At 37.7% G+C, this 288,358-nt stretch overlaps 1 protein-coding gene across 4 annotated transcripts; it reads left to right on the plus strand.

Annotated features, from left to right (window-relative positions):
- The first annotated feature begins 19,428 nt into the window (after window positions 1-19,428).
- Window positions 19,429-160,335, plus strand: ADGRL4 (adhesion G protein-coupled receptor L4). Of its 4 annotated transcripts, none has more exons than XM_059884708.1 (16): window positions 19,431-19,531; window positions 20,883-21,032; window positions 95,249-95,401; window positions 99,547-99,663; window positions 108,081-108,151; window positions 108,942-109,121; window positions 109,226-109,409; window positions 110,743-110,859; window positions 114,439-114,641; window positions 121,295-121,468; window positions 122,712-122,915; window positions 125,632-125,852; window positions 125,982-126,048; window positions 157,040-157,131; window positions 158,476-158,644; window positions 159,008-160,335. In XM_059884708.1, the coding sequence occupies exons 1-16, from the start codon at window positions 19,510-19,512 to the stop codon at window positions 159,068-159,070; spliced, it is 2,187 nt and encodes a 728-aa protein (XP_059740691.1). In that variant the 5' UTR covers window positions 19,431-19,509; the 3' UTR covers window positions 159,071-160,335.
- The last annotated feature ends 128,023 nt before the right edge of the window (window positions 160,336-288,358 follow it).

Consider the following 288,358-nt stretch of genomic DNA (forward strand, 5'->3'; position numbering starts at 1 on the left):
TGCTGCTAGGGGTGTGGTTTAAATGTGGCAAGTGTAAACAACCAAGACATGAGTCTGGTCAGACTTCATCATATTCATTATTACTTCTCCAAGGCCATGTATAATGCATTGCACTTAAGTGCAATATTAACAAATATTCAAGACATGCAGGGACAAGTGTTTTAGTATAAACATCTCAAATTTTGCCATCAATTTTCCTTTATGGGAGTTATGCTGCAGGAGTTCTTGAGAACAGGGTCAGCAGTTGCCTCAGAATGAAGAGCCAGATCTATTTGTTTCTGACCTCTATCATTCAAGCAACTTGCTTCCTATAACATGTTTGATTTTGAACAGTGTTATCCACATAAGTTGACTAGGACATTAGTCAGAAAATAGACTTCCAGATAAGTGAACGAGTTAAAGTGAACACAACTTAGTTTTATCTATTAGAATACCAAGTCATTTTGTGTAAAACAATAACTGTGAATTTTCCATAATCGATAGTCAAATGTTTTTCTGATAATAATTGGCCAAAGTATTTGGCTACTTCCTGTAGCCACTTCTGGAAAGAGGAAGTTTGTTTTCCTGTTGCTCTGACAGGAAAAGGTGGGTCTACTTCATCAAGCTGCAGAACCAAATTGTTAGGAAACAAGCAAAAAAGAAGGAGTGCATTAGTATTAATATATGTTATTCTTTGAAGTTACATATCTATTTAAAGTTATGAGTGTGTTTATATGTGTGTGTCCACATGCTGAGTTTGCAATGGTATAAACAAACCTCTTATTATGAATTACAGGTAAACCAATTTTAAAACACTGATGTGACAGGTGAAACCATGAACCATGAGATGGGATCCTGATACTAATACTCACCAGTCGATTTAATGTTTAGTTATTTTGGTCGTGTCTGAATCTTTGCGACCCCATGGACTGTAGCTCATCAGGCTCCTCTCTCAATGGGATTTTCCAGGCAAGAATATTGCTGTGGGTTGCCATTTCCTCCTTCAGGGGATGTTCCCAACCCAGGGATCAAATCTGCAACTCCTGTGTCCCCTGCACAGCAAGCAGATTCTTTACTCTCTGAGTCACTGGGGATGACATTGGACACATTTTATTCTTCCTAAGCCTGAGATCTTAATTTGTAAAACAGTATTTAGTTCATGGAGTTATCTCAAATATACATGAACTTTTATCTACCAATGCTTTAAAGTGACTGGAGCATAACAAACAGATACTAGACAGTAGGTATTAGTTTTTACTGTTAATATTACTGTGTATGCTATTTTGTAGATTACATAAAAATTTTAGAAATTTTCTTTCTGTTCTTTACTTAGACTTATGTTGATCTTCCATTTCACTGAATAGTCTTTATAAGTAACATTTGAAATAGCATTTGTCATACTTATTGTATTCAGTTTTCCCAGTATTCAGCATTGTCTTTAAGAATCAGTACACTGGTATCTTTTGTTAGCATTATGTCATTAGGTTTGGCATTTAAAAAATCTAAGATCTGTATCATTACTTTATATAAATGAAGATCACAATTATACAATTAATGAGAAAAGACAAATCAGTTCAGTTCAGTTGAGTTCAGTCGCTCAGTCGTGTCCGACTCTTTGTGACCCCATGAATCGCAGCACGCCAGGCCTCCCTGTCCATCACCAACTCCTGGAGTTCACTCAGACTCACGTCCATCGAGTAGGTGATGCCATCCAGCCATCTCATCCTCTGTCATTCCCTTTTCCTCCTGCCCCCAATCCCTCCCAGCATCAGAGTTTTTTCCAATGAGTCAACTCTTTGCATGAGGTGGCCAAAGTGCTGGAGTTTCAGCTTTAGCATCATTCCTTCCAAAGAAATCCCAGGGCTGATATCCTTCAGTATGGACTGGTTGGATCTCCTTGTAGTCCAAGGGACTCTCAAGAGTCTTCTCCAACACCACAGTTCAAAAGCATCAGTTCTTCGGCGTTCAGCCTTCTTCACAGTCCAACTCTCACATCCATACATGACCTCTGGAAGAACTATAGCCTTGACTAGACGGACCTTTGCTGGCAAAGTAATGTCTCTGCTTTTCAATATGTTATCTAGGTTGGTCATAACTTTCCTTCCAAGGAGTAAGCGTCTTTTAATTTCATGGCTGCAATCACCATCTGCAGTGATTTTGGAGCCCCCAAAAATCTTGCCAGTTCTGTGACAGTGAATCTAAGTAGGCAAATGCATTATAACATTGCAAATCTTTTTCAGTAACAATCCTTACTCTACTTCAAAGAGATTCCAAATAAATTAAATATGAACATAACAGTATTGCAAGTATAGTTATTTGGTAAGTCTACACCAACACTTTCATTTATCCACGATAAAATAAAAGAAAAGGACAAACCAGGAAACTATTCTTTGTAACAAAACCAAAATATATAGTTTACAATCGATATAAAAAGATGAAACAAATGAACTTATTTAAAAACAGAAAGAGACTCAAAGACATGGAAAACAAAATTGCGGTTACCAAAGGGGAAAGGTCGGGGGAGGGGATAAATTAGGAGTTTGGGATTAACATATACACACTACTATATATAAAATAGGTAATCAACATGGACGAACTGTAGAGTACAAGCAACTCTTTTATAATAACCTATTTGAAAAAAAGAACCTGAAAAAGAATGAATATATATATATGAAAGTGAAAGTCACTCAGTCACGTCCGACACTTTGTGACCCATGGAATATACAGTCCGTGGATTTCTCCAGGCCAGAATACTGGAGTAGGTACCTGTTCTCTTTTCCAGGGGATCTTCCCAACCCAGTGATCAAACTCAGGTCTCCCACATTGCAGACAGATTCTTTACCAGCTGAGCCACCAGAGAAGTATATGTACAACTGGATCACTTTGCTATATACCTGAAACTAATACAACACTGTAAGTCAACTATATCCCAATATAAAATAAAAAATAAATAAAAAGTTTACAAGTGAAAGTGAAGTTACTCAGTCATGTCCAACTCTTTGAGACTCCATGGACTGTAGCCCACCAGGCTTCTCCATCCATGGGGTTTTCCAGGCAAGAATACTGAAGTGGGTTGCCATTTCCTTCTCCAGGGGATCTTTTCCACATAGGTCTCCTGCATTGCAGGCAGTGATTTTGGAGCCCCCAAAAATAAAGTCTGACACTGTTTCCACTGTTTCCCCATCTATTTCCCATGAAGTGATGGGACCAGATGCCATGATCTTCGTTTTCTGAATGTTGAGCTTTAAGCCAACTTTTTCACTCTCCATTTTCACTTTCATCAAGAGGCTTTTTAGTTCCTCTTCACTTTCTGCCATAAATGTGGTATCATCTGATCATGCAAAATAAATGTTGATATTTAGAAAAGTATTTAGGATACTTGATAAAAACTGTAAAATGACTACTTATCAGGGATCTAAATTTTATCCTTTTTGACACTAGGATGAAAATTCTCCAATATCTGCAAATGAATATTATCTAATAATTGCACTTGAGAGGAAAACCATAGCCAACAACTGTATTAACAAAGTTATTAATTCTAAACATGGCACTTAAGATGTCAACGACTTAGAAACCAAGAAACTTTCTCAATAAACCACAATACTTCACTCCCAAAGCCCTGGATTGTGTTACAGAAACACCATGTGATATAAATTAATTAAAATTCCCATTATCAATACAGCACACTGGGATGCTTTTTTCATGTTACTCTGATAAATATGATCTTATTTTTTAATGACTGTCTTCATAATCTATTAAAGGCATTTTGTCAACTCTCTAGAAATGTTTCAGTAACCCTTTGATTGAACAAAATCCTTATGGATTTCTTTGAAATCCTGAAGGTCTGTCATTATTTTTAATGGAATAAGCAAAATGCTCAGATGTTGGAGACATGAGCAGTTAAATTACTTGGATTTGAGTTTGCCACACACACTGAGGTGCTTTCATGTCACATTCATATTTTAATCAGGGATGATCTCTTTAATTTAATTTACAACTTAAGGATCTTTTATTATAAGCTGTTTATGCTCAAAGAATAGGGATAAAGAGAGATTTAACATTAACTATATTATCTCACAATAAATATTGAAAAAACATTTATTTCATCCTAATTTTGTTTTAATCCCTGGACTCAATAAATAAGTTTAAAAAAAAAGGAATATGAAAATAAAGATTCTAATTTTGGATATTTTTGTTGTACTGATATATAAAAAGCAGTCATCTTTTAAGTAGTTACTATATTTGTATCTATGTGGAAATTTATATACAGATGAATATACACTAAATACATATATATTTATACACATGACATATTTATGACTCTCAAGAGTCAGTTTTCTTTTTGGTCCAACTCTCACATCCATATGTATAAATACACATATGCATATATTCTTAGGTGTATGTATGTGTATATATAATTCCCTAAACTGAAGTTCAGGTCCATGTGGTAGCCATGACTTATCTTAATGTTCTTTAGTTCAGTACAGTCACTCAGTCGTGTCTGACTCTTTGTGACCCCATGGACTGCAGCATGCCAGGCTTCCCTGTCCATCACCAACTCCCAGAGTCTGCTCAAACTCATGTCCATCGAGTTGGTGATGCCATCCATCCATCTCATCCTGTGTTGTCCCTTTCTCCTGCCTTCAGTCTTTCCCAACATCAGGGTCTTTTCCAATGAGTCAGTTCTTCACATCACATGGCCAAAGTATTGAAGTTTCAGCATCAGTCCTTCCAATGAATATTCAGGATTGATTTCCTTTAGGATTGACTGGTTTGATCTCCTTGCAGTCCAAGGGACTCTCAAGAGTCAGTTTTCTTTATGGTCCAACTCTCACATCCATACATGACTACTGGAAAAATCATAGCTTTGACTAGACAGACCTTTTTTGGCAAGGTAATGTCTCTACTTTTTAATATGCTATCTAGGTTGGTCACAGTTTTCTACCAGGGACCAAGTGTCTTTGGTTTCATGGTTGCAGTCACCATCTGCAGTGATTTTGGAGCCCAGAAAATAAAGTCTGTCACTGTTTCCATTGTTTCCCCATCTAATTGCCATGAAGTGATGGGACTGGACACCATGATCTTAGTTTTTAGAACTTTGAGTTTTAAGCCAGCTTTTTAACTCTCTTTCACTTTTATCAGAAGCTCTTTAGTTTCTCTTTGCTTTCTGCCACAAGGGTGGTGTCATCTGCCTATTTGAGGTTATTGACATTTCTCCTGGCAATCTTGATTCCAGCTTGTGCTATATTCAGCCTGGCATTTCACATGATGTATGCTGCATATAAGGTAAATTAGCAGGGTGACAATATACAGCCTTGACGTACTCCTTTCCCAGTTTGGAACCAGTCCATTATTCCATGTCCAATTATAACTGTTGCTTCTTGATCTGCATACAGGTTTCTCAGGAGGCAGGTAAAGTGGTCTGTTATTCCCATCTCGAAGAATTTTCCACAGTTTGTTGTGAGCCACATAGTTTGTTGTGTTCCACTTTGGTATAATCAATAAAACAGAAGTAGATGTTTTTTCTGGAACTCTGTTGCTTTTACTATGATCCAACAGATGTTGGCAATTTGATCTCAGTCCTCTGCCTTTTCTCAATCCAGCTTACTTCCTGCCTAAGCCTCAGTTTCCTTCACTGACAGTCTCTCATCATTACCTTATGGGAGTCAAGAGCAAATTAGGTGGAGGCCTGGCATTATGTTGGTACAAAGTATAGTTGCAGACTGCCATGGTAGCCATGCCTTTGTCCTGGTATGTCAATCACACCTTTGTCCTCATATCCAGCTGTCTCAAATCTAAATCATTGCTAGTTCAGAAAACATCAGCTGGGATTAGGTTTACCTAGGCTTGAGAGTAAATTCCAATATAACAATGGATCAAGCAAGATAGCAGGTTATTTTCCTTACATTAAAGAAGACAAGGGCAGCTAATGCTGCCAGTTCTAAGAGGCAGCACTGTATCCACTGTCCTTAAGGATGGAACTACTTTATCACTGCACCAGGAGAGGCTGCAGCTCTTTCTCCCAGTCTAAGATAATGGCTAGAGTTGTGATTTTTACAACTGTGTCAAAAGCATCAGAAAGGAAGAAGCAGTGAGAAAAATTAGTCTATTTAGAGAAGGTTTCTAGAAGTGAAATCCAAAGCTTGTGCTTATACCTCAGTGGCCAGTACTCAGTTTCAGCACTCCTAGCTGCAAAGTAGACTAGAAAAGAATAGGCCAAATTCATAGCTTCAAACACTGGGAGCATTATCAGGAAAGACAGAAAAAGATAATTGTTGAGAAAACCACCAGCAATCCCTTCCACACCCTTATGATAGACTATGTTCTTATACCTTTATTGACTATTATTTCTTAGTATGAATTTATTTTTTGATTTATCCTTGCTTAACTTCACCTTTAATGAAGTCAGGAACGTGTTATATGATATATAAGGTTATATGGTATAGGAATAGGACTATCCAAGGATTCATCCTGGGTTGCCTATCAAGATAGCTTTGATTAGGATTTATCTTTTTTCCATTAGGAGGCAGTTTTCTCTCCATGTCTAGTTCTAACTGTTGCTTCTTGATCTGCATACAGGTTTCTCAGGAGGCAGGTCCCAGCCACTCATAGGAGGAGGTATATCTCCCAAAGGTTATATAGTCCTTGATGTTAGGCAGCTGGTCCATAAAGTCAGATTTCTTGGTTCCCAGGAATCTGCTACCCTCTGAAAAAGCCATTTTCTTATAAAAAGGTAGAACAGAAGGCCAAGTCCCCTTCACTGGACTTCAAACATAACAAGTTGTGCAACAAAGAAGCTATCCAGGGAAATTTACAAGCCTAAGGTCAGATATAGAAAAGAAAGTTCAAGTCCTGCAGTCTTCCCACCATCCCCATGGGACAGTTAACTGGTCAAAGCTTTTCTGTTGTACATTAAGTACTGATGTACTTTCTATTGGAGAGGGCTTTGCTTTTCCTTTGGATGGGATCAATAGGAGATCAATTTGTCAGTTGCATAGAAAAGATCTGTTGGTCAATTCGGGTGCCTAGAAGTCTGACTTTCGATATGAGATGTTGATAAGAGAGATGTCTGGGAAACTGCCTGGGCACCTTGGGATCCCATGGGAAGCCAAGTTTGGCACAGACTAGTAAATAAAGAAGAAGGGCATCTCCAGACCCAGGTCAGGAAACCCAGAATGAGCCCCGAAGGTCATCTTGGGGTATTTCTGATTTTTACACTATAATCTTGACTCTCCAGAATATCACACAGAATTTGCAATTCAGTAGACACTCAGTCATGTTGGCTGGAAAAGGAATGAATTTATAGAGGATATCTGATGCTAAACTTGAAAGCAACACTGAGAAATACACTAATACTTGAATTATTTGTTCTTTCTTTAAATGAAAAAAATAATAAAATCATCTTTATTTTCTAACCAATTCTCATGAAAGATCAAACCTTTCTACGAATCTATCAAGGGAAATACAGAGTGAGCCTGACTGGAGTAATGCTGCTGCTGCTGCTGCTGCTGCTGCTGCTGCTGAGTCGCTTCAGTCGTGTCCGACTCTGTGCGACCCCATAGAGGGCAGCCCAGCAGGCTCCCCCGTCCCTGGGATTCTCCAGGCAAGAACACTGGAGTGGGTTGCCATTGCCTTCTCCAATGCTTGAAAGTGAAAAGTGAAAGTGAAGTTGCTCAGCCATGTCTGACTCTTAGCGACCCCATGGACTGAAGCCCACCGGGCTCCTCCATCCATGGGATTTTCCAGGCAAGAGTACTGGAGTAGGGTGCCATTGCCTTCTCCAGGAGTAATGCTAAGAGGCTTTATCTTGGATATTGTTCATCAGAATGTTCTTTTGATTCCAGTCACCTAATTGAATGGTTCCTTCAATCATAAAAGAAAAAAGTACTCATTAAAAAACAATTTCTCACTGAGAACTGGAGGGATAAATAGACCACTTCCACTGATTTGAAGGCACATGAAGGAACAGGAAGGCATGGCCAGGACTGAGTTTTCTGTTCAAATAGTTATCAGGCCATGTTGGATGGCATCACTGGCTCAATGGACATGAGTTTGAGCAAACTCTGGGAGTTGGTGATGGACAGGGAAGCCTGGCGTACTGCAGGCCATGGGGTCACAAAGAGCTGGGCATGACTGAGCAACTGAACTGAACTGAACTGATCAGGACAGGTAGCTAAAGGAACACCTTTGGCTTTGGAAGATAAAGAAGTTTGATAACTCTTGGGTATATGTTGTCATTGGAAGCCAATGAGAGCGTGGTCTTAGCAGGGACAAATATGATCAGGGGCACAATTCTCCAGATAAAGCAGGGCAGTTCACAGATAGTGTATATTCTATTGTTTCTAGTGGCTTAGTTAATTACCAGACACACTAGATTGACTATTTCTTCTATTGGGTAATGATATTTGGAGATGACTCAGTGTTAGAGACTTTTGGTATCTAAGTACAGATTATTAGGTTCGGTCTTATACAATATACATTAAAAGTTGCATCTGGAAAAGTTATTTTACCATATACATATATCTTCAGTGCTCCGTAGCATCTAACATGAACCAGGATATTTACATTTAAAGTATCTGATAAGAATAGAATACGTTGAAATATTATCTTTCAGTAAACTTTTGCACAGTGAAAGTATGAGATACAATTCAAGGATAACTCTGTTATTATCGAACAATTTATGGTGACAGAAGCACAAAATTAATCCGTTTTTGTTGACAGCCTTATAAGTTCTTTAAAAGAAAAAAATAAAAGATGAGAAAAATGAGATTTAGCCATTCTATTGACAAGGATAGTAGAGAAATGGAACAAAATTAGTATATTTACAGGACAACCTATAAGACCATAATTATGTGGTTCCTCTCAAATGCTATAGTAATGGACCACAGGACATTGTAAATATGACACATCACTTAAAAAAGTGTATACATAAACCTTAATCTTAGCACTGAAAGTATAAACAATACATAATGTTAATTTCAGGCTTCAAAAAGAAGACAGTAATAGGCACTGTTTAAAAGTTTTTAAAAGTACTTTCTTGCAAGTATAAATAAAATCTTCAGTTCTCACAAATATGAGGGCAATGATGAACATTTAGGAAGTGACTACATTAAATTACCTGCTTACATAGAAAGCTTATTTTTATTTTCTGATTTAAAGAGGCAAAGTGAAAAAACACCTTGAAGTAGGATATCAACCTTATGATTAAAGGGTCAATTATGTACATAATAATTTAACTGAAACTTCTTTTGCAGTGAGACAACTTCACACCTAAAAATTTTATTACAATTTTAGTTTAGAATTCTTTTAATTTTAAACCTGTGTTTATATTAGATTTATATTGGATTCCCTGGTGGCTCAGATGGTAAAGCATCTGCCTGCAATGCAGGAGACCCGGGTTCAATCCCTGGGTCAGGAAGATCCCCTGGAGAAGGAAATGGCAACCCACTCCAGTACTCTTGCCTGGAAAATTCCATGGATGGAGGAGCCTGTTGGGCTACAGTCCATGGGGTCGCAAAGAGTCGGACACGACTGAGTGACTTCACTTTCACTTATATGAGAAAAGTTACCTATAAATACTTGGATACCCATTAATGAAAAACAAAAATAAAACCTCTTGATCACTCAGTGTTCTAGACTCAGCAATCATATTTATCACAAAAATAAAATAATGTGAGAATTTTTTTCACGTCATTACTCTTCACATGATAAATAATCTTGTTTACACTTCACAAGCAAGTTTCAACTTCCAAAAGACATCATTTTGAGTATGTTTTCCCTTTGTGGAAGTCCATTCATAGAGAGAAATGTTTCTGAAATTATCACTAACTGATCATCATTTTAGGTTTCCATCACTTTCTTGTAAGTCACTGAATAAAAATAAATGATGTTTATATAATTTCATATGACAAAAGAGTCTGTTTTACTCAAACATTTAAAGTTTTTCATTGAAAAAATATTAATACTTAGTATAATTAAAATTTGAAAAACATCAATAACATTTCAGAATATGGGAAGAGAAATTGTGAATAATTTTTAAGACATAAATGAGAAATAAACTCTGTTATCTTAGCCCTTGTTTAACAATATTAATATACAAGTTATGTGTCAATGATGCCTTTATGCTACTATAATTTTGAGTAAATGTTCCGTTTAAACCTGTCTAATTATTTCTGTGTAAGCACAATTATTTTCACAGTTGGTTGACTAGAGATAGTACATTTATATTTGTGATTGCAGATAGAGATAAGAGGAAAATACATGGTATGATGCCTATCTTTAACAATTTTTTTTTAAATGAGATCAATCACAAATGATTATAAGCTAATGTATCTTATTTAGACTTCCAGGTAGGTTTTTAATTTTTAAGCCAATCCCTTCTCACAGAAGGATATTAATAAAATAGATTACAATAAGAAAATTAAATATTGTCTGAGATTAAAGATTTGTGACAAAGTAGGAAGTAAAGAGCAAGAATAAAAAGAATTCTTAAAGTGGTAGGACTTTAATAATGATGTCCCCTGGAGATTTGAATCAGTAGCTTGTATCCTCAATATACATGTTAAAAATAATAGATGACAGTGAATAACAAGAAGTTGAAATATGCTGATAGTATGTAATTACAATACTTATTTTGGTAAAACATTGAGGGAAATGGAGAATTGTAAGAAAGTATAATAAACTGGTGATTAAAGAACACAAAGGTAAATGAAATATAATAAAAAGCACAAAGTATTACATACCTTAAGAAATAATTTAAATTACTTGCATATCCTGATGGACTATGCAACCTTTCAGGATATTATTTTGGACAATTCAATGAAAAAGAGCAATCAACTACAAATAAATCAATGCTACAACATGTTAAAAGCATAGCTAAAAAGTATAACAACATTAAATAGATGATGATTGTAGCATGGTTTCTATTTTAGAAGTATTGCCATTTTTAAAAGGTGAGGTCAGTTTCATATTCTTGTAACATGGAAAAGGTTCAAACAAAGGAAAATACATTAATAAGATAATGTAGAAGTCAGTTACAATACAACCAGCATAATGCACATCTATTTTTCTGGCTAATGCCTGGCTTAAAAATATCAGTTCCTAAAGTGTGGGTGCTAATCTATAAATCTTTATAAACCATAGAACAGAAAAACACATATAAAGCAGAGACATTTGCAAATGTTAAACAGAATAATGGAACGACTTAGTGAGTTTTCTGAAGGCCACAAAACAATCGAACAACCAGACTGGGAAGGAACTCGGATCTCCTCCCTTCCAGCCAAGGTTGAAAATTACCAGCTGTTTTTTGCACCCTCTTTGCAGCACAAAAGCTAGTGAAGTGTTTCTGTTTCTAGTTTTTGAAACTCAATTAAAAAAATTTTTTTAAACTAACTTGAGTATTATAATTAGAAAATTAAGTTGTTAAAAGTGCTTTGTGGAAATGTGTACTAAAACATTAAAATTTATATTTGATTCAAAATAGACATTTGATTGGAGAAAGCAATGGCAACCCAGTCCAGTACTCTTGCCTGGAAAATCCCATGGATGGAGGAGCCTGGTGGGCTGCAGTCCATGGGGTCTCGAAGAGTCAGACATGACTGAGCGACTTCCCTTTCACTTTTCACTTTCACGCGTTGGAGAAGGAAATGGCAACCCACTCCAGTGTTCTTGCCTGGAGAGTCCCAGGGACGGGGGAGCCTGGTGCGCTGCAGTCTCTGGGGTCGCACAGAGTCGGACACGACTGACTGAAGCGACTTAGCAGTAGCAGCAGACATTTGATAGACTCAATATAGATTAAATAGTCACAAATATCCAGGTAACTAGTTTCAGAAGTTGTAGCATCTCTACTCTGACTATTTAAGATCATTAGTTTAACAGAAGAATTGATGCTTTTGAACTGTGGTGTTGGAGAAGACTCTTGAGAGTCCCTTGGACTGCAAGGAGATCCAACTAATCCATTCTAAAGGCGATCAGCCCTGGGTATTCATTGGAAGGACTGATGTTAAAGCTGAAACTCCAATACTTTGGCCACCTCATGCAAAGAGTTGACTCATTGGAAAAGACTCTGATGCTGGGAGGGATTGAGGGCAGGAGGAAAAGGGGACAACAGAGGATGAGATGGCTGGATGGCATCATTGACTCAATGGACATGAGTCTGAGTGAACTCCGGGAGTTGGTGACGTACAGGGAGGCCTGGCGTGCTGCGATTCATGGTGTCACAAAGAGTCGGACACGACTGAGCGACAGAACTGAACTGAGACCAAAAAATATTCCTCACAGTTTGGGAAATATAGATTACAATTAACTAAGGGTTTTCCTGACTTTTTCTTTAAATTTAAATGCAAGTGATAGAGATTGGCTATATCCCCATGAAATTGGGCTTTCCTGGTGGCTCATAAGTTAAAGAATCTGCCTACAATGCAAGAAAGAGATCCAGGTTCAGTCCCCTGGCTGGGGAGACCCCGTGGAAAAGGGAATGGCTATTCACTCCAGTATTCTTGCCTGGAGAATCCCATGGACAGAGGAGCCTGGCTACAGTCGATGGGGTTGCAAAGACTTAGATATGACTGAGCAACTAACACAACAACAACAACAATGGTAACATGAAATGCAACTGGAAACCTAAAAGACATTTAAGACAAACAAACTACAAAGTAAAAGATTTTTGTTTCTAATAGACTTGACTACACACCATTCTAGGTATTTATTGATTTATTTATTCATCCAATCATCACTTTTACAATTATGTATCTTTTTCCTCAAGCTATTGTGTAAGGTGTCATAGAGGAAAAATTAATTAGATTTCTTACTGTCAGTTCTAAGAAAGCAGGTTAAGAATCATTAATAGACAGGTTCACATTGTGGAAATTCAATCCTTATCCACTTGTGGATGTTTTCTTACAATGAGGAATTAATGTTCCACTTTGGTAAAGTTTTCTTGGTTTAAGCATTGAGTATATTGCCATCTGATTACTCTTTCTGACCTTACACATAACTCAATTTTCCTTTTTTCTTTTAAACTTTTTACAGTATTTTTCCAATTGCACATTGCTAATTCTAGATTTGAAAAAAAAATTGACTTGTGGTAGAAAAACATATCTGGTAAATTGTAATCCTACTGAGGGTCCTATGGGAATACAGATAATAAGAAATGAGGAAACACTTAAATTAACAATTGTTGACAAAGTTTCCATAGTTGAGAAAATTCAATGATGTAAGTAATGGTGATATTCTAAGGAATAGTCACAGAGCTGGCCAAACACTTAGAATTCAGTCACACTATCAACACCCAGGTGAGGAATCAGTATCCCAGGGGTCTCATGAAGGGGGACCAGAAGCTGGATGTATTTCTTGTATTAGTCTCTGTGGGTACCATAAATACATTTATGGGAAAGGACTTCATTTCAGTTGTGTAATATTTTCCTATATTTGATGCTTTAAATATTAAAGGTATCAAATACCCAATAGTTCTGAAATGTATTTTAATGATTTTAGCAACCCACTATGATCTATTAAAGCAAGCATTGTTATTTACATGTAACAGTGGGTAAACTAGTCCCCAAATAGGTTAAACAATCTACTCATGATAAAAGTTAGAGCTAAACCCAGGTCTTTCACACTAAATACTATCCACAGCAAGCTTCAACCTGACCAAGAACCTTTCAAGGAAATCCTGTTTAATTTGGCACCTTACAGACAGACCAAGATAGAACTAATCATGGATTTGATAAGATCTCACATTGTAGGATGAATGTTTGTACTAGTGTATTAAAACCACAATCAGGTAGGCAGCTTAAAATGCTTTTACTTCCATGTGTTATATTTAGGCCAAAATCAAGCTCTAAGGGATTGTTAAATTTTCAAAAAACTAGACATGTCTCAGTGGTACCCAAATAAAGAGTGCTGATAAAAGTTTAAGCTTGAGGTCCTATATTTCTTTGAGAATACTTCTTTAAATATGATTTTCTCTCACAATTAAAATATTTGGATTGAAAATTCTAAATATTTTTCATTAAAATAAAGACAACAGATCCAAAATTATTCAGTTATCATATTTATTTCTTATGGATATAGACTTTTTCAAGTATTAAATTTTAATTTGATTAAAAAGAATAATCTTAAAACTCTGAGCATCATTAAATACTTCATGCTTACGTTTTGTTCTCCTGTATTTTCTTGATAAAAAGTAAATAAATAAGCTTTTTTTAAAAATAAAAACACATGTAAAGGAAAAGTTTGGAGAATATTTTAATTGCATTTTAGCTATTTTTTGTTAATTGTTAAGCAAAACATAGAGAAAAATAATATTTTTTTAAATCAATGCCTTTTATTATCTTTAGTATAAAAATTAAGAGTAAGCATGTGCAGATGATCTATGGAGCAAACTAATTTATGATAGCAATTTTAAAAGCAAGTACTGTGTTTCAGTATGTAACTTGTCTCTGGAAATAATATATTTATACATTTACATCTTTGAAATGATGAGTACACTCAATGACTGCAAATGATAAGTATGACGCAACGACTTTGGAAAAACTAGCTTTCCACCAATGGATTGGGTCATTGGAATAGCTCAAATTTTATCTTATAAAACCAGGTTTGTTACTTTTTCCCCTTCAAAGCCACTCTTCATCCCATCTTTCTTCTTTTTGTGAATTTCAGCTGTGCTTTCTGTTTCTGTTCAGACATCTAGAAGACATTCATACTCTCTGTCTTAAACCTATCCCTCAGCCTTAGCAAGTCCACCAGATGTCAAATTCCTGTAATTCTTTCTCCAATCTGTCCCTATCTCCCCAACCTGAATATTCCTACCCTGGTTAAGGCAGTTGTAGTTTTTTTCCTGGACTACTCTGGCTTCTCAGCCTTTGATGTCTCCATAACATCCCTCATTCAGACTGCTGCCAGAGTTTTATTCACTGAATCACTGTCTAGCTTTAAAAAGGAAAACAAAACAAAAAAAAAAAGGAATCTTCAAAGAAAATGAATCAACAGCAGAATAAAGTCCAAAAGTCATTTTTCATGGTATTTAGGGCATTTAGAACACCTTTCCAGTCTCCCTGAGTAACAGTAACTGATGACTACTCATTTTTGCAGTAGCCACTATATAAAGAATATGGCAGGGTGACTGAGAGCAGTGGTTCAGAAACAAAAGAGCCTGGGATTGACTCTAACCAGTCACTTAAGACGCTGTGTGTGATTTGAAACAAATCATGCAACACTTCTGTTCCTCATTCATTCTGGGACCATAATCAAGAAAGTTTTGCAGGAATAGAATTAAGCTAGAAAAGGGTTCAGGAAAAGAATTGAAAGTCAAGGAAATATGTCTATATATAGTATAGTAGTATATAGTTCCGTCGCTCTGTTGTGTCCGACTCTTTGCTACTCCATGGACTGCAGCACAACAGGCCTCCCAATCCATCACCAACTCCAGGAGTTTACTCAAACTCTTGTCCATTGGGTCGGTGATGCCATCCAACCATCTTATCCTCTGTTGTCCCCTTCTCCTCCAGCATCAGGGTCTTTTCAAATGAGTCAGCTCTTTGCATCAGGTGGCCAAGTATTAGAGTTTCAGCTTCAACATCAGTGCTTCTAATGAACATTCAGGATTGATATTTAGGATGGACTGGTTGGATCTCCCTGCAGTCCAAGGGACTCTCAAGAGTCTTCACCAACACCACAGTTCAAAGCATCAATTCTTCAGCGATCAGCTTTCTTTATAGTCCAACTCCCACATCCATACATGACTACTGGAAAAACTGTAGCCTTGACTACACAACCTTTGTTGGCAAAATAATGTTGCTGCTTTTTAATATGCTGTCTAGGTTGGTCATAGAATTTCTTCCAAGAAGTAAGAGTCTTTTAATTTCATGGCTGCGGTCACCATCTGCAGTGATTTTGGAGCCCAAAAAAATAAAGTCTGCCACTGTTCCCACTGTTTCTCCATCTATTTGCCATGAAGTGATGGGACCAGATGCCATGATCTTCGTTTTCTGAATGTTGAGCTTTAAGCCAACTTTTTTCACGTTCCTCTTTCACTTTCATCAAGGGGCTCTTTAGTTCTTCTTCACTTCTGTCATAAGGGTGGTGTCATCTGCATATTTGTGATTATTGATACACTCCCAGCAATCTTGATTCCAGCTTGTGCTTCCTCCAGCCCAGCGTTTCCCATGATGTACTCTGCAAATTAGTTAAATAAAGAGAATGACAATATACAGCCTTGACGTACTCCTTTTCCTATTTGGAACCAGTCTGTTGTTCCATGTCCAGTTGACCTGCATACAGATTTCTCAGGAGGCAGGTCAGGTGGTCTGGTATTCCCATCTCTTTCAGAATTTTCCACATTTTATTGTGATCCATACAGAAGGTAATGGCACCCCACTCCAGTACTCTTACCTGGAAAATCCCATGGACGGAGGAGCCTGTTAGGCTGCAATCCATGGGGTCACTAAGAGTCGGACACGACTGAGCGACTTTACTTTCACTTTTCACTTTCATGCATTGGAGCAGGAAATGGCAACAACTCCAGTGTTCTTGCCTGGAGAATCCCAGGGACGGGGGAGCCTGGTGGGCTGCCGTCTATGGGGTCGCACAGAGTTGGACACGACTGAAATGACTTAGCATAGCATAGCATAACATAGCATACAGTCAAAGGCTTTGGCATAGTCAATAAAACAGAAATAGATGATTTTCTGGAACTCTCTTGCTTTTTCAATGATCCAGCGGACGTTGGCAATTTGATCTCTGGTTCCTCTGCCTTTTCTAAAACCAGCTTGAATGTCTGGAAGTTCACAGTTCACGTATTGTTGAATTCTGGCTTGGAGAATTTTGAGCTTTACTTTTCTAGCATGTGAGATGAGTGCAATTATGTGGTAGTTTGAGCATTCTTTGGCATTGCCTTTCTTTGGGATTGGAATGAAAACTGATCTTTTCCAGTCCTATGGCCACTGCTGAGTTTTCCAAATTTGCTGGCATTTTGAGTGCAAATTTGGCCTTGGAGTACAGAATGAAGCAGGGCCAAGGCTAATAGACTTCTGCCAAGAGAATGCACTGGTCATAGCAAACACCCTCTTCCAACAACGCAAGAGAAGACTCTACACATGGACATCACCCGACAGTCAACACCAAAATCAGATTGATTATATTCTTTGCAGCCAGAGATGGAGAAGCTCTCTACAGTCAGAAAAAACAAAACTGGGAGCTGACTGTGGCTCAGATCATGATCTACTTATTGCCAAATACAGACTTAAATTGAAGAAAGCAGGAAAAACCACTAGACCATTCAGGTATGACCTAAATCAAAACCCTTACGATTATACAGTGGAAGTGAGAAATAGACTTAAGGGACTGATAGAGTACCTGGTGAACTATGGACCGAGGTTCGTGACATTGTACAGGAAATAGGGAGCAAGGCCATCCCCAAGAAAAATAAATGCAAAAAAGCAACATGGCTGCCTGAGGAGGCCTTACAAATAGCTGTGAAAAGAAGGGAAGCAAAAAGCAAAGGAGAAAAGAAAAGATATACCCAATTGACTGCAGAGTTTCAAAGAATAGCAAGGAGAAATAGGAAGCCTTCCTCAATGATCAGTGCAAAGAAATAGAGGAAAACAATAGAATGGGAAAGACTAGGTATCTCTCCATGAAAATTAGAAATACCAAGGGAACATTTCATGCAAAGATGGACACACTAAAGGACAGAAATGGTATGGACCTAACAGAAGCAGAATATATTAAGAAGAGGTGGCAAGAATACACAGAAGAACTGTACAAAAAAGATCTTTACAACCCAGATAATCATGATGGTGTGATCACTCACCTAGAGCCAGACATCCTAGAATGTGAAGGCAAGTGGGCCTTAGGAAGTAGCACTACGAACAAAACTAGTGGAGGTGATGGAATTCCAGTTGAGCTATTTCAAATCCTAAAAGATGATGTTGTGAAAGTGCTGCCCTCAATATGTCTATATATAAGTACATAAATTATTGTGATTTGTGTCATTGTGATTAGTTTTGGGTGTTGCTCCACTAGTTTATTGGGCTTCCATAGTGGCTCAGACGGTAATGAATCTGCCTGCTATGCAGGTGCCTTGGGTTTGATTCCTGGGTCAGGAAGATCACCTGGAGAAGGGAATGGCAACCCATTCCAATATTCGTGCCTGGAGATTTCCTAGGACAGAGGAGCTTGGCGGGCTACAGTCCATGGGATCACAAAGAATCGGACAGGACTGAGTGACTAACACTCCACTAGTTTATTTTGATCTTTTTGGAGTCCAAGGGCCACAGCTTGTTCATCTTTGTGAATACAAAGTAGATTCTTAACATGTTTGTTCAATTAAACAGAACGCATATGAAATATGACAAAGGTGTGGCCAACTGTTAAAAGGTGAAATGACTGGTGTCTGAGACACAAAGATCGGTCAGTTCTTTATATTACTTTAGCGAGGTGTAATTTACATGTGATAAAATGCACAAATTTTAAGAGATGACTTCTGACAAACCCATGCATTTAGGTAACCACCATACCAATCAAAATGCAGAATATTCCCATTATCTCACATTTCCCTCTGTGCCTCCCTGCAGTCAATCCCACACTCCACTCCAACCTCGAGGAACTACTTATCTGCTTTCTGTTTTACAGATCAGCCTCATCTGATAGTTATGTTTAACTTTTACACGAAAACTGTTTCCTTGTTTCAACCTAAATGATCTGAATCTATGTAATCAACTCATATATAATAACATGAAAGGAAAGCTATATATGATGCACCAGGGGTTCAGGAGAGGTGACTGGTGAGCAGAGGGGTAAATTTTAGCTGAAAGTTGAAAAGATGATTTTGTACTTCGTAGACATTTAATTCTTGACACTTGTGTTTTGGGTTTGCTTGGTTTTTACTCATTTTAGACACAAGCCTAACCTATAGGCAAGATAGAGTACTTTTTATTCTTCACTATGGAACCCTGAGTTCCCCCAAGGTGCAGACTGAAAGCTGGAAATCCAGGCCCTGTCGTTTGGAGCCAAGTTTCCAGTCCACTTCTAGACCCACAGTTCTTTAGGGAAAAGTTTTAGTGAAGGGAGGGGAAAAAAAAAAAGGCGTGTCCTGGGAATTGAGGTTGTAGGAAGGCGCCCCTGAGATCTAGGCAGTTCTGGAAGTTCTTTTGGGGGTACGCTCCGCAGATATCTGGGGCGCATTGACTTTGAGGTCTACACCCTGGACTCTGCGCCCGCCCGGGGACGGGGCAAAATCCCTCCGCAGACTCCGCGGAGCGCACGGGGTTGGCAGCCCCGCGGCCGGCAGGAGGTCAGGGTAGCGTAGAGGCCAGGTCCGGACATGGCCTGCAGACTCAGCGCTGGACACACGCACTTACACAAAAGAGGCCGGAAAGTGGCGGGAGGAAACGTCCGCGTCACGCGGGCCGTAGCCAGGAGTTTGGCGCGCCCGCCCCGCCGCGTCCCAGGTACTCGGCCCGCCGGTCTCATCGCTCCGCCCGCGCCTCCGACACCGCCACCGCCACCGCCACCACCGCGGCGCTGCCAATGAGACTCCTCCCGCTTCTAGGTAAGTGCCGGTGCCCAGCGGCCAGGGCTGCCCGGACCAGCACCTGTAGGGAGTATGGTATTTCTAAGATGGTACTCACGGGCCAAGTGCATTTCTCCAAGACTCCTGGGAGAACTGAGAAAGCCCTTCCCAGGATGTTTTTCTCCTTGGCCTTTCAACGCTGGGGTTCGATATTCAGTACCCAGGGCCTAAGTCATCTCTTTGTTCCTGCTGACCAAGTCCCCAAAGTCCCAGACTTTGACCTTTCTTCGGATTGTCCCTCAAAAAATCTGAGAACTTCAAACCATTAACACTTGTGAGAGGTTTCCTGGCCTTGTTTCAAGGGGGACTGCTGGCCCAGACTTTGAGTTTCTTTAAAATCAACATTTTGATGTTACTGTGCAGAAAAATAATAAATCACATCTTTGAAGCCAAATTAATTCTGGTTTAGACACTATATACAGCCCTATGTGAAGCTGGGATTTATAATTGAATGTTTAAGAATCTCTTGTTACCAGATAAGGCCAATTTATCTCGGATGACAGTTTTCAGAATAATGACTTGCATGATTCATAACTGCCCATCTCAAGCAGGCTTGTCTTGAGAAGGACTAGGACAACAATAAAAAAGGAACGTCCTACGCTTTTCCTTATCTTTTCCTAACAGCCCACAAAATACCATTGCCAACTTTGTTTACAAGAACTCTGAAATAAAGGCTTGTACTCTCTTTATGCTGCATGTTGGTGGTGGTGTTTGAATGGCGTCCCGTTTCTGGAAGCTCAGTCTTTGACAAGTACATTGAGTTGGGTTTTTTTCCCCCACTAATGGGAGAAAATATAAAATAAACTTTATTATGAAAAAGGCAGAATTTTGAAAGATCTTTAGAACACAGGAAAAAGAAAAAAAAAAAACATTAATTGCATTTGTCCTCCTGGATGATATGATACATTGCTTTTCATTTTAAAATAACACAGATCTGACTTTGAAAAGACCCAGATACTCAGTTCACCTTGATTTCTTTCTGCACAGAGTCATTCCCAGGGTACGGATATTGTTTTACAGTCATGCAACTACCTTTAAAAGTATCTCACCTCTGGGTGAAAGGTCCAATGATGTTAGAATACTGTTTTCTTTATAAAGCCAGGTTGATTATTATGTTTCAACTTGGTTGAGGTTTACTTGATAAACGTTGAGAATGAAGAAAAGTGTTAATTCCTGCTTGTGTCCTGTTATCTACCTAAATTCTCCTTTAGGAAATTCTCATATTTATCTAGATGGGAAAAAAACGAAGCATATTAATGTATATATTGTCTAATTCAACAATGGAAGAAGGTTTTTCTTTTTGAAAAGGTGTATTCTCTACTTTCCTTAGTGGGTTTTTCCACTTTGCTGAATTGTTGCTGCACTCAAAACTGTACCAAGACGCCTTGTCATCCAAATGCAAAATGTGAAATTCGGAATGGACGTGAAGGCTGCTATTGCAACACTGGATATTCAGGAAATGGTGTCACAATTTGTGAAGGTAAACAATGTTTATTACCTCTTCTGTTGTGTATTTTAATATTAAGTTCTGATACGACTGCTTTTTTTCTAATCTAGAAATTAAGTTGTCTTTATACTGCTTGATTTCATGCTATTGGTAAAAAAAAAAAAAAGAAAAAGCTTAATTAACTAAACAATAAATTTGAACTTCACAGATCAAAATTTATACTTGATTATGGATTTTTGGTGTTTCCATGCATATCTTATTGGATTGGTTAGAAAGTAGTTCCATAAAATGGCATAGAAAAATCTGAATGAACTCTTGGCCAATCCAATAGTTTGGGTAGATTGCCCTTGAACTTAAGCTGGAAAACTAGATTGCAGAGAGTAAAGTCAATACTTTTAGGGAAAAAAGCACAGAGAATTCATGAAGACCAGGCTATATCCATATGTGATACATTTAGAAACCTTCTTAGTACTTGAGTATCTAAATTTGAGAATACCATAAAGAGATTCAAATTTTTTCTCCTGTGTCCTCTAGACATATACCCTGGAGAGAGAGAAAGAGAAAATTTTGAAATATATTCTGTTCTGAAATAGTAGATCTCATTTATGGAACTTTAGGCTAGAGCCCGGAGAAAGAACTCCAGGAAAGTTCCTTTGAGGTTATAATTTAGCCTGTTGGCTTAATGAACAGAACACCACCTGATAATCAAATTTAAGTGATTTCTTATCTGTGGTCTCCATCATTATCATGCCTCTTCTTTCCTCAGTCTTTACTCAATCTTTATTCTCTCTTTCATTTTTAGTAGAATCTAGTTTAACTAGGTCAATAGGGCAAAATTCTCTGTAGAAGAAAGCAAGAAAAAAAAAAGTTCCAACTTAGATAAATTAGTTTTAAAATATAATTAAATAGCAAGTTCAGATTAGAACTTTGTGGTATTATACTCCTTAATGTATTTAAGATAAAATGAACTTCTTCTAATTAAGCCAGCATATTGTACATTGTTAATATTGTGTGTGTTTGCATATAGCATAAACTAGTTGCATCTTATGATTCAATTTGATAGGCTTTTAAAAAGATTAAATGTGCAGTATATAGTAAGGCCAGACCTCATCATAATTAGTTTAATGTTTAAAAAATGTGCAGCAAAGCTACAGTTGCTTAATGGTACATTAGATCAGGCATTTCTACTTGTATATACAGCCAGGATTTGTAATTTACTATTATATAAGCACTACAAAACTCTTTCTGTAAATAATCTTGAATTTTTACTGTGTATTTAATTGAATGGCATTATGGCAAGTTGATAGTTGAGTGACCTTCAAAATATGGCATCAGACATATTAGTGTGTTTTTCCACTAATCATTGCAAATTGTACCAGAGTACTTTATAAGCAGTGTTGCCTTTTTGTTGTTTAGATACTTTTCAACTATCATGATTACCATCATTAACATCAGTAATTTTTCACAATTTGGACCCTCATCAGTCAACCAGTTCATAATCATGTTTTTAATGATTTCTTTTGAAAACACGTCTTCCATTATCCAATGCAGTTGTTTTTTCCTCCTGCAGTTAAGTCAATAGCCAGCTGAAGGGGAGAAAATATTTTCCATTGAAAAATAAAAATATATCAAGACCTTTGGCACTGCACTTCATTTTTAAACAGAACACAGTTTTTAATGGGGATTTTTTCCTTTTAAAATTCTTAAATTCCCTTTTTATTTAAAGAATGGTACATATTCACTTGTGTTGATATTCACTATTTGAGGTTTATAATATCCTCTTAAATTGTTCAATCAGTGATTTTAATCTTTTTCACCTTTTATTAATTCATTGACAGATTTCACACTTTTTTTCAGTAAATACATTTACTCTGATTTTTGGAATTAAAACATTTTTAACTTCTGAATCATCTAGGTTATATTTTGGGCATGAATAATCTTGTTGCCTTTTTCTCATCTCTAAAGAGTTTCTCATTTTTCCTTATTTTTCTCTAAGATTGTTAGTAGACCACTATGAAATCACTGGACAGAATTTTTGTTACAGAGGATGCCTACATTTTGAGCAATTAAAATTGTTGTTTCTTGGCATTATAAATATCATCTTCATTCCCTGATAGCTCAGTTGGTAAAGACTACGCCTGCAAAGCAGGAGACCCCAGTTTGATTCCTGGGTTGGGAAGATCCACTGGAGAAGGGATAGTCTACCCACTCCAGTATTCTTGGGCTTCCCTTGTGGCTCAGCTGGTAAAGAATCCGCCTGCAATGCTGGAGACCTGGGTTGGGTCCCTGGGTTGGAAAGATCCCCTGGAGAAGGGAAAGGCTACCCACTCCAGTTTTCTGGCCTGGAGAATTCCATGGATTGTATACTCCATGAGATCACAAAGAATCGGACACAACTGATTTTCACTTTCATTATCTTTATAAAATTTGTCTCCCTCAAAGACCTCCCAAATAAATATCATGATAATAACCCAACCTTACTCAATGTATTCTGTTCCAAGAGCTAGTTTTGAGTAAGTTATTTAGACTTTGGATTACACAGTCCCATAGAAACTAGTCTTAATAGTAGTGATTTTGCCTCATTAATTATCTTTTTATTAAATAAGTACTTATTATATTCATCATTATCATTATCACCATCATCATTAGGATAGTTAATATCTACTGTGCACTTAGTACACGATATTAATTAGCATAACACCTTCATCCATTATTATTCCCATTTTATCTACAAGGAAATAGAGTCTTAAGAAATTTAAGTGAAAATCTCAAGTGACACAACAAGTAAGTAGAAGAGCCAAGATTTGAACCCAAGGCTGTCTCATCCCAGTGCCTGTAATATTATTCACTGTGTTTGACCATAAGGCCTCTGCTTATCAGATACTGCTCTGCCCTTGGGTTAAAATTATAAATAGGAAATTGATCTTGATTTCTAGTATATCTGAGGTCAGTCACAGAAGTATATTAATAATTTGACACAATGTTATAAAAGGTATTAGAAGAGGTAAATTTGAAATGTATAATCAACTACAAGGAACTCTGCGAGTGGAGGTGACATTTACACTCAGAATTGAGAATAAATTTGTTTTATTAAGATCAACTTAATAAAGACAGACTTATTAAGGTGAGCTTCCCTGGTGGCTCAGTGATAAAGAATCTGCCTGCAATGTAGGAGACCCAGGTTCGATCCCTGGGTCGGGATGATCTCCCGGAGAAGGATATGGCAACCCATTCCAGTATTCTTGCCTGGAGAATTCCATGGACAGAGGAGCCTGATCGGCTACAGTCCATAGGGTCACAAGGAGTAGAACATGACTGAGCAACTAACACACACATTAAGATCAACAAAGTGACAAAGAGAAGTCAGGCAAAAGGAATCAGCGGTACCAAAGGCCTAGAAGTTGAACATGTGTTTTGTTTGCTTGTTTGTTTGTTTTAAGGACCTCCAGTTATTTCATGCTGACTATATATCACAATATATATTAGTTGAGGGATCAGTGGAAATTAAGTCAAGATGTCAAAGGTATGGACTTTGTTCTGTTAACCAAAAAAGAACCACTGGTAGATATTAAGTAGCTGAATTACAATAATAAGACTGTTGATATTAGAAAGATGACTCCCTTAGGTAAAGTAAGAATGGATTAGTGAGGGTCAACCCACAAAAGGCCATTTACCCAACCTGTAAAACCAATAATACTTTATTTGTACAGTTCATTGTAGTTTATACTGCTTCTACCCAGTTTATCTTTAATTCTTATATCAAGCTTTTGAAATATAAACTACAGATGCTGTCTTTACTGACAAACACCAATATAACTGGTTATAGCTATTAATAGCTTCTGTTGAGCTCCATGCTACAGCCTTTACATATGCGAGAAGTAGGACTCTGAAAGCTTAAGTGAGTTTTCCAGGATCCCAAGGCTAATGTGGTAAACCTAGAACTCAAACCCTGAAATCTCAGCCTTCTCTAGATTACCAGAAATGTCAGTGTATTACCAGTCACCTGACATAATCCAGGCAGTACAGATTTTTAAATCAAATTGTTAGAACAGTATAATTTTAACCAGAGTTTATTTATTACCACTTTATTGAAGTATTAATGATAATTTATTTACACACGTATCTTTATGCTGACATGTAAGTACATTTTAAGATAGGAGGTGAAAAAGATTGTGTAGAAATTTTGGGGTATGTTTAAAGGCTATTGAAATTTTTGATATTTAACTCTAAAATGTAGGTGATTTTAATTCTCTAAATATATATTATTATTACTCTTCCTTATGGTTCTCAGTACATTTTTGGTTACCTTCTAGTGCACAGTAGTTTACAAATATAGGAAGTTAAAGATCCCTCCTATCCCAGGTAGTGATGCTATAAAAGGGAAGAAGGTAGGGAATGGCTGAAATAATCTTTGGGTACACCTAAAACACTATTGCTTGAGTTGGAATAAACTGAGTTGTGAGAAGCAAGAAGCAGGAGCAAGGTGGAGGATGCAGTTCAGTGCATGTTTGGGTGAGAGGATGGGGTTGGGGTAAGAAAATAGTCTCTACTCTCGTATCAGCTTACTAAGTGGGGCAATATTTTTGGAAGTTTCGTGTAGTCAGAATGGGTAGGAGGAAAACACTTGCCCCAGCTAGGAAGAGGAAGGGTCAGGAAGGATGTAATTGACTGCTTGTATGCATGTATAAAACTTTTTCACAGCTCGAGACATGCTATTATGAACCACATCACAGGCACTTTACAGAAAATAATGAAGTCTTGGTGCCTCACTCAAGGAGACACACTGTATGATTAAAAAGTAGTTTTTCATTATTATCTAATAACCATATGTATGCTTGTAAAATTCAACTGGAAGAATATCATAATAAACTAGAGAGCAGTATCAGGCTGGTAAAGGTAGAGAGAGCAGTGTGACAATAGCTATCTAAGAGCAGAATGTGGGAGAAATATTAATTAAAATAGTCCACTAACATGAATCTGCCCAGGATAAAATAGAAGTGCTGAGAACATATAATTGCTTCCATAACAATTTTTTTTTTCAGTAATAAAGAGGAAACTCATCAAAATAGGCAAAGCAACAGTCATCAAAACAGATACAAAGCATGCAAAATGTATATGTCGTGCACATGCACATCGGTTAACACAATTAGGTATACTCTAAACTATGTCCTACAAATAATAACAGTAGTTATAAATATTTAATGAAGTAATAATGTGTGTAATAGAAATGTGACTAGAAAAATAACTCTTCTTTGCTCACATCTCAATGATATTTCATATTTAATAATGATACATGCACATAGTCGTGGCTCTATGATGTGTATATATATATATACATATATATCTTTTGTCTTTTATGAGGTATAATTATATTCTGCATGTAAGCAATTTTTAAGAACAAATATGCTGAACAAGCTAATGGGTGTCATTCATTTCTCACCCAAGTAAATATCATTGTAAGATGGTTCATTTATGAAAATGATGCTATCGGTGCTCAAAACTGTTCTCGGACTTCTATTTATAATTTATATGTATGACGTCAATTGAATTTAAATTATTCAATTATATATTTATTTTTTTCCTATCCTCAATGGCAGTGAGATTTTGAGAGGGAATGAGATTTTTGAGAGGGATTTTGAGGCAGTGAGATTTTGTTTAATTTCCAGAAACAGCTAAGAGAAACTTTAGCCAAATCTGATGGGTAAAGTAAAAGATTAGTTGCCAAAATGGTGTTAAGAAAATGGTGTGTGGTTATAAATTAATATGAGGTGAAATATTTTTCATGAGTAGCATGGAATGAAGACTTTCTTAATTTTGAAATATTTTGATATTGCATGTAATAATTGCAAGATCACTGTGAATAAATATACTGACATTCAAGTTTTAATTTTCATTAGGATGCTTATGTTCTGTTATTTGTTTAAATATAGATATATAATATTCATGCATTCAATTCATAAACATTATCTGTTCTTCACGAATATAATTCCAAAGGGCATTGTTAATATCTCTAGTTCTAAATGTAACAAAGATAAGCCTAATACATTGATGAACCAGATTCTGTATCAACTTATTTAAAAATGTTTTCACTGATACAAATACTTTATAAAATAAACATTACAATGTAGGACAAAATGTTATAAAATGTGTCAGTGCATTTTTGGGGAAACAGAGCAAGCATTTTCATATATGATAAAGCATCATTATTACCTTTAAAATGACTGAGAAAAAGAAAAATGATTTACTCATTCCAGCAGTTAGAATATTCATTTTGTCCCTGTCATTTTTGAAACTTGTTATGGTTTTGAATGTTTAAAAATCACTACCCTTAATAATTTAATATACCAACATTCTATTTCTCTTACCAAAAAAGATGGTCTGTCAGTTTAGTTTTGCCATGATGAGGCAAATTAAAAAGTCTGGCTACCTAAGTGAGTATTTATTAAGTCAGTTTGGAACAAAAACAAAGAAAATTAATCTTTAAAATATACCCATATTTGCCTTCTGTGGAGATACAAACCCAGAAGGTACAGTGGATCAAAACTGCCTGGATTAGTTTCCACGAGAGAAGTGATTTTTCACAGCAGATTCTGAATCTTGTCTTTTTTGTCTTAAGGCTGCAAATGGGTATCTTTTGAATATTTGATTTTCATTTCTCATCTGGCATAATCAGCACTTCTGGTAGTTCATCTGCAACTTTTCTTATCCTTTTATTTTTATTACTTGGTAGCTCAGTCGGTAAAGAATCTGGCCTGCAGTGCAGGTGACCCGTGTTCAATTCCTGGGTCAGGAAGATCCCCTGGAGATGGAAATGGCAGGCTACATACAGTCCATGGGGTCACCAGGGTCAGACACTACTTAGTGACAAAACCACCACCACCATCACCTTTTGTGATATTAGAGCTTCAGTTCAGTTCAGTTCAGTCGCTCAGTCGTGTCCGACTCTTTGCGACCCCATGAATCGCAGCACACCAGGCCTCCCTGTCCATCACCAACTCCCGGAGTTCACTCAGACTCACGTCCATTGAGTCAGTGATGCCATCCAGCCATCTCATCCTCTGTTGTCCCCTTCTCCTCCTGCGCCCAATCCCTCCCAGCATCAGAGTCTTTTCCAATGAGTCAACTCTGCATAAGGTGGCCAAAGTACTGGAGTTTCAGCCTTAGCATCATTCCTTCCAAAGAAATCCCAGGGCTGATCTCCTTCAGAATGGACTGGTTGGATCTCCTTGCAGTCCAAGGGACTCTCAAGAGTCTTCTCCAACACCACAGTTCAAAAGCATCAATTCTTTGGCACTCAGCTTTCTTCACAGTCCAACTCTCACATCCATACATGACCACAGGAAAAACCATAGCCTTGACTAGACGGACCTTTGTTGGCAAAGTAATGTCTCTGCTTTTGAATATGCTATCTAGGTTGGTCATAACTTTTCTTCCAAGGAGTAAGTGTCTTTTAATTTCATGGCTGCAGTCACCATCTACAGTGATTTTGGAGCCCAAAATAATAAAGTCTGACACTGTTTCCACTGTTTCCCCATCTATTTCCCATGAAGTGATGGGACCAGATGCCATGATCTTCGTTTTCTGAATGTTGAGTTTTAAGCCAACTTTTCACTCTCCTCTTTCACCTTCATCAAGAGGCTTTTTAGTTTAGGAGTAGAGAATTTAGTAGCAGCCAGTGCCAGCATTTTCTTTCATTTTTTCCTTTATCTTTCTCTGTTTTTCCCCTCTTTGTCCCCCTTCTCTACTTTCCTTCTTTCCTTTTCTCCAGTCTTTGGAAGGAGGTGCCTTATGATTTTTGTCATTGTTCAGTCACCCAGTCATGTCCAACTCTTTGTGATCCCTTGGACTGCAGTACGCCAGGCCTCCCTGTCCCTCACCATTTCCCAAAGTTTGCACAAGGTCATGTCCATTGCTTTGGTGAGGCCATGTCATCCTTCGGCGCCCTCTTCTCCTTCTACCCTCAATCTTTCCAAGCATCAGGCACTTTTCCAGTGAGTCAGCTGTTCGTATCAGATGACCAAAATACTGGAGTTTCAGCTTCAGCATCAGTCATTCCACTGAGTATTCAGAGTTGATCTCCCTTAAGATTGACTGGTTTAATCTCCTTGCTGTACAAGGGACTCTCAGGAGTCTTCTCCAGCACCACAGTTCGAAGGTATCAATTCTTTGGTGCTCCATCTTCTTTATGGTCCAGTTCACACACCTGTACGTGACCATTAGGAAGACCATAACCTTGACTATACAAACCTTTGTCAGCAGAAGAACGTCTCTGCTTTTCAACACACTGTCTAGGTTTGTCATTGCTTTCTAGAGAAGAAGCAAACGTCTTCTTATTTCATGGCTGCAGTCACCATCTGCAGTGATTTTAGAGACCAAAGAAGAGGAAATCTGTTACTGCTTCCACCTTTGCTCCTTCTATTTGCCATGCAGTAATGGGGCCGGGTGCCATGATCTTCAGTTTTTTAATATTCACTTTTAAGCCAGCTTTTTGACTGTCCTCCTTCACACTCATCAAAAGGCTCTTTAGTTTCTCTGCTTCCTACCATTAGAGTGGTATCATCTGCATATCTGAGGTTGTTGATGTTTCTCCCGCCTATCTTGATTCCAGCCTGTAACTCATCTAGTCTGGCATTTCTCATGATGCACTCAGTGTATAGATTAAACAAACAGGGTGACAGCAGACAGCCCTGAAGTACTCCTTTCTTGATCTTGAACTAGTCATTTGTTCCATACACAGTTCCAACTGTTGCTTCTTGACCTGCATACAGGTTTCTCAGAAGAAAGGTAAGATGGTCTGGTATTCCCATCTCTTTAAGAGCTTTCCACAGTTTATTATGATCCACACAGTCAAAGGCTTCGGCATAATCGATGAAACAGGTAGATGTTTTTTTGGAATTCCCTAGCTCAATATGATCCACTAAATGCTGGCAGTTTGATCTCTGGTATGGCTTTTAAGTAATATTTAAAGAATATTTGAAGATTTAGAAATCTATGTCTCAATAATGTTACATCCACATTTTCTTTCATATGTAAAATACTACTAAAAATTTTTGAGGAAGTAAATTTTTTGTAAAACAAATGTATTTTTATACACTCCAAAGGAATTTCTTAGGAAATGAATAATAATGCAAAATTGAAAATGTATGAACTCTAATGTGCTTCTAGATAGCTGTGTAACAAGTTTTTTTTTAAATGTGCCTATTTCCTTGTGACTTCTTGTACTAAATGGAAAATGTAGCCTATTAAAAAATGATGGTCTAAATTAACCCAAGGCTTAAATTTCAGGATGCATGCTTTCTGTGAACTTCATCCAAATAAACAAAACACCTTTGCCAATTTCAGAAATTCTTTTCCTTGTAACTAGAAGTATGACCTCTTTCATCTGTTGTCAAGTAAGGTTACACAATACAGAAAACAACTCGAGCACAATAATTAGGTAGAATGTCCTCAAAACATCCAGTCTATAAGATTACAAATTCTTTTACCATGTAAAAAGAGAAAAATAAAGGAATAAACCACTATAAAAACTTTAAGCTAATATTTTATTTTTAAAAAGAGAAGGAAAAAAGGACTTGTGTCATTTGAGTTTTGCTGATCAACTCCACAGTTTTAAATCTGAAAAGTTCTCTAGTCTAATTTGACAGTGTCATTTTTCAGGAATCATTTTTCTAAGTCATCCTGTTTTCATGTTTATCTCATAGGACAATTATAAGAATGAATGAGATACAAACTAAGAAGTAATCTGAGACCTTGAAGAAGAGTTTAACATAGATATCTGATTTTGGATTTTCCCAACCAATTTATAATGAAATATGAAAATGTTTCTTCATATAGAAGACTCATTTGTTTTTAATTACTTTTTAATCAGTATTAGCTAGATGGATTCATTGCATATTTAGAATCAGAAAAGTAATATCAGATAACTAATGGCAAGAGAATTAAACAGAAATAGTAAAAATCAACATAGAACTTCTGAGTTTGAATATTAGTAATCAAAAAGACTTATTCAAATTTCTATGTTGAATCAATCCTAGATAATACTTACTGAGTTAACATTATAAAAGTATTGACTTTTTTTCCCAAGTGAAGACTATCATTTTCTTTTTTCTTACTGCAGGTCAAAATGTTGATTCTTCATATATATATTATATATATATATATACATATACACACACACACACATACACACACACACACACACACACACACACACACACACACACACTGACTTACTGACTTCCTAGGTGGCTCAGCCATAATATGTCCACGTTCCAATTCAGGAGACACAGGAGACTGAGTTCAGTCCCTGGGTTGAGAAGATCCTCTGGAGGAGTAAATGGCAACGCACTCCAGTATTCTTGCCTGGAGAATCCCATGGACAGAGGAGCATGGCAGGCTACATTTCATAGGGTCATAAAGAGTCAGATACTCGGTGAGCAACTGAGCATGTGCACACATGCACACACACATACACACACATGCTCTTATAATATGTGCTACTGATGATAAAGCATCAACAGCAATAAAATTAGATCAGTTGTCATTTTTTGCATGCTAAGTGAACAAGGCAGTTCTACCATCTTATAGTTTCTGTTCAGTTATATCTTTAGGAAATGCTAGGAAATTTAAGGTGGCTCAGACAATGAAGAATCCACATGCAACGAAGGAGACCTGGGTTTGATACCTGGGTTAAGAAGATATCTTTGAGAAGGGCACAGTAACCCACTCCAGTATTCTTGCCTCCATGGACAGAGGAGCCTGATGGGCCATAGTCCATGGGGTCACAAAGAGTCAGACACAACTGAGTGACTGAGCACCGCAGAAGAAATTTAAAGGGCTTTGCAGGTGGTGCTAGTGGTAAAGAAACTGTCTGCCAGTGCAGGAGACATAAGAGATAGGAGTTTGATACCTGGTTTGGGAAGATCCCCTGGAGGGGGAAACAGCAACCCACTCCGGAATTCTTGCCTGGAGAATCCCATGGACATAGGAGCCTGGCAGACTATTGTCCATAGGGTCACAAAGAGTTGGACATGACTGGAGCAACTTAGTACACATACACACAGGAAATTTAAATTAAGTGAAAATTGTACTCTAGATGTGGGATTTTCATATATTGCAAACCTTTTTTGCTTTTCAAGAAAATATTAGTATAAAAAACAAAGAAATTTGGAGTTAGCACCTTTAACATCACAAAGTGACTCACTGAGTCTCAATTTTTTTGTTTTGTTTGTTATAGTTCCCTATTTGTCAGTATTTTTAAATTGCCAATTTCATTTTGCAAAATTGATAATATTTCTTTTGTTCTTGGAATGCCAATTTTCTACAGTCCCAGTTTTAATAAGGCACCAGCATACATTATAGCCAAATCCTAGTCATTTGGAAGCAAATTAACCAGATTATCCATTTTCCCATTATTTCTCTTCTTCCTTATTTGGTCTCTTTAGTGCTTAAATAAGTAACTTCAGATTTACAGCTTATTCACAAAAAGCGTAATAATACTGATGTTAACTTGAGTGCTTTCTCTGAGCTACCTTCTATTCTAAGCACTTTACATGAATTTATAAATTTAATCTTCATAACAACTCTGAAATAAAAGCTCATATTATCCTCAATTTATAGATTAAGTAATTTTCCCAGAGGAAACACATTCAAACAGTCGCCTCTTATGGTCCTCAAACTACTATGTGAGGTAAATCTGCAAATAATGAAATTGAATCTCATTAATAAAAAATGAATTATTGTGGTTCTTCCCCTCCCACCTTGATTCTGCTTTTTTTTTTCCACTACATTATCAAAACAACTGATAATTAAAAAAAAATGTGTGGGGTATATATTTATGACACTTTAGGAATAAGTGCAGAGAAGTTAAAACTATTTACAGGCTTTAAGGCTGCTGCTGCCGCTCCTGCCAAGTCGCTTCAGTCATGTCCGATTCCGTGTGACTCCATAGACAGTAGCCCACCAGACTCCCCCGTCCCTGCGATTCTCCAGGCAAGAACACTGGAGTGGGTTGCCATTTCCTTCTCCAATGCATGCAAGTGAAAAGTGAAAGTGAAGTCGCTCAGTCGTGTCCAACCCCTCAGGACCCCATGGACTGCAGCCCACCAGGCTCCTCCGTCCATGGGATTTTCCAAGCAAGAGTACTAATATTTTGATGAAATTCATAGACCAGGAACAGTTATTTTACTCCGGTTTATCTATGTCTAAGCCCAGTGAATTGACAATAAAATCAGTGAAATCAGAGAGGATTCATGAGAAGTCTACAAATTAAGAGCAAACTTTCTCAAAGCAGAATCTTGTGCTACATGTGGGACAGTTCACTGTACACAGAGCAGGCTTCAGTGCAGATGGTGTCTTTTCCCTGTGGTGGTCATATTCTTTCTCTTGCTCAGAAAGGGAGTAGAAACTTGTTGACATTGTTTTCCTAAGGCTATGCAGATTGATCTCTTTCCCACTGGTGTTTGCTCCCAAATGAAGCCAAGAAAATACTCTCAAAGAAAACTTTGTCATCTGCCTGCCATCACTGAGGCTGAAAATTAATGCAATCTTTCTGCCCATTCCCCACCTGTGCTAACTGGAATAATGCTGGAAACGTCCTATGGCACACCCACATATACAGGAAACTCAGAACTCTTGTGCTAAAGAATTTGTAATTGTCTGGCAGACAAAATGTAGGCCAAAATACCTGTGATAATCAACATTGTTCTTTAGTTATAAACATGACGGTCATTTAAGGATAACCAATCATTGGAGAAAAGCCAAAAATACAAACACAAAGATGAATAAACAGAACATCTGGCCTAAGAAAGATACTTTCTAAGAGAGGAATGAGGTTGAAGAAAAAATTCCAGTTGATACCCTCAAAGAGATTCTTAGAAAGTTTACATCCAAACAAACCAAATAAGATATGCTTCTGTGTATGAAAAAGCTATCATACCACACAATATATTTTCTTCCTTAGTGTATTCTGTAACCTTTGTGCTACTCAGTTCCTTGTGCTTTGTTTTTTCCTTTTATTCATCTCCTTTTGTAGCAATCCCTCAAGACAATAAGCTGGTAAAATTGTCAGTAATGCAAGCAATTCTGAAAAACAGAAGATTGAGACTAAAGTCTCTATTCTTGGGTTTTCTTTCCTATAGAAATGATCACACATAGAACAGGGAAGCTACAAATTTCAAATTTGCTTACACATCAGTGGAGGATACCTGTGGACTGCGTAAGTCAAAATATTCTTAAATTCATCAGCTCAATATAATCTGCCTTTTTATAATAACCCACTTTCATCCCCTTGCTACATCTCTCCCGAATCCCTTCCCTGCTTTATCTTAAAGGTGAAACAGGGTAGTCAGTACGTTCTCTGACCCAAATTCCATGACCTACTGGTGAATTCTAACATTGTGATATCACTAGTATTGGGATAGAGCCCATACTTGGTACCTAAGAAAAGTGCTGCTGCTGCTGCCAAGTCACTTCAGTGATGTCCGACTCTGTGAGACCCCATAGACGGCAGCCCACCGGGCTCCTCCGTCCCTGGCAAGAATACTGGAGTGGGTTGCCATTTCCTCCTCCAAGCATTGTTGTTGAAAAGCCCCTGCTCCGTTTAATTAAACTCAAGATTTATTTTTGATTCACTTATAACTTCTGTGGTTATAATACTGCAATTATATGCAGTTTCCAACCCATGTTGTTTGTTTTCCTGGAGTGATTTCCTGAATTCACTGGCTAATATACTTGATCAGTTCAGTTCAGTTGCTCAGTCATGTCCGATTCTTTGCGACCCCATGAATCGCAGCACCCCAGGCCTCCCTGTCCATCACCAACTCCCAGAGTTCACCAGACTCACGTCCATCAAGTCAGGGATGCCATCTAGCCATCTCATCCTCTGTCGTCCCCTTCTCCTCCTGCCCCAATCCCTTCCAGCATCAGAGTCTTTTCCAATGAGTCAACTCTTCACATGAGGTGGCCAAAGTACTGGAGTTTCAGCTTCAGCATCATTCCCTCCAAAGAAATCTCAGGGCTAAACTCCTTCAGAATGGACTGGTTGGATCTCCTTGCAGTTCAAGGGACTCTCAAGAGTCTTCTCCAACACCACAGTTCAAAAGCATCAATTCTTCGGCGCTCAGCCTTCTTCACAGTCCAACTCTCGCATCCATACGTGACCACAGGAAAAACCATAGCCTTGACTAGACGGACCTTTGTTGGCAAAGTAATGTCTCTGCTTTTCAATATGCTGTCTAGGTTGGTCATGACTTTCCTTCCAAGGAGTAAGCGTCTTTTAATTTCATGGCTGCAGTCACCATCTGCAGTGATTTTGGAGCCCCCCAAAATAAAGTCTGACACTGTTTCCACTGTTTCCCCATCTATTTCCCATAAAGTGATGGGACTGGATGCCATGATCTTAGTTTTCTAAATGTTGAGCTTTAAGCCAACTTTTTCACTCTCCTCTTTCACTTTCATCATAGTTACTACCAAAAAAATCTATTTTTCTGCTCCAATGAAATATATTTATCTTCTGATCTATATTATTCCCAGATTAAGGCAATAATATACAATAGAGAGGAGCAGAAAAATAATACTCAGAGACTGAAAAACTAAAAGGCAAAGATGGAAATTATGAGAACAAAACTGAGAAACCAAACAGAGAACCTAGTACCCCTCCAATCAAAGTCTTATTGAAGAGGGGTCAGGCAAGATTTAGCAAAAGAAATCACAAAAGATACAAGACAATTTCCCAAAGCTTAAGAAACACAGGAGTCTTCATTTAAAGAATCTTCCAATATTCACCTGTCTTTTACATAATATGTTTGTGCCTTACATTTCAGCTTTTGTTTAAGGAATACCTCTACGGATATCTTGCTATAAAAGAGGAATATAGTTTACTTTATGATGTGTCATTTTTTTTTTATTTTATTTTTAAACTTTACATAATACGTTCAAGATGTTCATTACCTTTATGCACCTAAATAATAGAATATGTAGGCTCCTTCATTCATATAGCATAGTTGAAAACCTGCTCAAATTATAGTGACAAAACGTGCTTTTCAAAAAAACATTTGAGTGACTCTTACATTCGGGAGAGTGAGTAGAGGCCAAGCCGCCAAGATTCATCCATGACCATTACAAGAAGATTCTCTGTCAGTCCTTTAGGCCGCCATTTCTATATTCATCTACTTTCACTTAACTTCTACTTCATTTAAGCCCTTTTCAGATACTAATTATAGCTTAAGAGAGGAAGGGTATGTTTTAGAAATCCTGCAGTATTACCCTGTCATCTTAAAAATAAAATAATTGCTACTCCGAAGTTTTCTCTTCCAGATTTCCATTATTCAGTTCAGTTCAGTTCAGTCACTCAGTCGTGTCTGACTCTTTGTGACCCCATGGACTGCAGCACGCCAGGCCTCCCTGTCCATCACCAACTCCTGGAGTTTACTCAAACTCATGTCCATCGAGTCGGTGACGCCATCTAACCATCTCATCCTCTGCTGTCCCTTTCTCCTCCCGCCTTCAATCTTTCCCAGCATCAGAGTCTTTTCAAATGAGTCAGTTCTTCACATCAGGTGGCCAAAGTATTCCATTAGATCCTTTTTTATATCCTTATTACTAACTAAGACCCAGCCTCATAACTTGACCCCTCCTAGTATGTCATGCCCTAGTAACTAGATTCTTTGATAATATATTCTCATATAACTATGCCAAGATATCTAAGGTCTCTCTTATTATTTAAATGGACTAGTATATAGAATCTGCCTGCAGTGTAAGAGACCTGGGTTCTATCCCTGGGTTGGGAATGTCCTCTGGAGAAGGGGAATGGCCACCCACTCCAGTATTCTTGCCTGGAGAATTCTATGGACAGAGGAGCCTTACAGGCCCCAGTCCATGGAGTCGGAAAGAGTCAGAGATGACGAAGCAACTTGCACTTCACACATGAGCGCGCACGCATGTGCATGCACGCATGTGCGTGCATACACACACACACACACACACATAGACACACACACACACACACGTCCTGTTCAACTGAGACTCTTATGATAATGGTTGTTAATGTCTCAGCTTTAAAATTCTGATTCTGTTATGAGACTTTTATTTGAACTTCAGTCAATTTAAATTTCATCTTTTTTAGTAACTAATGGATTTTCAGCTCAATTTAGAACATGAAAGCAAAACAGATACGGGTTTTTGTCTCTTGTCTCTAAACTCAGTGCTCTTTCCACTGTACCACACTGCTTTTCACCCTGATCTCTGGAGCTGGCATGACCAGTGCAGGCGAGGCTTTTGTCTACTGCTTGTGCTCACTTCTCCCTACTCATGACCATAACACCATGATGATATATATATTTTTTCCCTACCGAACCAAGATGTGACCTCAGAGTTCTTCAGACATATATTACACATCTATAGAGGTCACCAAATAAACAAAACATATTTTCCATTCTGTTTTCTCAGTGACTTTCTCCTGTGAAAAAAATTCTGGGCCAATCTTCAGTGAACCCCTTTGTATTACAGTGCTAAAAAGTAAGGTATTAAATATTATATAGTATGATCAGCAAGAGAAATGCTGTATCAGAGTCACTTGAATCATTCAGAAGAAACAAGAAGGCTGTAAATGTTGATTTTTATATTTGCTCCCTTCCGGGAAAGGTTTAGTCACTGTTGTATGTGGTTGAGATAAACTTTTGAATAAAGTAGTGCATGTATTCATTTTGTGGAGAGGAGGGTCATGATTCATGTGAATTTATAAGTACCATTTAATGAACAGTCTGGAACAAAATGCTACAAAATGGAACTTGTCCTTGTGTTGCAACTTCAAAGGAACATTGATGATTGTTTATTTATAAGTGTAATGAGCCAGGGAGTTGAGAGTGGACTTGATCAGTGGGGCAGTCTTCTCAGCTGGAAACCTGTATCTAAATTTCTCCATTCTGAGGATTTCATGTATTTCCAGGCATCAAAATACTTTGTGTCAGACAATAAATGGGATGGGATAAACAATTGTGTGGGTGCTCAGGAGAGAAATAAGGCACTTTAAATGTTGGGAATATTATAAGCTTTGACTTAATATCTAAGACCCAATTCATATGTCAGTTTGCAAGGCCTTTCTTATTCCTGTATGTTCAGAATGATTGTTTGCTTTTTCATCTTCTCATAATTCCTTTTTATTTTTCCATTATTTTTATTTTTATTTTGCATTTATTTTATTTTTAATTTTGGAATAAGTGTTGATGGAGTCTGCCTGCTTTTTAATGGTACCTGGGGAATCCCAACAGTGACTGCTGTTTGAAAATGGTGACTAATTCTTATTTTTTACTACATCCTTGGAAACTATCAAAATTCCTTGGATACAGTCTGTCAAATACATGGATTGGTTTTTGAGTGGTTATTCTGATTGGTTGGTGCCCCATTCTTAGTATTCCATGTCTGTGCTGAATTTACTAAGATATTATATATGATATTCCTGCTTGCATGGATCCACACTCAGATTTGCTTGAATACTCTGCATTGTAACAAGACCCATACAGCAAGATTACCGTATGCATAATCCCATCCCAAGTATTTTGCTATAAATAAAGACTATCCATTATAACCAGATGGAAAATGTGTACGAATGATCAGTTCGCTTAATAAACTTTACATTGGTTTTCTCCAAATTGGCTCTCCCTGTTTCATTTTGAGTGATCAACTATGCAAGACTGAATTTCCATTAACTTATCTGTTGCTCTTTTGAACATTTTCACGAGTTAAGAAGCAGTATGTCCTAAGGCAGGGTTGTTTCCCATATTGGCACTAATGCTTGTGATGACCTCCTGTTTTTGAAGCACTCTGGCCCTAATCTTCAGAGTCCCACTTGTCACATTAACTGTGGTATTTTTTTTCTGCATCTTATGTGTAAAATATGCTGTTTTCATAGAAATCCTAGGAATTGTGAAATTATTGGCCCTTAGAAAAATTATATTTTCACTTCTAATCATAATAATTGTTCTTTAATTTCAGAAAATAATTTTTCTGTCATTGAAAATATCCGTCTCACATTTATCACTTTTTACAATGAACTAATCTTTTTAAATACAGCATTACACAAAGCTGTATTTATTCTTCAGTTACCTACTTAGGGTGAACTTTTGTCCTTTTTGCATTAATATGTACAAAGTAAGACTGTTATTAAAACAAATTTTACTTTGTTTTTTTTATCAAGCTCTAAATTTGATTAAAATTGAATAGATTATAACATGAATGAAGTGGGAAGAAATACTCTCTGTATATTACTTTATTGTATTAGTTTTGCCAAATATCTAAATGAATTCGCCACAGGTATACACGTATTCCCCATCCTGAACCCTCCTCCCTCCTCCCTAAAATTTTAATACTTGTAATATATAAAGATTATGAAGAAAATATTGTCTTCATCCACAAAAATGTTGTGTTTAATTTTTGTAAATGTGTTTTAACCCTCCCTCAGAGTTATTCACCTTCTTGCTTTAGAAAACATTCTTTTCATTCTGTCTAGCAGTGCTGAAATCAGCTAAAAGAGTATATGTTTAGGAGTGTGTGCAAAAAATGCTTTGAAAAGCTTTAATGTATTATCTCAGATAATTTTTTCTTCCGTCTTCTTGAGATATGATTTTATATCCCATATTTTATCAACTACCAAACTGGTCTCAAGAATCTGAATTTACAGTAAATAAACTTTTATAATTTGTTACTGGCTGTGTGAGATGATACCACTAGGTAGTGTTCATTACGCAGCGTTTGTATAAAGGTATCATGATCATGCATTTTGAATGTTAAAGAACAGAACACATAATTTTTGTCTACCATGAAAATTGTGATTTTATGACTATTAAAACGTTAAAGCAATATTATTGATATATTTCAGCTTCTTTAACTGTTTGGTCCATTGGCATTGAGAGAAAAGGTACAAGGACTTACATTATTGTCGTCACATGTGGAGTTGTGAGTAGGATGAGAATCAGTTATTAGGAGAAAAAACATTTTATTTAAAGAAATTAGAATATAGATAAAGACCTTCAATATAATACATGATGGTATTTTACATTCAAGTCAATGAATTTTCATTAAAAATGTGATTATCTTGAGTGTCATTGGTCTGAAAAGTTCAATTCCTGCTAAGTCCTTTTACACGAAATTTACTGCATGGTTATGCTATTTTCCATGTTAACTTGATTTTTCCCGCAATTTTATGTTCATATAGTTTATATTACCAAGAAATCCAGATTAGTATACAGTTTCAGAGATTCTCTTTATAATTGTTTAAAAGTTCCCAAACAAATTGCTAGAAGATAGAATCCCAGATGTGTTCAAACCTCGTACTTAGTTTAAGGAGGAAATTAACACTTTGGTCCTTTATTTGCCATGGAAAAAGATAATGACATTCTCTAGGAAGATTAGAATCTAACCAAACATTGTAGGCTATATATAGCATACAAAGCCTTGTGCCATTTGTGAAAACGTTATCAGGGAGAAAACCCAATGACTGATTTTTTGAACTGTATTTTTTAGGGACACAGATTTAATTTAGAGATTATGGTTTGAAAATAAAATTTACTGTATGAGTGTTTTTAGCTGATAAGAAATTGATTTTGTGACCTTGCTACACATTAATTGAAACATCTGCCAATACATCTTGAAGTAGTTTAAGGAACTGTAGACACTTGGAATCGTATCATTTCTTCATGTTAAACTTACTAGTTAATCACTTTGTTACCATTAAAAGAAAGAAACTAATTTTCATGTGAGATCTGAATAATCTCTCTCTCTGGCATAATAAGTGGGATTTATGTAATTGACATTATATTTAGTTGTTTTATGATATTGAAGGTGGAGTCCTTTAATAGTGTTATTCTTACTGAGCAGTATGGTATTTTGTATTCTCTATTATCTTAAAGGTTATATTTATAAAACAAAAAATATTAAAGTGTGCATACATTAGCACACTTAGACATAAAGATTATTATTTAAATTATTCAGTAAATTTTAAAATGTAGTTTTTAAAAAGTTACAGTAGAATGAAGGTAGTTATCAGTGTTCTGCTTGTCTAAAATCTTAGCTTATTTAGCAGATATTAGGATGTGTTTACAGAGGAAAACCTGAATTGGAGAGGAGAGTTAAAACAAATTGTGAAATTTGTAGTCTTCCCAAAGAACACCAAAATGTTTTGAGATTATTTGGGTTGACTAATCAAATCAGTTATATATGCAATAATTATCCAGAAAAGTGAGCATCTCCACTTTATTTCTCTTTTGTGGATAAAACCTCAGAACTAAAATTTAGGTCATGGTTCTTTAGTGACATCATGCTGAGATGGCCCTCTGCTGATGAAAAACACATTCTGAGTATTAATTTATTATTAAAAATGTGATTAGAGTTATAGTTAACATTTAGAACTCAAGAAAGGAACCTGCTGTTTATTTGTGTATTTTTGATAATTAAAGTTGACACGTGCAGACGACTAAATCAATTTGAACAAGGGTGAACAGAAGTTGAGGTGGTGCTAACACTTACTTGGTAGCTTTGTGTTTCTAGAAAAATATTGATATTTTGAAATGAGACAATTCTATATCCTTTGTGTAGGAAAGGTTCTTATGCTGGGTTTCCTGGTGCCATATGGAGGATATGTTCTAAAGATCATTTCTGGACCTTTATAAACACAGTAACCTATTGAGAATACTAAAAAAGTGCAGCAAATCTCTGTTGTATATACAATGCAGGAAAGCAAGCAGATGCTTGATTATAGTGCTATGTTTGTTCAACAAATGTAATATTCACTGCAGCAGTTTCATAATGGAACACCATGTGGAGAGGAATGTTTTTAAATGTGTTTTTGACTTTGATTTCAGTTTATTAGTAAATAAATATATCAGAAAACTTTCAATAGAGGCATTAATTGGTTTGTAGTCAATAATCTCATTCTACTTATCCTTTTAAACAATCTGATGGCCAATTTAATAAAGAAGTGTGAAGTTAATCTGAATTTAAGCAAAATTTTAGATTATAACTCATAATACCCTTCCTTAGTCTGTTGAGAAAACTTAAGTTTTCTCAATTATTGGAGCTACAATTTTTAAAAAAGAATCCATCAATTCATAAATTGTGATCAAAGGACTTTCTACTAAATGATACCTTAATATTTGGAGATCAGTTCCTTTATAATTGAAAAGAAATTGCCCTTATGACAGTATTAAAACTGAATGACCCAAGTAGAAATATGGAATGCTTAGAGAATAGAATTTAAATTAAAATTTGACATGTGGTAAGTATTCAAATCTAGAATACTGAATACAAATAATAAATATAGAAGGGAAAAATGGGTATTGTTTGTTTCAAAGTAGATTTCAGCACAGGAAGCGTTTTAATCGAGACTCACTTTGAAAATCTGTACCTCAGAGTTTTAGATTCAGATAGAATTAACAGTTTTGACCAAGATTGATCAAATGTGAATTACAGCTTATTTGGGGAAGCAGGGCTATAGAAGAAGCAGAGACGCTGAGGAAGCCTCACTTGGGAGCAAATCCTGGTTCTGTCATTTATTAGCTGTCATATTTGGACCAGTTTCTATGTCTTTAGTTGATAAATAGTCTTATCAACTTCAAAATATCTTATGCAGATACAAGAAGATAATAAAAGTATAGCTCTTAATTATGATACTGGCCATATTGAAAGGCCTCGCTAACTATTACTATTACTATTGAACTAATACTAATGTAAATCTGTCAGTCACTTTCTGCCAAATTTTCTTTTGGTAGGTTCATTCTTTGTCTACTTTCCCAACCATCCAGAAAATCAGATTAAGATCATGTAGGCAGCTAGATTAGAACAACGAAGTGCTCTTCAGCTTTTACCAAATTCCATTAACAGCAACACATATGAGCACTTAGTCATATACCTAGAATAAAGGTATATTACTCCTCACTTGTTAATAGTTTATTAATCCTTAACTGACATTTTAGGCTTCCTGTGTCTGAAGGAAAAAAAAATTAATCACTCACTTACTACTAATCTTTCTTTGAAGACTGATTTTCATTTAATTACCTTTGTACCAATCACCTGATTAGCTTGGTGGAAGCTGAATTTAAAGAAGCATATTTAAAAAGAATATTTAGGAACTAACTGCTTCCAGATTTTATACACACACATATATATATGCCAGTGAGTTATTATTTTGTTTTTAATTTTAGCATCAAAGATGTGGTACCTAGTGGAGGATGTAGAGTACAATAGGAAACATTTAAAGAATGTAAATTCTCAGAAAACAGTTTATTCCACTTACTATGAATGTTTATTATAATTGATTAACAAATATATTAATATTGCTTGAAAACACAGGATTTACAAGAAGTCTTGGAAAAAATCTACCTATTGTGAAATTCTAATAATGTTCTTTGGCATAGCAAATGTCCTATTAAAATTAGCTATTTAAAAGTATGCAAAGATTATACATCAACTATATCTCAATAAAAATTAACAAAACAAAATGAAGATTGATAGATACACAAAAAAGCATATATATTTCTGTATGTTTTTTAAATTATTATTATACAATTTTTTAAAAAAAGACTTGCAACATACTTTGGCATAAACTTAGAACAGAGAAACATATATATACACACATATATATGTGTTTGTGTGTATATAAATAATAAGATCATCATATATAATAAGATCACCATATAAATGCTTCTGTGTGTGTGTGCTGTCACTCAGTCATGTCTGACTCTTTGCAGCCCTGTGGATTGTAGCCACCTGGCTCCTCTGTCCATCGAATTTTTCAGACAAGAATGCTGGAGTGGGTTGCCATTTTCTTCTCCAATGGATCTTTCCCACCCAGGGATTGAACCTGCGTATCTTGTGTCTCTAAGCAGGTGGATTCTTTACCACTGTAGCTCCTGGGAAACCCATATATGCTTATATATGATGATGCAATTCATTTGCCATTGAATGAGACCATTCTGAGAAACATATAAATACAATAATTTTGCATAGTGACAAGAGTATTTGGTACAACTTTGTTTCAAGGACGAGAATTTCAATATAATCTCTAGAAAGTGAAAGTGAAGTCGCTCAGTCGTGTCTGACTCTTTGTGACCCCACGGATAGTAGCCTACCAGGCTCCACCGTCCATGGGATTTTCCAGGCAAGAATACTGGAGTGGGCTGCCATTTCCTTCTCCAGGGTACCTTCCCAACCCAGGAATCAAACCCGGGTCTTCTGCATTGCAGACAGATGCTTTACCATCCTAGCCACCGATCACAGGTCCATAGAATAACCTCCTGGAAAGCACCTATCAGGATTTTCAGTGCCTTGGAGAAATAATATATGTTCATTGACAAGAACTGGTTGAGAGTAATGATTGGAATTACTCTGTCATGATTCTGCTCTTCTGAGGCTGTTCAAGCATTCATCAATGTAATAGTACATTCTTAATAAGGATAGATTTGAGTGGAAATATATCAAGACACCTTTGCTCAGTTCAGCAACATTTCTGAGTTATGGTTTAAGTTACGTCACTCCAAGACGATCAAATATTTATTCACTGTATTTGAACAATCTGTACTCCTTGGAAACCTTTCTGGTAAATAAAAAGAAAGATAAACATAAATTCATTTGATGAAGAATAAAAAATCATTGTTTTGAAACTAAATCTCAACTAAACATTTTTTAAAGTCAAAACAAACTTCTCAGCACCACGCCAGTAGTGAAAATCCATATCAGACTCTAAATTTACTCCTCTCTATTCTTTTTAACTTTTCATTTCAAAATTCAGTTCATTTCAGTTCAGTCGCTCAGTCGTGTCCGACTCTTTGCGACCCCATGAATCGCAGCACGCCAGGCCTCCCTGTCCATCACCAACTCCTGGAGTTCACTCAGACTCACGTCCATCGAGTCGGTGATGCCATCCAGCCATCTCATCCTCTGTCATTCCCTTCTCCTCCTGCCCCCAATCCCTCCCAGCATCAGGGTCTTTTCCAATGAGTCAACTCTTCGTATGAGGTGGCCAAAGTATTGGAGTTTCAGCTTTAGCATCATTCCTTCCAAAGAAATCCCAGGGCTGATCTCCTTCAGAATGGACTGGTTGGATCTCCTTGCAGTCCAAGGGACTCTCAAGAGTCTTCTCCAACACCACAGTTCAAAAGCATCAATTCTTCGGCACTCAGCCTTCTTCACAGTCCAACTCTCACATTCATACATGACCACAGGAAAAACCATAGCCTTGACTAGACAGACCTTTGTTGGCAAAGTAATGTCTCTGCTTTTGAATATGCTATCTAGGTTGGTCATAACTTTCCTTCCAAGGAGTAAGCGTCTTTTAATTTCATGGCTGCAGTCACCATCTGCAATGATTTTGGAGCCCCAAAAAATAAAGTCTGACACTGTTTCCACTGTTTCCCCATCTATTTCCCATGAAGTGATGGGACTGGATGCCATGATCTTCGTTTTCTGAATGTTGAGCTTTAAGCCCACTTTTTGACTCTCCTCTTTCACATTCGTCAAGAGGCTTTTTATTCCTCTTCACTTTCTACCGTAAGGGTGGTGTCATCTGCATATCTGAGGTTGTTGATATTTCTACTGGAAATCTTGATTCCAGCTTGTATTTCTTCCAGCCCAGTGTTTCTCATGATGTACTCTGCATATAAGTTACATAAGCAGGGTGACAATATACAGCCTTGACGTGCTTCTTTTCCTATTTGGAACCAGTCTGTTGTTCCATGTCCAGTTGTAACTGTTGCTTCCTGACTTGCATACAGATTTCTCAAGAGGCAGATCAGGTGGTCTGGTATTCCCATCTCTTTCAGAATTTTCCACAGTTTATTGTGATCCACACAGTCAGAGGCTTTGGCATAGTCAATAAAGCAGAAATAGATGTTTTTCTGGAACTCTCTTGCTTTTTCCATGATCCAGCAGATGTTGGCAATTTGATCTCTGGTTCCTCTGCCTTTTCTAAAACCAGCTTGAACATCAGGAAGTTCATGGTTCACATATTGCTGAAGCCTGGATTGGAGAATTTTAAGCATCACTTTACTAGCATGTGATGAGTGCAATTGTGTGGTAGTTTGAGCATTCTTTGGCATTGCCAAGGAAATGATAATCCATTTAACTATTTAAAAAGTGTAATAAAGTATTTAAACCCTTAGTATAATAGCATTTGCTTTTTGATCACCTTTATTTTATAACTGGGCAAGAAAATACTAGGTTATGTCTTATATTTCTTCAGTTTTAGAATTTTATTTATTATTTTTAATTGGAGTATAATTGCTTTAAAATGTTTTGTTAATTTCTGATATATGGCAACATGAATTAGCTATATGTAAAGTTTTAAATTTTAAATTCTAACATATTTTACAACTTTCATTCTTATTTTTCAATATTCCTAAATTCGGAGAAGGCAATGGCACCCCACACAGAGACACAAAAATAAGCTGCTATTGAAAATATTTTAAATAATACAAGAAGTAATATCTTATAATACACTTAAAAATCCATTCTGTGATTAGTATAGATTATTTTTTAACAATAGAGCAATAATGTTGAATCAAATCAGGGGCTCTTCTGCATAATTTATCATTTATTTTAATTCATGTATCCATTCACTCAAAAACTTGTTGAGCACCTATGTTGTGATAAGGTTCTACTTTGTAGAGTTAAATATAAAGTAGTGGATAAGTATATGTGGCTGTTGTGGATTCTAGAAGGATAAAGAAACATTTAAATCACAATTACACAAATGAGTAATCATTTGAGCGGCCCAGGTAATCATGGAAACTTCATAAGGAGACAGTGTTTAAAGTGATGGTTGAGCTGGAAATTTGCTTAATGAAGCATATGCTTGAGTATAGATATGGCAGGTAGGAATGATCATCATATGTACTTATGAAAGCACTAATGAATGAGAAAGAAATACAAATTCTAACAACCAAAATAAGTTGCTGAAGTGAAATGCTGCAATTGTAGAACATGTGTCTAAAACATAGGTCAGTAGCCATATTATGTAAAGTCCTGATGTTATCCATAGGAAAAAAAAAATTCTGCTTTCAAAAATTCACTTTTTCTTCTATATAAAGTAAATAAATTGAAGGCCAACAAAGTATGGATACAGGTTCATCAAGTGGATGCTGTCTCATGAGTCATGGGAGTGAATATTGACTTAGTCAAGATTAGTGACCAAAAAGATGGAAGAAATTAGAAGGGAATGACATATAATACGTAGAGATCTATAAGTCTTAATCATGATTGGATGATGTTACAAGTAAGAGACAGGAAGATGTGAAGGATATCTCTTAGATCTGTAGTGTGAACAAATAGGTGGATACTGGTGCAATTGATGGAAAAAAGGAAATATAGATGGAGAAATCATTAGCTCTGTTTTGGGTATGGTATCATTGTCATGCCATTCATATATATAAGTGGAGATAACACTACATGTTGGTCTGGAACTTAGAGAAGTCTTGAATAGAAAGAAAAATTTTTGAGTCATCAGCAGAATATTGGTGTTAATGGAAACCATGGAAGCAGACTTGTTTACCTATAGCGACTACATAAAAGAGATCATAGGATAAAAATGAAGAACTAAGCTCAAATCTTCAGAGAAAGGAAAATTGACATAAAGGATTTAGAAATGTGGCCTTAAAGGAAGGGAAAACTTGTGTGTTATCATTAAAGCTAAGGGAATGCGTTTTTCAAGAAGAGTTCACAGTTTCAAATGCTACTGAAAGGCCCAGTGAAAATCAAAAAACAATCAATAGTTGTTTTAATATAGAGATCAGTGGTGGTATTGGCAAGAACTACTTTGGTGAAATTTTGGTGACTAAATCCAATCTAGAATGGGTTGAGTAGAGCCTGAAAAGTAAAGAAATTGTTTTAAGTAGTAGAGCTATGAAAGTAAACAAAAGGTCAGTATGGAAATTGACCAAATATAAAGGTTATAGAAGGAATCGAGTAGAAAATGAGAGAAAAGTTTAGAAGAAAGTATTACTCAGCCATTAAAAAGAATTCATTTGAGTCAGTTGTAATGAGGTGGATGAAACTGGAGCCTATTATACAGAGTGAAGTAAGCCAGAAGGAAAAACACCAATACAGTATACTAACGCATATATATGGAATTTAGAAAGATGATAACAATAACCCTGTGTACGAGACAGCAAAAGAGACACTGATGTATGGAACAGTCTTATGGACTCTGTGGGAGAGGGAGAGGGTGGGAAGATTTGGGAGAATGGCATTGAAACATGTAAAATATCATGTATGAAACGAGATGCCTGTCCAGGTTCGATGCACGATACTGGATGCTTGGGGCTGGTGCACTGGGACAACCCAGAAGGATGGTATGGGGAGGGAGGAGGGAGGAGGGTTCAGGATGGGGAGCACATGTATACCTGTGATGGATTCATTTTGATATTTGGCAAAACTAATACAATTATGTAAAGTTTAAAAATAAAATTTAAAAAAGAAAAGAAAAAAGTGAAATAGGGGTACAGGTGTAGATGAAGCCAAGTTTGGATATTCTTTCACATTGATCCCCCCCAAAAAAAGAAAGTATAGATTCAATGAAGGCAAAAATGGATAGGATTCTAAACACAGGAAAAGTGAGGCTAAGTAAAGGTTTAGAACAGGGAATTCTAGTTTACCTGTTCACACAGGCACAGGTTTATTATCTAGAGCATCTCCATACGCCATTTCAAATCCTTGAGTGGTGGGGGACACAACAGGGAATAAATGTGGCTTGTCTAGGAAAATGACAGGAGTCTTGAAATATTGGAAAAGATAGAAACAAATAAATCATCCAGATAAAATAAATAAGCAGTATTGTTTGCCAGACCTGGAACAAGATGCCAGATTACTGTTCCAACAATGTCATGTTTTCTGTCTTCTCCCATATATAAGCATCATGATTTCTGTCTTAATCAATTCTGGTGCTGTAACAAATACCATAGACTGAGTGACTTAAACATCAAACATTTATGTCACACAGTTCTGGAGGCTGGAAAATTCAACATCAGTACTCAGCAGAATAGATGGCTGAAGAGAACACTCTTCCTGGTTTACTGGTGGCCATTTTCTCTTGGTACACTTACAGGATAGACAGAGAACACTCTTGTCCCTTCATCCACTTAAAAAGGCACTAATCCCATTCATGAGAGCTCCACCCTCATGAACCTAATTATCTCCCCAAAAATTGGGATTGGAGCTTCAATATATAGATTTTGGGGGAGATATAAATATTCAAACCACAGCAGTATCCCTTACAAACATTGATTGAATTCGCCTTGGAATTTTCTCAGAATAGTGTACTGATAACTACTAGATAATTAGAATTGACATAGAAATTGATCCTATTCTAACTAATGATGGAAATTGCTGTTTTTTGGGTTCTGTTTTCATGCTATAAATTAGAGTTTTTCAGACTGCACATCCAATATATGTACATTTATTTATACATTTTATTTATAGCCTTCTACATTACAATCAATAACTACTGAAATGCAGAAAGGAAAAAATATAAATAAAGAATGAAATGTTAACACTTTTCCTGTATATCAGTGGATTATTTTGCACATGCTTTGGGATACATTTCCCCCACTGTAATTTGGAAACAGCTGGTACTGATGAGGTCCTCTTTGACAAATACACCATGATCACCTATTTTATATATGCTGTTTAACTCTGTGAAGTCAGCCATGGAAATTGTTAATTATTGTGATTTCTGTTAGATATTGATTTAGATATTGAGATTTGAAGCTACTTTTAACTAATGTTTTAGGTAATAAAAAATTCATCTGAGATTGAAAATTTTCTATTAAAAGTAGCACTGACACCTCCTTCCAAAATATCTCTTTTAAATGATACCATCATGCCATGATTTATCTAATTTTGCTCTGTGACCCATGCATTGAGATTAAATTGTCCTCAAAGCATCTTATTGCTACAGAACACCTCCTTTATGGTCAAATACATTTTTAGACTTTCTATCCAATCTATTTTGCAAAATATTTTTTTTTTTCTGTTTTGATAATCTTTTCAGGCACTAACTTAAATTGTTTATAATCATTTTGAAAAGGATTCCAGCTACTTTTAGTTACGATGAGTCAACAACTTGGAAAATACTTGAATTTGAGTAGAAATCTAGTTTGCATTTGGATTTCAAATGTATTTTATTAGCTGCAAATATTGTGTCATATAACATCTTTTCAAAGTTTGAATAATAGAAGAAAAAAAGATGACTATCGCTTTTAAAAATTGATAGCTTTGTTGCAGACCTCATTGCCAAAAAAGTCACTTTTATTTTTTTTTTAATTTAATTTTATTTTTAAACTTTACATAATTGTATTAGTTTTGCCAAATATCAAAATGAATCCATCACAAATATACATGTGCTCCCCATCCTGAACCCTCATCGCAGCACTGTTTATAATAGCCAGGACATGGAAACAACCTAGATATCCATCAGCAGATGAATGGATAAAAAGTCACTTTTAGTCATATTTCTGTCATATAAAAACTTAAATATCTATCATATTTTTTACATAATGCTTAAGCTTTGCCACTCGTGTTTTCTGCTATCTAAGAGGATTTTATTATATGCAATTTTTGTTTTTCATCTTTGTTTACATGGGAAATGAAACATTATGTATGATAGCTGTCAACCTTCTGAAATTACCATTGGAGGAAGCATATTATGTTAGTTGTGCAAAACAATTGAACGCAGAGGGATGGTATGGGGAGGGAGGAGGGTTCAGAATGGGGAACATGTGTATACCTGTGGCAGATTCATGTTGATACATGGCAAAACCAATACAATATTGTAAAGTTAAAAAATAAAATAAAAAATATATATATAAAAAAAAGAAAAATAAAAAACAAGATACTGTTGTTAAATTTATCAAATCAGAAAAAAGCTCTAATATTTTGTTTGTGAATATTATTTTGTTTTATAAAAGTGATATATATATATACTCATTATAAAAATTTCAAGCCATTTAAAAAGTACAGAGGAGAAAGCAAAACATCAGTAAAGTTCCCAGCCCCCCAAGCCATCTTTTAGATATTTAATGAACACTATTCTGGAGATCTTTCTATAGATACCTATAAAAGGACATGATAGATAAGGGAAATAATTGACAAGTGATAGATAGACAAATAATGATAGCAGGTGTGTTATTATTTTACTGAAAGATGCTCAGTCTCATTTTACTAGATTTAACAGAAGAAAAATAATATACTCTTATAACTGAAAGTATATAATATACTAATATGGAAAGATACTGACTTTCATTACTAGAATTTACAGGAGAAAATGAAAGTGAAAGAATTGCTAATTGCAGATTTCTTTGTTTAACACAAGAGAAATTTCAAATTAACTGTAAAGATAAGAACAAATATAAATAGATTCAGAATGCTGAGATAAATTTTTTAACCACTCATTTTAATTTCAAACAATGCTGGTTTGCCTGTTGCTATAAAAGACTAATTGACTATCATAGTAACACTTCTCCCTTCCTTTCCTTTTTTACCTGGCTTTTGTTGCTTATTCTATTTTCTAATTTATCAAGGCTTATTCTATTGATAATTCTGTTCTACTGTGATTCCCATAGAAGTTTAGTTTTAGTTCTATGTTTAAAAGCATTTAGTGCTTTCCTTGAGTAATTCTCACTACTGATGCTCCATTTCTGGAAATTAAAAAATGTCTTATCTGATTAGCTGAATTTCATTATTGAATGTTTTTTTTTTTTCAAGGAGTGTTTCTGACCACTGTGTCTGATATGTTCCACTATCCTTAAAAATGTCTAATAGATTCTTTCAGAGTTAAAAATCTTGTCTGGACATATTGTCTTTAGGCCAGATTGTCTTTTCTTTAGAACTTTGTATACTGCTTTTTATATCTTCTGGCATTGACTGCTCTCATGCCAAACATTCAAGCTAGCATAACGTTTAGCCTCTCATAGATGACATGCTTTATCTGTTTAGATGCATATATTCAGAATTTGTCCAAATTCTGTGCTGAAAGACATGTTCCGTTTCTCTGTATTTTCGTTTAGTAGTATCCTTAATCTTTAGCTTGCATGATTAACAAAACCAGCCAAATATAATCATTCAGTTCAGTTCAGTTCAGTCGCTCAGTCATGTCCAACTCTTTGCGACCCCATGAACCACAGCACGCCAGGCCTCCCTGTCCATCACCAACTCCTGGAGTCCACCCAAACCCAGGTCCATTGAGTCGGTGATGACATCCAACCATCTCATCCTCCATTGTCCCCTTCTCCTCCTGCCCTCAATCTTTCCCAACATCAGGGTCTTTTCAAATGAGTCAGCTCTTCGCACCAGGTAGCCAAAATATTGGAGTTTCAGCTTCAGCATCAGTCCTTCCAATGAACACCCAGGACTGATCTACTTTAGGATGGACTGGTTGGATCTAATTGCAGTCCAAGGGACTCTCAAAAGTCTTCTCCAACACCACATTTCAAAAGCATCAATTCTTCTGTGCTCAGCTTTCTTTATAGTCCAACTCTCACATCCATACATGACCACTGGTAAAACCATAGCCTTGACTAGACAGACCTTTGTTGGCAAAGTAATTTCTCTGCTTTTTAATATGCTGTCTAGGTTGGTCATAACTTTGCTTCTAAGGAGTAAGTATCTTTTAATTTCATGGCTGCAATCACCATCTGCAGTGATTTTGGAGGCCAGAAAAATAAAGTCTGACACTGTTTCCACTGTTTCCCCATCTATTTCCCATGAAGTGATGGGACCAGATGCCATGATCTTTGTTTTCTGAATGTTGAGCTTTAAGCCAACTTTTTCACTCTCCACTTTCACTTTCATCAAGAGGCTCCTTAGTTGTTCTTCACTTTCTGCCATAGGGTGGTGTCATCTGCATATCTGAGGTTGTTGATATTTCTCCCAGCAATCTTGATTTCAGCTTGTGCTTCCTCCAGCCCAGAGTATCTCATGTTATACTCTGTATATAAGTTAAATAAGCAGGGTGACAATATATGCCTTGTCGTACTCCTTTTCCTATTTGGAAGCAGTCTGTTGTTCCATGTCTAGTTCTGTTGCTTCCTGACCTGCATACAGATTTCTCAGGAGGCAGGTCAGGTGGTCTGGTATTCTCATCTCTTTCAGAATTTTCCACAATTTATTGCGATCCACACAGTCAAAGGCTTTGGCATAGTCAATAAAGCAGAAATAGATGTTTTTCTGGAACTCTCTTGCTTTTTCCGTGATCCAGCAGATATTGGCAATTTGATCTCTGGTTCCTCTGCCTTTCCTAAAACCAGCTTGAACATCTGGAAGTTCACGGTTCACATATTGCTGAAGCCTGGCTTGGAGAATTTGAAGCATTACTTTACTAGCATGTGAGATGAGTGCAATTGTGCAGTAGTTTGAGCATTCTTTGGCATTGCCTTTCTTTGGGATTGGAATGAAAAGTGACCTTTTCTAGTCCTGTGGCCACTGCTGAGTTTTCCAAACTTGCTGGCATATTGAGTGCAGCACTTTCATAACATCATGTTTCAGGATTTGAAATAGCTCAACTGAATTCCATCACCTTCACTAGCTTTATTCATAGTGATACTTCCTAAGGCCCACTTGACTTCATATTCCAGGATGTCTGGCTCTAGGTGAGTGATAACACCATCATGATTATCTGGGTTGTGAAGATCTTTTTTGTACAGTTCTGTGTATTCTTGCCACCTCTTCTTAATATCTTCTGCTTCTGTTATGTCCCCACCATTAATGTCCACATATATTTCAAATTACGTCTTTAATATTTAATAGTTCTCACTCATTTTTATCTGAATTATTATTATAGTCCTGTGTTTTAGTTTGGCTTTTTGATCTCTTAAATTACGCAGTATTATTTTAAAATAATAGAGGTCATAATAATAGAAATAAAAAGAGCTATAAATTGCTTACTTTGTTCCTGGAAGTCTTCTAGAATCTTAGCTTATATTAACTCATATGATCCTCATAATACCTCTTTCAGATGTGGAAGCTAATAATGTTCCCAAGGATCACCCAGTTCTTAATGACTGAATGAAGTTCAGAACACAGGTAGGGCAGCTTCAGAAATGTCCTGAACCACTGCTCTACTGTCTGTTTGAGTGTATTAATTATACAGTAAAGTAGTTTTAGTTTTACCTGGTTATTTATCCATTTCTTTCTCACCATTTTGTCATGTTTACCATTTCTTCTTTCTGAGTTCAATATTATCTGCCCTAAAGTTCACCACTGAGAGCAAATTTTACAGTATTTTGTTTATTTGAAAATGTCTGTATTTTTCTTGTACTTTAATGTAACATTCTGAGTTAATAGGTCATTTTCTCTAAGAACTTTGAAGGTATATGATATAGTATCTGCTTCTTGTCACTGTTTAAAATGCTGTCATTTATCTTTATAGGTCATCTGTCTTTTCTCTCTACTTGTATATATGAGTCAACTCAGGCTGCCACAACAAATACATACACTAGGTAGTTTGAACAACAGAAATTTGTTTCCTCACATTTCTGGAGGCTGCAGAGATCAGGGTGCCAGCATGGTAAGGTTCTGATGAAAGCTCTGTTCCTGTCTTGCCAATGATCACCTTCTTGCTCTGTCCTCACATCCACATTATTGAAAGAGAGAGCGAGAGAGACTGATGCCTCTTCACGTAGAAGTCTAATGCCAGTGGACCAGGGTCCCATTGTCATGACCTCATCCAACCCTAATTAGCTTCCAAAGACCTATCTCCAGTTATCATCACATTAGGGGTCAGGACCTCAATATATGAATTTTGGGGGATACAAACATTCAATTTATAATATTGTTAATAAGAACACCTGCATATAAGATTATCTCTTGTCTTTCACAATGATATGTCTGGGTTTAGATTTCTTTCCTTTATCAGGCTTAGAATTTTATTTCCAGTGTTTAAATATTTATATTAAATTCTGTAGCATTTGTTGTTGTTGTTCAGTTGCTAAGTCATATCTGATTCTTTTCAACCCCATGGACTGTAGTCTACCAGGCTCCTCTGTCCTTGGAATTCTCTAGGCAAGACTACTGGAGTGAGTTGCTGTTCCTTTCTCCAGAGGATCTTCCCGACTCAAGCATCAAACGTGGGTCTCCTGCATTGAAGGTGATTTATTTACCATCTAAGCCACCTGGGAAGCCCACTATCTCCCAGAAAGTGAAAATGAAAGTCTCTCAGTCCTGTCCAACTCTTTGCGACCCCATGGACTGTAGCCGGCCAGGCTCCTCTGTCCCTGGGGATTTTCCAGGCAAAAATACCGGAGTGGGTAGCTGTTCCCTTCTCCAGGGGATCTTCCCAGGAATCAAACTCGGGTCTCCTGTGAATCCACTCAGGTGGATTCTTTACCAAATGAGGTACCAGGGAAGCCCACCGTTTCCCAGTTGGCTCAAATTCATGTCCATTGAGTTGGTAATGCTATTTAACCATCTTTTCCTCTGCTGCCCCCTTCTCCTTTTGCTTTCAATCTTTTCCAGCTTAAGATTCTTTTCCCTTTCAGACAAAGTATTGGAATTTCAGCAACAATACTTCCAATGAATATTTGGGATTGATTTCCAGATCAACTGGTTTGATCTCCTTGCAGTCCAAAGAACTCTCAAGAGTCTTCTCCAACACCACTCACTATGAAAATAATGATGCTTCTTCATTTAACCTCACTGAGATTCCAGTCAAATGTTCTCTTTATAAGCTTTTTTTTTTATTACTCATCTCTTTGTTTATATATGCTTCTAAGCTGTGTGTGCTTATTTGCTCGGTTGTGTTTGACTCTTTGTGACCCCATGGACTGTAACCCACCAGGCTCCTCTGTCCATGGGGATTCTCCAGGCAAGAATACTGTAGCGGGTTGTCATGCCCTCCTCTAGGGAGTTTTCCCAATGCAGGGATCAAACCCAAGTCTCTGACATTGCAGGTGGATTCTTTAGTATCTGAGCCACCAGGGAACCCAGAGCCATATATGTTAGGTAATTTCATCAGAGCTAGCTGTTTGTCAACAATTTTTACAGCTATCGTTAGTCTCTTTTGTAACAGTCTGCTAAATTATTAACTGCAACTATTAGTTTTTAATTATAGAACTTCTACTTGATTCTTTAAAATTCTTGAGTCCATAACAGAAACATTTTATTTGCTTTCACATACTATAAATGTCACAACTTAAATATTTGAAACATAGTTATTGTATATAGGTATTCAATAATTTCATTTGTAAAAGATCCTAAATTTCTTACTTGTTGTTTCTGCTGATCCTCAAAAATGGTGTGTGTGTGTGTGTTCAGTTTTAGTTGTAGAATTTATTTTAGCCAGTCACTATATGGGCGATCATGTGATGCCTGTATCAAAGATCTTTCTAAGGAGGAAGAATATTCATTTGCTTCTTGCAGCTACCATGCCTGTTTAACTACCTCAAAGTCACTTTCCACTAATTTGTCAGGTTACCATTACAGCAGCCACAGGTGTGTAGCTACAGATTCTGAAATGCCTTTTGACCCCGGTATATTACCTAGGCCAAGAGAGATAATCTTTGTGGCACCTCTTTTCCCTGGTGGAGACCTTTGTACGTCCATCCGATCACCGTGTGTGCAGTCCTTTGATGGTCCTGACTTTAAGCAGTGGTTTTAGTCCTGGCTTACCTTGCGCATGTTCAGTCCTTTCCTCCTAGAGAAGCCATTGAAAATTATCACACCTAAAAAGTCTTTTGAGGCTTATTTTCATACCCTAATTTTATCTTTATTTTTGTCTTCGAAGATGTCTTGTACTTTTTAGTTTGCTCAGTTTTACCTTTAAGAGTACATTTATTTTGTCTTATTTTATCTAGTATTTCTGTTGTTGGAGAAAGATATTAAGATTATCTAGTCTTTATGTATTTAGAATAAAAATTCAGAATTCTCTATAAGTCATCTTATTACTGTGAAGGAAGCTAGCCTGAGGGGGAAAAGCATTAATACTGTGGATGACAGAGCAGACAGAGGAAATAACCTTGATGGCATGGCTGTGCTGGTAAATTAATCAACCCTGTAGTCACTCTACTGCTGCACTTTCCCTTTTGTGAGATAATTAATTACCTTATGGTTTAAGTCACTTTGAAATGGGTTTTCAGTTACTTATAGTCAGAAGCACCTTACGTGATCTATGATCGGTTTGTTTGCTTTGATTTCTCAACCCTCCTCACCTGTGCCTTGATTGTAAAGCCGTACTGGTGTGAGCTATTGCCTTACCTTTCGCTGAAGAATGTTAAAGCAAAGGGTTTTCTGGCTCTAACAGAAATGGCACACATATTTTGAAAGACACACATATTTTGATATGGTGCTTGCAAATATGGGAAATATAAGTGAGATTTTCACAGTAAACCACTCTCAAGCTTATATGTAGGATTGCAAAACAAATCATAAAAATATTCAAAACATAAAATTTAGTTGAAATATGTGAATGCAAACTTTATATAAAGCTTAAAGAAGAAAATTATACCATAGTTTTCTTAGAAGATCCAGAACTCAAGAGAAAGCAAAATAGACAGGTGAGGCAGATTGCAAAGAAGACTGAAAACAGGTAAAATCTGAGAGTCCAAAATGAATTATAATATATATGGAATACAAAGTGAAAATAGTGAAATCTTCTGTAATTACATTAAGGACATTCAGTTCAGTTCAATCGCTCAGTCATGTCCGACTCTTTGCGACCCCCTGAATCGCTGCACACCAGGCCTCCCTGTCCATCACCAACTCCTGGAGTTCACCCAAACTCATGTGCATCAAGTCGGTGATGCCATCCAGCCATCTCATCCTCTGTCGTCCCCTTCTTCTCCTGCCCCCAATCCCTCCCAGCATCAGGGTCTTTTCCAATGAGTCAGCTCTTCACATGAGGTGGCCTAAGTATTAAGGACAATAAGGGACATAAAAGGTTTATGCAATGGTTTAAATAATTAAATTTCATTAACTTTTGTTTTACATTCATTATTATATAGACATAATTCATAACACAAGAGAGAGATTTTAATAATTCTCGTAGCCACATTTATAAAACCAAGGAAACCCAGACTTTTATTTATTTCTCTAAGACAATATCCCTAGATATTTTTAAAGATATGTTTAGAGAGTAAAAGATAATAGTACTGTGAATATTATTAATAATAACTACTAACAGTTACTGAGCACTTAATACAATAACTTTCATTTCACTTATATCATCAATATCAGTAGGCTTTCTTATTGTAACAATTTTATGGGTGAAAAAATATTTATTATTTAACTTTTATACTTGAATCAGTAGTGGAATTAATTGACACAAAATAATTTGAGACATCATGAAGTGAATGGGCATGATATCATCATGTCTTCATTGTAAATGATCTTTGTCTGTATTAGTTGCTTCATATTCACCTATTTTGCTTTCAATAAACATTTTTTTTCTGTCTTCTTAGAAGTTTGCATGATAATGTGATGACCCTTGGATGAAGGGCTTGTTGAGGGGCAGGAGTGAAAATTACAAGGCTGTCATAGAGACAGGACAACACCTTCCACAAGAATTCTGAGAGGTGTCACAAAGACCAATAGTTTTGGAATATGACTGTTCAGCCAGAGACAAGAGAAGTCACTGGGGCTCCAGTAGTAGGCTACAGTGTACAAGCTGTTTACATGGAGGAGACTGATTGCTATTCTCAGCTTAAATAGTGATGGTGCAAGAGGAAAGGGATTTAAACTCTAGCAATAGAAATTTAGGTTACATTTAGGGAGAGATTGTTAAAGTGAGAGGTGTTATGTACTAGAATGAGTACAAAGAGAGGTTGTCATATCTACTTTTCTGGAGGTATTTACAAATAGTATAGCTCCTTATTTCTCTGAGATGATTTAAACATGAGAGATGAACTAAGCAACCCTTCTGGTTCATTCCAGCCTTGTAAATTCTGTGAAGAAATGAAATGTTTCTTTGGAACCAGTCATAAATTCTGTTAGGCTGACGTTAGTACTCTCGGTGGTAAACTAGTTACTAAAGATTTTGTCTAAACTTTCTGACTTTACTATGTAAAGAAAACTTTAACTCCTCTGTGGCTATAAAATTTTCTGTTTCAAGAAACTCTTTTAATTGTAGAAGTAAGAACTCTATTTCAGTGGAACACTCAAATGGGCTTGATTTATATGTCTCTGCTGGAGACCGTGTTATATTTGGGAGAAGCAGTGTTTTTTAAACTAAATGTTTATTGTGTCTGTTCTCATCTGATAAAGTTGAAAAGAAACAAAGACGTCTCTACTCTTACAGAAGAAAGGCTAAGTGAAAAAGTCTACAGTAAATATAAAAGATTGAAGTACACTATTAATGAGGAGAGACATAGTAGAAGGGAATGCCTTCCAACTGGGAAGTGTATAGATGAGAAATTAGCAAGGCTGCAGGAGAAAAATGAAATCTGATCTGTGTATAAAACTTTAGTATTTTATGTTAAAGTGAGGTTAATAATGGGTAATACATCAGAAGTAATATGGCTCTGAAAATGAGAGACATAAATTGTTTGAAAACCTTCAAGCATTTTCTAGATCGGAAATGTTAGCTGCAAGGGTGGGATGAAGAGAGATATAGCTGTTGCTGAATTGTGAAGGAACATCAGTAACAAACTTTGGGGACTGGACTTAAATATCAAGCTATGGACTGTGAAGTTAATTTTGAAATGAAAGTTTTTTAAGTAGTGAAAGGCCATGATGACACTTATGTTTGGGTATATAGCTCTCACAACCATGTGAACGATGTTTATTTTTGAGGGTTAGGTTAACCATTTATAAATTATCGTAAAAGTTTTGTTTCTCCTTTATTAAGAAGGTCAGCCAGATTTGGGAGATAATTAGAAGAGCTATGGATAAGAATATGGTGTTTCCATGGTTTAAGTTAGGTACATTTGGACATGCCTGTTCGTTAAATTTTACCCATAACTGATTCTAAAAACAGCTGCTTCTGCTGTTAGTAGTAAATAATAAGTATTAACAGTCCAAAAATTATATTTAAGTATTCAAATATTACATATTTTAAAATAAATATTAATTTATTGGTTTAATGATATGAATATTAAAATGTAGAGCATCAGCATTAGACTACCGATCTAAATATAGAGGAGAATGGAATGGAATAGAAAATGTTAGGATAGAGATGGAAAAAAGAATGAAATCTTTGACTTTAGACCAATTTCTGTTTTAGTTTTAACTCCCAAGTTTTCAGGTTTGTAAACTTTGAAAAGTCAACTTCTTTGATTCAAGTTTTCCAGCAGGTAAAATAGAGCTAATAAAATCTAATGCACAGGAATTTTTGTGAAGATCAATTGAAACAACGCATGTAAAGCACTTGGAGATTCAGCACCTGGAAAGTACTTGATAAATGTTAGTCTTCTCTTGTGCATATTTGTAAAATTATACAGCTTCTTAAGGAATCCTTCTCAAAGGGAAGTATATATATATTATATATGTTGAAGAGTAAAGTTATGAGAAAAAGATGATAATAAAAACAGAAATATCTGGCAAGAGTGGCTTGAAGAACTGCATGCGAAAGGAATTGAACCATTGATCATTGCAGGCAGTTTTTACCTTGGAAATTGTAGCTGTTTGTCTTCCGTGTTCTTGTGACAAAGATAGTGCCTTTCACTTTCACAGTGTCAACTGTAGTTAAGGCAATACATTTTTAAAACAAAAATAGTTGTGTAGGTAACAGAACCAATGATGTCAGAAGATGATCTGCACTGACCTTTGTAGAGGGCAAGAAAATTCCCCAGAGTAAAATACTAAAGTTTTGTACACAGATCAGATTTCTAGCTCCAGTAATCTAGAACCTAATAATAGGCACAGAGATTAGAGTGACAAATATAGATCCCATTGACTACTTTTATTCTTGAAGAGAACTGGAATGCCGATGATTTGATATATGATTTTAGGATCCAAGAGCCCAGTGAAAGTCTTACTATTCTGGATGCCAAAGAAGCTGGTCTCAAACCTTTTTCACACGGCCATTGTAATAGAGAGTGTAGAGTAGAGTGGGGATTTATTATGGAAATTTATAATGTTGCAAAATTTGGTGAGGTTAATACTATTCTTATTTGTTAGTTTAGGAATGCTCAAACTATCACACAATTGCACTCATCTCACACACTAGTAAAGTAATGCTCAAAATTCTCCAAGCCAGACTTCAGCAATATGTGAACTGTGAACTTCCTGATGTTCAAGCTGGTTTTAGAAAAGGCAGAGGAACCAGAGATCAAATTGCCAACATCCGCTGGATCATGGAAAAAGCCAGAGAGTTCCAGAAAAATATCTATTTCTGCTTTATTGACTATGCCAAAGCCTTTGACTGTGTGGATCACAATAAACTGTGGAAAATTCTGAAAGAGATGGGAAACCAGACCACCTGATCTGCCTCTTGAGAAATCTGTATGCAGGTCAGGAAGCAACAGTTAGAACTGGACATGGAACAACAGACTGGTTCCAAATAGGAAAAGGAGTTCGTCAAGGCTGTATATTGTCACCCTGTTTATTTAACATATATGCGGAGTACATCATGAGAAACGCTGGACTGGAAGAAACACAAGCTGGAATCAAGATTGCCGGGAGAAATATCAATAACCTCAGATATGCAGATGAAACCACCCTTATGGCAGAAAATGCAGAGGAACTAAAGAGCCTCTTGATGAAAGTGAAAGTGGAGAGTGAAAAAGTTGGCTTAAAGCTCAACATTCAGAAAACGAAGATCATGGCATCCGGTCTCATCACTTCATGGGAAATAGATGGGAAAACAGTGGAAACAGTGTCAGACTTTATTTTTCTGGGTTCCAAAATCACTACAGATGGTGACTGCAGCCATGATATTAAAAGACACTCCTTGGAAGAAAAGTTATGACCAACCTAGATAGCATATTCAAAAGCAGAGACATTACTTTGCCAACAAAGGTCCATCTAGTCAAGGCTATGGTTTTTCCTGTGGTCATATATGGATGTGAGAGTTGGACTGTGAAGAAGGCTGAGTGCCGAAGAATTGATGCTTTTGCACTGTGGTGTTGGAGAAGACTCGAGAGTCCCTTGGACTGCAAGGAAGTCCAACCAGTCTGTTCTGAAGGAGATCAGCCCTGGGATTTCTTTGGAAGGACTGATGCTAAAGCTGAAACTCCAGTACTTTGGCCACCTCATGTGAAGAGTTGACTCATTGGAAAAGACTCTGATGCTGGGAGGGATTGGGGGCAGGAGGAGAAGGGGACGACAGAGGATGAGATGGCTGGATGGCATCACTGACTCGATGGACGTGAGTCTGAGTGAACTCCGGGAGTTGGTGATGGACAGGGAGGCCTGGCGTGCTGCGATTCATGGAGTCACAAAGAGTCGGACAGGACTGAGCAACTGATCTGATCTGATTTATTAAATGTTTCTCTTCTGGTCCAGTGGGTTGTATTTCTTTGCTAATATTTTCTACCACAAATCATGAAAAGAGTGACTGTCCACTATTTTTATTTTGTTACACTTTGCTAATTAATTCCAAGTAAAGATTATACCTGTGTTGTAAAATGTAATCTATAGTGTAAATAGTCTATAACTATGTTCTACTAAGACCACCTGAAAAATGGGACTTCTATATAGGCTGGTTTTTTGTGACTTGAATTGTAAAAGCTCAAAACAATAATAAGTGGAAAAAAATAATATTGCAACTAACAGACACTTCAGCAAAGATGGGCATTGCCAAGAAGCATATAAAAAGATGCTCAACATCATTAGTAACCTGGAGGAATGCAAATTAAAACCACAATGAGCTATCATTACCCACCTAATAGAAAAGTTACATTAAAATGATGGACCAATAGCAAATGTTGATGAAGATGTGAAACAACTGGATCTCTCACACATTAGCTACAGGAAAGTAAAATGGTCCAATTATTTTGGAAAACATCTTGTCAGTTTCTTATAAACATATACTTACCAAGTGTCTGTTAGTTGTAATATTATTGTGTTTTTTTTTAGTTATTATTGTATTTTGAGTTTTTAAATATATTATGGGTTAATATTGTCTTTTCTAAGATACATTCTTTGGAAATATTTTCTCCTATTCTGTGACTTTATCTTAACAGTGTATTTCAAAGAGCAGATGTTTAAATTTTTGATGAACTTTATCAATTTGATCATTTATTGATTTTGCTCTTTGTGCTGTATCTAAAAATTTTTTTTATAATTCAAGCCACAAAGATTCAGCCTATATTTTACATTGTGGTCTGTTTTGAGATACTTTTTATATGTGGTGTGAGGTAAGGATTAAAGTTCTTTTTTTTTTTTTTAACATATCAATATCCAACTATTCTGTCGCATTTGCTAAAAAGACTATCCTCTTCAAAAAGTTGTTCTGTTCAGTTGCCCTCTCATGTGACTCTGTAACCACAGGGACTGCAGCATGCTAGGCTTTCCTGTCCCTCACCATCTCCCAAAGATTGCCCAAGTTCATGTCCACCGCATCTGTATCCATTGCATCCAGCCATTAATTCATGTCCATTACATCTGGCCATCTCATCCTACACTCCTTCTTCTCCTTCTGCCCTCAGTCTTTCCCAGAATCAGGGACTTGTCCAGTGAGTCAACTGTTCGTATCAGTTGACCAAAATACTGGAGCTTCAGCTTCCAATGAATATTCAGGGTTGATTTTCCTAAGATTGACTTGTTTGATCTCCTTCCTGTGCAAGGGACTTTCAGGAGCCTTTTCCAGCACCACAGTTTGAAGGCATCAGTTCTTTGGCATTCTGTCTTCTTTACAGTCCAATTCTCAGCCATATGTGACCACTGGGAAGACTGTTGCCTTGACTACATGGACCTTTGTCAGCAGAGTAATGTCTCTGCTTTTCAACAGGCTGTCTAGATTTGTCATCACTTTCCTGCCAAGAAACAATTGTATTCTGATTTCATGGCTGCAGTCACCATCTGCAGTGATTTTAGAGCCCAAGAAGAGGAAATATGTCACTACTTCCACCTTCTCTCCTTCTCTTTGCCATGAAGTAATGGGGAGCTAGTAGAATTCACCTACAATGCAGGAGACCCTGGTTCGATTCCTGGGTTAGCACAATACCCTAGAGAAAGAATAGGCTACCCACTGCAGTATTCTTGGGCTACCCTGGTGGCTCAGACAGTAAACAGTCTGCCTGCAATGTGGGAGATGTAGGTTATATCCCTGGGTTGGGAAGATCCCCTGCAGGGGGGCATGACAACCCACTCCAGTATTCTTGCCTGGAAAATCCCCATGGACAGAACAGCCAGGCTGGTTATGGTGCATGGGGTTGTAAAGAGTCATACATGACTGAGCGACTAAGCACAATGTAGCCAGTTACCATGATCTTAGTTTTTTTAATGTTTAGTTTTAAGCTGGAACTTTCACTCTTCTGCTTCACCATCATTGAGTGGGTCTTTAGTTCCTCTTTGTTTTCTGCCATTAGAGTGGTATCAGTCTGCATGTCTTAGCTTGTTGATGTTTCTCCAGCTTATCTTGATTCCAGTTTGTAACTCATCCAGCCCAGCATTTCTCATGATGTGCTCAGCGTATAGGTTAAACAGGATGACAGCAGACAGCCCTGTCATACTCCTTTCTCATCTTGAACCAATTAGTTGTTCCATACAGGGTTCTAACTGTTGCTTCTTGACCCGCATACAGGTTTCTCAGGAGACAGGTAAATTGGTCCGGTATTCTCATTGCTTTAAGAGCTATCCACAGTCTTTTATGATCCATATAGTCAAAGGCTTTGGTGTCATCAATAAAAAGGTGGATATTCTGGAATTCCCTTGCTTTCTCTATGATCCAGTGAATGTTGGGAATTTGATCTCTGGTTCCTCTTCCTCTTCTAAATGCAGCTTGGACATTTGGAAGTTCATGGTTTGCATAATGCTGAAGCTTAAGATGCAAGATTTTAAGCATGGCCTTACTAGCATGGGTTGTTGGTCAGTCACTCAGTTGTGTCTGACTCTTTGTGACCCCATGGGCTGCAGCACCCAGGGTTCCTTGTCCTTCACCATCTCCTGGAGTTTGCTCAAACTCATGTCCATTGAGTCGATGATGCCATCCAACCATCTCATCCTCTGTTGTCCCCTTTTCAGCATGTCTTCAATCTTTCCCAATATTAGAGTCTTTTCCAATGAGTCAGCTCTTTGCATCAGGTGGCTTAAGTATTTGGAACTTCAGCTTCAGCATCAGTCCTTCCAGTGAATATTCAGGGTTGATTTTCTTTAGGATTGACTGGTTTGAACTCCTTATAGTCCAATGGACTCTCAAGAGTCTTCTTTAACACCACAGTTCGAAGACATCAATTCTTTAGCACTCAGCCTTTTTTATTGTCTAGCTCTCCCATCCATACATGACTACTGGAAAAACCAGTTTTGACTTTACAGACCTTTGTTGGCTTTGTCTTTGCTTTTTAATATGCATCAGGGTTTGTCATTGCTTTTCTTCCAAGGAGCAAGCATTTTTCAATTTCAAGGCTGCAGTCACCGTCCACAGTGATTTTGGAGCCCATGAAAATGAAGTCTGTCATTGTTTCCATTGTTTCCCCATGTATTTGCCATGAAGTGATGGGACCAGATGCCGTGATCTTCATTTTTTGAATGTTGAGTTTTCAGCCAGCTCTTTCACTCTCCTTCATCAAGAGGCTCTTTAGTTCCTCTTCACTTTCTGCCATAAGGGTGATGTCATCTGCATATCTGAGGTTATTGATATTTCTCCAAGAAATCTTGATTCCACCTTGTGCTTCATCCAGCTCGGCATTTTGCATGATGTACTCTGCATATAAGTTAAATAGCAGGATGACAATATACAGCCTTGATATACTCCTTTCCCAATTTTGAACCAGTCCATTGTTCCATATCTGGTTCTAACTGTTGCTTCTTGACCTGCATACAGGTTTTGCATGGGAGATGAGTACAATTGTCTGATAGTTAGCACATTCTTTAGTACTACCATTCTTGGGAACTGGGATGAGGATTGACCTTTTTCAGTCCTGTGGCTACTGCCGGGTCTTCCATATTTGCTGACATATTGAATGCAACACCTTGATGGCATCATCCTTTAGGGTTTTGAAATAGCTCTACTGGAATTCCATCACATCCACTATCTTTATTAACAGAGTGTTTCCTAAGGCCTACTTGACTTTGCATTCCAGAATGTCTGGCTCTGGGTGAATGACCACACCATTGTAGTAATCTGGTTCATTAAGATCTTTTGTGTACAGTTCTTCCACGCGTTCTTTCCATCTCTTCTTTATCTCTTCAGTGTCTACTAAATCTCTGTGGCTTCTGTTGTTTATTGTGCCTATCTTTGAGTGAAAAGAGTCCCTTGATATTTCCAATTTCCAATTTCAAAAAGACTACCCTGCAATTAAAAAGTATGACTCCTTCCCTTATTTTACTTCCTTTCACTTCTTTTTATTCCCAACCTAAGTGCCCATTTTTTTTTAATCTTTTCTGCCTTATTGTACTGGCTAAAAGCTGTAATTTAATATTGAATAAAAGTCATGACAGCAGATATCCTTATTTTCCTATTCACCTTAAAGAAAAGCATTCAGTTTTTCACCATTAACTATAATTTTAAATCTTTTGGTAAACTTCTTTATGAGACTGAGGAAGCTTTCTTCAATTTCCAGTTTGCCAAAGGCTAGCTTATCAGGAATAGGTTTTGAATTTTGTCAAATGCTTTATCTGCATTCATAGAGATAATCAGATTCTTTTTTTTCTTTTTTAGTTGGTTAATATAGTGAATTATATTGTTTTTCAAAAATTAGGCAATGTTTTCATTGCTGGGATAAATTCCACTGTCATGATGTATTATGCTTTGTATGTATTAGAATTAAATTTTCTATAATGGTGTTTAGAATTTTTACATCTGTTTTTATGAGGTATGTTGGTATGTAGTTTTCTTGTAATGCCTTTATATGATTTTTGTATCTAGGTAGTGGTGACCTAGGATAAATTGGAAAAGATTCCCTTTACTTGGATTTTCTATAGTATTTTCTATAGATTTTGTATAGTATTGATATTTATTTCTTACATTTTTGGAAAAATTTACCACTGAAGCCATTTAGGCCTGGAGTTGGCTTTCTGAGAAAACTTCTAATTATAAACTCGAATTCAACAGTAGATATAAAACTAGTCAGATTATCTTCTTAGTGAGTTTTCCATTTTACCTAGGTCAAGATTTGATAAACCTTTTTATAACGACCAGAAAGTAAATATTTTAAATTACACAGGATAAAATGAAGGCTTTTATGTATGAATAGTACTTATATAATTATTTAACATGTGCCCACTTTAGATTATAAAACTGTCTTTGACTCATGGGCAGTACAAAGAAAACTAAACTAAATTAAAATGAAAACAAACATGAAGTGTATTTTTCACTTCAGATATTGAAGATTTTGAGAATTTTCAAGATATTGTATATCTATACCTAATTTTTGAACATATGGGAGGAACTTTTGAAGCCCAACACTTTTGAGCATTCTAGCTAATTAATGTGCTATTTTCCATCTGGCTTCCAACATTTGCATCAGAACTGTTGCATGGGAGCAAGGAGTACTGTTCCCTCATTCTTTGAGATGATTCTTTCTTCACATGCAGCCGTTTTTCAGTACTTTGCTAAATCCTCAACAGGAACTTTGCCGTTCTTTAGGATTCTTTCTCTGCAGCTTTCTTCTTTTTTTTTTTTCTGTTCAGCAAACTCGAGCCACCTTGATCTTCTGGCCCTATTAGCCTATCTGCTCAATTCAGAAAATTCATCAGCCTGCCTTTGGGTCATGGCCAAGAAATTTTCAAGGCAATAATTTACTTTGTTTTGTTTTGCTCACCTCACAGGGATTAATATCTTTTGATATCCGTTGTCCAGTGTCTTGAAAACCATTTTTTCATATATATTTTCTCTTTTGTTGTCGTGTTGTTAATGTTGAATATTTCTGGTAGGGGAATAATACAATCTCTGATATTCATCTCCAGCCCTTTGTGTTTTTCTGTATTGTATTTTCTGTATTTCTGTGTTTTTCTGTTTTTCTGTGTTGAAAAAAACACCATAACTAGTTCTACAAAAACTGATTTAGATGGGTCAGAATTTTGTTTCAGGATTTAGTGATTCTAAATATTCCTAGAAATGAGTATTTTGGTAATGTTGGGGTAACCAATCCATTGATATGGTATATGCCAGCCATATAATAATTTATCCATAGTGATTAATATTTGTAGTAGATTTGCAACTTTTTTAGATTTATTTCTAGGCATCTGTTCAGTTCAGTCACTCAGTCACGTCCGACTCTTTGCGACCTCGTGGACATCTGTTACTTGTATGTATTTTAAATGATATTTTGACCTTACTATGAATATTCATTGGAAGGACTGATGCTGAAGCTAAAGCTCCAATACTTTGGCCCCTTGATTCAAAGATCTGACTCACTGGAAAAGATCCTGATGCTGGGAAAGACTGAAGGCAAAAGGAGAAGAGGATGGTGGAGGATGAGAGAGTATCACCGACTCAATCGACATGAATGTGAGCAAATTCCAGGAGAGAGTGAAGGACAAAGGTACCTGGTGTGCTGCAGTCCATGGGGTTGCAAAGAGCAGACATGACTTAACAACTGAATGACAACAGCAACAACATAAATATTAAAAGGGAAACATAAAATAGTAGATGATTTTATAAGTTATCAGAAATATAGATAAATACAGCAAGTTCAGTATAAAATATCAAGATAAAAAATCTTTGTATTTCTTTTCTATACAAATACATGCTATGCTAAGTTACTTCAGTCGTGTCCAACTCTGTGCGACCCCATAGATGGCAGCCCACTCCAGTGTTCTTGCCTTGAGAACCCAGGGACGGGGGAGCCTGATGGGCTGCCGTCTGTGGGGTCGAACAGAGTCGGACACGACTGAAGTGACTTAGCAGCAGCAATGTCAAATGTTAGTGAAATATTTGGACAGTGGAAACCTTCATCACTGCTGGTATGAAATTAAATGGATATAACCACCTTGAAAAACAGTTTGGCATTATCTAGTACACTTGAAGAAGGAAATGGCAACCCACTCCAGTGTTCTTACCTGGAGAACCCCAGGGACGGGGGAGCCTGGTGGGCTGCCGTCTATGGGGTCGCACAGAGTTGGACACAACTGAAGCGACTTAGCAGCAGCAGCAGTACACTTGAAAATAAGCATACCCTGTAACCCAGCAATTCTACTACTTATGCACCAAAAGGCATAAAAATATTCATAGCAGCAATATTTCTAATATTTAAAACTGCAGACAATCCAATTTACCAATATCAATAGAGTGTATAACTCAGTTGAGGAATATTCATATAATAAAATGTTTCACTATCATCATTTCTATAATTTTCATATCATTAATTTATCATGAGATATGTATTCTAAGCATCATTTGTGTTTCCTTCATCATAGTTACAAGTCAGAAACCATTTTGGTCCTATTCATAAGAGATTTCCAGACATATAATAGTTAAGAATTAGGATTGCTTTATAATCTCATAAAAGAACTCTCAATTTCAGTTTTGTGCTAGAGAGAAAAGTTGATCCATTTATTCATTTTTTTTTCTCTCCATGATTGTATTTTTATAATAGGACCTGAAAAACAAATGTAGCCCTCTGCAGTCTATTTGCTAGTCTTGTTGGTATTTCTTCAACGTATTGAATAGGTGACTGTGGTTAGAATGATGGCCTGCTAAGGTATCTATGCCCTTATCCTTGAAACCTGTTCAGTTCAGTCGCTCAGGTGTGTCCGACTCTTTGTGGCCCCATGAACTGCAGCATGCCAGGCTTCCCTATACATCACCAACTCCTGGAGCTTGCTCAAATTCACGTCCATCAAGTCGGTGATACCCTCCAACCATCTCATCCTTTGTTGTCCTCTGAAACCTGTAAATATGTTATATTACATGGGAAGAAGAAAGTAAGGTTGGAATGTGAAATTAAGGTTGCTAATCATGTGATCTTAAAGTAGGACAATTATCCTATATTATCTAAGTGGGCCCAGTATAAGCTCACAAGTGTTCCAAAATGTGTAAGAGAAAGGCAGAAGGGTCAGTGTCATAATGGTAAGATGAGATACAGACTCAACTAGCCATTTCTGGCTTTGACAGTGGATGTGGGCCATGAGCTAAGGAGTGCTGGTGGCCTCCAGAAGTCAGAAAAGGCAAGAAGGTAGATTCTCTGCTAGAGCTTTCTAAGGAGGACTCAGCCCCAGCAACATATTTTAGCCCAGGAGAGATCCATTTTAGACTCCCACTGAAACTGTAAGATAATAAATTCATGTTGTTTACAGCCACCAAGCATGAGGTAACTTGTTCTAGCAGCAATAGGAAATTAATACAGTAACTGAGTATGTTTCCTTGAGTATAATATTGTATACAAGTGACAAGCATGAATACATTTTTTTTCTTTTTTTTAACCTCACAGGATTTTGGAGTCATATTTTTAAAAGAGACGCTATCAAAGAATTTTTAAAACCAAATGGCACAATTGGGTTGCCAAGAAATACCTGGAAAAGTAGAAAATAGATCACGCCACCAAAATACTAAAATTCTCCTGTATCCACAGGGGGACATAACACAGGGTGGTGATTTTTAGCCACTATCTTGTAGGTAATTATTAAATACTAATTTAAATCAGAGTACTTACCTCAAAAGTATGTGTGAGTATGTTTTCCATGTACTGATCAAAGAAAAGAGGGTGTATTTTTCTCTAAAAATTGTTGTCAATATATTTCGATGATTAAATAAAAAATCAAAGGTAAAGCTCATGGATAACTACTTAAAAGATTTTTTCAGTTGTCCTAATCAATAACCTCAGATATGCAGATGACACCACCCTTACGGCAGAAAGTGAAGAGGAACTCAAAAGCCTCTTGATGAAAGTGAAAGTGGAGAGTGAAAAAGTTGGCTTACAGCTCAGATCATGGCATCAGGTCCCACCACTTCATGGGAAATAGATGGGGAAACAGTGGAAACAGTGTCAGACTTTATTTTTCTGGGCTCCAAAATCACTACAGATGGTGACTGCAGCCATGAAATTAAAAGATGCTTACTCCTTGGAAGGAAAGTTATGACCAACCTAGATAGCATATTGAAAAGCAGAGACATTACTTTGCCAACAAAGGTTCATCTAGTCAAGGCTATGGTTTTTCCTGTGGTCATGTATGAATGTGAGAGTTGGACCGCGAAGAAGGCTGAGCGCCGAAGAATTGATGCTTTTGAACTGTGGTGTTGGAGAGGACTCTTGAGAGTCCCTTGGACTGCAAGGAGATCCAACCAGTCCATTCTGAAGGAGATCAGCCCTGGGATTTCTTTGGAAGCAATGATGCTAAAGCTGAAAGTCCAGTACTTTGGCCACCTCATGCGAAGAGTTGACTCATTGGAAAAGACTCTGATGCTGGGAGGGATTGGGGGCAGGAGGAGAAGGGGACGACAGAGGATGAGATGGCTGGATGGCATCACTGACTCTATGGACGTGAGTTTGAGTGAACTCCGGGAGTTGGTGATGGACAGGGAGGCCTGGCGTGCTGTGATTCATGGGGTCGCAAAGAGTCGGACATGACTGAGTGACTGATCTGATCTGATCTAAACCTTAATTTTTATGCAAATTAGTTGGAAGTCTTCTTGCAGTTGTTGAAAAGGAGAACTGTAAAATATGAATGTACATGAGGAAAACAACATAAAACAAAAAGCCTTTAGAAATAATGGATATTTTTGCACATTTTACAAGTGGAAAAGAATAACAAACAGGTCAATTTATCATAAAGATTTTAGATGGCAAAATTTGTTGAAAAATGTGTTAACATTATATAAATAGACTTCCTTCTTTAACTATTTCTATTTGACATTTAACTGTTTTTTATCTCACATCACTTAGGAGAAATTGATATATGTTACATTTTATTCAAATTGTATTTTCAATATGTTATACTTGCTTATAAAATATCCCTTATTTGAAACTTCAAATGTAGTCATAAGAATACCTTTTAAAGCTGTGTATGTTTGCATGATAGGTTTTAAAATATTTTTAATTACAAGCAGAACAGTCACTCAGAGTCTTTCATTTCTTTAGAAATGTAGGCTGTCTCTCTCTGTATATAGCTGATATATAATACCTACACATATATTAAAGGAGTTACTAGACATTTGCTCTGTTACATGGAGCAGAAATACACTCATTTTTAAAAAGGTGTGTAAATTAGGTGGTAAAAAGAGTTCTTGGTTTAACTCTAAGATCTGAACCAAAATTAAAGAAGCTGTTTTTTAAAATGCTTTGAAACCAGCTCATAAGGAGGGAAAAGAAGAGTAAATCTGGAAGTCAAAGGAATAAAGTGGAACAAACTGGATATCTGAAGATGCAAATGCTAACAGGCTAAGGATGCATGCGACCTGTCTGGATTCCTTTAAAACCACAGAAATATGTGCTTTGCAGATGAATTCAGTCTGACATTCAAAGCTGAGAGGCCCGCACCTGGTGGGAGCAGAGTCCACTGGTAATCTTACTCCTCAGCCAGACTTCCCACACTTTTGGTGTAGCAGGAGTGAAGCAGCAACAACAGATGGAGTGTCGCTGTGGAACAAAAAACATTTGGGGGAAAACATGTGCAGATGTATGCTGGCCATGAAACTATGTGAAAGGTCTTGCAATTTGAGAAATGAATCAGAAAACAGAACCGTTTCAGAGAATTTGAGAAAGATTTGGCAATAAGACTACATTTGTGAAACCAAATAGCCAACACCATCCTCCTCGTCTTCAAGTAATAAATTTTATTTCCCAACGTGTTCCCTTTCTAATTCAGCAAACTCCTGTCAGTGTGCTGGTTGTGAATATATTTAGTCCTTACATGTTAAAGTTTGCTATAGGAATGAAACTATTTTTTATGCAGGTTCCTTATGTTTTGGATTTTATTCTTTTTAACATATTTGCAATCTCCATTTGTTCTAAATATGCTGCATTAGAAAGCTTATGAGTCAATAAAGTTTACAAAGAAACTTACTGATTCTCATCTTAGAATTGCACGGTAATGTGTTTCTGTTTACTCTCTTAATGACGATTTGACCATAGCATTCGACCTTAGCATTCATATTGATATATAAAATCCAGTCAGATTTCTCATCCTGTTGATACAGTATATACAGTATGGTAATAAAAACAAGCTTTACAGAAGGAGAGATAGGATTCTATAACCTAAGTGGTGGGCTAAAAGTAATTATTTACTTTCCTACATGTTTACTCAGAAGTTAGTATGCTTTGTTATGCATAGTATTTGTACAGCACCTTCAAAGTACCAAGTACTCCCTGAGGGCATTGGCTGTTTTATTTTAAAAGTCTTCATATTTAAAGCAGTTTTAGATTCATAGCAAATTAAGAGAAAGATACAGAGATGTTCTCTATACCCCCTAAGCCAGCACTACCATAGCTGTCTTCATTACTGACACCCCCACCAACATGGGACGTTTGTTATAATTGGTGAACCTGCATTGACACATCACCATCATCCAGAGTCCATTACTTTATGCTAGGGTTTACTCTTGGTGTTGTGCATTCTATGAGTTTGAAAACATAAATGATGAAATGTCTCTACCACTACATTATCATACAGACTCTTTTCACTGCCCTAAAAATCCTCTGTGCTTGGCCTATCCATCCCTCCTTCCACCTGCAATGAATGTTCAATGTTTACAGTAACCCTTTCAGTGGACATTAGCAATTCCGTTTTGCTGATGGAGAAATTACAATACAGGCATGTCACATAGAAATCAAACTTAGGTCTACCTAAGTCTTCAGTCTGTGTTTTTTCTCAGTCTTATGATGGCTCTTTTCAGCCAAGATTCCAGATACAGTAACAGCTTCATTTTAGCTCTGGGCTTTTATCATTTCTGGGGCTTCCTCGGGGGCTCAGTGGTCAAGAATCCGCTTGCCAATGCAGGAGATGCAGGAGACAGAGGATTGAATTGTTGCATCAGGAAGATCACTGGAGGAGAAAATGGCATCTCACACCAGTATTCTTGCCTGGAAAATCCCATGGACAGAGGAGCCTGATAGGCTACAGTCCATGGGGTTGCAGAGTCATACTTCAGTTATAAATGAGCATGCACACATCATCACTTTTAAACTGAAATAAAATTTACTTTCTAATTGGAGAATAATTCTTTTGGTTTCATGTTGATAATATAAACCTTGCTAATATTTTAGAATGTCAGCTCAACTATCAGATTTAAAACCCAGCTCTGACACTACAGTGTGGTCTCCTTCAGCCTGCTTCTTACCCTCTCTGTGCTTTCAGAATTTGCATCTATAAAATGGGGATAGTACTTTTCAAAGGGGTGTTTTAATATTTAAATGGCACAGTTACTGTAATTGCTTAGCACATAGTAAGTGCTTCAGTTCAGTTCAGTTCAGTCGCTCAGTCGTGTCCGACTCTTTGAAATCCCATGGACTTGAGCACACCAGACCTCCCTGTCCATCACCAACTCCCAGAATTTACCCAAACTTATCTCCATTGAGTTGGTGATGTCAGCCAACCATCTCATCCTCTGTTGTCCGCTTCTCCTCCTGCCTTCAATCTTTCCCAGCACCAGGGTCTTTTCAGATCAATCAGCTCTTCTCATCAGGTGGCCAAAGTATTGGAGTTACAGCTTCAACATCAGTCCTTCCAATGAATACTCAGGACTGATCTCCTTTAGGATGGACTGGTTGAATCTCCTTGCCGTTCAAGGGACTCTCAAGAGTCTTCTCCAACACCACACTTCAAAAGCATCAATTTTTTGATGCTCAGCTTTCTTTATAGTCCAACTCTCACATCCATACATGACTACTGGAAAAACTATAGCTTTGACTAGATGGACCTTTGTTGGCAAAGTAATGTCTAAGCTTTTTAATATGCTGTCTAGGTTTGTCATAACTTTCCTTCCAAGGAGTAAGCGTCTTTTAATTTTATGGCTGCAATCACCATCCACGGTGATTTTGGAGCCCAAAAAAATAAAGTCAGCCACTGTTTCCACAGTCTCCCCATCTATTTTCCATGAAGTGGTGAGACTGGATGCCATGATCTTAGTTTTCTGAATGTTGAGCTTTAAGCCAACTTTTTCAGTCTCCTCTTTCACTTTCATCAAGAGGCTCTTTAGTTCTTCTTCACTTTCTGCCATAAGGGTGGTGTCATCTGCATATCTGAGGTTATTGATATTTCTCCTGGCAATCTTGATTCCAGCTTGTGCTTCATCCAGCCCAGATTATCTCATGTTATACTCTGCATATAAGTTAAATAAGCAGGGTGACAACGTACAGCCTTGACATACTCCTTTTCCTATTTGGAACCAGTCTGTTGTTCCATGTCCAGTTCTAACTGTTGCTTCCTGACCTGCATATAGGTTTCACAAGAGGCAGGTCAGGTGGTCTGGTATTCCCATCTCTTTCAGAATTTTTCACAGTGTATTGCAATCCACAGAGTCAAAGGCTTTGGCATAGTCAATAAAGCAGAAATAGATGTTTTTCTGGAACTCTCTTGTTTTTTCGATGATCCAGCATATGTTGGCAATTTGATCTCTGGTTCCTCTGCCTTTTCTAAAACCAGCTTGAACATCTGAAAGTTCATGGTTCACGTATTGCTGAAGCCTGGCTTGGAGAATTTTGAGCATTACTTTACTAGCATGTGAGATGAGTGCAGTTGTGCAGTAGTTTAAGCATTCTTTGGCATTGCCTTTCTTAGGGATTAGAATGAAAATTGACCTTTTCCAGTAAGTGCTTAATCATTATTATAATGTCATTATTAGAATATAACCACTATATATATCATTGTGTAGTCCTTCTTTGATTCAGTGGTAAGGAATCTACTTGCCAATTTAGGAGACTCAGGAGACATGGGTTCAGTCCCTGGGTGGGAAAGATCCCCTTTACGAGGAAATGGTAACCCACTCCAGTATTCTTGCTTGGACATTCACACAGACAGAGAAGCCTGAAGGGCTGCAATCCATGGGGTCTCAAAGAGTTCTAGCAGTTTAGCACACACACACACTGTCATTATTAGAAGAGAGTGGTGGAAATGGGTACAGTAAGTTTAATGCTTAAAAACTTTTGTTCTTTCCAGCTATTGGTTTTTAAAGAGGGTTATTTTAAAAGAAATTCTGGTTATACTTTTTATTGGGAATCATTTTTTTGTTTTCTGCAAAAATGTTGGGTTTTTGAGATAAGGGAGTGGTCCATTTTTTCCTTAAATGAACAATTTATTTTTGGGTTTCTCGAAGAATACTATAAAAACTGAAATGTTAGCATGTTTTTCTATATTATTTATTTTTATGTTAGCCAGCAAGTTTTGCCAGCTATGAACAAGAAAGTACAAGGAGTTAGTCTCCAAATATCTCCTTTACTAGCATAGTTAAAATTAAATCATCAGTTAATATTTCAGTTACATTTTATTCTTATATCAAAGCATTATTCAGATTATAGGGTTTTTAAGTCATATTTAAGAGTGATTATTTTAGAAATTTAAAAATTTTGCTCTTACATTAAAAAGGAATGTCTAAAAATATATATTTAAATTGAATTGAAACTCTGGACTATACTGTTATAAGCATCAGTTAGGTTTCTGTATTATGACTTAAGTGAATTTCTGTTTTCAAAGATTAAAATGCTTGGAGTAAAATAGCTTCACAGTTTAACTTATTCAAGTCCCATTACAGTAACTCTCCCGTTTATTGCTGAAAATATTCTACAGAAATTTTAAAAGGATCAATATTAATATCACTAGCTTGCATGCGAGAAAACGGATACACAAAACAGAACTAAATGACCTGACTGAAATAAACAACTGGTTGTAAATAAGGTCTATCTTCCTGAAAAGTCTTCATACTTTTTAACATCAACAAACAGTTTTGCATTCTGATGACATGTCTTTTGTCTTCCAAAATATCTAGCAGGAGTCATTTAGCCAGAACTGAGAAGTCCACATTTTCAACGTCTATACAACGAAGGCATTAGGCATAACTAACTGCTATCACAGCTATCTTTAAGTGGGCTTTGAAAGAGACAATTTTGATACTGTTACATAAAATATCACAGATGCAGAAAGCAGTATTTTATTTGATGAGCTTAACAATATCTCAACTAATAAATTGGCTGTCATCCTTTCCCCAGGTTGAGATAAGGGGGATGAGAACATGTAGATCCTTTTTTCGCATGCCAATTTGCAACTATCCCATGATAGAGCACAGTTGTACTATGATTGATGAAATATTTTAGAAAGAAAAGAAAGGACTTAAATGGAAGATTTATTAGCTTTTGAAATGGCATTGCTAACAGTAGTGGTAGGAGAAAAATAAACATGAAAACAAACATTTTAAGTAGATAGTAAGGACACAACCTAATCCCAACAGCCTAGAACGTCCTTGCTGTTTTCACTTACTCTTGCATCATATAAGGGGATGTAAACAACTTAATTCTAAGGTTATTGTTGCAACCTTTTCTGCTTTATAATTTAATCAGAAATAGTGTCTAAAATAAAAACAAGATACCTCTAAGACTTCAGTGGCTTGTCATAAAAAGATGTTATTAAACATAAAAAAATTCAGTAACTGCATACTCTGAGCTAGAAAGGCACTAGAGTGATAAAGTAATGTACATTATATAATAATATCAGGATCGCTCTGATCTTGAACATTTATTTCCAAGTTGAACAAAGTTTTTGAATCAGTCTCCTTTGCTCTCAAGTATTCGTATCTCAAGTTATAGAATCAGTTTTACCATCCCATGTTGGGTCAGATCACTGGTTTGGAAAATAAGGCATCACATCTTTTCCTAGGGTCTGCGCTATTAGCTAAATCATCTTCACACAGCTCAGTGTACCTAAACAGTGGTATTCAGGCTGCAAAACTGATGGTGGAAAGCAATTTCTAACTGACCCTTAAGGCATTTATGTTAAGGCTGGAAGTGTGATGTTTGATTACACCCAGTATCATTTCAACTCAAATAGCTATAAATTACTCTCACCTTTTTTTGAATAGCAACAATTTCTTAAATCAATGAACTCTTTTAAGAATTGAAGAAAGGTCCATATGTTTATCATATGCACCATAAAACAGTGTTTCTTTAGATGCTCTAATTATTTCTTTGGGCCTTGATTTTATCATGTGTAAATTTATTTTTATCTTTTTTACTAAGAAATCCTGTAAAACAATCAAGTGACTGATGATTTGAGACCAGCCAGAAAAGATAACCATTTTGTAGCATGCTTCAGGATAAAGGCAGATTTGTCTTAAAATATAAACAAATGTCATATTTAATCCTGCTAAAATGAAGACTTAGGAGTGCAAGGTTCATTTTCCACAATCCCAAAGTAGACCTCAAATACCCAAATTCAGTTAGAGGTTTCCATTTCACTAAAGAGACTTCAAAAGGCAGAGGAAGATAATCTTGGCAGCAGCACCCTGGGAGTGAGAATACTCCTAACTAGGCAGGGTCCTTACCTTTCTTCTGACTCTTAGGATTTGGAGATCAGATAGGAAAGGCAGACAGAGGTATACAAAGGAGCAGAGAGGGGTTGGAGCAAAACTCACGCATCAAGAGTTGCCTAGCAAGCAACACCTCTCTGTTTCAGTGTGAACACTGGTATGATTCATACCTCTTACAAACCACATACTAAGTTTTCAACAGTTTGCCAATAAAAGGTGCATGACATACTCTGATTTGGGAGCAAGCAAGAAGACTCAATATTGTGATCTCCTTATTGAGCAAACATTTAACGTGTGTCTACTATATGCCGGATATGTACACTTGACTAAAAATATAAATATCAAAAACATGGTCTCTTTCCTTGAGAATCTTACAGTTTAAAGCAGGCAACATATTTGTAGGTGGTTCATCAATGTACAATAATAAAATACAGAAACCATATTTTAATAATAATGAAATATGAAAACAAGCTTTTATGTAAGCCACGTTCTGCATATCAAGTTTTGTTTAGAAAAGGTAAGCTTACATGGGCATTTTTCCCATGAAAAATATATTGGCATCATATTTTGTATTATTTAAAATTTGTTATTTGATTTGTTCTATTGGCCATAGATTTATAATGTCCTCACCATTATTGTACTTTATTTGGTATGTAGTGAGTTATCTGTCAGATTTGAAAGGATATGTTACCAGAAAGATGGAAATATTATTAAAATTAAATTTCTGTATTCTTTCTTTCAGAAAATAAAAACTATGTATGTATACATACATATATATATGTTTTAAATATATATATAAATGACATATTTTTGAAGAATATTCAATATGATTTATGGAAATATTTAAATAAAAAATGTCATCTTGACATTATCATGACAAAAAAGTTGATGTTTGGATGGAGAATATAGGGGATAGAAAAGAATCAAAATTGTCTTCAACATAGGTCTGCAGGAGCACTCCTGAAAGGGTAGTGCGTATTACAAGAACTTGAGGGAGGTAGAATGGTTGTCATTTTGAAAAAGGAGATAATAAATGAAAATATTCCATATTTACTGTAGGGAAATGCTGAGGAGATGTGGGACTATTTAGTAGCTATTGAATTAAAATTCAGAGAATGATCAAAGATATAGGAGAAAAAAAAATGTAAGCATGTTACAGGGAGTGAATGTGATTTCAAGGGAGAAAGACAAAGGCTGCTTGCTGACTGAGGCACTTTAGGGATGCTGATTGCAATGTCGTCTAAAGTCCTGCCCATGTTCTGCTATCCAGGCCGTGTTCAAGATGCAGGGCTGCCTTCATACAGAAAGTGGATGCTTTTTACACGTTGCTGCAAAAGGTTCAGATACTCACCTACTCCCACGCTTATAAAGATGTGTCTGTCTGGGGAGGGCACATCTTTCTAATACGTACAATGGCACCATATCAAGGACATATATACAGTGGTGCCATATAAAGGCTATATCTGCAGCCCCAGCCTGGCTCCAGGGTTGTTGTGACTGCCAGTAAAAAACATTGCTTGGCCTTTGGCATACAGTCATCAGTACATGGTGTCATGAAATGTGGAACTTACACTAAACAGAATCAAGTGACTTGAGCCATCTGTGCTTATCAGACTGTAGTTTATATAGTTAAAGGGCCACAAAATCAATAGAGTGGATCATGACCAGCTTTGTAAAACATACTGAAATAATACAGAATTGAAAATATCAAATCACAGTAAATGAGAAGGGTAAATTGTTTTTTAATTAAAAGTTGTTTTGCTATGTTTATAAATATATCTAGTCATGGATAGGTGACTGTAAAAAAAGAAAAAAAGTTGCAAAACTTAAGAAGAATATAATAAGTAGAAGAGTTATGACAATCTCAAAATTTAACTCTGCACCCCATTCATAGTTGGCTTTTCAATCTATATGGTCTGGGATAGAGGCAAATATGTTAGATCACTCAATAAGGATGTCAGGGCAATAATTGATGTTTCAGTAGCAAGGTATCATTGTCAGATTTATGGTCTGTTCCAAAGGTTTATGGTTTCCAGGAACCTGATTTAAATATTTATTATGGCATTTGTGTGATAATTTTAAACTCTAGATATTATTTACAACATATAATATGTAAAATCATAAAGTGCTCATGGGCACAGGTATAGTTTTAAAAAAATCTGAATAACTTGTAAAGTTTTGGAAAAAATCATGGTACAAGCAGATACTTTAAAAAAAAAAGCCACATCTTTATTTCAGTGAAATAATTCATATAAGGATATGCCTCCAGGTAAGCATCTTTCTTAAAAAATATCAGAGATATTTCAACTTATTAGTAAGCAAAGTTAGGATTCATCATTGTGTTTTTCAGGATGGTTCACTTACTAAACTATGAATGTTATCTAAAGGTAGCCAGTATTCTTCAAACACTATTTTGAATGGTTGTAAATTATCAGATAATTCAAAAGATTTGTGATGGGTATTTTGTTGTTGTTGTTGTTGCTGTTTAGTTGCTAAGTTGTAGCTGGCTCTTTTATGACCCCATGGACTATAGCCTGCGAGGCTTCTCTGTCCATGGGATTTCCCAGGCAAGAATACTGAAATGGGGTGCCATTTCCTTCTCCAGGGAATTTTCCCGACCCAGGGATTGAACTCATGTCTCCTGCATTGACATTTAGGTGCTTGCTTATTCTTACCATTATATGTCTTCAGTGAACATTCTTGAACTAACTTTAGCCGTATCTTTGAACCTTTGAATAAACACCTACAAAAAAAAATACTTGGGGCAAAAATTTGGCCATTCTTCAGGCTCTTGATTTATCACTGAATATATTTCCATTAGCAGAATATGTGAGTGCTCCTGTAACACCAGCTCTGGTTCAGCATTCTCGTAAATTCCTCTATTTTCTCATTTACAGTTATGGGAAATTTAAAAGTTGAAGTATTCAAGTAATGCAAAATGATTTCAGACCAATAAGATCAAAGGAAGTACAAGTTGAATTCCATTACTTCAGTAAATTGTGATTTAAAAAAAAGTCGTGATACCAGATTGCCAACCAATCCAAAGACTGTTCTGACATTTTCCCCAAGATAAAAATGTATCCTAAAGTGCGAGTGGAGGCAGGATTGGAGTACGATGTCATGGAAGATGTTCATGTGTCTTTGCTTTTTCCGCCCTATGCCCCAGTCCTGGTTACAAAACTTTATTAGTAACAGACAAGGAATATAGTTTGGGATAATGTCATAACCAATGACTAAGGACTGTTTATTGATCACAAAATAACAACAAATCTCTAAGTTTAATAAAAAAGGTAACAATTTTTTTAGATATCTTGCACATTTTATAGATGATAATTGACCTTGCATTTGCTATTTTGAGTTTCTTTATATATTGGTATGGATAAATATTTATTTGCAATCATATATTTTAAGTTTCTTTTGTGAATTATGTACTCATTTCCACTATGAAAAAACTACAAAATTTTTCTTAAACTTTCTGATTTCTTCTGTCTTATGGATTATTTATGTTTTTGGTTTTTATTTGTTTTGTTTTCTAAAACTTTGGATAATTTTAATTAAAAAATTTTGTTAGCATTTAATGCTGTTGATAACTAATTTAATTCACTGTTGTCAGCAATACTATTTTATATTATGTATTATGAAAAATAATAATAAGGAAACCTAATTTCGCATGAAAGAATTGAAAAATAAGGAAAAAGTATATTAGATTGAGAATTTTGAAAAATGAGCCTTCGCCCAAATTAAAAGGTAAGATAGACTTGAAATTTAGACAAATACTATTTTTCATTGTTAATTTGACATCAAGATGAACTAGTTGATAGGGAAATAAATTTCAAGTCTGTTGCCATTTCTTGCTCAGATAGTAACAGTCATATCTTTAGCAATCAATAGTAAAATAAACAAGGCTTGGGAAAGCTGATATAACCAATACGGGGATCAGGAACAAATATTTCTCAGGCATGGGGAGTCTTGTCTGTCAGAGACCAAAGCTGAGTGCTGAGAAGTTATGTAATTTTCAGTGCTATTCAATGCACTGAAACAAGAAACAAAAAAAAAACCTACTTTAGCTAAAAAGAAAAAGCAGACAGACCTCTTGACAGCTTTTGTATCTTAATAACTTCTGCCACATGTTAATGCAGTAAATACAGAGATCAAGTTTATGATCACAAGCTAAGGAAAGCATCACATTATCATAACATATGTACTGTTGGATTCCAAAGGTAACTACAAATTATATTAGAATATAATGTTAAAAAGGATTAGAGCCAATTTTATGATAGAGGTCTATGTATCTGTGTGATAAATGAACTCTGAACTTTCAGTAAGTGTATATCAGATATAATTTTTCCCCAAAATATTTTATTACATCAATGAAGTGTTATGAAATGTATGATGTCTTAAAATTAAGGAAACAAGGTTTCATTAAGAATTAAATTAGACTGTTAGTAATGTGGGTATTTTGCGTATTAAAAGTACCATCCCTGTTTTCCTCCGATTTAAGTTTGCTTTAAACTGTGTGTTTGTTATTAGCAGAGTAGACCTGGATTTCATCTGGAAACTAACAAGCTGTATCTTTTAATGGGGAAATATTAGTCTTTTCCACTTAGCATAACAGTTGATGTTTTTGATTGATATTTTTATGTCATCAAAATTATTTCTATTAGCTATTTTTACTTATAGTTTCATTCATTCTTTTAATTTTTATTTAATCAGTTTACTTTTTCTTTTTTGAAAATTCAGTTGTAAGTTTTCAGTCCATTTCCTGTTCTTACTCACAATCAAACTCACATTTTTGCACTTTACCAAAATCAGGTAACAAAACTTCCTTTTTACAGGGTGTTTTACTTGCTAATTGTACTGTCCTCAATCTGACAAAAGTAATATGTACTCTATGAACCCACTATATCCAGGCTATTTATTAGGTTTTCTTTCAGTAAATTTTTATAAGAATCCTTATTATCTTTTATATTACACATTCATAATCATAATAATCATTCATTTGAATTTATATATTGGAGAATTTATTGTCTACAACATTGTTACACCTCCATCTCATTTTCCCTTGTTGACATCTGTCTTCTAAATTCATTATTATTTGATTCAGGAGGTATCTTGAATGCTTTCTTCACAGAATGTGTGGGTGACCTACTCTTTGAATCCATGTTTTTACAAATGTTTTCAGATTTATTTGTCTGGTTAGAGAATTACAGAACTGGTCTCACAGTCATTTTATCTCAGTGACTTACACATAGTACTTTACAGTCTCTCAATTATTTTAGCAAGATTCTGATACTATTCTAATTGTTTTTCTTTGTAAACTGGTAAATTCTTTAGCAACCAAGAGCTTGTTACTGAACCAAACTTAGATCTGCTTACCTAAAGTGCAGCAAAGCCAATCTACTGACTTACGGTGAAAGAAAGTACAGCATTTATTGAAGGGCACCAACCAAGGAGAGCAGGGATGCGTGCTCAGCTCATGAACCTTCTTCTGGTTGGTTGGTGGTGAGGCAGCAGGGTGATGTTTCAGAAATCTTAATCACCAGCCGTTTGGTCAGAACCAGTCTGGGTCTGTGTTCTGTGGTCAGCAGGCAATCACCATCTTCTGATGGGTAGAAGGTCTTAGTTTCTGCAGAACCACTCAAAGATAGGATTCAGGTTATTATCTATGTCCGTTCTGGAGGAACTAAATCCTATGACTTATTGTTGCATCAGTAAGTACTTGAATCTGCTCCTTAGAACTTGGGGAAGAACTAGGAGACTAAAACCTTTTCTCTACAAAAAGAAACAGGGATACTGAGGGCTACTGTACCTAAAAAGGCCCCTGCACAGTCCTTCTTGGTTCACATTCCCTCTTTTCTTTTATACTTGTCAATCCTAAGGAGAACAGGAGCAGAACAAGACAGTGTTATAGAGAAGGGGGATAGAGAGATTTATTACAAACTCTGCAGGGAAACTCAGTTTTCAGGGGACTCAGTTTCAAGTTTGCATGATTTTTCTGTCATGGATTTGATTTTCCCCTTGAATATATATTATTTAATGATTAGAAACAAAAATCAATAAAGCTGTTTTCTTTAAAAGTGTTTCATAACCATCACAACAGCACCAGAAGGACTATATGTGAGTATCATTCATTTTTACTATTAGAATTGATAGAGTGAAATGAAAAAACTTCAGAATAATTGATTTATAATTTAAAATACATGTATGAGGATTTTCATCCCACCATTTGTATCAAATGAACAAGAGAAGTGGTTTCCAGTGTCTAGAGAAATAAAATGGTTTGTTTTTCTCCTATTTGCATATTTTTATTATACTCGGTTTTGCTTGTTTGTTCTAAAATGTGTGTTTTAACAATTCTGAGAAAGAGGGGACAGAAAAGATGACAGTAGTATAAAATTAGAATATTTTCTTAAGTTCTTTCCCTCAGAAAATAAGTAAATGCAAAAAAGAGCGACAGAGACCCTCCTACATATCTTTCTTTTCTGGTTTATATAGCATTTGCAAAATCTGATCCATAGTCAAAGGCACACTTTTCCTTTCAGAAAATTTTCAAACGATACTTCTTGCTTCAAACAATTTAACAAACACATTTCTACTAAAAATTTGTTTTTAATATTAAATACCCATCATGAACCCTTTATTTTTGTGTAATTCTTCTGTCTTTACCATGATAAATTCTCATATTTTGCATTTGATGTATCTCACTTTTATTTTACTAAATCAGACTAACTAACTCTATGGCTATGGGAAAAGTACATTTTATACTGTGTGTTTTATAGTCAACAGTGGTAATGTAGGAAGTAATGTACTGAAGTATATCTTCAGTATTGAATTTATTTTTTTTCTGTCTTCTTAATTATTCTGCAAATGTCAGTATGTTTATGTGGAGGGGTGGTTTATGTGTATATCATATGTGTAGTCTGGGCTGCACTTAAAGATTCAGGCACAGAAGAAATTCCCAGAGGGGAAAAAAGGTATAATTCCACATCTCTCCTTTGATACCTTTCCTTGTCTTGTAGAACGGTTGGTAATGACAGTTCCAGTGTGAAACCAATAGCTCCGTTACTTTTCTTGACTGACTGAACTCATTCTAGTTTCATTGCAGCTCTGCTTTTTTTTCTTTCTCTTCTGCTGACCTTTTCCTCCCCCTTACCTCATAACTATATGTTTACCTTCATATTCCCCAGAAAAAGATAAACTGTAGGAAGTCTATAATTGAGGGGACTCGTAAGGAAGATTTTTCTAAGTTCATTAGAGAGTGCTAGATATGAGAAGAGAATTACCAGTGTTACTGAAAACAAATGAGCCCAGTAGGCTGCCTTGGGGAGAAATAGGGCGGGGGGGCGGGGGGGAAGCTTCTGCATTGCTCCACCTTTGACTTAGAGGGCCTGTTTCACAAGAAATCACATAATGGTTATAGTCATTTTAGTGTTCAAATTTACGGAGCAATCCTGGCAATCGTGTCCAGAGGGAAAATGTGTGTAAGAGGGATGCTGCTGTTAAAAGTTCTCTGGCTTTCAAGTTGTTATAATCAATTTGAGCCCAGCCAATAATATTTCAAGTGCTAGAAAAAGAAAGGGGAATATTTTCTCTTTCTAAATTACCGCACCTATGGTCAGTTGATTGAAAAATGGAATATAAACTAAAATCTTGTTCACATTCTGGAATGCCAGTGACTTACAAAACCAGTAAAATTCTACTTTATTATACAGAAGTAATATAATTATATGGTTGTTGCCCAAAATGTGTCATTCCTAAATGTATCACTCTTGAATTTAGAGAATTAGATACCCACTACTATGACGTGTTTAGAAGAACACTTTACAAAATACACCTCACCCTACAATACAAAGATATAGCTTGGTTTTTAGAGTCAGGCAATCTTAAATATTAATATAAAAACCATGTACAGCAGATTCTCTAAACTACCATGATTTAACCCATCTCAGCTTTAATTTTCTAGTAAGTAAAATGAGGATCATATCAATCGTGTTATTATAATGATTAAATAAACTTAAATGAGCCATCTAGCAGAATACTTGAAAAATATTTTCTCTCTTCTTTCAGATTATGAGGTACAAATCATGCTGACCTAGTTTTTAATATAAGTCCACAATAAACAAGTAACTAGCCATCAACCATAGGTTAGTTGAGTGCTAAGTAAGCTTCCCAAAAACATATTGAGAGGAGATATTTCTGGCATATGTTTTTGGGAAGCTTAGTTAGCACTCAACTAACCTGTGGTTGATGGTTATGCATTATGTTAAAGCCCTATGTAGTTTTCTGATAGGCTGGACTGAATCATGTGGAACCCCAGGGAATTTTCTGGTCAACCTTGAGACCAAACACAGTTTAAGGGACTCCTTTGGTCCTTTTTACCTACTCTCACATCCTAAGGAAGCAAACTCAAGTAAGTAGAATCATACAAAAACACAGCAACAACAACAACAACAAAAAACAACGGGAAAGAAAAAAGGAAAACAAGGGAGTGTGATAATGCCAAGGCAGAATTCGTTCAAACTGCTGAGATCAAAGCAGGAGTCAGGAGAAAGGATCCATCTAGAGATGAGAGCAAAGGAGACAGCAAGCTTGCTCCCTGCACTGCTGCTGCTGCTGCTGCTGCTAAGTCGCTTCAGTCGTGTCAGACTCTGTGCGACCCCACAGACGGCAGCCCACCAGGCTCCCCCGTCCCTGGGTTTCTCAGGGAAGAACACTGGAGTGGGTTGCCATTTCCTTCTCCAATACATGAAACTGAAAAGTGAAAGTGAAGTTGCTCAGTCGTGTCCAACTCTTAGCGACCCCATGGACTGCAGCCTACCAGGCTCCTCCATCTGTGGGATTTACCAGACAAGAGTACTGGAGCCTAATAATTGCCAGGCTCCTGGTTCTGACCCATCCTTTGGAAGAGAAGTAGGGAGTCTTGAGCTCCAGCTTGTGATTAAATAAGTCTCCCTGTCCAAAAATGAACTCGCTCTTAGCCACAAAGCTTCTCCTCCTATGCTTCTCTCTGTCCTCGTGAATCAATATACCCAGCAAATCCCTCCAAATCAGAACCCGTGGATCATCCTTGCTTCCTCTGTCCAACTAACTCATATCCAGTTAGTCTCCAAGCCACACTAATAATTTAAAATTATTTTACTGTGAAAAATTTTGAAGTCACATAAGTAAAAAAAAGAATATGAAGATCAGATGGTAGTCATCCAGATGACAGTTTCCAGTTTATGCCTAATCTAGTTGAATCCTACCCACTTTCCTTTCCATCCCCAGATGACTGACTTTTAACACTTAAACATATCTGATCTAACCACTTTACTAATTTCTTCTTGACTATGTTTAGTTTTTCATGTCTTACAGTGTTTTAGCAGATTTACCTGGGTCTTACCTCATTTTCCTTATGTTTCAAAAATTGTTTTGAGATCAAATCAAATCAGATTTTTCTACATAAAATCTGCTGATGCTCATCCTTTACCCACTGAATTTAGTCCAAAATGTTTAGCAAGCATTTTCCCACTTTAGACCATACATATCTGCATAGAATCTTGCCCTACAGTCTCTACCATCCTACCCAGTGTTCCACAATATGTTGTTTATTCGCTATTCAACCCTTTTGCAACCCCATGGATTATAGCCTGCCAGGCTCCTCTGTCCATGGGATTTCCTAGGCAAAAATACAGGAGTGGGTTGCCATTTCCTTCTCCAGGGAATCTTCCCAAACCAGGGATTGAACCCACGTTTCTTGATTCTCTTGAATTGGTAAATAGATTTTTAAACACTGAGCCACCTGGGCAGCCTAATAGTTGTTCTCTTCCTGCAGGCTTCAGGCATTTGGGTGAGTTCTTCCCTTGTGCTGAATGGATTGTTGGAGCCCATTTCATTTGTGTTAATTCTTATACTTCAATGCTTGGCTTAATCATCTCTTCCTTTTCTAAACCTCCTCTGAGAATAACCTTCCCCCTTTTATCCTGAAAACTTGCTAAGGAAACCATTGCTTCTCTGAGTTACCAGTATACGGCTAAATACCTTGTTTATTTGTTATATACAGCACATGCTAATAATTTGAGGTTTTGTCTGTCTTCTCCAGCAGCCATGGATCCTGTTGTTATATGTTAGGTGTGTGTCTTTGTTCTTGTAGTGCTCAGCTTGCTGTGTTAAACGGGAGCCAGTAAGAATTTCTGCTGAAAGAATGCCAAATATTTCTCCTTATTAACATTTTTTAATCATTTTTAAATAATGTGTCTTCTCTTTAATGGTATTAAAATGAATTTTTCAAGTGAAATCCTAAATATTTATTTTATAATCCTACAAGGAATTAAATATAACATCACAGAGAGTGACTAAACTGATACATTGATATAAACAATGGAGATAAGAGCACAAAAGAAACAGTCATATATTTTCTTATACTCATTCAAATAAATTTTCTCCTTGAAACTTAATTTTTGTTATGTTAGACACTGGAAGTTTAAAGCTATTTAAATAATTCAAATTTATATAGTACTTCACAAAGATAATTTTTTGCCCATCTCCACTCTCTTGGGGGAAGAGAAGAGGTTACTTTCAGATAAGTGGTATTTCAAGGAACAAGATTGGAATCAGACCATTTAGGGAATTTGCCTATATCATATATCCAGCCCAGAAGATTGGGAGATAGATTAGAAAATGTTTTTATTTCCAAATTCTTGATAAGAAAGCTAAGAGGTCAAGTGCTCAAGACTACATAGTAGGGAGAAACACAAAAGTCATTGTGAATCTTTGTTTTTTATTTTGTTTGGTTTTTTTCTTCTGGTTAATGTGTTACCCAAAACTTGAAAATAAATTGAAATCAAATGATACATTGGTACATTAATTTGTTTTCAGAAACAATCAGGTGGTATAAAATGGCTGGTTTTCTTGGATTCTGACCAATAACTCAGATCTAGTGAATTCTTTTCCTCTGTATTTTTGCATATCATTTTTGCATATCATTTTTGCAGCTATAGACCACAAGGGATGCAATCTTCATCATTTTCTATATTACCAATAACTGATCCGAGAGCACAATTCCTTTTAAAGTTAATATAAACTTCTCCCAGTATGCTGTGAAAGGAGTCAAATTTTGAGATAAAAATTGAAACTTTTAATAAGAACTCAATTACATGCTTCTGTGTTAACTTGCTTTAGAATGTGAACTCTGACAGCAGGGCACAGATCCTGACTTTTTGATTAATTTTTACTTATTTCCCAATGTGGACATATTCACATTTGGGAACTGGGAAGTTCCATAAATATTTGAGTAACTGAATGATTGAGTCAAATCCAATGTGTATGAAGTAGTTTTCTTCAACTTGATTTAGATACTTCTGTGTCAATTTGTGACATGCTCTCAGGTAATTTTAATAAACTAGTCTAATTTATTTTGAATGAATATATAGACATAAATGTTTGCTTTCTGAGTATATGTGTGCATATAGTCATCTAAAGTTATACAGTACATCTGTATACAGAATAGATAAATTAATAATACACACATGTTAATAAAGTATGAACTCTTCAACATTTTATATGATGGCCTTTCTATTTCTCTTACTTTATTATCATATTTTCAGCAAATTTACTTAACTCCCTCAACGTTTATATGCTTTAATTTAGGGGTGACAAATGCCTAGCCAAATGCTAAATCTGAAAAAAATTTTAAATATGATTTTCAAATTTTTGAAATTTTAAATCCTTTAGATTTGTGTGCTTCCCTGTATCATAAGCCACACTTCCTTCTATTGTCTGGCTCCTGGTGGAGTCAGACTTAAGTCACCCACCTGCCTGGCCTAACGAAGCTTCTGAGAACTCAATCTTTGTATTTACACGTCTCCAAGTTGTTGGCCTGTAAAGAAAGAAAGAAAGAGAAGTCAGTCAGTCGTGTCCAACTCTTTGTGACCCCTGTAGCCTACCAGCTTCCTTCGTCCATGGGATTTTCCAGGCAAGAGTACTGAAGTGGGTTGCCATTTCTTTCTCCAAAGGATCTTCCCAAACCAGGGATCAAACCCAGGTCTCCTGCATTGGAGGCAGATGCTTTATCGTCTGAGACACCACGGAAGCTTCTAAGGGGAGCTCAAAAGTCTTCTCTTGGTCCTCTAGCTTTTTACTCACTTTAGAGTAAATCAGACCACATACTGAAAATTAGAACTTTTGAGGAAACAATGGAATTGAACCCAAAATGTCAGAGAGGTGCCTATGGAGAAATGAAAAGAGGCCTGAAGTCTTAACGTGAAGAAGATACTAGGTGTGAGGCCTGGCCTAGCTTTGCTCTAGGCTTTGGAGAGAATGATCTTGCTTCTCATAGACTGACGAGTTTTTCTTACTAACTGGTTATATACAAATGAAATGGTCCTGTGAGGAAAGTAGATTCAGGCCTATGTTTGGAGCAAAGAGCCTTCCACTTTTGTTGTAGGGACAGGCCTGCCTCAGGCCTAGGAAATGAATTTGACACAGGGTCCTACAGTTCACTGTGAGATAGGCCTGAATTGAAGGTTATTCTGGGAGCAATAAAGGTGTTTCACTTGTTGAGCTTGGAACCTCATGGGTAACAGTCAAGGTCAGGTCTCAAATATTTGAAAGTCTATTTCAGAGATATATTATAAGTAAATTGTATTTTTTTCCTATGTCAAAATGAAATGATACCATTTTATTGATGTTTTGAATGACTTTTAAGAACATGGAATATTTTTTAGCAAAATAAAGTTAATATTAAAACTTTAAAATAAAGTACTATATAAAGCCATATACAAAAGAAGTGGAGAGTCTACATAATCTGAATTATCTTTAAAATGGAATGAGTGGTTATCTTCATGTAATAAAATTACAAATAGGTTTTATTTTTTTTTCCCAGTGGCTTTTCAATAAATTATCATGAACTGTATTATTGGAATTTGTAAAAATGTCATAAGGAAACAAATTTTGATGTTTATTCTTTGTATTTAGTGTGGATATATTCTATCCATATACTAATGGAATTTGTACTTTTTGAGATCTTTGTTATAGATATTTTAAGAATACATTTGTTATTATACATATCTAAGGATAAGCAACTTAAACTTATTTCCAGACTTTGGAAGCTCACTTCTTCATGAGAAGGGATAAGTCTCGGTCACTTATGAAGGACTTATTTTACATATTAAAGGCCAAGTAGCTGTTAAGAATTTTAAGTGGAGTGTAACTGGATCATATTTCTAGTAACTTAAATAATAATAACAGTATACAGAAAATAATATACCTGTATATTGCATACTAATGCTAAGCACCACTGTAAGCATTGTCTGCTCATGAACCCCTTGTAATCTCTTAACAACCTTTTGAGGTGGTCACAGTGTATTTCCATTTTATGGTAATCTTCCTATCACAGTGTCTAGCATACAACAAACACTCAATAAATAATAGCTATTATGAACTCTTTTTATAGCATAGTACTTAAGAAGAGTGAGATCTCTTTGACAGTCAGAATACCTAAGGCTGTAGTCAAAATTTGCCACTTATCTGTGTGCCATTGATCACATTAATCTAGCTTTTTATACTTTAGGTTTTTTTTATTTGAAAATAGCAATAATGCCTGCCTCATAGGCATGTTGTATATGTATATGAGCCCTCCTCCAGGGGATCTTCCTGACCCAGGGATGGAACCCACATCTCCTGTGGCTCCTGCACTGCAGACGGATTCTTCACCGCTGAGCCTCTAGGGAGGCACCGGGCTACAGTCCATAGTGTCGCAGGGACACGACTGAAGCAACCAAGCACATACTTGTGAAAGAATAAGTATGGCAGAGAACTTTAGCTGTTCAAAATGTCTTCTTTCTTATTCCTGGCACACAGCTGGCCTACACCCATCAGCTTCCCTGTGGTTAGATGTGGACATTTGAATGAATTCTGGTAAATAGAATGTGGATAAAAGTGATGGGTGCCATTTATAGTTGTGGCTTATTACTCTCTTATGCTCTATTTGAACCCAGCTCCCCACCAGGATAAATACAGACAATGTGGAGGCCCGATGGGGGTGGTGGAGCCATTAGATGAAGCAAGTCTGGGTCCTTGAACCATTATGCAAGAAGCTACACCATCAACCTGAATACTAACTTTGGCTTCTGACTAGAGCAGCAAAGAATCTTTTATTGTGTTGAATCATTACATGTTTGAATATATTTGTAGCAGTTGGCCTATTAATATACTAAGTCAAAGTGATAAAACATATAGATAATAAAATAAAATTGTGTAATAGAGCCTCATAGGTTGAATATCTTAAAAAAAAATAGGATTTCCAAATCTTACCTGCCGTGACCATAGTAGTAATTTTTGAAAACGAAAAAAAAGAGGACTTCACATTTAGTTGTCTGTCATATGGTAACTTCTGTACTTATATCTGTAATGTTTGAAAATGACTAAATGGAAATAAAATTTAAGTGAGAGACAGACTACAAATAAAGTTTCTATTTTTCTTCTGAAATCTCTAACTCAATATCTTTTCCTCTCTCAAAACAGACCCATCATCCATCAGATACATTCTTACCTTATATATTTGCTTTGTAAAATTATCCTTGCAGAGGTGGCAGGATGCAACAGCAAAGAGAACAGGCATTGGACCAAACTACTAGGCTCTAACTAAATAGCTATGTGACCTTGACAAGTTACATTTCTTCTCTATGGCTTATTTTCCTCATCAGTTAAAGAGAGTAATAATGGCACCTGCTTCTTAGAATGTATATAAACAACAAGTGAAGTAATATTTATGAAATATTTAGGAAAACCTCCAACTCTTAGTTATCAATATATGTGTTCAATAACCTGTGTATAAATTAAATGTTATATAAAATCTTTAAAAATAACCTTGTGCTGTGCTTAGTCAAATCTGACTCTTTGCAACCCCATGGACTGTAACTGCCAGGCTCCTCTGTCCACGGGGATTCTCCAGGCAAGAATACTGGAGTGGGCTGCCATGTCCTCCTCCAGGGGATCTTCCCACCCTAGGGATCGAACTCAGGTCTCCTGCATTGTGAGCAGATTCTTTACCGTCTGAGCCACCAGGGAAGCCCAAAAATATTGGTGTGGGTAGCCTATCCCTTCTCCAGGGGATCTTCCCGACCCAGGAATTGAACTGGGGTCTCCTGCATTGCAGGTGGATTCTTTACCAGCTGAGTTACCCGGAATCCCCCAGATTAACCTTGGTTTGATTAAAATGGAGAATAAAAATTCAAGACATTCTCCAAACTCAATTCAAACAACTGTTCCCCTATGACTTCTCCCTGGGCCCGCTGATTAGGCTTCCCTCAGCCTTCAGAAACATCTCAGTCACCCTTATGTTTGAATATTTGCCCCAGATTTTACCTTCCTTTTAATTACTTTGCTTCTCTCTGTCTAATCAGTATTTATCTGTCTTGGAGATTAGCCAGTTTGGGTCTATTAGTACCCTAGGGTTGCAGTAAGAAATTAGCACAAACTCCGTGACTTGAAACAACACAGGTTTGTTCTCTCGCAGTTCTAGAAGGAAGTCTGAAATCCTGGAGTTGGAAGGTCCACACTCTCTGTAGGGCCTAGAGAAGAATCTTTGCTTATGTCTTTCTAGCTTCTAGTTAGCTGTCCTTGGGACTCCTTGGCTTGCATCAACATTACTTTCAGTCTCTGCCACTGTTTTCACATAGCCTTGTCTTCCGTGGCTCCATTTCTGAATTTTCTAAGGACACCATTATATTATGTAATAATGTATTATAAGGACACCACTCTTGGGCCCCTCCTAATTTAGTATGCCCTCATCTTAACTTCTTGCAGCCCAGCGTTTCTCATGATGTACTCTGTATATAAGTTAAATAAGTGAGTCTGAGTGAACTCTGGGAGTTGGTGATGGACAGGGAGGCCTGGTGTGCTGCAGTTCATGGGGTCGCAAAGACACGACTGAGCGACTCAACTGAACTGAACATCTTAATTATATCTGCAAAAGCCCTATTTCCCAGTAAGGTCACACTCACAGACACTAGAGATTAGGACTTGAGTATATCTTTTTGGGACGCACATTTCAGCACACGAGGGGATCTAATGTCTCCTCCAACCAATCGTAATTACTTCTGAGAACCATTTATTTTTTATTTCATTCATTAGACAGGTAATATGAATCTGCTTTCTAATTTTTAAAAAAGATTTATGAACCTATGTATCTTCTTTGATAAATTACATTATAAGAGTATAAGGATAAGGATTGTGGATCATGATATTTTTTTCTGTTTGTATACTCTTTCATATATCACACAATGCATATGATAACAAATAGATATATTAACAAATGAAGAGATACAAACCTGATAACACAAAATTCTTCTGGAGAGTAAGTGACAAAAATAAATGATAAATGATTAAAAAATCAATTTCTAATCTCTGATTTTTCATTTTTATCTTACGGTATGCTTTTGACTGATTATTGTGAGTATTATTGTGACTGATTATTGACTGAGTATTGTAAGTTCACCAATAAGATATTTATTAACATTGTGATATTTAAATTATATGTAAACATTTGAAAAATAATCCAATAAAATTCAATAGCTCTGTTTAGTGCTTTTGCAGTAAGAGTTTCTACCTTGCTTTGTAACTGCAAAGGTTTTACATTTAAACAAGAATAATCGAGTATGTAACATGAATTCTTACCAGTTTTTCTTAGAAATAATATCACATACCTTATACTATTTAACAGGGAAAATTCCCCAAAACTGATGGAAAATATTAGGAATCCATCTCAATTCTACAAGAATAATGTTTTAAATTGATATGTCCACAGATGATAATGAGTGTGGAAATTTAACGCAGTCCTGTGGTGAAAATGCTAACTGTACGAACACACAGGGAAGTTATTACTGTATGTGTGCACCTGGTTTCAGATCCAGCAACAACCAGGACAAGTTTATTACTAATGATGGAACCATCTGCGTAGGTAAGTTCAGCTACCTATCTTAAAATTTATACCTATCTTTTATTGCTTATACCTCCACAGATTAGATAATATCCAAATCAAATTCTGTCAGTCGATTGTACCCCCGTTGTTAATACTTTCAGAATCTTCATTAATTCTTTTAATTCTCCAATATGATATCAGTTACTATGGCATATTTATCCAAGAATATAAGACGAAGAATATCAGTTTACAAAAAAAAAAAATTGTGATGTTATGAGATCTAGCAAGGTGGCAAATAACGGAATAAATACTTACACTTTAAAGTGATATATTCACTCCAGAAAATTACTATTAGTATCACCAGATAGTAATGGTTTTATAAATATGCACTCTGAGAGGGGCCCCATGTTTTCCTGGAAAGCGTTCAGATAGTCATTGCTTGTGAACACTAGTGATGTTCACTCTAGGCAGCACTGCTGCTGCCCACCGAAAGTCACATTTAAGATCTGCATTCAGTTTTTTTGAACCCCGACCTATTTAGAAGTAACTACAGTGTCTTCTGGAGGGATAAAAGTAATTGCAGTTCAATTCCTAAGTAAAATATTGTGAGAGAGTATCTAGATTTTTTAATGTCATTCTATTGTATTTTGGTCACACATTTGATTTATCAGATACTATAGTCTGAGAAAAAAATTGTAGAAAACTGTAGAAAAGATGAACAGTTTTCAGAGACAGATTCTCTGGAACCAAAGACTTTAACTTTGAAAACAAATTATGAATCATCTTAATCATGGTTTCTAAAAATTGCCTAGTTTACCAGTAGCTAGTATGATTATAATTGACAATTATGTATAAAATTAGTGGATGAACTGAGGCCCTGAGAGTTTGATCACATAGCCAGGACTAGATATGAGATAAGCTCAGGACTGAACATGCACCATGGGCAGGGGTAAGGTACTGCTTCTACCTTTCATAGTTAAATGAGAGACATCCAATCACACTAAAGCTTTAAATCAGCCCCAGTAAAGTTCTCATCAGTGAGCTAAGGAGAAGTCTGGCAATGTTATTATTATGCTATGCTATTCTATGCTAAGTCGCTTCAGTCGTGTCCGACTCTGTGCGACCCCATAGACGGCAGCCCACCAGGCTCCGCTGTCCCTGGGATTCTCCAGGCAAGAACACTGGAGTGGGTTGCCATTTTCTTTTCCAATGCATGAAAGTGAAAAGTGAAAGTCAAGTCGCTCAGTCGTGTCCGACTCTTAGCGACCCCATGGACTGCAGCTTACCAGGCTCCTCCGTCCATGGGATTTTCCAGACAAACACACATGATAAGTCAGGAGATAATGTTCAAAGAGAATTTCTCATTGAAATGTCTGTATCAAAGAAATTATCCTGTCTTGTTTACTTTGAGTTCACAGCGTTTTCTCTTTCACCTAAATAAGGAAGATTATATTCTCCTATTATAGCCAAGGGAAGTGAAGAGTCACACATTTAGGATAAAGGGAAGGTTAAAACCACAGTCTTCTACCTAGAATGCCACTGATATTTCCACAGGAATCTCAAATGGGTGACCATTTAAATCTCACACATGAATCTGGATCATGCAAATATAGTGAATCAAACTTTACAAGGCCATACATGATGTAAAATATGAGGAAATAAATCTCTTTCTGTTGAATTATGATTTTATCTGGATTGTTTGCAGCAAAAATTTTTATTGGATTACATCATTACAATATATTTGAGAAATTAAAGCCTTCCCAGAAAATGTATAGTACCATGCTCTTTGTTCTTCTCAAACCTAAACTCATGTTTCTAGTCTTAGAATGTTAAATAATGTCTGCATATCTTTACCTTTAGTAAAGTTCTAACTTTGTAGCTATATAACTAGAAAATTTTCAGTTAATGAAAAAATCTAACTTGAAACACCTTAATTACTGAAATTTAATGCAATTTTAACTATACTTTCCATTCCCTCTTGTCTCTACAAGGCATTTGTCTTTTCATCTGATTATGTTTATTTTTGATACACCTCAGTCCACAGAGGGATATATAGTTCTCTGTCTGTATATCTTAAATGTAAAGAATTCTTATTTAGAGAAAAATTAATCATAAGCACAGAGAAAACACATACAAAGATGACCAAAAGCCAACATTTTATGGAAGGGTAATACATTTGTGATCTACACAGTCAAAGGCTTTGGTGTAGTCAGTAAAGCAAAAGTAGATGTTTTTCTGAAACTCTCTTGCTTTTTTGATGATCCAGTGGATGTTGGCGATTTGATCTCTGGTTCCTCTGCCTTTTCTAAAACCAGCTTGAACATCTGGAAGTTCATGGTTCATGTACTGTTGAAGCCTGGCTTGGTGAATTTTGAGCATTACTTTGCTAGCCTGTGAGATGAGTCCAACTGTGCAGTACTTTGAACATTCTTTGGCGTTGCCTTTCTTTGGGATTGGAATGAAAACTGACCTTTTCCAGTCCTGTGGCTGCTGCTCAGTTTACCAAATTTGCTGGCATATTGAGTGCAGCAAATTCATGGCATCATCTTTTAGGATTTGAAATAGCTGAACTGGAATTCCATCACCTCCATGAGCTTTGTTTGTAGTGATGCTTCCTAAAACCCTGAGAAATCTGTGTGCAGGTCAAGAACTGCAACAGTTAGAACTGAACATGGAACAACAGACTGGTTCCAAATCAGGAAATAGTACGTCAAGTCTGCATATTTTCACCCTGCTTATTTAACTTATATGCAAAGTACATCATGCGAACTGCCAGGCTGGATGAAGCACAAGCTGGAATCAAGATCGCTGGGAGAAATACCAATAAACCCAGATACACAGATGAAATCACCCTTATGGTAGAAAGTGAAGAAGAACTAAAGAGGCTCTTGATGAAAGTGAAAGAGGATAGTGAAAAAGTTAAAATTCAGCATTCAGAAAGCTAAGATCATGGCATTCGGTCCCATCACTTCATTGGCAAATAGATGGAGAAACAATGGAAACAGTGAGAGACTTTATTTTGGGGGGCTCCAAAATCACTGCAGCTGGTGACTACAGCCATGAAGTTAAAGGACACTTGCTCCTTGGAAGAAAAGTTATGACCAACCTAGACAGCATTTTAAAAAGCAGAGACATTACTTTACCAACAAAGGTCCATATAGTCAAAGCTATGATTTTTCCAGCAGTCATGTATGGATGTGAGAGTTGGACTGTGAAGAAAGCTGAGCACCAAAGAATTGATGCTTTTGAACTGTGTTGTTGGAGAAGACTCTTGAGAGTCTCTTGGACTGCAAGGAGATCCAACCAGTCCATCCTAAAGGAAATCAGTCCTGAATATTCATTGGAAGGACTGATATTGAAGCTGAAACTCTAATGCTTTGGCCACCTGATGAAAAGAATTGACTCATTGGAAAAGACCCTGATGCTGGGAAAGTTTGAAGGCAGGAGAAGGGGATAACAGAGGATGAGAGGTTGGATGACATCACCGACTCAATGGACATGAGTTGGGGTAAACTCCGGGAGTTGGTAATGGACAGGGAAGCCTGCATGTGGCAGTCCACGGGGTTCCAAAAGAGTTGGACACGACTGAGCGACTAAACTGAATACATTTGTAATTTAAGACTTTCTCCCAATATTCAGTTATTATTGAGATACTGTGGAAGAGCCCTACATTTTTGCTAATTCCCCTTTTAGCTCTTTTAAGAGCTCAGTAAACACAATAACTTAGATTAAAACCCAATATCCAATATCCTGTGAGCTACAGTTCATGGGGTCGCAGAGTCGGACACAATTAAAGCAACTTACCATGCATACCATCCAATATTGAGTTCTGCAGTTTCCACCTGTTTTGTTTGATGGATCATTCAATGAAAAAATCTTTCTCTGGAAAATTGTTATTCTCATGAGTTTTGTTGTCCTCAAAGATTAAGCTTTTCTCAGAAGCAGAGTAACTGTTTCTTTTCTGTTTTTTTTTTTTCTTTCCAGTCCTGTAGTAATTTTCATTGTTAACTATGATAATCTTCAGGAAATTTGAACAGAGAAGCATAATTCTGTTTTATTTTTACCTTAGTGTTTTACCTTGTAGTGTATTGCTTATGATTTGAAAGTTTAGCTAATCCTTGAATTTGACATATCTGGTAATTATAGTGATTGCATGTGTGCTAAGTCACTTCAGTTGTGTCCAGCTCTTAGCCCACCAGGCTCCTCTGTCCATGTGGATTCTCCAGTCAAGAATACTGGAGTGGGTTGCTATGCCAACTCCAGGGGACCTTCCCGACCCAGGGATTGCATCTCCTGCATTGGTAGGTGAGTTCTTTACCACTAGTGCCACCTGGGAAGCCCAATTATAGGCATTAAGAACATCTATAAATATATAAGGAAAACTCCAGCACATGACAAGAAATTACCCAAGCAAAATTCTTTATCTTTAGTCTTTTGAAATACTTTTTTAAACAGATGAAATAATCCTTTGGAGAAGTCTTTGAGTGAGATTGAGCATCATTCCTATTTTTCTTCTCCTTTGAATCACAGTAAAATAGAACTTCTGGTGCCCAGTTCCCAAGAGATATTGTTCACAAGTGGGGAAACTGAAGCATTCAGTCATATGACTTTCCAAAACCAAATGAGTAGAACCCAAGGATTTCACATTTTCTGTGTTCATAAGAGCAGTGTTTACTACTTGTCATTTTTTTGTCTTGTTGTCTTAGATACTCTGATAGTTTTTTTCTGGCTTTGAATAATGTTAAAATTCAATTTTGTCTTTGCAGATTACTTCCAGTAATTGAACATTTTATCTTTTTATTTTTTTTTGCAGTCTGTGAGTTACACAACATTAGAAAATTCAGGTATTGATGAAAATTATGAAAATTAAAGCAATCATATAATCATGCTTTGAAAGAAGATTATGATAAAATGCTGCTGGTTTGGCTCATTGTAGACATGAAAAACAAGCATAATTGTGTTAATGAAAAAGCAAATGAATTTATTTGCAGAACAAGGAGGTGCATATTAGGACATACTTATATTTAGTGAAATCAAGTTATTGGTATTAAGCTGAGTGTTAGTTTGGTAATGGAAAAAGTGGATCACTTATTAAATACAGCTTATCAGTTCTAGCCTAGTTGAAATAATTATATGGCAGCAATTTATCTTTCATTAAAATGGGGGAAAGGGTGCTTTTTCTCTTTTACAGCTCTAGGGAGTACCAAAACATGGCAATTTAACAAGACACTCATTATCATTGTGTTTTCTCTAAACCTACATACTCACAGGGCTTATGCTATTAAGAGAACACACAATCTGAATAGAATCATTGAACCTGATTCTCAGTTACAATATCAGGCACTTACTGTATCTTAGGCACCCCTCCAAACACCTTTACATACGTTTCCTCATTTGTTATGAAAAAGAACCCTTTTTTAAAATTTTATTTTATTTTTAAACTTTACAATATTGTATTAGTTTTGCCAAATATCGAAATGAATCCGCCACAGGTATACCTGTGTTCCCCATCCTGAACCTTCCTCCCTCCCCATACCATCCCTCTGGGTCATCCCAGTGCACCAGCCCCAAGCATCCAGTATTGTGCATCAAACCTGGACTGGCAACTCGTTTCATACATGATATTATACATGTTTCAATGCCATTCTCCCAAATCTTCCCACCCTCTCCCTCTCCCACAGAGTCCATAAGACTGTTCTATACATCAGTGTCTCTTTTGCTGTCTCATATGCAGGGTTATTGTTACCATCTTTCTAAATTCCATATATATGCATTAGTATACTGTATTGGTGTTTTTCTTTCTGGCTTACTTCACTCTGTGTAATAGGCTCCAGTTTCATCCACCTCATTAGAATTGATTCAAATGAATTCTTTTTAATGGCTGAGTAATACTCCATTGTGTATATGTACCACTGCTTTCTTATCCATTCATCTGCTGATGGACATCTAGGTTGCTTCCATGCTCTGGCTATTATAAACTGCTGCGATGAACATTGGGGTACACGTGTCTCTTTCCCTTCTGGTTTCCTCAGTGTGTATGCCCAGCAGCGGGATTGCTGGATCATAAGGCAGTTCTATTTCCAGTTTTTTAAGGAATCTCCACACTGTTCTCCATAGTGGCTGTACTAGTTTGCATTCCCACCAACAGTATAAGAGGGTTCCCTTTTCTCCACACCCTCTCCAGCATTTATTGCTTGTAGACTTTTGGATCGCAGCCATTCTGACTGGCGTGAAATGGTACTTCATAGTGGTTTTGATTTGCATTTCTCTGATAATGAGTAATGTTGAGCATCTTTTCATGTGAGCCATAAGGGTATTTTATGGTATTGCCCGGGGTCATAGAGCTAATGAAAATTAGAGTCAGGATTTGAAGTAAGATCTTCCACAGGACTTTTACCTGTAGGAAGGAGGATAGATACTGGTTTTGTCAGGTCCTAGGTTCTGCAAGAAATTGCAAGAGATATTATTGTGGACAGTGATGTAAAATGGCAGTCACACTTATTTTGGCTAAGCCAGTTTTATCCTATTTGAGCATGAGATACTTTTTCAGTACTTTATGAATCTTTTCATACTACTAGGTAGCAAGGAGGTATAGAGTAATATTCTAAGGATAGTGGAAGCTCCTTGACTATCCTGGCACACAGCCAGTTGTGGTGGTCACACACTCCATCACTACGTTAAACTCAGTAGGTTCTACTGCTGAGGCCCAGAGTGAGAAGGATAGCAAACTTAATATCTATATTTTAGTAAAAAGCTAGGGGAACAATAATGTAAACAAGGAAAGTATATAATTCAGAAAACATGTCTTTGATGGGGTAACAAAAGTTTAAAAAACATATCTTTGGTAAGGTGATTAATATTCTTCTAGAATATTTGGAGTCAGAATATAAAATCTGCATAATCCTAATTTCAAACATTCATCTCCAAGGGTATGACCCTTAAAAATCATTATTTTTAAGATTAACATTCTGTCACTTGGTGAATTCAGAAGTTGAAATGCCTTAGTTGGTTCAAGGCTGACATGCTGGGATAGCAAACAGCTGAGTGGGTGCTGGTAGAGCTGAAACCATAGCAGAGAACCCAAAATAAGGACCACAGGGTGTATAGAATACACGGGGGAAAGCTGAAACTGTCAAGAGCAATGATACTGTCTGAGCCACCAGGGAACCCCAAGACTGTGTAAACTTACGTCCAAAGGCATGAGGGAGGATTAAAATGGCATTTGCAAAGTTAAAATCAGTATGTTTTTCAGAGATTGGATTTGGATAAAGTTCCCAAGAAAAGTTGCACCTTTCTAAATGATTTTGAAATTGAGAGAAATCAACACTTCGTTTCCAATTAACCGTAGAAGGCATCTGAAAATGTGAAATAAGGGTATTTGGAGAACATAGCTTTCTTCCCCATGAAATGAATTTTTCTGTTTATGATACTTCATGGATCTCTTCACACCTTCATTGGGATACTATCCTCATTTGGGTGCTACACAAATAATTTATTCAACACTGCTCCAAAAAAGACTAGTCTTTTGCTTTCTTTTATTTTTTCTCACTTCTGGATTTCATGAAAAATATTAATTCTAGTCTGCTGTCCACTAGCAGCTTTACTTCAACCCAAACTGGAAAGTTTTCCCTAATGATTCTCAAGAGCCAACAGCTGTCACCCCCTCCTTTATTTCTGTCGTGTGTGTGTGTGTGTGTGTGAAGTGACAGTTTATGATTACATGTGTATAGAAATTCAGGAAGAGAGTGAAGGTGCTAGGGCAGCATTTATTCCTTTAAAAGTAGAGGACTGGATATCTGGGTAATACAGATCATGACTGGGGACTTTTCAGATGGCACAGTGGTAAAGAATCTGCCTGCCAAAGCAGGAGATGCAGGAGATGTGGGTTCAATCCCTGGGTCTGGACGATCCCCTGGAGGAGGGAATGGCAACCCACTCCAGTATTCTTGTCTGGAATATTCCATGGACAGAAAAGCTTGGTGGGATACAGTCCATGTGGCTGCCAAAAGTAAGACATGACTGACTGACTGAGCACACACAGACAGATCATGACCAAATAGCCTTGGCAGAAGAACGAGGCGTTTTCTACTGCTTTTCCAGGCCCGCTAATCATCTTCTTAAATCCAGTACCATCACCTATTTAGCAAATGGAAATTTCTTTAAGAACAGATGAGACTTACTACCTGGTGGTATGAGGTTTAATGGGGGTTGAGGAGGGTGTTTATACCATTTTTGCATTTTTAAAATGAGAAATTTGGATCAGCTACATTTTATATATCTAATGAGATGACATTTTAATTGTATCTTGATTACTCTCCCTTTATAAAAAGGCAAACAGTATCGTGCTACTCTATTTGTTTTTAAAAAATCAAATTATATATTCAGAATTACAGACTTATTCTCTAACATGGAGAGCTAGACTTAGGAGCACAGAAATTTCTGCATTAATTTAAGGTAATTATCTGGACTATTCAGTCCCTTGGAGTCATTCCATATTGGATCTTTGCCTACTGGCAGAGTATTTATACTGTCTTTGTAATTTTAAGATATATTTCACTCTTCATTATAGTATGTAAAATTTTAAATTAAGAATATAAATTATGTGAGTTTATAACCTATCACTTTTATTGTAGCTTTGATATATACTGAAAATCTAAGACTTAATTCTGTACAATTTGTTACTTTATCTATGATGACTATGTATCAAGAATGATGGCAAAATATACCCTGAACAAAAGTTGTAAGTTTTAATAAGATTTTAAGGACACTGAATCACACATTCTGCTACATCTTAATTTTTTCAGTTAACTTATACAGAAAAATGAGGGGCGTCCCAGATGATGCTAGTGGTAAAGAAGCCTCCTTGCCAATGCAGGAGGCATAAGAGATATGGGTTCAGCCCCTAAGTTGGGAAGATCTCCTGGAGTATGAAATGGCAACCCACTCCAGCATTCTTGCCTGAAGAATCCCATGGACCAAGGAGCCTGGAGGGCTACAGTCCATAGAGTTGGAAAGAGTTGGACACATATCCCTTATGACTATACAGTGGAAGTGAAAATAGATTTAAGGGACTAGATCTGATAGACAGAGTGCATGATGAACTATGGATGGAAGTCCATGACACTACAGGAGACAGGAATCAAGACCATCCCCAAGAAAAAGAAATGCAAAAAATCAAAATGGCTGTCTGAGGAGGCCTTACAAATATCTGTGAAAAGAAGCGAAAAACAAAGGAGAAAAGGAAAGATATACCCATTTGAATACAGAGTTTCAAAGAATAGCAAGGAGAGATAAGAAAGCCTTCCTCAGTGATCAATGCAAAGAAATAGAGGAAAATAATAGAATAAGAAAGACTAGGGATCTCTTCAAGAAAATTAGAGATACCAAGGCAACATTTCATGCAAAGATGGGCTCAATAAAGGACAGAAATGGTAGGGACTTAACAGAAGCAGAAGATATTAAGAAGAGGTGGCAAGAATACACAGAAGAACTGTACAAAAAAGAGCTTCACAACCCAGATAATCACGATGGTGTGATCACTCACCTAGAGCCAGACATCCTGTAATGTGAAGTCAAGGGGGCCTTAGGAAGCATCACTATGAACAAAGCTAGTGGAGGTGATGGAATTCCAGTTGAGCTATTTCAAATCCTGAAAGATGATGCTGTGAAAGTGCTGCACTCAATATGCCAGCAAATTTGGAAAGCTAAACAGTGGCCACAGGACTGGAAAAGGTCAGTTTAATTCCAATCCCAAAGAAAGGCAATGCCAAAGAATGCTCAAACTACCTCACAATTGCACTCATCTCACATGCTAGTAAAGTAATGCTTAAAATTCTCCAAGCCAGGCTTCAGCAATATGTGAACTGTGAACTTCCAGATGTTCAAGCTGGTTTTAGAAAAGGCAGAGGAACCGAGATCAAATTGCCAACATCCACTGGATCATTGAAAAAGCAAGAGAGTTCAAGAAAACCATCTATATCTGCTTTACTGACTATGCCAAAGCCTTTGACTGTGTGGATCACAATAAACTGTGGAAAATTCTGAAGAGATGGGAATACCAGACCACCTGACTTGCCTCTTGAGAAACCTGTATGCAAGTCAGGAAGCACCAGTTAGAACTGGACATGGAACAACAGACTGGTTCCAAATAGGAAAAGGAGTATGTCAAGGCTGTATATTATCACCCTGCTTATTTAACTTATATGCAGTATAAATCATGAGAAACGCTGGGCTGGATGAAGCACAAGCTGGAATCAAGATTGCTGGGAGAAATATCAATAATCTCATATGTGCATGATGACACCACCCTTATGGTAGAAAGTGAAGAGGAACTAAAGAGCCCCTTGATGAAAGTGAAAGAGGAGAGTAAAAAAGTTGGCTTAAAGTTCAACATTCAGAAAACTAAGATCATGGCATCTGGTCCCATCACTTCATGGCAAACAGATGGGGAAACAGTGGGAAACAGTGGTTGACTTTATTTTTCTGGGCTCCAAAATCACTGCAGATGGTGACTGCAGCCATGAAATTAAAAGACGCTTACTCCTTGGAAGGAAAGTTATGACCAACGTAGACAGCATATTAAAAAACCACATTACTTTGCCAACAAAGGTCCATCTAGTCAAGGCTATGTTTTTTCCAGTGGTCATGCATGGATGTGAGAGTTGGACTATAAAGAAAGCTGAGCACTGAAGACTTGATGCTTTTGAACTGTGGTGTTGGAGAAGACTCTTTGAGAGTCCCTTGGACTGCAAGGAGATCCAGCCAGTCCATCCTAAAGGAGATCAATCCTGGGTGTTCATTGGAAGGACTGATGTTGAAGCTGAAACTCCAGTACTTTGGCCACCTGATGCAAAGAGCTGACTCACTGGAAAAGACCCTGATACTGGGAAAGATTGAGGGCAGGAGGAGAAGGGGACGACAGAGTATGAGATGGTTGAACGGCATCACCAACTCGATGGACAGGGTTTAGGTGGACTCCGGGATTTGATGACGGACAGGGAGGCCTCGCATGCTACGGTTCATGGGGTCGCAAAGAGTCAGACACGACTGAGCAACTGAACTGAACTGAAACAACTTAGCATGCACATATGGAAAAATGAAGCTTTGGAAAGAAAATGGGCTACTCTTTTTTTTTTTTTTTTGCCCTCCAGGTTATTCTAAACTGAGTTGTTCAATCAGTTTAATACTAGAAAACAGAGAATGTTTGTTTCTAAATGTGTTTTTGAAATTAGATTATTATTTAATTAGGAATAAACATTGCATCATCAATGATGGAAATTATGACTTAATAATTTTGCTGATGAATCCTGCTGTTCAGAAAGCAATTCAAGTGTTGGTCTATGAATAACATTTTCAATATACTGTCCAAATGGATTGACCAAAAGAAAGTTGAAAATATATGCAGCTAAGTTTGCCCTGTCCTTTTCCAGATGATGGCACTTGTCTTGCTTTCTTACGTAATTTGATATGAAATTACTAACAGTATGTAATACTATTATCAACAAAATAGCAACTATATGAGCACTAGATTAAAATCTTTATTTTTCAAATATTTCCAGATATTGATGAGGACAGTGAATCATTTGCCTGTGGTGAAAATGAACTGTGTAAAAAAATTAATGGTGGCTATAACTGTTCCTGCAGGGAAGATTATCAGACATCCACAGGAAATCACTGTTTATACCTATTGATAGCATTTATTGCCAAAATAAATATACTATTTAATTTTATATGTTATCAAAGCACTATGGGGACTTCTCTGGTGGTCCAGTGGTTAAGACTTCACCTTCCAATACAGGGGGGTGCAAGTTCAATCCCTGGTTGAGAAACTAAGATCCCACATGCCTCACAGCCAAAAAAGTGAAAGTCACTCAGTCATGTCCGACTCTTTGCAACCCCATGGACTATATAGTCTATGGAATTCTCCAGGCCAGAATACTGAAGTGGGTAGCCTTTCACTTCTCCAGGCGATCTTCCCAACTCAGGGATCAAACCCAGGTCTCCCGCATTGTAGGTGGATTCTTTACCAGCTGAGCCACTAGTAACAAATTCAATAAAGACTTTAAAAATGGTCCACATCAAAAAACAAAATCTTAAAGCACTATATAAAATATGACTGCATAGTTTTGAAGTATCAAAGAGCTACATCTTCGAAGAAACGTGCCAGTAGTCCTTTATCTACAAAATGAAATAATGGAAGATGTTTTATTTAATGGCAAATGTAGATCACATGTTTTATGTAATTGTTGTTTAGTCACTAAGTCATGTCCAACTCTTGTGACTCCATGCACTGTAGACTGCCAGGCTCCTTCTGTCCATGGGGTTTCCCAGGCAAAAACACTGGAGTGAGTTGTCATTTCTTTCTCCAGGGGCTCTTCCCAACCCAGGGATCAGACCCCATCTCCTGCACTGGTAGGCGGGTTCTTTACCACTGACCCCATATACCCTATTTCCTTTCAGTAACTATAATTTTCTATTTTCCATAAAATAGTTTGCATTTTAACAAATAAAAATAAGTGAATTTTTATGAGGAGTAAAACTTAAATAATAATAAAAAATGTTTTAAATAAATGAACTTTCATGAATAAATAAAAATAAAACTCAAATGTTAAGAATGTGTCTTAATATCTAAATAAGTGAGCAAAATCATTGGAATCAATATAATTATCTTAGGGAAAATATTTTTTGAAACTTAATACATAACTATTTTTTTCTACAGAAATTGTGAATCCAGACTGCCATTTAGATAATGCCTGTGTTGCTGAAAATATTAATAAAACTTTAACAAAAGTGAGTAAAAGAGTTGAATTAAATTTTATTCTGTTTTGACATTTTAGTTTCAGTTATAATCTTTCCAAAGGCACATTTTTTTTAAGAGTAACAAACTGTTGATCTTCATGTAGAGTTGAAAATATTTACATATAAAGCTCCAAGTATTTTGTTTGGGTGTCAGATAAAATTAATTTGAAAATCCCCAAAATACTGAAGAAGACATATATTTAATATAAGTTACTTTTTCACTATTCTGTACACTGGCAAGTTATTACAACATGTTAAGAAATTTGGTGGGTAAAATAGTAAAAACACATTTTGATCACAGGGCATATCCACATTCTAAGGAGACATAGTTGTATGCAATTAGATTTTGTGCACCAAAGCAATATTATTCCAAAGAGTAAGACGTCCATGAAATTATTGTCCTATGATTAGAAGTGAGTTTCAACATGACTCATTAGCAATCAGGTAAAGCAAATTGCCATTTTATCATGTAAAAAAGTTTCTGGTTTACTAAAACCTAATTCAAATTAAGTCATAATTTATTATACATTTTAAAAGCTAGTTTAAAATGATAAATTCAAATGTACATTGCCTTTCTGAAGTAACTTCTGTGCTTTTTAAGCTATTTGCTAATCCTTTATAAATACTTTCAGGTTTCATTGCTTCATGTTGGGATTTAGTTGTAGTCTGATAGCTTATGTGTAGGAGTGAAAAAAACATATTTAACATGTAACCTGTATTCTTGTAAAGACCCAATAGTGCTTTAAGCTGGTTTTCTTTTTCTGAACTCATATTTGTTCAGATTAGACACATAGAAGAACCTGTGGCTTTGCTACGAGAAGTCTATAGAAATTCTTTGAAAGATCTTTCACCGATGGATATAATTGCATATACAGAAGTATTAGCTGAATCATCCCCACTATTGGGTTATATGAACAGCTCGAATTCAGCCAAGGACACCTCTTCTAATTCAACTCTTACTGTAAGTATGTTGAGCTTTAACTCAATATAAGTTTAAAAGTTTCCTTACATCTGTGATTAATGTAAGATTCCAACATTTTTAAAAGGTACACTTTTTTTCAACAGGAATTTGTAAAAACTCTGAATAATTTTGTTCAAAAGGATACATTTACAGTTTGGGACAAGTTATCTACAAATCAGAGAATAACTCATCTCACAAAACTGATACATACTGCTGAGCAGGCTACCTTAAGGATATCTCAGAACTTTCAAAAGACCACTCAGTTTGATACTAATTCAAGTGATATAGGTAAGAAGTCAAGGTCAATTTCAAGGCAATAGTGTTTTCCAAAGAAGCCATTCTCAAAAGAGATGAAAAGTATCTACACTGCCGTTAATTAAATTGGCAGTACAGACGTAAATGATGAAGCATATCACAAGAGTGGGTATGAATGAAGTTTGAATAAAAAGGATGAATGCATGAGATTTGTCTCCTACTTGCAACTTTCACCTTTTCCTATTTCTGAACTGTTTATCATTTAAATGCTCAGAGAACCTTACTTCCTTGTTATCTCATGACTTGGCAGGATCTGTCTTGACCGGTGATAGTATAAATAGATTTTCTGGATGTAATATATTTAAAGTCAAACTTTTATTGAATTATAACCCATATAAAGACAAATGTACTTATCAAATGAATATAAGTTGATGAATTTTCACAAAATGAACACATCTGTATAATAACACCTCAGAAGACCCCTCATCCCCCTTGCCAACCACTCCTGACCCCTAAAGGTAATGCCATCCTGACTTCTAACACCAGTTTACAAGCATAATTTTTATTGTTTCTGCAATAATCTGATTCTTATTTTTAACATTGAAATCCGTTGGGCATATATCTTTGTCATGAATGTAGTATATTTTAATTTCTCATTAGGAATCATTTGCCTTTCAGTAATATAAAGCAATTAACATAACAAATTAGAATATTTCCTGCTTTATGAAATCTCATGCTTGACACTTTTAAGAATCTGGATCAAACTGAGCTTGCCTGTAAAGTTGCTCTGAGGCAACAAGGTACACTTTCTGAAATAATCATCGCATACACCTCTATTATATTTTCTGGATACTATCCTGCTGTACAGTAGTAGATATACAAAAATCTTTATGTCATCAGGACTCACCAGTTACTCAAAATTAAGATAACAAGCATTGTGACTCACAAATTTCTGTATCCGTTCATGAAAAAGGTGACTATGCACAGGTAAGGAAATTATCACTCAAGAATTTAATTCAGTCACTCTGTATATAATAAATTATGTTGTAGATATAATCCTCTAGTACATTATAATTTCTTGTCTGCTTTAGTAATTATGATTTATAGCTTCTTTGTGTACATATTTTCTTTTATTAATAGAGATAGAATTAAATGATGAATGCTGTAGTGTAATAAAAAAACTATAAACTTGAATTAAATTTTTAAATACACATTATAATGTCTAGACATCATGTTCAGAATACATTCATTCTACCTGATGTAATTAAGAGTTGAAATATGATAATGATGGATCAAGTTCTTTCTAACTAAATATATTAATTAAACTAATGTCAGAGAATTTATTATTTTCATATTTTTGTTTCAGCTCTCAAAGCTTTCTTTTTTGATTCACATCACATAAAATATATTCATCCCCATATGAATATGGATGGAGATAATATAAAGATATTTCCAAAGAGAAAAACTGCATATGATTCAAATGGTAGGACTTTGACAAACTTATAAACAATATTTCAATGTTTTGCAATAAATACCATAGATTTGCTTGTATCATATGTGCTTATAACATGTGTGGTTTTCTATAGAAAAATATGCTTATACATAGAAATTCTATATTTGTATTTGATATTTTTATTATGATAAAAATACCTGGGGAGAATTTTAGCTCATATCTAGATTCTTCTTGTCCTTGACCCTCCAAATCTGTAATTGTCTAACACTGTTAGGATCCCAGTGGAAATATACAAAGGAACTGTCATTTTATTCCTCATTTTGCAGCAGTCAGTGGATGCCATAATTTTAATAAAGTCCTTTTAATAGTTCTTCAGAAATCCTTCATATTCCCCATTGTGAGCCTGAATTTGGGATTGTGTGAGGAAGACAAATAGAAATAGTTTTCAAAAAAGGTAGAAAGTTATTGTTTAAGCTTGAATTTCTCTTCTGTTCATTTCTTAGTCTTTGTACAGTAACTCTTCAACTAAACTAAAGGCAGGGTTTCTTAAGAAATGTGACCCAAGAGTGCTAGTACTAGCAGATGACTTTATAATTATCTAACTAACATCCTCATTTTATGGACAATAAAACTAAAGCACGAGAAGTTAATGGATTTATCTCTATATATGTAACAGATAATACAGAACTAAAACTTGAAGGGAAGGAGTTAACATAGAAACCAGCCCTGAACAGGTTTTCCTTGTCACCTAACCACAGACAAGCTAGCAGCTGCTATTCTAATTTAACCATTTATCTGTCCTCAGTGCAATGCACTTAGGAAAAAAAAAAAAAGTAACAACCCTGCTGATAATAGAAATATTGTTGTTTTCATATAGGTCAAAATATATTACCTAAAGAAAGCATGATTATAATATTTTCTCAAAGCAAGTATAGGTGATCATACATAAAATGGAAAATATATGTAATACACATATGTCACTTTATAGACATCATTTTATTTAAAAAAATACATTGTCTTTATTGTTAAAAAGCAGTTTGTGCTTTCATTCTCAGAAAAAATATCTTTTTAAAAAAATTTTTACAGCACTAATGGGAAATGTGTTTCTAATCCATTGATATTATCCTCTCAATTTTTTTCTTGTCATTTTTTATTCAAAAGTAGGGAACAGATGGCCATAAAAAAGAAAAAATAACTAAGCCATACTGCCATTGGACCCATGGTTCTTACCCCATTATATCATATTCTAATTAACCAAGCACACACATAATATTTAGGAGCAAATCCAAAGAATGTGTTAAACTGTTGTATTTTCAAAGACAACTTGAGTAGGATTTAGAAACTGAGGATAAAGACATTGAAAATACTTATCATAGTGACAGATGATAAAATTGTCATGGAATTAATATCTCAAAGAGATCCTGTCTGAGTGTACAGTAGGTTTGTTATATTTCATAATCATGCATGCAAACTCTGACATTTGAAAGGAACAGTAATACTGGCTCTCAAGAATGCAGAAGAAGAAAATTTGTTTTCCTCAAGGTTGAATCTTTAAAAGAAGGACAAGTGTAACAAACTGATCAAACCCATTCAATGATGTCTACATGCAATTATTCGTTTATTGACAAAATCTGTTAATGAAAACACGTATTAGTTAAAAGCTGCATAATGTCATCAGTAGGAAAATACAGGAGGCACAGATGGATTTTTAATATATTTTGTGTACTGAATTTTGGTGTCTGTCATTAATGAATGAACTGGTTTACAAAAATAGATACTGAACTGATATGAAAATTAAAAGCCAGATCAGGCCTAGAATTAGTGAGAAATTTAAAATAGGTTCCAAATGATAAAAATGAACAAATATTGAAACTATATTCAGAAAAAAATTAAAAAGGTATTTTGAACCATTCCATGTGGTATGCATCTTCTTTTACTCAAAATTGATGTTAAAAAATAGTTTCCTTTAAAAAAGATAGGAGTGATTCATAGTTTTAAATCCATGTTATCTTTATGCTGCTTCATTTGATTTTGAACCATCCCCTCCTACAACCTCTGAGAAGTTGCTTTTGTATGAATTTGTTCATCAACTGGACTAAGTCAGGTTCACCTAAGAGGTTTCCAGGTTCTGCTTCTGACCCAGGTCTGTCCATAGCAAATGCTGGGTTAGCTGCCAATCTCCTAGAGCCATCATAATTTCACTAGATCAAACATGGTATACTAACATTTCTCTGAGCTGACAGTTTAGGAAAATATGTAACGTATCTGAATGTCAGCAAGACTCTTAGCGGTGTCTTTGGTACCTTTCTAGACTGAGATAGAAAGCATATTGATATATTTTTGCAACTTCTAGCTCACATAATGATATCCAAAGAATACTATTTACTAATAAATATATTAAATTGTGATGTGGAGAGTTCCAGCTTTGTATCACAATCCTTTGTTTTTGATGACATTGTTACATTTGTATTAATGATTGTGATTATTTTGTGCTTTTCAGATTATTTACTGGTGTCACAAATTTGAGGAAACAAATGAATATGGTAGAGTTATTCCTAAGTTGTTCAAGCATCGAAGCAAGCATATAATGTTTCCAGTTATTAAGTATAGCAATAATCATCTTAATATAGCATCTTAAATTTTACAGACAGCTCTCATATAGTGACAGTACATGGTCTCCACCTTATCCAAGTAGATAGCCAGGGGGAGTATCACTATTCACTCATGATGTTTTACATGAGAATGTTCACGTTTACCCAGGGACAGACAAGTGTAAGCAATGACTAAAACCAGAACTTCTAATTCTAAATAAATAAATTCTGAATATAAATTCCTCAATTTACTGTCTATTATTCTATACAGCAGAGAAGTTACATGACCTAAGTGAAGATGGGAATTTTAAAAGACAATAGATGCTGATGTTGAGTTGTTCACACAATTAATATCAGTGATAATGAACTTCTACAAAAACAGAGGCAATTTGAGATCCAGTAAAGTAGGTGCAGAGTCCAGGCTAAGGAAAAAATAGTCATGAGATAGTATGGACTGATCTGGTAGCATTTCTAGTATTGGGTTTTGTGCTACATCTGGGGAGTCTGAGGGTGCAGATAAATGGCTGCCTTGAAAGACAATAAATTCCCTACCCTGAGACTGCGTATGTCATCAATTTAAATAGGAAACATTTCAGTGGGCATGAGGCTGAACTCAGTGGCATCTCACAACTCTTCAGTTATAAACTTTCTTAACACTATAAATCTTTTTTGTTATACAATAATTTTTTACCAGTATCTTTCTAATTCATGCACTTGTCCAGCAATGTAGTAAGTCAAGATTTTATTTTTCAAGTAAGTATACCTAACACCTTGGTTCTTACTCAGCACTTAGATGTAAATTTATCTAGGACAGAATTTCTCCTAACTATAGTTTGTGCCAAGGAGATGCTACAATCCATGATCAGAGTCATAGAGGTCAGAGAACCTGTTTTAATATTGTTTGATGATGTGAGCATAGATATAATAAGACCCACATTTCAGTATCTGGGAATGTGTATAACTGCCTCTTCTATGTTTATTTTAAGAATTTTTCTGAATGCCTTTATTTGATTGACAGGCAGTGTTGCAGTTGCATTTTTATATTATAAGAGCATTGGTCCTCTGTTTTCATCATCTGACAACTTATTGGAACCTCAAAGTTATGATAAAGCTGAAGAAGAGAGAAGAGTCATCTCTTCAGTAATTTCACTCTCAATTAGCTCAAACCCACCCACATTATACGAACTTGAAAAAGTAACATTTACATTAAGTCACATAAAGGTAAGTTGAAATTCCAGTGACTATTGATTATTATTGTGAAACATTCAAAGAAATGAGTTTTTTTGTTGTGTCACTTTAATTATATGTGAATTCTTGAGTTTAAACCTACAAATTCAAAATCAAAGAGTAAAAGGCGAAAGATTTATACGATCTGAAGAGAAACCAGATTCATTTTGATATTTAGCAAAACTAATACAATTATGTAAAGTTTAAAAATAAAATAAAATTAAAAAAAAAATCAAAGAGTAAAGTGATTTCAGCTAATTTTTCTATAAAATATTTTGGGGGCTTCCCCAGTGGCTCGGAATTTGCCTGCCAATACAGGAGACAAGGGTTCAATCCCTGGTCTGGGAAGACCCTGCATGCCACAGAGCACCTAAGCACATGCACCTCAACTATTGAGGCTGTGCTCTAGAGCCCAGGAACCGCAACTGTTGAGCCCACATGCTCCGAACTACTGAAGCCCACATCCTAGAGCGCATGCTCTGCAACTAGAGAAGCCACTGCAAAGAGAAGCCCACGCAAGGCAGCTAAAGCATAGCCCCTGCTTGCTGAAAGTAGAGAAAGCCCACACAGCACTGAAGATCCATCACAGCCAAAAATATTAAAACAAATAAAATGAGCTAAATCAAAAAAATGTGTAGCTAAAAATAAATAGCTTGGTACTTTCAGTGCTTTTTATACTTTCTAATGAATACCAAAGAATTTTAGGTATTTGATCTCTGAAATTAAACTACATTTTAGTTTTAAAAGTGCATTTTTCATTTTGGAAATCTCTGTACCTTCAAGGAATAAGTTATAAAAACATATCAAAGAGACAAATATTACTTTTGTAATGAGGGAAATGTTTGGTTAATAATTGTCATATAAAACAATATTTGGAGGGATTTGGGTGCTGATTACAGTGAAATCATAGAGAAGTTTATAATGTTTTTTCCTAAAGAAAGTATCTGAGACCACTTTACTCTTTTTTTTTTTTCACTTTACTCTTTTATTGTTATTCTAAATCTTTTTTCAAATCCATATATAATTAAAACCATATAATGAAAAAAATATGATTAGAAATAACCAAGCATTTAGGTTTTCTATAGACCTAAAAGTGAACGGGAAAACACGAAATCATATGGTTTGCTGCATACCGTTGATGGTTTCTTGGGCTTTCAATTGAATTTCAGTCCCAGTACATGATTAAAGTGCCTCAGAAGCTCCATTTAGAGAACCTTGAAGCTGGGCAAGGTTGTCATGCAAATTGAAAATTGTATTTGCATGTTTATGAGAAACAGGGGACTCAAAGAACATATAGTCAACCTTCCATATCCACAGGTTCCACATCCATGAATTCAACCAAACACAGATGGAAAATATTTGAGGGGAAAAAATTCCAGAAAGTTCCAAAAAGCAAAACTTGAATTTATTGCAGGCCATCAATTATTTACATAGCATTTACATTTTATTGTATATTATAAGTAATCTAGAGATGATTTAAAATATCTGAGAAGATGTGCATAAATTAGATGCAAACCCTATTTTCTGGAAGTCACTCAAGCATCTGTGGTTTTCAGGATGCACAGGAGTCCTGGAATCAATCACCTGTGGCTATCAAGGGATCACTATATATGCTTACATACAATCCAGATTTGTCACTGTAAAGAAAGATGCCTGATGTAGAGAGAAACTAAAGTGTATGGAAAATCCAAATAACTAGTAGCTCAGACCTAAACATTGATAGGCATTCTGCTGAGGGAAAAAGAAGGAGTGAAATGTTTTAAGAATGGAAAATAAGTTTAGATATTTTCAGATACTAAATGCAAATGACCTTTTGATCCTAGAAAAAAATACATTGTTCTTTTACGTGGCCTCATGGTTTTTCTATGTTATTTTAATTGGGGTGTAATTGCTTTACAATATTGTATTAGTTTCTTCTGTATAATAAAGATAATCAGCTATATATGTATAAATTTCCCTCCCTCTTGAACCTCCCTTCCACCCCACCCCCCATCCTACCCATCTAGGCCATCCAAAGCCTTCAGCTGAGCTCCCTGTGCTGTACAGCAGTTTCCCACTAGCTGTTTTACATATTTGTTGTTATTCTTCAGTTACTCAGTCATGTCTGACTCTTTGCAACCCCATGGACTGCATCATGACAGGCTTCCCAGTCCTTCACTGTCTCCCAGAGCTTGCTCAAACTTATATCCATTGAGTCGGTGATGCCATCTCATCCTCTGTCGTCCCCTTCTTCGCCTGCCTTCAATCTTTCCCAGCGTGAGGGTCTTTTCTAATAGGTCAGTTCTTCACATCAGGTGGCCAAAGTACTGGAGCTTCAGTTTCAGTATCAGTCCTTTCAATGAATATTCAGAGTTTATTTCTTTTAGGAGTGACTGGTTTGATCTCCTTGCTGTCCAAGAGACCCTCAAGAGTCTTCTCCAACACCACAGTTCAAAAGCATCAATTCTTTGGCACTGAGCTTTCTTTATAGTCCAGCTCTCACATCCATACATGACTACTGGAAAAACCATAGCTTTGTCGGCAAAGTAATGTCTCTGCTTTTCAATACGCTGTCTAGGTTGGTCATAGCTTTTCTTCTAAGGGGCAAGCGTCTTTTAATTTCATGGCTGCAAAAAACATCTGCAGTGATTTTGGAGCCAAAAAAAACAAAATCTCTCACTATTTCCATTGTTTCCCCATCTATTTGTCATGAAGTGATGGGACGAGATATCTTGATCTTAGTTTTCTGAATGTTGAGTTTTAAGCCAGCTCTTTTACTCTCCTCTTTCACCTTCATCATGAGGCTCTTTAATTCTTCTTCATTTTCTGCCATAAGGGTGGTGTCCTCTGCATATTGGAGGTTATTGATATTTCTCCCAGAAATCTTAATTCCAGCTTGTGCTTTGTCCAGCCCGGCATTTCATATGATGTACTCTGCATATAAGTTAAATAAGCAGAGTGACAGTATACGAGCTTTGACATACTCCATTCCCAATTTGGAACCAGTCTATTGTTCCATGTCTGATTCCAGCTGTTGCTTCTTAACCTGCAAACAGGTTTTGCAGGAGGCAAGTAAGGTGGTCTGATATTCCCACCACTTTAAGAATTTTCCACAGCCTTAGGAAGCATCACTATGAACAAAGCTAGTGGAGGTGATGGAATTCCAGTTGAGCTATTTCAAATCCGGAAAGATGATGTTGTGAAAATACTACACTGAATATGCCAGCAAATTTGGAAAACTCAGCAGTGGCCACAGGACTGGAAATGGGTCAGTTTTCATTCCAGTTCCAAAGAAAGGCAATACCAAAGAATGCTCAAACTGTCGCACAGTTGCACTCATCTCACACGCTAATAAAGTGATGCTTAAAATTCTCCAAGCCAGGCTTCAGCAATATGTGAACCGTGAACTTCCAAACATTCAAGCTGGTTTTAGAAAAGGCAGAGGAACCAGAGATCAAATTGCCAATATCTGCTGGATCGTCAAAAAAACAAGAGAATTCCAGAAAAACATCTATTTCTGCTTTATTGACTATGCCAAAGCCTTGACAGTGCGGATCACAATAAACTGTGGAAAATTCTGAAAGAGATGGAAATACCAGACCACCTGATCTGCCTCCTGAGATATCTGTATGCAGGTCAGGAAGCAACAGTTAGAACTGGACATGGAACAACAGACTGGTTCCAAATAGGAAAAGGAGTACGTCAAGGCTGTATATTATCACCCAGCTTATTTAACTTATATGCAGAGTATATCATGAGAAATGCTGGGCTGGAGGAAGCACAAACTAGAATCAAGATTGCCAGGAGAAATATCAATTACCTCAGATATGCAGATGATACCACCCTTATGGCAGAAAGTGAAGAAGAACTAAAGAGCCTCTTGATGAAAGTGAAAGAGGAGAGTGAAAAAGTTGGCTTAAAGCTCAGCATTCAGAAAACTAAGATCATGGCATCCGGTCCCATCACTTCATGGCAAATAGATGGGGAAACAGTGGAAACAGTGTCCGACTTTATTTTTCTGGGCTCCAAAATCACTGCAGATGGTGACTGCAGCCATGAAATTAAAAGATGCTTACTCCTTGGAAGGAAAGTTATGACCAACCTAGATAGCATATTAAAAAGTAGAGACATGACTTTGCCAACAAAGGTCCATCTAGTCAAGGCTATGGTTTTTCCAGTGGTCATGTATGGATGTGAGAGTTGGACTATAAAGAAAGCTGAGTGCCAAAGAATTGATGCTTTTGAACTGTGGTGTTGGAGAAGACTCTTGAGAGTCCCTTGGACTGCAAGGAGATCCAACCAGTCCATCCTAAAGGAGATCAGTCTTGGGTATTCATTGGAAGGACTGATGTTGAAGCTGAAACTCCAATACTTTGGCCACCTGATGCAAAGAGCTGACTCATTTGAAAAGACCCTGATGCTGGCAAAGATTGAAGGCAGCAGGAGAAAGGGACAACAGAGGATGAGATGGTTGGATGGCATCACCAACTCAATGGACATGGGTTTGGGTGGACTCTGGGAGTTGGTGATGGACAGGGAGGCCTGACGTGCTGCGGTTCATGGGGTTGCAAAGAGTCAGACACGACTGATCAACTGAAGTGTACTGAACTGAACTGAATTGAATAGTTTGTTGTGATCCACAAAGTCAAACCTTTAGTCAATGAATCAGAAGTAGATGTTTTTTCTGGAATTCTCTTGCTTTTTATGTGACCTAACAGATGTTGACAATTTGATCTCTGGTTTCTCTGCCTTGCCTATGTGTTGGTAGTTTGGTTTAGTCACTACATTGTGTCCAACTCATGACCCTGACTGTAGCTGGCCAGGCTCCTCCCTCTGTGGGATTTCTCAGGCAAGAATACTGAGGGGTTGCCATTTCCTTCCCCAGGGGTTCTTCCTGACCCAGGGATCAAACCTGGGTCTCCTGCATTGCAGGCATATTCCTTACTGATTGAGCCACCAGAGAAGCCAATATAATTTTATGCATGGTAGTGTACATATGGGCTTCCCTACTGACTCAGTAAAGAATCTGCCTGTGATGGGGAGACCTGGATTTGATCCCTGGGTCAGGAAGATCCTCTGGAGAAAGGAATGGCCACCCACTCCAGTGTTCTTGCCTGGAGAATCCCAAGGACAAAGGAGCCTGGTGGGATTCAGTCTATGGGATCGCAAGATTTGGATGCGGAATAGTGACTAAACCACCAGCAATATTTTCTTTAATAAATATTTAATCTGAAGATTTATGTTTGATTCTGCTTTACTCCACTTATCAATGATTTGTTATTGTTGTTTAGTCACTGAGTCATGTCCAACTCTTTTGCAACCCCATGGACTATAGTCTGCCAGGCTCCTCTGTCCATGGGATTTCCCAGGCAAGTATACTGCAGTAGGTTGCCCTTTCCTTCTGCAGGGGATCTTCCAAACTCAGAAATTGAACCCACATCTCCTGCTTGGCAGGTGGATTCTTTACCCCCGAGCCACCAGGTCTTAAATACAGTTTTGACATATCTTAGTCTCTTAATACAATATCCTCTTCACAAGGCTCTTTGGAGGATCAGATTAAACAAAGTGGGTGAGAAAGCACGTGGTTAACTGTAAATTGTTGTATAATTGTAAATAGTTTTATTTCTAAAAGATAAACTAGCATAGATATATAGCATTCTATGAATAACTTATTAAAACTTAAAGTGCATTAGGTATTGTATTGTGATTAGTTAATATATGATAAGGAGAACTCTGCTACGTATTGAACAATCATCCTGTAATCTGTTTGATCAGCCCCTGTGATCTATGATCTTACACTCACCACACTTTACCTCATTCATTACTGGAACTGCATTGGCTTCTAGATATATCTGGAAAACGTTCGTTGAGTCTCACTTCAGAGCTTTTCTGTTTTCCATTCCAGCTGTCAGAACCCTCTGTTCCCAAGTCTTTAGGGCTCACAGTGTCACTTAATTGAAGTATTTTCTTAAACATCTTTTCCTGTGAGAAGCCTCCTCAAGATTAATCCTGCTCTCATTTCCCTGGCGTTTTTAATAATTTCTCATCTTCTCATTAGAATATAAAGTCAGCAATACAAACACTTTTTCTGTTTTGTTCAGTGTTTTATTTTTAGCACCTGGATCAATGACTAACAGCTAGTGCATACTCAATAAATATTTGTTGAAGATAATAAAGATATGTCGTGCCCCATTCTAGATAAGATACATGATAGTGCTCAGTTGTGTCTGACTCTTGGCCACCCCATGGCCTCTAGCCCTTTGGGCTCCTCAGTCCCTGGAATTTTCCAGGCAAGAACACTGGAATAGGTTGCCATTTCCTCCTCCCGGGGATCTTCCTGACTCAGGAGTTCAACCCTGGTCTCCTGCATTTCCTGCATTAGCAAGCAGATTCTTTATCACTGAGCCCCCTGGGAAGCCCCTACGTGATCTCAGTTGATAATAATTCTCACAACTACATGAAACAGAAGTGATCAAATATAGCATGGTCGTAGGAAAAACTTCAGTTCTTTCACACAACAGCAGCACTCTCTTATTAGTGTTGATTTTATGCTTTACCTTTTAGGCGTGGTTTTAATTATATTGTTATGCAAAATAGTATTTTAAATATAACTGAAATGATATCATATGTGTGACTCTTTTCTCATCAGTGAAATGTCTCTTTTTCAGACCACAGATAAATATAAGAGTCAGTGTGCATTCTGGAACTACTTACCTGACACCATGAATGGCAGCTGGTCTTCAGAGGGCTGTGAGCTGACACACTCGAATGATACCCACACCTCGTGCCGCTGTAACCATCTGACACATTTTGCAATTTTGATGTCTTCTGGTTCTTCTATTGTAAGGCAATTTCCCACTTCACATTTCTAAATCTGGCTTTGCTTTTTTTCTTGTTTTTCACGTTGTTCAAGACAATAATTAATTATTATATGTTCTTTGGATGTAAATAGCATTAATTTATTGATATGATCTCAACATTACCTTTTTTAGTCTCTCTTTTCTTACCTGCGTTCTATGACATATAGTTTAAATCCTTGATTGTTTTTAGTGTAAGACTTACCAGTCTATAATAGCTAGTAGGTTATATATCAGATTTCTATCCAGACTTTAGTTTTTAATGCTGCTTTTAGGAACCATTTGTACATTTTAAAAGATCATGAACTTTAAGGGCTTTTCCCTTTGTATTGAAAGTTTATTTTTACTGATGACAGATTCATTTAAATCTCTGATACCTGGTCAGTAAGTGTTATTAGCATATCTGTAACAAATACAGTTTTTTAATAATGTAGAATGCCACAGAATTTTAGACATGAAAAATCTCACTAAAGTAAAAAGCTTCAGATTATGTATTTTACATCATAATATCTTGCTTTTACATTGTATAATTTTTTTATTTTGTAATCTTTAGATTGCAGTCTCATTTCTATACAAAACTTAGAATTCATCAAATTCTTATTGTGACTAAATAAATCTGCCTAACCGTAATGTCAGTGATAAAAATTTTTTTTTTTTCCTGAATGAAAGGTGATTTTTTTCTGAATGTTAAATAAACTAAGGTGCCTCTGTTATGTATATAAAACCATCTGGTTAGAGTGAAACCAAACTTTCCCATTTCAAAGTCTCTCACCTATACTATTTTGTTATTCTATTTATGCAGCATTTATGATACCTTCATTTAATGTGTTTAAATGAATTACTGCATAGAAATAAGACTTATTCTTGTCACTGATAAATCTGCTTTAATTAACCATTTTCACATTACAATAATGAATTGCCTTGCTAATATCAAGAAACTGATGGTGATAACATTGTTAAACCATATACTAATATACACTATGCTTAGAAAAAAAATCACTAATTATAGAACTGTTAAAGTGCTATGTGATTTATATCAGATTTCTGTGAATATTAAGCATATTCAGAAGTACAGAGTTTTCTCATCTAAATGCACATTTGTATTTTTACATTTTAGGAACAGTTCGATTAATGTTTCACCGAAAAAGAAAGTTCATTATATGTTGCAGTTCCTTTGACAAGCTACTGAGTTAAGTCTCTTAACAGCTGTATTATTATTTTCCCTTAGGGTATTAAAGATTATAATATTCTTACAAGGATCACTCAGCTAGGAATAATTATTTCACTGATTTGCCTTGCCCTATGCATTTTTACCTTCTGGTTCTTCAGTGAAATTCAAAGCACGAGGACAACAATTCACAAAAATCTCTGCTGTAGCCTGTTCCTTGCTGAACTTGTTTTTCTTGTTGGGATAAATACAAATACCAATAAGGTATGTAGATCTCTCTTACTCTCTGCTTTCTAAATTTTTACTTTCCTAAATATATATGTAATAGAAACATGACTTGGAATTAAGGGCTTGGTGGAGCAAACACACTATATACTTTGTTCTTAAAGCTTTTCTAAGTTTGAAATGCTAACATATATTAGCAACTTGATGATTAGTTCCATTAACCACAGTGGCCCTCATGATGAACTGTAAAAAGAAATAACCTTGTTTTGTTTTGGTTTGGTTTGTCTCTACATGGCCATTAAACAAAAGTAGAGGGGAGAAAGATACTAGAAAACAAATGTTTATCGTATGACAGGGACAGAACACAAAAGAGGTTAGAATTCATAGGTTGAAATTTGATAAATTAGCTCAGCCTAGTATCTGCACTTTTATAATAACCATTTTCCACCATTAATGATCTAGAGCCTTGTCAAATTTCTCCCATATTGATTTAGACTGACCTAAGGTGAGATAAAACAAGCAACAACTTTATTAGGTGAAATGACTCTGAGAGCAGATGGGAAGATAAAGACATGGAGAGCCATCAGGCCGAGATGCAGGTCTGAGCCTGAGTGAAGAAGGAAAGAAGGAAGAAAGGACTAGTGGTAGAAGTAGAAGCACCTTGGGCTTGCCAGTGGTAAAGAACCCACCTGACAATGCAGGAGATGTGAGAGATGCAAGGTCCATCCCTGGGTCGGAAAGATCCCCTGGAGGAGATGGTGTGGAAACCCACTCCAGTATTCTTGCCTGGAGAATCCCTCACAGAGGAATCTGATGGATTACAGTCCATGAGGTCACAAATAGTTGGACACAACTGAAGTGATTTGCCATGCACAGAAACACTTTAGAAAGCAGGGCAGTTGAGGAAAGCTCAGCTTGCCTGTGAAGTAGTCCTTTCAGAAGACCCTCAACCAAAGTCACATGGCAAGTCTCAAGAAGAGTAATGTCTTGCTGTGCTCAGTTAATGGCTATCAGCGGTCAGTCCTAAAGGAAATCAACCCTGAATATTCATTGAAAGGACCGATGCAGAAGGTGAAGCCCCAATACTTGGGCCACCTGATGGGAAGAGCCAACTCATTGTAAGAGACTCTGATGCTGGGAAAGATTGAAGGCAAAAGGAGAAGGGGGCAGCAGAGGATGAGATGCTTGGATGGCATCACCAACTCAATGGATATGGATTTGAGCAAACTCTGGGAGATAATAAAGGAAAGGGAAGCCTGACATGCTGCAGTCCTTGGGGGTCTCACCAAGTCTGACATGACTTAGCGAGTGAATAACAACAACAGCCATCAGAAATCCCGGGCACATCAGTGGCTTTCCTATGCAGCTGCTGCAGCCCACTCTGCAGCTGGAGACCAGAGAAATACATCAACATGACCACAGAACCTTCAGTTGCCTCCATATTTCCATTCTTTTTAGTGATCTTCCAAGTAGTGGAGGTAACCATCAGTTATCAATGTTCTCTTCTGAAGTAGATGCCACAAAGCACCTATTTAATATAATATATGCTAAATTGTAAACTCCATTCTGTTTTTGTTTGTTTTTCAATGGTATTTATAACATCATTCATTTTTGTGTATTCCCACTATCCTCCAATGCATAATTCCCCTGTCTTCATCCCATCATTATCCTCATCACAAAACTGTTTTTTTCAGTCTTTCTTTTCAATTCTATGTTTCACCTGTCAAATTCTCCCCATTTTCAAGCCGTATTTCAAATTTCACTTCTTCATTAAAGTGGTTCCCAGATTTTAATCATCATCTCCAACCTTATATACTGCTCTAAAATATATTTTAGTAGGTAATCTCTTTATGATTGACTTATACTCTATTAAGTGTAGTAAGTATTTAAATATTATTATGTTATCTCACCAGTAATTGTGTTGTGTGTGTGTGTGTTAGTCACTCAGTCATGTGAGACTCTTTGTGACCCCATAAACTGTAGCCCACCAGGCTCCTCTGTTCATGGAATACTCCAGGCAAGAATACTGGAGTGGGTTGCCATTTACTTCTCCAAGGGATCTTCCTGACCCAGGCATCAAACCCGGGTCTTCCACATTATGGGCAGATTCTTTACCACCAGAGCCACCAGGGAAGCCCAATTGTGTTAGTTCTGTTAATACAGAAATGTATAACTGCTTCATTTGTTATTTCTTCATTTCTAACTATAGTTCTAAGTATGAAGTCAGTACTAATAGATAACATTTTACTGAAATCCATCTCAAATGTACCTGTTAATCTTGTAACTTAAAGTGAATATATAATGGGTATTTTTGTAAAATATATCATCATTTATTCATTTGTTTTATTAATTCAGTACCCTCTCTTATTTATTTTCATTCTTTGAGCACAATTAAAATAAAGATATCTCCAAAACAGAAATCAGCTCAAATCACAGCACAGTCACTGAGATAATCATGGTTGCATGTGACCAATCCACAGTTTATCACATAAGTGTATAAAAAGTATAAATCTCTAGACAAGACTAGCAACTTAATTCTATTACAGGACTGATGAGTGTTGCACTTCGGTGAAGCACAGTTCTTTTAAATCAGGTGGAAGTGCTACAATTAAAAAGCTTGACATCTGACAAGGATATTTTACTGTGATCAAGCATTATATAAAATAGTATAATTTATAGAGAAAGTCAATATTTTATGTTACAATAATGTTAAAATAAGCATTGCTTATGGTTTTATTCTTTCTTTGTTGTCTAGCTCTTCTGTTCCATCGTTGCTGGGCTGCTGCACTACTTCTTTTTAGCTGCCTTTGCATGGATGTGCATTGAAGGCATCCACCTCTATCTCATTGTTGTAGGAGTCATCTATAACAAAGGATTTTTGCACAAGAATTTTTATATTTTTGGCTATCTCAGCCCAGCTGTGGTAGTTGGATTTTCAGCATCATTAGGATACAGATATTATGGCACCACCAAAGTGTAAGTTAAGATGTTCTCATAAATATTTGATATGCAATTCTGAATAAGCTGTGTATATCACTGAAACTCTTGCTTTGTCGAAGTACATACAAACATAAGTATAGATTTTATCTATTATTTACTTTTCAGATGTTGGCTTAGCACAGAAAACAACTTTATCTGGAGTTTTATAGGACCAGCCTGTCTAATCATTCTTGTAAGTATATTTTAAAATTGCGGTTAGAATTCGGAAAAGTGTTGATTTAAAAGTGCTTAAAATTCTCAGCAATCAGTCTTCACTTTGAGAGGAAAATTTATTTTGCGCACTTTACTATAAATCATTTATTAACACTATAAACATTGCTTCACTAATAAGAAAAAATATACATCTTAAACTCAAAGCTATTACAGTTCACTTGCACCTCTTGGGAGGATGTATTTTTGCATTACTTGTAAGAAAAGCATTTTTCACTTATCAGTAGTATCTCAGCATACTTCAGTACTGAGAGTGTGCCAACCAGCTGATAATCTGGCATTTCAGATGTTTACGTTATTTAATCTTTTATCAATGATCAGTGATCTTTGAAGATTAGACTGTCATCTTTATAGTTTTATCATCCTTATGTACCCTGTCATCAGGAAAGTGATTTCAAACTAAATTGCAACATCAGAGACAAGAACCCACTATTTCCCATGAGCAGACAAGTCATATATTGATAGCCCTATTTCAGTTGGGAAGAGGGCCTTTTAATTCTTATTGGAAGTGGTTTCAAACCTACAAATTTGGCAGCTGTTATATGTTCCATTCTAAATAAAGACATTTTTATATGTCTCCAGAGCATGTCTAAGTGCCGTAAGTTTTCAAAGCCATTCTGAATATAATAGTCTGTCAGGGAATCTGGGAGGTCTGACTGCTCTACAATAGAATGAATTGTTAATGGAGGAGTTGTGACAATATTTTGGACAACTTTGTCCCATATGTTTTGACCATAAGTTAGATATCTTTTTGAATTTTTTTCCTCTCAGTCTTTCCCCATGTGCTTTTATGGTTGTGAGGAAGCTGCTAAATGGAAAAAGACTTGAAATGCAAAGCAGAGGATTTTTATCAAGGTTTATTGTTTAATGGCATGAGTGAAAGTGCATTTAGAGACTATATTTCCTAAAGATTGCAGAAAAATTGTTTATAATTCTGACAATGAGGCTAGCAATAGAAAAAGAAAACACTTGCAAGATTTCAGCTAAAACAGCTTCAGAGTTAATTTAGAATTGAAAAATTTTCAACTATGTGAGAATATAGGTTGAATATGTCCCATCCATGAATTTTCATGTGTTTCCCTGATATGGGCATTCTGTGTATAGGTCCTATCTATATATTGTTATTGTACTTATTCCTTCTCTACAGAGTGGACCACCTCTGATACTGTTTTGTACAAGTGAAAGTTCTGTGGATCAGTGATCCTTAGAGTTTAGAGGAACGTATGAGCTAGGAATTATCTGAAAACAGGAAAAAATAACAAACATACTTCTCTAAAGTAAGAAATGGAAAGTGTTCCCTGAAATTATTTTTTTACTCTTGCTGCTATAACGGGAGAGATAACTGGATTCTCTTATGGTAAGATGGATGGACTTTAGAAAGGATATCCAAAAATGAGTCCTGTAAACTTTCCTAGAAACCTAAATGAACAGGGTCACACTGTCCTAGTCTGAAATCAATGAACCAATGTGTCTTCCATACAGTTTCTGTATATTAATCATTCCATTTAACTAGAGGGTCATACAGGCCCCTTAGTTTTACTCTAAAACTGAATACCGTTTATCTTTTATAAATATTTAAAACAGAAGAAATTCTTTAAATAATTATTGAATGAAAGTGAATTCCTTTACTCTAGTTATCTCATTTTCTGTGCTAATTTTGGCATATTATTAACTGACTTAGCAGCAGCAGCTCACTTTCTGTGTTAATGCTGGCATATTATTATTAAGCAGTATGATACATTAAGTAAAACTTTTCCTGAATAGTATTGAGTTGTCCCAGAATAGTATTGAGTTCAATGAGTAAAAGAAATTTTGAGCACCAGATATTTTAAAAAGAGCCCCAATAATTTGGACCTGACACTTTCCAGGGGTCTTACAAAGAGACAGTAGGACCAGCTATAACCCAGTAAGGAGATTTGAGGAGTGGTGGGGGCGAGAGAGTCATGACTTGGAATTAGGAGTCCTTGGCCTGTAAGGGAGTACATTGTTCTTTGTGTAAAGATTTTCCTTACCTTACCAGTGGAAAAAAATAAGTGCTCCCCCCAGTTCTCCTTGAAGACGAGTTGTAGAGGAGTACTGTAAAATGTCTGTAGACAATGGAATTGGAAATGGTAAAATAGTAAAAACTCTCATCCTGATCCAAGGTTGAATGCCAGGGGAATTTTAATGTCTCCTTGATATACAAGAGTAGAGTATGAACAGTTTTTATGACACCTTGACATATTCCCCTGACTTTGGGTCAAGGGTGAACATAGAACATAGAGTTGCTTTTAGTTCCCTGCAGATTGCATGCTTATTGTCCATTCCCTTGACAGCAGGGAGGAAAAGGATTATTATAGAGTGTGCTTGGAAATAAATTGATGGGGGTAGCACACAAAGGTTTCAGCTATCTTGTAGGTACAGAAAATTTAGACGAGGGAAAGTTGTAGGGATGCACAGAATGTTGTCAGGTCAAGTGAAGTTACACACAACAAGAGAATAGGTTGAGGACAGGAATGTTGAATGGTAGCATGGCTAGCGCTCTCTGAAATAGAAGGGGTTAAGATGAAATAAAATACTATAAACACTAAGATCGAACTTACCATCTAAGTGGAGGCCAACACATGAACAAAGATTGTTGGTGTTGAATCGCTAAGTCATGTCCAATTCTTCTGCGACTCCATGGACTGTAGCCCCTCAGGCTCCTCTGTCCATGGTATTTCCCAGGCAAGAATACTGGAGTGGATTGCCATTTCCTCCTCCAGAGGATCTTCCTGACCCAGGGATTGAACCCATGTCTCCTGCATTAGCAGACAGATTCTTTATCCCTGAGCCACAGGGGAAGCACATCAAGACTACCAACAGTAATAAGAACCAGACTAAACCAGAGTGATGTCATGAAGCTCTCTCCATCACCAAGAGCTGATCAAACCCTTCTAGCCCCATGCAGCAGAGGAGCTGAGCTTTAGGAATGGAGGAACACATCCTAGAACCATCCATGCCACTCTAACAGTCATCTACACAGAATTACTGAATTGAAAATTATCATCCTTTGTTAGGGGATATTCTGGTAGGAAAGGATGCCAAGCCATATTATTAAGTTCACTATCTTAAGTGAGTGATCTGGGCATGATGGGAAAACAAAAGAAATATAAGAATTATGCTCTGTCCACTCTAGTATCAGTGAGGAGAAAGCAAGTTGAAACAAATGCAAAGCATAACATATAATTAAATATAAGTGATAACTGGTGAGATCTGAAAGACATCAACATGGGCTGGACCACACCAGTGAGATGAGAAACTCATTTGTGGATGGGTGAGAAACAGAGTCTACTCTACATAAATTGGATTCTTAGTGTGAACTTAAGTGTCTCCTAAGCAACCCTGTAAGCTTGCCAGATTCCTTCTGAAGGAAAACAAAGGACACAGACAAAAAAGTTGCTATTGTAAATAAGGAATCCCAGAAATCACAAAATTACCATGTTACTGAAAATATTCAATAATCATATTTTCATAGATACATCACTTCTTAAGTCTGTGTCATTAATTATCAAATTTCCCACCTTGAATTTATCCATTTCTTCTCTACTTTCATAATCAGACATTTGTTATCCTATTGAGTCACTGCTGCTCTTAAGATTATAGTATTAATAACAATAATAGGAATTTTAAATTTACAATTTATTGAGCAGCTACTAATTTTAAAAAGATAAGTAATATTTCAGTATTCAGTCTCCTTAAATCATCCATCCACATTGTTATTGTCCCATTTTATAGTTAGTGAAAAGTAGAATTTGATTCAAAATGCTAAGTGATTGGCCCCAAGACACTACAAATAAATGAGGCTACAACTTGAAACTAGTTCTGGATTAATTTTAACTTGCCACTTGTGCAGTTGCCTTCTAATCTGACATTCTGATGCCATTCTTTCCCATTTCATTTTAATCTATTCATAATCAACTGGCCCAAACTCAGCTCACATAGTGGGAACTATTAATAAGAAAAATAAGAACATTAATATTAAGCTCATTTATTCCTGGCAATAAGTGTGTTAGTGTATTTAATCTAATCCTTTAACAACTCAAAAATGTATGTGTGTGATGTATTTTATTTTCAAGTTGGAAAGATTGAAGTATTAAGTGGTTACACAATTGGCCAAATAGCCACAAAGTACATAAAGCAGGAACTCAAGTTCATAAATTTGAATCCATGCCCTACTTTCTTCATCTCAGTCCCGATAGTTTCCCTTGACCTATAGTTCGGAGCCTAGTGGGCTGCTGTCTATGGGGTCACACAGAGTCAGACACACTGAAGCGACTTAGCAGCAGCAGCAGCAGCATAGTTCAAATAGGGCTTCCCTGTGGCTCAGCAGTAAAGAATCTGCCAGCAATGCAGGAGACATGAGTTTGATCCCTGGGTTGGAAAGATCTGCTGGAGAAGGAAGTGGCAACCCACTGCAGTATTCTTGCTTGAGAAATTCAATGGACAGAGGAGCCTGGTGGGCTGCAGTCCGTGGGTTGCAAAAGAGTTGGACACGACTTTAGCAACTAAACCACCACCACATGTTTCAAATACCATAGACTGGTATATAAAGTTATCAGTAGTTTAGCTGAGCCCTGTCTATTTTCAGTCCTTTTTCACACTGCATGTCTCCACTAAACAACTCTTATAAAAACATTATCCTCTTTAGAATATTTACTGTTCCTTGGCTATTTCCTTGATTCTTTTCAGTCAATAATCCTACCACCTTGTGATGCCTGAAATCAGTTTGATCCTTTCTTCAACATGATCCCACAGAACTTTGACTCAAACCCTGAAGAGTACTTTTAATGCTTTGTTTGGTTTCACATGGTAACTTTCTCTGTGCATTACACTTCTTATCTCCAATGTACAAACACCCAAACAAAGAGCTGTGAGTCTCTTGGTTCACTAACCATAACTTGTTCAATAATCAGTGCCACTGGTTGCCTGACCTTAGGGACCACAGCCCAATGAGTTGCAAATGAATTCTCTACAGAGCAACATTCACAATACATTCTGTGCATGATTGGACTCTACACTGTAAAACTATCAGCCCTCTCTTTGGTTACTCCAGAACACAGAAGGTAGGAGTCCTTAATAATTATCTATTTTAGTTGATTCATAAATGAAGACCATGATAATAAAAGAGGCAGGAAGAAGCACCCTGTGAGCTTTCTTAAGAAATCTTTCTTAAGACATGTGTTCTGGATTCCTAACACGTAAAATGAAGATAATGATGGCCAGTCCAACACAAAAGATACAGTAAATACCAAACAATTTTTTAGAAAAAAAAAATCTGTTCTTTAAAAATTAAAACAGTAAAACACACAATAATTTGGAGGACAATCTTGGCTTTCTTAGCTTTACCTTTTGTATTAAAAATTAAATTAAAACTCTGATTTTAAAACCATCATTTGCACAACAAAAATCTGTATGCCACAGAATGTATGTTTGGCCAATATAGTGTGTGTGTGTATACATATACATAAGCATGTGAAAGTGAAAGTGTTGTGTCTGACTCTTTGCAACCTCATGGACTATAGCCCACCAGGCTCCTCTGTCCATGGAATTCTCCAGGCAAGAATACTGAAGTGGGTTGCCATGCCCTTCTCCAAGGGATCTTCCTGACCCGGAGATCGAACTCAGCTTTCCTGCATTTCAGGCAAATTCTATACTGTCTGAGCCATCAGGGAAGCCCATAGATAAGCGTAATTCACCACTAATTTTTAAATAGTGGTGAAGATATGACATCATTTGTTTGACTATAGCAAGGTGTTATATTGTAATAAATGTATTTGTTATATGGACTTGGTTAAAATTCTTCAGTACACTCTACTGGAAAACATAACTGAAATGAAATAAAATGTGAAATATCTTAAAGAAAAGCAGTAGAAATTTAATAGGATAAATAGTATATTTTTTCCAGAATAAAGATAAAATACAAGGAAGTCTTCAAATTTAAATAGAAAATTTGTGGTGACTTTGCTGTGCGTGCCTTTAAATGGGAGATAAGATTGCTTTCACAGCTTTCTCTGAACAAATCTGGGAAGACTTGCACTTGTAAACAACATTTTAATAGAACAATTGACAATGACTTTAATTCTTACATGGAATGCTTTTATTTCTTCTGAAGACTAAGAACTAGTTCCCAGTAAGTGATATTTGCTTATTTTTATGAATGGAGCCCTGGGGCATGTCTGGTTTGGGGTTATAATAATAATACCTTTAAGACAATATGTAAATAGGTATAGTTCCGGTGCTGGTGGATTTTTCTACTCCTTGATATATTGTTTTTTAACTACTTAGGTATTTGAGCAGCAACATTTCTGCATTGATCAAATGAATGTAATTCCTCAGGTGTTGACTCATTATTATTAAGGATCTCTTAGAATTCTGAAGTATGAACTGCTGACCCCATGATTCTATCTATGAATTGCTACCTTTACAATGTTAAGGTTATAACTAGACATGAAAAGGCCTAGCCATGCTTTTGAAAGACTGAGCTGTACAAGAAAGAGATTTCTAAATCTTTGTAAAGCAAGCTGCAAACTGAAGATAATTTCATAATTTATTTTCTTTCTTCAGTATTTTTAATCTCTCATGCTGAATTCTTTTAACTAAAACTGTGCAAATGATTAGATTCAAGTACACAAATATAAAAAAAAGTTTGTAAAAATAATTTAACTTTTAAGTAGAAATTGAAGTTTCCTATATTCAGTATAAAAGAATTTAATTTGCTTGATTGAGGCAAATGCTAATTAAGCTGTGTCCAATTAAGGCATTTTCTTTTTTAAAAAAATGAGAGCTTTCATTTGAATTTAAATCACAACTCTTATAACTGAGTGTTTTTACATTGCTACTTTACCCATTTCTCTTTAGGTTGCCCAGAGTTCCACTCAGTTTTTTGTGGAGGTCTCCTCTAATTGTTCCAAATTGTCTTTTAATTCCCTTTCACCAGGAAATACTAATTAAAACCTACTCAAAAATGAATTCCTCACATAGCCCTTACAAACAGATCATCTCTATGTGTACTTATTATTATGTGATATATTCTTATTGCATTTTTAAAATTTCACAAATCTCACACACTTGAAAGAAATGTAAATATTAAACTTTCTAAAGTAAAAAGTGAACATTTCAAAACATGCTCCATGACTGACTCTTTTTCTTAATATTTACTTTGTATCCTCCCTGACTTTTGCTGTGCGTACATGCACACATAAATATATATATACACATATATGTGCACATCAGATCAGATCAGTCACTCAGTCGTGTCCAACTCTTTGCGACCCCATGAATTGCAGCACGCCAGGCCTCCCTGTCCATCACCAAGTCCCGGAGTTCACCGAGAGTCACGTCCATCGAGTCAGTGATGCCATCCAGCCATCTCATCCTCTGTCGTCCCCTTCTCCTCTTGCCCCCAATCCCTCCCAGCACCAGAGTCTTTTCCAATGAGTCAGTTCTTTGCATGAGGTGGCCAAAGTACTGGAGTTTCAGCTTTAGCATCATTCCTTCTAAGGAACACCCAGGGCTGATCTCTTTTAGAATGGACTGGTTGGATCTCCTTGCAGTCCAAGGGACTCTCAAGAGTCTTCTTCAACACCACAGTTCAAAAGCATCAATTCTTTGGCGCTCAGCCTTCTTCACAGTCCAACTCTCACATCCATACATGACCACAGGAAAAACCATAGCCTTGACTAGACGAACCTTTGTTGGCAAAGTAATGTCTCTGCTTTTGAATATGCTATCTAGGTTGGTCATAACTTTCCTTCCAAGGAGTAAGTGTCTTTTAATTTCATGGCTGCAGTCACCATCTGCAGTGATTTTGGAGCCCAGAAAAATAAAGTCTGCCACTGTTTCCACTGTTTCCCCATCTATTTCCCATGAAGTGATGGGACCGGATGCCATGATCTTTGTTTTCTGAATGTTGAGCTTTAAGCCCACTTTTTCACTCTCCACTTTCACCTTCATCAAGAGGCTTTTTAGTTCCTCTTCACTTTCTGCCATAAGGGTGGTGTCATCTGCATATCTGAGGTTATTGATATTTCTCCCCGCAATCTTGATTCCAGCTTGTGTTTCTTCCAGTCCAGCGTTTCTCATGATGTACTCTGCATATAAGTTAAATACACAGGGTGACAATACACAGCCTTAACGAACTCCTTTTCCTATTTGGAACCAGTCTGTTGTTCCATGTCCAGTTCTAACTGTTGCTTCCTGATCTGCATACAAATTTCTCAAGAGGCAGATCAGGTGGTCTGGTATTCCCATACATATGTATAAATGTAAGCAATGAATTTGATTATAAATATGATTATAAATATATGAATTATAAATTCATATAACCTGTAATATATCGTATTCATTGTTCCTTGTTAGAATATACAATTCTACCATTTTTTATCATTGCATATTATGAGTATCCTCTTTTATTTAACTTCCTTATTGAACACTTGTTCATGTAAGAGAATGGCTATTTCAATACAATTACATATATCCATTACATAAATTTGTTAGGACATGCTTCTTAGAAGTAAAATGTGCAACACAGGAATATAGTCAATTATATTACAATAACTCTGTATGGTACTTAAGATACAAAATTATCAAATTGCTGTGTTGTACACCTGAAACTGTTATTGAGTCCAAGCTCACTCTGCTTGCCATGTGACAGATCAGTAAGTCGACATACAAAATGTTAAGGCAAGGAATATGACTTTAGTCGGAAAACCAGCTGAATGACACTATGGGAGACTAATGTCTCAAAATAACTATTTTATCAGTGCTGGATGTCAGGTTCTTTTATAGAACAGAGGTAGGGGGTAGGAGGTGAGGAAGAAAAGTAAAAGGATCATTAATCTTGCAGATATCTCCTGGAATGGCCAATTTCTGGGAAGGGATGTGTTAATTTCTTCCTTCCTGTAGCCATCCACAGGTAGACAAGGTCCCATACAAAGGCATTTTGGTTTAACATTCAGGTAGAGGGGCAGGGTTCCCCAAGACAGGCCATTATGTATGGACAGTATCCTTTTAGTGAACAAAAGCAGCCAGAAGTCAAGATTAAAGTAAAAGAAACAGATCCAACTTGGAGTCAGTTCTTTCCTGTAACAATGTAACATTGTAATTCAGCTAAACTTCAAGTTAAAAAGAAAAGTACAAAGTCAAGTAGAAGAAGATTTTTAAAGTTACGAATTGCCTCCAAAACATTACTTCAATTGATATTCCACTTTCATTGACAAATTATAAGAATAGCCATTTTCTGACATTTTGCCAATATTAGATAGTTTTATCTACTGTGGTTATTTTATGGCTATATTGGAATATATAAACTGAAAGGACGAATTATAATGGACCAGGATTCTGTAACAGTGGCATTGTTGACACTTAGGACCAGATGTTTGTTATGGAGCCTTTGCTTTATAGAAGTTTAGTATCATCTCTGACTTCTACTCACCAGATGCCAGTAGCAGCAGCTCACACACCAGCCAGGTATGACAAACAAAACGGTCTCCAAAAATAACAAAATGTCCTTTGAGGGCCATATTCCTCATTCTCTTGATTGGGAGCTACTATCCTTCATTGGATTATAAGTTTCTTTTATAGGAGTGCATTTGCAGCTTTCTTTAATTGGCATAAATATAAGAAAAGGAATTGAAATCATAGCTTGGGCAATGTCCTTTAGATGACCCCATCGAAGCTATATTAGAAACACTATTCATTGTAAATTTTAAATGGTGGGGATAACATTTTAATTACATGTTTTAATTTAACGGCATCATATTTGTTAACTGCATCTTTTAGTGACCTCTGTGGTTCAGTATTCTATCATTTTCTCCATATTATGTGTTATTAAGAACTTCAGAGCCTATAACATTTAGCTTTTTTTTTAATATTATTCTGACCTTCTTATAACAGGTAGCTAGAATTTTTAAAAAGAAAATGCGGAGCTAAAAGAATAACATAAATAATACATTTGTAATTTTCAGTGTATTCCTGTTCATGGGGGTTATATTCTTAATGGAAATACCTTTTGTAGATAATCTACTAGGTACTTGTTCTAGAAAATTTCATAAAAATTGAATAACTTTATAAAAATTGGAGATCAAAAATAATATTGAAAGAGAAATCCTTTGAATCTCTCAAACCCAATTAGAAATTACCAGCCAAGTTGAAGTTTATCACTGTTGCTTTTGTGTAAGTGCAGCTTTACATTGAAGGATATTACATAATGAAATGCTGAAAGGAAAACAGTAAGAATGCTGGTACAGCAAGATAGTCATTAGAATTATTATTTACTTTACATTCGTTTAATCTCTTAATCTTTACACAACCCTTTTAGCATTTCAGTTAATCCTCCCAAAAGCTTCAGTAATATATCAAAATTAAGATAGTAATAGCATGTAATAAGAGATAATGTATTACTAGATTTTTGCTAGATCTAGTAACTATAATCTTGACTTATCTATTTGTAAATACCTATGGGGATTCTGCTATTTATAGCTTTTTAAAGAAGTATACTAATTCCTTGAGAAGAACTGATTACATGAAAGCAAATTATGTACATTCTTATGTATCTAACAGATGAAATCTTCAAGCTTCTACTCACTAGAATACATAAAAATCCTTAAATTTAGCCAAGAGCACACTACATATTCTGATCATTCTTCTACCTCTGCTCATCCTCTGAGTGTAACACAGAGTCCTTACCCAAGCTGGCTTGCAAAAGAGTCAGCCCTTCTTTGAATCAGTCTTTGTTAGCATTTGCTGAGCTCTTGTTCTACACATATGAAAATGTTTAGTCTTCCCTATAAGTATTTATCATGTTCCTCTGTCTCCTTCAGTACTCCCTGCAAAATATAAAATATTCTGAGAGAATGGACTCTCTGTGTGGCTGTCCTGATTTCTGTTTCTCACATAAAAATGTTGTGTCTAGTTTCAGGGTTTCCCAAGAAAGGAACATTTACAATTCCTTCTGATGAAAAAAACATGCCTCCTGATGGTATCTGTTCAAAAAGAGAGCCCAAGTCTGTCAGTGTTAGGGCACAGCATTTTTTCATTAGAGTTTCATTCACACTTTGAGTAAGAGCCACCATTTTGTGTATATTTTAAATAAGTGGAATCTTAAGAGAGTTTAAGCAACTTATTTAGGATCACCCAGCTACTGAGGGAGAAGGCAATGGCAACCCACTCCAGTACTCTTGCCTGGAAAATCCCATGGACAGCGGAGCCTGGTAGGGTGCTGTCTATGGGGGTCACATGGAGTCGGACATGACTGAGCGACTTCACTTTCACTTCTCACTTTCATGCATTGGAGAAGGAAATGGCAACCCACTCCAGTGTTCTTGCCTGGAGAATCCCAGGGAGGGCGGAGCCTGGTGGGCTGCAGTCTGTGGGGTTACACAGAGTCAGACACGACTGAAGCGACTTAGCAGCAGCAGCAGCTACTAAGTGGTACTAAGTGGTAGAGGCAAACTCAAGATTCCAAATTTACATTCTGTGCTGTTTCCCTATCACACATTCTTTCATCTTTCCTTGCCCAAGAGGTTGAAGGGAGTAGATCTTTGTTAGATCCATGAAAACCTTGTTCCCGTCTCCCAGATTCCACAAATCGTTTCAGGGTGAGTTGTCAGAGACCCAGCAATTGCAAACCTTCTAAAAATTATTTATAAGCTTTCAATTCTTACAGGGAAGATATCAAAATAAAGTCCTTTTCCTCTCATCAAATGTCTCTTCCCTCATTTTACATTACTTTTTCTGAATACTTGCCAAGCATATCTAGCAACTAATCGAAATATCCTACCAGAAATCCTGACTATATCAGACTATAGATCAGTTTATGGACTGTAGTTTGGATATTTACTTTTCTTTTAATTGATACTCATCAGTAAGCAATTTTCAGTACCCTGTATGACATCTGATTAACTCAAATTCCTTTCTCATTTTCTTGCATTTCAAAAAAGCTGAAAGGTAAGTTTAGTCTTTCAGCCTAATTTATTGTCCTTAATTCCATACTTCTTTTTTTTTTTTTTTTTCTTTTTAATGTTTTTTTTTTTTTGGTCATGTTGGGCCTTAGTTGCAGCATGGGGGATCTTTTCCATTGTGGCACATGGGCTTTCCCTAGTGTTGGAGTGAGGGCTCTAAACCACACAGGGACTCAGTAGCCCCATGGCATGTGGGATCTTAGTTTCCCAACCAGAGATCAAACCCATGCCCCCTGCATTGGAAGGTGGGTTCTTAACCACTGAATCATCAGGTAAGTCCCAATTCCATACGTCTGATTAGAAGATTTATTTTCTTTAGAAAAAATAATTTGTTCTTTTGAATTCTTTGAAGAATCTATATGATTTTTTAAACTATCAATATAGGTAGTATTAAATCTAAATAAAAGTGCAAGGAGTATTGGAAGAAAAAAATAACCTGGGGAAAAAATAGATACAATATTTAGACTATTTCAGAATAAGGCAAAACTTTATCAAGTATTCAAGCCCCAGCTAAGGTGTGCTAAGAACTGAGAATGTGTAAATAGAAAGACCTTGCTCCCGAAACAGTGTATCAGGTGGACGTGTACACATGAACAACTCAAAGACAACACATCTGTAAGCTTGAGGTAGCATCATGGTACCTCACACAGTAAAGAATCTGCCTGCAATTCCAAAAGACCTGGGTTCGATCCCTGGGTCAGGAAGATCCCCTGGAAAAGGAAATGGCAAACCATTCCAGTATTCTTGCCTGTGAAATCCCATGGACAGAGGAGCCTGGCAGGCGACAGTCCTTGGGGTCACAGAGTTTGACACAGCTAAGTGACTAGACCACCACCACAAAATCATGGAAAAGCAAATCAGAACATTTCTTCACCCCCTGTTTACATCTTTTTGGCTTCATCTTGTTCTTGGGGTCAAGTCTAAAACCTTAAGGAAAGCCAATGATAAGGTTATTTGTAGTCAAAGTAAGGACCCTTTTGAAGTGAAAAGTAGGTAATAAAAATATTTCAGAAAAGTTCACTGTATTGGTGGACCTATAAAACAGCTCTATTCAAAAGTAGTTGTTTTTTTTTTTTTCTACAGAGTATCTACATGTATTTGGAATAGAGCACCATGCACTTGATAGACATTTTGTATGATAATAATAGATTCACAATGATAAATGTTTTGAATCCTTCTTCCACTACCCCTGATTTATGAAGGGAGTGGCTGTCCCTAGCCACTTGTGCCTGAGCCTATTTGAGTGAAAGGTGATGCTTATGTCGTATCTAGATGGGGTCTGGAAAGAGAGGCAGGATGTTGCTGGTTATCTTCCATATTTAGGCACATTTGAAATTAGAAGAGTCACTACACACAGGACTCACATGGTACCCAGGAGCCATGGCAGAAGCTGGAGCTTTCCAGACCTGTATGAGCCTATCTCAATAGGATGTAAACAAATAAAGTACTCTTGCCTGGAAAATCCCATGGACGGAGGAGCCTGGTAGGCTGCAGTCCATGAGGTTGCTAAGAGTCGGACACGACTGAGCGACTCCACTTTCACTTTTCACTTTCATGCATTGGAGAAGGAAATAGCAACCCACTCCAGTGTTCTTGCTTGGAGAATCCCAGGGACGGGGAAGCCTGGTGGGCTGACATCTCTGGGGTCACACAGAGTCAGACACGACTGAAACAAATAAAAGACTCAAGTAAATTCTACATTGAGCAGAACACTTGGTAACAGAAGTAACAAATACTGGGTCCCAGCAAATAAGAATAAAGTGGACACTTTCCCTGGGAGGCACTGCATGTTCTGGCCTCCAGCTGCCTATTAGCCTCATCTCTCCCACGGGCTTTTGTGTTTTAATAACACTGACTGCTTTACAGTTTCTCAGTAGTTCTTTGAACCTGTCCTTCTCAGTACCTCTACACTAAAACACTCTTCATAGCTTTCCTCACTGTTCTTCATCCTGTGAGTTCCTTTCAGATACCAATTCAAGCAACACTTTCTGAGGAAAGCTGTCCTTGACTCATTGGCCTTTTTAAATCTTTTTGTTATATGCCTTCATAGAAGCCTTTTTTTTTTATGTTTGAAGACTTTCCTCTGTTTATAGTTACAAAGATGTTAGTTTGAATGACATATTCATAACTGATTCAGATCTGTCTCTTCCAGGAGACTGTAAGCCCTTTGAAAGTGAAACATTATGGACTTTCACTATATCCTTGAGGTTTTCCAAGAAGGCTATAATCCATAGGGTTGAAAGAGTCGGACACAACTGAGCAACTGAGCACACACACACTCAAGTAATGCAATTGGATGAATAAATAATGCACCAAGTACAGTAGTTAGTCAAAAATGTTCATTCTTTTCCCCAAAGGCAATTTAAAGAAAGAAATCATCATCATGGAAATGAGTTATTTTGGAAAGAATGTCTCAGAAGAGATAACATGTGAAGCATTCATTATATCACTTTTTTAATTGAAATATAGTTGATTTACATGCCGTGTTAGTTTCAGGTGTACAGCACAGTGATTCAGTTACACACACACACACACACACACACACACACATATGTATATATTCAGTTTCTTTTCCCTTCTAGGTTGTCACAAAATAATAGCTCCCTGCCCTATGTAGTAGGCCCTTGTTGATTATCTGTCTTATATATAGTAGTGTGTATATGTTAAACCTCCTAATTTATCTCTCCTCTATCCATAAATTTGTTTTCAATGTGTATCTTTTGCTGTTTGTAAATAAGTTCATTTGTATCTTTTTTAGATTCCACATCACATAATTTCTATCATATATTTGTCTGTCTGGTTTACTTCGCTTAGTATATTGCTGCAAATAGCATCATTTCATTCTTTTTTAATTTCTTTTCACCTTAGGCAAATTGCTATATCTATCTATCTACCATCATTGGCGTTTTCAGTTTAACTGAATAAAATGAGTTCCTAGCCAAATAATGTCAGAGTTTTTCAAAGCAGGATGATTAGTAAAAAGCACATATTTGGTGTCCTCTTTATGCCCAGGATTTCTAATATGTACATGAGGATGATGAGGCCAACTCTATAGACAGAGTTACTGTAAAAAGAAAGAAAGGATATTAAAATGATAAAAAAAATTCTTTAAAGTTTTGGAAAAGTATCAATAATTTGGGGGACAATCTTATGTCCTTCTTCTCCTTTTACCTTTTATATTGGTGATAACCTTAGCAATATCTTTTAATTTAATTGTTCAAGTTGTATCTTAGATGCTAATTAACAGTTGAATGATTATATGTTTGTATAATTTTTTAACTGTTAATAACCTCTATCCTCATTTTGAACAGCAAATATATACAAAGAACATTTTTCCTTGCTTATATCTTAACAAAAGAAATTTCATTACTCAGTTTTCATTGTCACATTAAATCGAATAATTGTTGTAAATACTCTTCACATATAGTTTTCCTCCTTCACCTTTGTTCCTTCCTGGCATCTTTCTATGGCTTATAAACATCTACAGTTGAAACCAACCATAAAAATAAGCTCTTGAAATTCACTTACACCCACAGAGATCACTTTATCATTCATGTTTATAAATTTCTAGCTCTCTTCACCTTTTAATTCTGTTTGGAGACTAGTAAATTATTCTTTTAAACATTGAAAAAATCTAGCTATTAAAATATTCCTAGTGGAAATGTTAAAAATATGAAGTGCAAATATTTTTTAATTTATGATTATATATTGCTGTGGGATTTTAGCCATAATAAAATAGAGCAATTATTTAACTATTAGCTCAGGGGATGTGGGAAGATGTTTTCCTAATGAGGCAGTATTCTGCCCACTTGTTGATTCAAACTTTTGTGTGGCCTGCTTGTGTGCCCAGGTCTGATTAATGAATACATATCATAAAGTCCATGAGTCTGTGGTTTCTATTAGATGCAAAATGTTGCATATATCCTGAGGCATCCATTCATAAAACAAAGGGGGTGCAACTTCATTCTTTAGTTTTTTTTTTTTTTTTCAAAATTATTCCTAGAGGGTCATTTCATTTTGCTATTTCAGTTTCCATTGGTATATCTACCTACAGACAATAGATTTATAATGATATTGTTTTGTCAAAATTGCCAGAATGTGAGATGAAACAAAATTTAGATTTAAAAATGTTTAGTCAGTTTTATCGAAGAAGGTGATGGCACCCCACTCCAGTACTCTTGCCTGGAAAATCCCATGGATGGAGGAGCCCGGTAGGCTGCAGTCCATGGGGTCGCTGGGAGTCGGACATGACTGAGCGACTGCGCTTTCACTTTTCACCTTCATGCATTGGAGAAGGAAATGGCAACCCACTCCAGTGTTCTTGCCTGGAGAATCCCAGGGATGGGGGAGCCTGGTGGGCTGCTGTCTATGGGGTCGAACAGAGTTGGACACGACTGAAGCGACTTAGCAGCAGCAGTAGCAGCAGTCAATTTAATAGTTGAATGTTCCTTTACATAAACCATTAAAGGTACCTGAGATTGGGGTATACCACCCTTCATCCTCTTAGTTATGCAACAAATGCTTGTTGAGCATCTTTTATTAATATATGTCACACTTTGTACTATCCCTTGGGGATACATCAGTGAATAAAATATTAAAAAGTCTTTACCTTTATGGATCTTATTCTAAACCACTGTGCTTAGTTTCTCAGTCATGTTCGACTCTTTCTGACCCCATGGACTGTAGCCCAGCAGACTCCTTCGTCCATGGGGATTCTCCAGGCAAGAATGCTACAGTCGGTTACCATGCCCTTCTCCAGGGGATCTTCCCAACCTAGGGATGGAACCCAGGTCTTCCGATATTCAGGCGGATTCTTTACTGTCTGAGCCACCAGGGAAGCCCACAATAGTCACAGCCTGTTTTAATAAACAAACATTTTTTGCAATATAGACACATTCATTTGTTTGCATATTGTCTAAGGCTGTTTTAATGGTATGAAGAATTTATTTGTGATAGAGACCATCACAGTTGTGATAGAGTCCTCAAAGTTTAAATTATTTACTGTCTGGCCTTTGATAGAAAAAGTTTTCTTATCCCTCTTCTATGTTAGAGCAATGTAAGAAAAGATAACTATCCTCTCCCATAAAATATCCCAGAATATCATATTAGATTTATTAAGAATATTATTCTTATATTAATGTATCTAATAATTATTTTTATTTATTGCCCTTTGAAATACATACTCTTTCCTTTTCTATAAAAATTTTAAAGATAATCAGATTTTTGACCCTGAAATTTCAATTCTACCCTAAAGAAGTTTTCATAAAAATGAGAAATTGTTTAGATGAACAATAAAGAATTAACTTATTGTTGAATTAAACCTATTCAAGTATTTATTTTGCTGATATTATTTTAGAGGAAAATCCTGACAGTGGAAAAAAGGATCTATATTTTACATTGAAGAGATATTGCCTAAAATAAAGACCGACAGATATAAGTTCTGAAATTTTAAGGTGCTATTTACAGGTCCAGTGAGTCTATGACACAAAATAATGTCTATCCAATTGTTAATAAATATACACTCTATTTATTGTTAGACACTTCAAATATTTGAGACAATTTGAAAGAACATCTTGCCATATGATTTAATAACTTAGTGATGATTGATGTTTGGAACATTTATATTGAACTAATTATTCCAAGTACTTTATTATGTAATTTAATACATGCAAAAACCCTGTGAAATAAGTACTAATATTATCCATATTTTACAGACAAGGAAAGTACAACACAAGAAATTAAATAAATAAAAGCAAGAACTAGAATTTGAATCTATTTGTGGATTTTAACTTGATCGATTTATAAGGACTTGCAACTTGTCTGGCAGATAACTCAGTGTAGGAGTAGGAAGAAAAGTCAGTTGTGTCACTTTCTTCTTCATGTATACTTACCAGTATTAATTTTAATCCAAAGTACACTTGGAGACTTTAGGTCTTACTTTTTCATGTTATTGCTGTACTCAGTCGTGTTGGCCTCCTTGCAACCCCATGGAAGTTACCCTGCCAGACTTCCCTATCCAGGAAATTTTACAGGCAAGAACACTGGAGCAGGTTGCTCTTTCCTTCTCCAGGGTACCTTCCCAACCCAGGAATCGAATCCACATCTCTTGGGTCTCCTGCATTGGCAGGCAGATTATTTACCACTGAGCCACTTGGCAGGGCTACTTTATTAAACTATGTGATATGATCTGGAAATCCGCTTGGCAGGCTCATGTACTATACCCTGCAGGAGGTTCAAAGATAACAAAGGGTTGGGGGAGGAGGGGAGGACTTCTCTATCTCTAGTAACAGTCACCTGTCTCTCCAAATGGCTTGTATATATATATATTTTAAATTTTTTTCCAAACGGCTTTTATTTGATGTGTGAATAAGTGATGTAGAAAAGCGATGGCATCAGTGTCCTCTATATTTTAAGTAGTAAATTTTAATTTTTCCTTGGAAAAATATCAGTAAGAACTCTAATGTGTTCTTCCTATGTAGTAATAGATTATTTTTATATTCCGCATAAGACCACTGACATGAACCCAGTAACCACACTTGAACTCTAAAGGATATAGAGCTCTATTGTTCATCAGCACAGGAAAAACTTGACCACAGAGATCAAGAATGCATGTGTCTCCATTAGGGGTTCATTGGCATAAAACACTACATCGTTTTCAGTGTCACTGGTGACTTACTAAGTTCAATGAATACTAATGTCAAATAGCTAACCAAATCGCTACTCATTAATGTTTTCCACTTTAACCATTTCTAAAATAAAGTTACTGTTAGCAGCCAAAAATAAACATCTGAACAGTTAAATTCTTGAACTTTTAGATGTCAATGTAACTTCTCTTTATCCTTGATCTATAGTTTGGTAGTTTTCCAGAGTTCTCAAGAGCATTAACTGTAGAATTTGTCTACTAGGTATGAATCTTGACTCTGCTACATCCTGTTTCACTTTGAGCCAGTCGTTTAACTTCCCTATGCCTCTGTTGACATAAACGTGAAATACATGTAATGATACAGATCTTATTCAACTTACAGTGGGGTTATGGCTCGACTAAACCCCATGTATTAGATGCATGTAGAAATGCTAACTTTACGAACATCATAGCTAAGCCTGCTGCTAAGTTGCTTCAGTCGTGTCCAACTCTGTGCGACCCCATAGACGGCAGCCCACCAGGCTCCCCCATCCCTGGGATTCTCCAGGCAAGAACACTGAAGTGGGTTGCCATTTCCTTCTCCAACGCATGAAAGTGAAAAGTGAAAGCAAAGTCGTTCAGTCGTGTCCAACTGTTCGCGACCCCATGGACTGCAGCCTACCAGGCTCCTTAGTCCATGGGATTTTCCAGGCAAGAGTACTGGAGTGGGGTGCCATTGCCTTCTCTGATAGCTAAGCCTAGCCTACCTTAAACATGCTCAGAACTACTATGTTAGCCTAAAGTTGGGCAAATCTTTCAACACAAAGCCTGTTGTGTAAGAAAGGATTGAGTATCTCGTGTAATTTTTTGAATACTGAAAGAGAAAAACAGAGTGGTTGTATGGGTACAGATATTTGTCAGTGTCCTGGTTGTTTATCCTTGTGACCCTGGGGCTGACTGGGAGTTGAGGCTCGCTGCCCCCCGACCCCGCATCAAGAGAGTACCATACCACATATAACAAGACTGGCAAAAATCAAAATTCAAAATTTGACATACAGTTTCTACTGAATGCATATCACTTTCCCACCACTGTAAAGTTGAGAAATCCTACATCAAAAATGAAGGACTCTCTGTAATAATAATATTAAGAGGAGTAAATACTTATCCTATAAAGTTCATGTGAGGGTTAAATAAATGAATAAATAAAGAAGGCTGAGAATAGTGTGTCTGGCACATAGAAAACACTCAATAAATATTAGTATTTGATTTGAGTCTCTGTTTTAGATATTGAGTATATGAAAAATGGTAGAATAACTATTCATCCAGTTGTATACCCAAGAAGTAAAGGCCTGTTGGGAGAGAATTGCTGTGTTTTAAAGCGTAAACCTTACGAGATTAGTCAAGTATCAGGAATATTGTTAATGTTGTTCAGTTGCTAAGTCATGTCCAACTCTTTGCAACCCTGTGAACTTCAGCAGGTCTGGCTGGCTTCCCTGTCCTCCACTATCTCCTGGAGTTTGCTCAAGTTCATGTCCATTAATATACTGTTAATATCCCAGAATAATCTATGAGGGATACTCTCCTCTTCAGATATTTAAAACCTACTTAAATCTATTGTATTTTCAGATTCTTGCAAATGTTTCAGTATATTTCAGATTACTGAATATTCTTTTCCTATACTTACAAACTACACTCCCATTTCTCCATAGTCTACTCTCTCATGTGCCAGGCATAGCCTCAGAAGAGGACATTCTAGATATTCCCAAACCTGCTCAATACTGAGCCTAGGGAATATTTTAAAAAGATGAGGCTTGTGATGTTGGGAAAGAAATGCCTCCTAGCAGTGTCATGAGGCTATATGTAGGGGAAAAGTTAGTCCACTCCACAGTTCTAATAAAAGATCAACAAACTCAGTGGCATCACAATTTCTGTGTTTCCTCTAAGTTTATACTAATGCAATTTCCCATCTAAACTTTGAAAATTTTGTTTCTAACTATTACTGACCAGGGTTCTTGGCCTCCTTAATCAGTAGAAATTGATCACAGATCAGACAAGAAATTCAGACAAAGCTTTATTGGAGACCCTGCTGCAGCAGGGGGTGGGGGGGTGGGGTGCGGGTAGGAGGGGTGGGGGGTGGGGTGTGGGTAGGAGGGGTGGGGGTCGAGAACAAACAACAGGTCCCCTTGCTTGCCTGCTCCCTGAGGGGATGAACTTGTTCCATATATGGGGTGAGGGTAGGGATGTGTTCAGGGTTCGGGCCACAAGGATGGCTTAGGTGGCTTGCCTACCACTTAGGTGGTGGTGTGTGCAGGGGGCATGTGCAGTATCCTGCTTTTGCTCCTGAGCCCTGCTTTTGCTCCAGGTTCTTCAAAAGTGATAGTTGAGTTTATTGGTCTCTCTGTATCTTTTGTCCAGAATCGGCCACACTTAATTTTAGTCCCACATAGTTTCTTTGTATTTTGTTGCTTGAGGAGAGGTGTGTTCAGGTGTATACACTGCTGCACTGCACTAAAGGTTGCAGGGTTCAGCTTGACTTATAACTATCACTTTATTAGCAAAAGGGTTTTAACAGGTGCTAGCCCAATCAATTGCTTCCTGGCACAGCTTCATCACGCAGATCTTGGGGTTTCCAGGGGGAGTTCTGCCAAGCCTGGGTGTATTCTTTACTGGGCTCAAACCTTTTAAATGTGCTTTCAGCCACTATATGCCTTCAGGGTATTTTATCAGTCTCAGTACATTCACACATGTTCAGGTTCCACAATGGTTTGCAATATCTGAAAATTCACCCCCTCTTCGTTTGAGATCTTTTTTCAAACAATTATAGATCAGCCTTCATTGAGACAATAAGGTCCTTGGGGTTTTCTACTATGAAGTCAGTGTCCTCAGATTATAAAAAAGATCAGACGAGAGAATAATTTGGAAGCTATGAAATGAGAATTGTCATACAAATCACAGAATGCTTGTGTGCTTTGACTTTCAGATAAACAACAAATTATTTTTTAAGTATGTTCTCAATGTTGTATGGAATACACTTAACACTAAAAAATTACATTGTCATTTTTCTGAAATTCAAATTTAACTGGCATCCTATATTTTTATTTACTAATCTGGCAACACTGTGAGAAAGACCTATAAAGGTAGGTATTAATGTTATAATGAAGAAAATGTGACAAGTATTTGAAAGTATAGACTGCATTTACGATTTGCTGAAAAGGAAGTCATTTACAAGTTATAACTTGGCTTGATCTTTTTACTTTAGGAAACACAGAAACAGATTTCACAAATAATAAATGTTTTCATATAATTGACTACCCACAAAATATCTAGAACATCAATAATAAATATGAGTTATTGATACATTAGCATTTGTTTTAAGCTGGATTTAAAATGTTTATTTTAAAAATAAGAAATACTGTAACTATGTGGGGTTTGATATCGATACCAAGGTAATCAGTGATAGTAAAGTAACACAGGGTGCTTTACTACTGCTGTAATAACAAATTATGACAAACTTATTGGCCACAAATCCGTGAGTTCACAGTAGGGGAGGTCAGAGGTCTGCATACAGCAAGGCTCAACTGACTCCTCTGCTCAGAGACTCACTGGGCTAAAAACAATGAAAAAGCCATTCTGGAAACTTTGGGGGAGAGTTTATTTCTGTGCTTATGCAGATTTTTTGCCAAATTCAGTTTCCTGCGATTTGATTTCTTTGCTGACTTTTGGACAGATGTCAGACTTCATTTTGGAGAAGGCAATGGCAACCCACTCCAGTCTTGCCTGTAAAATCCCATGGATAGAGGAGCCTGGAAGGCTACAGTTCATGGGGTCGCAAAGAGTCAGACACAACTGAGCTACTTTACTTTCACTTTTCACTTTCATGCATTGGAGAAGGAAATGGCAACCCACTCCAGTGTTCTTGCCTTGAGAATCCCAGGGACGGGGGAGCCTGGTGGGCTGCCGTCTATGGGGTCGCACAGAGTCGGACACGACTGAAGCGACAGCAGCAGCGGCAGACTCCATTTGTGGAGGCTCCCTCATTTCCTGCCTCATGGCCCACTTGGTCTTCTCTGCTTCTGACCTTCACTTCTGCCCCATCTCTCCTGCCTTCTGCAGCATCTCTCTGCTGAATCTCTTTTGCCTTCCTCTTTGGTTAAGGGCTCACATATTGACATTGAGCCCTTTTTGATCCAGGATAACTTTCTTATCCTAAAGTCTATATCCTTAATTCTATCTATAAAATCCCTTTTGCTGTACTCATAGGGTTCCAGATGTTAGGGTGTAGACATTTTTTTTGGAGGGGCATATTATTCCACTTATAATATAACTCAGTACTATGTGAATATCCTGTAACTAAGGCATGTAAACTAAGGCATGTAATTAAGGCATGAGCTTCCCTCATAGCTCAGTCAGTGAAGAATCTACCTGCAATACCAGAGACCTGGATTTGATTCCTGGGTCAGGAAGATATACCCTATAGAAGGAAATGGCAACCGACTCCAGTATTCTTGCCTAGAGAATCCCATGGACAGAGGAGCCTGCCAGGCTACAGTCCATGGGGTCACAAGATTCGGACATGAATTAGCAACTAAACCACCCCACTGCCAGGCATGTAAAAGAGCAATTCCAAATATTGTTTTTAAAGAAAATCAGACAGAAGGTCAAACTCTCAGCACTTAATTCCAATCTAGCTAATAGATTTTTTTAATTAATAGATTATCTTTTCATTTTAAAGCTTAAATTAAGAACTACTCAGCCATCTCTGCAGTGGCCTAAGGATTGAGAATGGGTCTTCTTTTTTTATAGCCTCTTGGTAAGCCAGTAAAAACCACCTTTTGTCCATGGCACAAGTAGTTTTGTTCTAGGCCAGTTAATTTAAAGGTAATAAAACTATTTGAAAGGATATTATGGTTGTGATCATGACACATTCTTAAATGAACCAAATCGCATTTGATATATGTGAAAAATTAAAGCATGGGTCTAAAAGTGCTGTAAGAAAAATTTTCTCATTTTTTCTGGTGAGATCTGACATCAGCATATAGATGGCTTCATCAATTATTGAGAAAAAGACTAAGAAAGGGAAAAAATGACTGATTGGGATGCTTCATTTTGAAGTCTGAGTTTGAAGCTCTTGGATTGAATGTACCCTGTTAGCCTTAATCTTTAAGAATTAGCAGCTGCTCTCTCACCAACCCATCTATTTAAATTTCTAGTTAAAAAAAAACCTAACCCACTTAAAAAATTTTAATGCTCCCTGTCAAACATCAGAGTGTGTGTGCCAAACTTTAAAGTAATTGCATGTATCAATAAAGTGAAGAAACAGATATCCGTATAGATAAATATCACTTAAGATGAAGCAAAGGAAATTATTTTGAAAGATTTTTTTTCCACAGCTATTTTTATTCTCTTCTCTACTCTGTATTCTAAAGTACAGCAGTGAATTTCAGAGATCTTATATTTACCAGGTACTGTCCTTGTTTTGTTTATCCTAGAAAAGTATTGTGGACTCCTGGTTGATAAATTAAAACTGTATTTTAAAAATTGAGACAGAAATGATAATGAATGACTGTTAACTTGAAAGTCATTAATTAGGCCCTTTGCTTTTGTGATGCTATCATTAGAGATAAATAATAAAGGAACAACAGCTCTTAAAATCAGCACACATAGGTAAACAGTAATGAGCAAAAGTGTGAATCATTGTAAAGGGTCTATTTCCCTAATTAAGGTTAATAGTAATTATTTCCATTATATTTTAAAGACTTGCCTGGTGGCTCAGATGGTAAAGAATCTGCCTGCAATGCAGGAGACCTGGGTTCCATCCCTGAGTTGAAAGATCCCTGGAGGAGGGCATGGCAACCCACTCCAGTATCCTTGCCTGGAGAATCCCCATGGACAGAGGAGCCTGGTAGGCTATAATCCATGGGGTCGCAAAGAGTCAGACACCACTGAGTGACTAAGAACAACACATTATATTTTAAAGCTTTACTGAAGCATTCAAGTTTGTTATTATTGACAGTGTTAATAGTATCTTTCCAATTATTTAATCTAAAATATAGATATTTATAAATTTTCAAAATAATTACTTCTGGAATAATTGCAAACTATTTCTTGTTATTAGAAATTTTTTTTTAATTCTATATAATCTTGTTCTGAGTTTTGTTTTTATCATATCTCACACTGTTCATGCTTATTTAACAAAATATTCCCTCCCTGAAGATACTTTCTAGACCATGTAAAGTGCAAAGAGTTTCAACTTAATTTCCACCTCTTAGTAAATGAAGTCATGTGCCTTTCAGTTCAGTTCAGTCACTCAGTCGTGTCCAACTCTTTGCAACCCCATGAATCGCAGCACGCCAGGCCTCCCTGTCCATCACCAACTCCCAGAGTTCACTCAAACCCATGTACATCGAGTCAGTGATGCCATCCAGCCATCTCATCCTCTGTCATCCCCTTCTCCTCCTGCCCCCAATCCCTCCCAGCATCAGAGTCTTTTCCAATGAGTCAACTCTTTGCATGAGGTGGCCAAAGTACTGGAGTTTCAGCTTTAGCATCATTCCTTCCAAAGAACACCCAGGGCTGATCTCCTTCAGAATGGACTGGTTGGATCTCCTTGCAGTCCAAGGGACTCTCAAGAGTCTTCTCCAACACCACAGTTCAAAAGCATCAGTTCTTCAGCACTCAGCCTTCTTCACAGTCCAACTCTCACATCCATACATGACTACTGGAAAAACCATAGCATGTGCCTTTAGGTGATACTAACTCTTAACTCTATTAGAAAAAGAATGTAAAGTAGTTTATGTATTTATGAATAAAGAGAGAATGAGGCAGTGTAAAAGGAGTAAATGTAGGTTTTTCCAGTTACCCCAAATTTGCTGAAAATTATAATATGACCTTGGATTTGGCTTTGAGTTTTGTCAAGGAAAAAGATATTCTGACACTTGTTAAAATGGTAAGTAAGACTTCATTCAAGACTATTGTGATACGCGTGTCAAAACTATCAAAATAGAAGGGCTTAAGAACAACTCTGAATACTCTAAGAAGAACCGGGGATTTATAGCCTAAGAACAGGTTATGTGTGGGGGTTGTGAATGGAAAATTACCAAGACATCAAGTGTAGGGAGAATTCTTGCTAAACTTATTTTAAGAGCTTTCTTGCTGAATGGCAGGCCAGGGTGATCAGATATCAATGATGGGAGATGAAAAATTTGATTAAATGTTGAAAGTGATCACATATCAAGGGGGGGTGGGGGAATCCTCTGTAAGCTGACTCACCAGAATTCCTGCTAAAACTAGACATTGCAGAAATGGCACTGAAGCCCAGGGCCAAGGCCTGAATGAGGAGAGGGCTCAGAGAAACTTGACTATAGTTTAGTTAAGGAAAGTTTTTGTCAGTTTTCTACTGATGAAAGCCAGGGAAGAACATGTCGACATACAGAATTTGCACTGTCCAAAACAGTAAAAAATACCATCATGCTCTACATTTCCATGCAGTTGAACTCAGATTTGATTTTATCATTTGGGTTTCAGTTTTTCACAAAGCTACCCTGGGAGTCTGTAGGTAGGTAAGCAGCGTTAAACAGAGGTGGTGAGGTAATGAGCTAAGGGGCTATCTAAGGGTCCTGCAAGGACAGTAACCTGAAGGCATGCTTTGTGTGCTGGAGGAAGAACAGAGAACCCAGTGTGAGTGGAGTGAACTGATCAAAGCAGAGAGAAGTAGAATTTGAAGGAAGAAATATATCATTTCAGACCTTGTTGGGAGATTTTCAGGTTTAACTCAAATAGGAAGCTATGGGAAGGTTCAGACTAAAGAAATGATCTGACTTACATTTTAAAAGGTCAACCTTTCTGCTATAACGAGAAAAGACTGTAGGAAGGCAAGGACGCAAGCAGAGAGACTAATTAGGAAGCTTTAGCCCAGGAGAGGCATGACAGTGTCCTCGTCCAGGATGGAAATGTAAAGACGTTATGTGGTGGTCATATTCCAAATATGTTTTGAAGGTAAAGATGAAAGGTTTGTTGATGAATAAACTTGATTACTGCTAGAAAACAAGATATAAGTTGGTAAAGTTTACAGCAAAAATAGATTCTGTAGGAGAACAGTAGTTCAATTTTTGACATTTTAATTAATTATGTCCATTGGATTTCCAAGTGAAAAAGTCAGATAGAGCCTAAGGATCTTATTTGAATCCACTGAGTCTGAGCAAGTAAGTATATGTAGATAGGTCCAGTGACTGAGATCCAGACAAATCACTTATTTTCTCTGTGTTGTACTCCTTTGGTCACTCAAGACTGGCCTAGAAATCATACATTAGAGTGTCATCCCTGTGTCCTTCTCTACTCTGCAGACAACTGCATGGTACTTCCTGAATAGAATTGTACATGCCTGTTGACTGGCCATCTCCCCCATTATACTGCAAGTTTCTTTTGGAAAGGGACTATAGTGCATAAGTGATTCTTGAGTGCAAGAATAAAAAAACTTTGCATTCAAGATAAAATCTAAGTACTCTTCATCTCTTTCTATCTTGCCTCCTGCTACTCTTCCCTTTGTTTTCCTTAAAGACATACCACATTCTTGACTCTTTTAAGTCTCATGGCTTTTTAAAAATGCCATTTTCCATCATGAAATGCCTTTCTCCCTCATTTCTGATCAAGTTCTGGTTTAAATGCTAAATGTAGCCAGCCCTCACCACTATACCAGACACTTAGTGGACCCTTTATAAGATGTTTCAAATACATGCAAATAAAATGCTCCATATACTTGCATTGTTGATTAGTCGCTAAGTTGTGTTCTACTCTTTTGAGACCCCATGGACTATAGCCCGCCAGGATCCTCTGTCCATGGGATTTCCCAGACAAGAACACTGGAGTGGGTTGTCATTTCCTCCTGCAGGGAGTCTTTCCAACTCAGGGATTGACGCTACATCTCCAGTTTCTCCTATATTGGCAGGCAGATTTTTTACCACTGAGCAACTGGTAGTGTCATCAAATGTGAATAATACAATGTATTTCTGATTGTTTTCATTGCATAAAACCATAACACTTTTTGATAAAAAGGCTTTAAGCTGTTTTATCTTACAATTGGGAAAATATGTTTATGGACTAAGAATCAGTCTCCTGTTTCTATAGCAGCACCTATTTTATGTGTAAACATTTTCCCTTTTATGTAGAAAACATGTACTTTCCAGAACTAGATCACCCATAGAGAATGTTCCATTTTATTCTTCATTATTTTAGCATATGATGTAAAAGCATATCCAAAATGCATATGCATTTCTGAGAAACCATAAGAGCAACTGTGTTTCAAACATGTTTTATCCAAATTAGAATTTTAAAAAACTCTAATAAAGATTATAAATGTTAACCACTAACTTGGAAAATTTATGCATTAGTGAACAATCATTTTAAAATTTAATGTTATTTTATCTTACAACTCTTCTTTTGTTGAGATAAGTTCAATATAAACACCACATAAAATTCTCTGAAGATTTTCAAACCAATAATATTTTGAGTATATTATTTATACTAACCAAATTTTAATACAGTTTCTTATTTTAAAAATATTTATAAAATTAAATACAACTGTTCCCAAATTTATTTAAAGAAGCTGTAGCTATAGAAACCTAGAAAATACTAAACATCTCTCTTTCATAAGTAGCAAAGACTATTTATGAAATCAAATATTATTAAATTGTCATTCCATTTAGTTGTTTGAGTATGTAACAGAGTGAAACTTGTCAACTGAATCAATTTAAATATATTTTATCTCTCCTCTACAATTGCTGAATTCTTTTATTTGTATGGGCTTCTTACTTAATAAGAATTTATTAATCATATAATTTGAAGCAGTAAATATTTGGAAGCAGGAGAAGGGACTAGATCCATATTCCTCTTAAGAGTTTCTGTCAAGAACCTCTCCATGGAGACATGACAATATGAAATTAGCTGATCTATTATTTTATACTGCTTTTGTAACAGTAACTAATAAATACCATTTTCAGTGCTGTGTGTGTGTGCTCAGTTGCTCAGTTTTGTCCTACTCTTTCTGACCCTTCGGACTGTACCCTGCCACCTCCTCTGTCCATGAGATTTTCCAGACAAGAATGCTGGAGTGGGTTGCCATTTCCTCCTCCAGGAGATCTTCCTGTGGCTCCTGCATTGCAGGTGGATTCTTTACAGCTGAGCCTTTGAGGAAACCCCTATGATTTTCAAAAGCTATGTAAAATTTTCTGGAAGAGATGGGAATACCAGACCACCTGACCTGCATCTTGAGAAATCTGTATGCAGGTCAGGAAGCAACAGTTAGAACTGGACATGGAACAACAGACTGGTTCCAAATAGGAAAAGGAGTACGTCAAGGCTGTATATTATCACCCTGCTTATTTAACTTATATGCAGAGTACGTCATGAGAAACGCTGGACTAGAAGAAACACAAGCTGGAATTAAGATTGCCGGGAGAAATATCAATAACCTCATATATGCAGATGGCACCACCCTTATGGCAGAAAGTGAAGAGGAACTAAAAAGCCTCTTAAGGAAAGTGAAAGTGGGGAGTGAAAAAGTTGGCTTAAAGCTCAACATTCAGAAAACAAAGATCATGGCATCTGGTCCCATCACTTCATGGGAAATAGATGGGGAAACAGTGGAAACAGTGTCAGACTTTATTTTGGGGGGCTCCAAAATCACTGCAGATGGTGACTGCAGCCATGAAATTAAAAGACGCCTGCTCTTTGGAAGGAAAGTTATGACCAACCTAGATAGCATATTCAAAAGCACAGACGTTGCTTTGCCAACAAATGTCCATCTAGTCAAGGCTGTGGTTTTTCCTGTGGTCATGTATGGATGTGAGAGTTGGACTGTGAAGAAGGCTGAGCGCCGAAGAATTGATGCTTTTGAACTGTGGTGTTGGAGAAGACTCTTGAGAGTCCCTTGGACTGCAAGGAGATCTAACCAGTCCATTCTGAAGGAGATCAGCCCTGGGATTTCTTTGGAAGAAATGATGCTAAAGCTGAAACTCCAGTACTTTGGCCACCTCATGCGAAGAGTTGACTCATTGGAAAAGACTCTGATGCTGGGAGGGATTGGGGGCAAGAGGAGAAGGGGACAACAGAGGATGAGATGGCTGGATGGCATCACTGACTCAATGGACGTGGGTCTGGGTGAACTCCGGGAGTTGGTGATGGACAGGGAGGCCTGGCGTGCTGGGATTCATGGGGTTGCAAAGAGTCGGACACAACTGAGTGACTGAACTGAACTGAACTGACCTGATGTAAAATTTTTAGAATATGGAAGAAAAAACATAATTTTTCTCTAAGTTTCTGAAATACTAGTATAAGAATTAGCCAAAAATTAAAATACTGCACTTTGCTACTGCTGTTATAAAATGCTTTTGAAAAATCTGTTTGGGTTAATAAAATATATTCAATAGAAGATTAATCTACAAATTATTTTTATAATTTTAATATTTCACATTATTAATATGCTTTTGTTAAAATAAATGTACATTTAAAATATATCCCTCAATTAATCCTCTGACACTATAAATATGTCTTATAAATCTCCAAGAATACAAGAAAAGGAAAAAAAGGAAATGGAAGTTTTTCATAATAAAGTCATTTTAGAAGGGGTAAAAATTCTGTGCATTCTGTATAACCCATACTTGGGAATATATATTATAGAATATAAATATTTATCCATAAAATGTACATGTCTTCAAACAAACATATTTCACTGAAACATTCATTTTGAAAGTTTATGAGGTTAAATTCAGGAAAATTAAATCTCAGCATAATATTAAGAGAGATAGCTAGAGGAACCATACAAAACAAAATTTATTCAAACTTTTTATAGTGATAGAACTTGAGAGTGTTTTTTTCTAATTTCCTTTCAAATTTCTCTTTTCTAGTTAAAATTTTCAAAGGATTGACAGAATTATCACTAAAACTTCTTTTCAAAGAAATAGCAATTTAATGAACAAAAATTTGATTTCTCTGATATTCATTAAGTTTTTCAAACCAAAATTTATCTTAATATGTATATTACCCATATTATTGGCAGAAGATGATATTCATCAATCTGTAGACATGATCGTAACATCTGAAGAAATCCTTGAACAGGTGCTTAATACAGTCTGGCGAATTGTACTACTATGACTCGTACTGACAATTTTCAGTGGTATTGTAAAGATCAACCACATCTTTGTTTGCATACGTCTACCAGAGGATTTGTACTTCTTAATATACATAAAAATGCCATGGTTTGCTGGTTTCTATTTATTTTATATCTTTGCCATGTGTTTATTTCATATATGTATCTAGTTTGTTATGAAAATTATCTCTTGAAATTATTTTCTCAGGTTAATCTCTTGGCATTTGGAGTTATCATATACAAAGTTTTTCGTCACACTGCGGGGTTGAAACCAGAAGTTAGTTGCTATGAGAACATAAGGTAAGCATTTCTTCGATTGTATTTTCTTTAGCAATTCAAAGCTTTAGTAACTTAAAGTGCAGATAATTTTTGGAAGGCAGTTTTTAAATTATTTTTTCACATTTTCTCCCATCATATTTAAAATATTTACTGCTTAATAGCACTTAATATGTTTAATAAGCCTGTAATCACCACAGATCAAATGATAAGTAATCTTTTTTGAACATACTCCCCTTTGCAGGGGGGCAGAATAATGACTACATTTTAAGACAAAAGCCAGCCTTAAGATCTTCTTCTCAAAGCAGTTCTCAGAGCTTAGTAGCTGTGTTTCTTTCTTGTGATTCCTAGTTTGCATGCTGCCATGATTTTTCCTCACCTCCTGCCCTTTAAAACTGATTTATTGAGATCCTGTAAGCGGTTTGTTCAGGAAAAACTGAAGTGTACTGTAGGGAACATTAGAAACAACTGATGTTTGGGTCGCTTGGGAACACTTCTGTAGTTTCAATATCTTGCACAAGATTTATAGTTAGAATTTAGCAAATGTTTTATTACTTTCTTTTACTCCTCACCATTCATAGTAACATGTAAGTTGCTGGTTTTAATAAAGTTGAAAATGACTCATTTTCTGTGGTACACTGCAAAAATATCTTCTGCAGTAAAGAATGATTGCAGTAAGAATGAATGAGAAAATAAGCATCAGTTGCCTCATTTTCAAGGCAGTGTCCTCAGTGAGCTGGATTGAATGTTTTACCAAAACTCAGAGGCGGTAAGTTGAAAATATGTAAGAGAGTATGTTCCTGTGTGTGTGTGTGTGTGTGTGTTTAAGAAATCAGCATTCTAACATGAATTTACTTTGAAGTAACTGTATTGGAAACCCCCCCCAAAAAAAATGTTTTATATCTTACATGTTCTTCTCTACTGAGCCTAAAAGGAAAGCAGACGCTTCCTTTGATGTCCTGCCTATGTGCTGACCTAAATCCACATGGTATATTTTTCAAGGTTTCTTAGGGAGAATGCTTCCTAACAGCTATATGTCTTAGCTCCAGGAGTTCCTGCAACATTAATTTTGAAATCAAAGCATACATACTGTAGTATACCAGATGAGCATATCTTAAGATTAAGGAAATTTCTCAAAACTACCAGATTTTAATAATGCTGCCGTGAATTTGGACACATGTCTCAGCCACAGTGCACTTACGCTAGCCTGTCCCATGTAACTATGGCACAGTTTATCAGTTTCAGAATTCTCGTTGGGCTTTACCAAAGATTTCTGGGTTATTCCAACTTCCTACAAAATTTAAGGGATTTGAGGACGTGTTAAGTCTTCATAGCTTTCTCAGCTGGAACATTGCAAATTTCTTCCAGGTCTTGTGCCCGAGGAGCTCTTGCCCTCCTTTTCCTCCTTGGTACCACCTGGATCTTTGGCGTTCTCCATGTTGTACACGCATCGGTGGTGACAGCTTATCTCTTCACCGTCAGCAATGCTTTTCAGGGGATGTTCATCTTCTTATTCTTGTGTATCTTATCTAGAAAGGTAAAGAATTTGCTATTCTTGTCAACGTTCTAGTATATGTATGTAGCATGAGTGAACAAATTGATAAAAATTCTCATTTTCATAAATTTATAACTTGTGCCTTTATTGCCTAAATGCAGTACATCTTAACATTGAAATAATCAGAACACCTGTTGTTCATAGCAAAATGTGCTTTTAAAAACTTGCTAGTAGGAATATAGATAATACAGCTTACATTCAGTTGAGTGTATTCTGACATATAATCAGAAAGCAACAATAATTTATAAAACCAAATATAAGTTTAATGTGATTTGAAAATAATTTGATGTGATTGTTGCAATTATGTTTCACATTTCTTATTTTATTTTTTTTTATTTTTTTTAGATCCAAGAAGAATATTATAGATTATTCAAAAATGTCCCTTGTTGTTTCGGATGTTTGAGGTAAACAGAACTATGGATGGTTATTGTTATGCAGAAATAAAAATGCCCAGCTGTGGATGGCCAGTGTATAAATGTGTAGGAACTGTAGATAATACAAGATACAATTATGTACCATACAGCTATAGTAAGCTTTTCTACATGACTTACTTAGCTGTGTCAAAAATAGTAATGCAGATACTTGGAAAGTAATTAGTTTTTCAGAATGATATCACTGCACCCAAGGAAAGATTTTCTTTCTAACACATAAAAATGTATGACTGTCCTGAAGGAAACCCACTGGCTTGATATTATTGTGACTCGTGTTGCCTTTGAAACTAGTCCTCTATCACCTTGGTAATGAGCTCTGTTACAGAAAGTAGAGCATAAGAAAATGAAGGGGTAGAATATGAAACAGTAAACAGAGAGTGAATGTTATAACAATGAGATGTATTTTGAGCAGACTTTGTAAAATAGATGAGAGTTGAATAAACACATCTTACAATTCCATGAGTTGTTCTGAACTTAAAGTTTTACTGAAACAACTTAGACTTGTACTTGTTGCATCAATTTTCTATTCTAATAGAAAACACAAAACTTCACAAAAAAAACTAAACATTTCTGTTCTGTTTTTATGTTAATATTAGAATGAAATATATGCTCTTTCTATACTTATTTCACAGATTGTGACTTCAAATGCTTATTCAGTAGTACATAAATGTGTCAGAATATAATATTGTTCATGCCTGTAAATGTAAAAATCATGTATATAAACCTGAAGTGCTCTATTCCATAACCTTTCAGTGCAGTGAAAAATACTGTATCTCATTAGACTCATATATCTGAGTTTTTTATTTCTTTTAATTTTAGAAATATTAGTTCACATTGCAATATTCCCTTTTAACTTACTATTTTTAAAAGGGCACTGTAAATATGAAAGTATTCATAAAGTGAATTGCTATTTTTTTCTGTTCAGAAAAGTACATATTAAAAATGTTATTTATAACAAAGAGATCACTGAGAACTGACTGTATAAACTTCCACAGAGAATATATTTTCTGACAGTTTTCCACTAGTAAAACATATCTCCTAAAATGTAAGTCTTCTACCTTCCAATCTTCAAATTAAAATATAGAAGCAAGGATTTTATTTCAAAATATATGTAATTGTTCTGCACTTACCTGTAAAAGTATGCCAATACACCAAATGTTGTGATTTTAACTTAATTTCTACAGCTGTTAAAATGAAGTCTGTCAAATCTTGCTCTAACAAATAAAATGTTACCTAAATGAATCCTTCTGCTGCTTGGCTGAGTCATTTCTCAAGAAAGATAAGCTACCTGCCAATGTCTTAAACATTTTTAGAAGATCTGTGATAATAACTTTTTATTTGATCTTTTGATCTCTTATATAGTTAGCCTATAACCTGTTATTATCATTATAATTATTGCTGTAGGACAGTGCTATTGGAATAGGATACTGAAAAAGTAATCAGTTCAGTCAGTGTATACAAATTATGTGTTGTGGGCAGAATAATGGTCCTCCCAAAATGCTCACATCCTAATCTTTAGAATACATGAATATGTTAGGTTACCTGGAGAGAAGAATTAACCAGCTAACAGCTATCAGCTAACCTTGGTGTGAGGAAATTATCCTGGATTATCCAAGTGGGCCCCATGTAATTACAAGGTTCCTTATAAATGAAAGATGGAGGCAGAAGCAATGCAACATGAGACATACTCACCTGCCCATTGCTGGTTTTGGAAATGGAAGCAGTCCAGGAGCCACAATATGCAGGCAGGCAGCCTATAAACTGAAAAAGGCAAGAACATGGACTCTCCCCTAGACCTTGTAGAAGGAAGTCAGCCCTGGTGAACCTTCATTTTAGCCTGGAGAAACTCAATTCCAAGTTCTAATCTCCAGAACTGTAAAATAATAAATGCCACTCAATAACATCCAAATGCTTGGTTTACTGAGGACATTATCATCAATGAAAAGCAGATATAATTCAGAGAGGCTATGAAACAGGAAAACAAAAGTGAAGGTCTACATTAGGTTTCTTTTGGTTTATATCCTAGGAATAAATGTGCTGCTCGTGAATCAAATAAAAAGAAAATAATAAATGTATATTATTTTAAGCCACCAAGTTTGTTGATAATTTGTCACAAGTTTGTTGATAATTTTCATAATTTTTCAAAGCAACTATAGGGAGCTAATATTATGGAAATATGTATGTGATGACATCTTTAGAGCTAAGCAAATATTTATATCATTAGAAAAACCTTAAATTCTGTATCTTGTTTTCATCACCCCTCTCATAGACATCACTGGATGAAGCCTCTGTTCTTTAGGATGAGATTTCATATCCGCTTACTTACCTTTTTATCAGATAAGTAAGGATCTCTCCTTGGGCTGCAAGGAGATCCAACCAGTCCATTCTAGAGGAGATCAGTCCTGGGTGTTCTTTAGAAGGAATGATGCTAAAGCTGAAACTCCAGTACTTTGGCCACCTCATGCGAAGAGTTGACTCATCGGAAAAAACTCTGATGCTGGGAGGGATTGGGGGCAGGAGGAGAAGGGGATGACAGAGGATGAGATGTCTGGATGGCATCGCCGACTCGATGGACGTGACTTTGAGTGAACTCCGGGAGTTGGTGATGGACAGGGAGGCCTGGCGTGGTGCAATTCATGGGGTCACAAAGAGTCCGACATGACGGAGCGACTGAATTGAACTGAACTGAACTGAACTGAAGGATCTCTCTTTTTTTGTTAAATGGGTGTGTGCACATGTATACATGTATGTTTATTGCATTAAATGCCTCATAGCATTTGCCCCATTTTTATAATCCAAAATAAAAATGATTCAAAAAGTTTTTCACTATGCTCAGTTTTCAAAAATACAAACATGAACGTTACGATGACAGGAATGTGTTAAGATGCTGAATTCAAAAGGACAATACAAAGGACATACAAAAGTACATACAACTGCTGGCAACACACTTTGGACTTGCAGCGAAGCCCTGTCCCCTGAGGCCCAGTAGCTCAGCCCCAGCAGGACCCAGGGTGACCCGCTGTCAGAGGGCTCACCCGCATCCCAGAGCGACACTGTCCCATGTCGTGGACATCACCCACACCTCCAGATTCCCACACACCACACACTTAATTAACATAAAAAAACTTTAAAACCACTCAAAGTCTGTGAGATAAAGACACCCTGCATCCCTGGTTTTCACATTTGCCCTATGAGTTTCTTCAGTTTTTCCCAAGACTTTCTATCAGTTCAGTTCAGTCGCTCAGTCGTGTCCGACTCTTTGCAACCCCATGAATCGCAGCATGTCAGGCCTCCCTGTCCATCACCATCTCCTGGAGTTCACTCAAACCATAGTTTACCAAATCCCAAATTTCTGGAGCTTCCTCCTTGTTGTCATCATTATTCTGGCAAACATCTGCTTACCTCTTATGTGGCTTTCTCTATGAGGCCTTCCTGGGTTCACACAAGGAATTTATCACTTCCACCTTTGTCACATCACTCCATCTACCACTTACCTATTTTAACATCTATCACATTGTACTGCAGTTGTTTAGCCTAGCCCAAGCTCAAGATATTCATTATACCAAGTTTTGTTCTTCCTTCTCTTTTTTGCTTCATGAAGCAATGGTACAGCTTTCTTGTTTTGTGACCACGTGGTTGATGGGACAAGAGAGTCTGAACCCTCCAAACCATCTGGCTTTGGCTGTTTCGCTTTAGCTATCCCATTTTGGAAGCCCATTGGATGAGCCAGCTTTCTCAGGTAAAGCCCTCCATGCCTATCTCTAAATGTCATTAGGTGAAAAACAATGGCCCAGCAATCTGAAATTGCTGTGAAGTGGAACAGGCAGAGGAATTAGGCTACCAATGTAGCCTTGAGTTCACAATGCAGCTTCAACTGTTTTCCCAGGGAAGATCTTTGGGAATTTCTAAGAAGCTTGACAAATGACTAAGTAATGCTTCGTTTTCCATTTGGCAATTATTCCTCCTGTATCAATTCTTTGGGCTCCCTGGTGGCTCAGTGGGTAAAGAATCTGCCTGGGATCCACCCAGGGATCCCAATGCAGGTTTGATCCCTGGGTCTAGAAGATCTCCTGAGGAGGAAATGACAAGCTACTCCAGTATTGCCTGAAAAATCCCATGGACAGAGGGGCCTGGCAGGCTACAGTCCAAAGGGTTGCAAAAAGTCAGATACAACTGAGCAGCTAAAGACACACACACACACAAACAACTTTTTCACTTGATGGTGAGAGGAATAAATACCAGGATTTGAGATTTCAATCTCTTCAACCTCTGAAATACATCACAAATTCATTAATAAATATTAATTTGCAAACTCTTCATAAGCAAATGGAGATAGAATGTTTATAGTATTTCAGGGGATTCAATCAAAGAAATTAATACTTTAAGATGTGCTTCAATCAAGGAGATGAATGGACACCAAAGAAGTATAAGATAAAATCCCTGACTGAGTAAAAACTTACTATTAACCAGAGACACTGCTGCTGCTGCTGCTGCTGCTAAGTCGCATCAGTCGTGTCCGACTCTGTGTGACCCCATAGATGGCAGCCACCAGGTTCCCCCATCCCTGGGATTCTCCAGGCAAGAACACTGGAGTGGGTTTCCATTTCCTTCTCCAATGCATGAAAGTGAAAAGTGAAAGTGAAGTCGTGTCCAACTCTTAGCGACCCCATGGACTGTAACCTACCAGGCTCCTCCATCCATGGGATTTTCCAGGCAAGAGTACTGGAGTGGGGTGCCATTGCCTTCTCCACCAGGTCCCCTAATAAAAAAATCTGTTGATTGATTACACTGTGATCAGGAAAAATACACTTACACACAGCATAACAAAAAATCTATGAGAAAGTCTATAAGCAAATACTCTACAATCTTCATGCTAGGCATAACCAACAAACTATATATACTCATTTGATCATGGCATCATTTTTTCAGTCCTTTTTAATTCAGTGCCCCCCAAGTTAAACATTAACCCTGTACTTCTTAATTTTCCATATACTTAAAGTTATTATATCCATCTTTAATGATATAAAACATGAGCTTTTTCTATGTATCAAGATTATTCTCTAATTTTTCCAGCATAAAATCTTTGAGGAATGTATGCATTATTGATTCAGTATTGATCCAGAAAGAGTACCTGTTGTTCAGATTTTTCTGCTACCTAGAATGTCTTCTCCCATGCAAATTCTACCTATCATTCAAGACCCCTAGTATGAAGCCTCTCAGATTAATTAATTTAGATCTTATTAATTTCCCAAGTCACTACAACTATAGCACTTGCAAGGTGTACAGAATAACATAACACTTAATGGGGGTTGTTAAAATATCACTGTGTTCAAACTTAGAGTGTTCAAGTTTTAGACTACAGATATAAGAGAATTAACTCAGAAATGGCATAGAAAGGAGAAGAAAGGACTTTTTCCTGAAATTTGATTTCAGTTTGTTAAATTGCACATCTCATTTAATTCTTACAGTAACATGTGCAATTTTTTCATCATTTTTCAATGTGAAAAATGCTCAGTCACACAGCTAGGAAATTGCAAATTTAGCGTTTAGACTGAGAGTCATGGCTCCTGCTTCCCCATGGAAACTGAGGAACTTGTTCAGATGCTCTCAGATAGGAAGTCAAAGTGATTGGAGTCATACCCAAGTTTCTGCCTCTCAGTCTAGAGCATATTCCACTGTTTCATAGCTGTAGACTCATATAGTGCAAGGATGATATCCTGTTTACAATTATGTTCTTTTGGGTATGGAGGAGTGTGATGTGATTTTTAAACATGTATTTTCTACATACATATGCAATCAGAAGTGTGTATTTGATATGTTTTAAGGTGAAGTGGTTTCTTCTTTTCTCTTCTCTCTGCTGCCCTTTCTCTGTGCATTTATTCCTATCCTCCCATCCCCACTTACACTCTCAACCAGGCCATTTATTTTAACTACCTGGTATGTGTTCTTCCATTTTCTCCTTCCTGTTCATAGCATCATATTCAAATGGTTGTATGAAATCACATTTTTAAAATACCTCTTATCATGTGGAGAACTAATGTATATATTTCATTCATTCCTTTTAAATGATGAATAATATTTCATATTAGGGGTGGACCATAAATTTCACAGCTGGTATGTAATCTGGATTAATGCAGTAATACTTAGGAAGACTTCAGTATCTTTCAGGAGTAATGGTCTCCATGCTATGTGGCTTGGCTTTATTGTTAAAAATAGCAAATGTCAAGTTATTTTTTGATGGATGTGGACCCATGTTGATAAGCCAAAGCACTATAACTGTTTCATTGATACAGAGGTTGTTTATTTCTTGCAACTATTCAGTGACAATCATGCCATGTGTTTGAGATCCACAAAGCTCCTTGAGCATTTTCATTTAAGTGAAAAGGGTTTGAATTACTTACCCTAGATAGAAGGCTTGAGCAAGCATTACGATCAGTAGGCAATCTGAAAGTACAGAATAGTTTGCTTATTATTCCATTCAAACCTTATATATCCTAGGTTTGTATGGTAGTTATGATTAATATAAAATGAGAGGGTTGGTTTAGTTGCAATGGATCTCTTTCGGTGCCAGTGTACCACGATTCTAATATCAACCCCACCACCACTTTGAGGCATTGTAAATAATAAAATCTAAAAAGTATATTACAATTTTATACACTCAAAAATAAGGGGAAAAATAATAGGTTTCTTGCAAAATTGTTTTTCAGGAATATGGTTTCATTTCCTATTGGGCTGCAATTTGCCATGTATCAGCATCCAAGGGCCAGGCTGCTCAACCTGAAAATGATTATTTTCTTTCTTTTCCTTAATGTATCGGAAGTGGATCTAAAAGAACCTGCCAGTATACAGGGGGGTTAATTATCCTGGCAGTCAGTTAAGCTTTGTAAGTTTTAGGTGATAAGAACAGAGCCCTAAAAAAGACTCCCCACTACTGCTGCCTGCTGTGAAGAAAGAGCATTGTGCTGCCACCTCTGCAAATATTGTTCAAATTACCCTAAAATTCCCCCTGGTTTTCTGTGCATCAGGCTCCTGGAGAGCGACACTGCTCCAGTGAGGTCATTTATTCTGTCACTTCAGCCCACTCGGTAATCATGACAACTACATCTTTCACTCAATCTAGTGCAGGAGGCTTTCCTGCAAGACCTATGACCTGAGTGAGGAAAGTAATTATTCAAAACAACATGGCTTCTTGTTTCTCAAGTTCCAGCGACTCCTCTGCAGAATAACCTAAATGCTCCCCAATTTGATCTTCCTTCTCAGATCAATCTCTCAGGTTCTCCTAAAGGAACATGTAAATAAACAGCCACCTCTCATATCTTAGAACTTTACTTTCAGAGAGGCAGCGCAGTTTGGTGGGTCACTCTACAGTCAGAAATTTCTTTTCTACCTACAGTGAGAAATGCGGTCTCAGGCCAGTTATTCCCTGTAACTCAGTTTCTTGTGTCAGAAAAGAAGATAACAAAACCTACTTCATCACATTTCTGTCACAATTCAATCAGCTAGTATATGAAAGATAGTTACTATAGTACTTAGCATACAGCAAGTGATATCAATGGTGATAGATTAGCTATGATTATTTCCATGTGGGTGAATAGCTATTGACTATGCACCTTAAGTATCAGGAACTGTTATAGGTATGTGGTGGAATTCACTAATGAAAACCAAAATAATAATTTTAAAAAGACATGCGTTTATTGTATAAAGTGAGGACTTCCATGTTATTGATTTATCAGCACCTTATGTCTGAAACGCTGAGGAAACAGTAAAAATAAAAATCAGTGATCATGAAGTCAAATTGTAGGTTCACTTTCTTTATTTTCTACCATTGACCTCCCAACCTATACTCCATCTCTACCCTGCCTCATTCAAAACATCAAATTTCACTGCCTTCCATTGTAAAACTAGTAGAATGTCAGAGAGAATGTTAAATGTTCAACATTGCTGACACACCCTTTGGAGCAGGGGTGCAGCCAAGGCCCCATCACTGCTCCGAACAAATAAAATCCCTGCCCCTGTAAGGCTAAATGTCCTACAATTTAATTAAAATTGTTTACCTACACAAAGGTGCATTGATATACTTTTATTTAAATATACATACTGTGAGCATTACCCCTGGAGAAAGAAATGGGAACCCACTCCAATATTCTTGCCATGAGAACCCCATGGACAGAGAAGCCTGGCGGGCTACAGTCTATGGGGTTGTAAAGAGTTGGACATGATGTAGCAGTTGAACAACAACTATGAGCACTTACATGAACTTGAAAAATATAATCTCTTCTTTAAACACTACTTAGAAGATAATTTGGTTTTCTCAACTTTCCATATATTGCTTAAAAAGACAAGAAATTCATACTGGCATCATTTGGGTATTTCATCTCCTTTGTGCAGGACAATTTGCAGTACTTTCATATGCTCTTACCTAATGTAAAACCATGGAGGTGAAAATTGGACTATAAAGAAAGCTGAGCACCAAAGAATTGATGCTTTTGAACTGTAGTATTGGAGAAGACTCTTGAGAGTCCCTTGGACCACAAGGAGATCCAATCAATCCATCCTAAAGGAAATCAGTCCTGAATATTCACTGGCAGGACTGATGCTGAAGCGGAAACTCCAGTACTTTGGCCACCTGAAGCACATAACTGACTCATTGGAAAAGAACCTGATGCTGGGAAAGATTGAAGCCGGGAGGAAAAGGGGATGACAGAGGATGAGATGGTTGGATGGCCTCACCGACTCGATGGACATGAGTTTGAGCAAGCTCTGGGAGTTGGTGATGGACAGGGAAGCCTGGTGTGCTGTAGTCCATGGGGTTGCAGAGTCAGACATGACTGAGCGACTGAACTGAACTGAACTGAATGTAAAACCATAGAAACCATGCTCTTTTAAAACACACTCTTGATTTGTTTAAAGGCAAAAGCAAATGAGCTATTTTAATACTTGAGAAAAAAAATAGAAAGGAATCTTCAGTAGAAAGGAAGAAGTATTCTTTAATAAAGACTTGCTTATATGTAAAATGCATTTGTTTTTACCTATTTTTGTCCTATTTAAATTTCCAGCATTGTTTCCTGAACAATAAGATGTCTTTGTTATTATATACGGGCAGTTTCTATTTTCCATATTTAGTAAGCTAGATATTGCAAATTTTTGAGATAAATGAACCAGAAATTCTATTAGTTACTAATTTAAGAATTCATACATTTTGTTTTATCTGTCACCTTCACCTGCATACCTCATCATTCTGATGAATAATGCCTCAGAGGTCAGAAACATAGTGCTTTATTCTTTTATGTGCTAAAGTATGACATGTTTAGCATTGTGTGATCTTTTTTCTCAAGTAGATTTGCATGCATAGCTTGGAAGCTGAATAACTACATAAGCAAACATTTTTTTTTTTACTTGTTAGGACAAGTAGAGTAAGAGACTTGCTCTTGCTCATCAAATCTCTATTTTCTTGAGAAGCAAGAATATAATGTTATTTCTTAGTATCCTTCTGTTTTCTTTACAAATCTCAGAAAAGGTAATTGGATTAATATGTACTCTTGCACTTGGACATAATATGATTTTATACATGAAGCATTATGTACATTCACCTTTCTTACAAAATAAATATACCAACTAGACATTAGTAATGCAAAACACATACAAGAATTGAGTCAAGTAGAAATAAGGGTACAGCCATAAAATGGAGTTAAAACTCCAGTGCTTTATTCATCCAGGTTCTGGCCTGTTACCTGTTGCTTATGTGACCACATCATTCCAAAACCTGGTGCCTTAGAAAAATAATTTATTATTGTTTCTCACATTTTTGCTGGTTAATTGGGCTTCAGAGGGTACCTTTCACCCAGGGTTTCTCATGAAAATACAGTCAGATATTCACTGGTGCTACAGCCATCTGACATGGCTACCCACTACAATCTCCACAAGGGCTGCCAGCCAAGCATCATTCATGGTCTCTCCATGTTACTTGGGCTTTTCACATAGCATGGACTCTGGTGTCCTTGTGGCAGCATCTCCAAAGCAAACATTCCAACAGTCCCTGGTAGAGACTGAAAGGCTTCTTACCACCTGGCCTCTGAAGGTATAAAGTTTACTTCTACCAAAGTGGTCCACTCAGATTTAAGGGGTTGCAGAAATAGATCCATCTTTTAATTGAGTGACAAAGTCACATGCATAAAAGCATATGGAATAGGGAAATATTATTGAGGTCATTTTGGGAAACTATAATCTGCCATGACTTTTATGCTCTTGCTAACATCTATGTGTTGAGTTTCCCTGGTAGCTCAGCTGGAAAAGAATTCTCCTGCAATGCAGGAGACTCCAGTTCAATTCCTGGGTCAGGAAGATCCATAGGAGAAGGGATAAGCTAACCACTCCAGTTTTCTTGGGCTTCCCTGGGTGCCTCAGCTGATAAAGAATCCACCTGGAATGCATGAGACCTGGGTTCAATTCCTGGGTTGGGAAGATCCCCAGGTTGGGAAGATTCCCTGAAGAAGGGAATGGCTACTCACTCCAGTATTCTGGCCTGGAGAATTCCATGGACTGTTTAGTCAATGGGATCACAAAGAGTTGGACATGACTGAGAGACTTTCACTTTAATGTGTTACGATAATATCTTTTCATTAGACAAAGCAATGAATTCAATAGGATTGCTTCCTGAAATATCCCTGAGTATAATCTGATGAAGTCACACCAAACAACGATTCATTAAGAGCAATAAAAGCCATAAAAGTACCAAATGACATGACTCAGATAACTATATTTTGTTCTTATATCTTGAATCCAGATATTATACTTGAGCCATGAAATTCCAGATGTTCAAACTGGATTTAGAAAAGGCAGAGGAACCAGAGATCAAATTGCCAATATTCATTGGATCATTGAAAAAGCAAGAGAGTTCCAGAAAAACATCCACTTCTCCTTTATTGATTATGCCAAAACCTTTGACTGTGTGGATCACAATAAACTGTGGAAAATTCTGAAAGAGATGGGAATACCATACCACCTTACCTGCTTCCTGAGAAATCTGTATGTAGGTCAAGAAGCAACAGTTAGAACTGGACATGTAACAAAAGACTGGTTCCATGTCAGGAAAGGAGTGTATCAAGATTGTATATTGTCACCCTGCTTATGTAACTTTTATGCAGAGTACATGATGCAAAATGCTGGGCTGGATGAAACACTCTCTGGAATCAAGATTGCAGGGAGAAAAATCAATAACCTCAAACAACTGAGGATGAGATGGTTGGATGGCATCACCGACTCAATGGACTTGAGTTTGAGTAAGCTCTGGGAGTTGGTGATGGACAGGGAAGCATGGTGTGCTGCAGTCCATGGGATCTCAAATAGTCAGACACAACTGAACAACTGAATAGAACTGAACTGAAACCAGAAAGTGAAAAGTGAAAGTGAAGTCACGCAGTCGTGTCCAACTCTTCGCAACCCCATGGACTGTAGCCTATCAGGTTCCTCAGTTCATGGAATTTTCCAGGCAAGAGTACTGGAGTGGGTTGCCATTTCCTTCTCCACGGGATCTTCCCGACCCAGGGATCGAACCCAGGTCTCCCACATTGCGGGCAGACAGTTTACCATCTGAGCCACCAGGGAAGTACAATGAGTATTCTGATTAAAGTTAATAGGATCCTATTTTAAAAAATAAAATAATATAGGTATTCCATAAGTAAAACATTTTGTAAAAGCCTCCATGGTTCACCTATAACCACTAGCCAGCTCTACCACTGACTGAGTCAGCCTGTCAATTCTTTTTAAATACATGAATTACTGCTGTTTAAAAAAAAACACACACACAAACAAAAATGTTGATTTATGCTTAACACAGTTTCCCATACCTTTTTTTTAAAATTAGGGTATTCAGAGTTGTTTAGGGTTTTCCAATGAACCAGCTCTTTGCATCAGGAGGCCAGAGTATTGAAGTTTCAGCCTCAGTCCTTCCAATGAATATTCAGGCTTGATTTCCTCTAGGACTAACTGGTTTGACTTCCTTGAAGTCCAAGGGACTCTCAAGAGTCTTCTCCTGCACCACAATCAAAAGCATTAATTCTTGAGCACTCAGTCTTCTTTATGGTCCAACTCTCACATCCATACATGACTACTGTAAAAACCATAACTTTGACTATAGGAACTTTGTCTGCAAGGTGATGTCTCTGCTTTTTAATATACTGTCCAAGTTGGTCATAGCTTTCCTTCCAAGGAGTAAGCATCTTTTAATTTCATGGCAGCAGTCACTGTCTGAAGTGATTTGGGAGCCCAAAAATATAAAATCTGTCAGTTCTTCACATTTCCCCTTCTATTTGCCATGAAGTGATGGGACTGTGGTTTTTCCAGTGGTCATGTATGGATGTGAGAGTTGGACTGCAAAGAAAGCTGAGTGCCGAAGAATTGATGCTTTTGAACTGTGGTGTTGGAGAAGACTCTTGAGAGTCCCCTGGACTGCAAGGAAATCCAACCAATCTATTCTAAAAGAGATCCGCCCTGGGTGTTCCTTAGAAGGAATGATGTTAAAGCTGAAACTCCAGTACTTTGGCTACCTTATGCGAAGAGTTGACTCATTGGAAAAGACTCTGATGCTGGGAGGGATTGGAGGCAGGAGGAGAAGGGGATGACAGAGGATAAGATGGCTGGATGGCATCACCGACTTGATGGACGTGAGTCTCAGTGAACTCCGGGAGTTGGTGATGGACAGGGAGGCCTGGCGTGCTGCAATTCATGGTGTCACAGAGTCGGACATGACTGAGAGACTGAACTGAACTGAACTGATGGGACTGTATGCCATAGTTTTGTGGGGGTTTTTTTCCCCAAATGTTGAGGGTTTTTTTTATGTCTTTTTTAAAATAAATTTATTTATTTTAATTGGAGGCTAATTACTTTACAATATTGTATTAGTTTTGTCATACATTGACATGAATCCACCCCGGGTGTACATGTGCTCCCCATCTTGAACCCTCCTCCCACCTCCCTCCTCATACCATCCCTCTGGGTCATCCCAGTGCACCAGCCCCAAGCATCCTGTATCCTGCATCGAACCTGAACTGGCAATTCGTTTCACATATGATAATATACATGTCTCAATGCCATTCTCCCAAATCATCCCACCCTCGCCCTCTCCCACAGAGTCCAAAAGACTGTTCTATACATCTGTGTCTCTTTTACTGTCTTGCATACAGGGTTATCGTTACCATCTTTCTAAATTCCATATATATGTGTTAGTATACTGTATTGGTGTTTTTCTTTCTGGCTTACTTCACTCTGTGTAATAGGCTCCAGTTTCATCCACCTCATTAGAACTGATTCAAATGTATTCTTTTTAATGGCTGAGTAATACTCCATTGTATATATGTACCACTGCTTTCTTATCCATTCATCTGCTGATGGACATCTAGGTTGCTTCCATGTCCTGGCTATTATAAACAGTGCTGCGATGAACATTGGGTACACGTGTCTCTTTCAATTCTGGTTTCCTTGGTGTGTATGCCCAGAAGTGGGATTGCTGGGTCAAATGCCAGTTCTATTTCCAATTTTTAAAGGAATCTCCACACTGTCATCCATAATGGCTAAGCCAGCATTTTCAGTCATGCAGGAGATGCAAGAGATGTGGGTTTGGTCCCTAGCTCAGGAAGATCCCCTGGAGGAGGAAATGACAAACCACTCCAGTATTCTTTCCTTGAAAACTCCATGGACAGAGGAGCCTGAAGACATGACAAGGTGACTGACCATAAACACATGTTTTTCTGTGAACGCAATAACAAAAGAAGACTCAGTAGCTTTATTAAGTAACATACCAAGGGCATATATTACTTATGCAATGTTACAAATGATTGGGAAATTGAGAGCCCAGACAGCTCCCTACCTGTGGTGTAGTGAGAATTAAAGTTCTCCCTGGCCAATATACAGACAAATATCAAGCTAAATGAACTTTACAAATACATTGATCTTAATACTAAATTTCAAGGTTATAAGTGTAAAATCCAAAGTCAGTGTGAAACCTACACATATTTTTCTTTCACTCAATAATTTTCATAGCAGTTTCAAGTTTAGAACATACTTAAAAATATTTAGTTCTCAAAAAAAAATCTTAAAAATTAGATGAATATTTTTTTTTTGCAAGACGGCACATAAGTTATTTTTTATTAGTCACAATTATCATTCTAAATTTAATCATTGTGGAACTAGTTACAATGTACTGTTTTCTAAACTAATGTGAATTAACTAATATTTAGTAAGTAAATGAATGCATATTCAAGTATTTTTTATTAAAGTATAGTTGATTTAAAATGTTGTATTAATTTCTGCTGTACAGGAAAGTGATTCAGCTATACATATATGTATTTTTTCTTGCATTATTTTCTGTTATGGTTTATCATAAGATATTGAATATAGTTCCCAGTGCTATTCAGTAGGACCTTGTTGTTTACCCAATATTCAGTATTTTTAAGGTTATATAATCATATCCAGTTCTGGCTCTGTTTTAGGCAGTTGATGCTATTTACAGAATAATATTTCTACATAGTTCTCTGACTAGAAAGAAGACAAATATTTAATATGAGAAAAACTGGCAAGTTTACATATACAAGGAATCTATTTCAAAAGTTTGATATATTTACTGAGACCAAACTTAACCTATGTCCTATTTTCTCTTTCCATGACAACCTGAGTCAAAAGATATGACCTGAAACAGATTGTACACTAAGATTGCATTTCATCTCACCCAGATCAAGTTGTGGAACTTTTTCAAAATGACAGATTCAAAAATAAAATGGGTGCTACCCAAGACATTAAAGAACTTTGAGTCTCTGATTCACTATGATAGTTTACAAAAGAGAAGGAGAAGTAATGAAGCTGGGTTTAAGTAAAAATGAATTTATGAATTAGAAAGGAAATTAAAGACATTTTTAAAGAAAAGTAATTTGCAAGGGTACCTCCCCAGAAGCTACACAAAATTCAAAAGGCATCTACCGAATCTGAAAACAGCATTCAATGATATCTTCCCTGTCTACCCTTTTAATGGGTGGTTTGTATGCAATATTTCCAAGTGCAATGAGAGTATTACTGACTACTGAATCAGACATAATCACCCGATAAACCAAGAAGGGGAAGCTGAAGATAATAGGGAAAGGGTGAAAAATCTGATGTTCAAAAAGTGTTTTTCTCTGAAACCAGTCAAGCAACACAGCCCATGAACACTGCACGCATCATTACGAGGCCTTTGCCACAACGAACATCTCTCATTTTTAAAGAGAAAAGTACAACCACCAAAAAATTAGCCTGTTTCCTTTAGCACTCTGCCTCTAATAAGCTAAATCTCAAAGTGAGCAATAATTGCCTTCTGGTGGCACTACAGATACTAGCATGTTTGAAATGAAGAAAGCTATTTTGGCTTTGGTTAAACTCATTTTTAAGAGGTGACATTCTAAAAGTATTGTATGCTAATGGAAACCAAAGAAAAGATCTGTAGACAGTAACCTGATCACTGAAAAACAGACACAAAAAAATATTGATTTATAAGCAAGGGATGATAGTTAAATTTAACAGAATTGCCTCCCTTATTGAAAGAATGCGTCCCTGAGGGAAGAACATGTAAAACATTCTTGTTCCTACAGTGTTAAAGACAGACAACATCCTGTAAAGATTAACGTATAATAATACAGAAAACTGCAACAATTAAGTTATCTAAGTATAAAAATTGACCACTTTTAATATTTTCTTTATTAAAATGTTGGCTTTAAAATACTTAAACATATTGTAATTTACAACCTTCTTTTTGATAGGAAAGGAAAGACCTCAAGTTCTTCAAAAATCTGGTAAATATTGTCACTACCATGTATATTTAAATTCTGTTTTATCTTTAAAATCCATATAATTTTATGTCCTGTGTGACGGGTAATGGAGAATTAGCCTTACCCAAAGAGAGGTCTGAATTTTGCTCTCAGCTCCTGGAAGATGGTCTCAAGGTCCCTGGGATGTGTGACCCAATGGGAGTGTCTTTGCTGGCCTAGGGGCTATGACCTTCACCATGTGATTTATTGTGGGATATTTGGGCCACACCACATTAGCTGTGACCTCCGAAGGAACTGGAGGCTAAAGTGTTAGTTCAGTCTTGGAGGGAGGCTAGAGATTAAAGGTCAGCTGTGCAGGAAATACATAATCAAGCCAATAAAAACTCTGAACACCAAAGGCTCTGGTGAGCTTCTGTCCCCGGAATTTTCCAGGCAAGAATATTGGGATGGGCTGCCATTCCCTTCTCCAGGGATCTTCCTGACCCAGAGATCAAACCCTGGTCTCCTGCACTGCAGTCAAATTCCTTACCATCTGAGCCACCAGGAAATCCCATAGACACATAAATATAGCAACTGATTTTTGACAAAAACACAAGACAATGCAATGGAGAAAAAGCAATAATTTCAACAGAAATGTGTCCATGTTAAAAAATATGAAGAGGATAGAGACTAAAGGTCTTATACATACATTAAAAAAACTAAAATAGATCATAGACATAAATATAAATTGCTAAATTATAGCCCTTTGGCAAGAAAACATAGGAAAAAAATCTATACAACCTAGAGTTTAGATATAGTAAAAGTAAAATTTATGAAAGAAAAATTGATAACTTCCACTTTTTTTTTAATTAAGAACTCTTCTGCAATGACACTGTCAAGAGAATATAATGACAAGCCACACGCTGGGGAAAATATTTGCAAATTACATATCTGTTAAAGCATTTATACTCAAAATATACAAGAAGTCTAAAAGTCAACAGTAAAAACCAAACAATGAAATTTAAAAATGGGCAAAAGATCTGGACGCTTCACGAAAAGCAGATATACATATGGCAAATAAGTGTATGAAAACATATTCAACACCCTTTGTCATTAGAGAAATGCAAATTAAATCAACGAAATAGCACCACAGGCTGATCAGCAGGACTGAAATATAAACAACAACAACAACAATAAAATGACAATATCCATTGCTGACAAGAATGTAGTGCAACAGAAACTCATTCACTGCCAGTAGGAATGCAATGCCACCACTCCAGAAGACAGCTTGGCAGTTTCTCACAAACTAAACACAGTCTTGTCATTTGATGCAGTAATCATGCTCCTAGATATTTACCCAACTGACTTGGAAATTAATGTCTACATCAGATCAGATCAGATCAGATCAGGTCAGTCACTCAGTCGTGTCCGACTCTTTGCGACCCCATGAATCGCAGCACTCCAGGCCTCCCTGTCCATCACCAACTCCCGGAGTTCACTCAGACCCACGTCCATCGAGTCAGTGATGCCATCCAGCCATCTCATCCTCTGTCGTCCCCTTCTCCTCTTGCCTACAATCCCTCCCAGCATCAGAGTCTTTTCCAATGAGTCAACTCTTCTCATGAGGTGGCCAAAGCACTGGAGTTTCAGCTTCAGCATCATTCCTTCCAAAAAAATCCCAGGGCTGATCTCCTTCAGAATGGACTGGTTGGATCTCCTTGCAGTCCAAGGGACTCTCAAGAGTCTTCTCCAACACCACAGTTCAAAAGCATCAATTCTTCAGTGCTCAGCCTTCTTCACAGTTCAACTCTCACATCCATACATGACCACAGGAAAAACCATAGCCTTGACTAGACGAACCTTTATTGGCGAAGTAACGTGTCTGCTTTTGAATATGCTATCTAGGTTGGTCATAACTTTCCTTCCAAGGAGTAAGTGTCTTCTAATTTCATGGCTGCAATCACCATCTGCAGTGATTTTGGAGCCCAGAAAAATAAAGTCTGACACTGTTTCCACTGTTTCCCCATCTATTTCCCATGAAGTGATGGGACCAGATGCCATGATCTTCGTTTTCTGAATGTTGAGCTTTAAGCCAACTTTTTCACTCTCCACTTTCAAAACCTGTACATATTATAGAAGCTTTATTCATAAAAAATAAAAATGTTAACAACCAAGATGTCCTTCAATAGGTGAATTAATAAACAAATAGTGGGATATCCATGAAATGAAATGCCATTTGGTGATTAAAAGTAATGCACTATAAAACCTGAAAAGACATGGATGAAGTTTAAATGCATATTACTAAGTGAAAGAAGGCAGTAGGAAAAAATTGTACATTGAATAATTTCATGTATATGACATTCTCAAAAAGTCAATATTTTAAAGAAAATAAACAGATCAGTGGTTGCCAGGAGAGGCAAGGAAGTAGATCTATACATGGGGAAAAATAACAATAGATTTTTTAGTGCAGTGAAACTATACTGTAATAGTGGATACATGATATTGCACATTTGTCAGAAAATATAGAAAGATACAGCAAAAAAGTAAATCCTAAAGTATGCAGATTTAAAAAATCACTTAGAAAGTTGAGGGATTCCAGAATGCAATGTGAAATGTGGCAAAAGAATATAACTCTACAGCAAACGTAAGATACATCCTCACTGAAAGAAGGTGGGGTGAAGAATGCTAAGTGAAGTGACTTTGGAAATGAGTAGTCTATAGGACTAAAGGAGAAAAAAAGAAATGTACATCTGCACTCTATTCTAATTGATAAAATTGTTTCTTATGAGTGTATGGGTTAATAATTCTGAAATCACTATACATGTATACTGGAATTGAACAATTAAATAAAAGTAAGGTGGAAGCTGACAGCCAAATGTCTCACTTTTGGAGTGAAAATTTTCAGTTAAACAAGCAGGAGTAGTTAAAATGATATATAAGGCAATGCATTAAAATTGGTGATATCAGTATGAACTTTTAATATAGGTACAGATGATCACATATTGAAATGTGTGTATATGTGTTCATGGGCTGTGCACGTTTATATACATGGGTTGGTAGATCATCATCTATTTAATTGCTCTATCATCTGAGAGAGTTTAAAATGATAACCTGATAAACAATGAGCACATCTAACACTCAAATCTTGATTTTGAATATTATTCTCCAGTAAAAGGAACTGGGCTTCTTGAAGGAATGACTATTCTAGGAATGGGGCAAGAAATATACAAGATGAGCCTGGGCTATCTTGTAGTGCCAGAAAGTAAAGAAGTGCTCAATTTTTTTTTTTTTTTAAGTGATGGAAATATATCAAAGGGTTAATGGAAAGAAACTCCCAATAGTCAAAGCTAGAACAACTAATCTTTGACAAAGAGATTGGGCTTCCCTAGTAACTCAGATGGTAAAGAATCTGCCTGCAATGCAGGAGACCCAGGTTCAGTCCCTAGGTTGAGAAGATCCCCTGGAGAAAGGAATGCAACCCACTCCATATCCTTGCCTGGAGAATTCCATGAACAGAGAGCCTGGCAGGCTACAGTCCACGCGGTCACAAAAAGTTGGACACAACTGAGCGACTAACGCATACACTAGGGCTATACACTGCAGGAAAATTAGTCTTTTCAAAAAATGGTACTGGAACAACTCTATATCCACATGCAAAAAAAAAAAAAATCCACACGCAGACCTTTACCCCTCACAAAAATTCAAACTAGAGCTATGTAAATGTAAAGTGTTAAACCATGAAAGTCCTAGAAAACAACAAAGGAGAAACGTGAGTTGACCTTTGGTTTACCAGTGGCTTTTTAGGTAATACCAAAGTCATGATTCATGAAAGAAATAATTGGTAAGCTAGACTTTATTAAAATTTTAAAATTTCTGCTCTGAAAAAGGCAGTAGTAAGAGACTATGTACAGACTTGGGGAAAATATTTGCAAGACACATCTGATAAAAGACTTTTCTAAAGAATATAAAGAACTCTTAAAACTCAACAATAAGAAAATGAACAATTTGATTGAAGATATAGAAAAGACCTAGCAGATTCATCATCAAAAGATATGCATATGACAAAAAGCATATGAAAAAAGCGCAATACCATAGGGCATTGCTGCTGCTGCTGCTGCTGCTGCTGCTAAGTCACTTCAGTCGTGTCCGACTCTGTGCGACCCCATAGACAGCAGCCCACCAGGCTCCCCCGTCCCTGGGATTCTCCAGGCAAGAACACTGGAGTGGGTTGCCATTGCCTTCTCCGCCATAGGGCATTAGGGAAATGCAAATTAAAATAATAAGATACCACTATGAAAACTGCGCACATCCAGAAGACTGACAACACAAAATGCTGGTGAGAATATGGAGGGCCTTCATTCTTTGCTGGTCAGAATGTAAAATAGCACATCCACTTTGGATGACAGTTTGGTAGTTTTTTACAAAGCTAAACATATTCTTACCATACAATACTACAATCACACTGCTTAGTATTTACCTAATGAAGATGGAAGCTTATGTCTACACAAAACAGTTGCACACAGGTATTTATACCATTTTTATCCATAATTGCTAAAACTTGGAAACAACCAAGATATCCTTCAGTAGGTGGTTGGATAACTAAACTGTGGTACATACAGACAGTGAAGTATTATTCAGTACTAAAGAGAAATGAGCTATCTGGTCATGAAAATACATGAAAGAAATTTAAATGTTTATTACTAAATGAAAGAAGCCTATCTGATCAGGCTACATACAGTTTGATTCCAACTACAGGACATTCTGGAAAAGGCAAAACTATGGAGGCGGTGAGAAGATCAGTGGTTGCCAGGGGTTAGCAGGAAGAAGGGATGAATATGCAGAACAGAGAGAATTTTTAGGACAGTAATACTATTCTTATGGTGCCATAATGGTGGAGATATTTTGTAATACATTTGTAAAAACTCAAAAAAATGGGGACTTTCCTGGTGGTCCCAGTGGTTAGGACTCTATGCTTCTACTACAGGGGGCTCAAGTTTAATCCCTGGACAGGGAACTAGGATCCTGCACTCCATGTGGTGAGGCCAATAAATAAATAAAGCATTTTTAAAAAACCTAAAGAATGTACAGCACCCAAAGTGAACCATGATGTAAAGAATGGACTTTGAGAGATAACCATGTACAAGTGTAGGTTCATTGTAACACATGTATCTCTCTGGGGTGTGATGTTGGTCATGGGAAAGATGTGCATATGTCAGAGCAGAGGGTATGTGGGAACTCTGCATTTTCCATTAAACTTTATGGTGAACCTGAAACTTTCTTTTGAAATGAACTTTATTAAATCAATACTTAAAGTATTGAGTTATGGCCCAAAGTACAAAATAAATATCCATGGGTCAAGATGGATATAAATAAATAAATAAGTGGGGGAGAGTAAGCCAATCTTCCACAAAATAACAATGCATGTAATATCATCACTTAAGAATGTGGGCCTTAATTCCCCTACTTAATTATAGATGGTAGCAATGTGACCACCTTCCAAAGAGTACACTATAGAAAAGAGGAAAAAGTGAGTAAGTCTGGAGAAAACTGACAAGCACTGCCTCAGTCAGATGATCTAGATCAACATCTGAAGTGATAAGTCACCCTGCCAGATGTGGCTTATGTCTTGATAGAATAAGAATGTAAATTTTGTTCTGTGATCCTCCTTCCCAAAGTCCATGAAAAAGTGAAAGTGAAAGTCGCTCTATTGTGTCCAACTCTTTATGACCCCATGGACTAGATGGTCCATGGCATTCTTCAGGCCAGAGTACTGGAGTGGGTAGCCTTTCCCTTCTCCAGGAGATCTTCCCAACCCAGGGAACGAACTCAGGTCTTCCTCACTGCAGGTGGATCTTTTCCAGCTGAGCCACAGGGGAGCCCATAATCCCAGTCTAATAATGAGGAAAACATAGAACGTAGTCACATGCCAAGTGAAAAACATTCCACAGAAATTCCTCAAAATTGTCAAAGTCATCAAAAACATGGAAAATCTGATCCATTGACATAGTCACTGGAGCTAAGAAGACCATAAATAAATAGAATTATGGTGCTCTCAATGGAATTCTGGAATAGAAAAAGGATATTAAATAAAAACTAAGGAAATCTGAATTACAAACTGTATATAATAAATTTGCATCAGTGTTTGTTCACTGATTGTGACAAATGTATTGGCTTTGGGTATTTAGGAACTCTGTACTATCTTCACAATTTTTCTGTAAATCAAAAAATTTTCTTTGAAAATAGAAAATATTCTTTTAAACATTTAATATGTTTAAAAATTCACCTTGAAATATAATTAAATTCTCATATCAGAAATTGAAAATATATTTGCAAATGGAAAAGATATGCTTTGCATTTTTTAATTTACATGCTGTACCCACAATGAAATGTTTACTTTCAAATACACAGCATTACTTGTGTATTTGTGCTGATAAAGTTCTGTACCATCACTCAAATAACTTCTGAGAACAGAAGATAACCTCCATGTTTGACCTGAAATAAAACTGACCACATTAACATCTACCTAACAGAATATGTAATTGCCCTGTCTGACCAATCTCTTTAAGGTTTTGACCCTGACAACCAACACTAAATTAAAATGCTAGAATAGAGCAAGAGTGGCTTGTGGCTCTGGGGCATGGAATCAAAAGATGCTGGATGTTTTCTAAGGTCAGAAAAAAATGAAGATCCAAGCTAATAGAATGAACAATCAAAGAAGATGGGCAAGGTGGTAGAACAATTTCTGAGGCAACAGGATTTCAAAAGGGAAATGGCAAATTATAGGAGGGGCTTTTGCGAGTCCAGATACAAAATAAGGGCTCTATATTGTGGGTGCTTTTAGTGTCACCTGCCCTTGTATTTGGAGAGCACTATCAACGATAATGAGTCTGATCCAGCTAGGACAACAGTTCCTATATTCCTTAGCTTTCAAAATCTAGCTTGAGATATGAATATAGCAATTTTGAGAACTGAAAGAATGAAGAGGATGCAGTCCTTATTAAGTAATCCTATGTGAGAATCCCTCATTAAGCCCTTGTGGAAGAAGCCCCACATTAAGAGAACCACCAACAGAGAAAACTGATTATACCAATGTCTCTGTCCCTACTACGGATACCCTTTGATATTTCTCTGACTTCCTGGACTATTTAAACATGTTTCTCTGATTCATCTCATTGATTTCTCATTTCTCACGTTCAGACTCACCTCCACACCCATTTCTGGCTCCTTGCCCTATAGTATGAGTCTATTCTGACCCAATATGCAATTGTGTTCCCCAGTCTTCAGTCTGGGCTGAACTATTCCTTTTGTAGCCCTATATAGAATCCAAGAGCTTCCCAAGTGGTGCTATGGTAAAGAATTCATCTTCCAATGTAGGAAATGCAAGAGACCCAGGGTTCAATTCTTAGGTTGGGAAGATCCCCTGAAGTCGAAAATGCAACTCCACTCCAGAATTTTTCCCTGGAAAATTCAATGGACAGGAGATCCTGGGTGGGTTACAGTCCATAGGGCCACAAAGAGTAGGACACGACTGAGAAACTGAGCACATTACACATTGCACACAGAATCCAAGACACCAGCACAGAGCATAAATACTTCTCAGGGGCTTTACCCTATAACATACTCCTTTGCTACGATTTTAACATTCTAGCCTACTCTAGTTTCATTTCAAGAATGTGTATACAATTTGATAGTGTACAAAAACATTTGCACACATATTTATTCATCTGATTCTTTCACAGACTCAATGTAATAGTCAAATAATAGTTCTCCAATGTTAGAAGTAAGTTCTAGAAATGTTTAGTTCAGTTCAGTCACTCAGTCGTGTCCGACTTTGCGACCCATGAATTGCAGCACACTAGGCCTCCCTGTCCATCACCAATTCCCGGAGTTCACTCAGACGTCCATCGAGTCAGTGATGCCATCCAGCCATCTCATCCTCTGTCGTCCCCTTCTCCTCCTGCCCCCAATCCCTCCCAGCATCAGAGTCTTTTCCAATGAGTCAACTCTTCGCATGAGGTGGCCAAAGTACTGGAGTTTCAGCTTTAGCATCATTCCTTCCAAAGAAATGTTACTTGCTCTAAATCCCAGTTACTGACTGAGATTTTGAGTATTAAACCAAAAGTACACACAGCAGGTACAACATGTTCTGTTGGTCTAGTTTAAGACCTATGATTGACAAGACTAGTGTGAAAAATCTAAGATCACAAATATGTCACATGAAAACAAATTTTTTCCACTGTTATTCTTGAAAACTATATCACTATACTAATGAGTAACACTTGAAAATCTCTCAAAATAAGCTTCTTTTCTCCACTGTCCCTCACTAAAAACTATAGTCATTTTTTGGAATTATTTGGATTAGTCATTTATAGGAAGCAAGGATTTATACTTAATCCCCAATTATAATTGGTCATACAATTATGCTATTTATTTTCCACCATTTCTACATGCTTTTCACGTTTTCTGCCAGACTCTCTGGTCACGGCATCATGGGATTGTTACTCATGCCTTCATCTAAAACATGATCATGACAACAAATTTACCATTTGGGGTATAAAATTTTCAAATAGAATACATTTTAACACCCTCTTATTAGTCTTTATCTAAATCTAAACTTTGCAGACCATTCAAGACCCCAATAAATTATCCTGCTTTGAAATTCATTTTGAACTCCCTCCTATATATTCCAATCGTCAATTTCTTGTTATCCCAAGTAGGTGCTGATCACTAAACTTTCTATCCCTGGATTTTATTTTATACTTCTCTCCCTTAATTAATATCTTTCATCAACTTTAAGATCTCAAAATGCACCTCTTTTAAATAATGTATTTGATTGTCTTTACACTATCAGTCAAATCCCTCTCTAAAAATCTTATTTTCAGAATACATTTTTCATCTGGAGTGATCATGTTTCAGATGTCAGGGGAAAATATGTTCTGTCCTCTTCCAAAACCCATGTTGAGCACTGAGAGCATGGATTATGCTCTAATTGTTTATCGCTTCATTACAAGCCAACCAAAGTTCATAGTGGTCATAACACCTGATTTTTTTTTTATTGTGCCATCTAATTTGGGGAGTCAGAAATTCTACCAGGACATAGTGGTGCGGCTTGTCTTTTCTCCTGTATGTCTAGAGCCTCTTCTGTGAGTGATACAAATGGCTGGGAACTGAAACAGCTGGAGCTGTAGCATATACTTCCAAGACAGTTCATTTACTCACATGTCTGGTTCCTGGGCTGGGATGACTGAAAGGCTAAGCTTAGCTAGAACTGCTGATAAGAACTTCTACACACAGCCAAACCAGTGTGTCTCCTGGGCTTTAAGAGGGATCATCCCAAGCGCAGCATTCCAGGAGACCATGGCAGAAACACAATACTGCTTTTAACCTGGCTTCAGAAGCCCTGCAGCATCACTTTTGCCATTTTTTGTTAGTTATAATCCAGATTTAGGGGCAGACAGAGGAGTTAGGCCTCACCTCTTGATCAGAAAGTGGTTAAGATACTATTGAAGAAAACATGTGAGGTAGATTTGTTGCAACCATCTTTGTAGGTTAAAGTATTAAAAATTATCACAAGGCAAAAATAAATTTTGTTCAGATGGCATTCCATGTCAGGATATATACTGCTTACCTCATTGTTTCCAATAATCTCCACTGTTAGGTCATAATTGTAGTCATATATTGAATGTCCAACATCACTTTCCATCTGAGAATTCTTCCTTCAATACCTGTATTCTTGCAGTGCTATTACACGGGGTGCCAAACACACCTAGGCCACTGAAGGTGAGGGAGTCAGAGAGGAAAGGGACATTATCTTCCAGGCTAATCAAAAAACCAAGCTAATCATAAAACCCAACTTTGCAAATCATTCCTGAGAACTACATGTCTTGCTGGACCAGTCAGTGTTTTCTGAGGACAAACATTAGAGAGATAATATCTATGGGGCTTCCCTGGTGACTCTGCATGCAATATGGGAGATGTGGGTTCAATCCTTGGGTCGAGGAGATCTTCTGGCATAGGAAATGGCAACCCACTCCAGTATTCTTGCCTGGAGAATTCCATGGACAGAGGAGCATGGTGGGTTCCATTGGGTCATAGAGTCAGAAAAGACTGGGTGACTAACACTTTCACTTTCAGTTACCTCCTCTAGTGCTATTATACTGGAAACAGGGATAACTGGTCCCTCCAGAAGCCTCCTTAAAAACCACATGTGAAAAGCTCATCATGAGTAGAAAAAAATTAAAATGACACACAGCAAGAAGCAGAGTTGAGGGATGAAGATAAAGGCCTGATAACCTTACTAGAGCCCTGGATTTTAATGTGTGTGAATCTAGATCTACCCCTGATTTCCAGGTTACCCAGACCAGTGAGTTACTTTTTTTACGGTATTTAAATTGAATTTCCAGTACCTGTGCTGACAAAACCCTTCTGATTTGAATAATATTCACCTACTATGTAACCTATGTATAAGAATGTGTGTGTGTGTCCATGTGTGTCTATATGCACTTAATCACTCAGTTGTGTCTGAAACTTTTGCAAACCCATGGACTATAGTCTCCCAGGCTACTCCATCCACAGAATTTTCCAGGCAAGAATATTGTAGTCCATTGCCATTTCTTTCTCCAAGGGATCTTCTCACCCAGGAATTGAACCCAAGTCTCTTGTGTCTCCTGCATTGGCAGGTAGATTCTTTACCACTGTGCCACCAAGGAAGCCCAATGTATAAGAATACTTGAAAGAAAATCTTTAACAAGGAATAGCATTCAATAGAAAATGTTAATGTGAAATGAAACACTTAGAGTAAAAGAAATTCTGATATAGATGACCAAGGCACAAATTAACAAAACAATTTTGAATGCAACAACATGAATTACAATGTCAATTTGTCCACTCAGAAACTGGTAAGAAATCTTGGCAAGGAAAGTCAAAAGAAAAATTTTGACTTTCCTTGCCAACTGGAGAAAAGGGAACCCTCTTACACTGTTGGTGGGAATGCAAACTAGTACAGCCACTATGGAGAACAGTGTGGAGATTCCTTAAAAAACTGGAAATAGAACTGCCTTATGATCCAGCAATCCCACTGCGGGGCATACACACCAAAGAAACCAGAATTGAAAGAGACACATGTACCCCAGTGTTCATCACAGCACTGTTGATAATAGCCAGGACATGGAAGCAACCTAGATGTCCATCAGCAGATGGATGGATAAGAAAGCTGTGGTACATATACACAATGGAATATTACTCAGCCATTAAAAAGAATACATGTGAATCAGTTCTAATGAGGTGGATGAAACTGGAGCCTATTATACAGACTGAAGTAAGCCAGAAAGGAAAACACCAATACAGTATACTAACGCATGCATATGGAATTTAGAAAGATGGTAATGATAACCCTGTATGCGAGACAGCAAAAGAGACACAGATGTATAGAACAGTCTTTTGGACTCTGTGGGAGAGGGAGGGTGGGATGATTTTGGAGAATGGCATTGAAACATGTATAGTATCATATAAGAAACGAATCTCCAGTCCAGGTTCGATGCAGGATACAGGATGCTTGGGGCTGGTGCACTGGGATGACCCAGAGGGATAGTACAGGGAGGGAGAAGGGAGAGGGGTTCAGGATGGGGATCACATGTACACCTGTGGCAGATTCATGTTGATATATGGCAAAACCAATACAATATTGTAAAGTAAAAAATAATAATAATAATATGTTCCATATACCCATCTCTGTAGATATTTTAGTATTTTGTACTTAAGATTTTGTGAACATTGTTGTATCTGTTCCCAAAAGCCAATAAAATTTTAAATTGAGGGAAAAAAAATTTTTTTAATTAATTAAACCTAGGTTACTTTTTATTTACTCATGTCACAGGTCTATTGTTCAATTTTCCTATACCAGGTAGAAATTTCACTCCATAGCATTTGGTACTAGAAGAACCAATATTTGCTTTACTGTCCTCATTACTGGAACTTTTTAATTGCTTGCTCTCAAATGATCAGATTACTTTCTTTACTAGGCAATGTGGCTGTAATACTGAACAATATGTACACATTCCTTTATATTTTTATGGATGTTTTACATTCAGTCAGGATGCTCTATAGCATATTTTATCTTCATTTTTCAACACTTCTTCATTCTAACCTGAGTGATCTTTCAACAAATGTTTAGTGAGTACATACCATATGCCAGCTACTGTGTTAAACACAGAAGTGACAAAGTTGTGCAGAATAAATTCCATGTCATCCAGTCTGCAGGTTGGAGTGATGGGCATGGATGTTACTTCTGCTTCAGTAAAACTGAACTCCAGATCACATTATAAATGTCTTCATTCCCATGCTTTGGTTTAAGCCATGTTCTATGTCCTAATACCTTTTTTTCCCTATTTCTTTTCTCAACCTCATTCAAAGAACTTTTTAGTTTCTAGACTTGAATAAGATCAAGATTTCTTTTTGAGGTTCATTGGTGAAGAAATATTTTTAAAATCCTTTCTTTAGTTAAAGGGCTTCCCAGGTGGTACTAGTGGTAAAGAACCCATCTGTCAATGCTGGAGACATAAGAGACACAGGTTCGATCCTTGGGTTGGACAGATTCCCTGGAGAAGGGAATGGCAACTCACTCCAGTATTCTTGCCTAGAAAATCCCATAGACAGAGGAGCCAGATGGGTTACAGTCCATGGGGTCACAAAGAGTCAGACACAACTGAAGCAACATAAAGAATCACTAATCAATGGCAGAAAACAAAGAAGAAGTAAAGAGCCTCTTGATGAAACTGAAAGAGGAGAGTGAAAAAGCTGGCTTAAAACTCAACATTCAGAAAACTAAGATCATGACATCTGGTCCCACCACTTCACTGCAAATAGATGGGGAAACTGTGGAAACAGTGACAGACTTTATTTGGGGGGGCTCCAAAATCACTGCAGATGGTGACTGCAGCCATAAAATTAAAAGACATTTGCTCCTTGGAAGAAAAGTTTTGACCAACCTACACAACATATTAAAAATCAGAGACATTACTTTGCTGACAAAGGTCCATCTAGTCAAAGCTATGGTTTTTCCAGTAGCCATGTATGGATGTGAGATTTGGGCTATAAAGAAAGCTGAGCACTGAGGAATTGATGCTTTTGAACTGTGATGTTGGATAAGACTTTTGAGAGTCCCCTGGACTGCAAGGAGTTTCAACCAGGCAATCCTAAAGGAAATCAGCCCTGAATATTCATTAGAAGGGCTGATGCTGAAGCTGAAACTCCAACACTTTGGCCACCTGATGTGAAAAAGTGACTCATTGGAAAAGACCCTTGATGCTGGGAAATATTGAAGGCAGGAGGCGAAGTGGTCGACAGAGGATGAGATGGTTGGATGGGATCATCAACTCAATGGACATGAGTTTGAGTAAACTGGGAGTTGGTGATGGACAGGGAGGCCTGGCGTGCTGCAGTCCATGGGGTCACAAAGAGTCGGACATGACTGAGTGACTGAACTGAACTGAATCAATGATTAATTCATGAAAAACAGGTTTCCTGTTGACCAAATCCGTGATATTTTCTGAGTAAAATTACTAATCATCACTCCTGTAGGAATCATTTAGGGAACTTCCTGTTTAACAGTTGCCTATTCTGTTTTACTGTGAAGAAGGCTGAGTGCTGAAGAATTGATGCTTTTGAACTATGGTGTTGGAGAAGACTCTTGAGAGTCCCTTGGACTGCAAGGAGATCCAACCAGTCCATTCTGAAGGAGATCAGCCCTGAGATTTCTTTGGAAGGAATGATGCTAAAGCTGAAACTCCAGTACTTTGGCCACCTCAAGAGAAGAGTTGACTCATTGGAAAAGACTCTGATGTTTGGAGGGATTGGGGGCAGGAGGAGAAGGGGACGACAGAGGATGAGATGGTTGGATGGTATCATCGACGTGATAGATGTGAGTCTGAGTGAACTCCGGGAGTTGGTGATGGACAGGGAGGCCTGGTGTGCTGCGATTCATGGGGTCGCAAAGAGTCGGACACGACTGAGCGACTGAACTGAACTGAACTGAACTGATTCTGTTTTACATTGTCTACATAATGGTCATTTGAGCACTGTTTAGGTGTCTAGAACTGGATTGGGCACTATGTCACACAACCACAGTAGTATATGCCCCTATTAAGCAGAAGGACAGTACTAAGCAATACAATATAGAGACACCAATTAGAAAACAAATTATTGTGTAAAAAACACATGAAATAAAGAAACTGAATAAGAAGTCATAAATAATAGGACATAATATTTATAATGTTCAAGAAGATAACAAAAACAGAGGATCAACATAGGACAAAATCCTCAGAATAAAGGTGATAGAACCTGATCCTTGTAGAATGAGTGCTGGGGGTGGTGGTTTAGTTGATAAGTCATCTCCAACTCTTTGCCATCCCATGGACTGTAACCTGCCAGGCTCCTCTGTCCATGGGATTTCCCACGCAAGAATACTGGAGTGGATAGCCATGCCCTCCACCAGGGGATCTTCCCAATCCAGGGATCGAACCTGTGTCTCCTATGTCTCCTGATAGGAAGAAGGATTCTTCACCACTAAGCCACCTGGGAAGCCTGTAGAACAAGTGTGCTGTGCTGTGCCTAGTTGCTCAGTCATGTCCGACTCTTTGCACCCCACAGACTGAAGCCCACCAGGCTCCTCTGTCCATGGGATTCTCCAGGCAAGAATACTGGAGTGGGTTGTCATGACCTCCTCCAGAGATCTTCCCAACCCAGGGGTCAAACCCAGGTCTCCTGCACTGCAAGCGGATTCTTTACCATCTGAGCCACCAGGGAAAGGTGTAAATAGAGGAAATGAATGAGGTGCATGGCTTTTGTGGAATAAGCATTTTGGACTAGGGTGTCAAGATGGGACCACGCACAGTCCCACCTTGGCAGTGAGCACTGGCCTCCCTAGGGCAGTTAGCACACATTAGAGTAGTCAACAATAAAGTTGAAAAGTTAGGGAAGCATCCTGTTATCAGGGAAATTGAAATCCAGAGAAAGTTTAAACATTTTTATGGTCATAGCAGAGAATCACTTTAGGTTCTTGAACAGGAAAGTTACAGGTACCCTCAGCCAGAAGCGCTGGTTCAGGAAGAAAAGATAGACAATTCTTGGCACTAAACTGATAACTAACTGGGTCAGAGTGGGTACCCAGCCCAGGGATAAAGACTACCCAGTGTGAATAATGATGATTATTATAAGTTAAAGCAATCAGATCGATTGCATAAGGGACAGTTCAATGGAAAGGAAGAGTTAAAAAGAGGAAATCTGTAGCCAAATCACATTATGAAATCACAGTCCTAAGAGTGGACAAGAGTCTCCTTGTATGTAAGGCAATCAGAGCAAAACTCCATTCTTTGGCTCTGGAAGCCTAATTAACACAATGGCATCATGAAAGTGATACTTGAGGAATGTTTATCAGGCAGCACTGCTGAATTTTGCCCCAGGTAACAGAAAAGCAAAGAGAAACACTAGGAATATATTACAAAATGTAAGCAAGATAGACTGGGGAGCAGGAGAGCTCGAGACTAAAGTAATAGAGGTGAGAATAAAGAAATATGAATGTGATGAACTGACTAGCATCAGAGCCAGTTCTCTAATTGATCCATAGATAATTAGATAAACATTTGTGTGGGGGATAATAAGTAAGGCTTATGTTCCAATTTTTAACAAGTGAGAGTCAGTTTTCTTTAGTTTCCTCTTTTGATTCCCTTCCTCCCTCCCTCCCTTCTTCTTTTTTTCCTTTCTTTCCTTTCTGTAATATAAAGAACGTATTAGTTGAACCAGTAGCCTTCAATCAGGCAATCAAACTAACTTGGATAACTTCGCCTATTTGACCCGAGGAAAACAAGAGTCAGCTTATCAGCAATCAAAGAAAGACTTTCTCATAAGCTTAAGAGTTTTTCAAAATAATTAACTCACAATGGACAAAAAAAAAAAAAAAAGTGTTATCACCCACAGTAATACTCAGGTTCTAAACACAACCTCAACAATGGCTTAAAATCTGAAGAGTAGCTTGGGGGCCTGTGCTCTTCTATTTTCAGTGCTGAATTTTCAGATCTGTGTACCGTTTGGCAGAGTGACTACCATGTAAATTCCCCTGTGACTCCAATGAGCTATAAACCTGCTCATTGCAGCTGGCTTTATGCTTAGCACTGTTACCAGGGAGCTTTGAGGCGGGGGATATATATATATATATATACAGACACACACTGCCTGTATTCCCTGACACAAAAACTCTCTCCACCCCTTACCACATATTCACATGGTCCACACCCTCACTTTCATGGCTTCATTTGGAACTTGCAACTGCCTACCTTGAGAGCATTCCTCATCTCCTTTTTCCCTGCTGTACTTGTCTCTCATTTCTCACCTTCAAACATAGTAAAAATTTTTGCTTGTATAGCTTACTTTCATATTATAAAATTTACATTTATATTATAGTAGATTTCCTTTTAAGAACCAAATTAGGTAATTACTATGAGCAGAGCATACCACAATGTAAATGCTCAATAAATGTCAGCTAATTGCCAGGTTTCCCAGGTGGCTCAGTGCTAAAGAATCCACCTGCCAAGCAGGAGACGAAGGCCTGGTTTCTGGGTGGGGAAGATCCCCTGGAGAGGCAAATGACAACCCACTCCAGTATTCTTGCCTGGGAAATCCCACGGACAGAGGAACCCAGCAGGCTACAATCCACAGAATTGCCAGAACAGCAGCAGCAGTTTCTGCCTCCTCTGTAGCAGTCAAGACAGACTAGGTTTGCTGCAGTAACAAATAAAACTTAAGCATCCAAGGACCAGGCTGAAAGAGAAATCACCTTCTCAAATAGTGCAATTCACAATGATAAGAAAAAGCTAGAGCTCTGGGGTGGGGTGGGGGGCGGCAGGGGTCATACATTGGTGATTAAATATTTGGGCAAGAAATTACACACTTCACTTCCATGCAGAACTTATTGTCTCAAATTAACCACATGATCCCACCCAACTACAGAAAGACAGAAAGGGCACTTAATGCATCTGGAAAGAGAAAGGAATGGAATTTTTTAACAAATAGTACTAATAACAGGGCTTACCTGGTGACTCAGATGGTAAAGAATCTGCCTGTAGTGCGGCAGACCTGGGTAGGGAAGATCCCCTGGAGGAGGGCATGGCAACCCACTCCAATATTTTTGCCTGGAGAATCCCCATGGACAGAGGAGCCTGGTGGGCTACAGTCCATAGGGGTCACAAAGAGTTGGACACGACTGAGGGACTAAACACAGCACACTAATAATAACCACATCTCCAAATTCAACCTATTTGAGTCCTTTTTAGTCTACTTTTTATGCTACTTTTATATCCCATTTTCCCTGAACCACCGTTTCTAGAGCTATGCTTTAGCTGATAGTTTGCTTGGACTGTGGCAATAATCTAACTGGTTTTACCAGCGTGGTTTCACTCCCACTCTCTCACATCATATGTCAAGTGATCGTATGGTCCTAATAGTGTCACTTCCACCTCCAAAAGCTTTTGACAAAAGTCAGCTTAATATAGTAGTTAATAGTCTTGGCTCTGGAGTCATATCAAGATTCAGACAGATATGCTATCAGCCAGATAGATGACTTTGGGAATATTACTTCAATTTTCTTCTAAGTCTCAGTGAGGTTTTGAGGATTAAGTAAGATAATGTTTGTAAATTGTATATTTACCCACTATTAAACTTGAGAACCATAGTTCAATAAATGTTAACTCTCATTTTCTCCACTGCCTAAGGAATAAAACACAAAATCCTTACTGCGATATTCAAGCCTTTTGTAGCCTGACATCACCTTCATTTCCAGGCTTGTTTCCTCTGTGTCACATTCCCCGTGTAATTTGTTACAACCCTACCATCCCCCATTCCATCAGTACAGCATAAACTCTTTACTGTTATGTCTTTTGACAGACTGACTCTACACCCATACATGCATATTCCCTCTTTATCCTATAGGAAACACCCCCATAGTCCAAAGCCTATCTCAAGCTCTAGACTCCATGAAGCCTTCAGTGATTATCTAGTCAAAGAGAATTGCTTTCTTCCCTCCTTCTTTATACATTTATTATATCACTTATCTCCTATTCCTTCTATTGACGGTCTCAGGTTTACATCCAGTCAGGTTCTAAGGCCCTTGATTCAATTCATTACATATGGACTGAAGTGCTACTTTGTACCCAGAATGGGGCAAAGAACCATGGACGTATTAATTAATACAACAGACGTGGATCTCTTTGGACTGTGCTTTCCCTCTGGGGTTCCTTGCCCAGGAATGTTTGTCGAATTGCTTTCTTTCCTTGCACAAGGCAGACTGGAGAGTCTTTACATTATTCTGGACTTCCTCCTTGGGATTCTCTCCAGGTTCCACATATCTGCTTAAATTGTTTTGGTCAGCTCTAAACAGGAGGCTCCGAAAAAAGCTTTATAAATGCTGAGGATTGTGAGAGGATTAACTCATGTTTGCTATAGTTACACTCCTGTTTATATGTCCCAGAATCAAACTTTGCTTCATGAACAGCAGGACTATATGGTGGCTGTTTTGCTATATGCTAAAATATGTGTTGGGGAAGGACCAGATTCTCAGCCTGTATAGCTATAAACATTTTCTCCAAACTGCCTACAATGTGATCCACCCGACAAAGAATATATACCAAAAACAAAGCTTTGAAGTGAGGTATTTTCCCAACTTGAAATAGAATAAAATATAAACTACCTAGCAACAGTCCAACACTTTTTTTTTTAAATTAACTAATGAAATGTGCCAAGAAAATATATTTCACAGTCCCAAGGGAAGCCTTCTCTATGAAGTCTTACCTGTTTATCATTATCAGTGTTCCTGGAAGAAAATTTGCCTTGATCATGAGTATTCTGAAGAGAGAGAAATAGCAAGACAGGGAGAAAGACCTCAGCATAAAAAGTCTGATAATCCTGAGTTCAAATGTGTGTGTGTGTGTGTCTGTGTGTCTGTGTGTGTCTGTGTGTCTGTGTGTGTGTGTCTGTGGTGTGTTAGCTACTCAGTCATGTCCAATTCTTTGCCACCCCATGGACTATAGCCCACCAGGCTCCTCTGTCCGTGGGATTCTCCAGGCAAGAATACTGGAGTGGGGTGCCACTTCCTTCTCCAGGGGATCTTCCCCACCCAGCGATCGATCGAACCTGGGTCTCCTGCATTGTCAGGTGGATCCTTTATCACTGCACCGCCTGGGAAGTCTGGGTTCAAATGATGTCACTTAATAAGGTACACTTTAAGTCTGTGAGTCTCTTTCTGTTTTGCAAGTTCATTTGTATCATTTCTTTTTAGATTCCACATATAAGGAATGCCCTACAATATTTTGCCTTCTCTGTCTGACTTATTTCACTCAATATGACAAGAGCTTATGATTGCCTGGGGAAGGGACAGTTAGGACGTTTGGGAAGGTCATGTATGTACACACTGTATATTAAAAATGGATAGCCAACAAAGACCTATTGTATAGCACCTGGAACTCTTCTCACTGTTATGTGCCAGCCTGGATGGGAATGGGGTTTGCGGGGAGAATGGATACACATACATTATGGCTGAGTTCCTTCACTGTTCACATGAAACTATCGAAATACTTTTAATCAGCTATACCCCAAGACAAAATTAAAAGTTTAAAGTTTGAAAAAAGAATAAGGTACATTTTGGTCATCTAATATAATCTTTTTGAGCCTTAATCATCTCTTTGGTAAAATTCAGATAATAATATATTTCGTAAAGTGGTTGTGAAGATTAGCAAGAAGATATGTATTCAGTGTCAATGTTGTATATTGTCACTCTGTTTATTTAACTTATATGCAGAATACATCATGAAAATTGCTGGGCTAGATGAAGCACATGCTGGAATCAAGATTGCAGGGAGAAACATCAGTAACTCAGATGTGCAGATGACACCACCCTGATGGCAAAAAGCAAAAAAGAACTAAAGAGTCTCTTGATGAAAGTGAAAGAAGAGAGTGAAAAATTTGGCTTAAAACTCAACATTCAGAAAACTAAGATCATGGCATCCAGTCCCATCACTTCATGGCAAATAGGTGGGGAAACAATGGAAATAGTGAGAGACTTTTTAGGGGCTCCAAAATCACTGTAGATGATGACTGCAGCAATGAATTAAAAGACACTTGCTCCTTGGAAGAAAAGCTATGACCAATCCAGACAGCACATTAAAAAGCAGAGACATTACTTTACTAACAAAGGTCCATCTAGACAAAGTTATGGTTTTTCCAGTAGTCATATATGGATGTGAGAGTTGAACTGCAAGGAAAGCTGAGTGCTAAAGAATTCATGTTTTTGAACTGTGGTGTTGGAGAAGACTCTTGAGAGTCCCTTGGACTACAAGGAGATCCAATCAGTCAATCCTAAAGGAAATCAGTTCAGTTCAGATCAGTCGCTCAGTCATGTCCAACTCTTGGCGACCCCATGAACTGCAGCACATCGGGCCTCCCTGTCAATCACCAACTCCCGGAGTTCACCCAAACTCATATCCATTGAGTTGGTGATGTCATCCAACCATCTCATCCTCTGTCGTCCCCTTCTCCTCCTGCCCTCAATCTTTCTCAGCATCAGGGTCTTTTCAAATGAGTCAGCTCTTCACATCAGGTGGCCAAAATATTGGAGTTTCAGCTTCAACATCAGTCCTACCAATAAACACCCAGGACTGACTTCCTTTAGGATGGACTGGTTGGATCTCCTGGAAGTCCAAGGGACTCTCAAGAGTCTTCTCAAACACCACAGTTTAAAAGCATCAATTCTTCTGTGCTCAGCTTTCTTTATAGTCCAACTCTCACATCCATAGATGACCACTGGAAAAACCATAGCCTTGACTAGATGGACCTTTGTTGACAAAGTAATGTCTCTGCTTTTTAATATACTGTCTAGGTTGGTCAAAACTTTCCTTCCAAGAAGTAAACATCTTTTAATTTCATGGCTGCAGTCACCATCTGCAGTGATGTTGGAGTCCCAAAAAATAAAGTCAGCCACTGTTTCCACTGTTTCCCCATGTATTTGCCATGAAGTGATGGGACCAGATACCATGATCTTAGTTTTCTGAATGTTGAGCTTTAAGCCAACTTTTTCACTCTCCTCTTTAACTTTCATCAAGAGGCTCTTTAGCTCTTCTTCACTTTCTGCCATAAGGAAATCAGTCCTGAATATTCATTGGAAGGACTGATGCTGAAGCTGAAACTCCAATACTTTGACCATCTGATGCTAAGAACTGACTCATTTGAAAAGACCCTGTTTCTAGGAAAGATTGGAAGCAGAAGGAAAAGGGGACAACAGAGGATGAGATGGTTGGATGGCATCACTGACTTGATGGACATGAGTTTGAGTAAGCTCTGGGAGTTGGTGATGAACAGGGAAGCCTGCCATGCTGCAGTCCATGGGGTCACAGAGTCAGAAATGACTGAGCGAATGAACTGAGCAAGTATGCCATGTTTAGAATCACCTTGTTTATGGCAGTTTTAGCTCCTGTAGTTTCCTTCATATTAGCCTGTCTTGCCAGACCATGAGTGTCTTGAGAACAGTGATAACTCTTAAGAATGGTGAATATCTCGGCCCCTGCCCCAATTGCCTTGCACAGTGCTCAGAAAATAATTGTGTAATAGATAATTTATAAACTCTGGCTATTTACAAGTCATGAAGGCTTTCTTCAACATATGTTACCCACCTGCCATTAAGTCCTCTGTTTTACTGCCTGTCACTTCTCATTGAACAGTGACCCAAAAGTTGAAGCTGGTAAGTAGACTGTTATTTGAATTGGTGTTAGAGGTTAAGGATTTAAATACAGTAAATGAGATATGAATGGAGGATCCTCTGCTAAAGAAATAATGTTATATTCAACTTGGAAGAACTGACTTCAAATCAAACATTTTTAGCAATGACCTAGGAATGCTCTTTAAAATTAGAGTACATTTATCTCTTGCTTTGAATTTTTCTTTGCATGTGGGTGTGTGTAAATATTCCTCAGCAAGGAATCTGCTAAGGGGTAGCATTTTTTTTTCCTTGTGAATAAATGTGTATGCCCTTTCAGAAAACATGAAAGGGGTGATAGTAAAAGTAATTGCAATATCAGATTGAATTCAAATCTAAAAGGTGCAAGATCTTCATTTTATAGTCAATACTTTTAAAGGGACAAATCCTAGTTTGGGTACATTTGTCTTTTTATCAATAAAATGCCTCTTTCCTCTATTAGGCAGTGTCAGTTGCAGTCAACCATTGTCAACAACCAATTTGCTCTATCAGTGAAGCAAATCATTACCAAACACACGGTACCCATGTTAGAGTTCTCCATCCTGTCCTGAGCAAAAATAGAGAAGAAAAAATATTTCCTTTTACACAGGAATTAAAAAACAACAAGATATAAATGAGGGTGAGTTTTCAAGCTAACATAAAAGACTCATTTTTATCTTTTCCTAAAACCAGAGGTAATTATCTCTCCATAGCATACACTGTCTCTAATGATTTCTTTTAAAACCCACTCATTAAATACAAAAGGCCAGTAACTTTGTGACAGCTATCACCTTGGCAAATACAGCAAGCAGAGATAGGAATGGTAGACATAGCCCACCTAGAAGGAAAGAAAAGAGAGGATATTTTACTTCAAAGCCAGGTAGTCAGAATCAAGAGGGTTGAAAACATGGAAAAAGAATATTTTCCCCTGTTCCTCATATAATCAGCATAAAATGGTGCTGGCCATATCATCAGTACTCAATAAATGTTGGCTAGTCAACTCATCCAGTGACGGAACCTGAAGTCTCCCGCTACTGGAAGTATATTCTCAAGGACAGAAGGGATTTTAACGAAGGCCAGAAAGCCTCTGGGACCATGGGAGAAAGATAATGCAGCTGGATGGAGACCACACAGATTCTTCAAACGATTGGATTTATTATTAGTCATCGAGGCAGAGTGAAGCTCAGTAAAGCAGAGCTGGGAAAGACAGTTGAGAAAAAGACTGGCTGACTCTCTGCATTCCTGCAAGGAAGGGTTTCTTTCTTGGCACAGGAATCTTCTAGGTCTGTAAGGCAGAAGATCTCCTAGCTGTCAAAACCCTCTCTTCACTCTCCTGGTTCAGTGCCAAACCAGAAGTGTCAGTCAGTAAGAGCTGGTGGCGGCAAAGCAGCTGACATTCCTCTGCTCCCTGTGCCTGGAACATTCTGGAGAGAACCTACTTCTACAGGGTCACTGGGGACCAGCACAAATCCAGGTGCTGTTCTGAAGAGCCTGGGAGTCACAGGTGCAAGAGAGACTGAGCATCCCTGCTGGGTGAGGCAGAAGGAGCTGCAGAGATAAGCACTGGGAATGAGAAGAAAGCTTCGCTGTTTTTCATGTGTTCACACTGGCATGGAAAGGAAGCTATTTCTTCTTGGAAGCCAGACCCAGGAGCAACCTCTGCTACTATGGGAACAGCTGTGGTAGCTCTTTGGGAATGGCTGAGTTCCAGACTTGGGGTTGGCAATCCGAGAAACCTCTCTAGTTTTTGGCTCTGAATTGATCACTGCACTAAAACTGAATGTTTAACTGGAATAAATAACATTTCAAAGTCTGTTATTTCAGGTGCAGCTTATCCCTACTAAGTTTAAAGATATAAGACCAACTTCCACACTTCGAGTTTCTTCATAACTGAAAACTATACAAATACAGAATTTAAAATCCTTTTGGAGATTTTCATCTCAATGCACTGGGACTTGGGGATTTACACATATAATTCCCATTAATACTAATAGGTGTTAGAGTATGCACACCGATTCCCTTGTGTTGAAATGAGAACATAACCATATGGATACTAATAAATACATTTTTAATTCTGATTTTATGCAGATTTAACATAATATTTTATACAACACTTAGCAACTCTTTGGAGACAAAAACTGTCTCAATTAATTCTCCCCAGCAGAGACAAACACTTTCATACACACTCCTATCATTTCTGAAAGAATATTGATTTCTTTTGTACAGATGAGGAGAAGGTTTGGCTAAATTATTGGTAATAGCTTAAATGTATGCAATGTTAAGACTTTTCAAATGCAAAATGTACTTTGTTTGCAACCATACCTTTTTTATATGTACCAACTTCATGACCCATCAGAAGTTTTTTTTTCAGGCGATAGTTTAAAACTGGGAGCTGTGATTCTATCTTTTTACAGTGTTTTAGTGCCACCTGCTGGATAAAATTTTAAAAGCAAGAGATTCAGACTCTGAATGAACCTACATTTTCCAAGCCAAGAAATGATTAGCTGAGAGAGTCTACTAATAGTCACAAAGGAAAATAAAAGATTCTTTTTAATGAAGATGAATAAGAAAAGAGAACTGGTCGAAGAAAATAAAGGGAGTGCCGGGGCTTGTATGGGCCTGCAGAACACAACGAGGATCAACTTTCCACCTGTACTTTGCTGCTGTGAAACACGCCCCTGCGTTTGTGAGTCACAGATTTCACGTAGTGCTAGGCAGACAGTGAAGGTTCTAACGCTGGAATAATCAGCAAAATTCTGTCAACTGGGATTATTTTAAACAGAACTAATTGCTGGAATGTATCCTCAATAACCATTCTTAAAGATACAAATGGAACACCTGGTTGGCTACTATGTAACTAAAATAGTTTACACTCAGAACATGGAGTAAATATGTACTTCCCATATTGAAAGATGCAAAAATAGTTTAAAAAAAAAGAAGAAAAGAAAGGTTTTTTGTTTGTTGTTTGTAAGGATAAAGAGAGAACAAAATTGCAAGGAATCAATCATAGGAAGAACGAATAGATGTAAGTCTCATGCAAATGTGGTTTTTGTTTTTGTTGTTACATTTTAACATATTTTAATGGCCACGTTTTTTTTTTTTACAAAATCTCCCCCAAACTCCAGTTTATGGTACATACATAAGAATGAAATATGTATTCATATTTGTACCTTACAAATCACAGAAATATAAATGGACAAGGTCATTCATTTAGGATTTACTAAAGAGTTCCAATATAAGTAACCTGGAGTTGTAAAATTCAAATAGATTTTAAATAATAATAGGGCTGACTTTTTAGAAACACAATTCTCTCACAGAAACACAATCAAAAGAGCACATATGGTGTTTGAGAAAGAAAATTAAATTTTAAAAATTTAATTACCTTGAACTTGGTATAGAGCAAAATGCAAAGACACAGTCCTCAGGAGAAGCAAGTGTTGATTTATCTAAATTTAACAATACAGCTACTAACAAAGTGCATGGAGAATCTAAAGACAATTGCTAAAAGGTCATGCCTCTCAGGTGAGTATTATAAACTATCTGATAAGCTGTTCAGACTCTAGACATTGTGGTTTATAAGGCCTCCCAGCCCAGCATCCCCACCCACCACCTCCTAAGACAAAAAAGAAGGGAAAAGACTCTTCTTTATTTAGAGATCTCACCTAAGGAAACAGTCCACAGGAATGCAGTTCTACTTCAAACAAGAAGTGCTTATTGAATTTGAACCTTAGGATCTGGGACAGTCGATTTAAAAAATGTAATGGAGGCCAGTAAGCCTCATCACGTGAAGCTTAACAATAATTGTGGAAAGATAATTACAACTTTTTAAATTTCCCCATTTTAATCAATCACAGGCTTATTAGGATATTTTTTAATAAAGTATTTTTATCTTCCTATGACTGGAAAGAGGAAATTTAAGAAGAAAGGCTGGAAGCACGCAGTGTTTTAAATTTTTTAAGCTAACAACCTTGAAAAGACAGTCTCTTTGAGCAAATCAACATTTAGAAAATGAAACATTTCTTATTTGAATTAGACCATTCATTGTCTTACTTCCATATCATAATGTGTATAGAATCATTCCACACATATATGCACACATATATGCACAGAAACACACAAAAGAATCTTTTAATTCTGTCCTCAATTTAAAGGAAATTTTTAGGTAGGCCCTGTCAACTGCCTTCCAGATTCCAGCCAGATGATTATTTGTACTTCAATGGTACATGGAACAATTGTGGGCTAAGGGTTTATAGATTATACTGCATCATATTGAAATGACTTATTTTTTCCACCGTTAGGAAAGCTGTTGGAGAAGAATAAAAGCTGTTTCTATAAATACCACCAAAGAAGACAGTTAAAGTGAATACATTCTTTTCCTTAAACCAGGATTTCAATCATTTTTATGTCTATTGCACAAAAAAGCCCTAATATTATATAGCTCTTTCCACATTCTCAGGCACTATAATATTATCTTCCTGATGCACATGCCCAGCTCCTATTAAATACTAATGGTGGCTCCACATACACATCCTGAGGACACAGTAGCCCTGAGCAGCTTTTACACCACACATAGGAACAGGGGATATGATTTTCTTGATGTGCTTTAGCCGTGCATTAAAATGGATTATATTTTCACTAATGCACTTCATGAAAACAGATTGGTCTGTCTTCAGATTTTATGGATGAAGAACAAGGAGATGGCCTTCAAGCCATCACCAATTCAAATTGGTTTAACAGAAGGTAAGAAACAGTAGTTTAACACCTAACGGATGTGTCTACATTATACATCTCTATCATTAAACAACATACATTGTCTTTCGTGTGTATGAGCCTAGCCTTATGATCCAATGGATATGAACAAAACCACTTTAACAGATAAAGCCTAAATGATTATGTTTGAACTCCATCTCTATTCCTCTTCCATGTCATCTAGCTGTAGCATACCTTTCCAGTTCTCCCATAGTCATTTCTGAAATTGACTGGAAATATGAAGATCCTAAGTAGATCCTCATATTTGTCTTTACATCACCTTGTAAGCAAAGCCCCAAGAGGATATTATTATACTGAGTTAAATGAATGATTGATTTCTACTCTTCTGCTCTGTATCACAAGAGCTTTCTACCTGTTTATGTCTTGACATTAAAAAAAAAAAAAAAAAACCTCTTCCAAAATGTGTTGGGTTTTATTTGTACTTAAGTTATATTTTGCACCTTTTCTAAGGTGTATGAAAGACAATTAAATACTAAAGGATGGAATAGTCAGCATTTTTGACACTGTTACTCTTTCTTGACTTAGTTTCTGGAGCACCATTACTCTTTTTCTCGCTTCTCACACTGACAACTCCCTAGTTTTCTTTTTGCTGGATCCCTCTTTTCATCAAGATTCCAGATTGATTCCCCTGCTTGAGAAGCCAGGACACTGTGCGAGAGCTCAGTCTTTGAGCCTTTTCTCGATTAACATTCACTTATAGGTAATTTCATAAAATGACTCCCAAATTAATATATCCATTGACACTTTCTTCTTTAATTGCCCAAATCATCTATCAAATTGCCTACCTAACATCTCCATTTTGATGTTAAATAGGTACTTCCAAAAAATTACCACCACTACAAACAATGACAAAAACCACAAAATAATGACAATAGCCTCAGCCTCTCTTCTCTGTCTCAGGAAATGTCAATGCCATCTATGAATATTTTTTAGGGCAAATCTTTGAGTTAGCATTGACTCTTTCTTTTGAAAGATAAGTGTACAATGAAGCTGAAAAGGAGATATTGGATATACACACAAGATAACTGTAGACCACTTAAAACATTTTTAATTAAAGAGAAAGCCGTTGTTGTAGAGTGAGTTAACATAATCCGGTTTATGGAAACTATGCTGAGTGGGACAGTTGCGAGCTAGAAGAAGGGCGGGAGAGGTTATGACACCAGAATAATATTCCCGGACAGAAACGTTGGTATCCTAGGTTTGTGGAAACTGAAATTGATAGGATTTGATTATGTACAAGACTTGGAGCATTTCTAATGCATACAACTAAACAGAGGGGTTGGGTCACTGGAAGAGGACCTGTGTTAACACATATTTTTGGTTGTTTTTCTGGGGAGATAGGTAGAAGTCATTTGTTTACATTCAGCCATATTTCTTTTAATGTGCTTTTACTATATCTGAAAGACACTATTAACTAGCATCTGCATATACTTGTAAGCAACTATGTGTGGGGACCCAGGAATGAAAGAGCAGATAAAACTAAGGAGGGTCTTGGAATTTGCAGGAACGGAAAATCCAGACCCTTATTGCCCTTCCCTCCCCCATGTTGTAACTATTAATGGAATGGTATAACCTGTCTCCCCTCCTACCCCCATAAGGAGAAGGTGTTTGCCCTACTCTTCCCCCACCTAGTATACGTGCCTCATCCAATCACAAATGACCCACAAGACCCTATCCCACTCCTTCACCCTGGGTATAAAAGTGGACTAAGGACCCCTGTTCAATGTCAGTTCTCCCTTGAGCTTGCCCACTATTCTAACAGCATCTCCCATTCTAATAAACTTTATTTCCCTCTCATTCTGTTTCATGTCTGGAAAATCTTTTCCAACCCGTAACTGGACCATGACACTGTGGGAGGTAGCTAAATCTAGAGACATATATTTCAGAATTATTCATATATTGAGAAAAATTTAATCCATTGTTTTTAATAATATAGGCTTTGATGTATAGTGTAATATTAGCGGAGTTTACTTAATACTGACCCTGGCAGTGTCGGTGTTCCTTGGGTAAGTAGAGAAGAATGAATCTCCTAAAAGAAACAGGATGCATGACCTGAGAAGAATGAAGTAAAGCACATTATGACATGGAAGCAAAAAAAAAAAAAAGAGAGAGAGAGAGAGTTATTTCAGGAAGGGTGAGTCCTAATGAAGTTCAAGTAAATTACTGATAATTGCCTAAAAATTTTAGAAAGATTGGGATATTTATAGACTTAACATGTATTGTTTGGGGGAAGGATGAGGTGAAAACGCTGACAGGACTAAATAAGTGAGTAAATTAGAGGGAAGGAAATGGGAAAATTTAGGCAATTATGTTGCTGCTGCTAAGTCGCTTTAGTCGTGTCCGACTCTGTGTGACCCCATAGACGGCAGCCGACTAGGCTCCCCCGTCCCTGGGATTCTCCAGGCAAGAACACCGGAGTGGGTTGCCATTTCCTTCTCCAATGCATGAAAGTGAAAAGTGAAAGTGAAGTCGCTCAGTCATGCCCGACTCTTAGCGACCCCATGGACTGCAGCCTACCAGGCTCCCCCGTCCATGGGATTTTCCAGGCAAGAGTACTGGAGTGGGGTGCCATTGCCTTCTCCGAATTATGTTGAGAAATTTAGATAATAAACTTTTAGGATGGTAAGTGGGAGAGGGCATGAAGCTCGAAGCAGGTAATGGCTAATGCGGTGAGAACAGGAAAAATTTAGACTGTCAAGCTGATATGAATTGGGGACATTTCCAGGTAAATGCAATAAGGATAAAACATAAAAAGAAGTTTAAGATGTTGTTGAAATGATGGATCATAAAATTTAAACTGGATGACAGGTATGAAACGTATCTGACAAAGAAAGTAATGAATGGGTAAGAATGAACAAGTGATATAGACAGTGTACTGAATAGCGAGAAAGAACTGTGAAATAAGTAAGCTGAACATATATGAGCACATGAGCTCTGAGGTGGCGCAGTGGTAAAGAATCCACCTGCCAAAGCAGGAGATGCAAGAGACGGCAATTTATCCCCTGGAATAGGAAATGGCAACCCAATCCAGTATTCATGCCTGGAAAATTCCACAGACAGAGGAGCCTGGCAGGCTGCAGTCCATGAGGTCACAAAGAGTTGGGCACGACTGGGTGACTGAGCACACATACATAAAATGACATAACAAAAAATGCAAGGTTTAGATTACTTATTTTAGAGGAAAAGATATCAGAGATGATGGCATGATCATCACAGGGGCAATCACAGGAGTAGATTGTTAAAGTGAAGTACAAGAAAAAGTCACTGGAGTTAAAAAGATCAAAGCACTGAGAAGCCAGGACACTGAAGGGTTCATCTTGTGAGCAGTGAAAAATATACAAAGTGACAACCATAAATTGGGCAACAGCTTTCAATCATTGACTTGAGGAAAAAGAATTTATTACAAGAGACTAGCAGAGTAATGGGCAGGAGGTAATAATGGAGATCAAAAGGGACATCAAAGCCTAATTCTTGGTCATGAATTACTTTGGAGGATGAAGAGTAAACAGCAAAGGGCAGAAGTGATGTCTGCAGGGAGGCAGTTCTCTGTTAAGATATGCCATTGGAGTGAACATCAAGATATCCATTGAGGATACAGTGCTTGCATACCTACATGTCACTTCAGTCATGTCCAACTCTTTGTGACCCTATGGACTGTAGGCGCTAGTGGTAAAGAATCCATCTGCCAATGCAGGAGACACACGAAATGCAGGTTTGATACCTGGGTCAGGAAGATCCTCTGGAGGAGGGCATGGCAACCCACTCTATTATTCTTGCTCAGATAATCCCATGGACAGAGGAGGATACAATAGAGTTTGCCAATTATGGGAGAGAACTCCAGAGGATGTGGATGGTTTAGAAGGTACAAAACCACAGCCCAAAGGCAAAGTAGTGTAGAGTACTACAAAGAACATGGAATATCAGAGAACAAATTGACCAGAGAAACAGTGCGCTGGGATGTTTACCTGATGAAAACAGAGATCAGAAATGTGCAGTTAGATACAGCAATCTTGTTGAAGAAAAATAATGTTATTTTATCATCTGCCTTAGCTAATAGGAAAACATCAATTCTTCTTTGGTGCTTTCAAACTGTGGTTCTGGAAAGACTCTTGAGAGCCCCTTGGAAAGCAGAGAGATCAAACCAGTCAATCCTAAAGGAAAACAACTCTGAGGACTCTTTGGAAGGACTGATGCTGAAGCTAAAGCTCCAATACTTTGGCCACCTGATGTGAACAGCTGACTCATTGGAAAAGACCTTGATGCTTGGAAAGATTGGAGGCAGAAGGAGAAGAGGGGAACAAAGGATGAGATGGATAGATGGCATTACTGATTCAATGGACATGAACTTGGGCAGACTCCAGGAGATGGTGAGGGACAGAGAAGCCCGGCATGCTGCAGTCCATGGAATGGTGAAGAGTTGGACAAAACTTGGCATCTGAGCAACAACAACTGGCTAACAAGAGTCTCAGATGCCTGGAATACTGCATATCATGTGGTTTGACTGTTAGAAAACGCTATGAATGTCAACTCTACACAATGTATAGACCCACAGACAGTCAATTCAGTCTCTATGCTTTCAGAATGATAGTTAATTCAAATATTTGGCAGATTCATGTGGTTATTGGTAGATGTATTTGCCTGTGTGTGTGTGTGTGTGTATTAGTCACTCAGCCATGTCCGACTCTTTGTGACCCCATGGATTGTAGCCAACAGGCTCCTCTCTCCACGGGATTCTCCAGCAAGAATACTGGAGTGGGTTGCTATGCCCTTCTTCAGGGGTGTATTTGCCTAGGCTTCTAGATTAGAGAAGAAAGGTGATGTGGACATTTAAGAGAATGATAAATTATGAAATCATGTTCAACTTTTGACACGCTTAATTACTTTTCAAAATGGAGACACAGATATAGAGAACAGGCTCATGGACAGAGTGAGGGAAGGAGAGGGTGGGATGAATTGGGAGAATAGCATGGAAATGTATACATTACCATATGTAAAATAGACAGCAAGTGGGAATTTGCCCCGTGACACAGAAAGCTCAACCCAGTGCTCTGTGACAACCCAGAAGAGTGAGATGGGATGGGAGATGGGAGGGAGATTCAGGAAGGAGGGGCCATATGTATACCTGTGACTGATTCATGCTGATGTATGGCAGAAACTAGCACAATATTATAATGCAATTATCTTTCAATCAAAACAAAAACAAAATATGAAGTTGAATTTCTTAGCATATGAACTTAATCTTCAGATTTGAAACTTTTGGCTTACCCCTCATATGTAGCAAAATCCTGCTCCAAGGCAGACATGACAATGTTTAGCTAAAAATGAAAGGGGTGTTTCTTATTCTGACCCTCTTTTCCAGGAAAAAGCAAATCTTAGAAAGTTCAGATCAGATCAATCGCTCAGTCGTGTCCGACTCTTTGCGGCCCCATGAATCGCAGCACGCCAGGCCTCCCTGTCCATCACCAACTCCCAGAGTTCACTCAGACTCATGTCCATCGAGTCAGTGATGCCATCCAGCCATCTCATCCTCTGTCGTCCCCTTCTCCTCCTGCCCCCAATCCCTCCCAGCATCAGAGTCTTTTCCAATGAATCAACTCTTTGCATGAGGTGGCCAAAGTACTGGAGTTTCAGCTTTAGCATCATTCCTTCCAAAGAAATCCCAGGGCTGATCTCCTTCAGAATGGACTGGTTGGATCTCCTTGCAGTCCAAGGGACTCTCAAGAGTCTTCTCCAACACCACAGTTCAAAAGCATCAATTCTTCGGTGCTCAGCCTTCTTCACAGTCCAACTCTCACATCCATACATGACCACAGGAAAAACCATAGCCTTGACTAGACGAACTTTGTTGGCAAAGTAATGTCTCTGCTTTTGAATATGCTATCTAGGTTGGTCATAACTTTCCTTCCAAGGAGTAAGCATCTTTTAATTTCATGGCTGCAATATCAATTCAAATCCCATGGACCAAACCTGAGTCACATTCTCTTGGTCTTGCTGTAGGGATGCTTCTAAGAATGGTTTGGGGAACATTTCCGCCTCTATGGTGGGAACTTGACTACACTGGCATAGAGGAAATGAGAAGGAAGGAAGACGACTAATGGATGGGCCGCTAGTGACATCTGCCCTAAGAAGGTCAGGTGTCGTCTTACCAAACTGTAAGTGATGTGTGTGTGCATGTGCGTGCATGTGTGTGTGTGTGTGTGTGTGTGTAAATAGAGCTCTAATACAGTAAAATTGTTTTGTAGATGTTTCCAGTTTGTCAAAAGTCTCTGAGTTTTGTTTTGGGGACTTATTGCTCCTTATAAAAGTTTTGTTTTGTAGGTCAACCATGTCCTGTATGGTTTCTGGCTTTATGGAATGCCTAGAAAAGTTGTCCCTTATCAAAGATTCTGAAATAGTCACTTCTATTTTCTTCAACTGTTGTCAAAATTTTACTTTTTAATATTACACGCATTGCTCTATCTGAAATTGATTTCAGTGAGGTATGGATTTTCATTACATTTTCCCCCCAAAGGCTAACTAGTTTTCTCAGCATCATTTGTTGAATAGGCCAATCTACTATCCATGAATTTGAAATACTACATTAACAAAATGCTAAAAATCCATAAAACTCATACAGGTTCCAAATTCTTATTTTTTGTCATTCACCTATTTAATTAATGTTGCTTTAGTCTTGAATTTTAAAATAAGAATGGAAAGCAGAGAAAGGGTAGAAATAATAAACCTGCCAAGTCCAAACTACACCTGAAGGAATATGGGTTGCATGCACTTTTTAAGATGAACCAAAACAACCTCATGAATAGACAGGAAACATCTATGGAAGTGAGAATACCTGAAAATGTCTGTCCCTGAGTTTGTCAGCCCGTTCAGCCACAGGCTCTAAAGATACTCTTCCTGTAAATTTTTGCCCCCTTCTGCTGAGCAGCCAGGATATTTTTCATCCATAACAAATAGTAATTGATCTCCTACTGTATGCCATGCACTGTTCTAGGAACAGAAAAATATAATGTCTGAGTCTATGTCGCCAATACACAAAGAAGCAAGTGCACAGTGCAATTTTACACACTGATAAGTACAATGAAGAAAATAGGTGAGGAGATGAAAAGTGGCTAGAATCTGCTGGGGACTTTCAAATCAGTGGTCAGAGAATGCTGACCTGAGTGACGCACTGAAGCAGGCATGAGAGCCTAGGTGCTGAGCACTTTAGGCAGAAGTGATTTCAAATACAAAAGTTGTGGGCTGGAATGAGTTGAGAATGTGGGATATTTGAGGAAAAGAGAAGGTAAGAGTGTGGTGAGGGGTGAGGATGGAGGGAACGGGAAATGAGATTGAAGACCAAGGCAGGCCAGCAGATCAAATAAGAAATCATGGGTCTTGGTAAGACTGCATTTCAAACCCACCAACTGGAAGCTTTAAATGCGCTTGCAACCCTAAACTCAGAATCTCATATATTTAGATAATTCTACAGGAACTTCCTGCTTTAACTTAACTGCTGCCATCACATTCCTTACTCTAGCCTTTTCCTGCACCTGGCCACACTGTAACCATTGGTAATGAGGATCAATTTTAAAAAATACTCTTTTAATAATGCTTATACAGAAAAAGGGAGAAGGCAATGGCACCCCACTCCAGTACTCTTGCCTGGAAAATCCCGTGGATGGTGGAACCTGGTAGGCTGCAGTCCATGGGGTCGCTAAGAGTCGGACACAACTGAGCGACTTCACTTTCACTTTTCACTTTCATGCATTGGAGAAGGAAATGGAAACCCACTCCAGTGTTCTTGCCTGGAGAATCCCAGGGACGGGGGAGCCTGGTAGGCTGCAGTCCATGGGGTTGCACAGAGTCGGATATAACTGAGCGACTTCACTTTCACTTTTCACTTTCATGCATTGGAGAAGGAAATGGCAACCCACTCCGGTGTTCTTGCCTGGAGAATCCCAGGGACGGGGGAGCCTGGTGGGCTGCCGTCTCTGGGGTCGCACAGAGTCGGACACGACTGACGCGACTTAGCAGCAGCAGCAGCAGCAGCAGCAGCAGCAGCAGCATACAGAAAAAGAAATCTGAATTCCTCATGCTCTTATTCTTTCTGTGGAATTTTTCCTGATCCTGTTTTATTTTTTCCTGGTATTTGTTGCACTCTTATTATATTAGTGACAGGGCTTGCCCATGTCTTAGTACATTTAGTCTTCATAGTGATGCTGTGGATGCTGTCATTGTTCCCACTTACAGATATGGACTTGGAGCACAGACTCCGCCCTCAGTCACACAGCTAGTAAGTAGAGGAGCTGGGATCTGAATGTAGGAATATGTCTCCAGAGCCTGAATGTCAAGCCATTATGCTTTTCTGCATCCCCAAAGCACTTTCTTGTCAGTGACACTGTGTATTTGATTGATACTGAGGTTTTTGGAGAACCAGCAAGAATTATTTGAGACATGCAACTTCTGAAAAACAGGAGCCCACAGTGCGCCTATCTGTTAGGCTTTGTTCACGTGTTTCTTTATTTAATACTCGCAATGATCCTATAATACAGGCATTTCTTCTGTCTGACACCATATCCAATTTCTAATTTCTCTGCTGCTGTTTCTGTTAAGTCGCTTCAGTCGTGTCCGACTCTTTGCGACCCCATAGACAGCAGCCCACCAGGCTACTTGCGTCTCAATATCTAGCAATGCCCTAAGCATACTCAGGATCATCCTTAGACCAGATAACTGCATGTTTTTACCTTGATGGATAAATATTCAGGCAGGCCAGAGGTCTGGTGGCAATTGTTCTGATTAATGGAAGACCATAGATATCCAGTGCCCCTCTTTGCTTGGCTCACTCATCGGTAGAGCTTATTGCCTGAGGGCCACAATTAAGCAATTATCTGATCCACAGGAGGTGTTCAGTCATGTTCACTGAGGAGATGCACAGTGCCCATGAAATGCTAACAAATTCAGCATGGCACACTGCTATTCTTAGAAACATAAATATAACTCTCCTTGTTCTCTTCCATTTCCTTGCTTGACTCTTATCTAACCGCACATACACCGTGCGGGCCAGGCACTGTGTGTTAAACGCATAAGAAATAATGTGGGACCCTGAAACTCAAAACAATCTAAAGAGGGCTATTGCCATTGCCATGTGTGCTCTCAGGCATATCTGACTTATTTGCAACCCCATGGACAGTAGCCCATCAGACTCCTCTGTCCATGGAATTTTCCAGGCAAGAATACTTGAGCGGGTTGCCGTTCCCTTCTCCAGGGATCTTCCTGACCCAGGGATCAAACCCGAGTCTCTTGCACCTCCTGCATTTTTGGCAGGTGGATTCATTTACCACTGCCCCACCTGGGAAGCCCCCTAATGAGGAAGGCACTACGTTTGGCAGAAAAGAAAAGTGAGGTATAAAGAGGTTAATTTACATTTCCAAACTAACAAAGACAAAACTAGTATGTAACACAGACAGGATCAAAACACAATGAGCCTGTTTCCAACTTCTGAGCTCTTAACCACCTTGGCCCTGCCTTAGTATGGCTACTCTGTCACTGAGAACCTCCTCACGTCTCACTGACCCAATGGCAAAAGTAAGAGGCTATGTATAGTTACACTTAGCTTATATTATATTGAAGTCACTATCCCTTTATTTGTGATAATTTCCATTTCCCCAGAATTCACTCTCCATATAAATATTTACACAAATCCTCAGAGCTGCTTACACTCTGTGCATAAATAAGCCCTTTTCAGAACTCCCCTGTTGCCAAATGTCATCACTCAAGGCTGAACTCCACGATTGATGGCAACCTCCCCTCCCCCAGGTGGTTCAATTTCCTCCAGACTGATAGCCTGCTGTTGATACCCCCAGGGACTGTCGTAGCTAACAGTAGAACCAGATATTTAGAATCTTTTCTAGCCCATCTAAAAGTGCCAGCAATTCTCCCAGAAGTAAAATCTGCTGTCTCGAAGGACTCATAGATCAAAGAGAAAGATGTGCTCTCCTCACTTATGTCCAATCAGAGACTAACCACAGCAAAGCTACCTGGACCTGAAATTACACTCTTTAGTGGGCTTCCCTGGTGGTTCAGATGCTAAAGAATCTGCCTGCAATGCGGGAGACCTAGGTTTGATCCCTGGGTTGGGAAGATCCCCCGGAGAAAGAAATGGCAACCCATTCCAGTTATTCTTGCCTGGGAAATCCCATGAACAGAGGAGTATGGTGGGCTACAGTCTATGGGGTCAGACCAAGAAAATCTTAAAGCAAAATGTAATAGTGAACTATACTAGATAGGCAAGGCCAAGGCCATAGGTCCATTAGTAGATGATTTTAGGCAATAGCCTTCTTTGAATAGCTTGCATGGTAAAATTGAGAAGCAGTTTCCACTGCATAGAGTGGAATACTCTTGATCAAGAGTCAGAATAGACTGAGGTTTGCATGTACTAGATTCTAAATTAACTCTGAAATTAGTTCTGTTTAGGCTACGTGTGTGTGTGTGTGTGTGCCTAGTTGCTAGGTTGTGCCTGACAACCCCCTGGACTGTAGCTTACCAGGATTCTCTGTCCATGGGATTTTTCAAGCAAGAATACTGGAGTCGGGTGACATTTCCTCCTGCAGGGGATCTTCCCGACCCAGAGATCGAACCCATGTCTATTAGGTTTCCTCCATTGGCAGGCAGTTTTAGTGCCACCTGGTTAGCTAAACCCCAATACAAAATAAAAATTCAAAAATAAATAAATATAAATTAAAAATAAAGAATTTAAATCTTCAAACAAATACATTTCTATCTGAGAGCAACTTATTCTTTTGCTGCCCACATCAACAATACTTTGAAAGTGTTTGGCTCTTTGAACAACTGCTTTGTCAATCAAGCTAAATGTCCTATAATTGGTATTTGTTTAAATAATCCTCTAAATGTTGATTTTTTTTTTCAAAACAAGAAGAAACGAAATAGTTAACTTATTCAACAAATGGACTTCCTTCCAAATTTCATATCTGAAGTTTTAGCAAATTGAAATTATTGACAGCTTGCAAACAAGAACACATTGAAAGATTCATCACTTTCAAATTAGCCATATAATGCAAATTTGAAGGCTATTTGAAAAAAATTTAATGAAACTAATAAACTCATGTTATAATATATACTTAAGGAGGTACCAGTGACATAGTATTAGAGATAATTATGACTAAGCCACAACTAAAGTATGCAAAGATGTACCGAGAATAATTTTTCAGATTATGTTAATAATTTTTAAGTGAGATATTTAGCGTTTAAATGTTGCTTTAACACTGATTGTTTGGGGAGAAAAAATGTCTTTGAAATAATTCTTAAATATGATTATCTTATGTCTACAAATAAAATTAATTCAATTTGTCCATTCATAAGCAAGTATTTTAAAATATTACCTTAATGGGTTTTAATGTCTTCTTTTACTCCTCAAAGTGTTCTGGTTTCCAAGATAAACATATTTGCCTTACTTACAAACTTTTTAAGACTTTGACTTTTACCCTGATGGGAATAAAAAAACATGTAGAGCTAAGGAGTAATGTGATGCAGCTTAAAGATTATGTGTAGAGAATATATTAATACATTTTCTCCTATATTCTAGGATCACTTTATCAGCTATAGTGATCCATTTTAGAGGATGAGATTTGCTAAGAGAGATGAAAAGATTCTAAGCCCAGTTTGGGACTTTAAAGTCGACATGCCTATTAAACACCTTAGTGATACTGACAAGAAAGTAGCTGAATATATATATTTTAAGCTTAGAAGAGAACTCACTTGGATATGTAACTTTGAAAATCTTTAGATATTTAGACAGCACTTAAACTCAGAATATTGGATTAGATTACCCAGAAATGAGTTAAAAAAAAAAAAAAACTTTGAGAAGCTAAATCTCAAGGCCTCTACCATTTATAGATACTACTACTACTACTACTACTAAGTCACTTCAGTCATGTCCGACTCTGTGTGACACCTAGACGGCAGCCCACCAGGCTCCCCCGTCCCTGGGATTCTCCAGGCAAGAACACTGGAGTGGGTTGCCATTTCCTTCTCCAATGCATGAAAGTGAAAAGTGAAAGGGAAGTTGCTCAGTCAGTCATGTCCAACTATTCGCGAACCCATGGACTGCAGCCTACCAGGCTCCTCCATCCATGGGATTTTCCAGGCAAGAGTACTGGAGTGGCAGAGACCAGCAAATGAAACTGAAGAGTGTTCAGGGTAATAGGAGAAAAACCAAAGCAGCAGGATACACTGGAAGGCAAGTGAAAGCAATGTCTCATTGAGGCAGGTGATTAAGTTTATGAAATGGTGCTGATGAGCCAAATATGAGAGGAAGTTAGAACTGACCATTGGACTTAGCCATGTAGAGGTCATAGTTGACTTTGACAATAGCTGACATGATTAAGTACGGAAGCAAAAGATTGACTGTTGCTGTTGTTCAGTCAGTCAGTCATGTCCAACTGTTTGTAACCCCATGGACTGCAGCATGCCAGGCTTCCCTGTCCTACACTATCTCCCAGAGTTTGCTCAAACTCATATCCTTTGAGTTGGTGATGCCATCCAACCATCTCATCCTCTGTTGCCCCCTTCTCCTCATGCCCTCAATCTTTCCCATTATCAGAATCTTTTCCAATTAGTCAGCTCTTCACATCAAGTGACCAAAGTACTGGAGCTTCAGCTTCAGTATCAATCCTTTCAATAAGATTCAGGGTTTTGTTTCCATTAGGATTAACTGGTTTGATCTCCTTGCTGTCCAAGGGACTCTCAAGAGTCTTCTCCAGCACCACAGTTCAAAATCATCAATTTGTTGGTGCTCAGCCTTCTTCATGGTCCAACTCTCATATCCATTCATGACTACTGGATAAACCACAGCTTTGACTATAGGGAACTTTGTCAACAAAGAGATGTCTCTGCTTTTTAGTATACTAAGTTTGTCATAGTTTTTCTTCCAAGGAGCAAGCATCTTTTAATTTCATGGCTGCTGTCACTGTCTATAGTGATTTTGGAGGCCAAGAAAATGAAATCTGATGCTGTTTCCAAATTTTTCCCACCTATTTGTCATGAAGTGATAGGATTGGATGCATGACCTTAGTTTTCTGAATGTTGAGTTTTAAGCCAGCTTTTTCACTCTCCTCTTTTACCTTCATCAAGAGGCTCTTTAGTTCCTCTTTGCTTTCTGCTATTAAAGTGCTGATATTTCTCCTGGCAATCTTGATTACAGCTTGTAATTCATCCAGCCCAGTATTTTGCATGATGTACTCTGCATATAAGTAAGCAGGGTGACAATATACAGCCTTGACGTACTCCTTTCCCAATTCTGAACCAGTCCATCATTCCATGTCCAGTTCTAATTGTTGCTTCTTGTCTTGCATACAGGTTTCTCAAGAGGCAGGTAATGTGGTCTGGTATTCTCATCTCATTAATAATATTCCAGTTTGTTGTGATCCACACAGTCAAAGGCTAAGAAAAATAATATGGTGTCTGAAATTTTTATGTACTTTAGCTTAGAAAGAAAGGGAATGGGGGAGAGAGAAAAAGAAAGAAAGGGTGGAAGAAGAAAAACAAGTAGATAAAGATAGTAAGATAAATAATTGTTAAATCTTAGTAAGAATATAGAATTTCATTATCCTATTCTCTCTATATTTGTATATGTTTGAATTTTTAACATAAAAACCTAAAAAGAGGAGAATAAAAACAGAGACTCAGAGAAGCAACTGTATACAACTTTTCTGAGTGTTAAGTCAGAAGAGGGAGATAAGAAATGGAGTGCTAAATGGGTGCTAGCTGAAGAGGAAGTGGAATCTGGAGAAATTTCTTTCTAAAACTTATTACTTGTGTGTATAATGATAGTAATGGTCCAATAGAAAGGGGAAACGTGCATAGATAGAAAAAGGGAGAAATGCTTGAATATAATCAAGCAGATGAGATGGGAGGGAACCCCATAGAGGGTTTAGCTTTAGATAGGAGTGCAGTATAGTTATAGGAGGGAAGAAGGCTCTCTGGACACTGTTTAAGTTCACTGGGTACTGGGAAGGAGGAAAGATGTGGCATCTTTATTCCAACTGTTTCTCTTTTCTTAGTGAAATAAGCAGGGCTATAGGCTGAAAGTGAAGATGGATAAGAGAGTTTTAAATTTAAGAAGCAGCAGGAAATAGTTACCTTGGAGAGCAAAAGAAGGAAAGGACTCTGAGTTCTAATAAGTGAAGCATCATTGCTGTGGGATTTTTTTCTCCACTGTGTTAGGAGTCCCAGTGTAAATGCTGAGTACAAAGAAAATTGAATTCATTTAGGGTTCAGATTTTTCAGATCTGTACTCTAAAGGGCAAGACAATGAAGGCTATAGGAAAGGCATAAGGAGGAGACACAGTAAGGATTCTATAGTTTGAACAAACTGTAAATCTCCCTAGGATGTGGAGAGTAAAAGAGATGAGAAGGGGTGATGTGTTCACCTATATGTTGATTGCATTAAAATGTAAAGTTATTTTCATTAAAAAAAATCACAAAAGTGGGAAAAGAGCCCGAAAATTGGAAAAAAACTTTATTTATTTTTATATTCATGTAAACTTATGAACGGGCTTCCTGGTGGCTCAGACAATTAACAATCTGCTTGAAATGCAAGAGACCTGGGTTTGATCCCTGGGTCAGGAAGAGCCCCTGGTGAAGAGAATAGCTACCTATTCCAATATTCTTGCTTAAAGAATTCCATGGACAGAGGAGCCTGGTGGGCTACAGCTCTTGAGGTCAAAAGAGATGGACAATTTCACTTTTTCATACTTATGTACAATATACAGTACATACGTTTAAAAACATATTTTTAAACTTTTAACAACAGTAAAACAACAAAAACACTGCATTAACAGTTCACAAAGAGAGGTCAATAAGCACAGGAAATGATGCTTCACATAACTAACAAAAAATAGAAAAAATAGGATCGCAGTGAAATGCCACTTCATAATAATCAAATTGGCAAAAATCTTTTAAACTGCTATATTAAGCTGTCATATTTCAAAGAGTAGAAAAGTAGGGAAGCATCAGGAATGTTCACACACTGCTGTGGAATTGGGGATTGGTGCCATCACTTGGGAGAATGTGTAAAATAGCACCATGAAAGAAGGAAAGAAGAAAGGAAGGAAACAGGGATGGAGGGAGGGAAGAAGGCAGTGATGGAGGAAAGGAAGGAAAGAAGGAAGAAAGGCAGGAAAGAAAGAAAGCAAAACCATTTAAATGTCTATAGCAGGGGAATAGGTAAATAGATGGTATTTTCATACCATAGGGGAGGGAATGCATATGGATAAATCTTACAAACAATGCTGAATAGAAAAAAAAAAATGAAGCTGCATATTGAAACCAATTAAGATTTAAGTATTCAAAACAACAGTATGTATTACTTAGGGTTACATACATATTTAGAAAACCACAAAGAAATTTGTTATAGTGCTAAATAACAACGTTAGGATAATGAGGACTTCTAGAGGAGAGATAGGTTGTGTAGAGGAAAAATTTGTTAAAGAGATTTAACAGTACTGGCAAGTCTTTTCTTGAACAGGGTGGTAAGTACAAGGGGGCATGCTCAGTTGCTCAGTCATGTCCAACTCTTTGCAACCCCAGGGACTGCAGCATACCAGGCTCCTCTGTCCATGGAATTTTCCAGGCAAGGATAATGGAGTGGGTTACCATTTCCTACCCCATGGGATCTTCCCAACCCAAGAATCAAATCTGCATCTTCTGCATCTCCTGCATTGACAGGTGGATTCTTGATTCTTTTGAGCCACCTGGGAAGCCCAAATATGTATCTGATATATAATCCTATTATTTTGTATGTATTAAATGTTAAAATTTAAACCTACAATTCAGTGATATATGATCTAGCAACCTCAGAACTACTACTATTAGAGAGTTTCCTGGTGGTCCAGTGTCTGGGAGTCTAAACCCCCAGTGCAGGTGGTATGAGTTGGGCCCCTGATCAGGGAACTGGATCCCACATGCCATAAGTAGGAATTCACATACTACAAGGAAGATCAAAGATCCTGCATGCCTGCCCTAAATTTTTAAAAGGATCACACTGAGGAACTTGTATATATGGATAGGTAATTTCCTTGATTTTAAGCGCTGAAAAGGGTAAAAATATTAGAGCAATTATTCTCCTTTGAATTCATCTATTTCCATGAAATCTCATTAGGTAAACCCAATAGCCCTTATACTCCCTGAAGCAATCAAAAAACTCCTACCTTAAATCATATATGAAGTTTGACAGGCCAATCTCCCAAAAGTTCAAGGTTTTCTATTAAGATTTCTTTTCAGGTGTTTTTTGTTTGTTTCTAGATGAGAAACTGTGCCACTCTAGCTCACATATATTTGTCATATGGATCTTAAGCTTTCTCTTTCTAATCTCAGCTTCCAAATTATGAGCCAGTTCTTGGGATCCATTTCACTCACTTCTCTGACGAACTGCTAGTAATTTTAGCAACCATAATGGACAATAACACCTAGTTTCTACAGATGTAATTTTCTCCTCTACTTTCCCTTTACTTAAAATCATCTGTAGGGATTTCTCTTCTCGGATCAAGTTCATGAATGAATTTGCAGTTGTCATTTTGATTGGCAGCAGAGCCAGTGTTAAGTTGTAAATGACTCAGAATAAAATAGATCTTAAATCTGAAGAACTCAGTTTATCACAAACCCATGGAAATTTGTATAACTCATACAATACATTTGCTTAGTACTACTTTCTACACCTTTGTTGAAATTTAAAATGAAGAGTAATCATGCTGCTGCTGCTGCTAAGTCACTTCAGTCGTGTCCGACTCTGTGTGACCCCATAGAGGGCAGCCCACCAGGCTCCCCCATCCCTGGGATTCTCCAGGCAAGAACACTGGAGTGGGGTGCCATTGCCTTCTCCGGAAGAGTAATCATTATTAACCTACTAATAAATATATATTTCTTTGTCCATTTAATCGAAGTAAGATATCAGTATTGCATCTGTGTAATGTCTAGACATAAGCTTAAATGAGTCAACAAGTGAATATTTAGCAAAAGAAGGTGATGAAGTTAAAATTGATACTAGTTTAAGTCAAGGAAATAGAAATGTTTATTGAGAATGTGCATTTTTTTCATGAAATAACAAAATAAGATAAGGGCATGAAATCTATGCACAATATTCAGCTACAAAGCAATTTTAAACTTGATGCAGGTGTTTTCCTGCACTGTGCATCCTGAGCGATAACGTTTTAGAATAATGGTAATAAATGCTCATGGCAGAGACATAAAGTTTCAAAAATTTTTCAGTTTAAAAGTCTCTCAATACAGTATACTAACGCATATATATGGAATTTAGAAAGATGGTAAAAATAACCCTGTATACGAGACAGCAAAAGAGACACTGATGTATAGAACGGTCTTTTGGACTCTGTGGGAGAGGGAGAGGGTGGGATGATTTGGGAGAATGGCATTGAAATATGTATAATATCATATATGAAACGAGTCGCCAGTCCAGGTTCGATGCACAATACTGGATGCTTGGGGCTGGTGCACTGGGACGACCCAGAGGGATGGTATGGGGAGGGAGGAGGGAGGAGGGTTCAGGATGGGGAACACGTGTATACCTGTGGCAGATTCATTTCGATATATGGCAAAACCAATACAATATTGTAAAGTTAAAAAATAAAATAAAATTTTAAAAAATAAATAAATAAAAGTCTCTCAATAAAATGGAATGACCAAAGGGCTATAAATCCAGGTGTTAATTTTTAATTCATTTGATTATTTACTAATTCATTTACACTAATTGCATATCTACCATGTGCCAGGAACTTACTAGGCACTGGGGTGATCAAGATAAATAAGACACAGTTGTTGCCTAGATATTGCTTTCATTCAAGTTCAATAAATAAGGCTCTATGACTTTGCCCAAATCAATGGGCAATGGTCTTCTTTCAATGTCTTCTTTTATAAAACAAGGAAAATTCAGGCCATGAACTATCCAATCTCCTTGATGTGAGGATCCAACATGAATCTGAAAGTTCTGCTTAAATTGTTAACCACAGAAATTTCCTGGAAAGGATGCTATGACTTTTTGAATGACTCCAATCTGGACAATGCCTTCTTTTTTAAAAAAAAAAACAACCATGATTTTATTCAGGTATCTTTCCATCTCCAGTTCTGGAAGGTCTGGAAGTTCAGTTCAGTTCAGTCACTCAGTCATTTCCGACTCTTTGCCACCCCATGGACTGCAGCACACCAGGCCTCCCTGTCCATCACTAATTCCCGGAGTTTACCCAAACTCATGTCCATTGAGTCAGTGATGCCATCCAACCATCTCATCCTCTGTTGTCCCCTTCTCCTGACTTCAGTCTTTCCCAGCATCAGGTCTTTTCCAATGAGTCAGTTCTTCGAATCATGTGACCAAAGTATTAGAGCTTCAGCTTCAGCATCAGTCCTTCCAATGAATACTCAGGACTGATTTCCTAACCATTGACAGGTTTGAGCTCCTTGCAGTCCAAGGGACTCTCAAGAGTCTTCTCCAACACCACAGTTCAAAACCATCATCAGTTCTTCAGTGCTCAGCTTTCTCTATGGTCCAACTCTCACATCCATATATGACTACTGGAAAAACCATAGCTTTGACTAGATGGGCCTTTGTCAGCAAAGTAATATCTCTGCTTTTTAATATGCTGTTTAGGTTGGTCATAGCTTCTCTTCCAAGGAGAGTCTTTTAATTTCATGGATGTCCAAAATCACTGTAGATGGAGACTGGACAATGCCTTCTAAGCAAAGCAGTTTTGTGCTGCTTAAGGAACAGGCCTAACTTAACACCTTGAGAAGAGTTACATGTATATATAATACATTGTTATTATTACTTTGAATAAATTTTTTACCTTTTAGATCAACTAAGGATAAGAAAAACAGTAGATTTTTTCTTATTTATGCCTACTCCTTTGCCTTTCCTCTCTTTATATTGTTGTAAATTTCTAACCTATATCATTTTCCTTCTTTGTAAATAATTTCTGCTGCTGCTGCTGCTAAGTTGCTTCAGTCATGTCAAACTCTGTGCAACCCCATAGAGAGCAGCCCACCAGGCTCCCCTATCCCTGGGATTCTCCAGGCAAGAACACTGGAGTGGGTTGCCATTTTCGTCTCCAATGCGTGAAAGTGAAGTCACTTAGTCCAACTCTTAGCGACCCCGTGGACTGCAGCCTACCAGGCTCCTCCATCCATGGGATTTTCCAGGCAAGAATATTGGAGTGGGTTGCCATTGCCTTCTCCGAAATAACTTCTAGCATTTCTTATAATGTATACTAGCAAAAAATTTCCTCAATTTTTATTTGAGAAAGTCTTTTCTCCTTCACTTTTGAAGGATAATTTCACAGAATATGGAATTCTCGGTTCGTTTGTTGCTTTTATTTTCTCTCAACACTTTTTTTTTTCTTTTTTCTTTTTTTTAAATTTTATTTTATTTTTAAACTTTACAAATTGTATTAGTTTTGCCAAATATCACAATGAATCTGCCACAGGTATACATGTGTTCCCCATCCTGAGCCCTCCTCCCTCCTCCCTCCCCATACCATCCCTCTGGGTCGTCCCAGTGCACCAGCCCCAAGCATCCAGTATCGTGCATCGAACCTGGACTGGCAACTCGTTTCATACATGATATTATACATGTTTCAATGCCATTCTCCCAAATCTTCCCACCCTCTCCATCTGCAACAGAGTCCATAAGACTGTTCTATACATCAGTGTCTCTTTTGCTGTCTCGTACACAGGGTTATTGTTAGCATCTTTCTAAATTCCATATATATACATTAGTATACTGTATTGGTGTTTTTCTTTCTGGCTTACTTCACTCTGTATAATAGGCTCCAGTTTCATCCACCTCATTAGAACTGATTCAAATGTATTCCCCTCCTTTTTTATTTGCATCATTTCCGAGAAAAAGTCAGATGTAATTCTTATTTTCACCCTTTCAACTTTTCAACTTATTTCAACTTTTCTATAGGAAAGGTTTTCCCCTCTGACTTCTTTCCGGAGCTTTAAAAAAAATTTTTTTTTTAATTTATTTATTTTAATTAGAGGATAATTACCTTACAATATTGTATTGGTTTTGCCATACATCAACATGAATCCACCACGGGTGTACACGTGTTCCCAATCCTGAACCCCCTTCCCACCTCCCTCCCCATACCATCCCTCTGGGTCATCCCAGTGTACCAGCCCCAAGTATCCTGTATCCTACATCAAATCTGGACTGGCGATTCGTTTCTTATATGATACTATACATGTTTCAATGCCATTCTCCCAAATCATCCCCCCACTCCCTTTCCCACAGAGTCCAAAAGACTGTTCTATACATCTGTGTCTCTTTTGCTGTCTCAGATACAGGGTTATCGTTACCATCTTTCTAAATTCCATATATATGCATTAGTATACTGTATTGGTGTTTTCCTTTCTGGCTTACTTCACTGTATAATTGGGAGCTTTTCTTTATCTTTGATTTTCCATGGTTTGAAAATGGAGTACCTAGGGTTAGCTTTTCTGGCATTCATCATGACTTCTTGGTGTTCTCTGAGTCTTACTGAGTCTGTGGTTTTGTGTCTGATGTTAATTTGGAGAAATTCTCAATCGTTATTGTTTTAAATATTTCTTCTGTTCTTAATAGGAAAAGCAGTCTCATGTGCACAGTCTTTTGAATTCTGCTCAGCCACATAAGCTTGGCCTTGGGCCTAAAATACTTCCTTAGGAAAAGCCCCCATGGGCTGTGCTAGGCTCAGCACCTTGTATGGGACTATTTCTCTGTTTTATGTCAATGTGGGCTCTTTTGTCCTGCTTAAGTGTGTTAATCTTATAGGACCTGCTCAACCCCACTGTTACATCTGTCCTCTGTGGAAAGAAGAGGTGCTTCTACTGTGGCTTGAGAGGGGTGTTTGTAGGCAAATTGTCCTGCATCAGCTGAGGGAGAGAACAGCTGGCTATGGGGTACTGAAGACCACAGCTGAACCTTGCTTTGTCTTTTACCTGTGTTAAGTAAAGGTTATTTCCATCCAGTGCTTGCTTGTGTTGTCTATTCCTTGGTGACTGTGATATCAAGATGCAGTGGGAAGAAGTGTTAAGGGATTTTCACTTGTTAATTATTGCTATTTTTTTTTAATGTAAAATTCTTTCAATTTTATTTTTTTTTATTTAATTTTATTTTTTAACTTTACAATATTGTATTGGTTTTGCCATATATCAAAATGATTCCGCCACAGGTATACATGTGTGTGTTCCCCATCCTGAACCCTCCTCCCACCTTCCTCCCCATACCATCCCTCTGGGTCGTCCCAGTGCACCAGCCCCAAGCATCCAGTATCGTGCATCGAACCTGGACTGGAGACTCATTTCATATATGATATTATACATGTTTCAATGCCATTCTCCCAAATCATCCCACCCTCTCCCTCTCCCACAGAGTCCAAAAGACTGTTCTATACATCAGTGTCTCTTTTGCTGTCTCATATACAGGGTTATTGTTACCATCTTTCTAAATTCCATATACATATGCGTTAGTATACTGTATTGGTGTTTTTCCTTCTGGCTTACTTCACTCTGTATAATAGGCTCCAGTTTCATCCACCTTATTAGAACTGACTCAAATGCATTCTTTTTAATGGCTGAGTAATACTCCATTGTGTATATGTACCACTGCTTTCTTATCCATTCATCTACTGATGGACATCTAGGTTGCTTCCATGCTCTGGCTATTATAAACTGCTGCGATGAACATTGGGGTACACGTGTCTCTTTCCCTTCTGGTTTCCTCAGTGTGTATGTCCAGCAGTGGGATTGCTGGATCATAAGGCAGTTCTATTTCCAGTTTTTTAAGGAATCTCCGCACTGTTCTCCATAGAGGCTGTACTAGTTTGCATTCCCACCAACAGTGTAAGAGGGTTCCCTTTTCTCCACACCCTATCCAGCATTTATTGCTTGTAGACTTTTGGATTGCAGCCATTCTGACTGGTGTGAAATGGTACCTCATAGTGGTTTTGATTTGCATTTCTCTGATAATGAGTGATGTTGAGCATCTTTTCATATATTTGTTATCCATCTGTATGTCTTCTTTGGAGAAATGTCTATTTAGTTCTTTGGCCCATTTTTTGATTGGGTCATTTATTTTTCTGGAATTGAGCTGTAGGAGTTGCTTGTATATTTTTGAGATTAGTTGTTTATCAGTTGCTTCATTTTCTATTATTTTCTCCTATTCTGAAGTCTGTCTTTTCACCTTGCTTATAGTTTCCTTTGTTGTGCAGAAGCTTTTAAGGTTAATTAGGTCCCATTTGTTTATTTTTGCTTTTATTTCCAATATTCTGGGAGGTGGGTCATAGAGGATCCTGCTGTGATGTATGTCGGAGAGTGTTTTGCCTATGTTCTCCTCTAGGAGTTTTATAGTTTCTGGTCTTACGTTTAGATCTTTAATCCATTTTGAGTTTATTTTTGTGTATGGTGTTAGAAAGTGTTCTAGTTTCATTCTTTTGCAAGTGGTTGACCAGTTTTCCCAGCACCACTTGTTAAAGAGATTGTCTTTAATCCATTGTATATTCCTGCCTCTTTTGTCAAAGATAAGGTGTCCATATGTGAGTGGATTTATCTCTGGGCTTTCTATTTTGTTCCACTGATCTATATTTCTGTTTTTGTGCCAGTACCATACTGTCCTGATGACTGTGGCTTTGTAGTAGAGCCTGAAGTCAGGCAGGTTGATTCCTCCAGTTCCATTTTTCTTTCTCAAGATTGCTTTGGCTATTCGAGGTTTTTTGTATTTCCATACAAACTGTGAAATTATTTGTTCTAGCTCTGTGAAGAATACCGTTGGTAGCTTGATAGGGATTGCATTGAATCTATAAATTGCTTTGGGTAGTATACTTATTTTCACTATATTGATTCTTCCAATCCATGAACATGGTATATTTCTCCATCTATTAGTGTCCTCTTTGATTTCTTTCACCAGTGTTTTATATTTTTCTGTATATAGGCCTTTAGTTTCTTTAGGTAGATATATTCCTAAATATTTTATTCTTTTTGTTGCAATGGTGAATGGAATTCTTTCCTTAATTTCTCTATTTTCTCATTATTAGTGTATAGGAATGCAAGGGATTTCTGTGTGTTGATTTTATATCCTGCAACTTTACTATATTCATTGATTAGTTCTAGTAATTTTCTGGTGGAGTCTTTAGGGTTTTCTATATAGAGGATCATGTCATCTGCAAACAGTGAGAGTTTTACTTTTCTTTTCCAATTTGGATTCCTTTTATTTCTTTTTCTGCTCTGATTGCTGTGGCCAAATTTTTCAAAACTATGTTGAATGGGCCTAAGAATAATGTACCATTTCCTACATGCTATAACATTTTTTTTAATTTTTATTGAAATATAGTTGATTTACAATGTTATGCACTATATCATTTGTTTTCAAGATCTGTATACCTGATTATGCATTGCTTTTAGGAACATCCCCTAGCTTTTGATTGCTTAATGCATACTGCTTTGGTTTTAGTAAACTATTCTTATTTAATCTGCTGTTTAACTTTCTTACTTCATTACAAGCTCAGGCACTCATTTAAACATAAGCATGCTAAAATTTACCCAGGATCAAATTATAGCAAATAAAAAAGGGTTTTGTTTGTATAATATCCAATCAATCAGGAAGCTGGAAGCAGAAGTCTCTAAATAAATGTGGCTCCCTCTCAGATTCTTTGATTTTAAATGATTTAGGGGAAAACAATCTAAGACCTGAAGCCAAAATTAGGTATGATCAGAATATAAAACTGAATATTTTCCAAATTTGGCACATAACTCAACATGCTTTATTTTTATTCTACTTTTTGATCTCATATCTTCAGCCTTAATTGAGGCATGCAATTTGCTAAATTGTTATTCTAATATAATCTAATTTCAAAGGTCACTAGAATAAAAAAGCCCAAATAAGTTAATTTGGGCTTTTTAAATGTTATTTCTTCTGAGGCTTAGTAATTAGAAATTGCTTCCAATCTTTACTTTTTTTGCAACCTCCCTTTGCATTTATAAAATTATATAGAAAAACTGAAATTACATGATATATATATATATATATATATATATATACTACCAAATACTGTTTTTGATAATAGATAATTTATAAAATATATACTTTATAAAATAGTCTACAAATCAATAACCAGGAAGGACAATAATTCTGCAAAGATTTTAAATCTTAAGGAAAAGCATTATATAAATCTAAATATAAGAATTAAACCTGAGTAGGAACTATATTCATAAATCTATAAAATTGAGTTTTCTGCTTCCAATCTTTAAATGATTAATAGTCATCAAAATATTATTTAGGTTATCATATATGCGCATATGTGTGTGTATATATATATATAATTTCAACGTGATTTGAAACAATAGAAAATTAACCACTTGTCTTAGTTCAAATGATGCTAAATAAGATTCTGTCTACAAAATCACCAATGATAATGAAAAACAGGTTAAGAGTCTCTGTACAATCACTTTCATTTTCTGAAAAAATATTTAGACTTACTCTTGAAATAAGCTCATTCAACTTAAAAACCCTGAATGTGTAGTAAATCTGACAATGACTAGAACACTGTGTTGGGGGCTTTAATGGATTTATTTTGCAGTTAATAGTGCCCTTCTTCTACAACTGTACATAAATAAGTTCTCATGGATCCAAAGAGAAATTCTGTCCTCACTCTAACTCAACATGGATAAAAGCAGAAACAAATTTCTCTGCCATGTAGACAGCTGAGGTCATTGAAATCATTGCTCCATTGAATGATGCTTAAAATAAAAATGTGAACAAAATTGAACAAAAATAGCAAAATAAACACTTCATGTTACATGAGCCAAAGAATACTTCAAACTATATGGAGTAATCAGTGATTGGCATTTTTATAATTATCAGATTAAAGAACGCTTTCACTTCTAAAGACATTTCACTTTCAGATGATTAGTTGATTTTGCATTTTTTAGAGTAAAAGCAAGCTCTCTATTTAAGTCAGAACAAAGAGGTCTGATTGAACACAAAGCATCCTCTGGATGCTAAATTGCTTATCTTGTCTCTCTCTCACCTAGTGTCATCCTGACCATGTGTCACAGTGACCTGCAGATGACAAAAATGAGCATCGCATTCCACTCATGTCAAATCTAATGGCATATTCAACTGCTGACATCAATTGTCCTTAGTCCAAGATGTTATTATGTTTTACAAAATATCAATTCTAGAAAGATACCATTCAAAAAGGTAAATTTTTGTGACTTTTTTTTCAGAAAAAAATTTATTATTTCTCTTTAAAATGTACTTCCACCGAAAAAGTAATATTTTATTATTTAATGAAAATAAAGCTAATATGATAATTGTAATTAAATGTTAAGAAAGTAGCATTGATTTCTTTGCTGTTGTTGTTCAGTAGCTAAGTCACATCCACCTCTTTGCAACCCCATGAATGCAGCACACCAGGCTTCCCTGTCCTTCACTATCTCCTGGAGTTTGCTCAAATTCATGTCCATTGAGTCAGTGATACCATCCAACTATTTCATCCTCTGTCACCACCTTCTCCTCTTATCTTCATTAATTTCATTACATCAATAAAACTTCTAAGAAAACTTTCTTTAAAATCACATGGTAAGTCATACAAAATTTTATGGTACAATTTTTATTTTGTACCTATGGTATAATTTTTGTTTTGTTTTGTCTCATTCCTTGTTATAAGATTATAACTTCTGAGAACTAAATAAATCTTATTAGTGATCTTATCCAACCCCTTCCTAGTATAAATAGGAAAGCATAATGTATAAATTATGTATAAACGTCTGGAGGGGTTAATATGATTTGATCAAGGTAACAAACTTACAAAGTGACAGTCAAAATTGACATTCAAAAACCTTGCTTCCGTATGTCAAAATTTTAATGCAAAATTACTGGAAAAGAAATAAAGTTTCACATAGTTCATATTTCTATAATAGAAAGGGAATTGTACAGTATTATAATATTGCAAGAAAAATTTCTGTAGAATATGAGTATGGTTTGTCTAAGCCATGTTTTGGTTTTTTGACATTAAAACCTGGCCAAAAGATAAAATTATTTTTATTGTGAAATTTGAAACACTAGTATTCAGCAGGGTCCTCTAAAAGAAGCAACCCAGACAACTGTCTGAGTTGATGAACTTCACGTCAGATTGCAATCAGGAACATTCACTGTAGACCAGGCATGTATTTTAAAATACAAATTCCATACCAGTTGATTACTGTTACAGTTTGGGTTCTAACATGATGATTATCAATACACTTTTCCTAACAATATTTTCTTTTAAGTTAAATGGATAAAATATATGCATGCAATTAGTGTCATATTTTAAATGAAATTGAACTGGACTTCCTTGTGATCATGTAATTATTTCTTTACAGCGTTAGCTGTCACTTTTAACTACAATTTCTGTTGGTGAATGATTTGGGAGATTTGAAAAAAATGGAATCTGCAGAGAATGTGCAAAATTAAATATAGAGATTAAAATTATATGTCACCTTGGACAAGGGAATGACAACCCACTATTCTTGCCTGGAGAATTCCATGGACAAAGGAGCCTGCTGCTGCTGCTGCTGCTGCTGCTGCTGCTGCTGCTAAGTCGCTTCAGTCATGTCCTACTCTGTGCGACCCCATAGACGGCAGCCCACCAGGCTCCCCCATCCCTGGGATTCTCCAGGCAAGAACACTGCAGTGGGTTGCCATTTTCTTCTCCAATGCATGAAAGTGAAAAGTGAAAGTGAAGTCGCTCAGTCGTGTCCGACTCTTCACGACCCCATGGACTGCAGCCTACCAGGCTCCTCTGTCCATGGGATTTTCCAGGCAAGAGTACTGGAGTGGGGTGCCATGGCCTTCTCCGACAAAGGAGCCTGGCAGGCTACAATCCATGGGGTCGCAAAAGAGTCTGACACGACTGAATAACTAACACTTTTAACCCTACACAATGACAATTAAAACTAGCCAACAGTTTTTGACTGTGTATCAATGTTACCAGATACCAAAATTAAAAATGGAGACTGTAAAACGTACTGATTTTTTTAAACTGTAGTATACTGGCACAGGTATACTCATTTTAAGAAACATATCTCAGCAGTAGAACATAAATTTAGGGGTATGGCATTAAGTCATTTTCATTCAAATAATGTATTCAGAAGTCAAAGTAAATGTCATTTACCATAGCTGCCTACTTGATTGTTCTGGTGAAAATTTACAATCCTGGCTTTGAGCAATTTTCCTAATCCCATTTTTTGGCCCTAAACATATGATATCACTAAATCATAACTCAGCATCATGAATACAGTGAAAAGAGTACCCAGGAATATCTGCTGAATTTTAATAGTCATTAATGTAACTCTCTTACCTGAAGAGAATGTTTTTAACAAATAACCCAAGCATGAAAGCAGTATTTCTAAAGTGATAATTAAAATGTATTTCCATTTCCTACCGAGGGGATTTTGCAATTCAAAGCATACTGCATTCATTCTTCCACATTTATGCTCTCTGCACTCTTATTTTTACTTCAACCAACCCTGCCAAGTACCAGATGCACATTAAATGTATTAAAGTGGGTGAGTCACAAATGTCTTCCTTATCACTAAGAAGGATCATATTTTCCCTCACAAGTGTTAAAATAACATCTTAACCTCTAAACATCACTCTTCAAGATCTCCTGACTTTTACATAACGTTAGCCTTCCTATCTTTGTGAGTTTCCTATTAAGGAATAACCCATCAAGGGTAAATTAGTTGATAACTTCATTCTTGTTTTCATTTTGGGGTATCAAGAAAATCCCTAGAGAAAGAAATGGCAACCTATTTCAGTATTCTTGCCTGGGAAATCCCATGGACTGAGGAGCCAGGCAGGCTACAGTCTATGGGGTCACATAAGAGTCAGTCACAATTCAGTAGCTAAACAATAACAAATCATGTATTGAAAAAAAAAAAAAGAAAAATATTTACAAAGGCCTATCTAGTTTTTAGAGTTTGAGGAAGGTGGAAGAAGCAGAGAATATAGTTTCAAAGAAAAAAAAGAAACATTTCATTTGCAGTCTAGACTTTTATGCTAACCCATATCAACATAAATCATTTGCTGGCTTTTCAAAACTGCAGCAAAGTGCTGGATCAGATAGGTCCTAATTAGTCTTAAAGTCCTTTACATAATGTTGCACGTACTACTTAATCAAAATGTTTTTAAATCAGCTCCCTGTAATCATTCCTGAGGTTTTATAAAATTGGAGAAGTGAACAAGTCATTGTTTTTCCTGGAAATAAAAATAAGATGTGGCTCTGGACTTGAAGTCTCCTGTAGCCCATTAATAAATAAGAAGTGTGATATTTGTTGCACGAAAATCATGAGTTGCTGAATATACTTTAGAAATATACAGTCACCTCATTAAGTCAGATAAACAAGGCAAGACTGCAGTTTTCCAAGTGAATCCAATATTGCTGTGCCTTTCTGCCCAGCTTCATGTCTGCTGCCATATTTTGGCTCAGGATTGGTAAGGACTAAACATGTTCAAAACCTAAAATCTGACATAAGTATCTTGCCTCCAAAATTGAGAATATATTCAACTCCACTAGAACTTAAACTGTAAAAGGAAAATATGAGGTGGCTCAAGGTCATGCTCAGTTTCTCAGTCATGTATGACTCTTGCAACCCCATGGACTGTAGTCTGCCAGGCAATTCTGTTTGTGGGATCCTCCAAGCAAGAAAAATAGAGTGGGTTGCCATTTCCTCCACCAGGATATCTCCCCAACCCAAGGCTCAAATCCTCCTCTCCTGTGGCAAATGTTGTTTGTTGTTCAGTTGCTCGGTCATGTCCAACTCTATGAGACTCCATGGACTGCAGCACACCAGACTTCCCTTTCCTTCACCATCTCCCAGAGCTTGCTCAAACTCACGTCCATTGAGTCAGTGATGCCATCCAACTATTTCATCCTCTATTGTCCCCTTCTCCTCCTGCCTTCAAACTTTCCCAGCATCAGGCTCTTTTCCAATGAGTAGGCTCTTCACATCAGGTGGCCACAGTTTGGAAGTTTCAGCTTCAACATCAGTCCTTCCAATGAAGATTCTCAAGAGTCTTCTCCAACACCACAGTTCAAAAGCATCAATTCTTTGACGTTCAGCTTTCTTTATGGTCCAACTTTCATATCCATACATGACTACTGGAAAAACCATAGCTTTGACTATATGAACCTTTACAGAACAGTCATGTTTCTGCTTTTTAATATGCTGTCTATGTTTGTCATAGCTTTTCTTCCAAGGAGCAAGTGTCTTTTAATTTCATGGCTGCAGTCACCTTCCACAGTGATTTTGGAGACCAAGAAAATAAAGTCGCTCAAGGTTTTCATTGTTTTCCCATTTATTTGCCATGAATTGATAGGACCAGATGCCAGGATCTTAGTTTTTTGAATGTTGAGTTTCAAGCCAGCTCTCTTGTTTCACCTTCATCAAGAGGCTCTTTAGTTCCTCTTTGCTTTCTGCCATAAGGGTGGTGTCATCAGCATATCTGAGGTATTGATATTTCTCCCGGCAATCTTGATTCTGGCTTGTACTTCATCCAGCCCAGAATTTTACATGATGTACTCTGTATATAATTTCAACAAGCAGGGTGACAGTATACAGCCTTGACATACTCCTTTCCCAATGTGGAACCAGTCCATTGTTCCATGTACAGTTCTAACTGTTGCTTCTTAACCTGCATAAAAGTTTCTCAGGAGGCAGGTAAGGTGGTCTGGTATTCCCATCTCTTTAAGAATTGTTCATAGTTTGCTGTGACCCAAAGATTCAGGGATTAGATCTGATAGACAGTGCCTGAAGAACTATGGACAGAGGTTTATAAAATTGTACAGAAGGCAGTGACCAAAACCATCCCCAACAACAAAACAAGATGAATGCAAAAAGGCAAAATGATTGTCTGAAGAAGCTTTATAAATAGCTGAGAAAAGAAGCGAAGCTAAAGGCAAAAGAGAAAAGGAAAGATATATCCATTTGAATGCAGAGTTCCAAAGAATAGCAAGGAGAGATAAGAAAGCCTTCCTCAGTGATCAGTGCAAAGAAATAGAGGAAAACAATAGAATAGGAAAGACTAAGGATCTCTTCCTGAAAGTTAGAGAAACCAAGGGAACATTTCATGCAAAGATGGGCTCGATAAAGGACCTAACAGAAGCAGAAGATATTATGAAGAGGTGGCAAGAATACACAGACAAACTGTACAAAAAGGATCTTAATGACCTGGAAAACCACCATGGTGTGATCACTCACCTAGAGCCAGACACGTTGGAGTTCAGTATCAAGAGGGCCTTAGGAAGCATTGCTGCAATCAAAGCTAGTGGAGGTGATGGAATTCCAGCTGAGCTATTTCAAATCCTAAAAAATGATGCTGTTAAAGTGATGCATTCATTAGGCCAGCAGATTTGGAAAAACTCAGCATTGGCCACTTGACTGGTAAAGGTTGATTTTCTTTCCAATCTCAGAGAAGGGCAATGCCAAAGAATGTTCAAACTACTGTACACTTGCACTCATTTCACACGCTAGCAAGTTCATGCTCAAAATCCTCCAAGCTAGACCTCAACAGTACCTAAACCAAGAATTCCAGATGTATAAGCAGGATTTAAAAGAGGCAGAGAAGCCAGAGGTCAAATTGCCAACATCCTTTGGATCATAGAAAGAGCAAGAGAATCCCAGAAAAATATCTACTTCTGCTTCACTGACTATGCTAAAGCTTTGACTGTGTGAATCATACAACAAACTGTGGAAAAATTTTAAAAAGCATCAAAGTAGTCAAAAGGCAAATCCTGGAAGTTGTTGTAAGCCACAGGATTATGGACTGAATGTGTCCCCACAGAAATTCGTATGTTACAATCCTAATGAAGATGTGGTCTTTGAGAGGTGATGAAGTCATGAGGGTTGGAGATTTCATGAATGAACTGTGTGTGTGCAGTTGCTCAGTCATGTCCAGCTCTTCGTGACCATGTGGACTGCAGTTCACCAGGCTTCTCTGTCCATGGAATTTTCCAGGGAATAATACTGAAGTGGATTGCTATTTCCTACCTCTGGGGATCGAATCCATGTCTCTTATGTCTCCTGCATTGGCAGGCATGTTCTTTACCACTGCACCATCTAAGCCTCTGATTGAAATTAATGCCCTTATCAAATATTTCATTGAACTTTCATTTCTTTTGCCACCAGGAAACCAAGCAAGAAGACTCTGAACCAGGAAGTGGGCCCTAAACAGACATTGTTGATTTGCCAGCATCTTAATCTTGGACTTCTCAGCCTCCAAAACCTAAGAAATAATTCCTGTTATTTATATGCTATGCTATGCTAAGTCACTTCAGTCGTGTCCGACTCTGTGTGACCCCATAGACAGCAGCCCACCAGGCTTCCCCCTCCCTGGGATTCTCCAGGCAAGAACACCGGAGTGGGCTGCCATTTCCTTCTCCAATGCATGAAAGTGAAAAGTGAAAGTGAAGTCGCTCAGTCATGCCCGACTCTTAGCGACCCCATGGACTGCAGCCTACCAGGCTCCTCCATCCATGGGATTTTCCAGGCAAGAGTACTGGAGTGGGGCGCCATTGCCTTCTCCGTTGTTTATAAGCCACCCAGTTTATGATATTCTGTTATAGCAACCTGAATTGTCTAAGACATGGTAAAATGTTTCACTTTATCCATCAGTTGAAAACGTTTAACTGGGGAAACAATACTGGGTTTGCATTTAGAAAACCTACTTTACTTTCAAGTAAGACAGAGATTTGCGGGAGGCAAGAACATTGGCAGGGAGATAAATGAAGCAAAGGCATTTATAGGTAAGAGAAGTGATGTTTGTATAGAAGGTTAATGAATATTGTCAAGTGGTTAAGCAGCTCCTGACTAGCAGTTGGTAGCAGCTGCTAGGCTGGCTTGCTACATTTCCATATGTTCAGTCAGCAAAAAAACAAAGAACCTAAATGAATTTAGACAGTTTATTACTTACACAAAGTAAAGCAGAAGCAAGATTAGCATGGTTTCAGCTACCTGTGACCCTAATCTCACAGAATGTCATGCGGCTTAGTGGCCAGATGACAGCACCATTAGTATATTACTCAGCTATGAAGGAGCCATCTTTAGAGTGCAGTTAAGCGGTGGTTTTATAGGCTACGCTGAGGAAGGGTGGTGGGGTGGGAGGTCCCATGTCTCACCACAAGCAGGGAGAAGAATGAGACACTGCCTTTCTGTAGCCCTTCCCCCTCCCAACAGACAAGAAATTCCCTGCAAGGAAGATAGGTGGACGAGAAATAGTCTTGGACAGTACTTCACAAGACTGTCCAGCTATATTATGGAGAGGATAAAAGAGCATTCACTAAGACTTGGATGAGACTAAAAATGAAAAAAAAAAAAAACAAAAACAAAAACCCAACTGGAAATGTGCAAAAAGCATGATAGATATTTTATGGAAGAGGACATACAGATGGCAAATAAACATATGAGAAGATGGTCAACATCATTAGTCGTAGGAAAAAAAAAAAAATTAAAGGCACAACATGACATGACTACATACCTACCAGAATTGTTAAAATGTTTTAAAAAGCTATTTATTAGAACTGCATAACAATTATAAATGTGTGTCCACCTAGTAATGATTTTAAAACAGATAAAGCAGAATCTTAAAAAATTAAAGAAGTGAAAAAAAGTCATAATTATAGTTGAAAATTTTAATACACTAGCCTCTTTAGTAATTGACAGGATACAAAAGGCTATACATACATATCTGTATCTATATACATATATGTGTAACAAACCTATAGAATATATGAACAATTCTTACTCAAATTTTTCTTTTGGCTAGCCCAGGCAGAGGAACCAGATCAAATTGCAAAATCTGCTGGATCATTGAAAAAGCAAGAGAGTTCCAGAAAAACATCTATTTCTATTGTATTGATTATGCCAAAGCCTTTGACTGTGTGGATCACAATAAACTATGGAAAATTCTGAAAGAGATGGGAATACCAGACCACCTGACCTGCCTCTTGAGAAACCTGTATGCAGGTCAGGAAGCAACAGTTAGAACTGGACATGGAACAACAGACTGGTTCCAAATATGAAAGGGAGTGTGTCAAGGCTGTATGTTGTCACCCTGCTTATTTAATTTATATGCAGACTACATCATGAGAAACGCTGGGCTGGAGGAAGCACACACTGGAATCAAGATAGCCGGGAGAAATATCAGTAACCTAAGATACGCAGATGACACCACCCTTATGACAGAAACTGAAGAACTAAAGAGCCTTTTGATGAAACTGAAAGAGGAGAGTGAAGAAGTTTGCTTAATGCTCGACATTCAGAAAACTAAGATCATGACATCTGGTCCCATCGCTTCATAGCAAATAGAAGAGGAAACAGTGTCAGACTTTATTTTTCTGGGCTCCAAAATCACTGCAGATGGTGACTGCAGCCATGAAATTAAAAGACGCTTACTCCTTGGAAGGAAAGTTATGACCAACCTAGACAGCATATTAAAAAGCAGAGACATTACTTTGCCCACAAAGGTCCATCTAGTCAAGGCTATGGTTTTCCCAGTGGTCATGTATGGATGTGAGAGTTGGACTATAAAGAAAGCTGAGCGCTGAAGAATTGATGCTTTTGAACTGTGGTGTTGGAGAAGACTCTTGAGAGCCCCCTGAACTGCAAGGAGATCCAATCAGTCCATTGTAAAGGAGATCAGGCCTGAGTGTTCATTGGAGGGACTGATATTGAAGCTGAAGTTCCAATATTTTGGCCACCTGATGTGAAGAACTGACTCATCCAAAAAGAGCCTGATACTGGGAAAGATTGAAAGTTGGAGGATAAAGGGACAACAGAGGATAAAGTGGTTAGATGGCATCACTGACTCAATGGAAATCAGTTCAGTTCATTTCAGTCGCTCAGTCGCGTCCAACTCTTTGCGACCCCATGAATCGCAGCACGCCAGGCCTCCCTGCCCATCACCAAATTCCGGAGTTCACTCAGACTCATGTCCATTGAGTCAGTGATGCCATCCAGCCATCTCATCCTCTGTCATCCCCTTCTCCTCCTGCCCCCAGTCCCTCCCAGCATCAGAGTCTTTACCAATGAGTCAACTCTTCGCATGAGGTGGCCAAAGTACTGGAGTTTCAGCTTTAGCATCATTGCTTCCAAAGAAATCCCAGGGCTGATCTCCTTTAGAATGGACTGGCTGGATCTCCTAGAAGTCCAAGGGACTCTCAAGAGTCTTCTCCAACACCACAGTTCAAAAGCATCAATTCTTCGGCGCCCAGCTTTCTTCACAGTCTAACTCTCACATCCATACGTGACTACTGGAAAAACCATAGCCTTGGCTAGATGGACTTTTGTTATCCAAGTAATGTCTCTGCTTTTGAATATGCTATCTAGGTTGGTCATAACTTTCCTTCCAAGGAGTAAGCATCTTCTAATTTCATGGCTGCGATCACCATCTGCAGTGATTTGGGAGCCCAGAAAAATAAAGTCTGACACTGTTTCCACTGTTTCCCCATCTATTTTCCATGAAGTGATGGGACCAGATGCCATGAACTTAGTTTTTTGAATGTTGAGCTTTAAGTCAATTTTTTCACTCTCCTCTTTCACTTTCATCAAGAGGCTTTTTAGTTCCTCCTCACTTTTTGTCAGAAAAGTGGTGTCATCTGCATATCTGAGGTGATTAGTATTTCTCCCAGCAATCTTGATTCCAGCTTGTGCTTCTTCCAGTCCAGCGTTTCTCATGATGTCTCTGCATATAAGTTAAATAAGCAGGTTGACAATATACAGCCTTGACATACTCTTTTTCCTATTTGGAACCAGTCTGTTGTTCCATGTCCAGTTCTAACTGTTGCTTCGTGACCTGCATATAGGTTTCTCAAGAGGAAGGTCAGGTGGTCTGGTATTCCCATCTCTTTCAGAATTTTCCACAGTTTATTGTGATCCACGCAGTCAACATCTTTGGCAAAGTCAATGGGTTTGGGTAAATTCCGGGAGTTGGTGATGGACAGGGAGGCCTGGTGTGCTTCAGTCTATAGGGTCACAAAGGGTCAGACATGACTGAGCGACTGAACTGAACTGAAGAGATGCAAATTCAATCCCTGGGTCAGAAGATCCTCTAGAGAAGGAAATGGCAATGCACTCCAGTGTTCTGCCTAGAATATCCCATGGACAGAGGAGTTTTGCAAGCTAAAGTCAACAAAGAGTAGGACATGATGGGGTCGCGAAGAGTAGGACATGACTGAGCATGCATGCACCCATGCAACCAGAAACAGAGGGAAGAGAATTTCGGAAAATGTTGTTGAGCTGAACCAAGATGACACATTACACCATAATTACCGAGACGGCACTAAAACAGCAATCAGTCTTGGGTAATATTCACCTGGAAGCTATATAAAGTTCATCTCAGGTCAGAATATCTTTGGGAAGAAAAGAATTAACTTGCTGGTTCCTCCATTTTAAGCCTCCAAAATAGCTGATGAGGCTCCATTTTGTGAGAATATGGTGATCTTGATTCTTCCCAGTGAATGGAGATACAAGTTTAATAGGTCAGAATTCCTTCCTAGGTAGAAACCAACTATTTTGGGGGAAACTTTAATATTCAGAGGGTTAGTGAAACACACTGCAAGACTATTACCATTGATCTTGAGATCTTAACTGAGTCACTGTCTCCCTCCTCCCACTCTTTCAGCCAAGCTGGTCTTGGATTCATGCCTAGTAGGATGACACAGACCTTTACACCAGAAGGATAACTAAAAGGCCCTTAGTTATATTGTCTTTGATGGGTTATCATTGCTTTAAGTGCCCAGTTGCCACTATCATTGGGAATGAAAGCACCAAGAAATTTGTGAATCCATACACACTAATCCTAATCCCCCACTGTGTGGCAGCATCCCGATATTGTCATGTTGATCAGACTTGATTACTTTCACTAGCATTTATTTTCTGCCCTTTGCACTGATGATATGAAGAGCTCAAGGTAGTTAAGTAGTAGCTGTCATTTCAGGTTCTATGGACATAGTGACCTTTGTTTGTATCTGGAAGAAATATTTCCTTCTTGGAAACAAGGATCTCTAATGTGACAGATTAGTAAATACAAATTCCATAAGTGAAATATTTAAAGTCATTGTGTGTGGGGGGGTGCAATCATATTTCTAGTTCTAGATTTCCAGACCTGTACATTTCACCTACTGAAACACTACCACATCGTGGCCATTGTTATGCACCTGGACCACATCCTAAAGGACATCCTCACATGATGTTGACCCCAAAGTGGAATATTAGTTAGAGTTTCAATAGCAATTCACCTTTTCTAGAGGACAACTGTTCCTGGGTTTGTTGTTGTTGTTGTTGTATAATAGGGCCTTTGAAGTACTCTCACTTCTTGTTTATTAGTTCCATATAATATGATGACATTAATGGAGAATATTCAGGGAAATTTTCCAGAAAAATAAAAGCAATTCAAACCTCTGACAGCTATACTATGGTAGAGAGTAAGACTGTTCACATGATCCTAGGGGCAAGACAGAAGTATATATGGTTATCTCTGCCATATAAAAGTGAATTGTCTAGTAATTAGAAAGAATCAGTCAGTTCAGTTCAGTTCAGTCGCTCAGTCGTGTCCAACTCTTTGCGACCCCATGAATCCCAGCACGCCAGGCCTCCCTGTCCATCACCAACTCCCAGAGTTCACTCAGACTCACGTCCATCGAGTCAGTGATGCCATCCAGCCATCTCATCCTCTGTCGTCCCCTTCTCCTCCTGCCCTCAATCCCTCCCAGCATCAGAGTCTTTTCCAATGAGTCAACTCTTTGCATCAGGTGGCCAAAGTATTGGAGTTTCAGCTTTAGCATCATTCCTTCCAAAGAAATCCCAGGGCTGATCTCCTTCAGAATGGACTGGTTGGATCTCCTTGCAGTCCAAGGGATTCTCAAGAGTCTTCTCCAACACCACAGTTCAAAAGCATCAATTCTTCGGTGCTCAGCCTTGTTCACAGTCCAACTCTCACATCCATACATGACCACAGGAAAAACCATAGCCTTGACTAGATGGACCTTTTTTGGCAAAGTAATGTCTCTGCTTTTGATTATGCTATCCAGGTTGGTCATAACTTTCCTTCCAAGGAGTAAGCGTCTTTTAATTTCATGGCTGCAGTCACCATCTGCAGTGATTTTGGAGCCAAAAAAATAAAGTCTGACACTGTTTCTACTGTTTCCCCATCTATTTCCTATGAAGTGATGGGACCAGATGTCATAATCTTCGTTTTCTGAATGTTGAGCTTTAAGCCCACTTTTTCACTCTCCACTTTCACTTTCATCAAGAGGCTTTTTAGTTCCTCTTCACTTTCTGCCATAAAGGTGGTGTCATCTGCATATCTGAGGTTATTGATATTTCTCCCGCCAATCTTGATTCCAGCTTGTGTTTCTCCCAGCCCAGCGTTTCTCATGATGTCCTCTGCATAGAAGTTAAATAAGCAGGGTGACAATATACAGCCTTGACGTACTCCTTTTCCTATTTGGAACCAGTCTGTTGTTCCATGTCGAGTTCTAACTGTTGCTTCCTGACCTACATACAGATTTCTCAAGAGGCAGGTCAGGTGGTCTGGTATTCCCATCTCTTTCAGAATTTTCCACAGTTTATTGTGATCCACACAGTCAAAGGCTTTGGCATAGTCAATAAACCAGAAATAGATGTTTTTCTGGAACTCTCTTGCTTTTTTGATGATCCAGGGGATGTTGGCAATTTGATCTCTGGTTCCTCTGCCTTTTCTAAAACCAGCTTGAACATCAGGAAGTTCACGGTTCACGTATTGCTGAAGTCTGGCTTGGAGTATTTTGAGCATTACTTTACTAGCCTGTGAGATGAGTGCAATTGTGCAATTCTTTGGCATTGCCTTTCTTTTGCATTGGAATGAAAACTGACCTTTTCCAGTCCTGTGGCCACTGCTGAGTTTTCCAAATTTGCTGACTTATTGAGTGCAGCACTTTCACAGCATCATCTTTCAGGATTTGAAATAGCTCAACTGGAATTCCATCACCTCCACTAGCTTTGTTCTTAGTGATGCTTTCTAAGGCCCACTTGACTTCACATTCCAGGATGTCTGATTCTGGGTGAGTGATTACACCATCATGATTATCTGGGTGGTGAAGATCTTTTTTGTACAGTTCTTCTGTGTATTCTTGCCATCTCTTCTTAATATCTTCTGCTTCTGTTAGATCTATACCATTTCTGTCCTTTATCGAGGCCATCTTTGCATGAAATGTTCCCTTGGTATCTCTAATTTTCTTGAAGAGATCTCTAGTCTTTCCCATTCTGTTGTTTTCCTCTATCTCTTTGCATTGATTGCTGAGGAAGGCTTTCTTATCTCTCTTTGCTATTCTTTGGAACTCTGCATTCAGATGCTTATATCTTTCCTTTTCTCCTTTACTTTTCACTTCTCTTCTTTTCACAGCTATTTGTAAGGCCTCCCCAGACAGCCATTTTGCTTTTTTGCATTTCTTTTCCATGGGGATGATCTTGATCCCTGTCTCCTGTACAATGTCACGAACCTCATTCCATAGTTCATCAGGCAGTCTATCTACCAGATCTAGGCCCTTAAATCTATTTCTCACTTCCACTGTATAATTATAAGGGATTTGATTTAGGTCATACTTGAATGGTCTAGTGGTTTTCCCTACTTTCTTCCATTTAAGTCTGAATTTGGCAATAAGGAGTTCATGGTCTGAGCCACAGTCAGATCCTGGTCTTGTTTTTGCTGACTGTATAGAGCTTCTCCATCTTTGGCTGCAAAGAATATAATCAATCTGATTTTGGTGTTGACCATCTGGCGATGTCCATGTATAGAGTCTTCTCTTGTGTTGTTGGAAGAGGGTGTTTGTTATGACCAGTGCATTTTCGTGGCAAAACTCTATTAGTCTTTGCCCTGCTTCATTCTGTATTCCAAGGCCAAATTTGCCTGTTACTCCAGGTGTTTCTTGACTTCCTACTTTTGCGTTCCAGTCCCCTATAATGAAAATGACATATTTTTTTTGGTGTTAGTTCTAAAAGGTCTTATAGGTCTTCATAGAACCGTTCAACTTCAGCTTCTTCAGCATTACTGGTTGGGGCATAGACTTGGATTACTGTGATATTGAATGGTTTGCCTTGGAATGAACAGAGATCATTCTGTCTTTTTTGAGATTGCATCCAAGTACTGCATTTCGGACTCTTTTGTTGACCATGATGGCTGCTCCATTTCTTCTGAGGGATTCCTGTCCACAGTAGTAGATATAATGGTCATCTGAGTTAAATTCACCCATTCCAGTCCATTTGAGTTCGCTGATTCCTAGAATGTCGACATTCACTCTTGCCATCTCTTGTTTGACCACTTCCAATTTGCCTTGATTCATGGACCTGACATTCCAGGTTCCTATGCAATATTGCTCTTTACAGCATCGGACCTTGCTTCTATCACCAGAAACATCCACAGCTGGGTATTGTTTTTGCTTTGACTCCATCCCTTCATTCTTTCTGGAGTTATTTCTCCACTGATCTCCAGTAGCATATTGGGCACCTACTGACCTGGGGAGTTCCTCTTTCAGTATCCTATCATTTTGCCTTTTCATACTGTTCATGGGGTTCTCAAGGCAAGAATACTGAAGTGGTTTGCCATTCCCTTCTCCAGTGGACCACTTTCTGTCAGATCTCTCCACCATGACCCGCCCGTCTTGGGTTGCGCCACAGGCTTGGCTTAGTTTCATTGAGTTAGACAAGGCTGTGGTCCTAGTGTGATTAGATTGACTAGTTTTCTGTGAGTATGGTTTCAATGTGTCTGCCCTCTGATGCTCTCTTGCAACACCTACCGTCTTACTTGGGTTTCTCTTACCTTGGGCTTGGGGTATCTCTTCACGGTTGCTCCAGCAAAGCGCAGCCACTGCTCCTTACCTTGGACGAAGGGTATCTCCTCACCACCACCCTTCCTGACCTTCAACGTGGGATAGCTTCTCTAGGCCCTCCTGTGCCCGCGCAGCCACCGCTCCTTGGACGTGGGGTTGGCACATATATTAGAAAGAATATATGTTAATATATATCGGATCAGTAATTGCATACTAAGTGTATAAATATATTCCAGTTAAGATATTGGAAAATACCTTGAAATATTAATAGCAGCTATAAGCGAGATTACTGCATGGCTAACTATATTAATCCACTATTATTACCATAATTAATGTAGTTTTGTGACGGCCATACAGGTGAGATGAATTGGATTAGGAATTAGTGATTGATGATAGCAATAATCTCTGAAGTCCCTTCCAGTATGTGATATTTCTTCTGATTCACCATCTTGGTTGGGTAAGGGAGGAATGGAAATGGCTAAATCCTTTTTTCCACAATACTTTCTTACTCCATAGATCAGAAACTAATATGAGAGTTCTGCCAGTTCCTGAGTACTCCCTAATTAGCAGTATTATATCTTAGTAAAGAATCCGTCTGCACTGCAGGAGACCCCTGTTCGATTTCTGGGTGGGGAAGTTCCCCTGGAGAAGGGATAGGCTACCCACTCCAATAAAAGAAAGGAGTTTCCAGGATGGCTCAGCGGTAAAGAACTCACCTGCAATGCAGGAGACACAGGTTAAATCCCTAGGTTGGGAAGGTTTTTTGGAGGAGGAAGTGGCAAGCCAGTCCAGCATTCTTGCCTGGAAAATCCCATGGATAGAGGAACCTATAAGGCTACAGTCCACGGGGTCCCAAAGAGTTGGACATGACTAAGCACACATGCACATATCTTACTTCTAGAAACACTATGAGAAATAGTCACTGCCACATATTCTCACTGTAGACTTATTGTCCATTTTGGAAATTAAAATGACCTTAATTCTGACAGTTAAGTGCCACCATCTGGTACCTCTACTATTCCAGAATCATCATCCCCATTGATACCAGGAAGCTCTGTTCCATGGCAGCACTTCAAACAAATTATTATTGGGCTTTCCATCGATGTTACATACTCATATCACCAGTGCATTTTTTATTGCCTTTATGAACAGGCAGGTTGTGGGTTTCAGGTATTTTTAGCTATAAAGCTCAACATTCAGAAAACGAAGATCATGGCATCTGGTCCCACCACTTCATGGGACATAGATGGGGAAACAGTGGAAACAGTGTCAGACTTTATTTTGGGGGGCTCCAAAATCACTACAGATGGTGACTGCAGCCATGAAATTAAAAGACGCTTACTCCTTGGAAGGAAAGTTATGACCAACCTAGATAGCATATTCAAAAGCAGAGACATTACTTTGCCAACAAAGGTTCGTCTAGTCAAGGCTATGGTTTTTCCTGTGGTCATGTATGGATGTGAGAGTTGGACTGTGAAGAAGGCTGAGTGCCGAAGAATTGATGCTTTTGAACTGTGGTGTTGGAGAAGACTCCTGAGAGTCCCTTGGACTGCAAGGAGATCCAACCAGTCCATTCTGAAGGAGATCAGCCCTGGGATTTCTTTGGAAGAAATGATGCTAAAGCTGAAACTCCAGTACTTTGGCCACCTCATGCAAGGAGTTGACTCATTGGAAAAAGACTCTGATGCTGGGAGGGATTGAGGGCAGGAGGAAAAGGGGACGACAGAGGATGAGATGGCTGGATGGCATCACTGACTCGATGGACGTGAGTCTGAGTGAACTCTGGGAGTTGGTGATGGACAGGGAGGCCTGGCGTGCTGCGATTCATGGGGTCGCAAAGAGTCGGACACGACTGAGCGACTGATCTGATCTGATCTGATCTGATTCTTATATTTCCTTCTCCTTGAACTTGCAGAGCCCTTCCTTAATAATACGCCAAGGAAATCCTGATGTCGTCTCCTGATTGACTGTAGGCCATCATCATGCTTCAAGAAGCCATAATAACAGGTGGAACAAAACAGCAGAATATATGTTGAAGTCAAGATTGAAATAACTGAGATTTCTTAAGCTATTGGCAGTATTATATAATTTAAAAGCATGTAATTTGTAAAAGTTGTCACTTTTAATTTCAAGTTATTTTGAATTCTGTGATTTTGTGGTATACTTTATTTTTATTAATTTTTTTATGGTATACATTAGAGTCTTCAAGAATAGTTGGTTTTGAATTAGAAGCTGTTGACTTTAAAAAATGCACAACGTGAAAGTTGCAAGTTAAGTTTAATAGGGGCAAAATGAGGACCATAACCCAGAAGACAACATCTCAGATAGTCTGAGAAACTGCTCCAAGGAGGCAGGGTGAAGGTCTGTATATATGTGATTATGGTGAAGGGGGACTTCATGCAATCAAACAATTTTTTGCAGAAGGTTTCTGCTAGTCCTGTGAAGGTTACTGCTAGTCATGAGAAATAGACATCACCATGAAGATTTTAGTGCTTTTCTAGATATGAGGAGATACAAGAATTGGGCTCATAAAATCAGCTCCTGAAAATAACTATCTGAAGACTTGTTTTGCCAGTTTTTCCCAAAGCACAGAGTACCTCATTTCTGCTTTCCACCTTGAACTCCTTTCAGGGGCTTTTGAAAATCAGCACCTGCAGCAGCATGTGATTTAATCCAAGTAGCGGTAAATGGTAAGTGCCAATTTGTAGTTGAAAAAACAAAGTGGAGTTTCAATTATGTCTCGACATTTTATTGGCTATTTGACTTTATCCTTTCAAATCCATGTTTACATTTGTTCATCTAAAATGAAGAGTAATTGCACCTTCTTTATGGATTTTTTAAGATTTTTAAATGAGATATGCAAAGCACTTACATTTATGTGTAAAGTCATAAGAAATACTTCCTAAAGGATAGTTTTTAATTTAATGGAAGAAGCAAATTTTGATTTACAATTACAATAAATTTTCATGTGTACTCACAGAGAGTGGAGCCACATGTTACCTTAATTTATGTCACTCTTAATTGCAACTTCCTATAAAGTATAAATGTAATTTATAAAAATATCAAAAAATACCATTTATTTTAAGACCAAAATTGTGTCGTGTAATGGAAATTGTATAAAGTTTGGAGTTGGAGACCTCGGTCCTTGTGTTTGAACTAATGCCAACTTGCTGAGAGAATTTGCCCATGCAACTTCTATTGCATTTCAGTTTCTTCATCTTTCAAGTGGAAACAGTGATCAGGCTTTTCATATTTATTGCTTTGTCATTTATTAACTAAATAACCTTAATCATACAGATTCATTTCTGTGTGGCTCAGTCTCAACATCTATGAAGGGAGGATAATAACTGTAAACGTAACCATGTTGTTGAAGAGACAAAAGAAAGGTGAATACTTGGCAAAGTGCCTGGAAGGAAACCAGTGCTGAATATGTGCTATTGTGTCTGTTTATTATGTATTACACCCTCAGGATTTCTGGGAGAAGCTAATGTAGTTTGTAGGTTAGAAAGCACCTAAATAAATTTTGTTACTATTTCAATGACATCTATCTTTCAGTAATCTTTTGCTAGATTAGTGAATAATCTATGTTGAAAACACTTTTAGAAAAAAATATAATTTCCTCATTTTTTATAATAGTAAATATTTTAGTTTCTAATGCATACTAATAATCACATCAGATGATTGTGACTGGAAATTTAACAATGCAAATATTAAAGATATACTTAATATTCAAAAAAATGGAGATAATTTGGCTAACACAGAAAGACATCTGCTTTTCTTATAACTATAAATCTATATTGCCTCTTAAAAATGCATATTTATTACAGTTAAGTTCCAAAATGATTATTTGACTAAGTATTTCTATTTAAATTGAACTTGGAGTATTCACAGTAAACTTCACATTAAAATGAGGTAGTCTGTTTTCTCTTTTCTTTTTCTTCTGTTGGGCTTCTGCGTAAATGTAAATTTGTTATAATCAATTTCCTGAGAAGTACATGATAGATAACACATTAGGCAGACTATTGGCTTTTGAAACATTTGTAAACATAAAAGCTTCAGCATCTTATATGAAAAACTAATAGATTTTAAGGAAATGCTTCATAGTATTAATAATAATGAAATAAGAAACTATTCTGAAGTGCTTCTTAAAATGAAGAGTATCAATTAATGGAAGACAGAATTGATAAAATGGATGTATTACAAAAAACAAATGGTATTGCAATGTAAAGAAGAGTAATTCTTTTTAATCTTACTTATTTCCAATATTTTCTACTTTTCAGAGGTGTTCTCAGAACCAAAAATTGTATTAGAGTAAGTACTGTTTTATCTCAATTAATTATTGCATCTCATTATATTAGTCTATATAATATATAGTTTTTCATAATTAAATATAAAGTATGTAGGCATTTTAATGTAAGTATAGCTTTCGCATCTGCCATATTTTTGTTTCAGGAAAACAAAAGCACATCCATTATTTAAATATATTCCTTATATTTCATTAAATAGAATTGAACATGCTTGTAAAGTTGGAGTTGTATTTTATTTTTCAGAACTTAACTTCCATAAGGGGATGACTTATAGTTCTAAATATGGGAAGATATTTCTATTGGATCACCACAACAGTACCTGGAAAAGATGGGATGTAGACAAATAATAAAGTAGAAATCAGTGGCACAGATCTAAAATCCAGTCTTATTAAGATAAGAAAATATATTCAGTTTGAAGATTGGAATTGTTTTTCTTTACAACTTTAGTTTTGGAGAAATGATTAAGTTTCATTACATGTTTTGCCTATTCACACAGAATGTAACTAAGACTGTTAGTTTTATTATTTTTATTTTTTTATGCAGTAGCCTAAATTCTATTTCACACTTTTGCCAGGTAATTCTCAGCTCAAGTCGACCATGGATTTGAGGAATTTCTTCTGCTTTGTGCTCAGGGAGACAACAGAACATAATTTTGAATGCATAGCAGTTCATCACAAGATCAATTGTATCAAGCCATATAACCTCAGATTATTTAGTCAAGTCATTTCTTAAGCAGAAAACAGATGAATACAAAAGCAAATAGTTTAGTACTATTTGATATTTAACAAAATTAATATAGTTTTCTGGATTTGAATTTCAAGGTCTTACTACATATATATTCAACGAAGAAAAATGATATCCCTATTGCCTGTTTATGTTTCCTATCTTGCATTAAAATATGTATTCATTCAAAACTCTGTACTGCAGAGAAATATATGAAAATAATCCCCTCAGTTTTTTTTTTATCATAAAAGCATTACTTGACTTGGGTAAATATGGAGGATCACAGAGTAATCATGCTTTATGAAAAGGATGTTTCATAACTCTATCTGCACCTATATCTCTATACAGATATTTATTTACAAGAAGAAATCCCTCAGTAAACCTTTAAAATAAGTGTCCAGAGATAAGGGTTCAATATTTCTGCATCACCCATAAAGTTCTGCACATGAATCAGGTTGCAGCTCCAACCTAGACTGAGATATCTTTCGAGATCACCTCTGGAGTAATCTATTTAAAAATCTCTTTAGAGATCACCTCTACAACAAAAGGGCCTCTTATTGAAAGTGAAAGTTTTTATCTTATTAAAAAGCCTCAAATGACCATTGAATGATACTGACAAGACCACATCTGCCTTTCTCACAGAAGGAAGAAAGGCATCCTAATTGTTGGAGCCAATTGCTTGTAGTGGATTAACAACCTATATTCCACCTCTTAGAGAAAGAACTGAAACCTACGAGAACACCTTCACCGTGAAGGAATGTGACGTCTGCCCCTCCGAGCTCTACGGGGAGGTCCCTGCAACGCTGTCCACACACAAGCAACCACGACAGGAAGTTGCTTCCACTGCAGACACAGCCTCTGGTGGTAAAGCATCCCAGGGTCTGTACCAAGCCAAGAGCGCCTCCTTTCCACCCACCACCAAAACCTCCTGTGAACAAATGTGGTTTGTAGCTTCAAGGAACTCCATCCATGCATTAAAGCACCAGAACTATCCCCCCCTCCAAAATTAAACAGCAACCAGGTATGAAAAATAATATTGTCAACATCGTACGATTTTTGTTTCTGTTAACCATGCACTAAAGATTAAAATAGCCTCTGTAAAAGATATATAATATATATGGCATCTCTGAGAACTCTTATGTACAAGGGTACCAAATACTCCTCTACCTTTTGTACACGCTAGCCTCTTGCATTTCTGTGCTTCCACTGCAAGTCCTTTCAGTCTCTTGCCGCTCCACGTGGAGGTGAGAACTATGTGCAAATCAGTGATGCCGGAAGCCAGGCTCCCTCGCGGCCTCACCCACCTCTCTTCTGCAGACGCCATGAGAGCCGAGGTAGACAAAGCCTAGCTTTTCGGTGCAAACAGCAGTGGTGTGCTCCGTCTCCTGGGGGACTGTCCTGTCAGGGGGGTGGACTCGGAACCAGAGTCACAGGCTTGGGGGATGTGTCCGTTGGAAAGAAGCAAGTGCTGACCTTCACCAGGCACGTCAGGGGAGCCCGAGGCAGCGTCCGCGAGCTCAGGCTTGCCTGCAGTTAACACAGATGAAGGCTGGAAGTCTAAGGAGTCCGGCTCACACAGCCGTGCTAGAGTCCAAGAGGATGCCCCTTTGCCATCGAGAGGCGCCGCGGGCCTCTTCAGGGCGGCCTGCGTTCTGTCGTGGTTACTGGGGTAGAGGCTTTTTAATAAGATAGAGGCTGCTGATGGTGTTGGTACCTGTGGATTTTTCAATAGTGATGTTGTAGTTCTGCCAATATAATTAATATTACATTGGCCTTAGGGGAGGAAAAAACCCGAGTCCTCTCTTTTCAGGGCTCATATGTCTCCACTGAGAATCCAGAGCAGGCCTGGCCATGTCCTTCCCTCGCCCAGATGGCCCTGGGCTTGGACTCTCAGAGATCAGCCCCTTGTCCTGGGTTTTGGGTATTTTTGCACTTTTTTTGAGACCTGTTGCTAACCATCTTGTGAGTGCCAATGTGTATTTCAGGAAAAATTACATTGAAACAAGGTCCTTAAAAAATCTCAGAAAGCCAAGCTCCTTTAGCCAAAAAGCTGAAGGGGGACATACTGATGGAATGGTTACTTACCTATGTTAAATTTCACTGTCAGGTGTTACCACTGCTCCAAAAGGTAAGCACATCTAGAATTCCGTTCTCAACAGTTAACTGATTGTTACTTCCACAAAATATGTGAATTTGCTGCTTCTGAGAGGCAATGTGAAAGAGGAAGTATTACTTTTATGTACAAAGTTATTTATTTATAGAAATTTTGGTACAATGTACATTGAAAAACATGTAAAATATTGAAGTGTCTAACAAATGGCATTGAAGTGTCTTTAATAAAGGTTCATTTAAAAAAAAAAAAAAGTGAAAGTTTTAAGCCAAGTGAAAAACTTGGCTTAAAACTCAACATTCAGAAAACTCAGATCATGGCATCCAGTCCCATCACTTCACTCCATCAATAGATGGGGTAACAGTAGTAACAAGCTTTATTTTCTTGGGTTTCAAAATCACTACAGATGGTGACTGCAGCCATGAAATTAAAAGATGCTTGCTCCTTGGAAGAAAAGCTATGACCAACCTAGACAGCACATTAAAAAGCAGAGACATTACTTTGCCAACAAAGGTCCTTCTAGTCTAGGTTAGGTTTTTCTAGTAGTCATGTATGGATTTGAGAGTTGGACCATAAAGAAAGCTGACCACCAAAGAACTGATGCTTTTGAACTGTGGTGTTGGAGAAGACTCTTGAGAGTCCCTTGTACTGCAAGGAGATCCAACCAGTCAATCCTAAAGGAAATAAGTCCTGAACATTCATTGGAAGGACTGATGCTGAAGCTGAAACTCCAATACTTTGGCCACCTGATGCAAAGAACTGACTCCTTGGAAAAGACCCTGATGCTGGGAAAGATTGTAGGTGGAAGGAAAAGGGGACAACAGAGGATGAGATGGTTGGATGGCATCACTGACTCATTGGGCATGAGTTTAAGCACGTTCTGCAAGTTGGTGATGGACAGGGAAGCCAGGCATGCTGCAGTCCATGGGTCACAAAGAGTCAGACACAATTGAGTGACTGAACTGAACTGGAGTCAATATTCTCTTTCTTTTGAGTTGTTTTTTCTCCTTTGTCTCTTACATCATCACTATAAAATGGACTGAAATTGTTTAATAAGCTCATAAACAAACTACTGAGCTTGAACCTTGATAAATGGAATATTCCCTGTCGATCAGTAAACAAAGGGTGTCACAGTCATCAGCAATCACAAACATCATGGGCCATGACCTGGTAAGTCCTGAGGAAATTAAGGAAGGAAAGAAAACCTGCCATCCAGCAGCCATCAGGCTGCAACAACTCCCCACGGTTAGCCCTGAGGAACCCCAGGACATGGAAAACCAAGATAGTGGCCCAGATACTTGAGGTGTCAGTTCAGTACAGTTCAGTCGCTCAGTCGTGTCTGATTCTTTGCAACCCCATTGGACTGCAGCATGCCTGGCTTCCCTGTCCATCACCAACTCCCAGAGCATGCTCAAACTCATGTCCATCAAGTCAGTGATGCCATCCAACCATCTCATCCTCTGTTGTCCCCTTTTCCTTCAACCTACAATCTTTCCCAGCATCAGGGTCTTTTCCAAGGAGTCAGTTCTTCGCATCAGGTGGCCAAAGTATTGGAGTTTCAGCTTCAGCATCAGTCCTTCCAATGAATAGTCAAGGACTTATTTCCTTTAGGATTGACTGGTTGGATTTCCTTGCAATCCAAGGGACTCTCAAGAGTCTTCTACAACACCAAAGTAGATGTAAGGAAGTGGTTGAATATTTGAATCATTTTGAACAAATATGATAGGATTTTCTGATGGGCTAGTTTTAGGATCTGAGAGAAAGAAATGTTAGGTAGGTAGAATAGGGAAAAGGAGTCCAAAATGGTGGTGGCTAAAAGACAAAGAATGTCAAAGGAAGGTCCGAGGACCAGAGTGAAGACTTCAGGCAGAACAAACAGCACTCCTGGCTAAGCACTCCAATTTGCATAGGGCAGGCCCAGGTGGAGGAAAAAACATATAAAAGCAGGAATCAAAGCGCTTTCTCATGGACTCTCTCTCCCGCGTGCGTGCGCTCTTTTCTCTCTCTCTCTCCTGCTATCTTCTAAATAAAATAGAGCTGTAACACTGATTTGCCTAAGAGCTGTAGCACGGTTTGTCCAAGACCAGAGAGCTGTGACACACTGAGAGCTTTAATGTCCGTCGCTCCAAATCTTTGTTGTGACGAGACAAAGAACCGAGGAACATACACTCGCGTGACATCTATGGTGCTGTGACTCGGATATAACCTGGCTGAAACAACCTCTGCGTGGAAGAGGCCAAGCACAACAGGAGCCCAACTCGGTGAAGCTCCCGTGCTAGAAGCGGAAGGTGAAGAAACCCAGCGCAGGGGAAGGCCCTTCATGCTGGAAACCTGGACAGAGAAAAACGAACTCAGCAGAGAGCTCACGTGACCCAGTCTCAGATTCCAGAAGACCTCTGGTTAAGGTAAGAGGTCCTCCCTCCTATGGCTGGAGGGACCTTTACAATCTCTCGTTTCTTGTTTCCTCAAACCTCCCTTGAACAGGCGGGCAGCAGGGGCACAACTGAGGGTCTCTGGAGAGGCTACTCCTCAACATGTCCCAAAGGTGCTATCTGCTGAGCCCCAGTAGCTGTTACCCAAGCTGATGGGGGTTCTTCTGTCCTTTCTCTTCTCTGTGCCAAGGATCAGACCAATGAAACTGTGAGCACCAATCAGATATTTAGCAAATTTTCTGGCAGGCTATGAAGGGGATTCCTTGGCATGTTTTTCCCACTGCTTTTTCCTCCTGTCCTTCAGCTCTCTCCCGGGACTCAAGCCCGGCCAAAACTAATGAAACTCAGGCTCTGATGTCTCATTGCAAAAATTCATTGAGAGACAAAGCATAAGAGGTAGATTTGTTAGGATCCAGAGAGAAGCCTCTCTTCAGGGTGTGAACCATTGCTGAGGGCAAGGGCTGTGGCCATGGTATTAGGCCTGGATAGGTTTTGTGAGGGGGTGGAATTCATATGCTAATGAGTGAGAGGATCATCCCAGCCATTGGGGAACCACCCACTCCTCCCTCTTTTGACCTTGTGCCTTGGAGCTGTCCTGCCACCTCTGTGTGTGTCTGTTGGCTTATACATTGGGGATTAAGGTTTACTTGAATTTGACTTGTCATCTTGGACCCAATTGACTTTAATTGGTTTACATTATACCCTTGTGCTATGTCATTCTTTCAAAGGTTGTGCTCTGCCCCCTTCCCTCCTGTTTCATGCTCTTTTCCTGAGCCCCATCCAGACCCACAAGGTTGCCTCTACAATCTTCTGGAAAAACAACCAGAAAATAGCTGGCATTGGAAGGGAAATACTCAACCCCCTAATCCTACCTAATACTGGTCACACTGGAGATCTTGGGGACGCCCAAACTCCAGTCCAGGGGATCCCAGGAGGTCATCACGCCTTGATCTGCCTAGGGATCGGTCTTCAAAAGGTTGTCACGCCTCAACCTGTTTGGGGATCCTCTAGTCTCAGGGGTCCCAGGAGGCCGTCATGCCTTGACCTGCCTGGGGATTCAATCTCTAGGAGGCTGTCACGCCTCAGCCTGCCTGGAGATCTTCACCCTGATCCGGGGATGCTTGGCTCTCAGGTTGCAACAGTACTAGGTAGGATGAGCTTACATATCTATTCTTGTCCATGGTGAGCAAACTAGCAATGAGTTACAAACCCCTTAATTCTACCCAGCACTGGTGACACTGGAGATCTTGGGGACGCCCAAACTCCAGTCCGGGGGAGTCCCAGGAGGTCATCACGCCTTGACCTGCCTAGGGATCAGTCTTCGAGAGGTTGTCACGCCTCAACCTGCTCGGAGATCCTCTAGTCCTAGGTGTCCCAGGAGGTCATCACGCCTCGATCTGCCCAGGGACCCAATCCTCGGGAGGCCGTCATGCCTCAACCTGCCCGGGGATTCGATCTTTAGGAACCTGTCACGCTCAGCTTGCCTGGGGATCTGCACCCTGACCCGGGGATGCCTGGCTCTCAGGTTGCAACAGTTCTGGGTAGGATAAGCTTCAGAAAGACTCACCCCTAAGGAAGTCTACCTATGGAAACAGAGAGAAGCCTATTACTTGTGGGACTGTGCCCAGTCTCAGCAATAACTCAGGAGCCCAATGAGAACCCCATTGCCTTTCTGGAAAGGCTAAAAGAGGCACTCCAAAAGTTTACCAACCTGGACTTAGACTCTTATGAGGGATGGGTGATTTTAAAGGACAAGTTCCTGTCCCAATGTGCATCAGATATCAGAATTAAGTTACAGCAGATACAACAGCAGGACCCTGCTGCCTCTTTAGATGAGATGGTCCAGACAGCCACCAAAACCTTTTATAACAGAGAACAGGAGAAGGAGGCCAAGGCCCAGGAGGAGAGAAAGAAAAAGACAAGCCATGCCCAGATGCTGGCCGTCCTCCAGAAAAGCCCTGTGGCAAACCCTGAGTCCTTGAGGGACAAGGCGCAAGACAGACGCCTGATCTGTAGACAGGCGGAGCATTGGGCCAAAGAGTGTCCAAACCATGACAAGTCTCCTAGAACGGCTTGCCACAAATGCCATCAACTGGGACAATGGGCAGCACTCTGCCCTCGAGACCCAAGAGCCTCAAGGTCAAGCGCCAAGCCTACCTTCACGATGGTTCAAGAGGACTGAAGCGGCCCGCTCCAGCCAGCCCACCTGTCGCGGATAACCATCACGGGGCTGGAGCCAAGGGTGCAACTGGATGTGGCAGGTAGGTCCGAGAATTTCTTGGTTGACACGGGGGCTATCTACTCTGTCTTTATCTCCTACTCCGGAGCCTTCTCCTCCCAAACCTGTACCATTTTGGGTGCTACAGGAAAAGCAACTACTAAAAGATTCACCCGAGCACTTCTTTGTTGCTGGGATGGACAAATATTTTCCCACCAGTTTCTGGTGGTCCCTGAGTGTCCTACACCCTTATTGGGAAGAGATATACTCACTAAACTGGGGACCACCCTTGTGATGGGAAGTTTTTCAGCTCCTAGAGCTCTCCAGCTCCTGGTCACTACTGAAGAACCCATTACACCTTCAACAGAGAGGGACCAAAAACTATGGGAAGACAAAATTAACCCCCAGGTGTGGGACCAGGGGATTCCTGGACGAGCCCACCAAGCTGAACCGGTCATCATTGTCCTCCGAGATCCCACTCGGTTTCCTAATCAGAAACAATATCTGCCAGGGTCCAGCCCCGGTGGATCCAGGGAATTCAAAGCGGGGACGGCGTCGGCAAGATCAGGAAACAACTGCTTAATTAAACGTTAATTAAGGATATAAAGAGTGGTTAAATAAGGATAGCTCAGTGAGGAAATTCAGTGGAGAAAAGAGGCTGAAATAAGGATAGCTCAGTGAGGAAATTCAGTGGAGAAAAGAGGCTGAATAATTCAGCCAGAAGATGAGAGAAAGAACGACATGGGGAGACCAAGTTTTGGTGAACAAGGCCCGCACTTTATTTTCCAAAGTAGTTTTTATACCTTAAGTTATGCATAGAGGATAATGGGGGAAGGGGTAGAGTCATGCAGTAAGCCAGTCTTTCTTCCTGCAAACTTATCATATGCAAAAGTTTAGGTGATTTGCATCATCTTCTGGCCAGGAGGCCTGTTAACATTTCAAGACTCTTTCTTCAGAAAACTTATTTTTCTCTAAAGGTGATTGGTCAGGAGCCACCCTCTAAAAGCATTAGATAAAGTTGCATTCCTATAGGGCAAAGGTGTGGTGGGCTATAACAAGTAAAAGAATTAACTCAAGGGTCCAAGGTTACAAACACTGCCAGGGACACAGCAGGTAAGGGATATGGAGACTTAGCAGCAAACATTGGCCCAACAAGTGAAAAACCCTTCACCAATACAATTTCTAATCAATCTTTTAACTGCTCAAAGGAATCTGTATTTAGACAGTTTAGAACATCTCATGCCTCTCACAGTTGGGAGGCTCTGAGCAATCACATGTGGCTGGAAAAACCTATTCAGGCAGGCTAGAGGACTTCCAAAGGAGTTTGTAGGTTGAAACACTATCTGACCCAGGAACTTTATTAACTGGAGGTGTAAATTAACTCTTTTTTAGAGAGAGGTAGTGGGGGACAGCCCCCTGTAAAGTCAGAGGTGTAGGTGAGAGCACAAAGCAGAAAGTAGGCAGATTCTGGTTTTGGGGGTAGATGCTCGAGAATTTCCAGGGGGACTCCTGAGGCTCGATCTCGCCTTTGCGTGTGCCGAGCCTCCTTCCTCATGACCTTTGCCAGGGGCGGAGCTCCTGCTCCCGGCAAATATCCTCTCAAAAGAGAGGCTCGGGAGGGACTACAGCCTTTAATAAATAAATTCCTTGCTTGTGGGCTATTGGTCCCCACCAGTTCGCCATGTAACACCCCAATCCTCTCAGTAAAGAAAAAAGACGGAACCTGGCGACTGGTTCAAGATCTCCGGATCATAAATGAAGCTGTAGTCCCCCTCCATCCCACAGTACCCAATCCCTATGTAATCTTGGGAGAAATCCCACCCAGTTCCAAGTGGTTTACAGTCTTGGATCTCAAAGATGCATTTTTTTGCATACCGCTGGCTAAAGAATCCCAATACCTTTTTGCCTTTGAGTGGGAAGCCCCAGGAGAAAAACACCAACAGACGTTTTGGACAGTACTACCTCAAGGGTTCAGAGATAGCCCCCACCTGTTCAGACAGGCCCTTAGCCAGGACCTCCTAGATCTGGACCTGGGACCTAATGGGAAAATATTACAATACATAGATGACCTACTAATCTGCTCTCCAGATGAGAAAAGTGCCCAACAACATGCAATTCAGGTTCTAAATTTCTTGGCAGAAAGGGGATATAAAGGATATAAAGTCTCCCGTGCTAAGGCACAGATGGTCAAGACAAAGGTCACTTACCTGGGAGTTCAGATTACACATGGGTCCAGGAGGCTGTCCTCTGATTGGGTACAAGGAATCCTCCAGTTGCCCTCCCCCACGACTCGAAAACAATTGCGAGCTTTCCTGAGGCTAACTGGTTATTATAGAATCTGGATACCCAATTATGGTCTAATTGCCCAGCCTTTATATGAAAGCTTAAAGGGACGAGATGATTCAATCCCACTGATGTGGGGAACTCCTCAAAAGAAGGCAGAGGCTACACTAAAACAGGCCTTAACTCAGGCACCACTCTTGAGGTTGCCAGACCCAGAAAAAGCATTCCAACTTTATGTCCATGAAAGAGAGGGAATATCCTTAGGAGTGTTAACTCAAAGATTGGGATCTGAGCCCCAGCCTGTAGCTTACTTATCCAAGAGGCTCGATCCAACCACCCGAAGCTGGCCCCTCTGCCTTCGAAATCTTACAGCTATTGCAATCATGATAGAAGGTGCTTTAAAACTCTCCTTGGGGGCAAACTAACTATTTTTACCAGCCACCAAGTAAAACAACTCCTAAATGGGAAAGGCCATTTATGGATGTCTGATCAAAGAATCCTCAGATATCAAGTAATGCTGATGGAAAATCCAGGCCTCACTATATCCCCTTGTGAGGTTCTTAACCCAGCCACCCTCCTGCCTACCCCTCTTTCACTCTTGTCTAGAAACCTTGGACCACTGGACAAAACCCCGAGAGGGATTGTCAGAAGATCCTCTGACCAATCCTGAGGAAATCTGGTACACTGATGGAAGCAGCTTTGTCTTGGATGGAAAAAGAAGAGCTGGGCATGCAGTAGTCTCCAATTTTGAGACCATAGAGGCTAAGCCTCTGCCACCAGGTACTTCAGCCCAATTAGCTGAGCTCATAGCCCTGACTCGAGCTTTAGAGCTGGGAAAAGGAAAAAGAATAGCCATTTACACTGACTCCAAGTATGCCTTTCTGGTGCTACATGCACATGCGGCTATTTGGAAAGAAAGGGGCCACTTGACCACCCAAGGGTCCCCAATCAAATATGGTGATCAGATTCTTCGACTCTTGGAGGCAGTCCATCTGCCCACTGAGGTTTTAGTCTCCCACTGTAAAGGACACCAAAAAGGGAACATGGAAGTGGCACGAGGGAACCAAGCAGCTGATCAGGCAGCTAGGAGAGCAGCATTACAGAACCATGACCTAATAGCCACCTTAGTTCCAGAGACTAATTTGCCAGAAACTCCTTCATATACTGAGGGTGAGACTCTTAAAGCTAAGAGCGAGGGCTTTCAAGAAGATCATATGGGGTGGTTCCAAAAGGAGGGACTCCTTTTTCTGCCTGGGAACCTCCAGTGGAAGTTGGTTAACTCCTTACATGCCACCACTCATTTAGGGGAAAAGTCCCTCCAAAGATTACTAGAAAGGTCCTTCAGAGGAACAGGCCTCCAAACAACTATAAGACAGGTGGTCTCCTCTTGTCCCACTTGCCAGTTAAACAACCCCCAAGGAGCTCGAAGACCCCAGCTGGCCCAGCCCATCCAACGACGTGGGCCTACCCATGAGAGGACTGGCAGATGGACTTCACCCAGATGCCAGTTTCTCAAGGCTATAAATACCTATTAGTTATGATAGATATATTCACAGGATCAATTGAAGGCTTTCCCACCCGGACTGAGAAGGCTGAGGAGGTAATAAAAAAACTGCTCCATGAAATCATTCCAAGATGATTGGTCATTCCAAATGACCAAGATTTGGTCTGCCCAGGTCATTACAAAGTGACAATGGGACATCATTAACTTCTAAGGTCACCCAAGGGGTCTCGAAAGCATTGGGCATTACTTATTATCTCCTTTGTGCCTGGAGGCCTCAGTCTTCAGGAAAAGTAGGAAGAGCCAATCAATTCTTAAAATCAGCGATAAAAAAGATAACCCAAGAGACCTCCCTGGGATGGAAGGGGACTTTACCAATAGCTCTCCTCCGCACCCGCATTTCCCCTAAGGAACAGGTTGGTCTTAGTCCTTATGAGATGCTATATGGGAGACCTTTTGTTTATGTCAATGACCTCTTCCTAGATCCAGAGGTTCAGACCCTCCAGTCTTATACCATAGTCATTAGGCAATTCCAACAGGATATACACTTGTGAGGTATGAAACAGGACCCAAAAGATTCTAAAGAGTCACCACTATATGCTCCAGGGACTCAAGTCCTAATTAAAGTCTGGAAAGATGGGTCCCCAAAGGCTCAACTCCAGCCCATATGGAAGGGCCCCTACCCTGTAATACTTTCTACCCCCACAGCAGTCAAGGTACCAGGACACGACTCCTGGATTCACTACTCATGAGTCAAGCCGTGGAAGAAAAGAGAAGAGGACACTCGATACACCTGTGAGCCCCTGGGAGATCTCAGATACCTATTCAGAACTACCAATGAGTGCCATTCTAATGAACACCCCCAAAGTCTGGTTTCTGGGGATAAGATTTCTCAGGATAACTCTAAAGAGCTAACACAGCTTGACAGAGACTGTACTACAAAACAGACAGGAGATAGATCTTCTGATCCCTGAACAAGGAGGGACTTGAGCCGTCCTGGCGATGTGAATTTAAAATTGACCAATGTCCCTACTAGTCCTTGTTATGCTATATTGATGATGCCTATGATTATTCCATGTACTGTCAATTGTCTAACCTGTTTTGTCTCTGCCCAGGTCAACTAGCTACAACATGCAGTGCCAGTTCAACAAAGATATAAAACTACAGCTGACCACAGAAAATATCACACACCCTTGGACACCGCTATAAGGACTCTGAGGATTAAGACTAGCAAGAGGGGGAGGCCTAATACCCCTCACCGTCCCGTTCAGCAGGAAGTAGCCAGAAAGACCTCGAAGCCCCTATTCCCAAAGAATTGGGCCTCCCATCTCTTAAGGGGGGAATGTTAGATGGGTAGAATAGGGAAAAGAGTCCAAAATGACGGTGGCTAAAAGACAAGGAATGTCAAAGGAAGGTCCAAGGACCAGAGTGAAGACTTCAGGCAGAACAAACAGCACTCCTGGCTAAGCCCAATTTACATAGGGCAGGCCCAGGTGGAGGAAAAAACATAAAAGCAGGAGCCAAAGCGCTTTCTCACGGACTCTCTCTCCCGCGTGCGTGCGCTCTTTTCTCTCTCTCTCTCTCTCTCTCTCTCTCTCTCTCTCTCTCTCTCCTGCTATCTTCTAAATAAAATAGAGCTGTAACACTGATTTGCCTAAGAGCTGTAGCACGGTTTGTCCAAGACCAGAGAGCTGTGACACGCCGAGGGCTTTAATGTCCGTTGCTCCAAATCTTTGTTGTGACGAGACAAAGAACCGAGGAACATACACTCGTGTGACAGAAGGAACCCCCAAAATTCAAAGACTTTAATCTTAGCAACTAGAAGAATGTGTCTTTCACCAAAATAAAGAGCAGTTGATTTTAGGGAAAAAAAAAATCAAATACTGGAAATATCCAACCAAATAACAAAATCAAATTTGGAAAAATTCTAATTTTTCAGCATTATCTAGACATCCCAATAAATAAATATAAATCTGTCTCCAAGAAGTAAACATGGGAATCATGAATACAGAGACGACATTTACTGTAAGAGACTGGATAAAACTGATAACATTATGTGTAAAAAGGGAAGGTAAGAGAACTAAATCTTGGAACAAAGATATACGGGGGCAAAGACTAAGAAAAATAAAACCCAGCAAAGGACAAAATGTCAGAAGACTGGATTAAGAGAATAATCAATAGATTTTGAGAAGCTACATTTAAAAAGTGTTTCAAGAGAGAAAGGATGATGAATTTTATCAAATGATGTTTAGAAAGCAAGTTAGAAATGACCAATGAATTGGGCAGCAAGGAAGTCATTACTGGGTTTGACAAAAATATTGTTATGGCAAGACTTCATTACAGAATGGAAAAAGTAGAAATATAGACAGTAAAGCAAGATTACTCTTTCATGGGATTCTCATCAAGATTGACAAGTTCAAAAGGGAACAGAAAAAGGGAAAACTGGAGAATGATAAAAGGAAGATTGGTCTTAGTGTAGGAGAAAGTGAAAATTTTCCTATGCGTTTTTCTATACTCTTTTTAAAATAAAAAGTAAGTATTTTTGGCTGAGACTAAAGAGGCGATCCAACCAGTCCATCCTAAAGGAGATCAGTCCTGGGTGTTCATTGGAGGAACTGATGCTAAGGCCAAGACTCCAATACTTTTTGGCCACCTGATGTGGAGAGCTGACTCATTTGAAAAGACCCTGATGCTGGGAAAGATTGAGAGCAGGAGGAGAAGGGGACAACAGAGGATGAGACGGTTGGATGGCATCACCGACACAATGGACATGGGTTTGGGTGGACTCCAGCAGTTGGTAATGGACGGGGAGGCCTGGCGTGCTGTGATTCATGGGTCGCAAGGAGTCGGACACGACTGAACCGGAACTGGAAAGAGGGGAAGGAAGGTTGAAGCTTTGCAGACACAGAAGAATGTATTTAGTAGCCATCTTGAACAGAGGTCAGCAAATTTTTGTCTCAAAGAACCAGATATCAAATATTTTCGTCTTTGTGAAAAATATAGTCTCTGTCACAGCTACTCAACTTCAGTGTCATAGTGTAAACAAATAATCATGACTTGTGTCAATAAAATTTTAGTTATAAAAGCAGGCAGAGGTGTATTTGGCTCACAGAAGATAGCTTACTGATTCTCGATTTAGGAGAGTGAAAAAAATGGACAAGAGAAATGCAGTAGAGTTTCCAGAAAGCTCTCAAGTCTGGTTTGAGAGTATAATCGTAAAGTGGAACCAGCCAGGATGGAGTGGTTTTGCTTGAACCATGTTGTTGATACTTGGAGGCAGATGTAAACATGCTAAAGAAAATGTTGAAAAACACACACATGTTTTATCTTTAGTTTCTGCCAGAATGTGAAAAGCTCTATTCACTTAATCTCCCCTCTCTTACAATTTTGTGCTTCTTTTTGCATGGTTGGGTATCATTCTCCATTTAGCAGCCTTAGTGATTTTCTTAATTCCTTTATTAGACAAGTAGTTTCCTGCACTTTCCCCTTCAATGTCTCCCACTGCATTAATGTGCCATATTCCAACCACGACTCCCTACATCTTGCAGAAGCTGACCCCACCCTCCTCTGCTGCATCATCTCACATCTCTTGATTCTCTTATTATTACACTCCACACATTCTGATCCTGTTTCTGTTTCTCGAATATACCAAATCTTATTACTCTGTCCTCAGGCTCTTTCCTCTGCTTGGAATGCTCTTCTTCTGAACATTATCTAAATTTCCATTCATTTCTTAATCTCTGTTTAAACACCTTATAATGCTTTTTCCTCTTGGAAGCGCTTCTTCAAACTTAATACTCTCTTCTCCCTCTGCATACCTCCTTCTTCCCACACAGCAACCCACTAATTTTTCCTCTAGGACTCTGCCCTTCCCCTTCACTGGATTCAACATAATGATCATTTATAGCTGATGTCATTTGTTTAATGTCTGTATGGCCACTAACATATACATCTCACGAGGGCAGGGTACACACACAATCTGTTTCACCAATACACATCCTGAAATAGCCCTTGATTTAGCAGATTTGTAATCAATATTTACTGATGAATGAATTAAGGAATTCTCTCAGATTTCATGCATTTAATGGTTGAATGCTGCTTTCTGATTGTTATTCCCTGCATTACTCTGCTGAGGTTGCCATTAAAGATGACCACACACTGGGTGACTTAAGCAACTGGAAATCATTTTCTCATGATTCTGAGGAGGTAGAAGTCAAAGATGAAGGTGACATCAGAGTTGGCTTCTGGTAAGGAATCTCCCCTTGGTAGGTAGAGATCTTGCTGTGATTTCACATGGTTTTCTCTCTTTACACATTCACATGGAAGGAGAGCTCTATGTCTCTCGCACTTATTGTTAGGACACTGGTCCTATGTATTAGGGCCCCAACCACATGACCTCATTTTATCTTACCTCCTTAAAAGCTCTATCTCCAAATATTGTCAAGTTGGGGATTAGGATTTCAACATAGGAATGCAGGGAACACAATTCCATCCTAAGACTCCTACACTCAGTCAGGTTCTCTCTTATTTGCTCTCATAATGCCCTGTTACACACTGTTGACCCTGCATCTTACGTGACTGGCTCCATGTCCCTCTTTCCTATTTGACACAACTTCAGAAGAGCTCAAGTTGGATCAGTTTTGTTCAACATTCGATCCCAGTTATGCATAGGAAACACCCCAAACTACTTGTTGAGTAAATGAGTGAGTTTTTTTTCTGTATTTAGAGTTTTATTTTACAGAGAAATCCTAATATTTTTGTGCTCCAACTAATTACACTGTCTTATGGGAAACACAATCCTTTGAAGATTTTTCACTTGCTTTCTACAGAAAGAGTCAATTTGAAGATGGAAAAAAATTAAAAATTAAAATACAAAGTAGGGAGAGATTATAGTTTATGAGTGTTAACACACAGGTACAAATGTGAAACATGCTTTGATGTTGATTTTAACAAAACCACAAAATGACAGTTTGGAGACAATCAGAAAAATCCAACACACACTGGATACTAAATAAAATAAATGACTGATTTTGTTAGGTTCATGAAAATGGCATTATGATTTTTTTAATTCATTACTTATTAGTGATAAGTTTGCTGTTGCTGTTGTTTAGTGGCTCAGCTGTGTCTGACTCTTTTGCAACCCCATGACTGCAGACTATCAGGCTGCCCTATAGATGGGATTTTTCCAGCAAGAATACTGGTGTGGGCTGCCATTTCCTTCTCCAGGCAATCTTCCTGACCCAAGTATTGAACCTACATCTCCTGCATGGAAGGTGGATTCTTTACCATGAAACCCCCAGAGACGAGGTACTGAATTATGTATTTGTAAAATGATTTGAGGCATAATATCTGAGATTTTTAAAAATATTCCAGGAAATAAAAGTAAAGGTGACAGATAAAATGAGATTGTAAAGTAGAAATATTTGTTGAAGCTGGATGATGGAACATAGGGATTCATTTATACTATTGCCTCTTCTTTTTATCCTTAAAATTTCCATAATGAAATTTTTAAAAATACACAAAATGGAAAAAACTGCTATGCACAAAGTTATTGACTTCCTAAAAAACTTCCATGCAAATCAAAGCTATTAATATAATCCATTGGGGGATTAATTCAGTTATACTGATGGAGTATAATGGCAACTGGCCAAAAAATTACTTTGTTCTTTCACTTACTCTCACCAAGTCATTGGCAAAAAAACCTGTCATCCCTGTCAATTTTCAGTATCCTGGAAGCCAAAACAGAAGAATTTATGTCCCATATTAAAAATCATAAGTATACTGAATACATAGAACAGCAACTTGGAAATTTTTAAAAATACCATCAAGAGCAAATACATACAGTTTCAAAAATTATGATATTTCATATCAATTGTTGAAATTATATGAATGGTAGTAAAATCACCCCATTCACTCCTAAAGAGCAATCTGTCTTGAAATCTGTCATGAAATAAGAGACTTGTGGAATGTAGAAATTAATTTTTCAAATGACTGAAGTAATTGCAGCACACATGTTGAGGTAAAAAAGTCTCCTCCTCATGACATCATATTAAACCATTTAATAATTTGCATTTTGTAAATGTGATGTAGAAATGTTCAGAAATACACTTGCTACCAGAATTTCTTTCATTGTTCTTAGATTCCCTTGTGGCTCAGATGGTAAAGAATTTGCCTGCAATATAGGAGACCTGGGTTCGATCCCTGGGTTTGGAAGATTCCCTGGAGAAGGGAACAGCTACCCATTCCAGCATTCTGGCCTGGAGAATTCCATGGACTATACAGTCCATGGGGTCACAAAGAGTTGGACATGACTGAGCAACTTCCACTCTTCACTTTCAAGGATGATTATTAAAATATAAACTAGTTTATGTGGCAACCTGGATAGGAGTGGAGTTTGAGGGGGAATGGATACATATATATGTATGGCTGAGTCTCTTTGCTGTCCACCTGAAACTATCACAACATAGTTAATTGCCTATACTCCTATATAAAATTAAAAGTTTTTAAAATTTTTTGATTAAAAAATTTTTATAAACCAGTAACTTGAAAGATGGAGTAAAGGGCAAATAACTTTCATGAAGTGACCACTTTTTTATATTACCTAATCAAGGGTAATATTTATTCTTTCATTTAATATACAAATAATTATTTGCATTATGATCTATCAAGTATAAATTTCCTATAGATAAATTGATAACTAAAGTGTTTTAGGAAATTTTTAAAAGAAGGTTTCTGATTAAAGCCCAGATATAAATGACTCCAAACCTGTTTGCTTAACCACTGGTGTACATTACTTTACCACATTTTTGAAATATCCATTGAGCCCTGAAAGAGTGATATATGCCCTGGTAAAGTTGCAGCTTGAAGTTTTAAAAGCAGAAAGTTTATCTAGGAACACGTTTTTTGTGTGTAGGCAAAATGTTTCAGTCCTTTGGGGTATTGCAATAAAAATATCACAGACTAGTGACTTAAACAGTAAACATTTATTTCTCACAGTTTTGGAGGCTGAGAAGCCGAGGATCAGATTTAGTGTCTGGTGAGGACCTGTTTTCCGATTTGCAGATGGCTGCCTTCTCCGTGTCCTCACATGGCAGAAGGGGCGAGAGAGTTCTCTGGGGCCGACTGAGAGGGGAGGGAGGTGTTCTCTTTTATAAGCGCATTCGTCCCATTCATGAAGGCTCCACCCTCATGGTCTAATCCTCTTCCAAATGCCCATCTCCTAATACTGTCACACTACGCATTAGGATTTCATCATGAATTTCGGAAAAACACAAACATTCCGTCCATAACATAGAGTCAGTCTTCATGATTCAGGGTCTGGTCCTTCATTGGAAGTTTCATGAAACTGTCTGGTCCACCAGATGTGACTGACTGCTTCACAAGCACAGATTCAGTAACAATTGGTCCTAAGTTAGGAATTAAATAAAAGGTTTCTGCCACACAACATTCCCCAACTCTAGTTTACATAGCTTTAAATAGTAGGAGCATGGACTCAAGACACAGCCAAATAGTAATTGCTTCAGCTTCTCTTATAGCATGTACACCACAATTTCCACACCTTCCCCTCCCTCCAATCCATGACCACCACCATGCAGACTGTGCTCCACGCAAGAGATGTCAAAGTGGGTGAGGTTTATTTCAGTATAGAAAAAAATATGCCCCTCTGGTCCCTGTTTAGCATTACCCTAATTGTCACAAGATCCCTTTGAGAGACCTGGTATCTTTAATGAAAGAATATCTAACTATTTAGAAGAAAGATGGTACCACAAGCTATGGATTGTTTCCGAGGTCATGTTTATATTGATCTTCATCTTTTCAGAATGTTAAAAACACTTTTCAGCTTTTGGTATAATTTTATAATACATAATGCACATTTTTCTAAAATTTTGGATATCATGTGAATAAAGACATACATATATGAAGGTGTACTTGTTATACATATATATATATACACACACACATATATATGTATACATATACATATATATTACATGTATAATATATGTATATTATATGTATATATATAATATGTATATATGTTGGAAAATTTTTTCCTTCTGTAATATAAATTATGGACCTTGGTTGATAATCATATATCAATGTAGGTTCACTGACTATAACAAATGTACCACTGTGGTGTGGGACGTTCATAGTGTGGAAGGTTGTACATGTGTAGAAACGGAAAATGCATGGAATTATGTCTGCTTTCCACACAATGAACTTTGCTGTGAACTTAAAATTATTCTAAAAAGTAAAGCTCATTAATTTAAAAGTTTGTCAAAGGATTTTACCCTTCAAACACAATTAATTGTTTACTTCATTAATAATTTTCCCTTTCCCCTCTATATAATGAGCTATTTGTGTATAGATCTGGTCATAATAAATTAAAATGGAGTTTAAGGCCTTACCAAATATTTCTCATCTTTTATAAAGTTAAACTCAAGATTCATTTCTGTTAAGGTAAACTACTGCTAAGCTAAGTTACTTCAGTCATGTCCGACTCTGTGTGACCCCATAGACGGCAGCCCACCAGGCTCCACCGTCCCTGGGATTCTCCAGGTAAGAACACAGGAGTGGGTTGCCATTTCCTTCTCCAATGCATGAAAGTGAAAAGTGAAAGTCAAGTCGCTCAGTCGTGTCCAACTCTTAGTGACCCCATAGACTGCAGCCCACCAGGCTCCTCCGTCCATGGGGATTTTCCAGGCAAGAGTACTGGAGTGGGGCGTCATTGCCTTCTCCAAAGTAAACTAACCTATATGTAAATCATGCATCTTTCTCATAAGAAAATACTAATCTCTCATCTGTTGGTGACTTTTGGGTTCAGAGATAAATACAAATTTATTTTTCTTTACAACAGAAATAAAACACTAAAGGAAATATTTTCATAATATTTTCAGCTTTCCTGTTGTCCCATAGATTCTATCCAGATGAACTTTGTAATTCAGAGCAAACCAATTATTTCAGCCTTTTCATATGCTTATACTTTAGAATCAGATCAGTGAACTGAACTGATTAATGGGTAAGTTCAAAAAAAGATCAAAGTTTTTAATAGATTTTTCCAATGAAGAAAATTTCTAGTAGGGTAGACAAAAAGACGAAATTGAATCTAATTCTAGGAAGAAAATCAAATACAACTGCAGTTTAAACAATAGCATATCTATTAAACTGTAATGCACAGGATTCAGTTCTATTTTAGACTCCTTGAGGTTTATTTATAGAAATTAAAATCTTATTTAAACCATTTAGTGCTCAAAAGCACAATGCTTAAAAGAAATATGAACATTCAATTTAGTTCAGTTCAGTCGCTCAGGCATGTTTGACTCTGCAACCCCATGGACGGTAGCACGCCAGGCCTCCCTGTCCACTGCAACTCCTGGAGTCTACTCAAACTCATGTCCGTTGAGTCGGTGATGCCATCCAAACATCTCTACCCTGTCATGCCCTTCTCCTCCAACCTTCAGTGTTTCCCAGCATCAGGCTCTTTTTGAATGAGTCAGTTCTTCACATCAGGTGGCCAAAGTATGGGAGTTTACGCTTCAGCATCAGTCACTCCAGTGAATATTCAGGACTGATTTCCTTTAGGACGAACTGGTTGGATCTCCTTGCAGTCCAGGGGACTCTCAAGAGTCTTCTCCAACACCACAGTTCAAAAGCATCAATTCTTCGGTGCTCAGCTTTCTTTATAGTCCAACTCTCACATCCATAAATGACTACTGGAAAAACCATAGCCTTGACTATACAGAACTTTGTTGGCAAAATACTGTCTCTGCTTTTTAACCTGCTGTCTAGGTTGGTCATAGCTTTTCTTCCAAGGAGCAAATGTCTTTTAGTTTCATGGCTGCAATCACCATCTGCAGTGATTTTTGAGCCCAGAAAAATAAAGTCTGCCACTGTTTCCATTGTTTCCCCATCTATTTGCCATGAAGTGATGGGACCAGATACCATGATCTTAGTTTTCTGAATAGTGAGTTTTAAGCCAACTTTTCACTCTCCTCTTTCACTTTCATCAAGAGGCTCTTTAGTTCTTCTTCGCTTTCTGCCATAAGCATGGGATCATCCGCATATCTGAAGTTATTGATATTTCTCCCAGCAATCTTCATTCAAGTTTGTGCTTCATCCAGCCCTGCATTTCTCATGATGTACTCTGCATATAACTTAAATAAGCAGGGTGACAATATATAGCCTTGACGTAATCCTTTCCCAATTTGGAACCAGTCTGTTGTTCCATATACAGTTCTCACTGTTGCTTCTTGACCTCCATACAGATTTCTCAGGAGGCAGGTCAGGTGGTTTGGTATCCACATCTCTTGAAGAATTTTTCAGTTTGTTGTGATCCACACATCAAAGGTTTTGGCATAGTCAGTAAAGCAGAAGTAGATATTATTCTGGAACTTTCTCGCTTTTTCAATGATCCAACGGATGTTTGCAATTTGATCTCTGGTTCCTCTGTCTTTTTTTTAAATCCAGCTTGAACATCTGGAAGTTCGTGGTTCATGTACTGTTGAAGCCTGGCTTGGAGAATTTTGAGCATTACTTTGCTAGCGTGTGAGATGAGTACAATTGTGCGATAGTCTGAGCATTGTTTGGCATTGCCTTTCTTTGGGATTGGAATGAAAACTGACCTTTTCCAGTCCTGTGGCCACTGCTGAGTTTTCCAAATTTGCTGGCATATTGAGTGCAGCACTTTTACCGCATCATTTTTTAGGATTTGAAATAGCTCAACTGGAATTCCATCACCTCCACTAGCTTTGTTCCTAGTGATGTTTCCTAAGGCCCACTTAATCTCATATTCCAGGATGTCTGGCTCTAGGTGAGTGATCACACCTTCATGATTATCTGGGTTGTGAAGATTTTTTTTTATAGTTCTTCAGTGTATTTGTGCCGCCTCTTCTTAATATCTTCTGCTTCTGTTAGGTTCATACCATTTCTGTCCTTTATTATGTCCATCTTTGCATGAAATGTTCCTTTGGTATCTCTAATTTTCTTGAAGAGATCTCTAGTCTTTCCCAATTGTTTTCCACTATTTCTTTGCATTGATCACTGAGGAAGGCTTTCTTATCTCTCCTTGCTGTTCTTTGGAACTCAAAGCATTAAAATGGGTATATGTTTCCTTTTCTCCTTTGCCTTTCATTTCTCTTCTTTTCACAGCTGTTTGCAATGCCCTTTTGCAATAACCATTTTGCCCTTTCCATTTTTTTCTTGAGGATGGTCTTGATCACTGCCTCCTGTACATTGTCATGAACCTCTGTCCACAATTCTTCAGGCACTCTTGTCTATCAGATCTAACCCCTTGAATATATTGGTCACTTCCACTGTATTCCACTGTATTCCACTGTAAGGGATTTGATTTATGCCATACCTGAATGGTCTAGTGGTTTTTCCTACTTTCTTCAATTTCAGTCTGAATTTGGCAAAAAGGAGTTCATGGTCTGAGCCACAGTCAGCTCCTAGTCTTGTTTTTGCTGACTGTATAGAGCTTCTCCATCTTTGGCTGCAAATAATATAATCAATCTGATTTCAGTATTGACCATCTGGTGATGTCCATGTGTAAAGTCTTCTCTTGTGTTGTTGGAAGAGGGTGTTTGATATGACCAGTGCATTCTCTTGGCAAAACTCCATTAGTCTTTGCCCTGCTTCATTTTGTACTCCAAAGCCAAATTTGCCTGTTATTCCAGGTATTTCTTGACTTCCTACTTTGGCATTCTAGTCCCCAGTAATGCAAATGACATCTTTTTTGGGTACTAATTCTAGAAAGGCTTGTAGGTCTTCATAAAATCTTCAGCTTCTTTAGCATAACTGGTCGTGGCATAGACTTGAATTACTGCGATTTTGAATGGTTTGCCTTGGAAACAAACAGAAATCATTCTGTCATTTTTGAGATTGCATCCAAGTACTGTATTTTGGACTCTTTTGTGGACTATGATGGCTACTCCACTTCTTCTAAGGAATTCTTGCCCACAGTAGTAGATATAATGGTCATCTGAGTTAAATTCACCCATTCCAGCCCATTTAGTTCACTGATTCCCAAAACGCCAATGTTCAATCTTGCCATCTCCTGTTTGACCACTTCTAATTTGCCTTAATTCATGGACCTAACATTCCAGGTTCCTATGCAATATTTCTCTTTACAGCATTGGACTTTACTTTCACCACCAATCACATCCACAACTGGGTGTTGTTTTTGCTTTGTATCTGTCTCTTCATTCTTTCTGAGGTTATTTCTCCACTGATCTTCAGTAGCATATTGGGTACCTATCAACCTGGTGAGTTCATCTTTCAGTGGTCTATCTTTTTGCCTTTTCATACTGTTCATGGGGTTCTCAAGGCAAGAATACTGAAGTAGTTTGCCATTCCCTTCTCCAATGAACATTACTGAAACTTTTATGAACATTATATGATTATATATTACATTATATGAACATTATTGAAACTTTTAAAGCATAGAAATTTGAAATGAGTAGACCTAAGAATTGTTCCTCCCCCATTCCAAAATGATTATTTTCAGAAGCATCAGTTTATTTCTTTTTCTGAATTAATGAATTAAATATCTCTTTTCCATAACCCCTTACCCTCAGTGGGAATTATTAACCTGAGGGGACAGGGGTGGAGTTGACTGCCAAGAACATATAGAAGTAAAGTACTTGATCAATTCCTCCTCAAGCACTTCCCCCTACTTCCATGGTAGAAGAAGGCAAGAATTGTGACTTCGGTTTCAGTTCAGTTCAGTTCAGTTCAGTTGCCCAGTCATGTCTGACTCTTTGCAACCCCATGAATCACAGCATGCCAGGCCTCCCTGTCTATCACCAACTCCCGAAGTTCACTCAGACTCTTGTCCATCCAGTCGGTGATGCCATCCAGCCATCTCATCCTCTGTCGTCCCCTTCTCCTCCTGCCCCCAAACCCTCCCAGCATCAGAGTCTTTTCCAATGAGTCAACTCTTCACATCAGGTGGCCAAAGTACTGGAGTTTCAGCTTTAGCATCATTCCTTCCAAAGAAATCCCAGCGCTGATCTCCTTCAGAATGGACTGGTTGGATCTCCTTGCAGTCCAAGGGACTCTCAAGAGTCTTCTCCAACACCACAGTTCAAAAGCATCAACTCCCCGGTGCTCAGCTTTCTTCACAGTCCAACTCTCACACCCATACATGACCACTGGAAAAACCATAGCCTTGACTAGATGGACCTTTGTTGGCAAAGTAATGTCTCTGCTTTTGAATATGCTGTTTAGGTTGGTCATAACTTTCCTTCCAAGGAGTAAGTGTCTTTTAATTTCATGGCTGCAATCACCATCTGCAGTGATTTTGGAGCCCCCAAAAATAAAGTCTGACACTGTTTCCACTGTTTCCCCCTCTATTTTCCATGAAGTGATGGGACCAGATGCCACGATCTTAGTTTTCTGAATGTTGAGCTTTAAGCCAATTTTTTAACTCTCCTCTTTCTTTAGTTCTGCTTCACTTTCTGCCATAACTAAATTTCAAATGTTACATCTCTTGTGTTTTTTAGAGCAATATTGGAGACTACAAAGAATGGGAGTCAATGCCAAGATTCCTGGTGCTTTGTTCAAGTTCCAAAATCTGTAAAGATTAGTAAACCTCAAATAAAGAGTCCCAGAAGATCTGATGCATATATTTTTAAGTTATCACTTAGACTGAAATAAATACATATTGCATACTCATATTTCTTCTGGGTTAAATAATCACTTAATTTCTATCATCTCTGTCCCTACTGAAAACCAGCATCAGAAACAGTGTTGTCTCTGAGATGAACAACTTTATACATTTTCAGTAAATATTTAATTTCATAGGTAAGGTATTTTATTTTTCATATATCTTTTAAGATAAATGTACATCATATAACTGAATACTATGATTATTGTTCATTAACTATCCATTTAAGGTGCCATTTTTGAGAGTGAGCATTTGGACTCACTAAATTATTTGCCTTATCAACACAGCCAGGTCCAACTTGTTTTCCAATATCACAGTAATTTAACAGCTGAACTGGCAGCAAGACATGGGCCAGAGCTACAAGGAAAGTGAGAGCCATGGTCATTCAGCAAAAGCTAAAATGCTGCTTTTACATCTCAGAATGGTTTTGCAACTGCCATTCATTTAATCCCCACAGAATGCTTGTGCCCAATTCAGCTATTTTCTGTTTTTTTTTTTTTTTTTTTTTTTTTTATGTAATCTGGTACCTTTTAACAAAATAAATGTGACTCCTCAATAAGGAGCCAACAGTTCATCTTTCACTAATGGCTCACCCTATACCTGTGTCTGTTCATCATAACTAGGCAAAGTTCTTCTGTATCTTGAGTAATAATCATTTAACAAGTCTGGAACAAGGATAATCATGGAGAATACAAACCAAACCAGGATCTTCAATTGTCAAGATATTCCTTTTCCCAGATAGCCAGTTTAACTTTGTTTGGTTGATTTTTTAAAACTGATTTATAGGGAAAAGCCACAAAACAGGTATTTTCTAATGCTGGTATGCTGTTCACAATTCATTGCTAAAAGAGATCCTGTAAACAAAGTTAAGTGGGAAAGATGTGACAAATTCTTGATACATTAAAGTGTTAGTGTTAGTTTCTCAGTCATGTCCAACTCTCTGTGACCCCATGGACTGTAGCCCTCCAGGCTCTTCTGTCCATGGAATTCTCCAGCAAGAATTACTGGAGTTGCCATTTCCTTCTCCAGGAGATCTTCCCAATCCTGGGATTGAACCCGCATCTCATGCATTGCAGGCAGAGTCTTTACTGTATGAGTAACCAGGGCAGCTTCCAAATAGAAAAGTATTCATTATATCTTAAAATACAATAATTCCACATAAACAGTCTACAGTGCTATGTCAATTCTAGAAGAAGAAAAAAAGATGAATATCTACCTGCAAATGTACACATTTATTCTGTGCTAAAATATTTTTGGCTAGATGTTGGACACACTCCTGAAGGGTGTATTAATTGTCAGATCATCTCGGTATATAAAAAGAATACATCATTGGACTTTATATGTTATTTTAGTTACCTACTGATGCACAGCAAACTACCTCAAAACTTAGTGCTTAAAACAGGAAACATTTAGAGTTGATTATCACTATTTACAAGTAGTTATGTTTCATAAAGTAGCTGCAAACACAGATGCAGTGAACACTGAAACATTGCTCCTGGGGGAACATAGGCTTAGATTGCTACAAGCTTCTAGTCAAAAACTAGTCATCAACTAAGCATCAGTATATAACTTTGTCTTATGTATATTACTTGTTGAAAACAACTTGTTCAATATATATTGTTGATTCATTAACATTAAGCTAGTGGCTGACTCAGTGGACACGATTATGAGCAAGATAGAGGGGAGATATTATCCAGGAGATAATAAAGGACTGAAAAGCCTGGCATGCAGCAGTCCATGGGATCAAAAAGACTAGGCCACGACCTAGTGACTGAAAAACAAAGTGGCTGATGAGCACTATAATTCATGCCTGAAAGTTTGTCTAACACATTTTCTCCAAAAGGCACATCACAGCCTTCTTGTGCTTAGGAATACTAGACACACTTTAGCACTTTGCTTGGGACCATTGTAAACAACAAAATCACCATCAAAAAGCACCAAAATGTGAAAAACACTAATCCAAAGCCCCAAATAGACCATGAAAAGACATGTTCACAGTATGACACCTGGTCGGAAAGGGCAGAGATGCCCTTGTTTGATCTGAACTGGGACAAGGCACATTGGGCCACTCACATTTTTCACTGCTCTGCACATGTCTGTAAAATTGCCATGAGTATCGACTTTGTGGTTATGGATATATTTTAGTGAGTAGGAAAATTTGCAAATAGAGAATCTGTGAGTAATGAGCACTGATTGTATTTAGCAGCCTCTGAGGGAAAGGAATCTGGGAGTAGCTTAGCTAACTCTTACTCATTCCTCAGAACTGAGTCTACATGACACCTCCTAGAAGCTTGTCCTAAATAAAACTAAGTCCTCTCCTTCTGTCTCTGGTGTCCACTTTTATCATATCACTTGCTAGAGGAAGCCATAATGTCATGGTAGCTAGTCTTTCTCAATACTCAATTGTAAGTTCCTTCAGGGAACGAACTATGTCTTCTTCATTATATTTGTCTATCAAGTATTTAGGGAAGAAATAAGACCTATATACACAATCTTTCAGAAATTAGTGGTAGAGATGACTGTATTCCCAATGTAGTTTATAAAACCAGAATAACTTTGTGGTAAAATATTACAAGAAAAAAAAATAGGGTCAATATCTCTCACAAACACAGATTCCAAATTTCATATTAAAATATTATTGAATTCAATCAATCCGTGTATAAAAAAAAATATTATGGAAAATCTAATTTAGCCCAGAAATTTAGTTTGGTATTTCATTCAAAAGTCAATGTAACTCAAAAAATTAACAGAATAAAAGATAAAAGCATATAACTTTCATAAGGCAGAAAAAGAAAAAATCAACATCCATTTGTGATATTAAAAAACAACACATCAAACTAAAAATAGAAAGAAAATTCCCCTTAATGCAAGAAGAGAAACTTAACAAAAGTCTAATGCTGACATCACAATTAATGAAATATTGAACATTTCTGAGACAGGAAAAAAGGTCAAGATATTCACTCTTACTACTTCTATTCAGCACTATATTGGATATCCATGCCAGTGCAGTAAAGTAAAAATGTTTAAAAATAAATAAAAGCCCTAAAATCCAGAAATAAGTAAAATTGTCCTTGTGTGAAAGTGTTATGATTATATATAAAACTCTATGTAGTCTACAAAAGAATGGCTGCGATTAATAAATGAATTTATCAGGATCACAGGATTCAAAATAACTATGTGAAAATGATTTCTATTGTTCTCTACTCACAATAATGGCAACCTTAGTGGCTCAGAGGATAAAAAATCTGTCTGCAAAGCAGGAGACCCAGATTTGATCTCTGGAAGATCTCCTGGAGAAGGGAATAGCTACTCACTCCAGTATTCTTGCCTGGAGAATTCCATGGACAGAAGAGTTTGGGTGGGCTACAGTCCATGGGGTCACAAAGAGTTAGACACAACTAAACTGCCTCTTGAGAAACGTATATGGAGGTCAGGAGGCAACAGTTAGAACTGGACATGGAACAACACACTGGTTCCAAATAGGAAAAGGAGGACGTCAAGGCTGCATATTGTCACCCTGCTTATTTAACTTCTATGCAGAGTACATCATGAGAAAAGCTGTACTGGAAGCAGCACAGGCTGGAATCAAGATTGCCGGGAGAAATATCAATAACCTCAGATATGCAGATGACACCACCCTTATGGTAGAAAGTGAAGAGGAACTCAAAAGCCTCTTGATGAAAGTGAAAGTGGAGAGTGAAAAAGTTGACTTAAAGCTCAACATTCAGAAAATGAAGATCATGGCATCTGGTCCCATCACTTTATGAGAAATAGATGGGGAAACAGTGGAAACAGTGTCAGACTTTTTTTTGGGGGGGGGGGTGCTCCAAAATCACTGCAGATGGTGATTGCAGCCATGAAATGAAAAGATGCTTACTCCTTGGAAGCAAAGTTATGACCAACCTAGATAGCATATTCAAAAGCAGAGACATTACTTTGCCAACAAAGGTCCATCTAGTCAAGGCTATGGTTTTTCCAGTGGTCATGTATGGATGTGAGAGTTGGACTGTGAAGAAAGCTGAGCGCTGAAAAATTGATGCTTTTGAACTGTGGTGTTGGAGAAGACTCTTGAGAGTCCCTTGGACTGCAAGGAGATCCAACCAGTCCATTCTGAAGGAGATCAGCCCTGGGATTTCTTTGGAAGGAATGATGCTAAAGCTGAAACTCCAGTACTTTGGCCACCTCATGCAAAGAGTTGACTCATTGGAAAAGACTCTGATGCTGGAAGGGATTGGGGGCAAGAGGAGAAGGGGACGACAAAGGATGAGATGGCTGGATGGCATCACTGACTCGATGGATGTGAGTCTGAGTGAACTCCGGGAGTTGGTGATGGACAGGGAGGCCTGGCGTGCTGCGATTCATGGGGCCGCAAAGAGTCGGACACGACTGAGCGACTGAACTGAACTGAAATAACTAACACTTTCACTTCACTACTAGCAATAGGCAATACCATTAAAACTGGCATTTAAAAATATTGATACTTGATTGCTGCTGTTGCTGCTAAGTCGCTTCAGTCGTGCCTGACTCCATGTGACCCCATAGACGGCAGCCAACCAGGCTCCTCCATCCTTGGCATTCTCAGGCAAGAATACTGGAGTGGGTTGCCATTTCCTTCTCCAATGCATGCATGCATGCTAAGTCGCCTCAGTCATGTCTGACTCTGTGCAACCCTATGGACAGCAGCTCACTAGGCTCCTCCATCCACAGGATTCTCCAGGCGAAAATACTGGAGTGGGCTGCCATTTCCTTCTCCAGATACTTGATTAAATCCAATTAAATATACATACAACCTGTATACTGAAGAATAGAAAATGTTGTCCAAAGAAGTTAATGAAGATCTAAAAGAATAGATTTACCATTTTATGTATTGGAAGTTTTAATACCCTTCTCTAATTTGCCCTATGGGTTCAACACAATCCCTAACAAAATAAAACAGAATTTCTTGTAGAAATTGGTGAGAAAATTCCAAAATGCTTATGGAAATACAAAGAACCTATAAAATAATCTTTAAAAATAGAACTATAAAAATTACAAGAATTGTTTTCAGAATTTAAGATAACTTAACAGTGTGATTTGGGTGTAAGATAGAGAGATTCGTGAATAGAATAGAGTCCAGAAAGACTCATATGTGTAGCCATTTGATAAATAAATTGAGAAAGAAAAGGTTTTATTTGGACAAATGTTGATTAATCAACTAAATATGTTAGGAAATATGAAAGTAGACCCAACTTCAAACCACACACAAATATTAATTTGAGATGTCATAGACCAAAATTAAAAGCTCAGAATCATAAAACTTCTATTAATAGAAGGATCCAATTATAATATCCTAATAACTTTAGAGTAAGCAAAGATTTCTTGGTAAGGACCAAAAACAAACAAACAACAACAACAAAAAAATACAACTTTTAGCACAAGTGAAATTGCTTAAGTGGAAATTTGTTACTTCTGGAAAGATTTCCCTTAAAAATGAGATAAGTCAAGTGCAGAGAGAATGATTCAAAAGACATATATATGACAAAAACATTTATATTCAGATTGTATAAAAACTCTTACAATAAACAATAAAATTGTGAAAAATTATCTCTATTTTACATTAATAAATTTTGGGGCTTCTCTGGTGGCTCAAATAGTAAAGAATCTGCCTGCAATGCCAGAGATCCAGGTTTGGTCCTTGGCCCAGGACGAATGGCTACCCAGTATTCTTGCCTGGAGAATTCCATTGACAGAAGAGCCTGGCGGGCTACCGTCCATGTCGTCACAAAGAGTCAGATATGACTGAGTAACTTTCACTTCAATAAATTATTACAATAGGCAATTTCCAAAATAAGATATTCAAATGAAAATGAAAAGACACTCAAAATCATTTGTAATCAGGGAAATACAAATTAAAATGAAAACCACAAAAAGATATCTTTTCACATCTACTAGAGTGGCAACTAAACACCACACTACACTAAATATAGGACAGTGTATAGAACACTTGAAACTACCATACATTGATTTTGAGAGTATAAAATAGAAACCATTTTGGAGAATGATTTTCCAATTCCTTTTTAAAATTAAGCATAGGTCTACTCTACAACCCATCAATTCCATTCTTTGGTATTTACACAAAAGCAATGAAAAAAAATATATATATATATCTGCATTAAAGACATAATATTCATAGCAGTTTTATTCAAAACTGTCAAAGCCAAGAAATAACCAAAAAGCCTGTCTAATAAGAGAATGAACAGATTGAGATCATTTCAGACAATGGAAAATATTTACTCAATAATGTAAAAGAATAAACTACCAATACACACAACAGTCTCAAAATTCTCAGTTATTTGGCTAAAATCAAAATCCCAAACAAAGACGAACACATTCTATATGCGTCCATAGATACACAATCTGTAGATTCACAAAACTAATCTACAATCCAAAGTTCATTGCTAAGGAAAGGGGAATTGAAATCAACTAGAAAAGGATATGAGGGAATTTTCTGAGGTAAAGAAAATATTCCAGGTATTATTTCATTTTGTGAAGACACCAGTGAATACAATAAATCAAAACATGTAAAATTGAACACTTAAGATTTGTGCGTGTTCTTGTATGCCAATTATGCATCAATTTAAAAAACACTGAATTCACTTTACTTTTGAACCTGATTTTACTCTGTTTATAGCCTTTGTTCTTGGTAAATGATAGTACAAACAATTGATTCACCCATAAACATAGGCATTCTCTTTGAATCTATCCTCCATAACCCTATTCAGTTCAGTTCAGTCGCTCAGTCGTGTCTGTCTCTTTGTGACCCCATGAATCGCAGCACGCCAGGCCTCCCTGTCCATCACCAACTCCTGGAGTTCACTCAGACTCATGTCCATCGAGTCAGTGATGCCATCCAGCCATCTCATCCTCTGTCATCCCCTTCTCCTCCTGCCCCTAATCCCTCCCAGCATCAAGGTCTTTTCCAATGAGTCAACTCTTTGCATGAGGTGACCAAAATACTGGAGTTTCAGCTTTAGCATCATTCCTTCCAAAGAAATCCCAGGGCTGATCTCCTTCAGAATGGACTGGTTGGATCTCCTTGCAGTCCAAGGGACTCTCAAGAGTCTTCTCCAACACCACAGTTCAAAAGCATCAATTTTTCAGCGCTCAGCTTTCTTCACAGTCCAACTCTCACATCCATACATGACCACAGGAAAAACCATAGCCTTGACTAGATGGACCTTTGTTGGCAAAGTTATGTCTCTGCTTTTGAATATGCTATCTAGGTTGGTCATAACTTTGCTTCCAAGGAGTAAGCATCTTTTCATTTCATGGCTGCAATCACCATCTGCAGTGATTTTGGAGCCCCCCAAAAATAAACTGACACTGTTTCCACTGTTTCCCCATCTATTTCCCATGAAGTGATGAAACCAGATGCCATGATCTTAGTTTTCTGAATGTTGAGCTTTAAGCCAACTTTTTCACTATCCTCTTTCACTTTCATCAAGAGGCTTTTGAGTTCCTCTTCACTTTCTACCATAAGGGTGGTGTCATCTGCATATCTGAGGTTATTGATATTTCTCCGGGCTATCTTGATTCCAGCTTGTGCTTCTTCCAGCTCAGCGTTTCTCATGATGTACTCTGCATATAAGTTAAATAAGCAGGGCGACAATATACAGCCTTGATGTACTCCTTTTCCTATTTGGAACCAGTGTGTTGTTTCATGTCCAGTTCTAACTGTTGCTTCATGACCTACATATAGGTTTCTCAAGAGGCAGGTCAGGTGGTCTGGTATTCCCATCTCTTTCAGAATTTTCCACAGTGTATTGTGATCCACACAGTCAAAGGCTTTGGCATAGTAGCTTTGTTCGTAGTGATGCTCTCCCTCTTTTTTTTTTTTTTTGTTCTCCATTGCTTTTATTTATTTATTTATTATTTATTTTTACTTTATAATATTGTATTGGTTTTCCCATACATCAACATGCATCCGCCACGGGTGTACATGTGTTCCCCATCCTGAACTCCCCTCCCACCTCCCTCCCCATACCATCCCTCTGGGTCATCCCAGTGCACCAGCCCCAAGCTTCCTGTATCCTGCATCGAACCTGGACTGGCGATTCTTTTCTTATATGATATTATACATGTTTTTAATGCCATTCTCCCAAATCATCCCCCCCTTCCCTCTCCCACAGAGTCCAAAAGACTGTTCTATACATCTGTGTCTCTTTTGCTGTCTCGCATACAGGGTTGTCGTTACCATCTTTCTAAATTCCATATATATGCGTTGCTGCTGCTGCTGCTGCTAAGTCGCTTCAGTCATGTCCGACTCCGTGTGACCCCATAGACGGCAGCCCACCAGGCTTCCCCATCCCTGGGATTCTCCAGGCAAGAATTCTGGAGTGGGTTGCCATTTCCTCCTCCAATGCATGAAAGTGAAAAGTGAAAGTGAAGTCACTCAGTCATGTCCGACTCTTAACGACCCCATGGACTTCAGCCTACCAGGCTCCTCCGTCCATGGGATTTTCCAGGCAAGACTACTGGAGTGGGGTGCCATTGCCTTCTCCGATATATGCATTAGTATACTGTATTGGTGTTTTTCTTTCTGGCTTACTTCACTCTGTATAATAGGCTCCAGTTTCATCCATCCCATTAGAACTGATTCAAATGTATTCTTTTTAATGGCTGAGTAATACTCCATTGTGTGTATGCACCACAGCTTTCTTATCCATTCATCTGCTGATGGACATCTAGGTTGCTTCCATGCCCTGGCTATTGTAAACAGTGCTGCGATGAACACTGGGGCACACATGTCTCTTTCAGTTCTGGTTTCCTCAGTGTATATTCCCAGCAGTGGGATTGCTGGGTCATAAGGCAGTTCTATTTCCAGTTTTTTAAGGAATCTCCGCACTGTTCTCCATAGTGGCTGTACTAGTTTGCATTCCCACCAACAGTGTAAGAGGGTTCCCTTTTCTCCACACCTCCTCCAGCATTTAATGCTTGTAGACTTCTGGATTGCAGCCATTCTGACTGGTGTGAAATGGTACCTCATTGTGGTTTTGATTTGCATTTCTCTGATAATGAGTGATGTTGAGCATCTTTTCATGTGTTTGTTAGCCATCTGTATGTCTTCTTTGGAGAAATGTCTATTTAGTTCTTTGGCCCATTTTTTGATTGGGTCATTTATTTTTCTGGAATTGAGCTATAGGAGTTGCTTGTATATTTTTGAGATTAGTTGTTTGTCAGTTGCTTCATTTGCTATTGTTTTCTCCCATTCTGAAGGCTGTCTTTTCCACTTGCTTATAGTTTCTTTCATTGTGCAGAAGCTTTTAATTTTAATTAGGTCCCATTTGTTTATTTTTGCGTTTATTTCCAATATTCTGGGAGGTGGGCCATAGAGGATCCTGCTGTGATGTATGTCAGAGAGTGTTTTACCTATGTTCTCCTCTAATGTTTTTATAGTTTCTGGTCTTATGTTTAGATCTTTAATCCATTTTGAGTTTATTTTTGTGTATGGTGTTAGAAAGTGTTCTAGTTTCATTCTTTTACAAGTGGTTGACCAGTTTTCCCAGCACCACTTGTTAAAGAGATGTTTTCTAAGGCCCACATGACTTCACTTTCCAGCATGTCTGGCTCTAGGTGAGTGATCACACCATTGTGATTATCTTGGTCGTAAAGCTCTTTTTTGTACAGTTCTGTGTATTCTTGCCACCTCTTCTTAATATTTTCTGCTTCTGTTAGGTCTATACCATTTCTGCCCTTTATTGAGCCCATATTTGCATGAAATGTTCCCTTGGTATCTGTAATTTTCTTGAAGAGATCTCTAGTCTTTCCCATTCTGTTGTTTTCCTCTATTTCTTTGCACTGATCACTGAGGAAGGCTTTCTTATCTCTCCTTGCTGTTCTTTGGAACTCTGCATTCAGATGCTTATATCTTTCCTTTTCTCCTTTGCTTTTCACTTCTCTTTTTTTCACAGATATTTGTAAGGCTTCCCCAGACAGCCATTTTGCTTTTTTGCATTTCTTTCCATGGGGATGGTCTTGATCCCTATCTCCTGTACAATGCCACAAACCTCTGTCCATAGTTCATCAGGCACTCTATCTATCAGATCTAGTCCCCTAAATCTATATCTCACTTCCACTGTATAATCATAGGGGATTTGATTTAGGTCATACCTGAATGGTCTAGTGGTTTTCCCTACTTTCTGCAATTTCAGTCTGAATTTGGCAATAAGGAGTTCATGATCTGAGCCACAGGCAGCTCCCAGTCTTGTTTTTATTGACTGTATAGAGCTTCTCCATCTTTGGCTGCAAAGAATATAATTAATCTGATTTCGGTGTTGACCATCTGGTGATGTCCATGTGTAGAGTCTTCTCTTGTGTTGTTGGAAGACCTACCATCAAATTTCCTGAACCTGTTTCATAAATTATCATCACGGTCCATTGAACTAGTAGCCTCCTAACTGGTACCTCTGCCTCCATTTGCCTTGCAATTTACTCACCACAATTTATGTAGCATGATATTTTATTAGAACAAATGTATGGAAGCTTTTAAGATTTTCATATTGATCTTATGAAAAATAACAAAAAATTTAATATTACATATATTTTCTACAAACTCATGATAACTAAAGACTAAATTTGTTTGATAATAATTCTCAGAAGATCAAATATTAGCCTGGCCTCACAGATATGTAATAAAAATTCAATAATACTGACAATTTATGGATTCTCAAAGAGTTGCCAGAAATTGTACTAGATGATATATGCATAATCTCTAATTTCATCAGTCGCCAATGAAGAAACAGAAGTTTATGCAGGTTAGTAACTTCCAGACGGTTAAATTCATGTGTGGTGAAGCTGAAATTTAAATTCAGATCTGTATGTCTCCAAAGCCTGTCTGCTGAATTTCAATGATGTTACCAAGAATTGTTCATGGATCTTTGACTGCATGTAGCTGTGTTTTATATGGCTGAGTATGATAATTACATGAGCTGCACTTGCTGGGTCAATACCAACTATTTTCTTAGGATTCTCAGTGATTAGCTCCCAATATATAACACTCGCATGGAAACTCCCCAATATAGGGTTTCCAAGTGTGTCAATTTATGCATTCTTTTTTTGTAAATCATCATAATAGAAAAATAATGTTAGGAGCTTTCCAGAAGACAAGTGTCCACATAACTTATTAGAAGGCCACAAAAGACTTTCTAAGGTCAAGAAAGGGACTAAAAATAGTACTAAAGGTCAGTTTCTGAGAAAACAAAGGGAAGGGATGCCCTTAAAATATTTTTGAAACCCCAAAGGAAAATGTAGGGCTTCCTGACAGCTCAGATGGTAAAGAATCCATTCATAATGCAGGAGACCTGGGTTTGATCACTGGGTTTGGAAAATCCCCTGAAGAAGAGAATGGCTACCCACTCCAGTATTCTAACCTGGAGAATTCCATGGACAGAGGAGCCTGGCAGGCTACAGTCCATGGGGTCACAGAGTCAGACACAAATGATTGACTAACACTTTTCTTAAAATAAAAATGTAGCATTTTTAGATCACAGGTGGTTGTGAGCCTTCTCTTTAATTCCATGAACTCTACAACAGCATTTAATCCCCATTTCAAGGAAGTGAAATAGAAAACAGACCATAAAAACAACAGTAATATCCAATACACATACTAGAAACTTGAGGACATTTGGCAAAGTGTTCTTAAAGAATGCAATCAGCACTGTGCACTAAAGGTATAAAGAATATTTTTCAGGATGTACTGAAGGTAAAAGCAGTTTTCTAGTAATAGCCAAATACATCTCAGTCATTCAGGGTTTGAAGAAGGGCTTATTTCTTTTTCACTTTTATGCTTTAATGTAAATCTTTGTGAAAAGTGAAGTGTAGGAAGGAAGAAGATGGGCTTGAGATAAGTTGCTGCATTTCTTTTTGTGGCCAAAAGAAAGTATTTCAGGAAACATTGGAGTAGAGAGGATACTACCAGCAATATGGTGATTCAGTGGAATCGTGTGTTAAACTTGAAGAGAAGCTCAGCATGTGTATAAAGTATATTGGTTAACACAATCACACTTTGGCAGACATATAGCCTATAATATAACCTAAAATAGCCTTGCATCTCTACTGGGCCAGAATAGTAAACATTTTAAAGATGAGATCAAAATGATCGACAGATATCTCTTGACATTAAGTTCCTAACTAACTTATTCCTTGTTATAATATATTCAGCTATGTTATTAGAGACTTATTATGATTATTACTAAAAGAACTCTTTAAAGAGTTTTCTGACAAAAAATGAAGACCTATGAAAAATATACTTTTTCAAAAAAGAATGTAAGTGACTATTATATTTTTGCTGAAATGTGAGATTCTAGTCCAAACTCAAGAAACAGTCAGAATTCACCAATCACATTGCACTGTGGAAGTATTTTAGTAATAAAATGTAAATGTCTTACATTTGCACTGAAGACAGTTTCATGAAGCTAGAGACAATTTATATATAAAGTACAAGTGTACTAGTATAAGCAAATATTATTCAACTCAAATAAATCATTCTTTAATTTGTTCAGTTCACTCGTTCAGTCATATCCAACTCTTTGCAACCCCATGGACTGCATGCAGCACGCCAGGCTTCCCTGTCCATTACCAACTCCTGGAGCTTACTCAAATTCATGTCCATTGAGTCGGTGAGGCTATCCAACCATCTCATCCTCTGTTGTCCCCATTTCCTCATGCCTTCAATCTTTCCCAGCATTAGGGTCTTTTCTAATGAGTCAGTTCTTCACATCAGGTGGCCAAAGTGTTGGAGTTTCAGCTTCAGCATCAGTCGTTCCAGTGGATATTCAGTACTTATTTCCTTTAGGATGGACTGGTTGGATCTCCTTGCAGTCCAAGGGACTCTCAAGAGTCTTCTTCCAACACCACAGTTCAGAAGCATCAATTCTTCAGTGCTCAGCTTTCTTTAATTTGTAACAAAATGCATATACACACTGTCAAATTTTTTCAACAAAGTTGAAATATATGGTCTGTTATGGACTGAATGTTTGTATTCTTCTAAAATGCATGTGTTGAATCCCTAACACCCAATATGACTGTGTTTGGATATGGGGTCTCTAAGGAAATAAATGAAGACATATGGGTGAGACCTTGCTCCCATAGGATTAGTGTCATTATAAGAAGAGATATCAGTGTTCTTTCTCTCTCTGTCTGTCTTCATCTTCATACTCTCCTTGTGCACCAAGGAATGGCCTTTAATGAGAAGAGAGCTATCTGTAAGCCAGGAGAAGAGTCCTCACCTGAAACCGAATTTGCTGACATCTTGATCTTGGACTTTCCAGTCTCCAGAATGGTGAGAAAATAAATCTCTGTTGTTTAAGCCACCCAGTCTGTGGTATGTTTTTATAGCAGCCCTAACTGACTAATACATGGTCCTCAATTTCAAAATGTTGCAGCATTAGATATGCAAAGGAGGAGTCTTCCTGAAGAAAATCATAAGAAATTGCTTAGCAATGTAGGTCTTTAAAAAGTATTTATTTATTGTTTATATTTAATCAAGGTAATTATAAGTACTTCCTTAAAAGATTTTCAAACAATTGCAATTGAGCATGAAAAATATCACTTCAATTAGATGCCTGCATATGTAGTCTTATCTTTCTAAATGTAATAACCGGAATGCATCATTTCATTGTGTCAACATGTTTTTCATTGGCAAATATTTTCTCTTCATCATGCATAACTCCCTGATGCTAATGAAGACTAAGGGACTGGCCTAAACAGCTGAAAAATATTTAAGCTATAGATTAAAACCAACCTATTTTTAATAAGAAGACATTGATTTCTAGAAATAGGAAAAATATTGGTAATTGACCATTGCTTATCTACAAATCTGAAACAATACCTTGCAATTATGAAATAGTTTTCCACAAGAATCTCAGAGAACTACACAAAATATATCTAACTTGGATAACAAGAATTTTTATTAAAAGCACTTCTTCATTACTTACAGTAGAGGTATGTTGATTTGAATTAAGTTGAATATCTTTTTTCTCCCTATAAAAATACAAGATATAGTGAGAATGAGACACATCAAATATGGTAATGATGTATTTTTAATTTCATGAAATTTATTTCATGTAATAAATAAACCCTATAAACCAAATATTTAGTTTTTATTCTGAAAACTAGAGAAGGAAATGGCAACCCACTCCTGTATTCTTGCCTTGGGAATCTCATGGACAGATGAGCCTGGTAGGCTACAGTCCGTGAGGTCTCAAAGAGTCAGACATGACTGAGTGACTGAGAACATACACACCCTGAAAACTAAGTCATAGTCACCTTAAAGGTACAGGAGAGATGATGATGAGGACAGAGCTCTATTACAAGTAATCAAATTTACCATTTCCTTCCGTTTCTGCTTTTGCAATGTAAAGCAGCCAGTGTGAGACTGCAAGAATTTCTTATACAAGAATAATCTCAATGTGCTTTTGTGATATTAAATGACAAATCATAAAATACCTATCTGTATATCATACAGATATCAAATAAATACATGTCAAAGAATTTGTATGGAATAAAGACTTGTTGAAATAGACGTGCAAATGACTCGGAATAGGCATTTGCAGAGGGGTACTTGAGTGGTGGGGAGTGAGAGGAACCAATTAAATTGCCCCACAACATAATTTATTTGCATGTTTATTGACAAGAATTCTTTCTCATTGCTAACAGTTATCTACAACTTGCAGAATTCTAAACTAGCTCAAGTGGAAAAAAGAAAAATGCTAGAATTACTAACCCAGAAAGTATGATAGTCTAAGCAAAGCAAAGTTTTCCATTCAACCACCTAGTTATTTTGTTGTTGTTGTTGTTATTATTGTTTATTTCAAATTTCCTAATATGGGTCTTCCTTTGCTATTTAACTGATAGGGTTATTTTGGAGACACCACGTCTAGACTACCCCCACATGCCAGCAATTACGGGGGTGACTAGAGCAGCTTTGTAGACTAGTCAGTGTTTGATCTGTCAGGATAGTAAATTCAAATCTAGAATTTTCCTTTGGAGTTTCAGCTAAAGTCCGTTGTCCTCATATTACTAAATCATCAGAGACATGACTGCTGTTCAGAAAGACAGATTAATCAAACTCACAATGTCTAGACAGGGTAAGAAAAACTTTGTGCTTCAAAGGAAAACAATACATTTTCTGTGAGATGTGCTGTGCTTCTGGGTTATCTGATTCTGACTGTGGGAACCATTGTACAAGAATAATTCTTGTCTATCAACATGCAAAAAAATTATGTAAAGAGACAAATGTCTCTTGCTATGGAAAAACCAGTTTTGCTTCCAGTTTTCCAGTCAACAATTTTATGATTCTATATAAATTTGTGTTTCTTTGAACAGATTTGTAACATCTTAGTTTCCTCATGAATGAGTTAAATAAAATCTCTAATAGGTACTCATTCTTACATCTATATAAGAATCATAATTTTCCTTTTCTTTGACAATTATTCTTTAACAACAGTAGTGGCAAAAATGTATAACATGATAGGCAACTGAAAACAATGCCTTAATTATAGTAAACATGTATTGTCTTTATCATTTCTATTCAGTCTGATAAATCAGCACTCTCTTTAAAGACAAGAGAGTTGCGCTGGACACTGTTCAAGGAGGTTGACCTAAGTCTTTTCTTAGAAGCCACACAAATATAAGACAAATATACTTCTCAATGATTTTTGAGTCATATAAATTATGTACATCACCAAATGTAATGAAGAAACTAACCCTAACACTATAGACTGGGAGAAATAAGTTTGCATTTGGACTATAACTAAAGAAGAAGAACATATATTAAAAGAAGTTCACTATTTTTGAAACTGGTTTGTAAAAACCCAGAAGGAAAAAATAATGATTCAATAATAAATTAATTATCTTTATGGGGAACACATGTATACCTGTGGCGGATTCATTTTGATATTTGGCAAAACTAATACAATTATGTAAAGTTTAAAAATAAAATAAAGTTAAAAAAAAAAAAAGAAGTTCACTATTTTTGAAACTGGTTTGTAAAAACCCAGAAGGAAAAAATAATGATTCAATAATAAATTAATTATCTTTAACCTCTTGCTAATGCCATTACTTTGCCAAAAAATGTCCATCTATTCAAGGCTATGGTCTTTCCAGTGGCCATTTATGCATGTGAGAATTGGACTGTGCAGAAAGCTGAGTGCCAAAGAATTGATACTTTTGAACTATGGTGCTGGAGAAGACTCTTGAGAGTCCCTTGGACTGCAAGGAGATCCAACCAGTCCATCCTAAAGGAGATCAGTCCTAGGATTTCTTTGGAAGGAATGATGCTGAAGCTGAAACTCCAATACTTTGGCCACCTCACGCGAACAGTTGACTCATTGGAAAAGACTCTGATGCTGGGAGGGATTGGGGGCAAGAGGAGAAGGGGACGGCAGAGGATGAGATGGCTGGATGGCACCACCGACTCAATGCACATGAGTTTGAGTGAACTCCGGGAGTTGGTGATGGACAGGGAGGCCTGGCGTGCTGAATTCATGGGGTTGCAAAGAATCAGACACGGCTGAGTGACTGAACTGAACTGAACTGAATGCCATTATTTAAAATACCAATAATTATATATAATAATTAAGATTTTAAAAATAGGGCACCTGTATCAGTGCAAGTTTTAGGCACAGGTAATGGAATATTGACTGCTTGGTGGGAGTTAAATACTGCTACTTGGTTCCTCAAGTCCAGAGAATTCTTCCACTAATGCCTAAAGCAATATCATCATTTAATTTTTCTCTTTTTAATTAGTTTTGTTCTTGGGGCTTTAAAATATCTATTATTTAACTATAATTCTGAAAAGAATAGCACATCAAATGCTTTACACATCACTATGAATGTATTTGGACTTCCGAAGTGGCTGAGTGGTAAAGAATCTGCCCGCCAATGCAGGAGGCACAAGAGATGTGGGTTCGATCCTTGGGCTCAGAAGATCCACTGGAGGAAGAAATGGCAACCCACTCAAGTAGTCTTGCTTGGAAAATTCAATGAACAGAGAATCCTGGTGGGTTTTAGTCCATGGGGTCACAAAGAGTCGGACACAACTGAGTGAATGGGCACATGCATGTGTGTGCACGAGCACACACACACACACACACACACACATACACACACACATACACACACGTGAATGTATTCATCAGGTCGTTTTCCTCCACTACCAATAGATACTAGAATAATGTTGATATTAGACCCCAGTGGTGAAGGTGAGAGATTAAGGTGTCTGAATCAGAAATAAATGTAACTTTAAAAGTTTAGACACATCAATATCAGCTAAATTTGATCAGTTTGTAAGTGGGTATCTATTTTTTGCTTCTTATGTCAAATTAAAGCCCTTTTCTTGATATCATACATATTCACAACATCAAAGAAAATCGAAGCTGGAAAATAGTTAAGATGCAAAACCAGATTTCATTTAAGAACTGTTGCAGTAGAGGAAAAGAAGCCTCAGTATGGAACTGGGCTCAATTCCAAATACAGCATGGAAGAAATGGAAATTTATGGCTCAGGAAGTCAGTGGATGGAAAATTACTAGGAGGAAACTCAAGGATAAGGGGGGATTCTGGCTAAATCTACTTGACAGGATTCTTGTCAAGGTCAGACTAGGGTGACCACATACTATGGATGGGGGATAAGGAATTTAACCAGATATGGAGGGTGATCAGATATCAAGGAGAGAAATTGAAGGTGGATGCCTAGAGGGAGGTTAGAGAAGTCTGGTCAAGAAGTTAGGTCAAGAAGACAGTCTATGTCAACAATGATACATCAAATACTCATCTTTAAATGCAACCCAGT

This window comes from Bos taurus, chromosome 3 (genome assembly GCF_002263795.3).
Source record: "Bos taurus isolate L1 Dominette 01449 registration number 42190680 breed Hereford chromosome 3, ARS-UCD2.0, whole genome shotgun sequence".
Classification (NCBI taxonomy): Eukaryota; Metazoa; Chordata; class Mammalia; order Artiodactyla; family Bovidae; genus Bos; species Bos taurus.

Excerpts from the sequence above, each read along its gene's own strand:
- ADGRL4 (XM_059884708.1), top strand. The coding sequence starts at position 19,510 with ATGAGACTCCTCCCGCTTCTAG. Across the intron at positions 109,122-109,225 it reads CTTCTAATTCAACTCTTACT|GAATTTGTAAAAACTCTGAA; the intron begins GTAAGTATGTTG and ends TTTTTTCAACAG. Across the intron at positions 122,916-125,631 it reads TAAATACAAATACCAATAAG|CTCTTCTGTTCCATCGTTGC; the intron begins GTATGTAGATCT and ends TTTGTTGTCTAG.